Source organism: Tachysurus vachellii, chromosome 5, assembly GCF_030014155.1.
Source record: "Tachysurus vachellii isolate PV-2020 chromosome 5, HZAU_Pvac_v1, whole genome shotgun sequence".
NCBI classification, from domain to species: domain Eukaryota; kingdom Metazoa; phylum Chordata; class Actinopteri; order Siluriformes; family Bagridae; genus Tachysurus; species Tachysurus vachellii.
The window spans coordinates 19,843,112-20,120,787 of record NC_083464.1 but is presented as its reverse complement, the minus strand read 5'-3'; the positions used below and the strand labels follow the sequence as shown (position 1 = coordinate 20,120,787).

Sequence of the window (277,676 nt, the reverse complement as noted above, 5' to 3'; positions counted from 1 at the left end):
TCTGTATATTTAGGCTCCAGATGTTTAAAGTGACTGCACCATGGAGCATAAAACTCAACCAGTACGTCTTTCTCTGGATTGTGCCACCACCACCTGTGTTTAAGGAAATCCTAATCATATGACTATAAAGCAAATCCTATTTAAATAAAAATAGAACACTGTAATAGACGGGGAAAACATACTGCAATTCATTCATTCATCTTCTACCGCTTATCCGAACTTCTTCAGGTCACGGGGAGCCTGTGCTCCCAATCTCAGGCGTCATCGGGCATCAAGGCAGGATACACCCTGGACGGAGTGCCAACCCATCGCAGGGCACACACACACTCTCATTCACTCACGCAATCACACACTAGGGACAATTTTTCCAGAGATGCCAATCAACCTACCATGCATGTCTTTGGACCGGGGGAGGAAACCAGAGTACCCGGAGGAAACCCCCGAGGCACGGGGAGAACATGCAAACTCCACACACACACAAGGTGGAGGCGGGAATCGAACCCCGACCCTGGAGGTGTGAGGCGAACGTGCTAACCACTAAGCCACCGTGCCCCATACTGCAATTATTAAATTAAATTATTTTCTGAAGAAAAGGCAATATTTTAAAGTGAATCTTAAATTAGAACTCTTGAAACACAATGCAAAATGTATTAAACAGTAAACCTTGCACCCAAATGAACGACATGTTTAATGCGCTGAGGTAAATGGAAAGGGTGCCTGCTAAACGTGCCTGTCTGTCACAGGCGGTTGTGCAACATATTTCCTATAAAATGTATTATATTTATTTTCATTAATACAATTTAATATATAAGTGTATTTTTCTTATAAGTTCAAGCAATAGTCTATTATGTTTGCTGTTCATTAATCAACCACTGGCATTGGCGTCGGAAGCAAATAAAACGTGGGTATGACCACATATAATTGTTCCGACGCCCATGGATTTCAGGAAGCAGGAGCGTGGTCAATGTTGTAGGTAAAACACGAAATGGAGTTTAATTTATTAGGGCATTCCTCAAGCAGAATGGATTCGATTAGCAGCGCTCTGAAAAGTGTAAAAAAAAAAATACATATGCGCTGAATAGAGACGATAAAAGTGGGTGGGTCCTATATTATTGGTCTTAAAACGTGGGTGTGTCCTGTCCCACCCACATATAATGGTTCTGACACCTACGGATTTCAGAAAGCAGGAGCGAGGTCAATGTTGTAGGTAAAACGCGAAATGGAGTTTAATTTATTAGGGCATTCCTCCAGCAGAATGGATTCGACTGGCGGCGCTCTATAATGGTTCCGACGCCCATGACCAGGGGCGATTCTAGAATTTTCATTTTAGGGGGGCTCAGCCCCCAGGGTAGGGTTTTATACTACTAACCTTATTGCAATCCACTATTCCATTGTATTCCCTGTATTTCACTGTAAAAAAATGAAAAATTTAGATGTGACCAGTCACTAGAAAATTTTGAGTTGTGAATGTAGTTTTTTTTTACAATTAAGATTTTTTTGTGGGAAGAAAAAACAATTATCACACTGTGATAAGGGCTGAACGCAGGGCTGAAGTTGAACGCAGCGAAGACGCATTGGATGAGAAACCGAACTGTGTATTGGTCCAGTAAACTGCAATTACAAGAACTGCACCGATGCAGATGTCATATCATAGCAATCCATCAATAAAAGCACAAACACCTTGTACTCTCTGATGTTCGCTCTGCTCGGCGTCCCTGCGGATTGAAAAACGCGCTGAATCCACGCAGACTCAGTTCAGGGGAGGAGCCGAAACATGACGCAGCTTGTCGCCGCTTCAAATGCGTTTTTAAAGGGGACTGAAGCGATCAAAAAATAATTAATCAATAATTAATAAAAAAAAATAATTAATCAAAAAAGGGGGCTGGGCAGAAGTTTAAAAAGAGCCTAGTGGCGCCCCTGCCCATGACCACGGGTATCGGATTTGGATCGGTCACGCACCACCGATACCCGATCCACTCAAAATGCTTGGATCGGCGTTTTTTTAATATGCACATAAAACAAACAGGGAAAATAAGTTTAAGCTAGTTTACGTGTTTCAGAAAGATGAAGGTCTTCACCATTTGTTAGATAGCCAATGACTCTGCTGTTCATACCTGAAGGGTATGAAGGGAAGTTCATTCCACCACCTCAGTGCCAGAACAGAAAAGTCTTGTTGTAAACTTATCTATTACACTGAGAGATGGTGGGACCAGTCACACAGCGTTAGTAGATAAGAGAGAGTGAGGTGCAGTGCAAGCAGGGACCTTTTCCTTTGTGTTGACAGTGAAAGTGCTTTCCTTTTATAAAGTCTTTTATTAATAAGAAGTTCATTTATAGACAAAAGAATTTCCTACTTTCTTTTCATCAAAACCTCAAACATACAGGAAAAAATGTTTTACTTATGTAAAAAATACTGTACATATTTGGGACTTGCCCAACCTTATATTTACAATATACACAATATGTCTACTGTGTGTTCAGGGGAAAAAATCTTTCCACTGTTAATGGAACAAATAGCTGCCATTCTTAATTATTTAGCTGGTGATGAGTTGAATTGTTGAACCTCAGGATCATCATTTTCAGGACTGCCATAAAAAAATGTCCCTAATGTGTAATGTCTAATAAATAAATCTGCATAACTTTAATATGCAACACCCATAGCTCATTGAGTTCCAATGATTGTTGTAGTAAAGTTGTACAATTACAGCTGAAGTGTTTTTAGTTGGTCTGTTAGTTGTAGTCAGTCCTGCTCCTCATCAGTAGCTGACTGCTGTTCAGTAGCCTCCTCGTCTGAGCTGGCCTGGCGAGCTGAGGTATGAAACAGACGCATCAGGTCCCGAAACCTCTTGGAAACCTACAGAACGCAGAACATGGTACAAAAATAAGTATGCAGAAAGTGCAGGATTTAGGACGTTATTTTTTACATCTTTTTTGGCACATACTTTTCAGGTACTTATTCAATAATCTAATTAAAGAGATGGATTTGTGTTTAAAAAATAAAAAGTGAGGAAATACCTCATTAGCAGTTTTGTTTCCAAGCTGTGCTGACACACATTGAAATGTGCTCTGACTGGCCCCTTGCTGCTGACAGGCTGTTAAAATGACCCGATCTGCCTCTCTGGAAGCAGGGACCAAAAAACAAAAATTAGAGATTAAACTGTATACAGTAGAGTAATTTGGTGCTAGTGTACCTCATTATATTGTTTCAAACACAACGTTTGTGACCAATATGCAAACAACAAAAAAAAAAAAAAAAAAACACCACCCACGTAAATGTTCTAATGACCTAGCTAATATAGGTATAGAATTATTGAATGAGGCTGCAAAGCACTGTCTATATAGCTGCTGACCTGGTCCAGAGGACAACTTTCTCTCCACTTGGAGTAAGGGAGATGTTCTTGGCACAGACAGGTGTTTCAGATGAAGGACTCTGCCTGTTCTGCTGTGCCATCTCTCTCTCTTCTGACAGAACAAAAGTGTCTGAGTATTCAGTGGTTGGAACCTCTTCTTCCTTTGTAGATGTATGAGGAAAGGAACACTGTTCCCCCTCCTTCCACTCCTCTTCCTCCTCTTCATCAGCATCCCTTTCCTCAGGGTTGGCTAAAGGGTCTGCCTCAGTGCACTCCCATGCTTGGACTTCTGGCTCTGATAGAGAGATAGACTGTTCTAAATAACAGTTGATCATTACTTGAATGTAAAACAAACTGAATGGTAGCTGCACATACCATGATGTAGACTGTTTGCCCCACCACAAGACTCATCTTTACCATCAGTCTCTGTCTCTTTCTTTTCTTCTTCTCCTTTTTCAGATTCCTCCCTTTCATCCTGCTTCTCGGGTAGAGGTTCTGCTGTCGGGAATGAGTGATCACCAGTCTTCAGTGACTTGGAGTCAACCGTAGCCTAAAGAACAGAGACACACACAAACACACACTAAGCTAATGATCTGACTAGAAACCAATATCCTGACATCATGACAAATTACACATCAATACACAATCCCACTGACCGTCACAACTCACATATGATACACATCATAAAAATACCAAAAGAACAAACTATTCAGAGCACAGATTATTCACTACTAAATTAGTAAACAAACAACACTTAATGATAAAATAAGACTCACTTTGATGCCATGGCAGCGAGGGCAGCCTTTCCTCTTGTGTCTGCGATGCTTAGCATCATGACTAGAGAAATGACAGTGGCAGGGGCAGTGCTTCTCTGGCCAATTACAAGCCTGCTGATAACATCACATGAACAGTCTCTTATAAAGTAACAGCATGAATAAATGAAAGTAACTGACTGATTTTGGGACCACAAATATGAATGTGTGATCACCAGAATTCTCCACAAGCTTACTGACCTTGTAGTCCCTGTGTGTACCTAGCTCTTTTCTTTTCCTGCTCTTTCCTGTTATTTGAGGAATTTTGGGTGTTTCTTCTTCCTCCTCCAGATCAGGGAGTGTGACTTCCTCAAACCCACCACTACCCAGGCTCAATCCATCACCCCCTTCGGTCATGTTCCCTCCATCCTCAGGCCAGATTGCTTCCTCAAACTGTCCTGGACGTGCTTGTGGTGGGCGGAGCATATCAAAGAACGCAGAGAACTCTCCTTGCAGGTGTGTGTGACCTTTAAGGAGGGTGGCCATCTGTGTTTTGAGCTGAGACACCAAGGATGAACACACCATTATTCAGACTACATGTACAAAACTCAAATTAGTTAGTAGGCACAGAACAGCAAAATTTGTAACTTTCTGTGCTAAACATAGTTATGGACTAAATGGCCTTTATGAACAATTTAAGTTTAGACTTAGAATAAAATGGGTTAATTTGTATATGCCTCCCACTCTCATATTGTTGCTCACCTCTTCTACCCCTGCAGGGGTGGGGGCAGATGCAGCCTGAAGAGCTTTCACAATTTTCTGGTAGTGAGAAGGATTTTCCCCAAAACTGATCTCCAGCTGTCTTAGGAACCTCCTGCTACGCTCAAAGGCCTGCTGCTCCTCAAACTACATATTAAAAAACGTAATCATCTGATATTACGGACATTGGCTTTTAGTTCAACTGTACATTTGTTACTACAGTGAGATTCCTGATCACCAACAAGAATTCTGCAATGCTGTAATGTAATTCTGTAATGAATTCTGTAAAGGCTATGTGATTACAGATGCTTCAATAATCATCATTTTTGCTTCATTATTTTGGAATGGTATACAGAATAAATTCATTTGTGAATTACTGAGTGAATAATGGATGGCATACCAGGCCACACTCCAGAGCCTGCTCTGGAAGAAGAAAAGCAGCAAAGTCCCTCAGCAGCTCTGGCCAGTCTTTGAGCAGAGGTTTGAGCTGACGGAAGAGCTCAATAACATTACGGCTCTCGATTCCTTGCTCGAACTCATACAACAAACTCAAAAATTCCTCCACCTTGCCTGGAGTGTCCTGCAATGCCTCCCTTACCTGAGAAACAAACAGGTTGAGAAGAAATAGACTCTGTTCAGACTCTGAGATATTGTTGATTACAGATTTAGGATTTATCCTGCAGATGATTAAATGTTTGTGTTTAAAGGTTAAAAGTTGCCTGACCCTGCTGAGGTAGGCCTGGGCATAAGCAATGTCCTTGCTCTCCCTCATCGGATCACTATCCAGGATGTGATCATCACAGAGCAGGAGGAGTTTTGAAGTATCCTTGCTGCCCCGTTCCTGTCGCCTGCTTTTCCTAAGACTGCGAGGTGGGGGACGAGCACGACCTGCCAAAAGTAAAGAATCGTGATAAATCTGTGCCCTAATCTTTTCCATAGACACAGAAATGACTCGCATTAAAATGTATAATTCAAGCTTATCCACTGAACAGACCTCTACCACGTCCTGCTCCTTTCCCACTGATCTGTGGAGGGTCATCCTCCTGAGGTGCATCTCCTTCAGGTAGTTTTCCTCCATCTCCCTCTGTGGGCTCTAGGTCTTCACCTTTTATTGCTCCATCCTCCTCATCTTCTGAATTCTCTTCCTGTGAGTTTTGCGAGATTGGCGAAGTTGGGGAGGTGGGCGAGTTTGGAGAGTTGTCCTCCTCCGAATCCCCTTCCCCACATAACCTCCGCTCAGATGCCAGCCAAGTCAGTTTCTCCATTGTCTCCTGCAGAGGTAATTAAAATAAGACATTTGTTAAGTGCTTGGAGTTTCATCTAGCCATACATCGTTGTTCTGAATTCACTCCAAAGCCATTTTTGTTGATCATTTACCCACTATAAATTTTATGAAAATGTATGTTTTATTTCTTCTGTCAATTCAACTAAAAGAATTTAACGATGCAGATCAAACCTGCAATTCAGGCACTGAGAGAACAGATTCCTCAGATGCTGATGACATCACTTCCTCCTCATCCTCATCCTGTGTGAGCTCATCAAAGTCCTCCTCTTCCTCTTCACGCTCTCCATCCTTATCATCATCATGTCCATCCCGTCCTCCATTCCCCTGCCTCTCTCTTCCACCATCCCCATTTCCTCCCCTCTCTCCGTCATCATTTGCATCCCTCTCTTCACCTCCACTTTCTTCGTTCGGATGTCCTTCTCCCTCCCCTCCTCCGTATTTCTTGTTCAATCCCCCATCTCCCCCAGGAGTTTTCTGGTTTTCAGTGCCAGAGGTAAAAGTGAGGAGTCCTGGTACTTCACCTGTACTGCTCATTTGTCCTTTACTCCTGTTTGTGTCAGCAGGAGCCTTAGTTTTGAAATCACCTCTTTCTTGACTGAAGTGGCTGCTGTGCTGTTCTCCAATGATAGGGTTGCTCTCCATCACATTCTTTAAAGTCACTGTACTGCTGTCCATATGGCTGATATTTCTCAAACTGGAGTGTGATCTGCAGGAGGACTCAGACAGCTTAAGAAGTGGGCTTGCAAACAGAGCATTTGCCATATCTTCGCCACCTACCTCTGCTCCTGCCTCCATATCCTCTTTCCACAATTTCCCATCACCCATTTCTGTCCTTGGCAGATGTGGGGCTTGGCCTGTAGCACCTTCCAAAGGCATTCCAACAGTAAGGAGGGATAAATGATCTGGCATGCTTGATGTAGAAAAAGTCTTGTGTGCAATTTTTTGCTGAGGCACTTTGCTTTCAATCTTAGCCAAATGCAACTGAGGCTGATTTCGGATCAGACTGGTTATGGGCAGTAGAAAGGATTGTGGTGTGCCTGCCTGTGAAGCTGCTTGAAGTAGCATATAATGAGAATTAGATGCATCGTTGTGAGCAGAAAGTCCTTGAGGGCTGGTGGTGCGTGACTTATCTCTAATAGATCTACTACTGAGCAGTAATGAACTACAGTCGTGATTTGCAGTGATTGTGCTATTAACTATAGCATCTGGCAAAGGTTTGCTTTGATAATTTGACACTAGTGCATCACATGCAAATTTACCCTTCACTGTGGGCAAGGACTGTTCCTGATCACCCACACTTTGCACTCTAGGGCTTGATTTGGGGCTTTCAGTCATGTGAAGTGGAGGTGAAGGGGTGTGTGAGAAAAACACAGGACTAGACTTCAATTCAAACTCACTGTCTACTGGCTCCTTATTAGTGTCTGGGCTTGATATCTTGACAATGTGGCTATGCAGTGGCCTGGACAGTGTTCCTGATAAAGGGCGACCACTGACCTGTTGGGTAAATGAATCCTGAGGGGGTGGAGTGTTTGAGGACTTGACCAATCCTTGTGAGTCTGCTGGTGGATGAACATAAGGAGTATCCAATAAGGAGGAAGGCTGGATGATGACCATGGATGGAGCTGTATGTGAGCTGTAATCCATAAAGTTAGCAGATGGTGCTGTGCTGCTGGGAGTCACACTAACAGGGGTATGATGGTGCAGCTGATTTGGGCTAAAAGGGGAAGGCTGAATGGGAAGCAGTTGTCTAGGCATGATTTGTTTTCTAGGCACCTCTGCTTTTGTCTGCAAAATGTTTATGCTCTTACCTACCCCATTAGCAGGGATAGGCCTATTACAGGCTAGAGTTGGAGGTATGTGAACTGTAGCTGGGGGCAAACTAGCAGGAGGCTCTGTGGGGTTAACACAGCCCTGCTGTGGAACGATATACTGGACGTTAACAGCAGCAACAGAGTTTAATGGCACTGTTCCATGAGCAGGGGTTGTGGTTTCTTGGTTAACTGGAAGAGCCTCATTTACTGGAATTAAGGGGCTTTGAGTTAACAGGATTACACCTTGAGAGGGGAGGGGTGCTGGGACTCGGGACAATAAATTAACTGTACCAACAGGGCACAAAGGAGCCTTTGCTAATGGTGTGGAAGCAGGACGTGCAAAACCGTGCAGCGGACGGGGCTTGTGTGGTCGTACAGAAGTTTTACGTTTGGCTGAAGGATGCAGTTGCAGATTTAAACCTTTTGGGAGGGACCATGGGTACTGTGTTCCCTCAGGAAAGGTTGAAAGAGGAGGTGAATTTGTCCTTATATTAGATGATGTCCTCTCTTCTGATTGTCTCTGAAACACTGCTTTATGTATGCATGGCAAACTTTTCTGTTGGAAGAAAACAGAATATTTTGACAGTTCAGTTTATTCTGAGTAAATTTCAAATGATGGTCCATTATCACGTTTGCAGAGACAATTCTGTGTACAAAATTCACAAATTTCTGTTATGCAAAAAAACCAAACAACCCAAATAAACAGTTTTATAGAACACCACTGATCATCCTTATAACGTCTACCAATAGTATAGTGCAATTATTGTAAAGAGGCTTCATAGTTCAGTACCAAAAGCCAGTTTGGCATGATGATCTTGTCTCTCTCTACAGGTGGACGCTCACTGCCTGCAACAACTGGACAGCATGCAACAGGTAGTGGAGGAACTGTGTGGTGCTGACAGTAAAACTGAAGAAAAGAACAAGTCATGTTAACAACGGTAGCAGATCTTACGAAGAGATACAACAATCCATTACAAGTACAAAATGAATTCTATTTGAAATCTAAAAGATGTATCTCTAAATTATTCCTTGCACCTTGATGATGTTGTCTGTAGTCCGACTTGTGCACATGTCTTTCACACGGACACGTAGCTGCTCCACCCTTTTAGGCTGAAGAAGATACTGACTCATTAAATGGTAGGGGAATTCGGTCTCACTGAAGTGCTTCAGCCCCAGAACAATCAGACTAGAGACAGAAACAGACGAAACAAAAAATAAGGAGGGAGAAAGGAATTGGATAGGTTTGTGATAGTCTTTTTAGGCATTCATTAGTAAAATATACCCTTCAGAATTTCAGTAAATTTAATGTAAAGGGTACATTTTTAAGCATACCCATCCTCTCCTTTTGTATAAATAGTTTTGCTGCGTGGAGGTTGCAGGGCAGGGTCCAGGCTGCAATGGGGCAGTAACTCAGGGTACAAGAAAGCTGACCTAGTGGCAAACAGCCAGGCCAGGTGAGGTGGAAGAAATGGGTAGCGATGCACTGCAGAGAGACAGAGAAACACAGACAGAGTTTGTGACAAGTGATCTTTTGCTGATGTAATCTATCCTCAGCTACATGCATTATATTGCCATATTCTTTTCTGAAATATTGCTAATTTCCTCACTCAAAATTTGAAGTTATATTAGCTGTTTGTATACCACTGCTCTACTGGTTTGTTTTACAAAATAGCCAATAAAGATTACTAAAACTAAAAATTTTGAGAATTATAACTGTCAAAAATTAGTAGGAAGTGTAGAGTCCCTTGCTTTGAATGATGTCAGCACATTAGTTTCTCACACTGCTGTCAACGCACAAAAATTTTTGTTTTAATTTTTTGGTTAGCATTCTCAAATTTTGATCACTGTGTTTTTCACAAAATAAAGGTTTCTGTTTAAGTGCCTTTGTTATTCTGTAAAATATGCTAGTAGAACAATGGTATATCGACAGCTAAAATTCCATCAGCAATGAATATTAACAATATTTCAGTAAGTCAAGTGTTTCTAAATTATCTAATTTTGAGGTGTGTGTGCACGCTTGGTACGATTTAAATTTGGTAATAGGGCTGGGCGATATGGCCTAAAATAAAAATCCCCGATTTTTTCACAAAAGATCTGATTTACGATTTAAATCGATTTTCTCTCCCTCATAGATAGATCGATAGATCTATCTATCTATCTATATCCACACATATATATACACATATATAGCTATAGCAATGGCTACATTTATGTCCCAAACAACAAAGTACTGTCAGCTAAATTGGTCTACATGACAAACATGACGTGAGAAATAAAACATAACGCTCTTATAAGCATGTTCATTTCTAACGCTATACACAACATAGATTATAATGTTTGTTGATGCGTATAACAGGAATTCACTGTATCCGTGATCGCTTTCCAACGGGCCCCCTTCTTATCATACCATATCTTACCAGAGGTGGACGTCAATGGATGTTAAAGAGAAAACCGATTTTCATTCAAACAGGTCAACATAAACTACACATTTGAGTTAATCGATAAAATCGATTTATCGCCCAGACCTATTTGGTAAGTTCATGAAAAAAAAGAAAATGCATCTCACCAGCATGCGATTTTGTACTTCTGGGCTGAGGAGTGGTTTGGGAGGCTGTTTTTTCCAGCTCTTCCAGCAAGTCCATAGAGGGATGCAAGTTACACACCCGAAACGCACTTTTAAACCCAGGATCAACCACTGCCCTCATCTGCTCTGCCCGTTCTGCAAATGACTGCAACTCCATCTAAAACACAGAACAGAAAAATAGTACAGCATTATTACTGTTAAACACAGATGATGAATACTGTAAATACTGTTCCAGGACTTAATTTTATAGATTGTAATTCAACGTAGAGAGCAGAAATAATTTTGACAAGATTTACAAAGCTAACAAATAATTGGTTTGGAGTGATTTATATGGACCATTTAAAGGGAAATAATAAAAAAATAAACTATTTTGCACTGACACTGGTCTGGTTTGGAGTGCAAGTGTTGATTAAGGTCCAGTTCATTTGGAGTCTGATGCTTTTTTAAAAAAAATAAAAAAAAGACTTTAGTCGTTCTTAGGCTGCTTTGCTATGTGTTTTGACAGAAAATCTTGGCTATATTCCTCAAGTTATGAAATGACAGCTACTACAGAGCTATAACCTTTTTAGTGAAACACCCAGAGAGTAGTGAGCCTCTTCTCCAGAGAAATCCCCTCAACTCTTTTATATTTCTCTTACACAGGAGAGAAAAGAATCTTTGATATTTACCAAGAAGAGTTTGGTGGTAGTGGCCTGGCTCTGTAATGCCTCCACAGAGCTACACAGCATGTTCACCTGCGTCAACAACTGGACATGCTATAACACAAACACACAGTGAATCTCTATGTACTCAAAAGATTATAAAAAGGCATTATAATGTACGGTTATATCAATACAAAGCAGGATGAATCCTCTGAAAGAACCATTTGCAATGTGAAGTAATAATGGTGTAGATCTGTAGTTACCAAATAAGTCAGAAATCTGTGTGCTGTGATTCTGCATGTTCTCTCCTGTAAACCTAATACCAAGTTCCCTTTACTCACCTGCTGGACCTGCTGTTGTAGCTGCTGTTTCTGAGTAGGTGTCACCATCAAGGTACAGGGTGGAGAGAGGAGGATCATGGCAGTCCCTAGTGCATTGCACTGTGGATGGCTCTGTTGTTCTCGACGCAGCTGGAGAGCGTCCAGCTGCTCACGGACTGTACGCCTGCACTCGGTCAACATGTGGGCCAGAGGCTCCTCAAATCTGGGCACAGGAGAACAAACCGTTAACCCTTTTAGCCATATTTTGTAGATAACTTGTGAGCTCTGAAACATTGCAGTGGTTTTTCCTACATTTCCTTGTGCTTATGAGCATTTCTGCTATAAAACATACAGTGAATTCAGAATGTTTTAGATCTCATTCAGTTTTTGCACATTTGTCTTATAGATGAAAGCAACCACAAGTTTAAAAACAAAAATCTAGCAAATTTATTAAAGCTCCAAATTTTAATCTTTGCAGATGTTCTGTGGGGTTTCATTCGTATCACAGTGGTCTACAAAAATTTCCTTGGATTTCATGGCTAGCTTTGTGGTCTGACATGCACTTTGAATGGTGGCTGTGTGCCTTTTTAAATCATGTCCAATCAATTGCATTTGCCACAGATGGAACCACAGGAGACACCTTTGGGATAAACTGGGATATTATAACCTACCGCATTATAATTTGATATTACAACTAAATATATAACAAAACTCCTTTAATCCTTTTTTAAAAATTGTAAACAGTATTTGAGGATTAAGGGTAATTGTGATAAATCATGAGTTATGGAGCCCCGTATCACATTCTATGTTAAAGAGAATTATGGGAACAGTGGTAAGTGTGTGCATGTAATCTAAACCAGTAAATGGTTTAACTACCCCCATGTTCGCTTATTGGCAACATATTATACAGAAATGAATAATATTCCTTGTAAAAAGCAAATCATTAAAACGTTTCTCCAACAAAAGGCACCTAAGAGCTGAATGTAAACTAGGAGTTCCTTGTTCACTGAATGCTGTGTCATCCCTTACTCATTTGAACACTGCCTTTCAACAGGAGACATACTGCCACAAACACACTCACCAGAGGATAAACATCAGGGATAACTTAGAGCACATATGCACTGTAGCTCTGCAGTGTTGACACCTTGCTCTTGCTCTGCTACAAGGCAGGTGACACTTTGAGCACTTTTCTCTGCCTCCCTACCCAAACAGACCCAGCATGTCTCTGCTGCTCCGTCCCAAAGGGAGGACTGTGCGTGTGTATGTAGAAATGAGCACTGTTGCTGTATATGGAGATGTTCATTTGCATTACAAGATTAAATCAGTTGTGTACATAATTGTAAAAAAAAAAAAAAAAAAAAAGAATTCATGATGACCAGCTAGTGACAGATGAATATGCATTTCTCTGCATTTTTGTATTTTAAACTCCGTTATATTGAGTGAAAGTGAGTCATTGAAGGAGTCAGTTCACCTTTGATTGTCTATTTTGTATATTTCTGGCTTGTGTATAATGTATTTGATGGTCAGGAGAACATAATACACAGGTGAATTAAACCTGCAGGGATCACACGGTGGAAGCAGCCAAAACTTTAGCTAGCTAAAAAAAAAAGTGTACAAAATCCAGTAGAGTCTATTCAACATGCAGAGAGTCATAAACACTTAATCCTGGTCCCAGACTGCATACTACTGTACCACATTAAAATTATTTGACAGTGTCTCACTGGTGTTATTACCATTTTAAACATGCTACTTATTGCTAGGGAGTTTGTAAAGTAGCACTGAATTCTCTCTGAACTTACACTGACTTGGATGTCATGTCCTAAATTAATATGCAGAGCATGACACATCACCACTAATTATAAAATTATTTTATTACCAGTGTGAGAAAAATCTCACATTCAGCAACATTAAATGGTGATTTCAAATATAGAGTAAGAGTGGCAAGTTTATTCGGTTAAAGTGTGACATTTCTTAAGTGATCAACTTCTCTTCAAAATTCAAGATCGCATTTCAAATGCTGAAACAGACTGAAAACATATTGTGAGATGTTTCGGTGAGTAAACACTCAATACTGATCAGCATCGGGGATGCTGGATGGAACCTGCTATATTGTACAGTCCATCCTATGGACACAAGCTGCGTTTATGCTTTGATTATGTAGGGTTGACTGACAACAGGAGAAGCTTTAAGTTTTGCCTCCAAAAAAATTAAATATAGGGTAAAAAAATTGAATGACAGACATGTTCTGTAGTAGCACCATAGTACGCCCTACTGAATACATGCCTTGAGGCACCATCTATGAAATTTATAGAGATAGAGAGACAGATGACAGACAGCACGTGTGTGTGTGTGTGTGTGTGTGTGTGTATGTGTGTGTGTAAGAACAAAGAGTTCTGGCTTGGTAACAGATTGTACATGTGTGATGGACAGGAAAAATGAAGGTGTACCGAATTGCTTGAGGAACATTGAATTTGGCAGGGCTTTGTGAGGACACTTTTTCCAGCTCCCCATCTTCCTCATGGGCATCTTCATCCTCATTTACTCTCACCTCGTCCTGAAACTACGAGTGAGACAAAAGGCAGTTAGCACAAAGGGATGGAATATGAAAAGTATTATATGATCATAAGATCTGCAAACATGTGTATATTGTTAGCTGCTTATCGATCGTGTTACCGTCTCAAATAACTCCTCCATGAGCTCATTAACTTCCTTCTCTGCAGGAAAAGTGAGAAAAGAAATGATAATATGTTAAACCATGAAACTTGGCTGTCTTGTTCCATCTACATTACAGAAATGTGGCATCATAGTTACAAGTGCACAAAAAAAAAAAAGAGAATAAAGGCCTGACTGAACTCACTAGTAATGCGAACTGCACGGTCGTTGCGGTAGTCCTCTAAATCAGGCTCATCAAGATCTTCAAGAAAATTATATTCAGGATCATCATCATCATCATCATCATCACCATCTTCTGAAAAGAAACAATAACAGGTTAGAGGGCAGAAAGTATTTTTTAATGCAAGAATTATTCAACATTAGTTGTCAAATTCATTTGGGATTAAAGATCAACAACAATAATATGACAAAAATACATTTTTTCATCAAAATTTGAAAAGATCATTCAAAGAAAGGAAAATATGAAGTCATAAAATAACAAATGTGTGAAGGTGTCCATGCCAGATGCTTAGTTAAATACAGCTCTATCGTTTGTTGCAGATCTGACCTTCATTGTACAAGTGTGAGGTCATGAGTCCCTGAAGCCAATGGCTCCACTCTTTGTCCTCCAGTGCTGAGACGCAATCATACATGTCTGGTGTTATGTCAGGAGCCTTAAGCTCTGCTTCTAGCTGGTCCAATGGGACATCCTTCAAGGGACGCTTGGATCGTGTCCGGCCTGCCACCAGGCTTTCCTCAGCATTCTCACCACTACTCAGAGTCTGAGAAAGAGAGAGGTCTGATTGAGTTCTTTTAAATTGAAAAGCTCTCTCTGGGAGACAGTAGAGATACAAATAAACAAAGTTATTAGTAAAGAAAAATCATATCTTTGGCTGTCAAAAGATGTTCAGTGAGTATTATGCTACTTGTCTTGCTGAGTGCATGAAAATCTACAAGCGCATAACCCTAATCCTAACCCCAAGGTACAACTTTAGAGTCTAAGCTGAAGTGCTGATGTTCTAGGCTTAAAATTGAGCCATACTTTTAGCCATGCATACAATTTTTTTAATTCTTCATAAATAATCTAATAACTTATTCTCCAACAATCCTTATACCGGGTAAGGCTCAATGCTGAGGGGGTTAAAATCCAGCTCTTCATCGACAGCATGCAGTTTCTCCATAAATGAATCAAGAGCCTTTAATGGCCGAGAAGGGACACCAGACTGGGATGGCGGAGCAGGAGGGCCCATAGGCACTGCTTCTACTCTCAAGTGCCTCTGCTTCTTCAAAAGAAAGAGAAACAAAGAAAGGAATGAAAAAAAAAAATGAAGAATGCATTTGTGTGCTTGTTTAGACTGTGTAAATGTAAATAATTTTTGTTAAAGTTTTAGATACTTTTTTTGGTCCCATCAACAAATCGAATTCCAAGTTATGACTCAAAAATGGTTAATAACACACACACACACACACACACACACACACACACACACACAAACCCCACTGTCCCACTTTTTGTGGAGGCCAAAAATGTTCTAAAATCTTATTGCGAATTGCAACTGTCGTATGTACCATTTGTGGACTGTTGCTTCTTTCTTCATCGACCTCGGAGACCTCTAGGGGTGTACAAGAGCGAGCTCGTCTACTGATACGTGGTGATGATGCTATGCTATCCATGTCGCTCTCGAGGATAGTCTGTGTGTCACAAACAATTAATTGCATCAAAAGTGTTTTTTAAAAAAAAAAAATCACGTGTTTTTTTATATTATAAGTTTCCTCAGAAAAAGAAATCATAAATGAGTAAGATTTGCACACCTCTTCTGCAGTCTCGTCCTCTTCGTCCTCATCAGGATAATATTCTTCATCTGAAGAGTCCTCCTCATCCTCAAGAAGGATGTCCACAAACTGAGGAGGCTGAAAAGAAAATGCACAGCGCTTTAATTTTGAAAAAAAGATGCTGCAAAATAAGATGTTATGGAGGTTAAGGAGGTTATGATTCTATGCTGGAAATCAGAATGGCTGTGATTCAGTGTTGAGGGTCACCACAGTGAAAGAATCACACAAGGCACAGACACCGTGAAAGAATCACACAAGGGGAAAATGTGACAGGCAATAAAAAAAAAAAAGCACCACCACCACTGGGTATGATTTGTGACATTATGATTTCCAGGGATCACTTTTATCCTTATGAGGTAATAGGATTTAAATGCTTTTTGCTTCACTGAATCCTTAATTCTTGTTGTAGATGTTATAAAAACAACATAAAAGTGTTAACACAACTAAAAGAAAAAAAGATACCTTTAATTCTTTTGACTGCTTGATAGGTGAGATATTCCAATTTGGCATTCCCTGAAAGAAAGCCAAGCAGTTATATCAAATAATATCCACTGGTTCTACAACAAGCAATGCCAACTAATGAACAAAAATACAGAACAACCAACAGACCAAACTCACCACCCCTTTCTCAACAACTTCTTTGAGCTTTGAACGGGTCATTTTGGGCTCCTGTGTTGACAGAATAAAAGAACAAACTCTCTGAAGTCAAAAGATCATTACATTGCAATAATTATAAGGGAAATATCAAAGCTGAAAACACTGATGGATTTACATGGGCTTTAGTCATAAACAGTGAAATGACATACAAACATGGGCATGTCCTGGGTCTCTCTGATAGCAGCTTTCATCATGGCTACTACATGCTCATTGGTGATCACTTCCTATGGATAAACAAGCACAAAACACAGGAAATTACTCTTCATAAACATCTTCACTCTTCATGAACAGGCTTCTTTAAACAGATGATTCTCATTATAACAAAAGTGTTCAGCACAAGTCGACTCTGATGGACCTACATGAATGATGCTGCGCACGTGGACTGAAGTTAGGTTGTGCTGCTTAGACTTGACGGCTAAATCCCTGTCCAGTTTTCTGAACTCTTCCTCACTGTCCTCATCGAGATCGGATCCTTCAGCATCTCTCTCATTATCTGCCATTGCTCTGTAATCATTTGATGGCAATTCTTTTAGCGGGTTTCCTCCACTCTTTCTCAGCTGTTCTGGTTCACTGGTTTCCTCTTCATCTACACAGAATCGATAAATAAAGCTCATTATAGCTCATTATAGGTTAGTATTTTTGAATAAAGATAGTTCAAAATGTCTTAAAAATTAGAGGAATTTACTAACCCAGTCTGATGACCAGTCCCAGCTCTGCGTCCACCTCTGACTGAAGTGGGGATGACTCCAGACTGCTGGAAGTTTGTACCATTTCAAACCCACTCTCAGCTTTACCTAGAGAGGGAAGGCAGGAAGGAAAATAATTACTAAAATTATTCAGTATAATTTGATAACAGCAAAAGAATTTTAGATCGCACCAATAATTCAACTTTGTGTTGAATTCAAAAAATTGTGTTGAGATACACTAAAGAAATGCTAAGCATGAATCTCCACTTCTACACCACTCCAGGACAACTTGTTTTATTTCTAGAGAGTCACTACTGGCAAATATTTAATAATCTGTAATGCCATCCTTTTTTTTTTTTTTTTTTTTTTAAAAAAAACCATTAAATACATGACATTTACTGCTTCTGAACATTATTCAATATATAATCCAGAACATGCACTGGAATAGAAAAGCCTTTCAAATATTAAATTAATGATATTCATGCTCCAATTAACCAGATGAATGGAGTAAAATATACACCATGTGGGCTTTGGTATGTTCTCCAAATTCATAATCCAGTGATTACTGCATTTTAGTTTTCTATTTAACGTGCAACCAATTAACCTTATTACACGTTTTATGGCCTTTACCATGTGTGGACTAACTCATTTGCACTAGAAGTAGAAGTATAGGCCCAACTTCAAGCTGTAATCTTGTAAACTTAATCAAAACAAGTACAATCATGTCCTTCAAGTGCTCATACGGTACCTGTTTCTTGACCATGACACTTAAACCTAGATGAATTCCTTCTGGGAGAAGATGTATTTGGGACTTTTCTCTTGCTGGGAATGAAAATCCTCTTCTCTGGACTGAAGGTCAGTCTGCTTTCAGCATGAGCTCTTGGCTCCCTCCTGGCAACTTTTGCATGTGTAGGCTCTGGAGAGCTGGACTTCCATTTCCGGCCCGTTTTCATCTCGCTTCTAAAAGTAACGAAAAGAGACAGAACATGTGCTTGTTACATTTAATATACTAGATGTATTCTTGTGGTGAATTTACCCAGATTCTAAAGCAGTGACAAAAATAATAACATTGCAATGATAAACAACATGCTTTAAATACATTGTGGCTAGTTTAATGCACTCGGGAATGGTTGTGAATTAGCTGATTAGTTAAATCAGCTGTGTTAGATCAATGAAAATACAGGGAATACTTCAAAACAAGGGTTGGGAATGTGTTTTAATGAAAAATCTAATCTAAACCACTGTAAGTTCCATCCATTTCTGAACATCTTATTCTACCCAGGGTCACAAGGAGCCTCGGTCCTATCCCAGGGGACTCTGGGGCAAAAGGCGAGGGACTCCCTCTACAGAGTGCCAACTCATCACAGGGCACAATCGCGCACACACACTAGACAATTCAGACATGCCAATAAGCCTAAAACACATGTCTATATAAAAGGGAGTACCAGAGGTAACTCACAGAAAACAACTGATAAGGTATTTGGTAAGCAGAGCAAATTGGACCATTAATGACAGGGTCGTGTGTTTGGGCAAGTTAAAACAAAAACAAACAACATCAAAAACTCTGACAAGACCTAGTTTCATTACAATAATCCGAATTAAATGTAATATTTTACAACAGGAAAAAGGTAAATGCAGACAAGTCCACAAACGTTTCTATTGTTTAATAATTTGGAAAGACTTTAAGAGAGCAAGGTGATTGTGGAGTTGATGATCAATTATGCATCAGAAATGCATGAGAAATATAGTTTTCACACGCAAAGGCAGAGGAAAATTAAGACAATGTCTCTTTTCCATTTACCCACTTTTTGTGGTATGTAGTTTACCAAGGAGGTGTTTAGACCTGGCAACCCTGGTTAACGATAATACATTGAACACAGTTACATAAACTTTAATAAGAGTTGCCTGCACGTGTGATGGATCATATGATATGTATGACAGTTTCTAGACGTTTTGATGTTATATATTTATTAACGTCGTCTTTACACAACAAATCTATGGTCACATAGCTATGGATGTGGTGAAAGTTTAATAGTCCATGTAAAAGTCTGTGATTCGGTAGATAAAATAACTAAATTCTTGTGTTTTTGAATAAACGACAATTAAGTTAAATATCTAATTAGTCGGAAATGTTTTTAAGCATGTGGACTGGAGCACTTTAAAATAAAATAAAACGTTTTGTTGACAAACCCGTTCCTTGATATGCAGCCAGTTTTGACTGAAAGCTTAATTAGTAAACAACATAAACAAAGCTAGCTAGCTAAGCTAACAATACACAGCAAATTTCTACCTCAAAGTGTTTTTTTTTTTTTAAGAAATGTAATATGTAATATTAAATATGTAACAAATTTCCTTTTATTACTTTTATTATTGAAGTAATACACTACTTACCCGTATGCTGATATTAGTAGCCATCAGAAGCTAGCAAACCTAGCAACAATAAAATAATGTTTGGCGGGTGTTACAAAGATTTCCTTCCGCGAGGACTAGTGGCTGAAATAAATAGCACCGCCCCCTGCAGGATAACTTCTAACCATCGTGCTGGATCATGTGCTGGATCATGTGAGGTGGTGATGTGGTGATGTGGTGCAAAATCAGGGTTGGGAGATTTGAATTACATTTTTTTTACAAATGTATCTTGTAGTAATTAATTGTTAGAAATAATGTATTATTATTATTATTATTATTATTATTATTATTATTATTATTATTATTATTATAGTCATAACAATGTTCTTGTGTGTGTCCCAGTCCAAACATATGGACTGTTGACTGATTGTCATCACTAAATCATCAGTTGTGTGTGTGTGTGTGTGTGTTTGTGTGTTCTAGGCCTGTCTGTATGAAACATAGGAGGACAATAGGACAGCAGATCAAACACATGTAAAGTAGCTCATGGGTGAAAGGTTACACAGGTCACATTAGAGTACAAATTTACATGAATTACATTAGCGTGCACAGTGTTGGCATGGAGATCACCTACAATGTCTCTGAACTCTCAATTGCTTCTGAACTGAACTGTACCGAGCAAAATATACACACACACACACTCACGGACATGCACAATCAACTGTATGGCAGGGCTCTCAAGTTTTGAAGACAGGCAACTTGGCAATTTGTTCAATTTCCATTTGTTAACGTGTGTGTGTGTGTGTGTGTGTGTGTGTGTGTGTGTGTGTGTGAGAGAGAGAGAGAGAGAGAGAGAGAGAGAGATTATGACTGGTGTTGTTTATTGTAAGTTTTTTTTTTGCCTTTTTGGACTCCTTTATCATTTGTAATGTTGGCTCCCATTTAAAACAGGGTCATGATTGAGAACAATGTCCCGTCCAGAGACAAGCTGTTTCGTGTTGAGGTTTTGTTCAAACCAGCCATCGAAAATACCCTCGCTAATGATGTGTATGGACTGCTGTGACCCACACCAAATACACACTCTTCCAAGTTACATCCATGTCTACAGCACCATCATATCAAACTGTTTACATGCTGTTTTGCCCACTGTTTTGCACATGCTGTCTCACATTTCATTCGATTGCTGTTTTACACAAATACTTTACAATACCTCATTTAACTGCTGTTATAATACTAATGTGTCTATTCCAGTATTTCCTCACACGGAATATTGATTGAACATACAGTATTTACACTGGTCAGTATTTACGCTTTTTTGTATTTATAATACTTGTGTGTATTGTCTTTTGTGTATTGTCTTGTATTCTTTGTCCTGCACTGTCTTTTGTCCTGCACTGTCTTCTTGTCTTTTGTCTCACACTGTTTGCATCAGGTTGCACATATGCACTTTATGTGGCTAAGACTTACTTACTAAGTCCTTAGCTGTCTTTGTTTTATGTAGTACAATGGTCCTGGAGAAATGTTGTCTCATTTCACTGTTTACTGCAAGAGCTATATATGATTGAAATGACAATAAAAGATTCTTGACTTCTGCTAAAGCATTGAGAAAACTTTTTTATGAGAGAATTGATGTCCAATATAGACAAATAGTGAGCCACATAGTCCCAGTCAGGGCTTTATTTAGTTTACGGCCCACTTTAATTCACGACTGACTATATCAAATTAATTAAAACCTGAATATAAATGTCTGCAAACGTCTGCACTCTTATCTACAGCCTTGTAATTCATTGTATTCTTCAAAAATATCATCATTTTCAGTTAAGTGCTAATAAACACAAATAATAATTCTGTCCTGTAATAAACAAGACAGAAACAGACTGCAACGCACAGTAAAAACAGCAGAAAAAATAATTGCCGCCCCCCTGGCCACTCCATAGGACTTGTACGACACAAGAACCAGAAACCGGGCAGGAAAAATCACCACTGACCCTTCGCACCCTGGACACAACCTCTTTCAGCTCCTCCCTTCTGGCAGGTGCTACAGAACTTTGCTTACTAAAACTGCCAGACAGGAACAGTTTCTTTACCCAGGCAATCACCCTGATTAACAACTCACCATAATTATATTCACTGCTTCATATCTATAAGTACTGCATTATCAGGACTGTCAGTCACCAAATCATCTGTATATATTACACACACTACTGCTGCTGTATATTGTATAAAAAGCTTAATATTGCACAATATTGTTATTTGCACTCCCACACTTTATGTACATAACTGATCAGTCATATTCTATATTCATATTTAATGCTCATTCTGTCTATATTGTATCTCATCATCTGCATTGTCTTGTATAGTTTGTATAGTATAGCGTTATTTATATCTGTACTTTGGAGAGTCACAAACAGCTGGAACCAAATTCCTTGTGTGTGTCAACACACTTGGCCAATAAACCTGATTCTGATTCTGATTCTGATATAGAAGCCTAAGTGTTGCTTCACAGTGAAGATTTATTAGAACAGTTAATAACAGTATTCTTTATTCTTCTTCAATGTAATGTTTAACAGTATCCGAATCTATTTTCTGTAAGCTAAGTGTTCATAAATATCTAAACCTTGAAATATCAAATAAATACAAATATAAAAAATTAAAATGAAAAATAAAATTAAAATAAAATGTATTGAACTTTCTAATAACACTTTTGTTTTACCTTTTGCATAAGTCAAGAAACAGCTGCTTTAAAACTTCAAATATTTTCACAAATATGAAAACATGAATACTGAATATATATTCTGTGCAAAATTGTTTACAAATATCCAATCCTTAAACACGAAATAAAAAAAAAATTTCCACAGTATAACTTTCTAATGATGGCTAAAAATTTTTTCATCTAAAGTGTAGCTTCAAGGAAACATGGCCAACTCTAAAACATTAACAAACGCCTGAGCAGTTTTTATGAATTTCACTGTTGAGAAGCTTCCCTCACAGGCCACTTGTGTGATGGACAATGTTAATAGCAACTTGTAGGCAAGTCCAATCACATGGTAGTCTTCAGTTAGAAGATTGTACTGAGAGAGGATGAGATAAACACAAATGACATCCTTCTGTTGCATTGCAGGATCCTGCACTACAAGCTCACACTCTTGCTACTCTTGCAAGTTACCACTTTTCCCTAGCACACTTCCTGAGACCCTCCTCTGTCCCCACAACCAGACATTGAGCTGTGATGATATCCATTCCCTTTGAAAGGGGGATGTAAGCTCAAAAATGTGAAGGAAGAGTTGAGCAGGGAGCACTGTCTCATACTTCAAAAGGCCTTCTATGAATCCCTTTGCCTTGCCCATTACATTTGGTTTTTGTGTACTGTTATCTACAGTGGTGTCTAAAGTCTTAAGCACTTCAAAACACAATTCTCCTTGAGCATTCCCAGATTCCCACTGCTCCTGATTAGCCAATCCAGGCCCGGTGCCAGGGGTCAATGCAATCAGTTTTCGCAGTAACACTCTGCCAATCCATACACTTCATAATTATTATTAATTAGTTATATAATAATAATAATAATAATAATAATAATAATAATAATAATAACAACGATAATAATAATAATTATAATAATAATAATAATTATTATTATTATTATGATAATAATAATAATAATAATAATAATAATAATAATAATAATAATAAAAACTTGTCACATTAGTAAACCAAAATGTTTTTGCTTTATACATGATTAAAATCTTACAAAAATATCCACAAACTACTTTAAATTTCACTGAATTTCATTGAATTCTATTAAATCTTCAGTGTGAGAATTTTAGTTCTTGTTCTTGTTGAATTGACTAAAGTTCCTTGGGACTGCAGCAGCTGTTGGCCTTCAGCAGTTCAGCCATTATGAGTTTAAACAAAAACAAAAGGATGAAAGAACTCAGTGATGCTGTGAATCAGAACACAGATGATTCTATGTGACATCACCGAGAATTATTTATCTCCATAGCATCAGATACACAAATCATTTCATTTTCAGCTTTTATCGGTAAGATAAGAACAATTATTTACTGATATCTCATTTAAAGTACATCATTTTGAAACTGTTAGCCTGTTACACAAACTAATAAGATGACTACTAACACTATAGTGTTCTATTATAGACATTATAGAAGTTATATAATGTTATATTATATAAGACAAACTTATAAAATAAATATAACTTTATTATCGTACTGCTAGGATTAAGAGCTACAATGTTGTCATTTTTTATTCTCCAGATTAAAAAGTATTTTGTTAGTTGAAACTATACTTAAATTTGTCAGGAAAAAAAAATGATAAGCTTTTTAAAACATGATACCAGAAGTGTTATCTAAAGAAACCTTGAGGAGAAAGTAGACTAAAAACTAAAAGCTTTTTTTTTTTTTTTTTTTTAACTTTTTTAGATTCTCAACTAAAAGTGAACAGTGTTACTTCACAAATGTCGTCACTCAACGTCAGTGACCTTCATCCTAAAGTGACTGAGTCTCCATCTGCTGTTCCTGCTCCAGTCCTGAAGCCCCTGAACATCTACATGTTGGAGTCGGCTGATCTGGATGAACAGAGCAGGATGCTGTGTGAGTCTCACAGTCATATAGACACTTACACACAAATACAAGCTCAAATACACTTCTACACAACACATTCATCACAACATGAGAAGTGTTTCCTTAAATACAACAGTGTGTACAGTATACAGTCTACATTACACTAATATAGATATACTAATATATACAGTATAGTAAATATGAAGCCAAACAAAACAAAACCAAACAAAAGACAAAGCAGCATCTCACTCGTCTCACTCTGTCTCTCTCCCTCTCTTTCTCTCTCTCTCTCTCTCTCTCTCTAACTCTCTCTCTATCTATCTATTTGTCTCTCTGCAGATGAGTACATGCTACCCCTTGTGGAGGAAATCCATCCTTCTAGGGCCAAAGACATAACATGTTTACTTATACAAGGAGCGAACAACTATGACCTGCTTAATATGATTGCGGAGCCCAACTATCTGCGTGCCCAGGTTCACACACACACACACACACACACACACACACACACACACACACACACACACACACACACATAGAGGTGTTACTCTTTCTTTTATTTAGTAGTAAATTGTGTAGATGTTTATCGTTATATCAGTTTTGCCCTGTCTGATTCATGCAGTTGACATGAATTAGCTTTACTTGTGCGGAAAAAAGCCACACCCACTAATGTCTTATTTACAGATATTCACGTTCATGTGTATCACTTGCTTATTCAATCATATCTTGTGCTCTCACCTGCACAAGCCATGCCAGCCAATGAGCAGTTAGGTGCCAGTCCCAAGCACAGGTAAAAGTGGAGGGTTGAGTCAGGAAGGGCATCAGACATAAAACCTGTGCCATGGTGGATAGGAGGACTGGCTTATTCAATCATCATACACAAATCATATAGATGAAACACTGTAATGTTCTGTAATATTCATGTGTGTGTGCAGGTCGAGCAGATTGTTGCTGTGCTTCAGGCGAGGGAAGCTGGACAGGACGTGGTGTGTACTCTGATGTACACAATAATTCTTAGACAAATGCTACACAAATTTATTCTGCACTCATTACACATTACATGGCCAGAAATGAAACATGATTTGGTTTGATACACAGTATAAGACAAGCTCTCTTCTGCTTGATGAAGAGCTCTTAAGAAAACTTGCTTAAATGGACACCAGATATTTCTTCAATCTGCTCAATAGAAATCTGTTGAATAGAAAACATGCAGAATGACAATAATTTTGGAATTTCATAATAATTTTTATGACCAGAGAAATAATAATATAATATAGTAATGTAGTAATTATCATATAATATAATAATGTAGTAATTATCATTATATATAAAGAAAATATAACAATATAATAATCAGTGTATGTCTACTTTTCTTTTTTCAGCATTTTCCAGCACCCAAGAACAACAATATGAGGAGGCGAATGAAGAAGTACATCCAATAAATTCAGTAAACTGTATATTTTATAAATGTTATAACAATAAAACTTCTGTACAATAAAAAAGAATTATTGACTGTGTTTATTTAATAATAGTAATAATTATATAAGGAATAGCTTCAGACCATTTTTATGCTTTTTTACTGAATAATGTTAATCCCCAAGTAATATCCAAACTTATTTTTGTTATGAGAAAGTAAGATAGTAAGTGAAAGATGAAGATCAGTGGTCCTGCCATTACAGTTGTAATGTGTCTGCAGAAGCTCCTGAGCTTTTAGTGCACCAGCTGTTGTCATGTTTGCTATGGCTTTATCAGGAACATGCAGTGCATCAAACCACATGCAACCTGAGCAGGATATTGTTCAAGATCTCTCAGTCTACTGTGATTAATAAAAAGTCCATATGCAGAGAAATAATAAATAAAAATGTAAAACTTAAATGACTTTTTAACGTTATGATGCCGTATAAATACGCCACCAGTAGGCGCCCGATACACTCAAAATCAAACTATTGAAAAATTATAGGCTGTTTTACAGCACTGCAAAAATCTTAACAGATCACATCCTGTTCATTTAATCACCTACAGTATTTATGTATACATTCATTCATCCATACAGTCATTTTTATTTATGTATTTGTTTATTTGTTCAAATAGATATTAATATACTTTGTCTATGAAAACCCCATTGTTTCTGTAGTAAGTAATCATCTGTACTTCTGAACAACATCTGAACAACATCTGTACAACATCTGTACAGCCGAATTCATTGTAACCTGCTTCTAAATACTTCTGATTACTGATAACTATAACAGCTGAGCAAGGGAAAACGGGGAAAGCACAAATCTTGTGGTATTTGATATTATTAATAAATAATTTGAAGGTCATCAAGAAAATGTAAGGAGTAAAAAGTTTGTTTTTCTTTTTCTCATGTAAATGTACAGTAAGATTACATGTGCTACATTTCAGTACTTGAGTAAAGTATAAATAGAAGGATGCAGTTAATCCTATACATCATTTTTAACCCTGATAATAATGTCTATTGTATGTTATTAAAACCTTTAGTTATTGTACAAATATGTAATATGATGATTCAGTCAAACAAAATAAAGTATTAAATATTCTAACAATATATGAGGTTTTTTCAACTTAATCACAGCGGTGACAATGTTATTATTTATTATTTGGTTTGGTTTAGGTCTGTTTGACTGGACACTTGAATTAAAACATTTGACTGATAAACACAAAAGCTTTAATTGAAGTGTTTGCTGCTAAATGTTGTTCTACATGGTAGTGAATTATAGGGTGTATTTATTTTTCCCTACTATTTCCTTTCTGAAGTGGTTATATGTGATGCAGTGTGTGTCCTGTCACCTTTCTATAGCCAGCACATTATATAACAACATAGATGGATGTTCTGTAGCTCTCTTCATATACAGGGTTGCAGGGAGCCTGGAGTCTACATCAGGGGAGATGAGGCACAAGGTGGGGCACCTGGGCAGGGTGCCAACCAAACACACACACACACACACACACACACGCACTAACTAACAATTAGCATCAGTGTACAGCGCATATCTTTGGACTGGGGAAAAACACATGATGATGATGATGATGATGATGTATAAATTTGTCATTCATTCATTCATTCATCTTCTACCGCTTATCCGAACTACCTCGGGTCACGGGGAGCCTGTCAGGCGTCATCGGGCATCAAGGCAGGATACACCCTGGACGGAGTGCCAACCCATCGCAGGGCACACACACACACTCATTCACACACGCAATCACACACTAGGGACAATTTTTTCCAGAGATGCCAATCAACCTACCATGCATGTCTTTGGACCGGGGGAGGAAACCGGAGTACCCGGAGGAAACCCCCGAGGCACGGGGAGAACATGCAAACTCCACACACACAAGGTGGAGGCGGGAATCGAACCCCGACCCTGGAGGTGTGAGGCGAACGTGCTAACCACTAAGCCACCGTGCCCCCCTATAAATTTGTCAAATAAACAATATTGTTTGACACGGAAAAGAACATTTTTCTGCATTCAGTTAGTTTGAAATGATTAATAAAATATAAAGATGAGATATTATGATTGTAAGATGATTTTATCCAGCTCCGTATGTAATATTTCTTTCCTCTTTTTCTGTAGTGAAACGTGTCAATCCCCAGCGTGTAATGCTAACAGCAGTTACAGCATTTACTTGTGTATTCACTCACAGAAGCCCACGATTGACTAATGGCACTCTGATTGACAGGAAGAGTAACTCTATGCCAGGCTTCATTCAACCCAATGTAGGATAAGTGCTATCTTCAATAAAATATGCAGAAACAATCTTTTTTTAAAATATTTTTTTAAATAAGGCAGCAAAACTATTTTGCTGACTGTTAAATATAAGAATTAAAATGTTCTTAAAACAAAAAAATCTTTAAAAAACAATATGTTTGCAAAAAAACGTAAAACAAATAGAAATGAGTGGGAAAAAATATTATTTATTCGCAGATGACATCTCAGTCATTGGTCTCATTACAGGTGAGGATGACACTGCCTAATCAAGTGAGGTGTTAAAATTGTTTACATGGTGTGAGACTAAAAGTCTCCCACTGAACATCAGCAAGATGAAGGAGATGGTTGCAGATATGAGGAGGGGGGAGAGTTTTCATCATCCACTACTGATTAGAGACACTGAAGTAGAAAGAGTGAAAAGTTCCTTGGCATTCACATGTGTGAGGACTTAAAATGGACAAAGAACATGGTGTAGCTGGTAAAAAAAAAAAAAGGCCAAGCAGAGAATTTACTTCCTTAAGAGACTGAGGAAGTTTGGTATGTCACCATGGATATTCCACAACTTGTACAGCTGAACTGTAGATGAACTGTAAAGAGCATGTTAACCTGCTGTATAACTGTGTGGTTTGACAACAGCACTGACACCATGTGCTTTTCCATAGACTGGTATTTTAAAATGAAATGTCAAAGATGACAAAACGTAGACAGTGGACTTGAGATTTAAATGTTCACATGAATTAATGATGTAACTGAAGACAAGTGGCTTAAAGAACAGGTTCCCAAATCTGGTCAAAGATTATCCCCATGTAAGGGAATGAATGATGTGAAGAGCTGCATTTGGCTGAAATCATTGTTGGACATTAAGATATTGAGCTCCATTCTCTTTCTCTTTAGGTCTTCCAGAGCAGTACTACAGTCTGACATGGTTCCTCAGCCCCATCTTAGGCTTAATTTTTACTCCGATCGGCTCAGTGACCGCTGCACCCTCAGGTGGTGTCGAAGAAGGCCCTTCATTCTGGCTCTGTGTGTAGGACTGTTGCTCGGTTTAGTGCTTTTTCTCAATGGCTCTCTAATGGGTAACATTTCTCTTTGACTTTATGTTTAATGTGACTAAAGTTTAACTGCCAAGCTTTAAGTCATGATGAAAAGAACAAACGTGTAAGCTTTGTTCTCATCATCAAACCCTTTGTCCTGTGCAGTTTCACCGACATATGTGTGTGCTTCTGTGTGTGCATTTGTGTGTCTCAGGCCAGACTGCAGGGGATGTTCCTGGTAAACAGCCCATTGGGATCATTCTGACAGTGCTAGGTGTAGTGGTGCTGGACTTTTGTGCTGATGCTTTAGAAGGACCAATCAGAGCCTATCTGCTGGACGTCGCTGACCTTATTAAAGGTCCTTTTGAAGCTTTTGAAGACAATCAATCTGAGACAGAGGTCCAGAAGGACTTCGCGAATGTAACGAGATGTAAAAGTGACTCTGTTCTTGCTGTACCAGACACTACCATTGAGCTTGATCCAGATTTGGATCTTGATGATCACTTTCTCCAAATCATAGAGCCAGCTTTATTCCAGGACTTCAACACTGAAATGCCATTTGAATATTGCCAAAACAGCAGCTGTCAGACCAATCACTGCTCCAACCTCCTACACCACGCCGATACTACAGGGAGTAATGGGCACAGTAACGCTTCCAAAGGTATCAACGGTGACCTTGCCGGGGACGCCAAATCAAAATGTGATGTGAACCATCGAAATAAAGCTGGATAACAAGACTGCAGGAGCGTCGGAGGCTGCAGAAAACAGGGAGCATATCATCTGGAACGAACGAAGACGATGACAGCGAGAGTAAAGAAGGAGAAGGAAGTGTTACTATTGTGAAGCTGCTGTGGTTGTCTATGTTTAAAATGCCTCCACAGCTCTGGCGCTTGTGCATATGCCATCTTGTCACATGGTTCGCCATTATCTCCCAGGCCGTTTTCTATACTGACTTCATGGGACAGGTCATCTATGAAGGAGACCCAAAGGTAAGAGGAACTGCGGCTTCTCTCATGAGTATTTTGAATGTCTGGTTCTGAATTACAATCACTGTAGACACCAGACATGCCTTTTCTACATTTAGGCTGCTGCAAACTCGACTGAGCTTCAGAACTACCATAAGGGAGTACAGATGGGCTGTTGGGGGTTAGTTATCTATGCTGCTATTGCTGCCATCTGTTCAGGTATGTTTTACAACCACCAAAGTTTTTATTAAAGAACAACAAAGTGGTAAATCTAGTAGTGGATTTTTAAAAATTCATAAAGTACACACTTGTTCTGTAACCTTCAGCACTATTCTAATAGTCTACCGTAATTTGTATACAAAGTGGCATTTGAGAATATTGGTAGAAAAGGATTAAACGTTAAGCAAGGACAAAAGCAAAAAAAAGAATACACACACATTGATCATGCTAGAAGAGATTTAATCATGTGATAAGGGAGATTAAAACTCAGCGCTGTGTTACTGAGTCTTTATTTAATAATGTTTGTATAGATTAAAAACTTAATGCTGGACTGCAGTTAACCAAGTTCCTGTGGTACTAATACCAACTTTCTTGTAGCTAGACTGTGAAGTATAATTGTTAGAGATTTGAGCGGTGTTGGGCTTATCGCTTAATCTTCACACAGCTTGTGCCATCTGCCTCATAACCGAAGTGTCAGACATTTAAAAGAAGGATTGCTGAGGCAGTAAAGAGTTTACGCTACAGACACAGTGCACAGAGGCGAATATAATAACCAACTCAATAACACAGTAAATACAGCATGCTACCTTTCAGTATACTACATTTCTTCTGTACATAAATTCATAAATTCTATATAAAATGCCTGGAAAGTCTCATGTTAATGCTGATTCATAGCAAATGGAAGGTAATACAACACAGAAAATTAAAATACAATACCATCAGTCACAATGGGACTTTTGTTTTTATTCTTCACATTCACTCTCACAGTAGATAACACTAATGTTCTGTCTTTTTTAGCTGTGCTTCAGAAATACCTCAACAGCTATGACCTGAGCATTAAAATCATCTACATGGTGGGAACGCTAGGCTTTGCTGTTGGCACGGCTGTAATGTCCATCTTCCCCAATGTCTATGTAGCCATGATAATGATAAGCAGCATGGGATTCATTTCTATGAGTATATCCTACTGTCCTTATACTCTGCTTGGCCAATACCATGAGATCAAAGAGGTAAGATAACTGTATTTTATCTGCAAATCTCTTAGCATTACACTAGTAGATTTTGACGTATATTAATATTGTTCATTGTCACTTGATGATAATTAGAGACCCTTGGGTACTTCCTCTTGTTTTTTTTTTATAGTACATCCATCACAGTCCAGGTAACTCCCGCAGAGGTTTCGGTATCGATTGTGCCATCCTGACATGTCAGGTTAACTTAACTATACAGCCTTAACTATACAGCCTTAACTTTTTCTACTCAGTTTTAATACCATGGACTGAGATTCACATTGATATATTACATTTAGTCATATACCTTGTCTGAAAATGACTGCTGTTTCACTTCTGTCTGATTTGTTCATGATCATTTTATGCAATCCAGCTGTTTACCACAGCTGACCGAGAGAGATTTAAGATATTGAAAAGATCTTATTTTAGTTCTCTTAGTTAAAGATCTTTGGATAAGCGGTAGAAAATGAGTGAGAGTGAGAGAGAGAGTTAAAGATCTTTTTTTAGTACTCTTAGTACACATGAAACTTCTACTATGCTGCTATGAGACATTTTTCCTTGTCAGGTATTCAGTTCCACTAGCAGCAGTTGAATCATTTCAGTAGAATTGTTTCAAGACATTCATATGGTTTTAATTGTGTTTGACAAAGCAGATTTCAGCTGACCCTGAAATTGTATTATCCTGTTTTAGGTTACTGAGATTCAGCAACTATTATAATTATTATTAGTAGTAGTACATTGGAAAATCAATGTATTTTACTGCTCTGAAAGTGACTATTTTTGGTATTGTGTGGACCAAGTGACCTGTTTTACATTTTCTGGTGTTTAGAAAATTTGTTCAACAATTTGAATACAGAACAAAGTGTAAACAAACCTGAGGTGTGACAAGTTTATTTCTACACCATCACAAGCTCACCAATCACTGAGAAACCATTTCAATCCTAAAATCACTGCTGATGCAAATAACTCACTAGATGGCATCAAGCCATACATTAGGCTTCACTTTTACACTCAATTCATTATAACTATCAAATATACATCTGTCATTCAGACAACAGCACCCCCCCCACACACACTCTCTCTCTCTTTCTCTTTCATTGATATTTATTATGCAGACATACAGTCAGTTCTGCTTTATGATCATAGCCCCAGTTTCAGTGTTCTGCCGTATTATGCTATGTGAGTGTGTTTTGTGGGTTTAATAGTACATTGCATAATACATATATCATTGCAGTTACAGTATCTGCTATTTGGAACAGCAAATCACTGGAAAAAATTAAATAAACAATAAAAAAAAACAAATGATGATTTTTCTCACATGCAAATATCCAAGAAAAAAATCAGGACATGTACAACGTGTACAGGAAGGTGAAAGTTTATATAGTTTGTAATGTATTGTTTCTAATGTAGCAGCTCATTCACAGGGACAAACACATTCACAGTCTGGTAATAAATTGATTCATACTCCTATGTCAGGATCTAATTAGTCTTCTATAAAAAAAGCAATGTTTGCTTCTTTAGACTGTAAAATATGTAGCATTGTACTATAAATAGAAAAATCATCCTTAAATCCATGCTGCAAATTGACAAAAACTTTTAGAAACATGAGGAGATGAATGTGTCATTTCTCTGAGACTTCATGCAACCCATGTCTGCCTTCAACAGATGGCAGTATCACATCCTACATTTAGCTCACAAACCCCAGCTTCAGGAATGACACGATGTTAGACTGCAAAGGATCATTGTGTAAAAGTTACGTTGTTGTATGTCAAGTCAACAGATGCCATGTTTTAAATAGATGATCTAATAAATGCAACCAAGACATGAAACTAGATAGTTAAAATGTACATGGAATGTTAAGTGTATAATTGGAAGACACACTTATTATACTAATAAATTTAGGATTGTGTATATCGTAAAACAGCATTACATTCAAACTGAAATATAGGTTAGCTAAGTGTAATGAGTCTCATTAGGTACGAAATGAGTGTTTCATGGGATTGAGGAAGAACAGAATGACTGAGAATAAGATTTTTCTTCTTAATGCAGTGATGAGAACAGCCACTCCATTCAGGTAGTGGAGGTTAGTATTGTCTTTACAAAAACATGTTTATCTGCAACATTTGAACTTCTATCTTTAAATAAATCTAAAAATAAAATGGAATAGCACTTAATCACTTGGTAATAAAGGACATATTCCCTTCCATGATTGAAATTCATTGGTAAGAACACATGTTTTTTTCATGTAATACAGAGACATTGGTCTGGCTCAGTGTAAAGCAGTGTAGGACAGACCTGTTTATCCTTAGCATCAATGAGTTCATACAAACAAAACGAAGCAGAGCAATACGACTTTGAAAAGTAGAATCTAAAATGTTTTGATCAACTAGTCATCGAAATCCAGAAATAAATACGTGCTTAGCCTCACACATAATTACATCTGTGTTGACAATGAGTTGAATGTTGATATTTCCAAGAGTATTTAGTCAGAAAAATTTAAAATGATTTTATTATCACCCTATTTTTGTGTATATATGTCATATCTATAGACAGTATGTATTGCCCTGACAGTTTTTAAAAAACTTGACAACAATTGAATGATACAAATAATGCTATTATATCAGTGAGATATAATATATGGGATCTCTAAAGCTGCTCATGCATGAACACTCTTATTACAATGTGAAACATTCCCAGAAGAATATTCCATTCTGGCTTTGTAATTATAATTGGAAGCTTATGACTATAAGGTCAGTGTTTTCAGAGAGAATGTGATCCTTGGCTGACACTGGAGCTCATGAAGAATTCAGGCTGCATGTCTCTCGCCCATGCAGAGTGCTGTGATTGGCCTGCCTTAGCGATGCCCGTAGGAAGCTACACTACAACAATAAAGACCCCAGAGGAGTGCCGCAGTACTGACATGGAAAAGGAAGGAATTTTTTTGTGATGTGTCTATTTAGACAGACACAGAAAAGATACACATATCCATTTTTCACCAGTGCCTGTGGGTGTGCAGCTATTATCCATGATAACATACTGTAGCTTTCTTTCCTTTTTTTTTTTGGAAGTGGGGCTTGAGTTAGAAGGGTAGGGAGAAACAGTGGTTCACTGAGTTGTGTGTGTGTATGTGTGTGTATGTGTGTGTGCGTGTGCACATGTTTGCTTTTAATACGACACTCTATTGTACCATACTGTATCTGTACAACGATAAGAAATTCATGACACACAATGTTGGGAAGCATTTTCTTGTAAAATTTTAATAGGGTGTTAAAATAATAGATCACAGATAATTAACAGAAACCCAGCTTAGGCTGAACAGCCACCAAGAAACAGTGAATTACTGAAACAAATTGTTGTTCATTTATTTTAAAGAACATGCTGAAAGGCAATCAGAAAATCTCAACCAAACATTGAGAGCAAAACAGACAGAGAAATCCATTTATCAGCATGTTTTTGAATTGTGGGAGGAAACCAGACAACCCTGTAACCAGCATTCAGGATCGACTCAGGGGTCCTGGGGCTGTAGGCAGCAGAAGTACCAGTTGTACCACACCGTCGCCAATCTCAGACACATTCTGATCAATTTAGTCAAGTAATAAGGAAGCTGGAAAATAACCTACCAGCTTGGTTTATGTTTTGGTGTCTGCTGTTATGGACCAAGCTGAACCGTGTAGCAGCATTATTTGTTTTTCTTCATGTAGCTTCATTTGGCTCTACATCAGCGGTGTCCAGTCTTATCTGCAAAGGGCTGGTGTGGGTGCGGGTTTTCATTCCTACCAAGCAGAAGCCACACCTGATTCCACCTGTTTAATCAGTTGTTCTTGGCTTTTAGTAGAGACTGGAGTGGCTTCTGCTTGGTTGGAATGAAAACCTGGACACGGACACCGCTGCTCTACACTGTGTACAGTAGCCAGGGGTCTTCTGTAGCCCACGTGCGCTGTGTTAATAAAATAATCAAACTCTAGTCTACACTTCTTGGTATTTTTTTGCGCCATGATGAGATCCTCAATCTTTAATCTTACTATAATGTTTCTGGCTGTAAAACTGCTAGGTTTTCTGGTCAGGTTTAGTCTGTATTGTATATATTGTTGATTAGGATTTACTCTGGCTGTATTTTTGAGTAGTTGAGGATACAATAACGTCGGGAAACGCGGTGTTTTAGTTTTCACACTGTGCCATATCCCTCTAGCCGGCTGTGGGCTGTGAGGTCAGTCAGCCATATTGGCTCCATCACAGCCCAGGATGCAGTGGGACTGAGCTGCTGAACAGAAGAGGGAGTTTTCTGCTTGTGTGGAGCTGAAACACCCCCACGGACCCCACTGAGATTTTAAAGCAAAACACACCGAGAACTAAAGACGTCCCACTGTCCGAATAAGCTTCACAAATAACGGATGAAAAGGGGACGGTAAGACTGCAGCAGATCCTCTGGAATATCTGTTTTTCCTTTTGTTTTCTTTTTATACACACACACACAGACACACACATACACACACACACACACACACACATATATATATATATATATACACACACACACACACATATGTATAGCGGTAACTCACAGTGCTATTAGCCTGTTAGCATCGTGTGAACCAAACAAGTGAGCTAGCTCAGAAAGATCCTGTTTGTAATGTGGGTATAAGAGCTTAAAACAGACTCGTTTGTGTTTATATTAGTCAACAATTCGAATTCGGGTGGTTTTATTAAACCGGAATGGACATGGATGAGGATAGAGAAAGGAAACAATATCAGCCATTGATCATTTATTGATCTAATAAACATGCACAAACCCACTACTGAGTTCATTTGTGTTTGTAGGGACACAGAGAGAATCCTGTTTGTTTGTTTGTTTGTATGTTGCATTGTTTGTGCTCTGAGTAACATATTGTTGTCAGACTGAGGCAATATAGCTGTAGTTCAGAATGGAGGAAACACAACACTGCTACTAGACCCTTGAAAGTTGCTAGACTCTTGTACCTTATTACTTTATTTTTCATTCACTCATTCACTTACTTTTAATTAGGGTCTCGATGAATCCCGAGCTTATCCCAGGAACACTGGGAGCGAGGAGGGAATCTACACCCTGCCCTCGGCTCCGATCCGTCTCAGGGCACCTAACACACACACACAAACACACAATTACACATTAATTAACACCAAGGAGAACTTTAGCCAAGACAGGTCCATCTACAGGCTTGTTTTTCCAGAGTTGGGAATATATCAGGGAACTCAGCTAAAAAATAACAACAAGCAAAAGGAGGAGAACATGTGAAACTCCACACCCGAGCTCAGGTTAAATCCACGGCTTCTAGAGCTGTTTTAAAGAAGTCTACCGGCTCATGTTGACATCTTGACATATTTCAACGTTATGCCATTCTTACCTGCATTAAAGTGAACGATTTTATTTGCTTACATGCATTAAGGAATTTTTAGCTTTTGCCTCTGAGAATCTTAATGATTGTTGCCTCCAAATAAGAATAACGGTTTATTCCAAATGCTTTCAGTAGGCATTAGAGGGAACACAGTCAGTTAAGTAAGTAGATATGCAAGGTGCTGGTTGTGGCAAGTCATAGCTGGTGTGTGTGTGTGTGTGAGAAAGCAGGAGTGGGAGGTGTCAGTGCAAGGAGCTCCATAGGTGTGTGTGTGTGTAGCAGGAAGCCATAGGTATGCTGTAATGCCACGATCAGGCCACAGATAATGCAAACAACAAATCACGCTCTAGAGAGAGAGTCTTTCTTTCGGCTGGATACCTGGGAAAACATCATGCAGTTTTGGAGTTTACTCAGCTGTAGCACTGGAGGTATGTCATAGCTGGTTTTGTAAAACCAATAACTGGGACGCATTATGTGTTAGTTCAGATTTTGCTGAAAAAGCGTTAATGTAGCCGCAGGGGCAGGATTTGAAGTAAACAGGGTGGTAGTGACTTTATCTTTGAAGATAAAGGATGAGACAGAAGAGGCTTTTTGTCATGTATTGGCTAAGGAGGGTTTTAAAATCTATTTTACACCAAACAGGTCAGAGTTTTAAGGAATAGAAAGACAAGACCAGGCGCAGAATAGACGTGATGAATTCCAGGAGACGTACCTTAACACTCATCTGCTTCAGGCTATAGGACTGTGTAGTCAAAGTACAAATAAACATTCACCATACACCACTTCTATAGACAGAGTAGTTATACAACAAGTACAGACAGACAAATTTAATACAACCTACTAAATCTACCAAATATACTCATTCAATAAAATATGGAGGGAAGTCTTGGGATTTGATTTTAGATTTTGATTCAAGGTGCAAATATTTGACTTCATTTTTATCAGAAGTAAAGAAACTGAGATTCGGATGTTTAAGAACTCAGCTTCTATTAGGCTATGATATAATTTAAAAAATTCTGTTCAGTTCATTTTTATTCAAAAATGTTTGCCACTGTTCCTTTTTTAAATGTATTTATTTATATTAAAGCCTGATTATGTTGCGAACAATTCTGTACAATCACGTTGTACTCACTGTACCTGCCGACGACATTAAATATCAAACTATTCTCAAAGTGTTAATCCTAATCCCAATTCCCATTCCATCCAGCAAAGAAATCCAGACTGGCACTAAAAATGTATTTAATTGAATGTTTGTAAATTTAATTGAACTTGTTAGCAGCATACACATGTAAATAATCTAGCGGTGATTAAGCTTGCTAATCAGCTAGTAATTTGCAGCTCTTGTGCTAAAAGACTTTACTTATCCAGATGATTGTAAGATTCAGGGATTGCAGTGCACTAATGTTTTTTGGTGTGGGTATGATTTAATTCTTCATGTTCACTCTTTACTCTATAATGGAGCTCCACAATTGCCAATAAAACATTTTGGTGCTCACTTTCCATTGAGTCACTGGTCTATCAGACAGTGATGTCTAGAATTTGTCAAAATATTTCTGACCCTCTGCCTGATATTAGATGTGTGTCTTTCTCCCAGCATTTTGATTTATAACCTTTAACTTTCTCAGCATACCGGATCAGACTGGCACATGCTGACTGTATAATCATAATGGTATAAAGTAAAATATCTTGTAGTGGGATTGCAGCATTTGGAGACACCCAGATATAAGAAGGTAAAGACATACCAGTAACACTGCATGATTTTAGATAGTCATTATATTCGTTCTGTCTCTGTGCAGTAATAGTGCTAAAGCTATGAATCATTACATTTGCACAGATTAATATAAAGAAGTGTTTTCAGATGGGAACACTTGTTATGAATATTGTCAGAAAGGTAAAGATGTAGGAATCAACACCAGCAGACAATTTAACATTTATCATTAGTTGGCTATCATTGTATGGACTGTATGGCATATTTTCTTGGCATTTTAAAGATATTATTTCTTACCATTTACCCAAGTGAAAGCTTCCCAGTCCCGTGTTTTAGGTGACCAAACAATGTAAAAACATACGTCTTTTGATTACGATCCTTTCCAAAAGAAAGACATAGAGATATATAAATAAAATAAGTAAAAATAAAAAATAAAATCTCTTTGGTTTGGTAAATGCTTTGAGTATTTGTGTTCTGGCCATGAAAAGTACATTATTAATGTATCTTCATTTTCTGTCAGCAATCTAGCTGGGGACTGAAAAGCAGTTCATTGTGTTTTGAGATGCTTTTCTACTGAGTGTGGTTGTTAAGAGTGGTTATTAGAGTTACCGTAGCCCTCATGTGTAAACATTCTGTGTAAACTCTAGAAACTATGTTACATCAAAATCCCAATAGATTAGCAGTTTCTGAAATACTCTGCTTTCAAAGTCAGTGAGATTATTTTATTATTTCACATTTCCCCATTCTGTTTAATGTGAATATTAACTAAAGCTCTTGACATGTATCGTAAACATTATATACATTCTGGTTTCTGCTAAATAACAGACTTTTAACTGCATAAATGTGCAGGAATATGCTGTTTCTATTAAAGTGGTCAGAGAGTCCCATGATATATATTTGTTTATTGTCAAGTTATCAAAAAAATCTGGAAAAAAAAAAAAAAAAAAAAAAAAAAAAAAATATATATATATATATATATATATATATATATATATATATATATATATATATATATATATATATATATATATAAATATTAACTAAGCTTTTTTACCAGAGCCTTAAAATGGCTGACGTTGTTTTTTTCAGGGTAAAACAGTACAAGGTTCTAATCATGTACGTGAAGGAGGAATAGTATTTGATTTGTGTCTGTATTACACAGAGGTATAAGACCATGTGTTAGACCAAACAGTGTATAATATAACAGAGGGCTGCACACTGATATCTTGTGTATATTAGTGTCTTGTTTCAGTAGTTTTTACTCTCATCACTCTTTAAGAGAGCGATGCAGCGGCGCTTTAGTCCTTTACTGTGTCCCACACTCTCAGTGGTGGCTCAAGTCGTTAAGGCTCTGGATTGTTGATTAGAGGATCGGGGTTCAAGCCCGAGTACTGCCGAACTGCCACTGCTGGGCCCTTGAGCAAGGCCCCAGGGGCGCTGTATCATGGCTGTATGATGGTGCTGTATCATGACCCTGCTCTCTGAGCCCAACCTCCAAAGTTGGGATATGCGATAAAATTATTTCACTGTGCTGTAATGTTTATGTGACAGAATAAAGGCTTCATCTTTTCCATCTGTTTCCACTGATTCTACAATGGATTGCTAATAAATATGAGATTAAATATCAGTGGATAATAGTGGGGGAGAAAAGAACACTCCTTTGTTTTGAGGAGTTAATTGTAAAACTCTGATCATTTACATCAGAGATTTTTCATTTATTATTATTATTATTATTATTATTATTATTATTATTATTATTATTACTAAAAATTGTCATCCTGTGACATCAGCATGCTCCTAACTGCTAACATCTCAACCAACACCAAAGACACTACACACAGTATGTTTCTTAATAGGGTATTTATATTGTAGTATTGAATGTGTGTAATTTATATAGGTATTGTATACACTTTTTATTGTGATTAACACCCTGTGCTTTGTTCAGAGTAAAGCGTAAACCTTTAGGCAAACAATGAGGTGAAGTCAAGAATCTAAAGTCTGTGACTCCAGTCAGAAGTATTTTGGACTTAAAACCTGCACCTAGAATGTTATGGGCTCTTTGACACTTTACTTTGTTTATGATGAGTCTGTATTTTTTTCAGACATGTCTGTCTTGTCATATCACAACCCATGATAAAGTGTGATGTGGACGTTTCGTCTTAGTTCAGGTCCATTAGCAATAAATCTCCAGGAGCGCTGAGGCAGGACATCATCATATCAATGGTAAACATGTATCGCTCAGTTCCAATCCTGATCCCTGAGCTGATTAGCTCAGTCTCATATCTCCTTCTCATATCTCAGTCAAACAATAATACAATGAATATTTAACACAGCTTTAATCATTCTAAGATTGGCGAAGCATCGGATGATAAAATATGCAGGGGTTGATTAATGAGACACGTTCTCAGTGCACACGTTCCAGCTTTTGCGTTTTTCCTTTTTATCTCAAAAAAAAATCTGTGACTTGCCCAAACACAACCATGTTTAGCTGGATGTATTGCTGGAGTTTTACAGATTTGTCTTAATTTCAACATACAGGGAGTTTTGCGGATTAAACCAAATAAGAATCATCTTTAATGCTGTATATCCACCTTTTTACTCCTGTACAGCCCCTGAATTTAAGATTTGAGAATATTAATATAACGTTGTTATAAAGGAAAGTCTTTACATTCCATAGAGTTATATGTGACTGAGTCGGCTGCTGGCTATTGAGACATACGCTGACGTGCTTTCACTTGTTCCATTTACTTCCTGTTCCCTGTACTTCCTTTGGTGAGGTGATAGATGAACCTGAAAAAAATGTATTTAACAACATTTATTTAAAGTCCATACCTGACTATTCAGCCAGGGGAGATGTGTCAAAGATGTGTCATGCTGGCATTCCTGTATTAATAATTCACAGTTAGTCACTCCCAGAGCTGTCAGACTTGAATTGGAAGGAGTTTAAAAACACATCTGTCATCATGTTGGAAAATAGCTATGGCCAAAGACCTGCTCCCAGTTGCAGACAGTTTTGGTAGAGCTTCACATGGAGCAGCAAGATCTCATCACAACAGAGAAGCCATTCCCATTTGGTCTTGTCTGTGAACAAGCTTAATATCATTAGTCATATTTCAACCCAAACTATTACAAAAATGTGTTTATGCCTCCACCTGCGAAGCCTTCTTTTCTGTTGTGACCCAGTATGAGTTCACAACCGGGTAGTCGGTTATCTCTGGAATAACTGACTAATGACACGACATAAGATTATTTGATCATTGATGTGCACACTTCTACACAAACAACTCCTGAGAGTGGGGATGTAATAAGCTAGTGGTTAAGGTGTTGTACTACCAATGGGAAGGTTGTGAGTTCGAGTCACAGCACCAACAAACTGCAACATTTGGGCCCCTGAGCAAGGCCCTCACCCCATAGTTGCTCATTTGTATCAAAATGTAAGTGCGTCGGCCGTAAATGTAAATGTGAGAGGAATTTCAGTTGATGAACTGCTTGTGTATACAGCACATTTGATTAATGTACTTCTCCAGTCCTCTTTATCTTGGTCAGTTATACACACGAAAAGTAAATAAGTACCTAACCTTGTGTAGTGTGACAGACATCCTTTATCTCCAGTGAGAATATGAGTGTGACACTGAGCAAAATTTGGGTGTGACGGTCAGGTGTTTACATACAAGGTACAGTATACACATATATTTGGTCTGTCTATAGTCCTTTTAAGGGTTTATTAAATAATTATGGTGTTTAGTTTACAGTTGTACCCCTTTTTGATTGAGAACCACTCACAACAAAGAAGAGATTAGATCGAGTTGATCAGTTCTTAACTACCTCCTTTACTCTTTGCTGCTGTAGAGTACAGTCCAGTTAGTCATGGTCATGGTGTGGTATGAGACCCAGCCGTCTATTCCCTCTCCCTCTCAGTTCATGCTGACAGAACGATCTCTACAGATAATGATGCGTTTCCCCTCTGTAGACCTCAGTATGCTCAGTGTGTCTATGTGTAAAATTGTAGGATTTGTAGCATTAAGGTACAATTTGAGTGTTTCGAATACGCGTCTAAAGCACCTGGTGCTCAAAGTAAGAATATAAATCTGTCTTTCTCTCGGATATTTCCGACCTCAGCAAGACTTATAATAATGTATATGGAGAGCAGCAATAAACCCTGCAGTGTTGCTGTAAAAAACTCACACGCTCTAACAGACGACTAAGGTGTTGAATAATGACTAGTTCATAGATATTTCTACACGTAAGTCATATATATTGCACAATGTACACCTTTAAAGTAGTCCTCAAGTCTTCTTCAGGCATCAGGAAGCACTTCAAATATAAACAACAGAGGTGTCTCAATTAAATACGACACCTACCGACATTCCCCAAAAACAGTGTTGAATAAAGCTGGTAGAATGTCAGTACTCACAGTTCCTCAGTCTCGACCACTAATAAATGATCTCATGTTGGTTTTTATTTTCATTTCGCTGATGCAGTAATTATGTTTGTACCCACAGCAATATTACAACAAATGTAAGAAATTTAGTTGGAGATTTTTCCTAAAGTATAAACAATCTAGTAGCCTAATTTAAACCACCGCAGCTCAGATCAGGCCATTAGTTAGCGAGAACGAATGATGCTTATTTTTAGCTTTATATCTGACTTCTCTCCAATACAAACTGCTTTTTCTGTCATGGTTTAGCGAGATGACGCCTCTACTCTTCTAGTCCGATTCATTCCGTTTGTGCTTATCTTCTCATCGTGAATAATGTTAGGAATCATGTTTTTGTATGTAATTGCATCCCTAAAAAATACAAAACCCCAATTGAATTGTATTCACTTCCATCCCTAATAAACACAAAACATTCTGTAGGATAGAGTGTGTAGTAAAGTAAAGCAGTTACAGATGTAAACTGTCTATATTCCAGAGCTACCCAGCTGAATGTTCTTGATTGATTTGTTGTGTCTGTTTCTTTGTGTCACTTGGATTAGTCTTAGTTGGGATAGAACTAAATTAAAGCTACATTGCCTTGTGCTAATCTCACCATTATATCCGTGGATTGATTTGACTTGAACATTTAAACCACATTGGATGTCTATACTTGCTTATTACTCATTTACATTTACAGAATTTAGCAGACACCTTTATCCGGAGTTACTTACATTTTATTTCAATTTATACAACTGAGCATTTGAGGGTTAAGGGCCTTGCTCAGGAGCTGGGATTCGAACTCATGACCGATCGGTAATCCAAAGCCATAACCGTTGAGCTTCCACATCTCTATTACTCAGTCATAAAGAAAACCAAGCACAGGTCTGTGTGTGAGTTATTTTTTCATGCTGTAATCGAAAACAAGAGATGCACTTAATAATTCTTATTGTCTAACTATATAGGATGTGGGATCGATCTTTAATTTCTGAAGATATTTGATATATCGTCGCTGTCAGGCGGAATCCTCGTATCTCCAAAACCGTTATTTTTCAGGAAATGAAAAAAAACGCCGTACCTTATCTGCAGTGCACAGGGTTTAGTCCGCGTTGCAGTGGATTGTCTTCTGCTAAATTCCTGTCCTCAGACAAGCAACAGAACTAGCTGGGGTCAAGATTTTTTTTTTCTTTGAGCCCAGTGTTTTGAAGACATTTACCTCAGAAGATGTGTTGATTCGTTGCGACTCTTATTAAGGAGAAATATGCCACGAATCTCTCCCGCAGAGTGAGGAAGAGGTGGACAGTTGAAGTGTCCAATGGAGTTATGAGATTTGCGCTCAAGCTATTTTCAAGACTTTAGATTGGTTAATGACAGTAAAAATAACAGACCCACGTGGGGACTGACCAATAGCATCGATATGTGAAAAAAAAAAAGGTTTCGGCCCGACAGCGACGATATGAGATATATGCTCTCTCTCTCTCTCTCTCTCTCTCTCTCTCTCTCTCTCTCTCTCTCTTTCTCTCTCTTTCTCATAGGATCATAGATATTTAGCTTTGGAAATTGTTAGCCCTCGTCCTCGTGCCAATGAATTAACATACATGGGAAATTGTAGAGCAGTGTTTATGGTGTTGGTGTTTATTCAGCGTATATAGAGTGGTGTTACAGTAAGTGTTTCACAGGCTCATAACCCTTTCCAAGGTATTTTCTGCTACTGCCATTATTACAGGACGAGCGTTACCTGAAATCCACAGATGTCCGTCTCTTCTGCATGTGAATGAGGTGTAGGATCACCACTGGCTCAGAACTGAATGTGTGTCATTCATTATGACAGACCCACAGTATAAGGAATGAGACTGATCATGGAAAATTCTGATAGGATGCAGCTTACAGGACCCCAAAATGGACTTTGATTCGCAGTAGCACTGTGTCTCAGCCGCAGAGTAAATCCTGAAGTTTACATGTGTACATTTACAGCATTTATCAGACGCCGTTATCCAGAGCGACTTACATTTTTATCTGTTTTTTTATACAACTGAGCAATTGAGGGTTAAGAGCCTTGTTCAGGGGCCCAGCAGTGGACCCAGCTTGGTAGACGTAGGAATCAAACTCACAACCTTCCCATTGGTAGTCCAACACCTTAACCACTAGGCTACCACATCCCACAGCAAACTCTAAAACGCTAAAAAAAGTAAGTCTGAGTGAGGATGTGGCTTTCACTGAGAAATGTAGAAGTTCAGCAGTAAATACTGTCATGTTCTGCTGTGTTGTATTATTTAACAGAAAACGATCAGCCGTTCTGACCTCACTCATATATGTTCCTCTTTTATTCATAAACTTTGTGTGACACATATAAAAGAAGAAAATGATAGACTAATGCTTATACTACTGTATTAGTGTTTACTAAACAAGAATTTAGTAGTTAGTTGTAATGAAGTTCGTCTCCTGAAAGCACAACTTTCTTTGGGAGGAAAAACTAAACAAAGGCATTTGTTCTACATTAATCTGCCTCATTTAAGTGACAGATTGCGGCCTCTGCACTTGTGAACTGTTTTAATATTTCAGGTTTAGTGTCTATTTTGATGATTTAGTGTGCATTAGCTCTGCAGCTCTGACAGTCTGTGCAGCTAGAGGGCTCTCTCTTCTCAGACAATTCACCAGTCTGGTGAATGTCCGGTCTGTTACTGCTCTGCTCCCAGTACACACTCGGGTACACCACACTGCCTTAAATGGATGCTGTGTAGTCCTGGTGTTGTAAATACTGGTGTGTGACTGGTTTCTTTTTCTCTCTTTTTTCTTGCAGATATTGCCAGGATTTCGTACTACGGAGGTAAGCAAATATCTAAACTATCCCTACAGTGTTGGAAAGTGATCACTGCATCCATAGCTTGCACTCACTTTGATGCTTTGACTGAATGTGGACACAGATTTCAAATGTGGAAAGGGAGGAAGAACAAGAGGGACATTTCAGACATAGGGAGTTTTTTTTTTATGTGAGGCCGTACTTTGCCAATAAAGACCAGTATTGAGCACATAATGGCTTTTCCGAGCTGATATTTGAGCCGGTGCAGTTCTTGGGGGAGGGTTTGGGTAGCAGGAAAAGAAACTATCTGGTCTCTAATGTGGGGATCAAACCACTACTCTTGCAGGGACCAGGCTTTAAGACCAAGGTCACAAAAGAAAGAAACACAGACATGAATAGAGTGGGAGATATTCTGTTATGTAACAGGTTGGAATATTAGTTCAAACTCCAATGTGACTGAATTCTCGACTTTAAATATTACTGTAGAAATAACGCATTGGGCCACATCACACCACCCCAGCATGCATCATTTTCATATAGCAGCATGGTCTGTTATGTGCTATTTCTTTTGTGTGTCACATTAATCAGAAAGCAGTGAGGGGGCACATATCTCAAACTAATTCATTTAACCACTGCACAGGTTTTCAGACGTTTTGTAGCCAGGAAGTGCCTTAAGTGTAAATTCAAGTCCATGACCCTCTCAGTACAGATTTATTTAATGACGTTTATTAAATGCATGCAACATGTCTATTTTTCTGGAGCCATAAATCTTTCTAATCATGAACTCTCCACCAACAGAGTATATTAGTTTCATCTTGACCTTATTTATCTGTATACTCATTTTTCTCAGGTTTTTCAATTAATCCTGTTGCAATAACCAGGTAAAAGGAGTTATTAGTATAAGAACTCAATATAAAAACTTGTGAATGGTTGTTGCTGGTTGTGAAAAAGACCCCCTTGATGTACTTCAGTGACCACTGGAGGTCCCCGGACCAGACTTTAAGAACCACTGATATAATTAATTGATTAGTTCATCTGCCTTCATCACTTTTTCGCCTCTGCCAAGAGGTATTGAGTGTAAATAACAGCATGAGAATCCTCTCATTCCAGGTCTCATCGTAGACTGTTTGATTTATTTGATAGCTGCATGATAGGTCACTGTTCTGATTCATACTTCCCATGTAGATGTTTGAGAGTTCAGTACTTCAGAATAAAACTGTAAAAAAGTGTATGTCAACAATGAATGTCAGACACCAAACATGTCTTGGCTGATTGGACTTTGTGATTGTTCTGTAGTGACCAGAGAAATGTTGTTGTGTACTACCAGTTTTTTAAACTCTGCTCTGAAGGTATCATTTAGTGGAGAAACTTTATGATTTGCTTTGATTCCCACAAACTCTTCAGACAACTTTCTTCCTCTGTAATAAGGGGATTATTTATTCTGTACACAAAACGTTAAACAAACAGCAATTAGCAAGTGATCTGCATTTAATTGTCTTTAATGTTAGTCCACTGTCGTAGTAGATAGTACCTTTCAACACCAAGCCAGTAAAGTGTCTATTTTGATTTAAGCTCCTTCAGTGCAATCCTATTTTCTCTACTCACTAATGACTGTAGTCAGTATATTGCATATGATAATGGACCAGAACTGATTTCATTTGAACTTAAGCCACAGAAAAAGTACTTTAATTTTACTTAAGTAATGATAATATTACTTAGTATTACTTACTTTTTTCCTTACGGACACACGCTTTGTTTTTTTTTTTAAATATATTGTAGTTATTTGTTACAAAAGTTCTACGTCCGCCAACATAAATTCAATAAAGCACTAAATAAATCATGCAGTAAGTGACATGCATCATTTCAGGCTCCAACTGCTTCCTGTCACAATAAGTTGACCTATAACCTTTGGGGAAATGTGGAGCACTAAGTATTTGTTGTTGCATTAATATTAAAAGTTGAATAATATATTTCCGTATAGCTGAATATCTTATACTGTTCGTAAGATCTCTGTGCATTTGTTTGGCTGCCATTGTGCTGATGAGCGGTGAAGTGCACTCATCAAACCTGATCTGTAGCCTCTGGGCTTTATTTTGTGCTGTTTGAAAACATTCAAGCTGAGAGAATGTTAAAAGAGTTTGATGAAAAGAATTAGTATATTGGTTAGGAAGCTCCTCCCCCTTTTTCAGCTGCCCTGATTTGATTCACCCTGTCTTACGTTTCACACCCCTCCCTTTCTCACCGGCTCCATTCCTCTCTTTTTCTCTTTCCAAGTCGTGCTCAAATGCTCACACGGCACACACACACACACACACTGCAGCGTTGCTTTCCTTTTCATTCTGGATATCATCTCTGAAAGGACAGCTATACAAGGTGTCCTTCTGGAACCTGCATTTCATAGCTTGGGGATTTTTTTTCCTGTTTCTGTATTGGCTTTTTTTTTTAAAGTACCACTGGTTTAATTCTGTTGGATTTACTGGCTCACTATGCACATAGTGCTTCAGACGATTCAGTTTGTTCTCCTCTAGCAATATCGATTTCTCTATCGGCCTGTTCTCATCTCGTTACACCTGCCGGGATTATTCTGTGCCAGTGTCGATCAGGGTTACTTGGTTAACAGGCGGCCACACCTCCTCACTGTGCCGCTGGCAGTACAGAGGTCATAGAGGGCCAAGGTGGGCCCGGGCGGCCCCCTGCTCCCCATGTGTGTGAGGGGGAGCCGCAGAGCCGCTGGGCCTGGGAGAGAGAACCAGGAGGAGGAGCAGGAGGAAGAGGCGAGCGTATGGAGAACAGCGGATGTAGCCCCTTTCCGCTGTGCTGGGCTCGCAGAGCCTGCGTCTACTCTTACACGTCTCCTCTGCCAAGTACGTTACCTGTATATTGTAGCTCTCTAGGTGTATGTAGCTGTATGATGCTTGAAGCATACTTGCATCCACTGAGATGTACAGTGCTTTAGTGGCACAGATCCTGTTTAAGCATGTGTTCGTTTGACATGTTTTATAAGCATGTAAAATTATTTTATAGAAAGTGAACTTTTTGGGCTGAAGACAGTGCTCTGATTCTTAAGCATGAGTCTTTCTGAAAAATGGTTCACACTCATTTAGTGTTACCCCCCTACTAAAACTGCCCAATGTAGGTTGTTCCACTCCAGAGTAAGATGGTACATAGGACAAATAGAGAGTAGAAGACAACGTACTGTAGGTGTGCAGTATGTGGTGTCTTACATAGTGTTTGCTTGACCTCATTAAACTGTGTGTAATGATCAGAGAGAGTCTGAGATCATCTCTGAGATTTATCAGTAACCTTTCACAGAACTGCTTCATTACTTCGGTAGTGAAATGTGTGAGAGATAAATGTAGGTTATTAGCTCACCGATGAATATTTGATGGTTCGCAGATATGAAGGATGTCCCAGCAACAATCATCCACTCAGACTTTTTGTCCCATCAGTAAAGCTAAAGTCCGGCTGGAGGGAATTATTTATTCTCAGATTTAATGATTTATTCAGTTGCTTGTTTCGTATGAGTTTACCCCACAGATGTGTGACAGTTTGAGAAGGACTGCAGCCATGTCACATCCATTACTCTGCCAAGTCCTAATTAATACGTATGCCGAGACTCAGTATGCATATCAAGAAGGTCATAGCATATGTGACAAAGTGACTGATGTAGTGTTTTGTTTAACTGCTGTTGTCATAAATCCATCATTTCTCTTGTAGCATCTGAGCTAGTTCTACTTTAGGTCTAGTAGTTTTATTGGAGAACAAGTACAGAAGGTGCCCAGAGATGCTCATGGAGAAGCAGGCATACAGCGTTTAGAACACAGTAATACCCTCAAATTAATACCCATTCTAGGCTAAAATGTCAGGATAGGGGCAGGTTACTTGACCTGCCAGTAGGCCAATGTCCATCACTTAGTGGGCCAGTTTTTGTTTAGTCAGTGGACCTCCATGTGTCCTTTTTAATCTTGGCAGGAGAGTAATGTTCTCATGATAGAAATTCTGCCATCTGGTCCAGTGCTGTAGGGCATGTGGGACACAACAAGGAATGCTTAGGAGGTTCCCCCTCATGGAACATGGCAAGGTCAATCATTTGGTTAACCAAAGTAGGTGAAAGTCTGGATTGAGCCACAAGGCCACGTGCAAGTCACTTGATCACCATGCAAGCCAGGTTTAACACCAAGACATGAAGTTTTTTGTTAGCAAGCTAATCTTCATTTCAATTAGGTTGTTGGAGAGGCATGCACTGCAAAAACTGGTATCTTGCCAAGTGAAAAAAATCATGAATATAGTTAATTTATCGCGTATTTCCTATTCTGACTATAACAAAACAAATAAGACTATTAAAGGCATGTTGAGTGCTATTTTTACTGGCAAATGCTTCTTTCTTCTTTCTAGAAAAAAATGCTGACAGTCAGCAAAATGATCTGCCAGTAGAGCAAGAAATAGGTGTAATAATCTTATAGTGAATAGGGAATAATAATTCAGTTCTGGTGTATAGAAGCACTTACAGAAATGTAGTACTCTAGCTTGGTCTCTATGAACTGAACCATGCAGAACAGATTCCACAAGGTCTTTGTGTTTGGCTGCATTTCCTGGATTACTGAGCAGCAGTCCTCCATCTGCACGTCATTCGAGTGACCAAACCCACAGGAGCAGGTAACCTGGTCGAGAGCGCTGCTCTAAACACCACTAAAAACCTGAGGCTTAGCTACACAGGACGGCTCACAAGACTGGACCTAAAGTGGTTTTTACAAACAATTTTTATTAAATATTTTTCATTCTTGACCTCACAACTCCATAATACCTACATGTCCGAAGTATCTTATTTCCCGAATGTTTGTTTGTGTCTTTTATAAGCTCACGTGACCATATATGCAAACTGTCTCACTAAAGCTTGTGTCAACAATGCAGAAGTCACAGACATTTCAAAAGCCTTCTCTGTAGTGCTGGACCGGGCCATTCACAGCATTTCCAACCTTTTCAGTTACGTATTTAGATAATTTGTGTGCGTATAAACTGAACGCAATCACTCCTACAGTCTCGAACAGTGTTTTGAACACATACATAGGACTGGTAGAGACGTTGGGAGCGATTGGGTTTGTGTTGTTCTGTGAAGAGTGATCATTCGCTGTGTGAAGTTCCTGGAAGACCTTTATTTCAGAGAATACCCATGTACACACAGATGACTCCAGATCTGTCTGCTCGTATGCTGTTTGATAACACCTGGTTTTCTGTTGTTGTAACACAGTAATGAGTGAAAAAGTGGGGAAACAAAATGACAAAATTTAAAGCTCTGGTTGTTTGAATATAGGGGGAAAAGACACAGAGCTATAAAACGTTTGGGGCAGTGCTTAATGCGGAAACCTGAGATTATGCAAGTTTCTGTCGAGAGGGAGAGGGGGATGGATCCCTGGTCGATTCACACAGACAGACAGACAGATAGACAGACAGACAGATAGTCCCATATGTTGCTTAGTAGTGAAAAAAAGCTGGATCCCATCTCTCGTTCTGTCGTTACCTTGTGAAAGAAGCAGGTCTCTGAGTTAAGGTTGTTAATGCTGACTGGTAGCTTTTAGAAGTTGTTCAGCAGGAAATATGCGGTTCTTGGCATAAAAACAACCAAACAAACAAAACGGAATCTGTGTTGTCCAAATGTTTTAATATACAAGAACAGGAACATACATTTCTTTGTATGAATTCAGAGGCAAGTTTTTTTTTAGAGCATGCTTGTTCATTTGTCCACTAACTGTTGGGGGTTTGTTAGCCTGGAGCTAATCTTGGTTTCAAGTTACGTTCAATTTTCCCACAGGATGAGGGATCCTTCACTTACCAAATGAAATTGAAGTGGGTTTATAATGTCTGTCAGTCATTCTTTTTTAAGTCATAATGCTTCTGATGTAATAATAACATCAATAATAATAATTCTTTACATTCCAAGCGAATAGACATAAGGAAGAACATTAATAAACAACAATAAATGTGCCAAACAGAAACAAAACTCAACAGTTAGAAGCTTGTGTATGAAGAAGGAAACTGGAGGCAGGTAAACTGGAGCAACAAATACTGACTGTACATTTGGAAGAAGGACACCAGAGGTCAGAAATGAATCAGCTAATGAACCGTTCTCAGCATAGCATGGACACTGATGCGTGGAGAGACACCTACTAATATAGTTCAATAGATTTCAATGGATAATCAGAATTCTAATCAACAGTTTCTATGAGGAGCACAGAGGTCAACCTAAATTCAGCAGTGTGTGAAATCTCAGGATATGTGTGAAATCTCGGGTTATGAATATTAGCAAATTCTCTGTCTTGTCCCTTGGGTTACTCTCGTGAGGTTTTTCCACCTCAGCTAATTATAATTCTCAGTGCTAAGTGCTAACGTATGGGATTTAAAGCTTCTTTCATTAATTTGATATGGTGTTTAAATGTTGAGTCATGGCTAATCCTTGAAGCTGTTCCACACCTCAAAGAACAGGGGGTCTTTAGGAGAGCTTAAAGGGACTTAACGAACAGGAGTTTATTTCCACCGAGTATTTGAGAGAACTTTGAAGACAGGGAAGGCGAGAAAGGTCTACAGTACTTTGGCATCATGACTCAGGCATATTGACAGCGGCTGGTAGAGCACTGAGCAGAGAGCTGGGTTCTGTCAATAATCTCCAAAGCAGGGTCTGAAAGCCTAGAGACAGGGATAACATGAAGAGTAACACCATAATCACTGCATTGTTAGTATACTGCTTAAAGTGGGGGACAAGATCAGAGATTGATATTTGAGTTATTATATTTCTGCACCTTCTTCACTGTTCTTTGAGGAATTGTTGTCGTTTTGGAAATTCTTTGCTATTGCATGTTGGTTACTTTGATGTGTGTACTTTTTGGAAAGAACTTGCACTTGTGGAAATACAGACTCATCATGGTGCAAGCTGCTTCATCAAGCTCTTGTAGTAGTGAGTAATACGCGAGTCCAACAAATTATGGATTTAAAAGATTTGTGACAAAAATGTGGTTGTTGTTTGTATTCAGTGTGCCCTATGATGGGGTGGCACTCCGTCCAGGGTGTATCCTGCCTTGATACCCGATGACGCCTGAGATAGGCACAGGCTCCCCGTGACCCGAGGTAGTTCGGATAAGCGGTAGAAAATGACTGAGTGAGTGTTTGCATTCAAGCTGGAAGTTGTTGACTGAATAATCCTGGTGTGCTAGAATCTAAACATCTGTCCTAAGGTGCTCGTTGCTCAGGAAAGAATGCCGGTCAATGATGTTGAGCCCTAAGCAGGTATTGACGCAGAGAGCACTTTGCCGTATGTTCAGCCACTTCAGGCTCAGGAAGGGGAGTGTGTGCTCTCTGTGTCTGTGGGGATGTACAGACAGGAACTGGATATCCATAGTGACTCGCTGGAGCTTCACTCTGCCAAAGTGCATTGTGATAAGCAGGATGTGACGTCACGGTAAAGGAAATACGGAAATGTTTGCCTGTGTGTTTTTCAAAAAGCGTGGGACTATGTGTGTGCGTGTGTGTATGTGTTTCAGAGGCTAAGGAATAGTTTAGGAGAGACTAGTACAAAATTAACCCGTGCTCGTTGTGATTGTGTGCACAGTGAGGTAGATGTGTACTCTGAGATTTAGGAGTTTGCCTGAGTGTTCACGTGTTCATATTGCTGTTGTCCTGCACTGGTCAACGCAGCTCTGGCGTGTACGTGCTGGCCTTTCGGCAGAAAAGGTAAGCAAAGGACTGCAAGCTAAAAGACAGACATAATCTTCTTACATCTCTTGATTTTTCTGCTGGCTTTAATCTGTACTCATATTTCTCGACATATTTCACTTTCTGAGTTGTGAGGTAACTCGTAGGTTTGATATTCGTTCAGGGCGATTTTTTCATCTTTGTCGTAAGCAGTACGTTTTATGACAGTTTGTCATTTTATAAAAATTATTTAAAAAAATCTAGCATATTGTAGAAATGTATGACATTGTCAGATTCCACAGCAGCCTGATTTATATTCTTAGGTAATTACTAATCCAGCATTACTCCCCTCCTGTTTGTTTTTCTTTTTTAATTCCCAGTTTAATCACTTGCCAATTCCCACCCACCAGCCAGCTCTCTTCTATTGTATGACAGCTATAGACCAGGGAGGAAGGAAGGTGAAGGCTTCCTCTGAGACATCCAAACTCATTTTTTGAACTGCTGCTTATTCTGCATCACAGGGCAGCGTAACACTCGTAATTAGGTGCTTTCTGCTGTCGTCCACATACAAGAGCTCAATAGGTGCATGTAATTTGCAAATGTCGCCGTGATTACATTTACATTTTCTGCATTTGGCAGAATGTGAAAATGTCTATCAATGAATACATCAGTACTGGTTCAATAGGTCACACACAAAGGTCACACATGAGGCTAAAACCCTGGAAGGAAATAGAGCACAGAAACATTATCTTAAATAAACAAATAGAAAAGTGCTAGTTTAATTATTTCAGGAAAAGGCAGATCACCTATCGTTTGAAGCCAGCGAGTGACTCAGCTGTTGGGAAATCTAGAGGAAGTTCATTCCACCGTCTAGGTACCAGACTAGAGAAGACAGAGAAGAGAGTAATGACAGGGACTGACAGGGAATAAAGGAGTGCCTCCCTTCCACACAGAGACTGTCGCCAATTCTGCTGTGTCATCTGTCCATAGAGTTTCATGATGTCTGGACAATAAAGCGAACACTTTTCTGTTGTGACACTCGAGAGCTTTCAATTTGAATTAAAAATGAAAAAAAGAAGACTGAAATAAATAAACATCTAATTATTACAGTCTCCATATAAATATTGCTGTTCATCTGAGCAACTCTAAATGCAGCCCTGTAGCTTTAAATGTCAAGGCACATTTCAGGTCACTCGTAATTGTCATTGAAATAATAAAATAATTATAGCACACTGGCACAACAGGAAGCCGCACAGCTCCAGGGTACCTGGTTCGATCCTGCTCATTATTTAAATGTGCACTATAATATTTTGGCTATTTAATTGTCATAGAGCTCTTTATTCCACTGATATACCACATTAGGTCCAATTTGACATTATTTTAATGTTTAAAATTCATTTTTAATTCATTCATTTTGAGATTTGATAATGACGTTCTAACAGAAATCCTTCAAGCATTTTATACAGTGATCGTGGCTTGTGTTTTAATGGAGTCTAACAGCACTGGCACTACAGCCATGTCTCAAGGCCACACAGCTGTCCTGTCAGTGGAGGCTGGCGGTCTGATGGAGTGCTGCTGTCTTGGCATGTTTCCTCGCTTCCTCTCCGAACCTCTGAGCTCCATTCATCCAGCTCTGATTCGAACTCACTTGTGACTTTCCCTCTTCTAATTCAGTCCTGATTGCAATCTGTAAAGGGTATAAGGTCAGCCGTGTGTGGTATAGGATCAAATGTAGCTTCTACACAGCTCCAGATCACATACTTGTCTTCCACACTGCAGAAATATTGACAGCTTGTGGCTGTGTATCAGAGATGGGGGACTCGAGTCATATGACTTGACTCGAGTCAGACTTAAGTCGCAAATTTGAGACTTGAGACAAATATTTAAAAAAGACTCGACTTGACTTTGTCTTGACATTCATGACTTGAGACTTGACTCGGACTTGAGTTAAATGATTCAGAGATGGGGGACTCGACTTGACTCGGGTCAGACTTAAGTCGCAAATTTGAGACTTGAGACTTGCTTGACAAATATTAAAAAAGACTCGACTTGACTTGGCCTTGACATTCATGACTTGAGACTTACTTGTGACTTGTACATGTGTGACTTACTCCCACCTCTGCTGTGTATGATGTTGACCGACACTTTTGATTCTCGTCACTAGAGAAAAGTAATGAAAGGTAACGTGGGTGTTCTTATGGAAACTTGATTAGACTGCTTTTGAGAAAAAGTATGGCAGCATTGTTGTGGTATCCATCTTTAATCATCTCTACCTTACTGAAAGTGAAAATCGTTGCATAAAAATGATTGCATTCTCAGTCTGAATTTTAAGCTTGCTATTTCTATTTTCCCTGCAGAATATGACAGACACCTAGCATCTCCCAACGGCATGGCAACAGGATATCCGGACCCTAATATAAATAACCATGGCCTGAGTCAGGGGGTGAAACCACGCTTCAGTGGAGGGATGGAGCGGCCGCCCGGGACGCTGGAACGTGTGCTCAAAGTCTTCCACTATTTTGAAAACAGCAGCGAACCCTCCACATGGGCCAGCAACATCAGACACGGAGATTCCACTGATATCAAGGTGTGTGAATTAGCGGAACTGATGAAAAATATTTATCCTTAATAAATATGTAAAAACACTACAAGGGTTTTGGCAGAAAATTGTTCATTTTATATCTTAAGCGTTAACAGAAACTTCACTGACAAATCCATGATTTACCGTCCTGTTTGTGAGCACTTTATTAGGAACACTTGAACACCTACACATTCGCGTATCAGCAGTGAAGTGCATACAATCATGGAGATCCCAGAACCAGGGGAAAAATGTCATCTTGGTGATTTTGACCGTGTCATGATTGTTGGTGCTAGACAGACTGGTTTGAGTATTTGAGCTGGTATTTTTCACATGCAAAATCTCTAGAGTTTACTCAGAATGATGCAATAAAGAACCAAACATCCAGTAAACAACAGTCACCGCAAAAAAATGAAGCCCCTTGGACCTGAATTACTTCTCTTCTTATTTCTTGCTTGGAACCAACAACCACGTTCTGATTCTGATGGAAGGTGTCTGCTTCAGTAGTATACAGTATACAGTAAAAACAAATGTGTTTTATGAACAGTTTTCTGATTCAGAGAGAACAGCACAGCATGAGATTCTGGTGTCTGTTCTAATTATAAAGGCGTAATAATTGCTCTGAGCGAGTGTACTATCTTTTACATCGCATCAGAAGTTTCATCTGTGTGTCAAGATTTTTTACGCAGAAAATTCTCTTCCTCTCTGCCATGTAGTGCTGGTTCTTCTTTTCTTGAAGACGAAAGAAGCACATCTGTCCTGTAAAACTCTGCCTAAACAATGTGGCCAAAATCGGCAATGATGTTGCAGTAAATTATTAACCAAACATGTGTTGAGCTTGTAACTCGTCATCGCAGGAGTGCTTCTGAGGGTGACCTGCATGCCCACTGTATATCCTAATAAAGTACATTTAAATATAACTTAAATCTGTGTAGATTATATACTCCTGCTCAGAGTAGCAGAGGGAGAAGCAAACATCTATTTGAAACCCTGACAGTTGTTAACCTGCTGATTCTATAGATAACAAAACTGTAAAACCCTTTCACGCTTCTTAAACTTTTTTTTTATTTCTCAAAAGCAAGTGCATATTATTTTTAATGGGAAGCAGACGCAAGGTGACCACTGCTGTGTGACGACTCTTTCGTTCTCAATATTTTCTACATTGGTCCTACTGTAACTGCGGATGTACTGTCAGGCAGGAGCCTGTATAGAGTTTGAGTCATACTGGGGCACAGGAATGAATCATGTCCCTTTAATCTAAGTTCTGCACATTAAAGGTGGGGTGCACGATGTTTGAAAGCCAATGTTGACATTTGAAATCACCAAAACAAACACGCCCCTAACCCAAATGGGTGTCACCCCTGTTTTGATAGCTCCGCCCCACACATACATACGTAACCCAGGCAACTGTTATGACGGAACCTTTTAAGGCAGCTGGCCGACTGGATATTTATCTCAATAAATGAACTCAATGAGTAATACTATGGTAATACAGGTCAACTGTGTTTTTGTAGTACTGTGTGTTGTACCGTGAAAGGTTTAGCGTTTAGCGTTTTCACGTGGAAGACGTGAACCTGTGGCAGAGGGAACGGCAGGTATCCGCCATGTCAATGTTTCAGTCACTTTCGGCTAATGTCAGACATGCGCACTGAACATGCGCACTGAACACTCTCTCCGCCGCATATTGACAAGACACGCCCCTTTCGGCTCATTGGCTTCACGTTTGTTTTGTTTGTCGGCCCGACTGAAGCATTTTTCAAACATTGTGCACCCCACCTTTAATCTACGTTCTGCAGATCATTTTATTTGTTCAATTTTACATTTTTACAATTTACTGTAAATGGCTTTACTATAATTTCATACACAAACATGTTTTAGGTTTCAGAGCTGGTTACTGTTTGGTTCCTGACAATAACAAACTCCATAGTTTTATAACTTGGAACTCGATTAGTAACAACTTCATCAGTGCAGGTATACATTTTATTTGATATTCCTGAAATTAACATCACATAGGTATACGTCTGTCTCTAAAACTAGCCCCCAAAATGAGCAAATCACTTCAAAATGTTTTCACTAGTGTTGACTAGATCACATGATTTGCTCAGTGGTATAAAAAAAGAGATAAAAATGTAAGTTGCTGTGGATGAGGACGTCTGCCAAATGCTGTACATGTAACAAATTAGATCTGACAAGTGTTCCTTTAGTTAAAAATCACGTTATCGATCGAATCTGTACCATGTAAATTAGTTTTCTAGAACAGGTTCACATACTGCTCATTAACACAGTCATGAGTGTTAGCCTGGTTGTTCCCTCACTTCGGTCCTCAGCTACAACGCGGCATTATGAATTAACATGTGACTGAAAGTCGAGGTTTCCACAGGGAAGAGTGAAGGGAGGAGGAGCACAGCGAGGGATCGAGGCGTGTGATTGAGAAGGATGTGCAGGATATTTTCACTTCGGTTTCTGTTATAATCAGCCTTCATGTTTTAATTGATTCACATGATGTAAGTGATAGAGTTCAGCGAATGGGAAAACCCATTTTCCAAGATGTTTCTGCTGTAAATCTACCTCATGAGACAATTCTTTATCAGGAAAATGTTCTAAAAGGGCAGTTGTGGCTCGACTGGGGCAGTTGTGGCTCGACCGGGGCAGTTGTGGCTCGACTGGGGCAGTTGTGGCTCGACTGGTTAAGGCTCTGGGTTGTTGATCTGAGGATCAGGGTTCAAGGCCCAGCACAGCCAAGCTGCCATTGCTGGGCCCTTGAGCAAGGCCCTCAACCCTCCCTGCTCCAGGGGCGCTGTATCATAGCTGCCCCTGCACTCTGACCCCAACCTCCTTAGTTGGGGTATGTGAAGAAAAGAATTCCACTGTGCTGTAATGTATATGTGGCGATAATAAAGGCTTCTGTGCCCCCGTTCTGTTCTGTAAAAATGTCACCTCTGCACATCAGCAGCAACACTTCTCTCCCTTTTTCCATCTCCAAAGCTACAGTAAAGACAAACAATCTTCTCATTGTCATAATCAAATCAGTGTGTTTGGTCTTCATTACTGACCATAATCCATCTGGATAACTAGCTAAGCAGGTTAGTTGATACTTCACATTGCTTTCTTTTCCCCATCACAATAAAGGTACACAGGCAAGCACTGTATCTTAAAAAACCACACACACACATCATGCATCGTAAAGATGATTAGTCACCAGCTCACCTTCTTTTTCTCTCTCTCTCTCTCTCTCTCTCTGTCACACATCTCTCTCTCATACTCTGTGACACTTGTCTTGCTCACATGCTCTCAAATGTTAATCAGTATGATGCGGATTACTATTTTCTCCCGTCTCCGCTTTCACTGAATATATTAAAATACAGAACATTTGAATTCAGCTTGCCATATTTTAACCCTTTTATTTTTAGGGGATCATCCAAAAGATTGTGGACATCCACAAGGTGAGGTGTGTTGCATGTTTTGGCTTGCGGCTCAGCCATCTGAAAACAGGCGAGATTCACTGGCTCCACCCGGACATGGGCGTCTCGCACGTGAGGGAGCGATATGAGCGCCGCCACCCACAGGATGAGTGGAGGTGAGTCAGCACTTCACTGCTGCTGCCTCGATGCATTTTACATGCAGACGATTTGTGTGGTATGTGTGTGTGTGTGTGCTTCGCTTAAGCAAGTTTCATTAGTGTCATGATCAGTAATACCCAGTCTAAAATACCCTTGACTTTCAGCTGCTCTAATGCTATGTATGAATCGACGTCTATTGGAGATTTTCTCAGTGCCTGCTGAAAATTAACTAGCTTTTCACTGCAATTCAGATGATCTGTCTATCAAAACAAAGCCTCGCAGAGCTGAATACACTATAGAAACCTTGACAAAAAAAGCATGGAAACAAATTCTTATTCGAGTTCTTATTCAGCAGCCGAGGTTGCCCTTGTCTGTCTGTTAAAAGTATTAATCCCTTTCGGCTCTTAGGAGCGGCCATGTGTAATCTGTATGAAGTCCATTTCTGCATGAGGCTTTTTAAAACAGGGGATCAAAAGGTAACACATCCCTCCAAAAGTATTGGCACACCAAGGTCAGTTCATGGACTATGCCATGCCTGAACACCAGGGGGACTTTCTGGTAGGCTTTGTTTGTCTTGTGATATGTGTCTTTGTTTTTGTTTTGTTTTCAAAGTGTTTGCCCCATACTTTACCTGTTCCCACCTCTGCACACCTGTTCCTCATGTCTTCCCAATTAACCTCCCTATTTATTCCTGTGGTCCTGCATCTTTTTTATTTATTTATTTAATTTTATTTAATTTTATTTATTTTTTTTGCTTGCTGCTGTGTCCTTGTTGTTGCATGCCTCCTGTTTTTTGGATATGTTTCCCCGTTTTATGCAGTTATATTTGCTTTTGTAGTGTCTTGTTTTAGTAGTTTATTTTTCTTCTATTATATTTCCCTGTGTTTGGTCGGACTAGTTTCTTTTAATAAAACCCTTGTTACCTACCATCCCTGCATTTGGGTCTGATTTCCACTCAGTGAAGGCACCTGTTTTCTGACCGAGAACACAAGATGAGCATAAGAAGACGGATCAGAATTTAGGTTTTCATGTTCAGATATTTACATCTAGATTTGTTACATACTGTAGAACCCATCTTTGGTGGCAGATGACAGCTTTTAGGTGAGAAAAAAAAAAAAATCAATAAATAGCACAATATTTGGTTGCATATCCCTTGCTTGCAGTAACTGCATCAAACTGGTGACTCACTGACATCACCATACTGTTGCCTTCTTTTATCATGCTTCTCTTGGCTTTTACCACAGCTTGTTTCAGTTGTGCATTGCTCCCTTCCTCTTCAGGAGGTGAAATACAGCTCAGTGGCATGAAGGTCTGGTGATTGACATGGCCACTCTCAAACATTCAGCTTTTTGGCCAGGATGAAATCCTTTGTTGTGTTGGCATTGTGTTTTGTCTTATTCTCTTGCCATATGAACTTAGATTAGATGTATTAGATTGGATGTATTTGTCTGTAAATTGGCAGACAGAATGTAGTCTTCTGAATTTATTCTGCTGCTTCCATCATGAGTTACATCATCAATAAAGATTCAGACTGTTCCAGAAGCAGCCATGCAAGCCCAAGACATCACCTCCACTGTGCTTCAGAAGTGGGCTCTTGTTTCTGGTTTCTTGTTATTTAACACCTCTAGATGTAAATGAAAGCTGAAAATCCGATCTGTAGTCTCATTTTAATTAGTGTCAGAATTTCTATTCAAATACTTTAGTAAGGGACTGCACATCCCAAATGAAAACCTCTGCTTTGCAAATGTCTGCTTGTTAAAACTATTTGCATCTACGCACGAAAAAATGAAAATGAACTCCAACAAAAAAAATCAGCTCGTCCCAAACTCCCAGGCTAGAGACTTGTCCTCTTGTCTACCTAACGTGGCATCCTACTAGAGCTCAGTATCTTCTTTTTGGAAATCTTTCGCTGTTTTGATTGGACCTTTTCATATTAGGTCAAAACTTCTGCAAATACAATACAGAAGAGCACCGAGTCTATGTCACAACCTGGATGGAAGGAGACAGACCCGTACGCAGGATAGCTTCAGATGACGGGGGTTTAATAAATGAGGAAGACATAGACAGAAAGACGATAACTGAAACAATACTAATGACGACATTTAACAATGACTAAACATGACGAGGGGTACACGTAACTAATGATTGCGCGCTGCCATCGGCAACGTGGCTCACTTAAATATAAAAAAGACACTGATGACAATGAGGAGCAGGTATGGTGACAGGGAGGAGCAGACGAAGGCGGGGCAGACATGTGACGACAACAATAGCACATGGCCAAAAGTCCGGGCTGAATCATGACAGTCTAATCTTTAGTTGTACACCATGCATGATTACCTGTTGGTATAAAGAGACATTGTTCAACATTGTGTTCTGTGAAGGTTAAATGAAGATAAATGAAATGGTCCACGCCAATTGAAGTATTGTTTTTGCTCCATTTATGATGCTTAGAAAATCCTTCCTCGATGTGTAATTTGTTTAGCCGTTTTTACTGAATGGACAGTTTAGTCATTCATGCCAAAGATTTTAGTGTGAGCTAGCTTCTGATTTACTGCCAGCACTTTACAGCTTTCAGTCTGTCTTGCTCCAAATGCAGTCTCGGGCAGTGTTGTGACACAGCAGGTAGCATTGCTGCCTCACAGTTCCCCCAGTACTGTCCTTGGCTCAGATTAATCTATGTGTGTAGTAGGGCTGGGCGATATGGCTGAAAACTGTATCATGATATCAGTGTTTCATATCGGTGGATGTCGATAATTGTTGATATTTTTTATGACCCATTTAAAATAAGGACCAGGAGATAAATATATTACATTTAAACATTTTTATTTAAAAATATTTTTTCCCTTAAGTTATTAAGACAGAAATGTCAACAATCATGGCAAATAATTAAAATGTAAACATAGGTCTAAAGTCACAATGAAGACTTAACAATTATCTCTTAACATTTAAGGTGCAAAATGAAAGAAAATGCAAGAAATGCTTAATAAAGTGTAATAAAATAGTGCAAAGTGTTAAATATAAACATAGAGAAACCTGAGAATTTAGTGCAAGTTTAGTGCTAGGAAGTTCACTAGCTGTTCACCTTCTGGTGAATAAAGTGTTTTAAAATATGTGGACTGAGATACATCTGTAATATAAACAAACCTGATACAGTACAGTAACATTGTTTGAAATATAAAACCTGCAGAAATATGAAAAAGTAGCCGACTTTTCCTCTATTATTTACAATTTCCTCGCTTGCTGCGGCGCTCATTTTCTGCTCATCAGTTGCCAGTTACTGAAGAGGAATCCAGCAGACCAGCACGAGACAACGATATGGTGCAACCAAACATGATACTGTTACATGATTGGCTGTTAGTGTGTCACTCCCTACGTTGCTAGGTTACCAGAGAGTGAGTGCCTTTGTTAATGCAAACAAACTTGCTTCGCAACCTCTGTTTTCTTCCAACGAAGAATAAAAAATATTGAACGTTTTATCGAACACATTTTTTATTGATATCGATCACGTGTCTATCACGATACATATCGTTATCGTTTTAACGCCCAGCAATAGTGTGTAGTTTCACATGTTCTTTCCTCAAGGTTTTCCTGTTTCCTCCCACATACTGAAAACCTGACATCAACATGGTCAAAAGCTCATTACTTAATTTATTTTCAGTAGCTGCTTTAATTTTTCTGCACTTCAGCATGCTCTCAATACTATTGTTTGACTTGTTCGTTTGATTTTAGGGTCACATTATCTGGTGTCACCCACATGAGGATGGCTTCTCCTTTACTCTGTTCCTCTCAAAATTTTCTTCCAAATATCATCTCAGGGAGATTTTTCTTGTCACAGTCACCTCTGGCTTGCTAATAAGTCATGAATTTATTAGTTAATTTTTTTTTTATATATAATAGATTTATATAGTTTTATATTTAGATTAATTATACACAGTATTATTGTTTGTTGTCTTCTGCCTAAACACACACAAGTGTTTGATGAAATTGTGTGATAACTCAAACAGGCCTCACTTCATCGCTTCTGTCTGTCATTGCTTACCTCGCGTGTCAACGCTACTCAGGTGTTACTGCAGTCTGGCTCGGGATCAGATTGTCTGGATAATTGTTGGAAATGGAGAGCAAACAAAAAGGCAGCTGTGACAGAATGGAGAATAATTTTAGCTCGCAGGCAGAAGGCTGCTCGGTGCAGGCACTGATACAGCTGTAATCTGGCAGCTTGTAGTGGAACATGCCTCGCTAGAATCTCTAATCACTTCCATTTGACAGCGAATATTATCAGAACTTAGCTCTGAGCAGACTGCTACACATATTAAACACTCATTCACACATTCCTCTTCTGTTTTTTTTTTCAGCTCAGCTTGTGTTTTTCCCAGTGAGGTTGTGCATGTGTGTCTCATAATCTTCAGGGTTGACGTCACACATGTACAGCTGCTTGACTGAACAGTCAGGATAAAACGCTTAGTGAAAGTGGGTGAGGATGTGAATGATCTCTCTCTCTTTATATTTTAGAAATATAGACACTGAATGTAACTGCTTGAGAGAGAAGAAACATTTGGAACATCTTTTCCCACACAAGTTCCAATGTCCACCGAGTTTGTGAGTAGGGCTGTGATAACAAAATGGCTAAAAGTTGGAAATAATAGCAGCACTCATTCTATGTAACTCACAACTCACCCCAGAGCAAACTGTATCACAAAGTGGACTTGTTGGTGTGTGGGAGGTGTTAAGGAAAACTGTCTCTAAAAAGGCCCATCTGATTAGAAAGCATATTGTTCTGTGCTAACAGCTTGTGACTACAGACAACCAACGATAGCTGATTAAAGTTGACTAAAATCTTTGTGGGTGACTGTGACCCTCGTATAAAAGCCACCAACAGCAGGATGGCATAGGAATCTAGTGACAATGGCAGAATGTTAAAGAAAGCTACGCTTCATCACCAGTGCAGTTTTCTTATGTGTGGATAAGGAAGTCTCAGTTTGTGTCCTATAGTGCAGTACATCATTTATCACCTCTTACAATTTCATTGTAATGCTGCGTTCACACATACACTGACTCACAGCAACAGAGTGACTGGAGATCATTCATTCAACCAGAGCAGCGACTTGTGTTGAGATGAGCGACACCAACCCTTGGTGACTAGAAAAATGTTACTTTATTCAAACATAGAGTGAAGACATGGCAGAGAGAAAGCACACGGCTTCTCCTTCATCTCAAATGATGTCTGTACATGGCCGAAATTTATATACAAACGCCAAATCTCCCTCCAGAATCTTTCATTTTTAACAGCAAGAAAACCGATTTGGAAATCTTGTTGTGCCTCCCCATCGATAAATGTTATTACCATGGCAACCAGTAGTACGAACATCTACTGATGACTTCATAGTACAACGACTGGAGACTCGTGTGAAAGTCGATTAACGTACAGTGAGAACAAGCAGGATGGAAGTGTGTAAACTCAACATACATTTTATTAAGCGTAATCTAATAATTGTCACCACAGCACAGCTAGGTTCAGAGAGCATAAGCCGAGGATAAACCGCATTAAAACAGGAAACACAAGCGTGGAGCGATACCAGGAATCATGGAACATGAAAACTAGGAAAGAAAGGTTTGGACTTAATGTTTAAAATGCACGAGTATTCTTAGTGAAACACTGAGGCATCAGGGCTTAAATAAGAAAACAACGTACAGGTGAGAACACTCATGACACAATAGGAAGCAATGACCAGACAGACGGTGAGACAAGCTATGAAGCAAAACACATTGCTTTATAAACAAATCGTAAATTATGGAAGCAGACTTTGTTTGTGCTGGAAGCCACAACACCTGCTGAGAGGTGGAGTTCATGACCGTCACTGTAATATCCAACTGTATCATAGAGCTTACGTCACATGATGCTGCCTCAATTTAGATAATGATGTTTTTTCAATTTATGCCCATTTACTTACAGTAAAGTGTTACCCAAAATAGGAGTATGATCTCTTTTGCTCCTATCACTAACCCTAAACCTGAGTTACTGTTTTTCTCTAATTAATATAAATAAGATTGTCACCCTATGTTTGTAGACTACACCACATTTTTGAGATTCAGAAAATATGGTGTTTTTCTCTCAGGTACGAGTTGCGGATACGCTACCTGCCAAAATCCTTCCTAAAGCAGTTTACTGAAGACCCACCAGCACTAAACTACTTTTACCATCAGGTAAGCACATGTATGCTCCAGCACAGGACAGCACTTACAGCTCGATCTCTGTCTCACTGCCTACACAGTGTCAGTACGTGGGATACTATTAAAGCTCTGACTAGTTCGAACAGTACTTTCAATCATGGGACATTTTCAGTACATAATGTGTTTGTCTGCAGGATGTTTTGAAGTTGAATTGAATATGAAATCTAATGGCCATGAAAGAGCACAAACCAGACAGGTGCCTCTGTGCTTGCTCTCTCTCTCTCTCTCTCTCTCTCTCTCTCTCTCACACACACACTCTCTCTCTCTCGTTCTCTCTAATGTACAATCACAAGCCGCTCTCAAGAGGAAGTTTATTTTTTATTCCTGTGCCTTTTTGAAATGTAGTAGTAAAAACCTCCACATTGCAAATGAATGAATTGCGAGCAAATCAAACTGACTCATGTTTACTTTAATGGCTTCACATGTATATGTCCTATGTTTTCTGTTGATGCTGTTGCTAGGATTATTTGAATTGGCTTTTACATTTCTGCAGCAACAACAACAACAAAGATCCTGTGCTTATTTTGACCAAACCAGCCTTTAGAGCTCTTACAGCATCGTTGCTAGAAATTTGTAACTGGCAATGTAGCAAAATATTGTTTATAAGTTTTAGTCTAATCTTATTTAAGTTTGTATATTTGAAATTTATTTAACATGTTATGCTGTGGGGGGGCACGGTGGTTTAGTGGTTAGCACGTTCGCCTCACACCTCCAGGGTTGTGGGTTCGATTCCCGCCTCCGTCTTGTGTGTGTGGAGTTTGCATGTTCTCCCCGTGCCTTGGGGGTTTCCTCCGGGTACTCCGGTTTCCTCTCCCGGTCCAAAGACATGCATGGTAGGTTGATTTGCATCTCTGGAAAATTGTCCGTAGTGTGTGATTGCATGAGTGAATGAGTGTGTGTGTGTGCCCTGCGATGGGTTGGCACTCCGTCCAGGGTGTATCCTGCCTTGATGCCCGATGATGCCTGAGATAGGCACAGGCTCACCGTGACCCGAGGTATATAGTTCGGATAAGCGGTAGAAGATGAATGAATGAATGAATGAATGTTATGCTGCTGTGCTGTCAGAGTTCTCTTTCCAAACACTGCGATGTCTCTGTAATTACCAGGTGAGAAGAGATTATATGATGGAAGTAGCTGATCAAGTCGATCAGGACATTGCACTTAAACTGGGCTGCCTTGAAATCAGGTAAGCATCCTGAGTCGATTCCTACTAGAAGGGATTACACAACACACAGCATGACTTTGCGAATCCATCTACGAATATGTGTGTTGGAAAACTACATATATAAAAACTGTCCATCATTCTGCTCTTCTCCTTCATTTCATTAACAGGAGGTTTTTCAGAGAGATGCCAGGAAATGCCCTTGATAAAAAATCCAACTATGAATTACTAGAGTAAGTGAAGCTTGTGTCGATATCATTTAACAACTCGGTTGCTAGGCTTGCATCAAGAGTGGAATGTGAAAGATGAAAGATATTTTCTCTTTCCTCCATGCAGTATGTGGGTCAGGATAAAATGTGCTCTGGAAACCCTGTTTGCCCTATTTATAGTGGGGAATAATTGATCCCTACACATCTCCTGCCGTGACGTAAGGTGCACCCTAGAGCAGTGTTTCTGCTGCCTGAAAGCTCAGTCATAAATAACAGAGTTTACTAATCCAGCCAAGACTTTCCAACTGTAATGTAACTTCAACACCATACAATTTGTACCATTACAGAGCGTTCTGCTCTCAGTATACATTGTGCTCCTTTCATTCTAGAGTGATAAAGACTCAAGACTTTATGCTTATGGTCTTAACATCAGCAGAATTGTAGCTGAGGATCCTATTGTGAATTTTGGATGCTTATGTTTGCTAAAAAATAATGCATGGGGTAACATATGTAATTATTATGGCAGAGTGTTAGAGAAAAGATTGTTGTTCAGTGTGTAAAAGAGACAGGTATCAAAGCTGGACTGGTAATATATAGTTCAGTTTAAGGTCTCCTTGTAACCCAACAGTCCAGTTTTCTGATTCTTCTTGTTCCTCATATCTCTTATTCTTTGCAGAAAAGATGTTGGTCTAAGAAGATTTTTCCCCAAAAGCCTGTTGGACTCAGTCAAGGTGAGACGGACACTCTTGACGCCAATGTCAGGGTTAAGGTCAAGCTGCCGTTGTGCTTAATGTTTTGTACGTACACTCACCTACACTCACTGACCACTTTAGTCAAGTCAAGTCAAGACAAGAATCTTTTATTTTCATTTCAGTTCAAGAATATGGTGCTACACAGAATGACATAAAGCTACATAAAACCTCACACAGCTAAGGAGATTAACTTGTCCCAAGACACATAAAGTGCTTCTGTGCAAACAGTGTGAGACAAACAGACAATCCAAAACAATATTGAAGCGCTGAAATTTAAATTTTATTGGTGTCACACAAACATAGTACCACATGCAGTGAAATGCTTTTTAAAGCTGTCCAGTATAGAAAAGCCATAAAGCAGAATTTACTTGGATACAAATAGAAAAAGAAAACTCTAATACAAAAGGATATAAAGGGTTGATGGCAGAAAAATGATGGACTCTCTGAGGAATAAAGTGCAGCATTGTTTGTGCAATACAGTGCTGTGCAACATTGGCTGAGAAGTGAAGTAGCTTACGTATATAATACATATTTATAAATACTGTGCAAACAAACCTAGTTCTATGATTGCAGTCCGTAATGCACTTATCAGATCAGCCAAATGTTGCAGCAGTGCAGTGTATCAAATGTAGATACAGCTCAGAAATCATCAGTTAATATTCACATCAAATATCCACCTGGTTTTTGCAACACTAAGCTTCAGCCAGTCAGGTCGTTCTCCTCTCACCTCTCTCATTAAACAAGGCTAAGCCTCAGAACTGCTCCCTAAATCTGTTCTGCATGAAAATCCCCAAATATCACCATTTCCTACAGGTTCTTAACGAAGTGGTGTGTGAGTGTATAGTGACTTAAAGCAACCCCAGCATGTGACTCCCATCCTCAGCTACCTTTGTGGACTTATTTCAGATCAGGTTCCTGTCTGCTCTATAACTATTTACATAGAAATATTTGCTCTATAACTAGTGTTTCAGAAGCCCAAGGTAGTCGAGCGGAATATAAATCCGCCTGGAGTGAGGGCGAGGATTCTGTTGTCCTTCTCGAATCATTACCCGCTCAGCTGCCTCAGCGTTTGTATGCCCTAGAGAGCGAGTGGCCCAATTCTGCCTTTCCCCTTCTTGTGCTGCTCAGGATAAGTGTAGCAGAGAGAGCTCACTGCTGCTCTCACCATCTACACTGCAGCACAGTGCTGTGAAATGACTGCTGCCCTAATTCCCCAGTCAGTAGGTGGTTCATCTGTACATTATTAGCATGTATTTTTATTTTTTTTTTTTAGCATTTTAGCACTTTGCTAAAAAAAAAAAAAAAGCAGGCATAATCTCTCTCTTTCTCTCTCTCTCTCTCTCTCTCTCTCTCTCTCTCCCCCCCTCTCTCTCTCTCTCTGTCTCTCTCTCTCTGTCTCTCTCTCTTACACATTTTTTGATATCTATCATACTTTACTCTACCTTAGCGCTCAGCATCACTGTCCCTGGAGACGTCCCTTCCTAGTGAGGGTAACGGGTTATCTATGGCAGATGTGTTGGATTCAGATCAGAGCCAGGCATGAGACGATACACTGATAGCAGTGATAGCAGACATACAGGCTTCACGACACAAAAAAAAACCCTGAACAGATTTCTAGGTTGATGGTATCTTTAGTCTGTAACCTAGTGAGCCAGCGTTCATGTATTCATCGTTAGAGACTTGAAAGCACTTTTGTACGTCGCTCTGGATACTGACGTCTGCTAAACATCCTAAATGTAAATATTGACCTAAAATATTATATTTCGCATTTTAATGTTTATTTTTTTCTTGATGTGCGCTGTAGGATTTTTTTTTTTAGCGATTTAATCGAACGCAACCTATTGAAAATTTTCCAATTCTCTTTTGTCTTTGCAGCCGAAATCATTACGGAAGTCGATCCAGCAGACCTTTAAGTTGTTCGCCAATCTTAACGACGAGCAGAGCATTGTCAAGTTCTTTGAAATCCTGTCACCAATTTACAGATTTGACAAAGAATGCTTTAAGTGTGCTCTTGGGGTAAGTTCATGTAACATCACGCAAGAACTTGAGTTTATGCTTGAGTTAATGTCTTATAGTTTAAAGAGTTTGTACTATTTTCCTTCAAAAAAAAAAAAAAGAAAGGAAGGAAGAAAGATGAGTCGGAAAGATGAGACGGATCCTCCGGTGATTAACTGGAGGCTGGTGATGACCTCTGCTGGTTGACAAAAAGAACTTTTAAACTTACCTCCAGGTCTTTTTGAACGAATTGTATGTACACTGGTCTTCCTTCTGATCAAAGAAGGCAGTCACAGTACAGCACATACAGTAGAGAACATCATTCATGTCACTACTTCATGTGACAGACTACTTCTCACATTGGTCACTATTTATTACCCGATAATAAGCTAATTAAATTTTTAATGGGGAACAGTTTGTATATTTTGTATATCTTACATCACACAGACACTGTGAAATCAGTCTAATTTACAGATTTTGGAACGGTGCTGCAGTGCTGGTTGCTGTTTTATTTTTATTATTCATTTTCTGTAACTGCTTTAAAAACCATACACAAGTCAGAACAGCTTAAGTGGTGTTTATTTAAAAAAGAAGAGAATGAAGGTTAGGCACTGTGCCATCTCTGACCTGGTGATTGTGTGTGTTACAGTCCAGCTGGGTGATAGCAGTAGAGCTTGCCATTGGCCCTGAGGAAGGAATAAGCTACCTCACTGACAAAGGCTCAGCTGTGAGGATCACCGCGCACACACACACACACACACACACACACACACACACACACACACACACACACACACTGCTGAGAGAATGAACACAAAAACACCTGATCTCCTAAATCCTTCTGCTTGATCTTAAGTTAATGACAAACTGCTGGTTTTATTTTAGATACATTCACCATAGAATCCACCATGCTTAATTAATTAATTAATTATTTTATGTGTGTTGGTAGCCGACACATCTGGCCAACTTCACACAGGTGAAGAGTATTCAGTTTGAGGAACAGGAGAAGAAAGGCATCCTGCAGCTGGACGTAGCTGGTGCAGCAGAGGTACTGCTCTCTCTCTCATGCGCACACACACACACACACACACACATTGTTGGTACAATGTGGAAAGATGTATTGATGTTATAATATCACAATATTTAGTTTCAGTATTTAGTTACCATCCATATACAATTTGAAAAGCACATTTGATAAGAAAAAAAGAATAGATGTGAAATATATTCACTTAAATGTATGTATACTTGATTACCTGTGTGTGTGTGTCTGATGTACACCATGTGTGGATGCAGCCTCTAAAGGTGACGACCACGTGCGTGAGCACCGCAGAGAACATGGCCGACCTTATCGACGGTTATTGCCGTCTCGTCAACAAAACCTCTTTATCCTTCATCGTCCGTGTGCACAAAGGTACAAACATAATCATATGATATCATTTCTCAGTTAGCTGCCAAATTCTTACATATTGCAGTAAATATGCAAATAAATCAGGAGTATATCTCAAACCTATACATTTCTATTATATGCACAACTTGATCTTTCTGTATTGTGCTCAACAGAGGGAGAAAGAGCATTGCCTTCAATCCCAAAGGCTCCAAAGTAAGTACTTGTTTACGTGTGTAGACTGACTCAATTTCAGTGGGACCTTTGGTGTCTGTGAAAGTCACTCTGGCTTCTTATTTATTTATTTAAAAAAAAAAAAATTCCCTCCTTTTCTTACTGTTATGTGTTTTTTTGGTTGGAAAGCAACGTGGGGTGTAATAAAGGCACATGATAAATTAAACATCACGTTAAACATAAGGTGCCTCATTTAGTAAAGATTAGTCTCAGACTATCTAGGGAAAGCTACAGGTCTGACTCATGACACTACAAGCGACCAGACTTAATTGACTTAATTTAATTTTTTTATTTCTTTTTTTGACTGTAGTCTCATTCTCAGCATGTAAACTTGGCTAGTTAGCTAGCCAGCAATATAATGCATGGTGTAAATTAGTAGATTATGTTTTTACGTAAAGGCCACACTTTGGTTCTGTCTGAGTCAAACACATACAGAACCAAAGTGTGGCCTTTACGTCAACAGCCAACAAGCAACTATTTAAGAGTGTGATTTGAGTGTTCTGTATTTATTCCTAGTCTCCACACAGTTAAGCGAGGTCCTTCCCAGTGACTGTGTATCTCTTCTCTATAGTTTATGGTTCTTTCCTGAACTGCCTTGATGCTGGTTTCCCTTCATGCTTTTGCTGCTTCCTGACATCAAGAAGCATAAGATACTGAAAGCTGAAGAGCAACAAAACACATGAAACATAATTTGACTGCTTCTGATAGATTCAGTGTACATTTGGGTCTTGTGTCTGTTTGATAATGTTATACTTCATGTGTGTTTTCCCGTGAAGTCTACATCCTTAAATATAGATATGGCAGTAAATTGGATTTGAGTTGCCTGGATGAACATCAGCAGGTGGCTTTAGTAATGAACGTTTGTCAGTGAAGCTGTGTGACTGACTGCTTAAAAACTCTTTTGTTCTGCAGACCATGATATTTATGCTTTTTGTTTCGCCAGACAAATGACCCAAACAAACACATTCTAGGCTTTGCCTTGTCATCCTTGTCAAGTAATGTGGAATTTCTCAGTTTGTTTCAAAAGCCATTTCACACCTCCAGCTTGACCCCCTTTTACACCAGATTGTAATCTGCCCCAGTTCTGTTTTTTTCCCTTATTTGGTCAAATGGGTGGAACAGTGTGTCTCAGGGTTGGGGTTATGCTCAGGGTCACTCTGTGTACTGTGCAGTGCATTCTAGCTTTAAAAAAATCTAGCAATGATGTACAGTAGTCACCTGCTGCAACCTTTGGTCCACAGAGCCTCGAATCATGACAAACGACTACAGAGCGTCAGGGCCAAGGCCGTCTCTGTCTCAGGTAAGGGGCGTATGTTTACGTCTCTAAACTTCACATTGCTATGGCAGTATTTCGCAGGGTAGAAGACCTTTTGTGCTAGTATTGCTTTTGAATAATGTCAGCCTTGTATTTTGAATAAGATAAATTGAGGTTTGTCATTTTTCAACATGTTAACATATCCATGACATAAAGCTAGACTTTTTGTAACATTTGCGCACAAATATAAAGCATAGTCTTGCAGCTTTATGTGCAGTATGTACAGTAAGCCGATTCCAAACTAACACGTATATTTGAACAGATGTTGCTTTACATTTTGGCTGCACTGACGTTTTCAGGTCATGGACAGAAAGGCCTGGACAGATAATGAAGTAGCTCTACTTTATGTTACGTTATGGCTGAGAATTGCTTTGGTCATGTCAACATACTCAAAAGCAATTTTTTCCAATCCAACACCATAACACGGAAGTGACATTTTAAGATCCATAACCTCCTTAAAGAGTGGATTTGAAAAGATTTTACTGATTCAAAACGTTGCATAGAACGGCACTCCTGATAAGGAAAAAACAGTTTTCTTCTTCTTTTTCTTCTTCTTCTTCTTCTTCTTCTTCTTCTTCTTCTTCTTCTTCTTTGTCTTCTTCTGCATGCCAGATAACCTTTTTATTGCTTGTTGCTGAGCGTTGTACTAAGGTAATGAATTGTTGGTTGTGACAGTTATAGTCACAGACATTCATAGTCATAGATATTCATGGGTACTAAGATATTTTTAACCTTTTAGCTTTGAGAGATACATTGCTGTGTTTGCAGGCATTAAAGCAGAGATATAAGGATAATTAATCCTTTTCACCCACTGAAGACTCTTCAGTTATACTTTACACATAATACATTCATTCTAAGCTCACTACTCTAAATATGACTGCACTTGTTTCTTCTTTACATGGTTTTTAGGAAATGAGTATAATCTCTCTCTCTCTCTCTCTGTCTCTGTCTCTCTCTCTCTCTCTCTCTCTCTCTCTCTCTCTGTGTCTCTCTCTCTATCCCTCACTCTCTCTCTATCCCTTGCATGCTGCTATGCTTGGATCTGCAGATGAGATCAGTGGAGACGGTAATGTCATACTCCATCCATGTAGCTAAATTCAGACAAGCTTCTGGCATTTGATCCACTTTTTAAATTCGTGTAAGGAAATACACTGCAAGGCAAAGGTTTTTGAACACCCAATATTTTATTCGATTCGAGCATTTTTGTTCAAACAACTTGAAATATTTCATGAATTAAATCAATTAAAATGTGGCAAGCTGACCAAAGGTTAGTTATAAGTGACTAAATAAATGTTAATTAAAAGTCCCATCGGGATCTAAGAGCGATCACTTAAGTTTAAAAGAGATTTCGCATAATTTAACTGCTATTGTCTACTATTTTGCTCAGTCTGTGGCAATAAAGGTGATTAAACTGCAATGAAACTTCCAGGTGCTCAGAAACCTCTGCCTGGCAGCACACAGTAGCTGTGAAGATGTGGAAACACACTGCAGTGCTTTAAAGTGCTCGTGTCTGGTGAACGTGGTGGAGTGTGGAAGACACGGCTGCTCTCTTTCACCCGGAAAAGTTGAAGATATTTATGAACGCTAGATCCTAACATGAAAAGATATTCATGGATAAAGTCTAATCAACACCATATTTCAGAACGGAAAGGAAATTTCTCCCGAATGCTGCGTCGCTCTGCTTGCGAGATTCTTTTTTGCTCTCAGCAGAAAACAGACTGCAGTGAGACAATGCATGTGAAACTAACCAAGTAACCATGACTTCATCTGCTTTTCCCAAAGACACTAAAGCTGTCATCCATCCCTCACTCCACACACACACACACACACACACACACACTCCCTCTCTCGCTCTCTCTCTCATACCGAAACGGATCCTATTAAGCTGACAAGCCTTTTAAACATTCAGCTGTGCTGGAAGTGTGTAGATATGATGGCTCTCTTTCTCTCACTGAGGTGTTAGCAGAGAAGGGAATACTTCAGCGTGTACAGCTAGTTTGTTGAGCAACTTTTCACTGAGCTTTGCTAATCTGTTTTGCTCCTGCTTACACAGTGTGTTCATCCTGCTCTCTCACTCTTCTCCCGCAGAGACAGACGACTATGCAGAGATTATAGATGAAGAGGACACATACACCATGCCCTCCAGTGAGTACTCCGAGTTATTACACACCATCCACTGAGCACTGAAACAGGCAACCAATGAAACAATAGAATCCTTTGTAGCCACAGACATTAAAGCAGTCGTGTCCTTTTTTTTTTGGTTGTTTTAATAGAAAAAGTTTATCAGGGTGGTGGCAGCTGTGCTGTAGTTTCTATGTCGTCTACACTAACTTTCTCGCTGTACTGTTTCTTTCTTTCTTTTTTTTGCCAGACCAGATGTTCCTGGAACTGTGTTAACCTAGTTTCTAGCATGTGCTCCACTTCTTTTGTGTGCTGTTTATCTTTACAGGCTGTGCTGCTCTTGTTCAGTCAGTCACTGCTGCTTTATTTTTTCTCCTGAGCTGGTCACTTTAGTCCTAAACTGAACAGCTGATCATTGCATTGTTCAGCTTTAGGCTTTTTGTTTCATTATATCACTCTATTACAGACCGAAGATCTTCACTCAGGGTTCCAGTACAGATTTAGTTATCAGCTGAAACAGACATACGACTTACTTCCAATAGTAAATCAGCAGTAATGAGTTTAAAACCTAAATAGAAACCTGAGTTTTCTAAAATTCCAGATTTGGCATTGTAGTAAAAAAAAAAAAATCACAGATTTCTATAATAACAGATGAGAATCTGGAGCCATCTAGTGGTATTTGCACACATTTTTGTATTCTGAGTTTTTGAGACATTTAAGAAAATGTTCCTTCTTCTTCTTTACCCTAATAAATACCACATTTCTATTTTATTCTACATCTGAAATACAGTGAGTTGTAGTGACTTCACATCATACTGTATGTCTGTAGGGTTTGCCCATTAATACTGATCATGACATTGCGCACTGTTATATGTCAATTTTGTCTTCTTTCACATTAATTGCACTACAGAATACTATGGACTAGATGAAGGTAAAGGTTTTTCTCCTGCTTTTTCCATTCCCTTGCTTTGGCTTTTATAGTGCTGAATAACTATAACCTTGCTTGAGTGTGTGCAAGTGTGTGCCTTTTTTCCTTTGCCTTGCATTTGTGGTTTTGTATTTTCTTTGGTGCAGAGTTGCTAATTTCTCATTAATATATTAATATCCTACAATTATTGTCCAATCATTATGTAGACCTGCACAGTCATGCAGTTATCTGATCAGCCAATAATCTCGCAGCAGCACTGAGACCTGGAGATGCAGGTCAAGAGCTTCAGTTCACATCAAACATCAGAACGGGGAAAATGTTTGATCTCGGTGACTATGACACTGGCACCAGAAGGGCTGGTTTGAGTATTTCAGAAGCTGTTCGCTTAGGAATTACACACAACAGTCTGTAGAGTCTACAAGAAATCAAGAAACATCCTGTGAGTGAAGGGTCTGCAGGTTAAAACACCTTGAGAGGACAGAAGAGAATGAACTGACTGGACTGAGATAGAAGGAAAACTATGATAACTCAAATAAATAAGCTGTTGTAGCCTATCTGTAATATATATTGTATTGTACTATATTTTTCCTGACAGCTTGAATCTGGCCATTTTCCTCTGACTTCTCTTATAAACAAAGTGTTTTCACCCACAAAACTGTCTCTCACTCACTCAGTGTTTTTATTGCACCATTCTGTGTAAACTCTAGACTAAACCCTGTTGTGTGTGAAGGGAAAAAAGAATCAAACCAGCTCATCTGATGTGAAGAACCATGCTACAATGAAAATCACACATTTTCTCTATTCTGATGTTGGATATGAATTTTAACATAAGCTCTCGACCAGCATCTGCAACCTGTTCGGCTGATCAGAGGTCTTTACGAACATGCAGGTGTACGGTGTTCCCAATAAAGTGGGCAGCGAGTATATATTGTGCATTGAATATAATGAACGAACAAGTTCTGGGAAAAAATCCAACAGCAAAACGTTTAAAATTTTGTTTCGTAGATTGAATTATTATTCAGAATTTATTTTTCTTTTTTCTGTTGCATGTGTCTATTAGTGTTTCATTTATCTTCTGAAAATGCCAATTCTGGACTGATAAGTATGCAGTTATTTGTCCCCTCAGCCAGGGATTATGAGATCCAGAGAGAGAGAATCGAGTTGGGCCGCTGTATAGGAGAAGGCCAGTTTGGAGACGTCCACCAAGGAATATACGTTTGTCCGGTACTCCACGCACTTTTCACTGTTCATGATCATAATCACATCATAGCCAAATGTTAGAAAGAGTCCTGATCCTTTGTTTTTGGTCTTTGGTTTTGGTTTTAGGACAGTCCTGGCCTCTCAGTGGCCATAAAAACTTGTAAAAACAGTACGTCAGACAGCGTCCGAGAGAAATTTCTCCAGGAGGCCTGTGAGTACTGAATATGGCTCATATTAATAAACAGTCAGATATACATGCATCGGTTTCTGTACGAGCTGTATATAAACTGGTAAACACAAATGATTTTCTTCTCACTAAATGAGTGAATGATTCGTGATTATAAGTATAAACATTTAAAGCTGTGTTATTGAAACACATGCTGGTCGCCGTGTGTGTGTGTGTGAGAATGTACATTTAGTCATTTGGTCATATAATCTTTGAAAGGAGGCAGTTATTATGATAGAGATGAATTTACGATGAAATTGCTCTATATTTGTACATATCACAAGTGGCAAAGGTTGCTGAATTTTCAGTAGTTCTGTCTCTGTCATTCTGTCTCTGCAGTAACAATGCGCCAGTTTGACCATCCGCACATTGTGAAGTTGATCGGCGTCATCACAGATAATCCAGTGTGGATCATTATGGAGCTCTGCACGTTGGGAGAGGTAAAGCTTGTTTCTTTGGTGATCCTGTGGACCAGGAGTTAGAGCAGTGAGGCTTAATACAGACCAGCTCGCTTGAAACTAGGGATGCACCGATCCGATATTTTGGATCGGTATCGACGCCGATCCAAGCATTTTGAGTGGATCGGGTATCGGAGGTGCGTGACCGATCCAAATTCGATACCCGTGGTGGTTGATTAATGAACAGCAAACATCATAGACTATTGCTTGAACTTATAAGAAAAATACACTTATATATTAAATTGCATTAAAGAAAATAAATATAATACATTTTATAGGAAATATGTTGCACAACCGCCTGTGACAGACAGGCACGTTTAGCAGGCACCCTTTCCATTTACCTCAGCGCGTTAAACATGTCGCTCATTTGGAAGTATTTTACGTTTGATTCAGCAGAGTGTAGCACTGCAAATTGTAATGTCTGTGAAGCCAAAGTTTCAAGAGCTGGATGTAGTATTTCGAATTACATTACGACAAATTTAATCAAGCATCTTCAGAAGCATCATGCAAAAGAACACATAGAGTTCGCGCAAGTTAAGCGGAAAAAGGATGATCTGTCAAAGCAGATGACCCTGACGGATGCCCCGTCCCTGCCCGACCCCCGACCTGCCCCCAGAAAACCCCCATGAGAGGGGGAGAACCGGGTGCAGGACAGGGGGATGGGGGAGAGGGCGCGGAGGTGAGTGTCGCCCGCGGCCCCGGAAGGTAAGTCGGGGCGAATCTTGAAACAGGTTTATGTCATTGGTGACGTCTATATACTTAGACATGGTTGTTCCATTGGTTGTTGCAATGTTTTTTTTTGATGAGTGCAAGGTTTACTGTTTAATACATTTTGAATTGTGTTTCAATAGTTGTAATTTAAGATTCACTTTAAAATATTGCCTTTTCTTCATAATTTAATTTAATAATTGCCGTATATATGTTTTTGATTGTTATTCCACTGTTAAAAGTACTGTTTGCTACTGCATTAATACTTTTTTAAGGTTTCTTGTGTTTTCATTTTTCATCCAGTAATGGGCATTTTTGTATTTCTTTACCAGAAAATAAAAATAAATAAATCTTAATAACTAAACGAGTTGTATACATTCTTTAGTTTTAAAGGTAGAAAAGAACACAGATATCGGATCGGTATCGGCCGATACTGGCAAACTCTGGTATCGGAATCGGATCGGAAGACAAAAAGTGGTATCGGTGCGTCTCTAGTTGAAACCTGGAAAAATCTCAATTAGACACAGAACTAGTTTCCTTATAGTTTGTATTTTATAGCTCTTGGTTCATAAACGTTCTGTATTAGAACATTAAAATCTAGTAAGAGTTAATGATGACTTGATGACTTGATACCTGCCATACTGAACAGGTTGTGTCACTTGCTGACATATTTGAATGCGGTCATTGTTTTCTTGCAGTTGCGCTCATTCCTGCAAGTGCGGAAATACAGCTTGGACTTGGCATCACTGATCCTCTATTCCTACCAGCTCAGCACGGCACTCGCCTACTTGGAGAGCAAACGCTTTGTGCACAGGTTAGTGGCCCTCAGTAAAAAAAAGAATAAAACTTAATAAATGAATATACACAATTAAAGTTTAAAATGTATTAAAAAATATTCATTTAAAATACTATATATCTGTATATACAGAAGAAAACGTCAGAATCGGACTGTGTTAATTGTTTTCTCAGGCTGCGTACATATAATCGGCGTGCACTGTATTTTGTGTGAATCTGTTGATCAGTTTGTGTCTGTGGTTTTAAAGGGATATTTGCTCTTGTCCACAGAGACATAGCTGCTAGGAACGTGCTGGTGTCATCTGTAGACTGTGTGAAACTGGGTGACTTTGGTTTATCCAGATACATGGAGGACAGCTCTTATTATAAAGGTTTGTCCCAGTACTCCACTCACATCATGAGGATGAAGCCAAAACATTGTTCAACTGAGTTCTAAAATTTACTGTCATTTTACTAACATTATCTAGCATTTATTCTTTCTGGAACATCAGAGGAAATGTTGTATGTGTTTTACGGTTACATGCATGTTGTGTTATGTCTACTTTCCTTGTAGCCTCTAAAGGGAAGCTGCCTATTAAATGGATGGCACCAGAATCCATAAACTTCAGACGCTTTACATCATCCAGTGACGTGTGGATGTTTGGTAAGTGTGTAGTTTGGTTTGTGTGAATGAGGGTGATGTGAGCATTTATGGGGGACAAAAAAAGGTAAAAGTCAGAAAGGTATTTGTGTTAGGGATGCGTATGTTATATTGTTTTTCTGTTTTTTAAATATCACAATAAACAAAATTGTCTCCATTTCTGGTTTAAGGACAGTCAGAATGGGTGTTAAAATTGAATCCTCTCCCTGTGTGTGTGTGTGTGTGTGTGTGTGTGTGTGTGTGTGTGTGTGTGTGTGTGTGTGTGTGAGATTAGGCACCCCATCCAGGTTGTCCCCTGCGTTGTTCCCGAATCCCCTGGGATACACTCCTGTGTGTCAGAAAGCAAGGGTGACTGTGAGTTGAGAGCTTATAAAGTTGATTCATACAGTCACCCTCGCTTTCTAACACACACACACACACGCACGTCTATCCCAGGGGACTCGAGGAACAAGGCAGGCTGTTCAAAAGTGTTTAAAACACTTGCACAAGTCATTCCCGATTCAAATTTGATTAACTATTTCTGTCTCCAATTTTGTTAAGGAAGAAATGACAGCTCTTTTTACCTATTTTTAAAGGACAAATTGTACAAGTGTACTGTTTTTGTGAACAGTCAGCAGACATGATGTTGTAATCATGAATAAACGCCAGTGGAGTGATGCCAATAATATTATATCACACAGCCGTGAGTGTGTGTGTGTGTGTGTGTGTGTTAGTCAAAGTTCCAAAGATAAGTGCTGCTTATTTATCTCACATGACACTGAGAGATAAATGTTTGCAGGAGTGTGTATGTGGGAGATATTGATGTACGGAGTGAAGCCATTTCAAGGTGTGAAAAACAATGATGTGATTGGCCGGATTGAGAACGGTGAGCGACTGGCCATGCCACACAACTGCCCCCCAACCCTATACAGTCTGATGACCAAGTGCTGGGCTTACGACCCGAGCAAGCGGCCTCGCTTCAACGAGCTCAAAGCACAGCTAAGGTTAGTGTGTATACACACACACACACACACACACACACACACACACCATTCACCGTGCACTGAGTAACCTCCTGTGCAGAGAGCTTATCTAATGTGTTTTATCTAAGAAACTTTAACACTTTGTCATCACTTCAAACACAAATCTGAGATTTTCATGAGTGATCTTTCTGTTTCCTTCTTACACCAGTGGGCGCACAGGAGAAATTCCTAAAAACACAAATTTTTGTGTAGCATAAACTACCTTTGACAATTTACATCTTCTTATTTAATGTTTATTTCTAAGAAAAACCTAAATAAAAAACCATTTTAATCAAATTGTAGTAAATCTTAAATCTCAGTTCAGCTGCCTGCTGTGGACACACATGTATTCTCTTTTATCGTTTAATATTCTGAAAACTCTGAAACTGGTATGAAAATGTAAAGCCCACTGTTATTTGCTGAGAACATCTTTGCATGGTTTGGCTACAGTGGAAAATAAATATTGTCAGAATAAAAGTCCGCCTAGTCATGTTTTCAGACTCCCAACAAATAATCAGTTAAAATGAGTTGGAGGACTTTTATTTTGACAAACCTGAATGCTTACAGGAGCATCATTAAAAGTTCACTTATTCATGGCACAAATCTTGTTAATCTAGGATTATCTAGTCAAATTGATTAGAAATGTACATTTCTTTCGTAATCAGACACCAAACGACCACACTGTGTACTGCTTTGTGACAATAAGCAGACTGTGTCTAAGAAAGGACAAAATGGGGATTACATCTACAGGACAGACTAACGACCGTTTCTCTGTGTCCACCAGAGACATATGATACAGACGTACAGGGGTAGTTCCTTCTCATACTCTGAATCAGTCCATGTCTGTTTAACTTCCTGTTATCTTGTATTTGGCATTGCATTTACCATCATTGCCACTCCTTCTTACCTACTCACTTACTCCTTCCTTCCTTTCTTTTTTTCGTCTTATGCACGTTTACAATAACGCACACAAACACACCCATTTCTATTCACTAAAGACAAGCTTCCCCAGGCTATAAAGAATAACCTCACTACTGACGCAACATTAAAGTGAGCCCAGCATTCTCCTTCATGTACACACATGCTCTCAGTGGCAGAAACGGCAGCAAAACAAGCTTCCAAAGGCATGCTCATGTAATGATGAGACATAGCACATAGCATAATCATTCATGTGTATATATATATATATATACATATACATACATACATACATACATACATACACACACATATATATATATATATGTGTATGTATGTATGTATGTATATACATATACATACACACACACAGTATGTATGTATGTGTGTATATATATATATATATATATATATATATATATATATATATATATATAGACTGAGGACCAGACAGATGACTGTTGTAGCTCAGCAGCAGGAAGTATTACAGCCAGAAATCTCTCCTTTTATACAGTTATACATGCTGGTACAACACATATTCTTTCTCTCACATATTGTTCTCATCTTTCTCTATTCCACATCAGTAATTTTCCAGGTTTCCTAGAAACGATGTAAATATTTGCCCTGTTAACACTCTTTCTAGCAGAAGAATCATGTCCATAAAAGGCACTTGATGCAGCCTAATATCATAATCATCTGTTAGGAAGAACTCTCTTTTTATTCCTGTGTCATGCTTCTTTTTTATTCACTTCTTCTCTTTTAAACAAGTAAGTAAGTAAGTAATAAGTAAGTAAGTAGTTCCTTTGCTGCAAACTGTCAGATGCTGTAAGTCATATTTGAGGTTGAGTTTATTATTTTAACCATTATAGGTAATACAAATAGGCAATCACAAAAGAGGTCAGAACTAAAAGCCACTGCTTCACCTCCTGCAGGCTGTTCTGACGGTAATTAAAATTAGCTTTCAGCCGGCATTGTATGTAGAATCCATAATTTAATATGTGGTTTAATAGCGTCAAGACCATTAGAGGCATTTCCTGAAGGTTCCTTATGCAGCTTCTTGGCATGAACTGTAGGTCAGTATCCGGGCATGTAACCTGGTGAAAAGCCGAGGCGAATGGTTTAAAATAGGGAGAGGAAGCTAGAAGAGGACAAGACTAGGTTCAGGTGGATGTTTCCGAGTCTCATTAAACCAAAAAATTTGGACTGTGGATTTTTTTTCTTCAAATGGGAATTTTGTAACTCAGAAGGAACTATTTATTTTATCTGTCTGTCTATAATTAACTTATGTGTCTGAATCATTGCACTAAAGGCATGAATAATTAAGCCTTACTCAATGTAGGAAGCCTTATTCACTTAATTTATTCAGGTAATCAAAATGATCTGAAGTGATAATGAAATGACCTGGTGCTCACAGACACAACAAGCTTGTTCTACGTTTCTACTTAACAAACAAGTAAATGAAAAATGTTGTATCACCCTGAACTGTTAGAAACTCACTTTATCCCTAAATGAAGGAAGGCGGTAATGGGATGGAGTCAGCTAATGATGTGAAAATCTCCATCATTTCTTACTGAGAGACGATTTGAGAGTGATTAAAAAGTTTGCTTGTCTTGAACTGGTGTGTTTTCCATCTGTCGTGTCTTTTCTTCCATCTTTAAATAGAATACTTCAGCCAGTCTAATAGGCTTAATACAACTAGACAAAAATATTTCTTACTTCCAGACTAGACTCGTTACTCAGACCTCTTTCTTCGTCTCCTTATTTTTAGCTCACCATCCTGAAGTTTTGTCCTAATGTGCTTTAATGAGTTTATCAGTGTTTTTCCTCTAACACTCTGATGTATTTGCTCAAATTGTTATTTTTTTTTACTTTGTAAAGTCTAAAATGTCCTATTAGAGTGTTGAGTTCTGGATTCCAGTAATATTTAGTGTTTTGTAATATATCACCCCAAGGCCTTTTTCCCTCAGAAGACTTATTGTAGCTGCTGATATGTTTGTTTGCAGGATATTGCAAAGAGCTTCCATGTCCATCATGCCATCCAGTGAGTCATTTTTTAACAAATAGCCAACGTAGATTGATACAGCCTGTCTAAAGACAGCAGCCCGCTCTCAGACAACACTTAAACACTTAAAGACCTTTTACATTCCCATTTAAATTGGTTTTCTGAAGTTTCTCACATTATCAGCAATGCAGTGCATGTCATCAGCTCTCAGAAAGATCGAGAAGGAAAAAATGTGCCCACTATATAGGACAGCGTTGATTTATTTGCTGTAACAGCAGTACTTGTGGCTGCATGGTTAATATTAATGCAGTCATTTTAATACATTATCCTTTCTTATACATGGACTTGAATGGCTTGAATTTCTATGAGGATTATTAGTATATGACGATGAGCCATTTATTCAACATTTTTTTGGAAGGAGTCTCCAGTTTCAATTCACTCTCACTCTCACTCATTTTCTACCGCTTATCCGAACCATCTCGGGTCACGGGGAGCCTGTGTCTATCTCAGGCTTCATTGGGCATCAAGGCAGGATACACCCTGGATGGAGTGCCAAACCATCACAGGGCACACACACACACACACTCTCATTCACTCACGCAATCACACACTACGGACAATTTTCCAGAGATGCCAATCAACCTACCATACATGTCTTTGGACCTAGGCTGATGAGAAAACAACAAACTCATCATTCATCATGATATCGAACTCATTTGAAGATAAACACAGAATAAACGTAAATTCTTTAATAATAAATAGTACATGGTTCTTATTGGAAAATGATTAGCTACATGGTGGTGACAGCATTATATGACCTCATTGTGTGTTATTCTCCTAAACCAACACCTTCCTTATGTTTTATTCCTTACTTAAAAGACAAATCGTTGCTGTTACATTTCTGTACCACTCCACGCCTGACTATCAGAAACTAGGTAATGTGTGACAATACAGATTTTTAATGTGTAGGCTGCTTATTTCAGCTTAGGCGTAGAGGCAAGTACTTATCACAAATGTCATTCACACTGATTAATCAGCTCCAGAATTATTGGTACCTCTCATTAAAATGAGCAAAAAATGACCATATAATAAATGGTGCAATTATATCATCAGCCATCCATGTGCATAAATCATCCAGGTGAGAAAGTTCAGTTATACGTCATAGCAGAAAACCACATTGTGTTCCACTTCAGTCATCCAAGAACAGGAATCCGAGGCTACACTGGGCTCCAACAGAAGAACAGAAAATCAGCTATACATTTTTCCCCATGCTGATGCTCGATGTGAACATTAATGAAGATCTTGAATTGTAACATTATGCACCGATGCAACCTAATTGGCTTACTGGGCTTATCATTTAGTGGATACTGAGTGTATACAATTCTATATAAGTGAAGAAACATGTTTTGGGTTTTTAAGTTTTTTCTCTCTTTTTGTGAATTGGTTGGTTCTCACACATTATTTAACAGTTTTTCAAGCTGCATTTTTCACAGATTTCTTTCTTTCTTTCTTTCTTTCTTTCTTTCTTTCTTTCTTTTTTAAATAAAAAAATCTATTTTAAGATGATGATTATTATGATTTTATTATTATTATTATTTCCTCCCAAACATTTTAAGGATTGTGTGCACTGAAGTGCATTGACACCAGCTCAGTTCCTGTGTGTTGTTTCTCCTCTCCTCTATCGATCCAAGAAATAAAAGAAATTTGGGTGACACACGCGAACTGCATGCACTGTTAGCTGAAGCACTGCTGGAGGTTTCCAGGTAAAATTCTACTGGGGAGAGAAACTCTCTGGGCCACACTTTAAAGAATGATCTAAACAGGTGTATTTCAACTCTGTTGTGTCCTTCATTCATCTGTTGGCTGCACACATGCTGGGTTTGTCAGGGTTCATTGCATCTAAAAATAGTCCCGAGAGTCTGGGTATAGGACATGAAGTACATTCTCTTAGTACTGTCTCACACTTTCGTGCTGTTAACATCTCCTCCATCTTTTCACTAAAATCCAACTTCCATATACAGGTATGAGTCTTTTTCACCTTGTCTGTATACTTTAACTTAAGTCAGTATTCACTGTTAATTGTATGTACTTGGCTTTCTCTTGGTTAAGTATATGGTTATAGGTTGTAGAAACCTGGAGTGTAAACTGTTGTGAATTAGATCTTATTTCCTATAATGTTCACACCTATATTTTTAATCTAGCATGGCTGCAGATGGCGGATGGCTCAATGCACATTCCATTCAGTATTCCAATATACAGTACATAGCCATGGGCTTTATAATTTGTCAGTAACAATGTTGCATAATCAAGTTATCATTATTCACACTGCTGGTTAAGAACTGTGTCATACTTTCCCGGAATTTAGATTAGATCTATGTATGTAGGCAGGTTTGGACATAAAACACACATGAGCCCTAAGAAGACCGTCTAAGTGTCTCAGAAGAGCTCGGGTTGAAGCAGCACGTGTATCTGGATTGCTTCCAACTGTGTGTATTCAGACTTTAGCAGTGATGATGTTAGCTCACAGGGCTGTTTTCCCTCCTCCATGTTTCTGCAGCACCATCCTCGCGGAGGAGAAGGCGCAGCAGGAGGAACGCAGTCGGATGGAGATGAGGAGGCAGGTGAACGTGTCCTGGGATTCAGGGGGATCGGATGAGGCGCCCCCCAAAGTAAGTAGTACCATTGTTTAAGTCAGGATATGAGGTTACTTTTACTTCAGCTAGAGCGGCATCATTTAAACCCGACATCTATAATAATTATATATATATATATAATTAATATTAATATTACGGGTAATTCTGTGTATATCTCGTGTATGATGTCGGTTGGAACAGAATTCTCATTGGTTTGTTAACAACTTATTGTTTGTCACAACCACTGCAGTGTGATTGATACAATAGCCTTTGTGTGGAATGTAGTTGGATCATTCATTTAGTTTCAATAAGCGCTTTGTCCTGATCAGGGATCCGGTGCCTGTCCCTGGAACACTGGGTGTGAGGCAGGATCACACAGCATTCATTTACTGATCTTTAATTCCATTACACAATATTCAAACTATGACTGCATGTGTAAAAGCCAGTGCTTATTATTGAACAGTAATTATAGAAGATACTTACCTGTTGCTTTAAAAATGGCTAACATTGTTCTGGCATTTAGAATGAAAGTGGAAATTCTATAAAGATGTCATTTTATTTCTATAAGGCAACACTAAGATTTAACTTGCTCATGATTTTTTTTACCCATCATAGTTTCTCTGTCATGCATGAAACAAACATGACTGGGCTTGTTTCAGCACAGTATAGCATTTATTGTTTAAATGATTCACTCAGGGAATATCAAAACTATCCTTCAATCCTTATCTTTTCCCATAATACCTTATTGTGTCTGTGCTTAGTTCCTGTAAGGTATGATCTCATTCTAATGTTCTGACTAAATCCTTGGAATAGCCATCGAATTCTCACACGAGAATTCCTCTATGAACTAATTGTATATAATCATAAACGGTGTTTGGGAGAATATTTATTCTTACATTAATATTTCAGTAATTTTTTTTTTTTATCCAAAGTGAGATAGATTACAAGAATTCCATGTATATATTTTGCTTATGATATAGATAAAATACATAAATATATTCAGGTGAAGTATGTAAATTTAAAAATGAAGCCCAGTGTAAGACTTAAATCCAATATTTGATCATTCTTAATAGAATTCTCTTGAGCAGAATAGAATTGTTGGACAGCTGGTGATTGATATGACTACCTGGTCAGCTAGTGTGTGTGGTGTGTGTGTGTGTCTTTAAGTGCTTCTCTCATACTCAACCCTCCCTCCCCCACTGAGCTGATCTATGCCCATGCAGTCATTTTGTGAGCTCCCCTACAGGTGTCCCTGTCTGTCTGTCTGTCTGTCACCAGCACGACTGCTTTAGAACTGTGCACTTTGCCTCGCTGATGTGTGTATGTGCTGTGGCTCATCTGCATATGTCATGCTTCTCTAAATAGCATCTCTTGTCATCTGTGTTGTGTGTGTCTGCTGTTGTCTGGGCTGTTCTGTTCCTGTTGTGTGTGTGTGTGTGTAGCCTTTATGCAGACCCTCTTTGCAGCACAGTGTTAGCTTGGACTGTCTGTCTGCTGCTTCTGCATGTCAGCAGTCTTTGGGCTCCCAGCTCTCCCTCTGCTTCTTCCAGCCCCCTGCTGTTTCTCCACTGCTTCCACTCCCACTAGTGCTGAACTCCCAGAATCCCACACTGCCCCCACATGTGTCCAGGCTCAGCAGGAGGCCCTCCATACCACCCACAGTGGCCCTAACTGGGCAGACTGTGAACCAGCATGCTTACTATCCCTCTCTACAGGCAGGTGTTATTGAGAAAGCAGGGAAGCTTCATATTTCTTTGGAAACCATAAAACTAATCTATATATGGAAAATGTAGTGGATAAAGTCATCCCAAGAAGTGGATGTGGAGTCCTGCATGTTCAGTGCACTCAAACATACAATGACCTGCATGTGCATGAACTCAGTAAATGTAAATGACTGTAACTGTGTTAGTTTGCAGATCTGTCCTTTACACAAAAAGCATTTTTAAAAAGTCAGCATTTTAAAGCAGGGACCTGTTTTGTGATTTCTGAGAACTCTGTCCCATACTAAACTGACCGTTATATTTCACTCTTTGTTTTTGACTCTTTCTTTCCTCTGCTCCGGAGGGGTGGCTACGTGACTCTCTTTATGAGAGGCTGTACAAGGTAGATTTGCCTCTAAACAGCTCTCCATCCACAGCTGAATGTGGTGCAGCATCTCAACCAGTCAGAAGAGGACTTGCTGCCTTTGTCTAATCCTTTAATATCATCTAATATACATCGCACCCCTTCCCCAACTAAATAAAATTTCAAAGAAGAGCATTTTGGATGGTTGACTAACCGCTTGTGTTTTACGTGCTTGTTTTGTTTTATCCCCTTCAACAGACTGGACTTACATCCACACAAAATTATTGCAGTTTTGTGTGTGCCTGGTCCCCTAACTGCAGTATCTCATACAAATCAGTAGGGGTAAATGTGCTTAAAATAACTGACGTGTGTGTGTGTGTGTGTGTGTGCAGCCCAGCAGGCCTGGTTATCCAAGTCCACGCTCAAGTGAAGGCTTCTACCCCAGTCCTCAGCATATGGGCCAGCACAATCACTTTCAGGTACGCACTCCTTATGTACCAGACTCTACAACCAGCACACAGGCCTCTAGTGTACATGTCCGGTCTTTTTTTTTGTAATTGGTCAAATGTTTCACTGCTTTTTGTTTTTTTTAGATGGGAGGCTACCCTGGCCCTCACACCATGCCCTCCATGCCCAGTGGGTTGTATCCTCCACAGGCTTCAGGCATGGGGCTCGACCTCCACGACAGCTGGAATCATCACAGAGCTGCTCAGGACCATGCCATGTGGAACCCCAACATGGAGGTAACAGGAAAAATAAAAATGATTCAGCCACTAGCAGTCTTAAGCAATGAGGACAACAAAGCACTTTTATGAAGTAAAACAAAACGCCATTTTCCTCTCTGCAGCCCTATTCGATTCACACTAGCTAATGTTGACAACTTTATAAAGAATGAAACTAGTAGCCTAGGTGTCTGAACACAGTTGTGTTGTCTTCTCTAGGGCCCCATGTAAACCTAAGAAACATGAGCTACATAACATTTCTCTTGATGCACTTGACTTAATACTAAACAGGTTATTCGTTTTGCTATCAGTATTAATGAGTAACAAAAAAACATGTACTACTCATAGTGTTATTTAGAATGAATACATATACTTTGTGATTACATAACTATTGACACATTTGTTTTTAAATGCATATATTAGTAAATGGAAGCACACTGTGTGTGTGTGTGTGTGTGTGTTTGTGTGCGTGTGTGTCAGGACGGTGCTGTGCTGAGGCCTGGCATGGGCCAGTCTCTCCCTCCTCACCTGATGGAGGAGCAGCTGATGTTGCAGCAGCAGCAGATGGAGGAGGACCAGCGTTGGCTAGAGCAAGAGGAGCGTTTAATGGTATTCAGCTCAGCTCATCTCTTCTTGTCTCACTCCACATGTTTTCCAGCTGGATGTCATGACCTCTAGTTCTTGTCTACCTTTCTACTTTTTAATTTCCTTTTACCTGCTATTTGCATTCTGCCATTTCTTATATGTTGAGACCTGAGGACGGTTTGCTTTCCATCTCCTTGCACCTCTCACTTCTTTCTCTCATCCGATTTCTTGTCCTCCATCCCAGGCCTCAGTTGCATTCCTTAATATGTGCAAGAGCTCCCTCTGTCAGCTAAAATCTCACCGAATGTGTTTTTTCAGATGAATGAATTTAGGCTCGGAGTTATGTTTTTAAATGCAATACACACATGCTAGCCCAAATATCTGTGTGTTTCTGTGGGTACAGAATAGTGTTTATTCTTTTCCAGTTTGGTGAAGTCCAATTGGGAAATAAAATCAAATTTGCAAACTATTTCTTTTTTATTAATAGTGTACAACGAACTCTTTTTGATTAGTCTCAGAGCTTTTTTTTTTTTTTTTTTAGTCTCACAAGTTTTTACATGTGAATGTCCAGAGACTGACCGATGCAGAGAGTCACGATCCTCTCAGACCTTGAGAGAACACTGGCCAAGCATGTGTGTGAAAAAGAGAGTGAGCAGGACACAGGGGTCTGGTGTGGTGCCAGAGTTATTTTTATGCGACTGTCATTATCTTCAGCCAGTCTCACAGAATGCCTCACTCTGTTTCCTGTGGCAAGCTAAAAGCAGCTCACAGCACTGAAATATCCTGGCAAATATCTTCCACCAACACACTCTTCTTCAGAAACTCATTCATGTTGGTATGATCATTCAGAAATAGTTGGTTACAATTATATCTTCGTTATTCTGTAACGATAATGGTTCAGTTCGGATGATGTTTTATACAGAGACAGCGTGTATGGTACAGGTGCAGCGTTCGGGAATTCCTGAGTAATGAGGGGGTTGTGTTAGTATTGAGGCGTGAAGCAGCTAAACTCACCCTGACCCATCACTGATGAAAGTTTAATTGCTGAGGCTAGGAGGGAATTTTCCACAGTCCTTTTGGCTTTACCCTGCTACTCTGTGGTGCATGGAAAATGGCTGGCATGCGCAAGGGGCACTGAGGCTAGAAGAACCAAGAAGAGAGAAGCAAGGGTGAAGGGAGTGAGAGGGGAGGCAAAGAAAGCAGTGTAGAAAGAGGTGAAAGGAAAAGAAGTAACGAGGTTGAAGACGAGGAGGTTGTAGCGACGGAAAGGTGAGAGGAGGTGGAAGAGGGAGGAGAGAAAGGGAAGACTTGGCATAGTTAAGTTGAGGCTCGTTCAGTGGGAGTGACTCGATGTGGGTGCATGCATGCCTCACCACAGGAGCTTCCTCTTAGCACATGCTTTTTCTCCGTGAATGGAATCAAACGCTGCTCTGCTCTGCAGACTTGCCACACAGAAAGAAATACGAAAGAAGAGTCTATAGGATGCAGGTCTTCAAGTGCTGCTTTGGGAAACTGGTATGGTTCTGAGCAGATGATTTCTTACTTGCTTAAATAGGTTGCATGTCATTGTATGTGACTGTTAGCTTGTGTGGGGATTTAAACGTTTTGAAAATATGCTGAACATTTTCCCAAATTATTAAGAGTTTCCATGGATACATAATATGCATATAATGTGTGAGCGATGTTTTGGTTTGTTTCAGCCTTAAGAAGACCATGAAAATGCTAAAGATGAATCTCAAGCTGTGTATTGATATCTGTTGATATGCTGTTGTCCTGTGTTTCTGTTTTTCTTTCTCAGAAACCAGACTCCAGGAATTCCAGAGGCAGTATAGAACGAGAGGACTGCAGTCTCCAGGGACCAGTGAGTTGCTGTTTTTGTGTTTGTTTCCCAGGATGACTTGGTGCAGGCTATGGGGATTTCCTCTTTTTTAATAATAAACTATTTGCTGTTTAAATAGTCACGCGTATGTACACACATACTCAAGCTCAAGGTATCACAGTATCCACTTTAAGAGGTTTAATACTGGCGCCTTGAGAGAAGAGCTTACATTTTTGCCGTAATGCCTAATAAATCATCTGTTATATTTATTGCAACACCTCAGCTATCATTGTTATTGCTAACATCAGTACAGGAAGTGTTCAAACTAGTCAAGACCTTACTCATCGTATGTATGAGCAGCCGTGTGTGTGCTTGGACACGCTCCCTGTAGCATTGCCCTCGGCTTTATGACATACAAAGCTTTTTAGCATGCTTTTTTCTAGAAAAGAAAAGAAACTAAACTTTTAGGAAACCTTTAGTTCAGTTCATTTTATGCTCATGTTGATTTTAGAGACTGGTGTAACAGATCATTTGTCGATAAATGGGATGTTTTTTTAGATAAGTGTCTATCTTCTATAAGATCTTCATTGCAACATGTTCTTCACAAACATGGGTCATATGGGACATGTGGTAATTATGTGCTTAATAAAGTGAGGCTGTTTACAGTGACTCATTAGTCAGTAAGTGTGAAAGGAATGATGTGATAGGAATTAAGTTAAACAGCGAATAACAGCACAGGACAAGTGACTGAGCCATACTTTTTGGTCCAAGATGTCCATCACTTTATACTATTGTAAATAGTATGACTTTGATTTTAACATTTTGTTTTTTGTTCAGTGCAGTGTTTCAAATCAGTCCTCAGGACCCCCATATGATCAACATTTTGACACTATCCATGTTGTGTGAGCTTAAGTCAGGACTCTACATTGTTTACATGAAAGTTTATGGTTCCAAGTGCATGTACCTCCCTAGCTGATGCAATGTTTTAGGACATAATGTTTTTTGTAGGTTCTCGCCCGATTAGGGGAAAGATTGCCAGAAAAATTGGTTTTTTAAAATTTCCTAAACTGCTGATCTGCTGGGATTTTCACTAAATTGTGCCAACAGCTTGAAAACATCAAGTGACTGACATTTCTGCAGGTGGAAATGGCACATTGGGTACATGATTACTGAGACTATACAGCTGAACAATGAAAACAACCAGGCAATTTCTTTCCCTATTTTCAGCTGACCAGTTTTTCTGTAGCCTCAGATTGCTGTTCTTGAGAGAAGTGGCACACAGTGTGGTCTCCTGTTGTTGTAGTCCATTTGCATCATGTTTTAACATGTGTGTTCTGAGATGCCTTTCTGCTCGCCATGTTTGTAAACAGTAGTAGTAGTACATTATTAGTAATGTCAGTGGATGTAGTGTATTGTCAGTGGATGTAGTGTATTGTCAGTGGATGTAGGTGTCATGTCAGTGGATGTGGTGTAATTTCAGTGGTTGTAGTGTAATGCCAGTGGTTGTAGTGTAATGCCAGTGGTTGTAGTGTAATGCCAGTGGATGTAGTGTATTGTCAGTGGTTGTAGTGTAATGCCAGTGGATGTAGTGTATTGTCAGTGGATGTAGTGTATTGTCAGTGGATGTAGTGTATTGTCAGTGGTTGTAGTGTATTGTCAGTGGATGTAGTGTATTGTCAGTGGATGTAGTGTATTGTCAGTGGTTGTAGTGTAATGCCAGTGGATGTAGTGTATTGTCAGTGGTTGTAGTGTATTGTCAGTGGATGTAGTGTATTGTCAGTGGATGTAGTGTATTGTCAGTGGTTGTAGTGTATTGTCAGTGGATGTAGTGTATTGTCAGTGGATGTAGTGTATTGTCAGTGGTTGTAGTGTAATGCCAGTGGATGTAGTGTATTGTCAGTGGATGCTTAGTGGTTCAAAGGCTTTGGTTATTTATCAGAAGGTCAGTTGTTGAAGCCCCTGCACCACCAATCTGCTGCTGGTGGGTCCTAGACCAAGGTCTTTAACCCTCTCTGCACCAGAGGCGCTGTATCACTGCTGACCCTGCGCTCTGATCCTTGCCCAACTAACAAGCTGTCATATACAAAAAAAAAAATTTCACTGTTTTATAATGTATATGTGACCAGCAAAGGCTTCTTCCTGTTAGCTCGAACCACACTGGCTGTTCTCCTCTCAACAACAAGGCATCTCCACCTTCTACTCAATTAAAAAAACACCCAGCACTGCCCTCTTTTATATTCCTGCTTGTTTATAAAGGCCACAGGCTTGTTAGTGATAGTCCCAGTGAAAAAACCTAGAGCTGGGAGAAAGACATGCATGTAGAGGCTCCAGACTAATCACCTGTCTACCAGTTAAAGTTCACAGTGTGGGTATTGTTATGCTCTTCAAATCCAAGCTGAAAGATATTTAGTGTTTTATTATTTCTTAATTATTATTTATTGTGTCTTTATCAGCTCCTTTAACTATATTGACTTCCTCTTGTAGTACATGCTCTAGCACGAGAAGGTGTGTGTGTGTGTGTTGGCATGCCAGGCATCTTGGTAACTTCACACCCAAACCACAACACAGATGGCAGCAGAGGTGGTACACTTTATTTCTCAGACTGATGGTGTTGTTCTTTGTTTATTTGTGCAGACAGGAAACCAGCACATCTACCAGCCAGTGGGGAAAGCAGGTAAAGCACCAGCTACATATGCCTCACCCAACTACCCTCACACACACCACTGAAGCTCATTTCCACTGAGAGATTTTAGAGCAAACACTGTTTGTGGTATTATGTTTTTTTCTCAGAGTGTAATTGTTTCCACTTGCTAGAAGGCCTTCGGTTACTCAGTCCTAAAATGTTCATAAAGACACACTAGCATGTTCTTAAAGAAACATCCTACCAGGGCTATAAATATTGACAGTGGTTTTGGTGCTTTGCGCTTAGTCTCTCTCGTCGTTTGACTCCATTCCTTTCAGATCATGCTGTTCCTCCTAAGAAGCCTCCTCGTCCCGGAGCGGTGGGGCACACAGGCAGCGCAACCTGCCCTAACACTGCAGACAGCTACAATGACGGCGTCAAGGTGCAGACACACTCACACACACACAGTCCAGCTAAAGCAGTCTGTCCTTCAGTGTGATGCAGAACAGTGGTTTTTGCTCAGGGTGTGACTGCTGTGTCTAGGCTCTTATAAAAGCTTGTATGTTTGTTAGGCTTTGTTGCTGCTCACCACTGCAATTATGGCATGCACATAAAGTTATCCACTGCTTCTACTTTTAAAAACACTTTCATTTACATATACATTTAAAAATACTACTCGTTGAAATGTTCTTAGTTCTCTTAAAAATTCCCTCATAACACACACACACACACACACACACACACACACACACACACACACACACACACACACACACACACAGGTTCATTCACTGTCAGTAGCTGCTTTAATCTGCACAAGGTTACAGTGGGTCAGGAGGTAGGATTATGAAGTACAAGGGGAAGGTTCGTGTACTGTCATATTTTTGGGAACCCAAAGGTTTTCACTTTTCAATAAATTGTATTGTCTATTAGCCTTTTAAATATATTTCAATAGCTTTCATTAACTAAAGGGGGATTCTTTTAGTTTTCTTTAGGTAAATGGATTTATGGCAAATTATTATTATTGTTATTATTATTATTATTATTATTATTATTATTATTATTTATGGCAAAAGCATTTTTTCTTTACAAAAAGTGCATATTTGTCTGTGTGCGTGTGTGAGAGAGTGAGTGTGCGTGTGAGAGAATGCGTGTGTGTAAGTGTGTGTGTGTGTGTGAGAGTGCGTGCATGTGTATGTGTGCGTGTTTGTGAGAGTGCGTGTGTGAGAGAGAGTGTGTGTCCGTTACAGAGTGAATGTGTGTGCCTGTGTGTGCACCTAGAGAGAGAGAGATTTAGCAGTAACAGCATTATGGCCAATGTACAAAGAAAACTTTATTTTCCCAGAACTGAACTGGAGTCACTCATTTTTAAAGTATCTGAAATATTTAATGGCCCCTCTCTTTTCTTTTTCTCTTGCTATATCTGTCTCTCCCATCAGCGTATCAGGATGCATGTGTATGTATCACCTGTGCATTAATCCCTCTGTGTTTTTCTCTTTCCTTGTCTCTGTATCTCTCTCTCTCTGCCCCTGCACTCGTTCTGTGCCTCACTGTTTTGCACCTCTAGCCCTGGAGGGTAAGAGCATTGAGTGGAGTCTCTCTCTCTCTCTCTCTCTCTCTTTCGACATGTCTCTGTCAACTTTCAGGATATAAGTAAACAATTACGTGTGTTTTATATATAGCACACCCACACATATCTATATGAATCTATATTAAACCTAAATATCACAGAAACCAGAATTGATCATTAGTAAAGTTGACAGAGGGATCATGTTATTGTAGTCAGAGCATTTCTGGTGATATTGGGTTCATTTTTGGCTCTTCTGGGGTTTTAGTTGCTCCTTATAACTGATTAATAATCCTGGTGGACTTTTATAGGCATCGTATAATTAATCACACCGTTGTAATCCTTCATGAACATGTTTCAAACCTGCCTGCTGTGTGACTAGTGCAAAACTCGTTTAGGAACACGCCAGAGATTTACAAGCTTGTCTGAGCAGGAGACGAGATCTGGGCTGGTATTAATAAAACATCTCACACACACACGGTTTATGACACTTCACCAGGTGCTTGACAAGAAAGTGCTCTTTTGTGTTAATGGGGATTAAGAAAAACGTTCTTTCTTCTGTGTAAAAAGTCTAACTGATTTATCTCAGGGTAGCATGATAGGAAAAAGATTTTCTTGCTTTTGCAGTTCAGCCCAGATGTCATTTCCTGATGGGATTTTTAGCTCATTAAGCTGCAATTACACTGGATGAGTTCAAAAATGGCACATTGTAAAAGATTATCTGGTCCCAAATTGAGATCGCAGGTCTTAAAACACATATTGTGAGTGCTCACTAATGACTAATGACATGAGTTCCTGAAATTTGGATATTTTAATAGGAATATTAAAACTTTTTAATAAGAGGATGACATAGGATTACCTTAAAAGCATGTAACATCTGTAAATAAACCACTGGCAATGGCCTTATGTAAACTAAACATTGCTGGACTGAAAAATATCCGTATTTTGGAAAATATCTCTGGATCATCATCATTCAGACTGATGATGTAAGTAGAACACAGTCATTTTCTTAAAACAATTAGAAGATCTTCCTTTTACAATCAGACATATTTCACAATCAGAGAATATTTTATCGCACTGTCTGTTACAGACTTCAGCTAAAATTTTAGTGGGATAATAATCTCATACAGCGTGTCAAGTAATATTTGACAAGTCAGTTGCAATGACAGCGTAAAACTCACTATTTCACATGTAGTTCTCACACTAATCTTCGCATCAGTGGAATTTAAACATCTAACAGTACTAAAGAAGTGCTCTGCAGAATACTACCATCTGCTATTAAACGTCTGAAATGATGAGTTTTAGTTGTGTTCTCACTCTTTACAGCTAACAGTGAATCCGACGATTGCAATAACTAACAATATTGTTTTGGCTCTATTGATCTGTTGCCTCCTATAATGGAGATATTTTGTCTTTATTCAGATCCAGCCTCAAGAGATTAGCTCCCCCCCTACAGCTAATCTGGACCGGTCCAACGATAAAGTCTATGAGAATGTGACGGCACTGGTGAAGGCTGTGATCGAGATGTCGAGTAAAATTCAGCCTGCTCCTCCTGAGGAATATGTGCCAATGGTGAAGGTATGAATGTTAATGATGTGTGTGAAGTAACATGGCTTTCAAGAGGCTTCAAGTGTTATTGCAATTGTTAATTAGTACCGTTTTAAAACATCCTTTTAAACTGCGCTTTAATTGTTTTCGTTGCTGCAGGCATTTAGTATCTTAATGATTGACATGGCATTAGATGAATTAGTAGAATGAAAAAGTTAGGATGTGAATGTAGGCACTTCTGATGCATACTAATGCACTAGCGTAATAGTGTGAGTAGCGTGTGATACACTGCAGATTCAAACATGAAGGTGTGCACATCATGTAGCCAGATGATCAACTTATTCAACCAAAAATACAAACTGAATGTTGGACACATCCTGCACTCAACACTTGCAGATTTGCTGATGTAGAGGAAGAAAGGCATAAGATGGTATTGACTGGGAAACGGCTTATACTGTCAGTTAGTGTAAAAAAAAAAAGATAGTGTTACTGAGATGATATATGACCCTTATAAAAATTCATACACTAGAGAGAATTGTACATAGTGTGTAGTACGTGGTTTGGGACACAACTTCAGACTTTCACCGTTTTTTTGTTTCAGTGTTCTTTTTCTTTTGAAAGGGAATTTTGAAATGTCAGGGGAATTATGAAAAACAAGCAGGATACATTATTGTACATATCTGTTCATGCCAGTGATTTTGCGGAACTGTTTTTTCAGGATGTAGGTTTAGCACTGAGGAATCTACTGGCCACGGTGGATGAGACGATTCCCTTGCTGCCGGCCCACACACACCGAGAGGTACAACACGTCAGTTTTTTAGATTGTTTACGCAGACACAATATGGCTTGCATTCTGATTTCACCCTTAACCAATTTCTTAACCACCACACGTACTGCAGTTATCTCTCATTTATAACAGTATCTGAATAAATGCAGATTTTATGTCTTCAGGTGGAGATGGCTCAGAAGCTGCTGAACTCTGACCTGGCTGAGCTGATCAATAAGATGAAGCTAGCACAGCAGTATGTGATGACGAGCCTGCAGCAGGATTACAAGAAGCAGATGCTGACGGCTGCTCACGCGCTCGCCGTCGACGCCAAGAACCTGCTAGATGTGATCGACCAGGCCAGGCTGAAGATGTTGGGCCAGGCAAGGCCACACTAGAGACGTTTGAGCCTTACTACTCACCAGCACAGAACTACTAAACTAGCACACAGACATGATGCTCATAACACTCCATGTTCTTGCTCCAGCCTGCCTGCCGGGAGCACAGCAGGGTTTTTATAAAGGAGTGGCAGAATCAGGAGCTTTCTTAGCGGGATCTGCATTTGGACTCCTGTATTATAATAACAAACTAGGAAAAGATCTGGATTAACGATGGAACGTAATCGCCGCATCATTGTATAGGTCTGTGGATAACAGAAGACGTCCTCACACTGTATTTACCAGTCCTGTATCTCATTGGTGAGCCACTGCTCCACAACTACACTTAACAAAATGGAGAACCAGCTCGACAGGACCTTTATGAACATGCACCAGTGTTTCAGAAACTGTAAAGATCTAATCCAGTGTGTTTTGTCTGGATGTGGAGAAAAGGCCATATGTGCCTCTCCACCACTCTGAAGGAGGGAGTTGTATATTTTGGCCATGTGCCACCTAGGATGAAAATAAAGCTATGTCTGAAACAAAAGTAACAATAGAGTGTTTGCCTCTGCTTAATCTTACAGGTATAAAATGCTTTTGCTGAAACCTTTTTACTGAGAGTGACTCACAATTGAGCCTGTTCACTTATGGTAAAAAAAAACTGCAGTCATACCACAAAACACTTTTTCTAATTTGCTATATCATTCTCCCACAGTTGAGAAATGTTGAATTCATATGAACTGACGGCGTTCTCGATACTGACAGGCGTCTGGTGTTCAGCTATATGTATGAGTAGGTTACTACACAGTAACACTGCCTGTCTTTTTTTGTTCTCGTGGTTGCATCACTAATGTAGAGCGCGATCAAGGTTATAAAAAAAATGACAGGACTTCCAAGCATCTTTTGTAAAAGAAGAGAACAGTATCCTGAAAGATTAGGAAATGAAAGCTCACACTCTTTCAAAGAATACAAACACAAGGATGCTGCGTAATCAGTCCAACCTACTGACAGGTTTGGGGAAGAAGTCCAGAGGAAGAACATGAGGGACCCTGGAGCTGCACAACAAATGGCACTGAAACCAAACAAGCTTAATCCACACTGTATTAAGAGCACATGTGAAACCAAACATAATCTGTGGCAGTCAATTAAAAGTTTTTTTTCTTCATTTTATTATTTTTAAGCAATGCAAACTTTTGCTTTCCTGACAGCTGCTTGTGTTTCACTAGAGGGCGATATTTAACCTTTTCACATTTAAGCAATCGACAAAAATAAATAAATAAATAAATAAGTAAATAAAAAACAAAACATGCATAAAAATCTTTGCATATTTTATTAATTTTAGCTAAACAGAATAAAGCGGGCTGAACAAGGCGACTGAGTGAGTGTTGTGTGTGTGTGTGTGTGTGTGTGTGTGTGTGTGTGTGTGTGTGAAGGCGGGGGGACTTTTACTTTGAAACGCTGTGGGCAGTGCGCATGGCTGTGGCTCATGGCGCGGTGCCCGCTGTTTCTCTCCGGCGCTGTGCGGAGCGTCTGCACTCAAATCAGGTCATCAGCAGCGGATCAACACGAGCCACCGGCGCGTGCGCGCGCTCACTCACTCACTCGCACGCGCATCTCTTTCCGCACTCACCGACGCGACGTGTCTGGATAAAGAGGTAAGTGACCGTCGCTTTCTGCGTTATTTTAGACACTATCGCGTCTGCACTTCAGTGTCAGTTGTTCCGGAGGCGCCTCTAACGCTCAGACATGTGAATTACGACGCAGGAAAGTTGGACCGTCTGCGTCTCTAACCGTTAGACAGTCGGAATGCTAAACGCTATAGATTTGTCCTGCCTGGAGTCTAGACACCGTCTGTCTGTCTGTCTGTCTGTCTGTCTGAATGTCTGTCTGTTCGTCTGTCTGTCTGTCTGCTCGTCTGTCTGTCTGCCCGTCTCTCTGACTCTTGTCTGTCTGACTGTCTGTCTGACTGTCTGCCTGCTGGTCTGTCTGTCTGTCTGCCTGCTGGTCTGTCTGTCTGTCTGCCCGTCTGTCTGTCTGCCCGTCTGTCTGTCTGTCTCTCTGACTCTGTCTGTCTGTCTGTCTCTCTGACTCTGTCTGTCTGACTGTCTATCTCTGACTCTGTCTGTCTGACTGACTGTCTGTCTCTCTGACTCTGTCTCTCTGACTGACTGTCTGTCTCTCTGACTCTGTCTGTCTGACTGACTGTCTGTCTCTCTGACTCTGTCTGACTGTCTGTCTGTCCGTCTGTCTGTCTGTCTGAGCTAGCATTAGCATGCCGTGTTCAGATCTTAGTGAAGGCACTTTGTAAATGTTCCCTGTCTCTCTTACAGAAATCTCACTAATCAGCTCAATGTAAACCTTAAAGTGAACTGAATCCCTGATGTTTCTCACTGCTTCTGGTCAGCTGTCTTAGTTATAATCTAACAGTCACATGTGTATATGATGAGGAAGGTGCTAATGTGTTACAAAACCCAACATGTATTGAATAAGTTCCAGTGCTGGACTGTGCTGAAGCTAACTGGCTAACTGTTATTAGCCTGAGCCTTTTCTTATTGGCATGGCTACAAAATACAAAAGGGAATAGAGGGAATAGCCAAGGGAATAGAGCTCTGAGTGATGGGGACTAGTTTGGTGGGTTACTTGACAGTATTTGATGGTTGTTTGGACTTGGACTTGGACTTGGACTTGAACTTGAACTTTGACTTGAACCTGCAGAATGAATAAAAATGTCCTTTTTCTTTATAATAGTGCAGGTTTTGTTCCCGTTGTACTGCTTCCCGTTCCAGCCATGTCGCCTGAGGTGTGTGTGTGTGTGTGTGTGTGTGTTTCCCCATACTGTTTTGTGTTTTTACTGCTCCAACACACTTGAACAAACTCATCAGCTAATTCCTAAATCCCTCTGAGAGTTCAAACGGCGCTTAAACATGCATTACAGGGGCACCGGAGGAGCAGGAAACACTGCCCCAGGCTACAGCACTGAATCAGCAGCTCAATAAGGTGTGTTAATGCCATGAAAATGTGAAACTGCACTGCAGTGTTTTAACCAGACACACACACACAATGTAGACAAACGCACCTTTACTCACACAACACCCAAACCTAATAACTAATAAAGCACTAGGTTTATATTCTATTAAAACATCTACAACCTGGAGATCTTGGTCAAACTCTGAAAGGTATATAGATTGGGGCTGTTTATATATATATATATATATCTCCAGTCTCTTGGTTGTATGAAATGCTTTAGAGATTTTCGCAGGTTAACAGATTTCATTTTTGAATGTTTTATCATTACCAGCTGAAAGTGCTTTACAATTTTGAGCACACAGCCCTTCTGTCTGACTCTTGGCTCATGCAGCCACATAATGTCTGAAGCCTTCAACTGTCCTCTCATTACAGCATTTAGTCTCTCTCTCTGACTGCACTGCATATCTCTGTGTGTGTGTGTGTGTGTGTGTGGAGAGTGGTGTGGAAGTCTGCCAGCTCACTCTCTCCAAACTTGGACTGAGTGCATTGCCTGGGGCTGTCGTGACCAGAGTTCTCCATGGCTGCAGACACACTCGCTGTGCCCTTTCCTGTGCACTGCAGGCACTGGCCTACTTGTGCTGCACAGACATGGACATGTCGGCTACTGCCAGACAGAACGGAACAGTGCTCTCCTTTTACAAGCTGCCGCTTTGGCCTGAGGTGCATGTACTACACCACCTGCCGTCTGCTTATATCAGCTCTGAAGTTTACCTACAGTCTGAATAGTTTGAATGGTTCGGATGCTTTGTTTAATTTGCATGTCGAGACAGCTTGTTGGAGGAGTCGTTGCGAAATAACACCTAAGGGAAGCCTTCGGAGAGGATTTTGAGACACAGTTTATTCAGGCTGCGCATTTCCGAAGGGAAAGAGACGCTGTTAGTGCTGTATGTGTTCTTTTTTTTTTTTTTTTTTTTTTTTTTTTTTTTTTTTGCTTTACAGTAAATTGTGTTGATGGAAACGAGAGCTTAGTATCGCACTGTGCTCTACTCAGGGTAAGGAGTTGCTGCAGTTTCATAATTGGGCGTAATTGTTTGTTTGCCGATGGTTGTTTAGGTGTTTTGCTGCTCAGCATTTGGTTTCACCAGTAAATGTAATGTAATAATAGACACTAGGTTTGAGTTTTTCCACTCGCCAGATCTCGAAATCGAATAGGATTAGTGCTTCCATAACAAACTACACAAAATCAACCCTGTTCCAAACGAAAGACACTTCCTCCGTTTCCCCTTTGAATCCAGACACGATTAAAGCCTATTAGATGCTCAAAACGTGCACATGCTTTCATACTGAATGCTGAAGAACCTCCAACATGCGATTCCTGTAAAACAAGAATGACTAATATACCGTCCTCTACAATACTCAGCAACACTTTTACTCAGAAAATGTATTTAGAAATCTTTCAAAAACGTCTCCAAAGAAAAAAGGTATATTCTTGCTGAACGTTAAGCTGAAAGATGTTGTATATCTGCTGCTGTTGACACTGTTGAGAAGTTGTAAGATTTTGCTGTTGTAATACAGTAATGAATTTTTACCTACCTTGAGCTTGTCATGAAAATCATGACATGACGTGTCATTAAAAGAAAAAGAAAGACAGACTGACAAAAAAAAGAAACAAAGAGTTTATGTAGCACCAGAATGCACGGCATTAACTTAAAACTTACGGCCTCTAGCGTGTAGAGTTCTAGTTCTTTTCTATTTGTTACAGGATGAGCTTGATTTTTTTTTTTTTTCTCTTTCCCTGTCTCTCATATCAAATTTTTGCTGGTGTCAGCCCAGCACTGCTCCCGGGTATCGGATCACGTAACGTAAGCGATCAACTACAAGTCAGTTATATTTATATCAGTCTGTGGAACCAGTGCTTACGTAAGAGTGCAAAGTGGCTTAGGTCAAACTGATCTCATTTGGCAGGATGCGTCACAAAATATTTAAAACACTAACCCTGTAATGTTCCATTTTGTTCAGTGTATGGTGGATTGTTAAGTGCAGATTACGTGTACGGACACTTTATCTGTCATGCCAGGTCTAGCTGGCATTCGTCTGTATTGCTGGCATACATCATGGTGCAGCTCAGGACAGTATACAAGACTAGATAAAGTGCAAATACACAACAGTGCAAGACGAGAAGTACACAACAGTAAATACACTTTCGGTGCTATGATTCGAGTCACAGCTTCAAGGTAAAGCACATTCTACAGATTAACTTTAAATGACACAGACTTTACTCGAAGTGTACTAATGTGACACCGAACGCGGAAAACCGCATTAACCACTTCCCTGCATCTCGGTCGTGAATGTAATGTTTCCTGTGTGTGTTGGCTTGTGTTTCCTGCTGCTGATGGTGAAATATTCCACATTTTTCTACAGAGGTTCGAGTTGTGCGTTACACGTGATGTTGATTCGTTAAACTCGCTCAAATGTTCAGGATTAGTTTTAAATCTTGACTCGTATTGAACTGCACAGCTTACCTACAGAGCAACGGTAAAAAAAAACAAAACTACACATCAACATGATGTGTAATTATCAGTCGTAATACGTGTGAACATTAATGCTTGTCCTGCAGTATGTCGAGGGAATGCTTCTTACAGCCTCTTAAAACCTTGTGGGATTTCACGCACATTGTCTCCCGAGCTGCTCTGTGGGGTTAAAGGTCAAGAGCAGGCCACCAGATCTTGAATGCTCATCTGTCTGGCTGCATTTAGGACACAATGGTGTGAATGCTTAAGTAGTCCAGCGTGAGTAGCAGTGTCGCTGTGCGTCATTTCCATCTGCGGTGTTCCAGCGCTGCTGGGACTTGTCTCTCGTGATGTTCGAGGCGCTACGGAATGCACAGGAAGCTGGAGAAGTGCGGCGTTTTTTTTTTTGGTTTTTTTTTCCCAGGCAGTGACCTAAGCTTGGAAATCAGGGCTTTTTAAAGGTGACCTGATTAGGTCTTGTTCCACCTGGACTTCATTAGGTAAAAGTGCACGATGACAGAACAGACAAAACATACAACTGCCTACACTTTATGACACAAGATACTTTATTAAAGAAGATCATTTTTCATGATTGTGTGTTCGAGTGCATTGCATCTGCTTTTCTCTTTTGAGATGCTGCTTGTTGTAGTGTTGCCAGTTTCATTTTGTCTCTAGGTTAGGCAGCATTTTACACCAACTCCAGTGACTTTATAATGAACAGATGGTAGTGACTGTCCTATACCCAGTACAGCTCTCTAGCTCAAATCACTGCTGCTGCTTACAGGAGCTGAGGGAGAGCAGCTCTGTTGACTCGCCACCATTGTAAAAGTTAAAGGAAAGCTTGACTGACTTATGCTTACACAGGCTTGAGTTCCTACCAGTCCACTGGTCACCATTTCTCCCAACAACCAGTCCACTGGTCACCATTTCTCCCAACAACCAGTCCACTGGTCACCATTTCTCCCAACAACCAGTCACTGGTCACCAAAAACTGGTCTATCAAATATTTTGACAGTATTTTTGATAGAATTTATAGTGCTTTCTAAATACATAAATAGTTAGCTTGTAGTGACGTGTACAGAGACTACTTCTTTCTAATACTTTCCATTCCAATCTAAAACTGGTTTCTTCTTGTAACATTTCAGTGAAGACGTATAACATTTTTAATTGCAGGCATTAGCTTCTTCCCTCTGGCTTGTTGCTGTAAAGAAAGAGTGTGTGGTGAGCGCATAGCCGTGAGGAGACGATCATGTGCCGCCAGGTTAAGGCGCCTTTTTTTGTGGTGGCATCTGACTGATACGAGCGTGGCTTTGAGCCAAGTGTAACAGTGTACTGTGATGGCACGTGGAACACGGTGTCAGAAATATGATCGATCTGCTGTGGGGTGAACAGACTCGCAAAGGTTAGTTGCACATCACCGTCACTGTCTCCATAAAACGTGCCATAAAAGACTCTGCGGCTGAATGAGTCACTGTCGCGTGTTTGACTTCTGATTCATATTCTCTTTGCATGCTCACACACGCTACCTGTCTGTCCACAGCTGTTGGTTATTTAGTCTGCGGTGGCAGATGACTGAATAGATAAGCATGATGGGGTTTATGGCTCAGCTACCTTGTGGCGCTTTCTAGCAATTTTACAAGAGGAAAGCTTTTTTTTTTGTTTTTTGTTTTGGAGTGGATTGGGAGGTTGTGATTATATTGAGCCTTATGTTGACGGCTTGATATTTGAGACACAGCCCATAGTGCAGATTAGCTTCCCGTCTATACACTTGGCATGAGTGGGTGCTCTGCTGAGACGGCTGGCCACTCCCGACCGGAACACTCGCTGCTAATAGGGAGGAGCTTCCTGTCCCACAGAGATCCATCTGTCTGTCTGACATCGTATGCCAAGCCACCTGTCTTGTTGCCTGGAATGTCATCACACCATGGGTGCACAAAATGTCAGGGGGATTCTGCGAGAGGCCTCCCGGTACATCTCGCCTCTTTATTACCTGACTACTGAACCCACCCTCGGATACTGACGTTGCTGATTTTCTGAATTCGGTTGGAATCAAGGAAATGAAAGCGCGCACTCTTTCAAAGAATACAAACACAAGCTGAAGTGGAAAATATGCAAATTCACAATGTGGGTATGAAGCTGGTATCAGCACCTTTGGGAGTCTGGTGGCGAAATCCAGGGCGTGTGTGTTTTTGCCTTAACAGTTGCGTTGTAAGTTGATCATTTAATTTGAAGCTGGTTTACCAGTGTGAAACACAAGATCTTAATCTTCTAGGTCTTCTCTTATCTACCGATCGTCATGGCGACTGAGAGAGGCAGTCCATATGGCAGAGTAGGGATAAGGCCCCTATTCCTGCTCCTTCATACGCTGACAGATGGAGACTCACTGTGCCCTGAACAGGGTTCTAATCCTAATCCTGGCAGCGTTGGAGCCGAGGCACCCTTAGACCGTGCTCTTGCTCTGAACTGTACAGGATTACAGCATCGTATGTTTCAGTGTTAATGAACATCCTGTCCATCGTGTCATCGCCGTACGTACAGACAGGCCTGGGTCCACCCTGCAAATCTGCAGCTAGTCAGCACAACAACAGTTTGTACCATTTCCCAGTTACATCTAAGTAGTATTTTATTTCATAATTTATACCACAGCACTGTTGAAATTTCAAATCTGATTAGTCAGAAGGTTGATTAACACTTTTTACCAGTACACTGGCGTTCCCTTTCTGCCGGTGGAACGGACGACCTCTTTTGTAAGTCTGATGTAAAAATAGTCGCTGCATTGTTGGCTTTCAGTGTAAGGTTTCTACATCTGTTGTTATAACCTTACATTGAATTTTAGTGGTTAACTGAAACATTTTAGATGCTTATGAACAAGCACTTGGGGCAGCTCACAGAGCAGAAATAGGTTTGATATCAACATGTCCTTTGAAACATTTGTGTTGGAAAAGGAAACTGATCATTTTGGGGCTGTTTTTTTTAACTTGTTTGTGAAATGTTGCCCCTAGCCAGGTAGAAACAGAAATACCATAAAGTCTTCTGTGTTCAGTCATTAAACACCATTGTGGAGTTTGACATGATATGGAATTCAAACCTGAACAACACGCACACAACAAAACCAGGCAGAAATTCAGTTTCTCCTCTGGTTAGATTTTAACGTTCTACTGTATAACAGCATGACGTGGGACTGTAGCGGCATCTGTAATTCAAATGACAGTTTCTGCTCACGATCTTCATCTCATATGTTCTACTTTCTGCCTGAAAAGCGTGAGGAAATTCAGCTTGAGGATAAACTTTGTTTTAACTAGCAAGCAGTCAAGACAATAGCAGATATGCAGACGTTTTTTATGAGGATTTAGTGTCAGTGTTCAGTTTAAATTTTCTACCAGAGGTGAGACTTCAGGACAGAGAATGTTTCTGGTAACATGACAAGCTGAGTTCTTTTTTTTTTCCTCCATTAATTCGAGAAGAAAATGAGAAGTTGGTGAGAAGTGTATAGCTGCTATAGAATATAATAATAGTTGCTGTGGATTTAATAACTACACTCATCACATGCAGTTATAGGAAAGTAATCAACTTCTGACTGGTAGCTTTGTGTCAAGCGGAAAGGTTCCTGTAAACACTCTCGTTCCTGTAACGCTATGCTGCATTGTGGTTTATTCCTTATTCCTACTTACTAGCCTGGGGTTTCAATATAATCAGTCATCTTAATAATGGAAATGCTGAGCTGCACTACAGGCTTTCGTGATTAGTGGTAAGGATATGCGCTTAAAAACATTTCGTTTACTATTCTAATGATTTAAGACTTTCTGTAATATTCAAGTGTAATGAATATTCTGAATGGTTTAGACCGTCGCATATGAGACCGATTCGTTATGTACAACGCGTTTCACACCCGCTAAACAACACTGGCATCACTTCTCAGTGTTCCTTGTGTCAAATCCATTTTTGAAATGTTTGGACGAGTTTCCTCATAATAGTCATAAGACTTTTTATAAGACGTCATCAAATTTAGATGCCATTTGGGAAATCTATCTACTTTTCAGTAATCTGACTGTATTCTGTGTTTTTTTTACCAGAAGAGAAACAACAAAAGCAATTCATTTATCTGCACATAGATGGAAAAGAATAAAGGAACCCATTTTAGTTTCTTAAAACACAAAATGCTGGTTTAAAATATAAAAGTGGAGGCAGACATGTTCCCAATCACCGATACCCTTACAACGTTTACGACAAGATTCATGTCATGTAAAAATTCTTCCTCTCCTCTTCCTCTCATGATGTTAAATAACCTTTTCTCACCAGCAGAGGTTTTATCTGAACGCTCAGCAGACCTAGTAATAAGACCCAGTATCTTCAACCCACATCCCTGTTTCCGGGATGATCTGGTATTCTAATTTATTTATTTATTTATTTATTTATTTATTTTAAAAATATATATTTTAAACAAAACATCATTGATTATGCTGATCTTCATTTAAAGATGTTTCTAATGACTGAGATTGAATGATGTAGATAGAGTGTGATGAATATTCGTATAGTATTAACATAAACCAGTTACACTGAAATCTCATGATGTTGGCACTGATTGTGAAAACACCAGGGTCATGGGTTTGATTCTCAGCTCTGTGTTAGACTTTATTCAGGGTTTTGAATGTACACGCTCAGTTAATGCTAGAGGTACAAAAACTAATTTATGTTAATGTTACTAATTTTTTTCCCAGCATTGTCCAGTTTCTAGGTCATGACAGCAGCTCTCTTAAGTAGACTGTGTCTAGACTATCTCTAGTCTCATCACAAAATCACCTTCAGTCCACGTGGAGTCGTATTTATGACGTTATCGAAAGCTGGATAAACCAGTCGCGCTTTAAAGTTAGAGTTCACTTGGAAGCAGAAGGAGACGCTCGCAGACCGGTCGTTTTAGTCCACACCCGAGAACGCTCACTGCTTTCTCATGAACATAAACCAAGTGCAGCAGAGGGAAAACACTCCAGTGTTTCAGACAAACAGATTAAAAGCTCCCTTAGCTAAGTGAGTAGCTCTGTCTCTGCTGTTAGTCTACTATATGCTCTGCAGAGCTACCAAAAAAAAAGATATATTTTAGAATTTGATTACTTATGGGGGGCACGGTGGCTTAGTGGTTAGCACGTTCGCCTCACACCTCCAGGGTCGGGGTTCGATTCCCGCCTCCGCCTTGTGTGTGTGGAGTTTGCATGTTCTCCCTGTGCCTCGGGGGTTTCCTCCGGGGACTCCGGTTTCCTCCCCCGGTCCAAAGACATGCATGGTAGGTTGATTGACAACTCTGGAAAATTGTCCCTAGTGTGTGATTGCGTGAGTGAATGAGTGTGTGTGTGCCCGCCCTGCGATGGGTTGGCACTCTGTCCAGGGTGTATCCTGCCTTGATGCCCGATGACGCCTGAGATAGGCACAGGCTCCCCGTGACCCGAGGTAGTTCGGATAAGCGGTAGAAGATGAATGAATGAATGAATGAATGATTACTTATGTGAATTAATTGACATTGTCTGAAACGTACTTTGTACATGATGGAAAAACTTTGTCAAACTGTGAGGCACAACTTAACCACTTTTTAATTACAAGTAATGAACTGGATAAGGAATTGATTTGAAATAAAAGCACAAGCCCCTTGAAATTTGTGGGTTTCTTTACAGCTGTGTTAATTGTGTTGGGCATGAGGTTGTGTGTGCTTTACTGATGCTTCCCCTTGATGCTTCGTTCTGGTATTCAATCATCAAATAATCATTGATTATTCGGGCTAATTATTGCAGATTTATTATTTTGTGCTTCATTGTGAGGGTTTTAATAGTTGAGTCTGCGTGGAACATCTGTGCACACCTGGCTGAACCTTTCATTTACTAAATTGCATGAAACGTTACTCAGACTACGTTGGCACACCTCCTCTCGGGTTTCCTCCTCATGTTCGCAGACATGTGTTGTAGGGTGATTGGCATCTCTACGTTGTGTGTGTGTGTGTGTGTGGGCAAACCCATCCAGGGTGTCCACCACCTTGCGCCCCGAGTGAGTCCCCTGGAATAGAGTCCAGGCTCCCCACAACCCTGTGAAGATGGATGGATGACTAATGAAGCCGTCTCCTTCTGTTGTTTATAGCTTTTTAAGGCTTTACAACCCACATGCAAACCAGTTTAATTAACAAATACGTACTGATAAGATTAGACAGTGTTACTATCAGCGTGTACTGTGTAGTGCAACACAAGTCCACCAGCCACAACACAGCTTTCATGTCCAGTCCCTAATTTATTATTATTTCTCATTTGTTTAATTGGTATATCTGTTTAGGTGACATCAAAGAAAAATAATCACTTCACAGACAAAACAAGTTGCAGTGTTGTCTGGAGTGAAAACAACGTAACAACAGCACCAAGCTCTCTTCAGTCCGGCGCTTGTCGTTTAATATTCTCAGATTCTCAGTACGTCAGATCGACCTCTTATCTCGTCTCATCCAGTTTCCGGTTCAACACTTTGAGGTTCTAGGTTTAAAGGCTTTAAGTAAAAATATACACAGATCTTTTAAATGTTTAAATGTTAGAATTTTTCTGTTTAAATTCATTAAATGAGAGGAAGTTATCAGATTTTGGTTTTGAAAGGAACATGTAGAAGAAGGTTTTATTATTGTTACGTATACACCACGGCACAGCGACACTCTTTCTTCACGTATCCCAACTTTTTGTAATTGGGGTCGATCATTGTAATGTGAAGAATCTCCAAGAACTTGGTGCTGGTGGCCAAAAAAGTGCAAGCGATACACAGTGCATTGTAGCATTGACATCACATTATAAATCTGGGGCACAGAGACTTATCAAGTTTTCCTCATACCTCTGGAGGATGGGCAGAGTTTGCATGCTGTCCCTGTGCTTCAAGGAGTTTCCTCTTGGTCCAGTTTCCTCCACCATCCCTAAGACACGTCTTGTAGGCTGATTGGCATCTCTGATTGTGTGTGTGATTGTGTCCTGTGATGTTTGGCACCCCATCCAGAGGTGTCCAGAGTGTCCTCCGCCTTGTGCACCGAGTCCCCTGGGATAGACTTCAGGCTTCCTGTCACCTGTGTAATACAAGAGCTTCAGAAAATGGAAGAGCATCATTAATAACATGAGAGAAGTTTATTTCCAGTTCTTCTATCTTCAGCGTGCTATTGTTGTGCTTGCATTTTTTTTTTCCACAGAACCCAAATAAATCTGTTGTTTTTACCTCTGACTCAAATGGCTTTTAACTTGTTTGTTCTCAGCGATGACGTCAGCTGATTAATGCGTCCTCAGTCCTGGTCTCGGTCCGAAATGTGGCCACTGCAGCACTCCGCCTCCTCCTGTCTCTGTCTCTGTCGCAGTGTGCAGCGCAGACTGCTTTTGACAACATCTCGGTGCAAGGACACAGTAAACACCTCAACTTTGTGAGGCTTAGCACCATCCTGACTAGTTATCACTTCATGCGCAGTCGTGCCTATTGGCTAGTTGGGGCAGGCGACAGAAGGGAGAATTAAATCAGTAGCAAGTATTACCTTTCTACTCACTATAATAATTGCCATGTGGCATCAGGAGTGCTGCAATGCAGCAGCGTTCTCACCCTGTTGTGCGTGAGATCAGACAGGATTAAAATGGGTCTGGATGAATGAGAAATTGCCTGTAGTCTGTGCAGCATCTGCCGGGCCAGGCGTTTCTGGATGAATGTGAACAGAACTTTGCAATTGGCTGTAAAATCTGCAGCCGCGTTGTAACTTTCCAACTTTCTATTGGCTCAGTATACTTTCGCGACGGAAAATCCACCAGTAAGCTATGCGCATGTCTTGTACGCTTGTCTTCGGTGCTGCCTGTGACTTAAAATTGCGCTTCAGTTGTAAGGCCACTTTGCCTCGTGAGGTCATGTGTGCTAGGGCTCACCTCGGTGACCTCGTCTATTCTGACTGTCAAGCAGCAAAGGTCTGGCCGTCTAGACACTGTGGGGAAGCATCTTGATGAGCTTCTCATTGATTTGTCTGGAGCTTTAGCAGCTGGTTTGAGACGATAGTGGGGGAAAAAAAGCAACGTGTGAGACAGAGAGAGAGAGAGAGAAAGAGAATAGGCTGTGCTTAGGAGGACTGTGATCCTCCCTGATAACCACAAAGTGTTTTTCCTTTTTTTTGTAATGTAATGAATCTACCAGTAATTGATCCTGTGCCAAACAATTTAGCGTAATCTCTGAGCCTTTCATCACACCCTATTATTCAAATATGGAATATGTAAAATAAGAGGTTGGGTGTGGTGAGGGCTGACAACTGCGGTGTGTTGTGTGTATGAAATTGTAGCGTGAGCGTCAGTGGTCTAGTCTGAGAGAACTGACAGGAAGTGGACTGATATTGTACACATCCTTTTTTGCTGATAAACTCCAACCAGAGGTATCATTTGTAGAGAGTCTTCTGAATGGCAGTTTGAATGAGTGCTATATTTTCTTATAACGCCACTTTCAGAGCGCAGACTCACACATTATGCAGTTTGACTGAAGGATCAACAAGAGTGTGAGTAGCATGAACCTTGCGCGTTCGCCACACGACAAACATCTGACGACAGATCCGTTGGAAAACAGGCACTGAACTGACGGCAGAAAAGAGCAGAGTAATCAGGGTGCCGGCTGGAAGCAGCAGACTGGAACAGTGTTTCTGATGTCATCACGAGGCAGAAACAGGGCGCAGGCCATTTACTAAACATGTTCCACTCTGAGAGCGTCTGTGCTTCGGCCTCACCCACAAATGGATGCTGACTGTTAAAGGAATGCATCCAAACTCAGTTATACTCAAACACACTACTCCCCCACCCAAACTCATGATTTGTCTGTAATAATGAGCACTATTACATTAAGCTGGAGGTTGGAGGTTCATCATATCTGGCAGAAATCTTCGTAGCCTTCAGTTTTTTTTTTTTCCTGTTGTTTTTACTGTTTGGATTTGGGTTGGGTGAAAGTGCCTGTCGTTGGCACTGAACCCAAAGAAGCTCACTTGTGCATGTCTCCTAGCAAGTGAAGGATATGAAGGGAGTGTAAAAAAAAAAAAATTTTTTCTCTTTCTGCAAGTAGGGGATTGTGCTCGGCAGGGTGCCTTCTTCATATTCTCTCTCTCTTCTATTTTCCTGCTGGTGTTCTTTGTTCTCTCTCCAGTCTGACAGTCAGTCACGCCTCACCAAATCACCAGGACTCTCGGGCTTTCGCCGCTCTCTGCTGCTGACCCACCTGTTCCTCAGCACACAACCACAGTGGCCTCAAATACCACTTCGCATGACAGCCTAGCAATCTAACCACAACCTCCCAGTATGCTGCTGTAAAGCCTCTCGTGTGGCTTTTTCTATTTCTTGTGCAAATGACTTACCTACTTTTAACTAGTTTTTATATATTTTTGCCTTTAGTAACTGTCTGGCCCACATCTCCCATGCTGCCAGGTAAAACATCCAAACCTGCAGAGTTCTGTACTGGATAAAACAGCATTCAGTGTAGAAATTTAAGAAGGTGTAATCAGCTAACTTTATCAATACCTCATTGACTCGTCCTCATTACAGCCAGATTGCACTCCAATTAGTTCTCATGTAACTGAGGCATCTCTATCTGATGAAAGCTTGCTTTGTTTTTGCTCGCTGATTTTCATTGACGCTTTTTTCCTCCTGCTGAAAATGCCATTAACTTGCCTACAGTCTCACCAGCACAAACAAGTAAAAAAGCAAAAACAAGAAGCACTTTCTGAGAATTTCTCGCTGCTGCCAAGCAACTGGCTCGGAGCATTCGAACGCAGTCCCAAAAGAAATTCTACACATTCAAATAGTTTACCGGTGTGTTTTTTTTTTTTTTTTTTTTTTTTTTATTTTTTTATTTATTTATTTTTCTTTATAAACTAGGCAGGTTTGAGAGCCACAGCATATCTTTTTTTCTCCTTTGTTTTTTTTTTTTTTTAAATCTGGCTGAGCTGCACATTTACAACATTCCTGCTATAACACCTATATAGAATTTCATCTAAAGTGCTACTTTTGGTAGAAATCAAAACTAAAATCTGCTTCAAGCTTGAAAAGAAAGCAGAAGAGGAAAGCGATCAAACGCAAAAGCCGCTTTCACCTCAAATCACACGCTGGTTTTCATAAGCGAGACTGATAACATGATGCACGCCATCAAAGAACCAAAGAATGCAGGCAAACATCAACTACTGAGTGAATGAGTGAAGGTTATTCAGAAAGTGCAATAATAACTGCCACTGTTCACATTTGCCTGCATGTTAATAGGTCATTTGTGTCGATTTGAGGGAAATTATCTAAATGTTAGAAAGATTTTTTCCCCTTTGGGTGATTTTTATTTTCCCTTTTTGAGCGAAAGGATTACAAAGAAATAAACATGCCTCTGTCTTTTGGAGTATGTAGAGTGGTGCGTATGTTCAAGCTAATATTTATTAAATAGATAGATAGATAGATAGATAGATAGATAGATAGATAGATAGATAAATAAATAGCAATATTGGAACAAATTTTAATGAAAATTTGCAAAAATCTTAATTTAAGCGGAAACTACTGTGTGTGTGTGTGTGTGTGTGTGTGTGTGTGTGTGTATATATATATATATATAAAATTGAACGTATAGAATTATATAAATATAATTTGTATTTGTTTATTTAGTTTTCCTTCATTATTGTCCAGATTTTCTTCCAAATTCCCAGCTTTCCCTGTCTGCATCTTATCGAGCTGCTGCACACGCTCACTCTGCTACCTGCCCTCTTCCACATGCAGCAGCTCGCCGATGCTCGTGATTGGCTGGAGTCGCAGTGATTGACAGGAGAAAGAATGCCCTTCCTTTCCGAGAGCACGGCTGACTTTTGCTCACTCGAACTCACGGTCTCTGATAGCTGTGCTGTCGTCAGCATCCAAACTCACCGTCTGCAGACAACAGAGCGTAAGCTTTTCTAATGCAGCCGTCATTGTTGTTGATGGTCTTTTGGTGGAACATCAGTGAATTAAAACTTTTTACCAGCACGCTGGTTGAAACCTGAAATTTTCGCTCAGTATAAACAGATGGGTAATTGAATTAGGTCTGATATAAAGAGTCAGAACACTGTTGGTTTTCAGGGTGTTGGGATAACCTGAACTTTAGTGGACGAATGGAACACCTTCATATTTAGTGGCGTATAAACAAACACCTGGGGCGTCTCAGGGAGCAGAAACGGGACTGATAATACGTTTCACTTTACACAGACAATCATTTGTGAGGGGAAAAAACTTTTCAATGCATGTTTATTAGGCAAAGTGAAAACACTCACTCATTTTCTACCGCTTTATCCGAACTACCTCGGGTCACGGGGAGCCTGTGCCTATCTCAGGCGTCATCGGGCATCAAGGCAGGATACATCCTGGACGGAGTGCCAACCCATCACAGGGCACACACACACACCCTCATTCACTCACGCAATCACACACTATGGACAATTTTCCAGAGATGCCAATCAACCTACCATGCATGTCTTTGGACTGGGGGAAGAAACCGGAGTACCCGGAGGAAACCCCGAGGCACGGGGAGAACATGCAAACTCCACACACACAAGGCGGAGGCGGGAATCGAACCCAACCCTGGAGGTGTGAGGCGAATGTGCTAACCACTAAGCCACCGTGCCCCCAAAGTGAAAACAGACAAACTAAAATAAAAGTGTTAAATCTAAAAAAATGTGTTTATACTTTCATCTGAGCTTCATATTAATCACCACTGTGGAGAGTGACATGAACCTAGACACAACAAAACAGGAAAAAAAACAGAGGTCCATTTTTTTGACCTCTAATAAAGAGTTAAAAAAAACCCACGAGTCTAATAAATAGGAAACGTTACTGTACACTTTTAACTTATGTTCCTGGATCATGTTTGTACTGATCCAGTCTGTGGAGATTATTTACAGTTAGAGACTCCCTGATTACATAACCCTCGTCACTGCTCCAGCGGCTGTTTGCGCCTACAGGAGTTGATCTCTGATGGCATTGGGTGGAGAATGTAGACGTACTGATGAGTTTTATGGTGTAGCAAGTAGAGGGATTTCTTTTCAACTGTAGTGAAAGAAAAACTCAAGTACAAGCAGAGATCTCTTTCTCTGACGTTCTTGAATAGTAAAAGTACGCCGTTCTTTTCCAACTCTGCCTTTAAATAACGATGAGCAGGTTCATTTAATTCAATTCACTTCAGTTTTGTTTGATTTTTTTTCTATTGCACTCTTACAGATGGCCATTGTCACAAAGCAGGAATCTGTAAACTATAGATTATTTATTGTAACTTATCTATAACGAACAAGCCAGAGGTGACAGTGTTGAGGAAAAAACTCTGAGAAGAGACACAGACTGAAAAGGGAAGCCATGCTCATCTGGGTGACACTAGAGAGTGTAGTTATAAACCATTTCCCTTCTATAACTGGGTACTATATGGTCAGGAAGTGACATTTTGTGACAACGATTTGTTCTAGTTAGAACACTGTCAGCTGTTCACTGATTTTCCTGCAAAGAATACTCCTGACTGTGACATTATTATTATTATTATTATTATTATTATTCTGAGGATTAGAGTCAGATACAGTTAGAAACCTGTAGCTGTAGTCGAGCGGCAGCTTGGAGGCTGCTCTGCTCTGACATTGATTAATGAGCGACCCGCGTCTGCTTTCAGTGCAAAACAAAGATTACCCTTTCTCCTGCCATCTCAGACATCCCTCACTCCCATCCCACCCCCTCCACTCTTCTCCTCCTGCCTCTGTCTCGCTCTTTTTTCTTTTTTTCTTCTTCTTCTTTCTTTTTTTTTCTCCCTCCTCCCCCTGCTCTATCTCTCACCACCCTTCTGTCTTTCTCCCCTGACGGGCGAGCCGTCGTCTCACCTTGGCTGGCAGGCTGGCTGGTGCGATTGATTTGGAGTGCGTCTCGGTAAGGCAGCTCGGTGCAGCAGCGGCCGCATTAGCTTTAGCACGAGGAGACAGACAGACCCCCTGCTGAGATCACATTTCACATCCAGCATGACAGCGTGCCTACACACACACACACACACACACACACTCAGAGAGAATAGTGTAATCATCTTACTCAGTACACTTGCTAAGGCACAGGGCCGATAATGTGCTTTCTCTGTTCTTAGCATTTCTAAAAAAGCAGAAAGAGAATTAAGGTGTGGAGAGAGAGAGAGAGTCTGTCTGCTTCCCTAAAGGATCGTGTGGACCGATTTGCTCTTTTATTAATAACTGCAGTCTGTCTATTAACAGTATTTCAACGTATATAGTCATATAACGTTACTTTTATTTCTAAGCCCAGAAGGCAGGCGGTGCCTGTTGAGAACAGTCTGAATGTTTGATGCATGCCATCATGAAGTGGTACTACAATACTGTAATGACCGTTCAGCTCATCAAGGCCTGCAGAATATGAAGGAAAAATGCACATCTGGCAGTATTTTGATGCACGGAGCATCACGGTTTTATTTATATACATTTCTTTTTCTTTCACTTTCTCTAGTGCATCTTTTGCCATGTTATCACACACAGTGATTTTTGTTTTTAATCTCTGCAAGTCTCCAGTCGTTGTACTATGAAGTCATCAGTAGACGGTCCTACTACTGGTTGCCATGGTAATAACATTTAGCAGTGGGAGGTGCAACAAGAATTCCAAATCAGTTTTCTTGCTGCTAAAACGAAACGTTCCGGAGGGAGATTCAGAATTTGTATATAAAATTCAGCCGTGTACAGACGCATCATTTATGTCTTCACTTTCATCGGAAGTTGATGTACCAAGTCGCTGTGGAAGTTACATTCTTCTGAACTTTGTCTGGACACACCTCAGCAGATCTCAGCTCTCGTCGATGATGAATGATTTACATGCACTTTGTCACTCATGTCACATGATGTCACTGCTACATGGTGGCAGCCATGATTTATAAAAATGTCCTGATTTATTCACTTTGGTTCGTTTCAGTTCCCTGCAATCTCCACAAAGCCGTACTGATAGAAGTGCTGGTGTGATTTTAGACCTTGCTTCATATCTACCTGAGAGAGATGGAGCGACACTTTTAGGCCTTTAGTCTTTCCAGCTCTTTCACCTCGTCATCTGTTCAAACAGATCGGATTCTAACGCGTCAACATTCATGCTGTAAAGACGTCAACGGCGTCACGGTTTCGTGTCTCACACCACTAACTATAGGAGCCGAGTCTCCGTGCGGTTGTCGTATGCTCAAACCCCAGTGTCGTATGCTTGTACATGGCTCTGACCCGTTCTGATTGTTGTTAAAGAGCTGGCAGAGTGTGAGCCTGTTCTTGTCCATGCGTGCGTGGGAACATGCGCGTGTTTGACTTGGCCGTTGTGGCGCTGTTCTTTACGGCGAGGCGAGGCCAGGTCAGGTCATCTGAGGTTGCTCCTGCACGCAGCCAGAGTGTTTTCACTACGGCGCTACTTACTGAGGTTCATGTGAGGTGAGGGAACAGCAGGTCTGGACTTTTAGAGCCTTGTCGCTTGTTCAGAGCGTAAAGCTCGACACATACACACACACACACCTCATGATCAGTGTTTGGCTTGTATAAAGCCAGGTTGCGTGTTCACCTAACCTTCAGTAACAGCTTGTTGCAGCTCTTTTGTAAGTGACAGCAGTAGTTTTTTTGAATACAGTTTCGCAGCACTACTTTTAAAGGACAGCTTAGTAGTATTGCTCAAAAGCAGCAATGTCTGCTGCAACGAGGTGGATACTGCAGTGTGCGCCGCACAGTCTCATAAAAATAACTCTGTTTTTACAAACAGACTTACACAAGCTCCTCAGTTTCAGAATCAAGGTCTCACATCTTATTATCTCCTCTTCTGTTCTCTCGTATAATTTGTAGGGAGGCATCGAGATACTTACTTCTAAAAACGCTCCATCAACATCCAGCCGCATGCGTCACTGGCTGCGTCTCAATCAGCTCTTTAATTCAGTAGTCAGGGCACAGAGTAGGGAGTCGCCATCGTAAGAGCTTTTTCTCTCTCAGTCGCAAAATCCTTCCAATGCACTCAATAAAATATCCCACAATAAACCGCACAAACCAAGACGCATCGATGCTCACTATGTTTACTTACTGGAAATGATGTCATATTTTCTGAAGCAAAAAAAAACTCAGCCAAGTTTGTCTACAATGTAGATTGCTGTGGTTGTTCTAGCTCTCAAATGATCACTTACTTTGGAGATTTTTAACTTTGACATTCTTTTATGCGTACAAAAAATCTCTATTTTTATTATAAATACTTGAATATTTTATGTTTGGCTAAATTGAGATCTCAGCTGATCGAGACACACCCTATGTGACGTAGGACCAGTGGATATTGTTGCATTACTAAACAGTGACCACTAAAGCTGCATCCCAAACGATATACTACACATGTCTCAAATGGTAAACTAACTTCCTTGTAGCAAAACCCTCTTCTGCTACGTAACCAAAGCTGCGAGTTTTGAGGGCATGAAGTGTCCAACATTTCTTCAACATTGTCCTTCGTCATTTTTAGAACCCACTACTCACATTATCGATACACAACTCACAACGGTGTAGATTAGTGCATAAGTACGTGTAATGACAGTGACACATTCTGGACATATTCCACTGGAAAATATGGAAGCAAATTGTTCTCTGAGGAAAGATCCAGAGATGGAACTACAGCATCTGTTACAGTACGAGTAACCTGATGAAACATCTTAAACACAAAATATCAGCGCACAACGCTGCCTAAGGTTGCGCTAGCCAAGTGGAAAACAAGAGAATCTCTTTCTCGGATTATTGGTTTTGACAATCAGCCACTCCTGGGTCATTCGACAATGAGGGATTTGAAAAAGTTCATTCAGCTACTTCTCTTTTTTCGAAGAGAAACTAAATGTATTATGACGTATTCATGCTCACTGTAGCACTACTCAAGCTGAAGTAGCTAATATAGCTAGCCAATGTTCTTCATTCAAAATCAGCTAGCATGTGAGTGAGTGCATTTCAGGGCCAATTTTATAAACATACAGTGAAATAAAAAACTATTAATTAGGTTAGTCATGTCTATGTACTTGTTATTGACACACCCCAACAAAAAAATGGAAATTTGTCATTTTTGTAGCTGCTGAATGAACATTTTCTCTCTCTCTCTCTCTCTCTCTCTCTCTCTCTCCTCTCTCTCTCTCTCCTCTCTCTCTCTGCAGTGATGCCGTAGTGGAGCTTCCCTAGTGGGTGTATAAACGCTGTACTCTTACTGATGAGCTGGTATGCTGATTAGAGCGTTGCTCAGCCGAGCACATCCTTCTGGGAACAGCAACAACTATACACCTGACTCAAGTACCTGAATAAACTCCACCTGGATCTCTCTCTCGCTCTCAGCGTTTCTTGTACCTCTCTCTGTCTCCGGCAGCCATGATCGCCTCGCTCTGGCTGGGGGGGTAACGGTGAGTTAATTGGCGAATTGGCGTGTTGGTTGCCGTGGTGAAGTGGCGCCGTGTTCACAGCAGCAGTGTCAGCAGTGTGATGGCCTCGTGAGGTGAAGATGGCAGCGTTGTGGCTGTGTCGTCCCCAGCAGCCCCATCAGAGCGGTTAAGGAGGAAGACAACGCTCTGGGCACAGGAGCAGCATGCAGGAGGCTGACCTACCGGCCACTAATGCTTTCACAGGTGAGCTTTCACGGCCTATAGTATTTCAATCCAGACTCAAAACTGAGTTGTTCTAAATCTAGCAGTTACAACAGAAAAAGGGCCAAGTTTGTAGGCTACAGTGCAAAGTGTATCCTTAGCAGTTATATCCACAGTGCATTTGGACTATGTGTATTTGTCACAGTGTAAAAAAAAATCTTTAGAAAACCTTCTCTCAGTCTGAAATATTATTTATACCCAGTCCTATAACTATTGCATGAATCTTCCTCACAGGGGATTTAACAGCAGCGTGTCAGTTGAATCATATGCTAGATTGTATTAGATGTGTGAGCGGAACATTATCCTGTTATTCTCTGTTGATCATATTGACATTAGTTGGTTTGATTTATGCAGCAGGTTGGAAGAGGGACAAAATTCTGAAGTAATTCTGGCTACACGGCTGCATTCTTGACTATATAGTAGACAGTTATAGAAAGGAAATGATTTATTTTTGCACTCTCCGGTGTCACCCAGATGAGGATGGCGATGAGTTTTTCTTCACCACCATCACCATCACCTGGTGCTCGTTAGGAAGGAATATAAATTAAAATTTCAAACTTTTATCATTTTTATTTAGAATTTTAATATTTCACTAAAGCTGTTTTGTACAGAAAAAAAAATGAAAAAAATAGGAGAAACATCTGGAAATGCAAACTGCTGCAAAATTACCACAAAACTCACAAACCACAACATAAAACCACATCTGTTCACAGCGCAGCATCACAACACAACTCAAAACCAACAACAAAAGGTAAAGAACCACAATGTAAACACAACAGAAAGGTTACCTCACGGCACACGGAGGAGGTCTCTTCTGCTTCAGTTTCTTCTGCTCAAGAGAAAAGCTACCAAATGACGTTTTATTGTAAAAGTTGTTGTTAGACTGCTTCACATCTGGATGGGGTTTAGAAGGTTTTTTGTTGTTGTAATTTTCAGTATTGCACGTGCTTGATGTCAGAAGCACAGATATTATTAGTGGGGTTTTACTGAATAAAGAGCAAATGATGGTATTTGAGCAGCAGAAGATTAACGTGTGTCTCGTGCAAGAGATCAAGCACAACTTCATTTAATCTTGTACTGAGATAATGTGAAACATTCTGTAGTGTTGCACAGCATTAAGCTATTGAGCACCGTTACGATACCGCACAAGTACCCGGGGCTCTTTCACACTTGTTCACACCTGTTAGCAAGCAAAGCAAGCAAAATTGCTTTTTAAAATTAAATTACTAATTAAACCGTCAGAAATGCAGCGATGCAGAAAGGTAAACGAGTCTTTGCCATGTGTTCACATACATGAAACATGCTGCATGGAATTTCATTCAGTTCAGTGTCTAATCTGCTCTTCACTTGATATTGGATTGAGACCACATGGCTCAGATGCACTGGGAGTGTTCATTACAGCTGAGTGCGGTGGTTGTGTTCTCATCTTCCAAAGCGAACCACGCCAACACAAAGGGAAAACACAGCAGGGTTTCATTCAAACAGACTGGACGCTACATGTGTGAAAGGAGTATGGAGTGGACTTCATGTACTCTGAGGGTACTTATACCACTTGCTGCACTGAAGCTGTTTCTTCCATATTTGGAGCCATTTAACCAAAGCAGAAACACAAATACACCACAGACTAACATTTTAATGAATATTCGTATTATGTTGTTTATCTAACATCTGCTAGAGCTGTTTTACTGAAAACCCAATCTGACTTATCTCTAATCTAAAAGTACCAGTTTTGTGAATAGTAACCGGGTTATTTTGATATTCCAGTTTACCAAACTGTGGACTGTGGATTTACCAGTATAATGACAGACCAGTTAGTGTCCCATTCAGTGAAATCTGTTACTGCACGCTTGTCCACATCTTTCTGTAAGTGTCCTAAATTCCTACCATGATCCTGCCTAAATACCTGCTCTCTTCCTGCACACTTTGTTTACATATATTTACATATATATGACGTGAGCAGTGTATATTTAACAGCTGCTATTTAAACTCAAGGCCTTTGGAAAAGCACTAACGATAGTTAAAGTTGAACCAAAGGCCCTGGCGCTCTGTTTGATGTTGCTGTAAAGGGAGTGTGCTGTAGCTGACACGCTGTGTGGGACACTACATCAGCAATGTGAGTTCAGGCCCTGAGGGAACTGTGTGAAAGTTACTCCAGACAGAGAGAGAGGCTGATCGATACTGCAAGGTTAAAGTGTGTGTGTGTCTTTGTGTGTGTCTCTGTGTGTGTGTGTGTGTGTCTCTGTGTGTGTGTGTGTGTCTCTGTGTGTGTGTGTGTGTCTCTGTGTGTGTGTGTGTGTCTCTGTGTGTGTGTGTGTGTCTCTGTGTGTGTGTGTGTGTGTGTGTGTGTGTGTGTGTCTCTGTGTGTGTCTGTGTGTGTGTGTGTCTCTGTGTGTGTGTCTGTGTGTGTCTGTGTGTCTCTGTGTGTGTGTGTCTCTGTGTGTGTGTGTGTCTCTGTGTGTGTGTGTGTGTCTCTGTGTGTGTCTGTCTCTGTGTGTCTGTGTGTTTACTAGACATGGTGAGTTCATGCAAGTTTGCTGTCACTGAACTCTGTTTGCTTTAGGTATATTTAGATGTTGAATGTTGTTTGTGCAGGACAGTTCATATGCCGTGGTGTGAAGAGTGTGTGTGTGGATGGATGGATAGATTTTATTAAAAGTCAAATCAACAATATATGTAATTTTGAGATATTAGTGTGTTTTTTTTTCTGTAATTGCACTGAGTAATCATATAAAACGTTTATTGAAACACCTTCTTATTATCCGATCATTCAATCATATGGCAGCAGCTGCATAAAATCATAGAGAGATACAGGTCAAGAGCTTCAGCTACTCAGATGTCTGTGAGACATCAGACTGGGGAAAGTGTGAGCTCTGTGACTTTAACCATGGTGTGGTATGTTTGTGCCAAAAAGGCTGGCCTGAGGTTTTCAGAAACGGTTGATCTCCTGGGATTTTCACACATAACACCCTCTAGAGTTTACAACAATGGTGTGAAAAGTGAAAAACATCCAGTAAGCTTTGGTTGTGTAGGCAGAAACTCCTTGTCCATGAGAAAGGTCAGAGAAGAAGGGCTGGTTCAAGCTGACAGCTCTGCGGTAACTCATAACTACTCTTTACAACCAGGTTGAGCAGAAAAGCATCTCAAAACCCAACATGCTTAACACTGAGGAGGATGAGCTACAACAGTAGAAGTAGAAGACACCACCACATCAGATGTAATGTCTAGTAAAAGTATATGAGGCTGCAGTGAGCACAGAATAATTAAAATTGATAGTTTATCTGTTTCCTGGTCTGATGAGTCTGGATTTCGGCTGCATGCAGGTTTTAGGGTCAGAAGTGGCTGCATGAGTGCATGGCTTGTGTCAGCAGTTCAGGCTGGTGGTTGTAGTGTGATGGTGTGGGAAACGTTCTCATGACAGAGGCCCTTAATACCATACAAGCATTATTTGAATGGCGCAACGATGTCTGATTATTGTTGCTGAGCTCACAAACTGATTCCATGAACTTGACGGCGAGTCGCGCGAGCTTTCAAAAGCCTCCCCAGTGACTAGATCTGAATCTGTAGATCTTTGGAATGTGGTAGAACAAGAGATTAACAGCATGAATGTATTGTAGATTGAAGCTATTATACGATGCAGACAAGTCAACAATACATGTGTGTCAGCGAGACTCATTTTTGTACTAAAGCACAAACATGCTTTATTGAGCTAAATGTGAGCGGCCATGTTGAACATGTGTCTCGCTGACTTTGTTATCCAAAGCGAACCATTTCAGATTTACTGCCGCTCTACTTTTTCATATGTACATCATGGCTTTATATATGTGCTCTCACAACATGTAAAGAGCAGAGGACATGCATGAGGCTAGAGATATCGACAGCAATCAAACCCAGGAGCCAAGAACAGATTTTCATTCATCCATTAATCAGCCTATGTTTAATTATCTTCTCAATATAATGGCTTTTAGGGCTTTAAACATTTAGCGCAACCATATCCCAAAAGTGTGATTTTTGGCCTAGCACTTGAAGAGAACTAGTTTTACTGTTGCATGTTAGCAAGCACATAATGGATTATGTTTGTGTGTGTGTTTGTGTGTGTGTGTGTTTGTGTGTGTGTGTGTGTGTGTGTGTGTGTGTGTGTGTGTGTGTGTGTGTGTGTGTGTGTGTGTGTGTGGAGAGACTTAAGTAAGACCCCCTGCTATAATTAACAGAAACTCCTGAGGAGATCCAAACCACATTAGTGGGGTTTCCATCCACCTGTTTTTATGTGAACTTTCTTATTAGCACAGGCAGAAAACCTTTTTGAAGAGCAATTGTCGACTCTGCAGATTTTGACAGAGAGCATGCGGTAAGAGCCGAGGAAAGCTGTATCATTTAAACTATTTAGAAAGTGAACGTGTGTCTTTCCGAATTGTTTCTTGATCCTTATTCAGGACTGAGGGACCGACCTGTAGAATAACATGTTCAGAACAGAAGGAGTTCTGTAAGATAATGGATTAGATCATGATGAATTAAATTATTCTTTTTTTTTTATTACACAATTGCAATTTTTTGCTTTTCTATGTCATACAGATAACTGAGGTGCACGACCAAGTGCCCAATCGGTAAACAACATGTAACAGGGCACCTGGTTTAGAGCTGCAGTCGCCTAGTGACACACACACACACATACCGTTGTTTGCATGCTAAACTTAAAAAAGCCAGGCAAACCGATCACATGAGAGATAAACACACACTTTATCACCCTAGAGATCAAAGCCACTTTAGTCTCAAGGTTACGCTGCCACTGTCGCCTGAGTATAGACACATTCATGTGCCAGAAGCTGAGGCGTTTAAATTGAGAATACATGGTCCTCTGATGAGTTCAGTAGCTCAAACAGATTCAGTAGGAGCCAAATCACACTCAAAACGTAGTCAAGCACTTCACGATTGTAGATGTCTGGTGTAGAAGTTCAAAAAGTTGCATCTAGCACACATTGTTTTTATATGGAAATGTAGGGCACTATTAAATAAAATGAACACTATTTATTCATTTATTAGTGTATTTGTTTATTAGTTTGGTTTTATCTTTAAATATATTTATTTATTATTAATATTATTATTTTATACAAATATTTATTCGTTTATTTTTAGATTATATATTTTATTTATTTATTATAAAAAATGTTTATTTTATTTATTATATTTGTGAATAGTAAAAATGACAGTCTGGGCAAGTCGAGATTGAATCTCTCCCAAAACAAGTGAGTGTTTTGTGGCTCTATACTGTATACTAGCAAACGTCTCACTGACAAGATCTCTGCATTTCTGTCTTAGTCACAGAAAAGTGTAGAAAAATAATCAGAAGGAGAAGAACAATAAGAAGTACAAAGAATAATGATCGTGCACCATTTTTGAGCCCCGTTATAATTGTCTCATGACGGATCCATTGAACACGCCTGACTTTCCAAACGTGGATGACAAGCTTGCGCTCTTTAAGAGGAGCTGTACGGACTGTACAAAGTACTGTTTGTGATTGATTCTTGAGTCAAACGAAAATGTTGACATGCTGTGGGTGAAGGCTAGAGGTTTTTAATGTGTCCTGTACAAGCATGAGTGAGAATGAAAAGAGGAAAAAATGAGGCCCAAATTGTTTTTTTTTTTTGGGACTTTGATGACAATTCGAAAATGATTTCATCTCTTAAAATAGCCATGACGGAAAACGTCTAAGAAGCGCTTGCGTGAGCGTAAAATTGAAAAGAAATTGCTGAAAATATTCCTTCCAGCAGACTGTCACTGTGCATGAGTATGGGTAGCATTTCCACTGTGCAGCAAGTAAAGACAGCCCATATTTAGACCAAATTTGGCAACCCGTTAAGGAACCAGGATGTCCGGTGCCAAGCCGTGAAGCCGCGATGGCACAGCAACCTCCACATTTGCCACAAAGGGCTGCAGGGAAATGAAATTGTGTGAGTAATAGGCAGAGTTTAAAAAAAATAAAAAATAAATAAATAAATAAAGGCAGCTGCAGTCGCTGCACCTTCTCCAGAAGAGAAGAGGAAAAGGCACATAGATACAACGAGGAGGAGTTGATCCGAGCCATGACGGGAAGCTAGCAGATGGGGAGTGTTCTCACAGGAAGCAACCAGATACACGCCAAGGAATTGGGTGTGCTGATGCAAGATTTCTCCCAATTCACCTTGAAGCCTAATCACATTATGTGTTCTATCAGCACACTGGAGTGAAGCTTGGCTGGCAATTAGCCAGTCTCTGATGAAATGATACACTTCAGTGTCCTGATGCGGACAAGATGCTAACAGGACTGCACGTGCAATCGTAGCGGATCGAGAACAAGTTTCCAAAATGGCCCAGAAACGCCAAAGCCCAGAAATCAGCTGCTGCCGCTTTGATTGCCAGCCTGGTTAAAGACGTGTTTTGGAGTAGTCTGCAGAAGCGCCGCAGACAGAATTACGGCTCTTCTCTTACAGCTCGGGAGTCGTTCCTGAGCAATGGGAAGTAGGAGGAAGAAAAGTCTTTCTCTTTTCTTCGTGGTGACTCTGTGCAAAATGCTCCCGTTTCCTGTAATTAATTTTCTGCCTTCAAAGTTAGAGCTGCTTTGGCAGACACAACAGGTTTTCCGCACTCCCTGAAACGCCGACGAGGAGGGGGGAGGAGGGGGGGGGAGCAAACTGGAGAGAACAGCCTGTACAAATAGCAGACACTGGCTGATGGGAGGAAGTTCTGTGCATCAATATGCTGTGCTACTTGAGAATGAGAATTGAAACGGCAAAGCTGTGTAGAGAAGCACAAGAACACAGACGAAAACTCAGTATCTATCAGTACGTTAACCCCTTCATACATAAATCATCCTAAACGCTAAAATGACACGCAAATTCAAATTCACTTCAATCACTTTAAATATCTGGTGTCCAAAAATAAAAAGTTTCTTGCAGTTTTTAGCCAAACTGATTTAGAAGACGTAGTTAATAACGTTTGTTCCTGTCTGATTTTAAATGGGTTTTTTCTTCCAATATATTTCTAAAAGCAATCTTCATTTCTGGTTACAGAGTGTAGATTCTGTACATAAAGGGGTTCAGCATTTTCTCTCAGTCTCTTTGACCATGTTGTTATTAGTTTCTTGTACAGATTAGGTTGAATTTTTTTTCCCCGAGATCTTGCTTTGTCAAACCTGTTCACAAGTTCTACAGACATCATTACTGATGAACTGATGAACATTACTGATGATTGATTCTCTCACATAGCCATGTTCAGTGGCAGCGTCTTAACCTGCTGGAAGAAGCCAGAGATTCTTGGTAGATAAATCTGCACAACATTTTTCAGGTAATTAAAGTAGACTGATGCTGAGTTATCTAAGGTACATACCTAACTGTGACAGGAAGTGCTTTCACAGAGCTACATTAAATCAAGGCTAGACACAAATTATTTGCCTCTCAAATCTGAAGTTCCCAAACTATTTGTTGACTACTCCCTCTCTCCTTCTGTCCCTCCCACCCTCCCTCTTTCCCTCTCTGCTCTTTATTTTTGTTCTCTTCCTCTGGTTCTATGTGATTCTTACATTTTCCCTTATTTTGTCTATTTATAAACCCCCCCCCCCCTCCATCCTGTTTTATTGACTTGAAAGTCTCTCGTGATTCTGTGCTCTCGCTCTTTCCGTTTCTCTTCAGTTTTACAGGGTCTGTGCCTCCCCTTGCTTTTCGTTCCCGCTTCCTCTCTGCAGCAGGCCCTGTGTCTCCCCTGCGTGGAATGGAATGCAGAGGGAAAGAGAAGCAAATCCAGAGCAGCATACTAAACTGTTACTCTCTCTCTGTCTCTCAGTCTATCTCTCTCTCTTTGTGTCTCTCTCTCTGTCTCTCTCTCTCTCTTTCTGTCTTCTCTTTTTTTGTCTCTGTGTGTGTCTCTCTCTCTATGCTCTATGTCTCTGTCTCTCTCTCTCTCTCTCTCTCTGTGTCTTTCTCTCTCTGCCTCTCTCTCACTTTCTCTCTCTCTCATTCTGTCTCTCTCTCACTGTGTGTGTGTCTCTCTCTCTCTCTCTCTCTCTCCCTTTGTGTATGTGTGTGTGTCTCTCTCTCTCTCTCTCTCTCTCTCTCTCTCTCTCTCACTTTGTGTGTGTCTCTCTCCCTCCCTCTCTCTCTCTTGTGTGTCTCTCTTTCTCTCTCTCTCTCTCTCTCATACTCTCCTCTGCCCTTCTCCTGCCCTCATCCCTCCACTCCTCAGCAGGCGGCCTTCATCTTCACTTCTCAGCGCTTATTATTGTTAATGTATAGCGAGTATGGTGTAGAGTTGTAAGTGGCAGGATACTTGCAGCAGTAGTGACGAGGCTGTGCTGCAGACAGAAAGTGGAAAGCCTGCTGTGTAGCAGGAAAAGCTGTACAGATATAATGAACGTGATATCATTTGGGAGACTGGAGACTGACATCCACAAATGGCTGCATGTATTAGATAAGTACTTTAAAATAGGAAATCTCTCTTAATTTGTTTTTCAGTTTATTTTCTACAGTGCTCTTCACAGTGGAACATATCAGAAGAGAGATTTAGATCCCTAACGAGCAAATCACAGGCGAAAGTAGCAAAAAATCAACCCGAAGGAAGAAACTCTAGGTCTTTGCACACATGAACTACTTCCCCTGGTGATTATAAACCCCAGGTAAACAGAATTCTGGGCCGTCTTGTATCCATGTCATACTCCACCCCAGGGTTAACAATTGTTCCTGGTTTATTCATAATCTGCAGGTTTCACACTGTACATTTCTAAACCCTGGGTTTCTAAATTCTAATAGATCATTTACAATAAATGTCACAGTAGTTACTAAATACACACACTTCTTATATGCTTAAAAGTTGTGTGGTATTTTATCACATTTATCTCATTCATACACTGAGCTACCGCTTCCCATAGGAGAAAAAAGGCAACGGGTAATCACTTTATTTACATCATCGTCATTATCAATAACAATCATTATCATCACCATCATCTTCATCATCATACTGTTTTAAAGCAATGCTCTGACAGGATGCATGTTCATAGAGCCGAGCCTTGGGATAGCGCAATCTCAATATTGTAAATGATTGACTTCATGACTTTTTCTAAGTATCATGGGTAGGCTCAGGTGTCAGTATTGCACAGAACAACGTCTCTGGAACGTTAGGATATTATGCTCCAAGTTCTGTTGGATTACATCAGATCTGTTTGTACAGGTACTTGTAGGTGCTAGAAACGTGAACCGGTTTAATTATGCTAGATTTTGAGTACCAGTGTAAACCTTCTGCCTGCTCAGTAGCAGTAATCCATTTTCTTAACTAGATCTGTAAAGGTTCTGTCAGGGCCAGCATTGGATCTGAATCCCAACGGATGAACTCTAATAAAGCCTGAGGAGAATTTCTATCTCATCCATTCCAATAGAACCTTGGGATGTGTTGTGAAGTTCTGTTCATCAGGGCTAGTTGTGTATCTTTTTTTTTTTTTTTTGAGAATTGCTTTAAAATATTAAGAAGTCTGCTTTATAAGAAAGCTCTGTTAAACACTGGGATTAAAACGTGTTATTTAAGTGCTCAGAGCAACACTCTAGCAAGGAGCTGAAGTTTATCCTAGGAGTAAATTGTAAGCAACAACTGTGCACATTTTCATAATACACAGTAAGACAAGATGTAAGCAGTGGTACCAGAATTATGTTCCAACACCACAACATTTTTAAGATGAATGTTGGATTAATAGTGTGAAATAAAAAAAAAACAATATTATTAGTAGTTGTGGTTCGTATTTATTTATATAATCATTGAAGAAATGTAGTCTTGGTAAAATACAGTACCACTTCCACCAAAGACATCCAGTTACAGCTCCATATTTATTAAGGCATGCGATCAAGAGATTGAAACCAAACGCAAGCTAAAGGTTGGGCGATAAATATATTGTGTGTGTGTATGTGTGTGTGTGTATGTGCGTGTGTGTATGTATATATATAATCAAATTCTCAGACAATTGTATGGTACACAGTATATAAACACAAAATATACTCCAGGTTTGCTGTGAAGCTTCCAGAAAAACTCTAGTCTTGCATTTTAAGAAACCGTGTGATAAACATTGAACACTGAAAAAGACGACGTGTGTGTTCTGTAAAAATGTTTTGCATTTCACAGTTAGAAGGATTCGGTTCAGAACTTCCCCATCAACTCAGCTTTTTTTTATCAGTAAATCTTTTTAAATAAGGGCCATATTTCGATGACTAGACGAAAATAGTGTGAACTATTTGGGACTAGAGCTGATAGGGGAGTCTAGGCATGATGAAAGTACTGTATAAGGACTAGCAGAAGTTGGTGTAATATACTATAATATTCAGTTCAGTTTTATTTGTATAAAGCATTTAACAGTGGATATTTTCACAAGGCAGCTGTACAGAAATTCCATTTATAAATATATCCCTAAGGAGCAAGCAAGGAGGCGACCGACGACAAGGAAAACCTCTCAAAGGCGACACGAGGCAACATAACCTAGCACTGTATCATTCCTTTCTATTTATTCTAATTGATTTGCTGGTTAAATCGGAGTCAGTATAGCCTCGTGATCAATGTCTTTAGGAACTCTTCATCATTTCTCATTTCCGAGCCAGGAAGAACGAGGGTGCACTTGTTTTTTGTCTCAATGATGCCAGCTTTGGTGACTCCCAACACTTGTGAAGCCCTCCTTAATACCCACCTTTTTAGGAGCACTCAAAGCTAAAGATTTTATACATTACTTTTCCTTACTCCTAAGTGTAGGAGTAAATTTCCTGATTTCTAATGGTGTTTTTTTTATTTTTTTTTTGCACTTGCCTTAGAGCTTGCTTTCAGAGCTTCAGCTTTTTTTTTCTTTTCCCTTTTCCTCTGCAGAGAGGCTTTATACATCCCAGTCCTGAGCCGCCTGCTTTTCTCTGCTTTATGATTGTTAACTTTCACTTGCAAGGTTAATGGGTACAAGCAATGGAGACTGCATGTGTGTGCTGTTAAGATTCTGACAGAAGGAGACACTAATGAAGGACTGGTCTGCAGAATATGTGACTAAATGCTAAAGATGACATCTGCTGTCTTATTACACCTCAAGCCTGTGTTCCACAGCCAGACTCAACAGATTTAGAGTCAGATGATATTCTCAGTCTGTCTGAACCAGATCTGGCCAGAAAATATCTGAATCCAGAAAATCGTAGGTATCGCTTCATTTAGATCAGTCTGTTGATTACAGAGGGATGAATGCGCTGGTGGGAAAGCTCTGGTCAGTAATTAAACATCAGTATCTCTGAGTCTTACATTTGTATTGGTGTACATAATAAACCAGTGAACATGATTAGGGTTGAAAACTATAAATTTATCAGGAAAAAAGGCTGCTTTTATGGCACTGCCTTAAAACACATGTGGCTTGTTATACACAAGTGATCAGTGGCCATAAAACTGGTTGAGGTTTGAATCGAAAAAAAAAAAAAAACATACTCAGTATGGCTGTGATAGTGTTTGGATAAAAAAGTAAGCTGGAGATGGCAGGAATTTTCATAAACATACATTTGACAGGTACAGTCAAACATCAGATACTGTACGTCAAACATCAGATACTGTACGTCAAACATCACACTCCAGCTTTAGGCACAAAAGAAGTCTGACTACGTGGTGACATGTAAATAGGAGGGAGGGGGAGAGAGAGAGAGAGAGAGAGAGAGAGCTGCATGATTCTTTGTGAAACAGGAATTAAACATTCTTTAACTTAGAATTGAAATCATCTAATTATGTTTTCTGTGCTTTCACTTTCTAATTATTTTATTTTTCATTAACAAATTACACTGCTCAGCTTTTTTTTTCTCTCTCTCTCTCTCTCTCTCTCTCTCTCTCTCTCTCTCTCTCTCTCTCTCTCTCTCTCTCTCTCTCTCTCTCTCTCTCTCTCTCTCTCTCTCTCTCAAGGCTTTGGTTTACCTTTGTGCGGATTTGTGTTTTTTTATGTTCTATGCTTTGTTATAGCTTGCATGCTGTACGTAATGACGTGTGTTTGGAATCACACCATATTTTATCCATCACAAATTCAGCTCTGTTGATGAGTTAGTCCATCAGTGGTGTCAGTAATTGGGATGAGAAAACAGCAGCTAATTATATTTGCAAACTCACAGGCTTGGTCGTAAGCCTCAGTCCATCTTACTAAAAAGATACACAGTACATTAGCGGTGTCTGACCTCTGTAGGTCTATTATTTATTGTGCACTTCGTGTTCTTGAACGTATTTTGACTTGCGTTGCCGCTGTATGATTAACTTGCAAGGTGGAGAAGCAACTTTTTTAAACAGCAGCTCTAAAAGCACAATTTTATAAAAACAAATTTTGCACACATTCCATATTGGACCATGTGTCACAACATTTGCGTAAGTGCAGTTTGTAGATCATTAATACATATTGATCATAAAAAAGGTGATCAAGCCTCAATCTCAGGGTGTTTACGTTTCTCTCTTCAGCATCTCCTAAGCATTCCCGAACGATTCCGTTCCCGCAGACGGTGAAACCAAGAACCGATCCCTCCGGATTAGCTGTACTGTAACAGCAGTGTAGTGAGCTGACGACTGACGCTGACAGCTTTGTCACTTTGTCATCCTGACACTGAGCCGCCTTTTGATCCACCGACACTGAAACCCCACATTGAAGATCTTCAGCAAAACAAATCATAGTTGCAGTGTTAATATGTGCCTTGCATTTTTTTTTTAATCTTTGCTTTTACTTAAGGTGTGTATCGTAAGTGGTTTATTGTTGTTCCAAAGACATCAAGCTCATTAATTGACACGCATTTGTAGGCAAAGCGATTTAAGAAGAATACACTGATTCTTAAATGGCGCTGAAAACAACTTTTCTGAATGTTCTTTTGAGCCACTGAGTCCTGATAGTTTTCAGACTGGATTATTCAGCCTGGGAGGGCAAAGAAGGTGGATTAAATAAGAAACTGATGGAAGGAGATGGAGGAGAAAAAGGAAATTCAGAGCCTGGTGAAGCATGCGAGCAAGCCGGAGTGCAAGCAGCTGGAGAAGAGCGCTGGTGTATCAGCAGCGGTGGCTTCAAACACACACACACAGACTGAAAGACAAACAGGCAAGAAGACAAACATTGCCGTAGGGTACGGTCATGCTGCTTTTGCTCTGTAAATAGCACCTCTGTCTCTTTCCTCCCTCTGTCTAGACGAGGAAAGCGTAAGCTGTTATGTTGCGAGGTGAGAGAAAAGGGCCATTAGGAGCACAAGCACGAAGGCTGAAGTTACTCAGATTAGCAACGATTTTCTGGTGAACAGTTTGAAACAGGACGGATGTAATTTGTATTTTCAGGGAGGTTTAGATGAGCTGGACATGTGCGTGTATATAAAAGGAGCCACAATATCGACAAAAGTGTTTAACTAGACTACTTTTTCGTTAATGTGCTTTGAGTTTTGATCACACTTCCTGCGCAATCGAGTATATCATCTTAAAAGCATACATGTTGATGATTAATAATGCATCGTAAACAAAAACTGCTACGAGACAGTTCATTTGAACGCTCTACAAGTCATCGTGTACTATAGATGTTGGTGTTAAACATGTTTGAACGAGGAATAACTCAGCTGTGTGTCAGCTGTCGTGAGTTTGTACACAGAGGTGCCACCATCTGCTCTTTAGCAGTCGTATTTATTATGTTTGACCTGTCGCTATGGCGATACAGAATGACACCTGAAAACTACACCGTTCTGCTTTTACAGATAAATCAGCAGTTAGAGCAAACACAGACTATTTAACCAGCAGAACAGACCCGTTCCCTAGAAGAGGAAAGGACGTGGACATTAAAAGAGGCTCTTGCTTCTGGTAGCACTTTCTTTTGCTTGCTGGATTTTGCAGTGTGTCTGTTCGTAGGCTGCACTTCGTCATTGTTGTTTATTATTCTTTTATTAGTCACAGGCATTCCTGTCATGTCAGTAATAAACATGTAACGCCTGCTTTTTTTGTCCAGAGATATTTGACAGTAACGACTTTCACGATCGTCGACTGCTTTCAGTGACGGACGGTTTTTCTGAGCATTTTGACATGGACCACACTACAGACAGGACACACACTTGTGCTCATTTTTTAACATTTGTATGAAGTAAGCTTTTACACCACACATATAAGTACAAACATTTCTACTGTAGCAGTAATACGTGATCAGGAAATTTAATCCGATAGAGCAGGTGAACTAAACAGGTTGACGTCTGATATTCCTTAGGGCCTGTGCGCTATCATTCTAATCGTTATATCATCAGAATCACAATCGGGTTTATTGCCAGGCACTGTAGCGTGAGCGTCATGTCATGGTGAACAGTGTGCTTACTGTGGAAACGACAGTTACAGTATATACTATTAGACTCAGTATGTAAATGTGTAAGCATTGCAAAATCTGAGATCTGCATGAGAGAATTTTTGGGCTTTATGTTTCCAGCAACTCAATCTTAGGAAGCAAATTATTTAGATATTAATTCATTGCATGCATCCGGTGTATGATGCATGCAATATTCTTTTTGGTAATAAAAAGAAAGGTAGACTAAGTTAATATTGTTCTATATTTTAATCCTAAACAACTAATATGGTTTATAATTCACGTTGGCATGGAGCCAGCATGTCCAACCTGTAATATTCTCTCTTTTTTTTTTTTTCCCCCTTTCTCTATGCCTGCAGATTTTCTTTGTTAGCCGCAATAGCCCTTCTCTCTACAGCTTAGAGTCAAGGTTTCAGCCCGTGGTCGACTTTTAGTTATTTATTTTCATTATTTATGCATTTATTTATTTACTTACTTTTTTTTTTTATCTGCTGGCTGAACGTCTTGAGACAACCTTCAACGTGTTCTGTACATCAGCTAGGATCCTCTCAGCAGCCTCCTTACATGAAACTTCCCTGTCTCTCTTACATTCATCAAAATAAGATTTTTCAATCCCCTAGTCCAACTTAATCTGATTATAGACTAGATTATAATGAGTCTTGTTCTCATTTTTAATGAGACTTGTTCACGTTTGCTTGTCTGAGCTGTGGAATGTTACTTAAGGCTTGTGTTCTCAGGAAAAGTTCAAGTTATTCAAGGATGAATGGACTATTGCCATTACATTGTGCAGGCACATAGCAACAATTCTGATAATGCTGATTATGTGATAACGATAAGTATTTCACAACAAAACATGTGTAATAAGTTTGACACCTACCTAACTGTTTACTGCTTTGGTTTATTTTAGAGGATTGGCTACTGTTAAATAAACCACTGGATCCGACAAAGCAAATAAAGTGACATCACACTCCTCGTGACTACATGCTATGTTTAAGTAGCTGCTTAACTGTGTGCTAATGTTAGAGATCTAGAGTATATACAGTAGCAGCAAAAGAGTAAACACAAGCCCAGACCTGGACTAATCGTTCTTATCTGTCAGGAACTCTTATCTCAAGTGACTCACAAAAGTGCTTTGTTGTCTACTTGGGTGTAAGGGGGTGGGGGGGTGGGGGTTTCACTACGCTCATGATGGGGAAGACTGACCGAGGTCTGGAGAATCTAACAAGTTAAAGCACTCAGCTGTTTAAGGCAACAGAGGGGGATTTATGTCCACACCAGTACAGAATACTGACCTTTCTTGTGGTTTGAAGGTGGCTGCTCCAGCTGAGCTGTAGTTGTGGCTCAAAGACCTTAAGGTACTGTGTGAAATGTGACTAGTGGGGCAGACCTGAGAGCTGGTGAAGGTTTTAAATCTAATGCCGACAGCAACAGAAAGCCAGGAGGGAATGGTGCAATGTAGTGGCATGTGTAATCGAAGACAAGTCTGACCACAGATACATGAACCTAAGGGCACACTGAGAGACAGGGTGCAATAGTCAAGCGTCAAGGTGACATGGGACTGTATACAGGCTTTTTTTTTTTTTTTTTGGGAAGAAATGCTCAACTTACATATGACTTCAGATGTCTCTGAGCAGTTTGGACATACAGGCTGGGATTGGATTGCCCTAACGTAACCTCTTGCCTTTTTTAGAATAAATCTCTAGCTGTTTTCCTGCATTAACACACCCATGTTGACTCAGAAAGGCCTGGTCTTTAGCTGATTAGTTGGATCCACTGTGTTTGAGCCGAAGAACAAGCACTATTCCCAGACCAGGGCTACGAGCTGGTGACATACAGCATAACCAAGGGTATGGTAAAGTATAGGGGTAAAGACTCAAGACACAAAATCATAGGAGCGTTTTGAATTAATAGAATTATTTATACATCCTTCCATTTCAAATGAGGCTGTGTTTTTTAAAATGTGTTTTCATTTCTTTAACCTGACCGACGGTGCTGAACCTGTCAAATGATAAACGTATCGAAGTTATCTTGAGAATTTCCTGAGATCGTCTTTAGTTTTAAAAGAAACCATACAAGAAACTTAAACAAAGGCAAGTATGTCTAAGGTTCTGTGGAGTCTGTCAAAAGTCATTAATGATACTGCAAAACATTTTAAAAATAGCTTAGATTCCATGCAGTAAGGCAGATAAGTTCTTCAGAAGCACAGGTGCTAATTACTGCCACATTTTAAAGAATACTGAATCATTTTTAAAGGCTCTGAAACCTATTTATAAGAAATATCAGTGCTTATGATGGACATTTGTATTAATAGAAGATTTCTTTTTCTAATTGTTGGATTTTAGTTGTGTGGGAAAAGCATATAAACCCTGGTGGCAGGGCTTTATCGCTCGGCTAATACTGTAATCATCTTAGATTTGTAACTATGTTCTTTTTTTTTTTTACTCCCGTAGAGTGCAAGTTCCTGTGCACCAATGGCCGCTGCCTGGATCTCAGCTCCCTGGTGTGTGATCAACTCAACCACTGCGGAGACAACAGTGATGAGGAGAACTGCCCCGTTTCCACCCAGCACCCTTCTCCTGCTCTGTTCTACTGTGAGTGTCTACTGGCTGTTTTTTTTACTCCGGTGGAATCCACGACTATGCCATGCCTCTTCTAGTTATAAGCCTTCAGGATGTTATTAGTAGGCTGTAGATTAAGTTCTCTAGCCAACTGCTGTGGATGACTGGACATTCCAGGGGTCAGGGGTTGGGGTAATAACACGTGTAGGGTGGTTATGGCACTATAAATAAATTAAAGGGGGTTGTGGTGAATACTTATGCAAGGCGATGTACTGTACATCCAACAAAATGGTATATTCACTTGCATTAATATAATATATTATATAATTCAGATCTATTCATTTAAAATTTTTCTCTCTATCATTTATTCCTGAAGTCATAATATTTGTTTATTTCTTCATTCCTTTCATACTCATTGTCTGTGTTCGTTTCCTGCTATTTTTGTTATTCATAAAATGAACTTTAAGAAAATGAATAGGAAAATGTTCATATTGTTAAAGGCAGAATTTCAGCTGAATGTCCAGGCTCTCAGCATTTTTACACGAGGAGAGGTTTGTGTAAGCTATGTACGATCTTTGTGAAGCCGTGTTACAGGTTGCGTGTTACAACTGTAACTTCACGTTGGGTGACGACAGTTTGATGTCTTCATACATTGTGCAATGGCAACCATAAATTTATCACAGTGTGACGGTCAAGAAATGATATAAATTAACCTCACTATTCTATTTTGTCCTGGAGGCTAGACTGCTTTTATTCAGTTACTTGTTTCATTTCACTTGATCAGAGTTGATCCTGTATACACTGACGTGGCTGAATCTCAGTGTTCAGTGGAGACTCTACCCTCTTCTTAAATGCAGAGATGAAAAAGACAGGGTGCATTTTGAAGCTCAGCTACATGAGTATAGCACCTGAAGGACAGCAGGCAGAAGCAGTAGCAGACAGCAAGTTCACTTTGATGTGCACTAGCCCTTTGTTACCTCCCGTGTAAGGACACCAAGAGAATAGGAAGGAGAGTGGAGAAGGGAAAAAAAAAAAACCTGTTCAAAACAGCACACCTATTTAGCCACTAGAGGGATGTGGCCTACAGAAAGCGCGGACATGTTCAAAGATTCTCAAAGAGAGCTGGTTTCACAACGCATTTGTCGTTATGAAGACAGGTACTAATTAACTAAGTCAGAGGCTGTGCTTTCATTTTTTTTGTGTGCCAGAGAATGTTCTCCTGCTGCAAAATTGAGCTGAAACCCGGTTAGAAAAATGAATGCAAATGTCAGGTGGAAAAAAAAAAAAAGCTAAACGTTGAGAAAATGGGCTAATTGTCTGACATACCTTTTTTTTTTTACAGGGAAAATTGCAGAGATTACAGTCTACACAAATGAAAGTGTATATTAGCCTGCATCTACTAGAAGAGTTAATGTCATACATAATTGCTGTGATTTGAAATGGAATGTAACTAAAGATACATGGACAAATTTATTATGCCTATAGCTTCAGGTAAATATTTAACACAGAGGGAAACAGAACCACATCACAGAACAAGTGCACTGCTGTCTAGCTACAACAGGTCTGGGTAGATAGAATAGATAAAACATACATACAGCAAGTGTCATCTTAAAACATCGCTTAATTACTTGCATGAGAATTTCTCTTAACTCCTAAACGGTGGAGATTTTTCAGTTCTCAGTTCAGATTTGTTTTAGCTGACTATTATAGAAACACTATTTTAATCGATCTCCTTTAAAAAAAAAAAAAACAATCTGTCTTGCACGTTAGGATTTACTAAGAGATTCATGCTGTGCACAAAATGTGACACAAAAAAAAATAATAAAAAATGCATTATGCACTATTTGACATTCTTTTAGTTTTAGTGTTCACGCTCATTTTGACTCTCTTTAATCTTGATGTTGATCCAGACTTGACCATTTGATGAAAGCCTGATGAATCAGGTGCGTTCTATGTCCAGTGACCTAGGCATAAAACATGTCTCATCATTGATTCATCCCTTGTGTTCCCAAAAGAAGGTTGTTATTTCTTCACGATCACGTACAAAGCTCTGAAGTTGTAAAAGGTGCACTTTTACTATGTAGCCTGCTGATTTTAATTAGTGGACATGTGGCCAAACCCCCTGCTGTGATTCCCATTCCTTCTGTCTGGGCTCAACTCGAATCTACATATCTACTGTAAGTGTGGATGAAGTGTGCTGCACTGCATCATGACTGGATGTATGGCCACTAAAAGGTTAATGAGCCTGAACGCTCTCTTCAGATCAAACGGTGGGGCTGTCTACAGCTGCGTCGCGTATTATCTGGTGTGACTCTCCAGTCAATGAAGCGTAAAGCGAGTGTGTTCAAGTGTCTGAGTTGAAAGGAGTGCAAGGAGATGGCCATGAGCCTCCCCTGGGCTACAGTCAGCCATGGCTTTAAACACAGTGGACCCCAGCTCTAGAGGGCCACCATGGGTAAAGGGACCTTTTTCACCTCTGCATGTCCAGACAGGGTTGTTTCTGTGTAGGGCTTCTCTTTAGGGGACTTTGGAGGACCTTAGGGGCTTTAGAGGGGGAACTGATGGAGGACTCAATGATTGTGCCCCCTCCATGCTCCATGCTGAGCTACAGGCTAGTGGGCATTCATATGCAGATACAGGCTTCTGTTGTTCTATCTTGCACTGCTTTCACATCACTCCCTTTGTCCATGTGATTTAAGGGATTATTTTAAGTAGACTGTCCAAGTGGCATTGAATAAACATGACAGCATTTTTTTTCTTGCAAGCAGGAGCCGAGTAGCTGATCCCAGGTCAGTGTTAAAAAGCCACGTCATTCTTTCCTGGAGAAATCTTTAGAACCTCGTTCCTCAGAAGGGGCCTGAGAGTGGCACACTTTGAAGCATGTTTTAATGGCTCTCCAGGGTGGTGCTGAATAAAAGCAAAGGACCTTGTTCCTCTAGAGCCGGCCAGCTAGTTAAAACCAAAGGCAGCTGGACACGCTTAGAGCTCAGTGCTGGCGGCATTGCACCAGTGTCTTCCCTAATGTCTTTTGACAAGACTGAGTAGACCACCTTCCTACTACTCCTTGGTTTATCTCAGACACTGTGGCAGTTTTCTACAAACTACTCTCAACCCATGTACTTTCAAATCTCTTGTGAAATTTGTGTCCACTTCATGCAAAAGCTGTCCACAGCAGGCTAAACAAAGTGTGAGAAATAAAAGAACTTTATGCGGATGCCTGCAAAGCTGCTGTGCTGGACTATTCTTTCTGAACCTGAGTATGGCAGCTGTTTTCCAACATTTCCAACTGCTCACTAACTCCATTCATTGTCCCATTGTGTTTGAAAAGCACCACCACTGTGCCGCTGCCAAAGAAAACTTAAGATGACGACCAACCGCTGGCACTCACTTTTGTGATGATGCAGTATTTGAATGGCACACATCAATGGAACCTTGGCTGATTTTTTCGACCTCTTGCCCAAGAGGATCTGTGTGCAGTGGAGACACTCTCATGCTCTTCACACTGCTCTTCTTCCATGGAAGAAATTGCATTAATTATTCCCAGTAAGCTGGTCAATAAATCCAGAGAACTGGGCATATGCAGTTTCATCTTTAAGTTGATTCTGTGTTTCCACAAGTGACAAGAAATAAAACCTCATTTCTGATCCTGACACTTGCAACGCCATACGTTCCTGCCTTGACCCATGACCGTACACTGCCACACACTGTTCTCTTCCAAATTTACTGCGAAGGTAATACAAACTGAAAATTATTTCAGTAGGAGTTACAGCATTTATTGCAGAAATAAGGCATCATAACCACAACCTAGCCATGAATGGTTGACTGTAAAAAGCACAGCTCTAGTATTGCCAAAGCTATATCTCATTCTTCCTGAAACATGTTGTTGTTGTTTCCCAAACTCGGAAGGGACTTTCCACAGCACTGTGAACGTGGGGGGGAGAACCGTACACCTGCTCTTTATAATTCTGCAACAGGATGCTTTTTTGCTTAAGTTTGCAGCTACAGTTTTGTTCACGGTCAACAGTTTATAGCAGTGTTGCTCATTTCGCGGCTCGCGAGCCTCCTGCGGCTCGGCAAGCTTTAATATGCGGCTCGCATGGCAGTAAATAATACGATGATATGATCATATGGTTAAAATTTATTTTTCATTTAAATAACATTAAAAACAATCAGGGAAACATAGAAAAGTGAATGTGCTCTATTACAAATAATAATATATATTTATATATATTATTTGACTCGTCACTGACTCACTGCGTTCTGCGCAATAGCCAGTTTTTGGCGGCCTGCCAGAAGCTAGTTTGTGTTTCATGCTAGTTAACAACTTGTGTTTACTGTACACACGGACTAAAAAATGGATCGATTTCTTATCAAACAATCCCGCACACAAAATGAACAGCAACAAAGCAATTTGACAGTGACAAAAGAGGTAACTGATGGGGAGCATGCATCATCCGCAACTCGAGTAATTATTGTATTGCAATATTGTACATTGTATTTAAGCAGATAAGCTATTTAAACTGAATAACTTGGCATACTTTGCGGTGAAAGTGGCTCTCCTATTGACTTTGTCCTATCAGTGTGGCTCACATGAAAAAAATAGTGAAGACCACTGGTTTATAGTGTACATGGGGGATAGTAGATGTGTTCAGAGCGAGAACTCCAGTCATGACTGAGGCATCTTTATTCATCATACTGAGTATACTCATTACATGAATAAAGATTACATTCGTAGTCAACTACGAATGACTAGACCCACAGAACTTATTAGATCAGGAGTAAGTAAAGTCATGTCCTAATCTGGTTTGCTTATGCATATATTTTTGTCTTCTCTGCCCTGATTCTGTTCTTGAGTTTGAAGATTCATTAATTTCTGGAATTAAATAAACAAATAAAATAAAAAATACAAGGTCTAGGCTTTTCAGTGCAAGTTTGAGAACAACACCATTATGCATCTGCACCCACTGATTTGCCTTGTTATTTTATCCATAAAAATCCACCTCATGCACACAACACACAGTTTGTTTCCTAATATTTCATTATAAGTGCACCTAGGTGGTCCCTAGAAGTAAGAATCTCATTTGCAATTTCTGCTCATTTTTTTTTTTTTTTTTTTTTGCGATCTCTATTTCCTCGGTTCTCTCTTCCGTCTCAATCGCTCGATTCTTCCATTTTAATGCAGGTTGATTGGAGGTCAGAGGTCACACAGGTCATGTCCAATGTCTTTGATTGAGTCTCGTTTTGAGTGAAGAGCACCGCCTTCAGTTTGTTTGAGTTTGGGATTTCCATGCATAATCCTCATCATCTTGCACTAATCTGAGGCCACTGCATTCTCATGCTAACGTTCTCATTGCCAAACCGACGTCACCTCCTCTCTATGCAGTAGCATTACACTACGAGAGGCAAAGTCAGGCACGGAGGCATTGAAGCTGCTCAAGAGAGAGAGTAGAAGAGGTGGCTGATGGAGTTGTTTTGCTCCCTGAAATACCGGACTGGAAAGACAAGCAGCTGAATGCAAGTGAAAATGTCTTTAAGAGCCTTTTTATGTGACTTGTGAAAAATGAGGCTTGAATGAGTCACTTGCTTTGTCACTTTTCATGTACTTTATGTGTTTTAGGGACATTTTGAAGCACATTCTTGTGATCTCCTTGATTCTTTTTATTGACCATGGTCCCTTTGATGTTCAGGAGAGAAGAAAGTAAAAGTAATTCAGCCTTTCGAAGATGGCGGATGAAGATGACTTGGAAGTTGTGATGACCTATTGAAGGCTTTTCACTTGAACATTACTCATTTCCATATCAACTAACCAACTGAAAATTAAGTAGTCTAATAGATTTGTCTGTTCTGGTGACCTCGAGTAGACACTTCTCTGTTGATTTGGTTTAATTTGCCGTGATTCTGCTAGAACCTTGCTCGCTGTGGTCTGAAATGTAGTGAAGTTTTTTCCATTTTTGCCATTTCTGCCACAACAGCAAAATGTGTGTGTGTGTGTGTGTGTGTGTGTGTGTGTGTGTATATATGTGTATATATATAAATATATATATATATATATATATATATATATATATATATATATATATATATATACACACACACACACGTGTATATAAATGTCATCACACATATATATATATATGTATGTATGTGTGTGTATATTTATGTATACGTGTGTGTGTGTGTGTGTGTGTGTGTATAATATATATATATATATATATTAAATATATATATATATATATATATATATATATATATATATATATATATATATATATATAATATTTTATTATTATTATTTTTAGTAAAAGCTTAATATTCGAGTGCTACTGATGCATCCTGAAAACATTGAAATGAAATGAAACTCTTTCTTATTCTCTAAGTAATAGTTTAACTGTTAGATTAACTCTTTCCATATTATGTTTCATCAGGCTGGAAGAGTTACCATGTTTGAGAATTCAGCTGAACCTTAAATCTCTTTAGCTGTTAATGTCTGCGTTCTCACTGTATTACTTCTCACAAGGAGCCAATCTTAGATAATGCATTAAAACGACAAGCATTTTGTGGTTACTGTATTTGTTTGGCTTTATTTCTAGATGAAATAAAAAAACAGAATATATTTTTCCTTCCAGGCAATAAACCAAATGCTGCCATGTACATTTCAACATTTCCACATCAATGCTTCAAATAGCAATGAAGATGAACAAACTTGAAAAACGGAATATGTTTTTATGTAAGGTGGGAAGATCCTAGTATTTCTACACCTCCTGGTTGACTTTTGTTTTACTTCCAAAGTGTTAAACATCCCCAGCCTTACCAATAAATGGCTAAAAAAAACATGCTGTCTGAGTGAACAGAGTCTCGCTTCCCTGTATCTACTTGTGTATGTTTCTTTGATTGCATTACCCCACACGTCGTTGCATTAGTCATGCCTGTTCGAGACGTTGCTGCTGGCGGCATCATTACAGATGGATATCGGACAGTGTCACCTGACAAGGGAAGTGGGGGAGATCTGGGATTGTTTATCTCGGAGGTCTACTGGACTCTTTTCTTCAGCATTCTCTTTGTCATATTGTCCTGTGTGCCACCCAGAACGAGAGACTAAGAGAGAGAGACTGCTTCCTCTCCCTCCCTTCGTCCCTCCCTCACCGTCATCACCCCTACCTTCTTGTTTCTTTCCACAGTAAAGTGGGTACTGGGGCTAATGATGCAACTGGGACCATTAAAGGTGGGAAACTGACAGCTCTCCTCTCTCCTCTCAAAGAGTAGGAGAGTGACGGTGGAGACAAAAAGAAGAAAGCGCAGCAATAAATGGACTAGTCTTTAAGCATTGCTTTTTTTTTTTCCCCCAAGTAGAATCAGGTTTGGCTCAAAGGCCAGAATGAAATCCAGTGGAAAAAAAAAAGAAAAGACTAAAAGGAGAGAGGAGGCCACACAGAGAGGAAAAGGAACATGAAGGCAGTCTATTTGAAGTCCAGCCGTTTGTCTGCATATTGTGTGTGTGTGTGTGTGTGTGTGTGTGTGGGGTGGGGTGGGGGGTGGGGTGGGGGGGCTGATAGAAGAGATACAGTAGTGAATAGACCTGCCTGTGGTAAGCAGTAGAGAAAAGACCCAGCTTTCCTATCACACTGGCCAATTAGGTGCTGAGATGCAGAAGATGTGACCAGGCTAAAAGGACCCAGCTGTTGGTATTAGTATGCTGGCAGAGACCCATTCTGTGCTCCAGGCTATAGGCATCTCCTGCAACTCAACGCCAAGACTCCTCTGGTTCACATTAGTCATTTTTCAGTGTTGATGCAGCTGAACAATTTAGCCATGAATCTTTCATTTTGAACATTATGGGAACGTTGTCGTATAATAGCTTATAGCATATCATATACATATGGCTTAATTCTTTAATTAAGTTATATGTAATTCTCTCTCTCACTCTGTCTCGCTCTCTCTCAAAAACATTTATAGAGCTGCTTGTGTTACCATGGTTAACAGTTTCATATGCTCACTGAGCAAACCCTCCCACCATGACACACACACACACACATACAATCTTTTCATGTGTCTTTTGTCAGATAAATGTTTGACAAAAACGATAGGTCTCGATAGCAGAGGTTGTAGAGGAAGTACAGTTTCTGCAGTCTGAGCTCACTGTCCAGTGACCAAGTTAAGCCTGACCTCAGTGCAACTGACCAGTCAGACTAGCTGGCTACTTCTGCTTACTTTTCCTCACTGAATGTTTTTTTTTTTTTCTTTTATCAAAATGACTAACATTTTAATGAAGGAAGATAGATGTCTAGATGCAGCGAAGGATTCTAGCCTTTTTTTTTGTTATGTTTATGGTGTTAGACAGACTGAGTGTGTCAGCATATTTTCTAAAATGGTGTTCTCTCTCTCTCTACTTGCTGTTGGTTGTGTTTTTGTGTTTTGAGTACGGAAAAGTAGGTCATGGAGACACAGAGAAACACAGACCGAGACGGAACAAGTTTTCCTGCTCTGCTGGGAAAAGCTAGTTAGGATCCTAGTGTAAGAAACGTCTGAGTCTGATTCAAGCCTCATTATGTATCTTAGATTGAACTGCCGCCATGGGCAATGTTTTTAGTACACTGAATTTTTGTTCACTCTAGTACTCTTATGGGTTCTTTCAGTTTGTTTCTGTCTGAAGTCTGAAAAGTTTTATGTAGACACTACAAGAGGTCTTTCCTGTTACAAAAGGCTGCAGGCTGAACCCTTTTAAAAAAAAGCTAGGACTATTAACTGTCCAAGGAACCAGGAAAACAAGGTGATTATGTTAAACACACCAATAAGTAAAGTTTCTAAATGTACAATAAATAGAATTCACTAAAATAAACGACTTAAATAGTACTTTGTGTCTGGAGGGTTTTCTGCTACAACATGAATGATGCTAAATGTATCGTGATAACAGTAAAAGCCATTGATCTACTTTGAGATCTACACTGATGACAAAGGGAAAAATGTCAGTGTCTATGTAGGAAAGTGTTGAAACCTTCCTAATGAATCATGAGTCACTGTGTAGATCCAACAAGACTGTGAGGCTGGACGGATGATCACCGTAATACAAACCATAATTCTTGATGTTGAGATCTGGTCACAGTGAAAGACATAGTGTGAAATTTACACACCTCAGATCGTTCAGTAATCGTTCATGCCGTGTTGATGAGGACCGTGACGTCCTGGAAGAGGCCACTCCTGTTGGCATGGAAGTGTATAACATTATAGGAAGGTGATCAGTCAGAATAACTTGATAACATCTAAGGGAGCCAACAGATGATTGACCCATATGGGCATTATATGTGTATGGGTCAGTGTTTGCTCATGTGGTTAAGGCCCCAGCATCACTAAGCTGCCACCAATGGGACCCTGTGCAAATCCTTCACCAATCCATGACCGCTGCATCATAGTTCCCTCTGTGCTCTAACCCTTAACACCAAATCTAGGATATGTGCAAAAAAGAATTCCACTGTGCTGTAATGTATGTTTGGCAATAATAAAGACGACTTCCTCTTCTTCTTCTTCTTCTTCTTCTTCTAATAATAATAATGATATACTGTATCTATATCTAAAAACAACACTGTAATATCTCAAAAATTTAAATCACCACCAGCGATTGTTTTTCATTTTTCTGAAAGTTGTTAAACTCCACCTTCGCACCTTCTGTCTATCATAGCTAGCCTGATTCACCCTGCTTCCTGAACACGTTTGAAGATGACCAGTGGAATTACAGTTGCATTCCTGCCTCTACAGCACTGCGCTGTGTTCCACCCATGTAATGTCCCTGGTGTAGACATCATTTGTGATATGTTCATTTCGGTGCCCCTTGGGTCGCTGCGGTCTGTGTGTGTCCAATGCTGTCGGCATGTAGCTGCTGACAGGTTTATTAAAAAAAGAGTGTGGCAGACAGCAGGCGAGTTGGCCACAGGCCACTGAGATCTGACTACTGTTGCTCCGAGAGCTGCATCACGGCTGCGCTCACTCGCTCCCTCTGTCGGGTCACACCTGTACACTTTTATCAAATGAGACTCGTTTTTCGAGCATCTTCTCACGTTTTTTTCCCCATGGCATTGGGTGAAGCCTGTGCAACTAATAAACTAAACTAATCTCTACTTGTGTATTTGGGTTTTTGTGTACTTGTGTATTCTGGTCATCAGCAGTTAACTTGATTGTACTTTGAAGATTCAGGTGTGTTGTTTATAGCATTTTAATATTATTTAAAAGTGGGAAGACAGGTGGTGGAGGTTCTGTCATGTAGCTCGTTAGCAGAAGGCTAATAATGTTATCGTAATCATTAGGAGCCACAACAGTGGCCATTTTGGGAGTTGCTGTGCCTGCTGTTCTTCCTGTTGAGCCTGTGTGTGTGTGTGTGTGTGTGTGTGTGTGTGTGTGTGTGCACCGGTGTGGGAGGCTGGCATTAAACCTAGACATTACCTCACCCTACTGGGCAGACGGCCCATGACAGTGCTCAGCAGGCTGCGGGAGAGTGCAAGGGGGGAGAAAAACTCAATACCTGGTGATTATCTACACACATACACTCACCCTCTCCCTATCTCTCTCTCTCTCTCTCTCTCTCTCTCTTTCTCTCACACACACACACACACACGCGCGCACACACAAACTGCAGCACACATCCGCAGACGTCACATTCCTTCCTTACAGATGGCAATTTTCAGAACACGCGCACACCCGGTCTCCTGGGATGAGTGTGAAGATAATTTGCCACAGCGTGCAGGCTTGGGTGGGAGATGAGTCAGGTAATGGAGTGTGCTTGAAGTCGGCCCTCTCCCACGTTAAACCTACAGATTATTAGTGTGATGGCCCTGTTCCTGTGTCACTAAGCCTGTTCCCTCAGGCCATCTTGCACTAACATCTACAAAAGGTCATTATTCATTATTTCTACATAGTTTTGCATGTGTACATTTCATTACTTTAGTGTTGAATATTCCTGACACTGTGCTCTAGAAAACTGCTCCGATCACTGAATGTCCCCAGATTCTGAGTTTGCTTTAGGCCACAGGAGCTGTATTTCACACAGGATACTCTCGGTTACAACGGGCTTCTCTGTTGACCAACATGAGCTTTGTTTCCATGTATTAGGTCTGCTGTTGCATCAGCAGTGGGCTGTGATTACTGGAAGGCCCACGTGAACTCCAGAAGACATTTCAGTTGGATGATGCACCATGTAGACCTAGACACCTAAGATTAAGCTTTAGTAACATTAAACTTCCTGTTTTCAAAGATACAGATATGCAATCATCATAACACTTCTTGTTAAATGTTTTTAGTGATTAATTCCCAGATAAAAACAACTCAAAGCGGTTGTGGTGTGTTACAAGCTACTTCGTTATGTTACTAACTTGACAAGCCCTATAGACTCTTACCATATGTTTTAAATTATTGGGAGAATAAGCTCATAATTCTCTGTTCATTTGTTTTTAATTATTCTGTTTTGGAATAAAAAAAAATCCATCTCATCAGTTTGCCAATCCCAACAGAGAGGGTCAGTATTAGCAGTCTATGAACATCTCCCTTGTCTGATCTAATGTTTTTAGGCTTGTAGCTGGTCTTTGCTTTGATGAACTGCCTTCAGCTAAAGCATTTACTTAAATACACATGATTTTAAAAACCACAACAGAGCACGTACTACAAAAGCAAAGCTTGTTCATGAAGAGAAAACGGCATTCGATGAACTAAATGTGTTATCCGTCTCTGCTGTGGTAGTGCATTGTGCTTGGTTCAATGCTCTTAAGGTTACTATATGTTTAAGGTTACTATAAATTCATTATTGGTGGAGACATGAGACCCACTGAGTATTTGTCATTGAAGGACCAGATTACCAGTTACTTAAAAGCAGGGTCAGAACACTGTCAGCCTCAAAGTTTATCTGAAACGAGAAGTCATCAGTTTAATTTGACCTGGACAAAACATTACATTTCATCTCGGGATTCATGCCATCATCTGAAGCAGGGAAATGACGCATGCACAATGTTCAGAACTGAGAAACCTTGACTTTATCAGCAAGACAACATGGCAACATTTATTGTCCCAAACTCAGTGACTCCCCCTATTGGGCACCAGGTGGCGCTCTGCCTCAAACAACAGAAACTGAACAGAAGGACCGTTTAGAGGTTACATAATAGAATAAGAAATCATTGAGGTGCTAAAAATGAACCCTGATGCAAAGTGTGTGGATAGTTTACAATCTGCAAATGGTATCTGGTGTAAATGGAGTGAGGATAAAATCTACAAATAAGGTGATAATGTTGTTAGTAAGTGTTTTGTTTTGAGTGTTTTAGATTTTCATTTAATCAATACAGAAGACAGCATGCTATCTAGAGGTTTTGCCTATTTGAATATATTAAAATGCATTCTGGTGGGATTGTGAAAACCAGCCACAACAACATTAACATGCACAGTTAGTCCAGCTCTAACTTCCCTTGGGATGTTGCTTCAGACACCCATTCAAACCCTGAGTCATGACCCCTACCTCTCCACCTCCCCCACGTCTAGGGTGTGTGTGTGTGTGTGTGTGTGTGTGTGTGTGTGTGTGTGTGTGTGTGTGTGTGTGTGTGTGTGTGTGTGTGTGTGTGTGTGTGTGTGTGTGTGTTGGCAGGGGACATGACTTCCAGACAAGACGTCAGACAGATAAATGTCAGCTTGTCTCCCTGTGGGATGAGTAAGGGGGGGTGAGGAGAAGGATCTAATCGTTTAAATTTCATCTTGACATCTGGGATCGGACTTTGTAGACAGCTGAAGGGTTACTAACAAGCATGTATATGAATTGACTGCACGCCATTCCTAAACTAGTGTACTAGTGCTAATGTTACTCGAAAATAATACATTAACGAGGAAGGAATTCTGTTAAACAGGCATTTATCTCATTCCTTTCTTTGTTGCTGTAATCGCTTCGAGTGAAGGAGTGATCAAGGGACAAAGATTTTAGGGGGAATTATTATTTCTATTAATCCGATGTCTTCAGTTTTCTCAAACGGAACGATCCTACTCTGAATATATATCGTTGCAATTATGGGAATTAAAAAAGACAACAACAACCACCCAGTGGTGTGAGGTTTCTCGGTGACAGTATCTTGTTTTTCACAGATGGTTATTTAATGTTTTAAACTGAAGTTACTTTAACTGACAGAACAAACTTTTTTTGTCTGTATTTTAATTCATTACACTGATAAGTGAAATCTGCATATGCTGGATAATGGTTTTAAAGGGTGTAAGTGTGACCAGTGCTGTGAACCGCTGCAATTAAAGATGAACTGCAGTTAAAGGGCTCAGACAGAGAGCATGTGCGCTTCACCCTCACTCAGACGTCGGGGTCACGCCAAGGTCACGCCCCATGTCTCTCTCACTCACACACACACACACACACACACAGCCTTGTTTGGTTGTGTCTGGTGCGAGACGTGGAGTTGGAGCACAATGGCTACGTCCTAAACCTCTGCTTAGGAGGACGGTTTTATTTACCCGGACCTTTAAAAACCCGAGGGTTTGGGTTTAAAAAGGAAGTATTAAAGAGTCTCCTAGGCGTTCTTTGTAAACAAATCATACTAGTTTCACATAGTCACTAGAGTGCGGTTTGAGACGCAGCCCAGACATCCACCCCTCTTAACACCCCCTCTGCACCCCACCCCACCCGACAACCACCCCCTCCAGGGCGCTTGCTTGCTTGGCGGAGTCACCAGGAAGCGTGTGGGGTTTTTTTTTCTCAGGACGCGGCCGCCCACCCCTCGGGATTGTAGTGTTAGAGAAGGTGCTGTGATATGAGTAAGGGCAGGATAGGGGTTACACAGTCTGTCTGCCTCATTCAACACCAGCACGCCGGCTACAAAACGGAGGTAACAAAAGCTACAGACTTGTTCGCCGTTTAAAGAGGACGGGGATATTTTTTTTTACCCCCCTCCTCTCCAGTGAGTATGTGGTGAAGACGATGCGAGTGGCGCGGAGAGCCGGTGGAAGTTGTCTCTGTGCCGAGCTCCATGCAGAACCAGAGCGCAGCGGCTAGCGGAAGCGGCTACGGCACCAATGGCGCCTGCGTGTGTAACTGCACCGGAGCCCAAGTTCAGGGAATGGACATATGTGAGTGTAAAACTGCTTCACTTCTTCTACAACCGCTCTGAACTTCTGCGTCGAGTATTTACTATTTTATGTCGTTCAAACCGAGACAAGTTTGTCGTTTAAAGGGAATTTGGATGTTAAATTACAAAAATAGCGCCACGGTGAAGTTGTAGAGCGGTAGATAGAGCGCATAGTCCAGGGTTTTTTATTTATTTATCCTGTGTAGTGAAGTCGTATAGGGAGAAGGCAGTCATAAGGGATCGAGTCTGGTCTGGTGTTTGGACAGTGATGAACGTTTTCAGTGTCTGTCTTCAACACTAAGCTTCAACACTCCTGAGCACCAATAAATTCGTGCGTAAAACATTAGTGCGTCTTACTGTAATGTTCACAATCTGGGGCTCAAACATGGAGCAAGGGGAAATAAAGCACTTAGGTTTTCTAAAATCGTGATTACTATTTTTTTTCCTTCCATTGACTAGTAGACTGTTTGCTTTTGGTGTTCACAATCGCTTTCCTCTATTCCACCTTATTTTCTCTGTTTTTCTTTCTCTCCTTTTTTTTCCAAAACCCTTAATATTTATTTCCATCGTCTGGGTTTCAGCAAACTGCAGCTGTGACAGTAAAGTCAGCTGTAAATCACAGTTCATATTAACACTACTAATGAGTGTCATTTCTGTACTACCGTCTCACACTCCATCTAATCCAAGTCTGATTATCAGTCTGTGTGTATATATAATGTAACAAAGAAATTAATGTATACAGATTGTTATATGGAAGGTTTTTTTTATTTATTTATTTTATTTTTTTTGAGGATGACATTTTAACTTATGGAGTGAATCTCTGCTGTCAGGGCTTCGTAATGATGAGTATGTTTTACACCGTAGGAAAGTCTTCAGAAGCTGTATTATTATTATTATTATTATTATTATTATTATTATTATTATTATTATTATTTTTTATTTTTTTTTAATGATATATTTTCTTGTTTGGTTTAACTTTGAGTGAGGGAGGAATATGAAATGCCATTGAGAGATTGTTTACAGCTAGTTTTGCAGATGTTTCATAACATTAATGTAACTATAAATGGTTAAAAAGCATCATTAAAAAATGTTCATTGGCAAATCCCCAGGTAATAGGTACAAAACACCACAGGACATGCTGTTCGAGGACAATAAGCCACAATGGGGTGGTATGATGCAACCTAACATGGATATAATGTTTAATAACATCATGTCCTGAAGTGTTTTCTTTCTTACTTATTCAGTAATTACTTTTATACATTGACCTGAGGTTGCAGGATGATGTATTGAAATGTGATGCATGGATCAGTTTAAGTGTTCTAACCATGGGCCAATTTATCAATAGCGAATAGAGACATTACTTCTTGTTACACATTTGTGCTAATCTCCGAAGGATTTCTGAGTCACACTTCAGTGAATCAATACTTGACAAGATGTTTCCACAGTTTGGCACAATTGTGTAATAATAGACAACTGAATAGTGAAGAAAAGAGATACATTATTTTATTCTAGCGTATTTGAATACAGTACTTAATTATCAAGTAAGTCATGCAGCTACATTAAAAAAAAAAAAAACAACTGGTAATGAGTAGGTATGTTAACTTCCACACTGATGGCTCGGTTTATTGCTGCCCTGCGATCTGCGACTGATGTGTTTGGTGATAACAGCCTTAGGATCCAGTGACTATTATTGATGAGTCGGGGGGCCAGCCAATGTGCTCCATCACTAATCTAGCCATTGTAGCTCTGCCAGAGGTCTAGAAGCAGAGTACGGTTCCCTGTACATCGTTTTAAGTGCTCTTTATGATAAATGAAGCACAGGTTGTTAACGATTAGTCCAGGTATAAGGTACAGGAGATACAGAGAGCCAGACAGTAGGGTTTTTTTTTCCCCTTTTCTTTTTCAGATCACATTTTGTCCAGCTCTTCTGTTTCCTCTATCTGTACTTGCTCTTTGAAAATGTAACTGGTGATCTCTCTTCCAACCCTGTTCCAGCATTCTCAAATGGAGGAGTGTGGTTTCCACCCACTGAGGTCATGCATGCAAGTTCAGCTAGCGGTCATGGGCAAATGTTTTAGTGAAGTGCCGAGTTTTTTTTCCTTCTCCTTCCCTTCCTTTCCCTTCCCTCTCTTCTCTTGTTCACTCTGTTAATACACCATTTTTTGAGGCTTGCCTCAATACTGAGCCTGCCCTCGGGAGAATGTTCATGCATTTTGCATTTCGTAACTAAATAGATGTTGATAAACAAACAAAAAAAAAACTTCAGTGCTTATTGTTTAACTCTGTGGACCTGGCAAGCTGATGCAGCAACCTGCAAGTTTGCACAAGTAAAGCTGGCTGCCATGAAAGCATCTTTCAGTTCTGGTCAAACACAACATGCCAGGGTATGTTACCAAGAATGAAGGCCTTCCCAAAATAGTAGTCAATATACATGGATGAGGAGATGCCAAGGACGATTGTCTCAAAAAGGGTTCTGCATCACTTTCTCCTTCAGGTATACATTGAATGCTGTCGCAGAGAGCTGAAAGTGTCTCTCTGTGCTGAGCAGTCCCTGGCTCTCTTCTTCTCTCAGACCTGTACTGAGTGCAGAGGTGTGAGATCTTTTCTGGCATGAACGATTAGCAGAATGTACTGTACACAAAGTCCCTAACCTGGAAACCTGGAGGTAGCTTAACTGATTAGTGGATTTTTATGGTTATTCATGCAACAGGCAAAAACCATAATAGTTTAAAAAGCTGCGTGATCACCCACATGAAGCAGAAGAGCGATGGGTGGCATTGTTGGCACTGAAGCTCAGTGGCAGAATGCTCATTTGAGCCAGCCATCTGATTTGTGTCATCCACGTGACTAATATGAACAAGAAGGACTATGACCTCTCTTACCATCATATGGAAATCGCTAGACTAAACAAATGCTCATTTGTGTTTCTGTCAGCACCGGGGAGAAAAAAAAAAACGATTTGCTTGGACAAAAGGACAGTGAGATGGGGAAAAAAGGGTAGGAGTTAAACATAAGCAAATGGGAAGGGCATAACTTTTGGTTTTTTAGGGATTTAGAGTTTTGTTGTGTTATTTGATGATTGTGACTCATTGTGACTCTGATTCATGGAGTCAAATCCAAAGGTTTTTTGGAAGCACCTATGAGAAGTTGTTAGCTGACTAAATGTTCGATAGGTAAAGAATATTTCTTTTCAAAAAGAAAATGTTACGGGCTGTAGCACTCTTCCGGAGTTGTCGTTTCATTCCAAACAAAAAAAAATCTTTTCAAATTTCAGGTTGGTCTGTGGCTCAGAGGATAAAAATGGTTTCCTTAGAAATGTCTTAGATGGCACTGTTCATATCTAATGATTGTGCGAGTCCAAATAATTTAAACCATAGCAGCTCTGACTTTTTTTTTTTTTTAACTCCCCTTGCCTCACCAGATGACTCATAGCAGTGCAAGGACAACATGTTTTATGATTTTTCTCTACTGACTTAATGCTTTTTATTTACCATGTTACAGACAGACAGATCTTATTTAGTGATGCTACTCGTCTTGTATCAAACCAATATAAGCAAAAATGCTGTTTTAGATACCAGACTGAAAAGAAAAACCACTAAAACTCATCAGACTCTGTAGCAAACCTAAGTCTGAGATATCAGTGAAGTGCAAAATAACAAGGTAAAGCTGTTTAACAGCATTGTACCGGAACTTCTGTCCTTTTATTTTAATGTCTAATTTATAATCTGGTATTTTTCTAGTAAACCTGCAGTTTTGTGTACATCATGAGTATTTATTTGTGTTAATTTTGTATTTTTGACAGTCTACTTTTCTACCCATGTCTTGCTAGGCAGCTCTTTGTGTTTGTTACTCCTTTAATATAACTGGCTCGCCTCGTGAAGTACTTGTTAATTATCTAATGAGTTGGGAGCGGCAAAAAATGTGAAGACAGTCAGTCAATAGATATTGAATTGGAGAAGCAGCGGGACCGAGGTTGAGAAGTCGTCAAGCATCTGATGAGATTTGAAATTCGCGGTTGAGAATTATACGGGTGCGTTTCTGTGAAAGATCTTTTGTGCTGCTGTTTAATGCGGGTGTACAGCAGCGTCTCGGTGAAGAATTTGAACGTACCGTTACTGACATTTCACACGTAAGCACACTGGAGCCGTAAGAAGCCCTTTATTATAGCTCGGTAGTGCCTTTTTTCTCTTGATGGACAGAAACTCAGTTGGGCATCTTTAAGATGATGTCTCTGTTCCTTTCTCAGTGTAATTGATGGCAAGAGCTCCTGTGTGGAATGGCTGCTGCTGCTTGGCGTGCTGGGTGGCATGGCCTCTTCCCACTGGCAGTGTTTGTGGCATGGCCGTACTGCGGGGCTGGAATCGGCTGCCCGCCCCTCTGATGCCCAGCGGGATGCCAGTCTGTTAGCGTGTTTTTCTCCATCCCACTATGCCACAGGGCTTTGATTTGTAGCACAAAGACCACCTGTGTGATCCAGCCTTCTAAAACAGTAGACGAGGAGCCTACCTCCCCCAGCCTGCAAACACAAAAATGCACGTTTATCACCAGATGACAGAATGCCTGTCTCCAATCCGCTCGTATCCACATTCAGAGCCTGTCAAAACACTCTTCTTGTCTTGTCAGAGTGATGTGGCGTCCATAGACGTCCTGACAAACAGAATAAGCATTTGCGTGGTGTGACCTAGCGTCTGCTCGCCGAGTATCATGTATTTCTAAAATGAAATTAAACCAGTTGAAACCAAGTAAACAGAAGGATTTAGGCTATGATGAAAGAGGTGCATTCATTTATTATATACAACATGTATAGCTGTGTTTGTGTGTTACTGATGATAATGGGTGGTTTATGTGAAGTGCTTTTTTTTGTCATTTAATTAATTAATTTATTTTTTTTACTAGAATGTGGAATATTAAGGCAATGGCTGTGGAAACTGTGTGCACCAGAAACTAATTCTCTCTCTCTCTCTCTCTCTCTCTCACTCTTGCTCTTTCTCTTTCTCTCTCTTGCTTCTTCTCTCGCTCTTTCTCTTCTTCTCTCGCTCTTTCTCTCTTGCTTCTTCTCTCACGCTCTTTCTCACTCTTGCCTCTTCTCTCACGCTCTTTCTCACTCTTGCCTCTTCTCTCACGTTCTTTCTCACTCTTGCCTCTTCTCTCACGTTCTTTCTCACTCTTGCCTCTTCTCTCACGTTCTTTCTCACTCTTGCCTCTTCTCTCACGTTCTTTCTCACTCTTGCCTCTTCTCTCACGTTCTTTCTCACTCTTGCCTCTTCTCTCTCTCTTTCTCTCTCTTGCCTCTTTTCTCACTCTCTGGCAGCATTTTAGTGGCTTCAAACCCAAAGTGACAGTGAGGTTTTTTTTTTTTTTTTTTTTTTTTTTTTAATTTTTTGAACAGCATTATTGTGTTTTTTATAGAATTGGCTTTCTTGAAAATGCAAGCCTTCTAGCTGATTCTATTATTGCTGAGTAGTTATAATCAATAAAAACGTTTGCTTGACATGATGGCCGGGCATATGGTACAACATTCTCAAGTTATTCTGCACATATAATACAAGTCTCATTCTATCACACACGCACACACACACACACACACGGCTCATGTCTGGCACTCTCTCGCTGTGAGTGGCCCACTGTCTGGCAGCTCTCAGTCAGCTGCGTCCTGCCTGCTGACAGTAAAAGGGCTGATTGATTTGTTGCACTGAACACTGGCTGCTGCTGGCATCACAGGCTAATGCTTCTCCCAGAACCCACTCTGTCTGACTCTTTAGCTCTCCCTGCATTTTGTAGTCTGCACATAGTTTTTTAGTCTGCTCTTGTTTCTTTGCTTTGTTCTCGCTCCCTGGTTTTTTTCCTCTCCGTGTCTGCATCTGCATGAATGTGTGTGTCTGTGTGCCATGTCAGTGTTCAGTGTCTCTGTGGGTACTGATGCTGAGGGCTGTGTCTCCATGGCAATGAAGGCAGCTGGATGTGTGTGTGTGTGTGAGAGAGAGAGAGATGGAGAGAGAGAGGGAGGGGGGGATGGCATTGCCAGTGGTATCTAGGGCAGGACAGGAGATCCAGTATCCAGCAGTGCCACTTCACTGAAGATCTTGTTCCTTATTCACTCTGTCTATCTCTAATTGAAAGGCAAGGCTGAAGTGCCAAACCCCATCTTCCAGCTCTCTCTGTCTCTTTCCCACTCAATCTCTTGCTCTCTCGTTCTCTCGGGGTTGCTCCAGAGCAGCCAGGCTTTGTTCGTTTAACCAGACCGTTCCAAGCCATTTTGTAAACCGCTTGCATGTACAGTTCACTGTGTGACCAAAAGAAAATACACTAATGAACTTCAACAGAAAGTAATGAATCATATTCACTTAAAGACTGATTACAAGTTCACTTTTGACTGTAGTGGACAATTGAGCTGAGAGCAGCAGGTCCACTGTAAATGGACAGGGCAGGAATAAGAGGATTTCAGCATCTAAGCTGGGAATATATACAGCCTGCTTAGTCTGATCGCTGGTGCTCCTTCTAACCCAAACTTCCCAGTTAGAACCGGCGCATGATCAATAAATCTAATACGGCTCATGAGCTAGCGGCACTTCTTAATGCTATTGGAAACGGTGGTCTCTTGTGCTTTGATGTATCAGGAGCATTCTGTAATGACTAATATGTAAAATGAGTAATATGTATCATCTTTATAGATATATAATGTCAAAGCCTTCTAAAGCATGCACGTGTACTGCGCTTGACCTCAGACTCTGAGTCATAGCTTAGAACCCACTGGGATCTGCTAGTTGTTTACTACGGAGGGGTGTTTATATTTTAATGCACATGAGTCATTTTATGTGCATGATGATTAGATCATTAGGAGACTTCTTATTTACTGCTGACCGTAAAGCTTTCATTACAGCGTTTACGTTATGTTGGAGTACCTGTAACACATGGCTTTGGAGGGAAATTCATTAACATGTAATGGATGATTTTTGAGAAGGACACGTTATGGTGCATTGATATATTACCTCGAAAAAATACATTAAAGTGTAATTCACACGTATAACCTTGGTAGTTATGTGTATTAAAGGTTTTATTAGTCACATTCAGATTGTTGGACAATTCTTGAATTCTTATTTGAAGAAGTAAAAGCTGATGAACTGTTGTCTTTCTCTTTCCCTGTTTTTCACTGTGTAATCCATCTTTTTGCATTTTCCCCTCTGTGGCCTAGCACAGGCACCACTCCTTTAGTATCTTTAAATTCATTTATGTATTTTGTTTATGTCTGTCTTGCACACTAGAATAAGCAGTATTCTGTCGAGTAAAAGTTGAAATAGGTAATATAAAAATTGTTTACAGGCTGTAAAACGGCTCCAACAACTTTGTCATACTCTCTCTGCCCTGTTTCTTTCTTGTTTTTTTTTTAATCATGTCCTTTCTCTCTAATTTCTGCTCTCTCTTTCCTCGCATCCACTCTCATGGCTTATATTTGGAGAAAAGTGGCATTTGTCTGCTCAGATGCTATATTGCAGGCAATTTTGTGGCGTGTGTTCCAGTCATGCTGTTCAGTCCGTGCACTCAGTCTGCTCTAGAAGATAATGCTTCTCTGTTTAACACTTTAAAACATGCCCTCTGCAGACCCAACAGTTCCAAAATGCTTCATGTCTCGCCGTGCCGGAGGCCGGCATCAGCCACAGCGTCTAGCCTAATCAGATTGGGCTTACATTCGGAGGCATGCTGGGATATCTCAGCGCCCTCTCTAATGCCATGAGCTGTCTGGCTGCAACAGATAGGCCGCCATTGTCTTGCTTTACCAGACGCTCTGCCTGTCTGTCTGGGTATTGCCAGGGTGTATAGAAGAGGTCTTTTTGCATGTTGCAGATCTGTTGTCCACATGGGTGTGTGTGTGAAAGGAATAGCTGAACAGTGTTGCCTGTTCACTTCCTGTCCATTTTGAACCTCTTGAACCTTCTTCAGCAGCTGAATATAATGCAGTTCTCTGACTGTCTGTGTTGTACTCACTGTCGTGTGTCGGTCTTGCAGGCTCCTGCAGTTCTGTGCTTCCATCCTGTGGTCCAAACAAGAACTGCATTTTTCCACAGCTTTTTTTTTTTTAACAGAAAGATGATTGAACTTTATTGTTGCTGTGTGCGCATCCATAACCTCATAATAAAACTCTTCCCCTTTCTTTTGTTTCTCTCTGTTCCCTGCAGCTGAATTGGAGTTTGTGCAGATAATAATCATAATTGTGGTGATGATGGTAATGGTGGTGGTGATTATCTGTCTTCTGAACCACTATAAACTCTCAACCTGGTCCTTGATGAGCAGACTGGGCCAGGCCAGGAGGCAGGAGCAGTCTCTGCAGCCGGTAAGACATTGCTCTGCTCTATCCCTCACTTCCAGTTGAAGTATGTGTATTAGTGGATTACTGCCAGCCATAAAAAAAGACTCGGCCTCATTTAATCAATATAGTGCGCATATAGATCTGGACAGTGTCTGGAACATTTAGCTTTGCCTTCTAAAACATTGCAGTAGACTATCATTAAACAAAAGACATGCACAAGAATTAGCCTACTTATTACAAGCTAAAGGCAGCATAGGTTAGAAGTATTGGCAAAGTGAACTCAAAACCTGACAACCTAGCCTGACAAATATATCGCCTCTGGCTGTGAGATTTGATTAAGGCATACTGTTCTGCTTCTACAGAGCCCGAATGTGGCTTTAAGCACTGTATGTTAGCCAAAGATCCCATTTGCTGTGTTTCTGATAAATATCCGCACTACTCTCGCTCCCAGACGTTCCCATAATGATTAAATTTGGCCCAGCTCTGTCTAGACGCTAGCGAAGAGCCAGACATGCACGCTGGCTGCTGCAGCGTGCGGGAGAGGCAGATAAACGTCTGAGTCGCTTTCATTTTTATTCATGAGAGGAGGGGGTGGACAGAGGGGGAGAGAGTGAGTGCAGAAACACTGTCTGGAGGGAGAACACAGTCTGGTGCACTCTGCTGCTTTGATTTACCACACACATGTTAATGCTGAGCATTAGCAGTTTGGGCTTTTATTTTAATTAGTATTTGGAGCGTTGTCTGGATTCAGAAGAGATTGTTCTTTGTTTTCTACCACATGCCATACCCTAACTGTGATGATGCAATAAATTTGACTATAAGACTTTTGAGGAGTCGTGTCCTTATAATCTGACGCTTGTCCTTGCTTTAAATATTTGATAACATACATATTTTGTGTTTAAATGGCATTTAAAGTATTCATTCTGTAATATCTTGTATATTGTGTAATATTTAAAACGGCATTGTCCTCTCTTAACCTTCTGTCTCTGCTGATAGGAGGGATGTTTCTGGCCATCAGAAAGTGGATCCAGACAAGGAGCTTCAGAGGTGAGTCCATTAACACGTTATACTTATATATACTATAACTCTAATGTGCGCTCTCTCGCTCTCTCTCTCTCTGTCTGTTTGTGTGTGGGGGTGGAATGGGGTTTGGTGGTAGGTGGTGCAGCTTCTTATTTGGTGAGGTCAGGGGGAGGAAAGGGTCAGTGTCTGAAGCAGGGCCTCTCTGTTAATCATTGCACATGTGTTGTGTCCCTCTGGGGGTTGTGCTGCAAATTTCCCCAAGTGTACGTGGCTTTGAGAGTCCCTGTCTGGATGCCTGCGTCTCTCACTGCGTCATTAATCACTGGCTTTCTCCTCTGGCAGCGTCTAGACAGCTGTCTGAGAGAAGAGACACTTTGCCTCTCGCTCCAAATTGCCCCTCATTAGCCACCCTGGCTCGAACTGAAACGCAGCCCCATAAAACAAAGCTGTCAGTCTTATTGGCTGGCCAACATGGAGATTTCCCACAAATGAAATAATTTGATTGGGCATAAATGCAGGTTCTCTTTCTCCACATAAAGCCTTGTTATTTACTAGCATTAGAAATGTCTTATGTTGTACGGTTGTGCTCAGTTTCTCAAATTAGATATGTAGCCCTTCAGATGACGGCACTCCCATCAACGAATGAATCCGTCACAGCCCTGTGCATAGATGGTGTAAATCAGATGGAAAACGTCTTCACACTTCAAGAGTCCCGCTTATAGATTTTATTCAATTTTGTGTTTTAGTGTGTTTTTCTTTTTGCTTAAGACACTTAATAACTAATGCAAACAAGAATACTGTGTCTTTGGATCTTTAAAGGACTTAATTGTTCTGAAATTAAATTCTACACAGTTAAAGGCCTTGGGTATTACACTGCCTTCAAATTAAGAGATTGGCCTATTAAGATTTCCCAGGTTACAGTGTAGACTTAAGCACTGTTTATTCAATTAGTAAATTTTTTTTTTTTTTGAGGAATGCAAAAAGTATTGTTCATTAAAAAGAAATCATATGACCCTTTATTTATTTATTTATTTATTTTATTATCCTTTACTCTTTGGTTATTTGTAACAATTATTTGTTATTCCTTTAGCCTTTATTCGTTTATTTATTTCTTCTGTCTGTATGGTATTGAGTGGACATGCTTTTCACACAGAGCCCAGAAGGGGGAGTTAGTGGGGGTCTTAGGAGAGGAGACGATCAGTAGTAGGGAGAGCAGTCCATCCCAGAGTGAAAAATCACAATGTGAAAAATGCCATACGCAGAAATAGTTTATAAGAAAATGGAAGATGAAAAGTGTGATTTTCTTCTTGATTTAGCTTACATGCACTCTTTGTGGCAGAGGATGTAGTAGGCTATATGGTTGTCTTAAGATGGTATTAACGGCATGAATGTAGTCTAGGAATACATTTGGGCTTTAATGAATTTCTTGTTTTTATTAGCATGCTTGTTTTTAATTTAATATTCTGTGCTGTCACATTGTTGTTTTTTCTCTGTGAACCCCTACGTTAATATTTCTGCTAGCATTATAGTTGCATACTCTGAACCTTTATTTGTTTCATTCTCTTGCTTGCAGGTGGTCTACGCTCCTCATCCTCGTGAGCGCTTCAGCACTCCCTCATTCCTGCAGCGAGATCGCTTTAGCCGTTTCCAACCTACCTACCCTCTCCTGCAGCAGCACATCGACCTGCCACCCACCATCGCACTTTCGGATGGAGAGGAGCCGCCGCCGTACCAGGGCCCATGCCCGCTGCAGCTGCGAAACCCTGAGCAACAGCTCGAGCTGAACCGCGAGTCAGTGCGAGCGCCACCCAACCGCACAGTCTTCGACAGTGACCTGATGGACAGCCATGGCCCGTGCCCACCTAGCACCAACACAGGCATCAGTGCCGCCAACTGGAGTGCCCACGGACGCACGGAGGGTCCTCCACCCGCCTACAGTGAGGTCATGGGCCACTTCCCAGGCACGGCGTTTTACCTTCACCAGCACAGCAATAACCAGTCCTCCTCCGTGCCAACTGTGCCTGGTGCCAGGACGCGCCAGGGCAGCACGGAAAGCACAATAGTTCTGAGCAAAGCCAAGGACATGCAGAGAGGGGAGCTGGTGTAAGGTCAGCTCTACCTGCCCTCTCCTTTTACAGGCTACAAAGGGGTGTGGTCACTCTCTGGACACTCCCATGCACAACATAAAATGCGTCTGTCTTCACTACAAAAGCAAAGCCACATTATAAGAAGGAATCAAGCGGAGCAAAGCTTACAAAATAACATTTTATTGACTGTCTCTCTCATAAAAAGACACAGCAAAGCTTTGTAGCGCTATTTTGTACTTGTGTATTACATTCAAATGGGAGACGATATTAGCACATTTCTTTTTCCTTCTTGGTCACGTGTTCTTCTAAACACCAACACATCTACAAGTTTAGGGACTTGGAGTTGAGGATAGGTTTTCCATGACCATGATCTGTGCACAGATAAGAATTTAAAAAGTTATTGGAACAAAAATCCAAATCCTAGTGCCAAGGTTTTTGTGTGGGGGCTGGCGTGAGGGTCAACACTCACAATCATACATCAACATCAAAACCCACAAAAGTTGCACTATCTTTATTGTGGAAAAGAGGTGCAGGAAATGCAGTGCATGGCCTTTGTTGTTAAGGAAACTCCAAAGTTGGCGATCTGTAAAAGCAGTAGGGTTTTCACCTTACTTCTGCACAAGAGTTACTTATATCCAGCCTAAAATCCTCCTTCCCAGCTCTTAGACCCCTCATAGTCTTTCTTTGACACCTCTTGAGGTTAGATGGATGCTAGCAGAATTTTACTTTCACTCAATAGTGTCACTTTACAAGCAGAAATGTTATACAGTTATAAAGTAATTACTTTTTTATGAGTGTACTTTTTTTTTTAAGCATCTAACAGTCTTTTCTCCTGGAGCAGTGTTGACATCATTTATTTTCTCTCTTGATAGGCTTAAACCTCTACAGTAGATGATGATGGAAAGGTGTCATGTGAGCAGGGTGTTATCCGTGCTCTTAAAGCTATTGGTTTATGAACTGCAATCAAGGCTGTTGTTGTAATCCATTATATGTATTGCACTTGGCCCGTGACAAAAACCAAAACGACATTTATTTCTCATCAGAATGGTTTATAAACAATGAGGTGTTCAGCATGAATGGAAGCTTCTCTTAGCTTTTCCTTACTTGAAACGGCTAATGCTTCCCATTCGTGCACTCTGTCACTTTCGGTCCCTTTCACGCCACAGAACCCCATCTGTACAATATTGTGATGGATGGTGCCATAGTAACCAGAGTGAGCAAAAACAAACAAGGATTCAAGCATAGCCTGTATTGCTGTGCTGTCTCAGTGTCCTAGGTTTGGTAGGATAATCACATTTAGGAACACGGTAAAGCTAAGGGCTAAAGTAAGGGTTGGTCGCTGTAATATCTCATTAACCCAGCCTTCCTCTGATTAGATTGCCTTTTCTGCTTGTCCCTTCTCGCTCATTTCTGAGATGGGCTGCTATTTATGCCACTGGTTTGTCCTGTGTTTCAGGTGAAAACGTGGTGAGTTGAGATGAATTCCTGCTTAGGTCTGTGTTGGGGCAGGTCTTCATGTGTAAGATTTCAGCCACATGGCATGAAAAGACTCGAACCCAAGCAGTTTACGATGCCTAAGAATACAAGCCCTCAGTTCCATCGCAAAACGCTGCACTCTTCTATTTAATATACAATCATGTTCTTATTTTCAATCCATAGCATTGTGGGTATTTGGCAAACAGATCCAAACCATGGTGCTACATTTAACTTAGAAGTTTACAATCTGAGCAACCTTTGCTGTTCTCTATTACACTTACACAGAATGGAGTAGTGGTCAGCACTGTTGTGGTGTAAGAGACTGGATGCATGCAGGCCGTTAGCTAGCCATTGACTTTGACTAAATGGAGGTTAGCTAACCAGTCAAACTCTCTGAGCTCTTAGATGTTGAATTTTGACAAGTACCCAAAGGAACTTTTGCCTTGTAGTGCGGAACACATCCCTTTAATGTAAGACTGAGTCACCTTTTTAGCTCTATTATTTTTTTGTTCATCCAGGGCACTGAACATGGATAAACATTCATTTAAAACTTCAATTATGTTTCACTGATACATGCTTATCAACTGCCCTTTTGTTCTACATTATCAGTAGAGTTTGAGTATCACTGCCCCAGAAATCGGTGTTTGGCTGTCCTGTACTATGTGTGTGTGTGTGTGTGTCTGAGAGAGAACGTTTATTCATGAAGACGATGTGACCTGTAGGCTAGTTTGTCCAGCCAGATTACGAAGCCTGGTTTCTCAATCTGGCTCTTGACCTCAAGCCTTAACTGCCTAGAAGTACACTTGAAAGACAACGAGACATTAAAGTGGACATTGACTTGACCCAGACTAAACAGTGTCCTCAAGCATGGGTGTGTGTGTTTTGTTTAGAAAGCCAGCTCATTCTGCATGCATGTTCAGGGCTGGTTCCCTGATCAGATATTGAGGATGTAAGTACCCTAGTTTTCTCTGAATGTGTGTGTTTTTAGTCCAGGACTAGGTCTGATCAGTGTCTGTCAGTGTTGGGAAGGACGTGAAGGATTTTTGTTATTGAGCATTTATATAATGAACAGAGCCACTGTCTGCCCACTTCATTGTCCAGGAGGTGTTTTGGGCACAAATTGAAACTAGCCAAGGATCAAATGAGTAAACGTGGTTCGGTCTATTTTACTTCCAGTCTAGGTTTTAATCTGTACCTGGAGACCTGAACCTCCACAAAAGACCACAAAACTTAACCTTTTGTACTGCAATGCCAGCATTTAGTAAGGGCTTCTGCCAGCTTCCCCCCTGCACCATGGTCTTATTTTTTATCTCCAGTAGGTTGAGATGGACTCAGCCAGTAGCACCACTTTTGCAGAAAGACTCACCGACGTTTCTTTTTGTTTGGTGCCGACTGAGATGCTTTAAAGTGTTCTGGTCAGTTTTCTCCCTTCATTTACTCTTCCAAAGAGCTCTCGGAGCTTATCCTTCATCTGTGCTGTTTATTGCTGCTGCTATCGCTGCTGCTGCTGCCGCTGCTGCTTTCGCCAAACGATTGCAGGTCTGGCCCACGCTTGTTGGCTCAACCCTTGCCCCATCTAACGACCATCATTTCACCATCTCCACCCGGCTTTTCCTGCCTTGCTTTCTTCGATCGTGGTCCTCGCTATAAAAAAGCACTCGTTTTTGTTGTCCGTGGAATGAGGCGTTTTTGCATGTACGTATGATGTGAGCTAACTCGGTGCCTAATGTTCACGTTTTGAGCAGACGTAGGAACCCACTTGCACTCTTTAAGCTCCCACCTTTGGTGTGCCTCACTTCCAGCGGTGCTTTTTATTTCTCTGGTCTGTCTGTTTCCTTTTCTGTTTAATTGTTTCTCTTTCCCTTTCTTTTTTTTTTTTTTTTCTTTTGTAAGGTGCTGTAAATAACTTGAATATGTTATGCACACATATCCTACCCAATGGGTAGAAACCACAAAAGATATTGTTAATAGTGTAATATAATGTATAGATGGTATAAAAAATTTAACACATTGGTATCAGGTTTGTAAATGCCTACAGTCAAAATGTGCTTTTGTCTTTTTTTGTAAACAAAGGAGGTTTGCAAACAATACTTACGAATTACAGAATGATTACAAAGTACTACTTATTTTTCTTATGGATAATAACAATATTAACAGTATGAATGGCAGTTGTTCTAGGACAAGAGAGTTGCTTTAAATAGAATATAATTTTTTTTTAATCCTACCCCAAATAACATAACTTGTATAACTTGCAGTTTAATGGTAGAATTGGAATACCAGTGCACATCTAACACTTTCACATTTACCACAATCCTTTTCACTCACACCCTGATGGAGGCATTGAACTAGCTAGCAAGCTGTAACACAAACATTGTATTAAAATCATGTTTACAAAATGGATTTGGTTCCATCTAATCATTTGGCAGTCAGAGAAAGCTCTTCATTAGATCGTGTTTGGAAAGTAACAGCAGTGACGACACTGATGTTTATACGTCTGCAGTTTCTTTCCAATTCACCAACACGACAGAACTAGAATTTAATATAATATAATCAAAATCAAATGACTCTCTACATTCCCAAGGTTGAACTGGTGGTTTAGGACAAGGACATGTTTTACCTTGCACACAGCCTAGAAAAGGAGCAGCTTACCAAACGTACAGAAATCTTCAAAGCAGGACGTCTGTATGTCCGTGTTGAATAAAAACCATCAATCACTGTCCAGCATTTATGTAGAAATTGCATAAATTCTATATTATTTGAGGTACTTTGTAACCACGTAATAGCCAGTCTTAAATTCCCACGCAACTCTATGCTTCCAGTCTTTTAATAATCTAGCCACAGACAGCGACTACACTGACACTTCTACCATTCTTATTTCTTACTTATTTATTTCACACATTCTGTGTACGTGGTATGTACGTGGTATGTCGGAACAAAATGGGGATTTTTTTTTTTTTTAATCACGATTACTGCTGGGTGTCCACTGTAACTGTTGAGCATGTCCAAGTCAACTGAACTGAAGATGATGTACATAGCGACGGCATTTCATTTCTCCAGTGCTCCTTGCTAGGTAGCCTTGAGAGGTTTGTGGTGTGAAGGATGTAACCCTTAACGTGCGCCGACTGAAACTGATTGCGCCTCAGTTTGTTTTCCTCAAAGCATCAGATGCTTGTACACACCACCGCTAACCGTAGCTTTTCAGCATTATTGGTCAATACTGGACTGCTTCCGTCATGGACTTTGTATCATTTTAGTTTTTATTTACAAAACTTGTACCCCAGCGTTTCGTGTGTGTACGCATAAGTGTGTACTTGTATTTCTGCATACACGTACATACGTATGTTTATATACACGTTAAATATGTGTATTTTGCCTCTTTTTATTTAAGCAATTGTGATGTACTAGGTTCTAGGCCTAAGGTCTGTTATTGCAATACTTTTTCAGAAAAAAAAAGTTCAAAATAGTCAAAAAACGTTGCTCTAAATGCTGTTGTAGTCAAAGATTTTATGCTTGTACTGCTGTGGTCAAACTACAGCTAAACCATTAAAATGTAAAAAAATAAATAAAATACAGCTGTGTCCTTCCTTTCATTGCCTTTTAACAATGAAGAAACAGTCTGTACATACTCACAACCACCGAATTCAACTCTGACACGGATGAACAAAAGGTGTTTATTACAAGACTGGTTAGTCATTCTTCCCAATCATAAAATAGTGAAAATCTTGATTCATTATACAGATAAAATCAAACACACACTTATGGCTTTAGATGATTCCCTTGTACTTGCTTCACCTGCATTAATACACACATAACTTCTAATACAAACATTACAGCTTTTTACTAATCATTAAATATCTTGATTTGCTCTTTGAGCAGAAATAAATTCTCACACAATTTCTAAATTCAACAACTTTTGCAGAATGATTATTGCTATTTCAAGCTTGAATTGTGCCATCATAATATATTTGATAAAGTGAGACCCTTTTCATGTAAAGAGCACCTGTCCAGCTTGTTTTATTTATTTTTTGAGCCGCCGTGTAGACGCACCGTGTTGCGTTCTACATGTACGTTCTATAAAATACGGCGTAAACAAAATACGGTCTGCACACCAGCTGAGGTGTTTCCTACTATATGGAGAAGTTGACAGGTGCCATGCAGCATGTACAGAGGAAGAAAAGTGCTGGATGAAATGAAGGGTTTGTTTGCGTTCACTGAACTTGATCATTTGTAGGAATATTACACTGAAATCTGTCAAACATGGTGGCACCATTTCCCAATTATTCTTGTCATTTTGCTGTTTTTATGTTTTGGCACTGGGCTAAACAAGTGCTTTAAACCTCACTCCACCATTGTACTTTACTGTAGTCCTAGTCTAGTTCATTTTCATTCCAAACCAAGTGCACTCCTCATACAGTCCCCTGCTCAGTCAGAGTCTGCCTGACCTCGGAGTTATAAGTCTACATACGTGTCAGTGTCTACTTGGTGCTTCTAGTAGTGATTACAACTCCGTTTGTGTCAAATATCTACACACACAAAAATAAAAGCAGCATCGTACTTTATATCTCCTTTAATACCCTTAGGACACATCATGGGAAAAGGTACTTGTGTGGTTTACTTTCAATCTGCCTATAAGTATAAAATTATGTTGTCTCAAAAGGTCCAATTTTGTACCTGAACATTTTTGAATATTATAGTTATGTGAAAAATCCATCCATTTATTCATTACACTGCTTACCTACCCCTGGAGACTTGGGGCATAAGGCAGGGTGAGTATAATACCCTGGACAGGATGGCTGCCTATCACAGGACACAACTGCACACATACATTTTAGATACCAATCAGCCTACACTGTATGTCTTTGGACTGTTAAAGGAAACTGGAGTACACAGAGGAAACCCCTCTGGCACAGGGAGAGCATGCAAACTTCACACACAGAAGAGGCAGGAATCAAACCCCCAAACTGCGAATGAGTGAATGTTGTCTCTTTGGTTGGTTAAAAAATGGAGATGCTGGTTAATAAATGCGCAGACCTTTCCCTCACTGTTTTTGTGGCAATATTTCATTTTTCTGTCTGCTTGCTAGGATTTTCTTGTAGGTGTGCTGTTTTCTGACTAACCTCTTTTCTCTGTTCAGCTATGAACATAAACACAGTGGCAGAAATCACCATTATTTAGGTACATGTTCAAGTTTCTAAGTTTCATTAATTAATGATAAAAATAAATGAGGATTCAGGTCCTTTAGATCAAATCAATTTGTGCTAGGGCAGGAAGTTTGAGATACACATAACACATTTATACAGTTTAGAAATTACTGTAGAATTTTACAACCCTGCGAGATTCAGCATTTTTCTGTTAATCCGTTTTCTTCCGTAAAGAAACTGTGTCTTTGGTCTCCTGCAGTTTCTCAGCCAGCTTGTCTTTTGTCTCCTCCATTTTTTCAGCGAGCCGCTCTTTAGTCTCTTCCATGCGTTCTGACAGGAGCTCTTTAGTTTCCTCCATTTTCTCTGAAAATCGTTCTTTTGTCTCCTCCATCTTCTCAGAGAGTTTCTCTCTGGTCTCTTCCATTTTGTCTTGTAGATACTCTGTGACCGGAGGAGGTGTGGAGAAATAACCGTGTTTGCGGAGATACTGCACCGTGAGAGACGTGCCACCCATCGTCACCGTGTACCTGGCTGGCGTAGCAAGCTGTTCAGGACATTAAACAATTAGTAAAATTTTGACAGTTGCCCTGCTGCATATTTTGTGTGTTACTCACTCATTTTCTACCGCTTATCTGAACTACCTTGGGTCACGGGGAGCTTGTGCCTCCGGAGTCATCGGGCATCAAGGCAGGATACACCCTGGACGGAGTGCCAACCCATCGCAGGGCACACAAACACACACTCATTCACTCACACAATCACACACTACGGACAATTTTCCAGAGATGCCAATCAACCTACCATGCATGTCTTTGGACCGGGGGGGGAAACCAGAGTACCCGGAGGAAACCCCCGAGGCACGGGGAGAACATGCAAACTCCACACACACAAGGTGGAGGCAGGAATTTTGTGTGTTAAATTAGTGCAATTGATACCTTATACATTGCATAGGCTGTTAGGGCATATCCACCCTGAGAGTCTCGCAGAATTCCCACCAGCCTGTCCGGTAAGCCAATGTACTCCAGAAACGGCACCAAGTTCACGCCTCTGGCAACAAAAAAAAAAAAAGAAAAACAGCAATGTAGAAAGGTTTTAATAAAGATAACTTTTTGATGAGGATTGTTATGGATGGCCATTTAAAGTGGGATTGTAATTATAGTGGAGTTTATAATGACATGCTGATAACAGTATGTCCTGAATTTTCACTCCAGATGAGAGGGAAATGTCTGAATGAGAAATGCTGAAACACTTTTATCCAGGGAAAGAGCTTTACAACTGGCCTGTAACCCAGCACATAATTACCACTGAATATTTTCCTTAATAAAAACTTTTTGGTTCAGAAAAAAAAAAAAAAAAAGTTGCATTCAAAAGTTTTAAGATGTTTCATCACATTTTTTAAATAGAAAACAATTAAAATCGCAAAAGTAGCATTGCCAGTGCTAATATCTTATTATCTGATATACGAATATCTGAATGTGGAGGAAAAAACTTTGAGTTACTATAATATCACTCACTGAATCTGTTCATACACTTCTGATTAAATGAGATAAAACAAGTCAGGGTGAGCTGCAATAGTTCCACTTAGAGCTGGTCTCTAAGTTGATAGCTTTGGACTATAAAACAGCCAGAAATCGATACTTCTCTGATAAACAGCATGGCCCAAAGTGCTTTATTCCTCTTATACCACAGAACTAACTATTTAAAAAACCTGCTTTTTATCTCATTTATAATTCACAGCTACATTCAATGTGGTGAAGCTTCCACAAAACAAATTCATTCCTGTTTTCACTTGTGTAATGCATTATGTGTATGTATGTATATATATATATATATATTATATATATATATATATATATATATATATATATATATATATATACATACACACACACACACACACACATACACACACACACACACACACACAGCTCAAAAAAATAAAGGGAACACTTAAACAACACAATGTAACTCCAGGTCAAACACACTTCTGTGAAATCAAACTGCCCACTTAGGAAGCAACACTGATTGAAAATCAATGTCACATGCTGTTGTGCAAATGGAATAGACAACAGGTGGAAATTATAGGTAATTAGCAAGACACCCTTAATAAAGGAGTGGTTCTGCAGGTGGTGACCACAGACCACTTTTCAGTGCCTATGCTTTCTGGCTGAAGTTTTGGTCACTTTTGAATGCTGGCGGTGCTTTCACGCTATTGGTAGCATGAGACGGAGTCTACAACCTACACAAGTGGCTCAGGTAGTGCAGCTCATCCAGGATGGCACATCAATGTGAGCTGTGGCAAGAAGGTTTGCTGTGTCTGTCAGCATAGTGTCCAGAGCATGGAGGCACTATCAGGAGACGTGGAGGAGACCGTAGGAGGGCAACAACCCAGCAGCAGGACCGCTACCTCCGCCTTTGTGCAAGGAGGAACAGAAGGCGCACTGCCAGAGCCCTGCAAAATTACCTCCAGCAGGCCACAATTGTGCATGTGTCTGCTCAAATGGTCAGAAACAGACTCCATGAGGGTGGTATGAGGGCCCAACGTCCACAGGTGGGGGTTGTGCTTACAGCCCAACACTGGGCAGGACGTTTGGCATTTGCCAGAGAACACCAAGATTGGCAAATTCGCCACTGGCGCCCTGTGCTCTTCACAGACGAAAGCAGGTTCACACTGAGCACATGTGACAGATGTGACAGAGTCTGGAGACGCTGTGGAGAACGTTCTGCTGCCTGCAACATCCTCCAGCATGACCGGTTTGGGAGTGGCTCGGTAATGGTGTGGGGTGGCATTTCTCCATGTGCTCGCCCGAGGTAGCCTGACTGCCATTAGGTATCAAGATGAGATCATCAGACCCCTTGTGAGACCATATGCTGGTGCTGTTGGCCCTAGGTTCCTCCTGCAAGTTCCAGTTCCTGCAAGATGAAGGCATTCATGCTGTGGACTGGCCCGCCCGTTCCCCAGACCTTAATCCAATTGAGCACATCTGGGACATCATGTCTCGCTCCATCCACCAATGCCACATTGCACCACAGACTGTCCAGGAGTTGGCAGATGCTTTAGTCCAGGTCTGGGAGGAGATCCCTCAGGAGACAATCCACCACCTCATCAGGAGCATGCCCAGGTGTTGTAGGGAGGTCATACAGGCACGTGGATTACATCAAAGTTGGATCAGCCTGTAGTGTGTTTTTCCACTTCAATTTTGAGTGTGACTCCAAATTCAGACCTCCATGGGTTAATAAATTTGATTTTCATTGATAATTTTTGTGTGATTTTGTTGTCAGCACATTCAACTATGTAAAGAATAAAGTATTTAATAAGACTATTTCATTCATTCAGATCTAGGATGTGTTGCTTAAGTGTTCCCTTTATTTTTTTTTTTTGAGCTGTGTGTGTATGTATGTGTATATACATATGTGTGTGTGTATATATCTCCTTCAACAACCTTTTTTTCTCTCTCATTTGGAAGTAGCAAGACAGAATTATACCTCTGGATCTTGCTGCTTAAACATGAGTAAAGATCCCCTCACACAAAATCTTTAAATGTTGTTTGTGTAATGAGTCACCAATACAAGTCCCTATGTTAGCTGTCACTATAGAAACAAGTGTAATGTATTAAAATGAGTGTAGAAAATAAAGCTTTAGCCTAAAGCTGTGATATGACCAATCATATTTGAGAAATTCATCAATAATTCCTGCAGAAATTAACCAGAATTCTTGGTTGGTTTCTTTTGGAAGTTGACGTATTAGCTAGAGAGCAAGAATAGCAATATAGAATAGCAAGTGTAAACTTTAAACCCCAAAAAAACCTGACTAAACATTTTAGAGAATTGACATGCACTTACTTCATGGCTGCATAATAAAAGGTCCCAAGCCACACAGTGGAAGTGACAAGATGCACTGGCACCATCACTTTGCCATACTGTTTAAAAGTCTTCTTAAACCTCTGATAGAGGCCAATGGACTTGTCCTGCAGTGGATCAAGGTCTCCGGTGCTCTGTGGTGGGGCTACTGTCTCTCCCTGGCTTCTCTCCTGTCTCTGTGCAGCTGTTTGAACCTCAGGACGTGTCCTGTGGGACTCTGAGTTTCTGGTGATGCAGGAGGAGCTGAAGTAGCGTACAGTAATGCGATGTATATGAAGGATCTGTGTGCCAACACTCAGGTCCCTCATATTAAGGTTCTGGCACACAGAGTGCAGCGAGACAGCTGCAGGACACAGCACACGCTGCATCATCTCTTCCTCAATGTCCTAACCACTTACAGCCTAGAGTGAAGACAACAAAGCTTCAGTACAACATTTCTACTCCGTCACCTAATGTGTGCTTCATGTATAATAATAATAACCTGAGATAGGCACAGGCTCCCCGTGACCCGAGGTAGTTCGAATAAACGGTAGAAAATGAGTGAGAGTGAGTGTATTATAATAAATAAACAGTATGAACGAGGTCAAGGTGTGTCAATGTATGCGTGTTTGCATTGCTACTAAAATGACTTTAATATGCTTCCACATCAGTGTGGTTGACATGACGTAAGCATCACAAGAGCACTAGTTATATTTGGTAGGTTAACAAAACTGATCTGCATTTTTGAAAATCCATATAAGATTACAAAGTGACAAGAAAATATAATATATAAATACATATTTATATAAAAAAACATATCACAAAAGGTAAAAGTAAAAATTCTATATAAACTTTAAGGCAGTTTTGTCCCTCATTTTCTGTTCTCATATCCTCTACACTTCTAGGAGGGATTTTCACTCTGGGGATTTTCTACTTATTTAGCCACTTATTAGTCAGATCAGGCACTGATGTTGGGCAGAAGTGCAAGTTTGATTTTTTTAGTCCAAAGACATTCTATACAGTTGTGTGCTTCCAAAATTTAAGGCAACTGTTTTGGGGAAAGAAGCACATATGAGTGTGATGATCAGGTGTACACATACATTTGGCTATACAGTAACGTGTATCTATATTCAGGATTTGTATTAAATCTTGATTACACCCTTGATCACACAGAATGATGTCTGGGGCTTGGGGGACAGCTAATATCTGAATTAAGCAGGCTGAAGGAAAACACCGTACATAACAGACACAAGGTCACTGAGAGGGTTTCAGTGTGTGTTGATAAGCAGATGATGAGCAGAAATGTACATGATCACTGGGTATTGTTGTCTCCTGGCCTTCTCAGTACCTCAGGTCATACAGTCTTTTTTCACCTTTGCTGCAGATTCCTAACACTTCTGTTACATCATAAAGTCATTATCTGTTGTCCAAACAGGTTAATAGGAAGTTTCTGATGAATGCCATCACATCATTGACACTGGTACTGCATTCGTCTGGGTTATGTGCCATTTTACTTCTAAAGACTCAGCTATCTAGGTTATTCTGTTGTATTGAAGATATCTTAACTTCACTGCACACATGAATGAGAGGTAGATCATCTACATACTTCCTGCAAATTTCAAAATACGTAGCAGCACCAATGATGAGTGCAAAGTAGATGAGAAGCAACGTAAAGTAACTTATTGCCACAACCCTGTGAGCTATTTCAGAAATTTTCCTTGTGGCACCATTTTACCTCTGCATTTTTTTTTAAAGTTTCCTTTCCTACATGTAGACAGGGTTGCCATGGGCACAGTTTTATGCTAAATCTAGATAGTTTTGGATCAAGGTTGCAATAGGAAAAAGCAAGTCATTGGGTTGTGGTTTTTTGGACTACTTTGAAAACAGTCTACAGCCACCAATATCTTGTTTTAAACAGCAAATAATTAGAATTAAATATAATAAATCTCTACAAGCATACCAAATGACAAAAAAAGGGAAACTGTATGTGCAGAAAGTGTATTTCTGGTGTACAGAACCAGCCCAACCCAAACGTATATGCAGGTAAAACGTATAGCAATGTTTAGGAGAGGGAAAAGGGGATTATGGACAGGCTATGCTTAAAAAAGGTGTATATATCCAAGTAAATGTGTGCATGCTACAGTGACCTTGTTCCCCACAAAAAAGCTAAGAAAAAGAGGACAATGTGCAGGTCTTTGTGTGTTGAGTTGGAAACGCATGTTCATGACCAGCAAACAACAGTTCAGAAAGAGCAAATAGGTGTTACAGCAAAAATGGATGTATCAGTTTAGTTAGCTGCTGGTGACAGTGATGAGAGCAGAGCAATATCATTTATTTGGAACTGGTGTTGTGCAATTACTATATTGCACAACGCCAATAGTTATACTACACTTGTATCATGTCATTGCAGACAGTGTACACACTCTGGTGAGTGCTTCTGCTCCAAGCTTTCTGGAGTGGAAGCTGTCAAACAAGTCACATTATTTATTTTAAATAAATAAACGTTTAGCATATTGTTTGTTTAATTGCAGGTGAAAGCAGGTGACAAAACAGGACAATCAAGTGTTGAAAAGAAACATGCTAGCTGATCCACTTTCACTTGTACTTTGGACAAATGCTTAACACTTAAATGCTAGTACCTGAATGCTTATGTTTTTAGGTGTTTTAGAGGAAAAAACAAAATAACATTTTAAAAGTCCTTTCAGTCTGTAGCCTTCACCTTCAGACAGGGGGCGTGGCTTCACAGATAGTAAACAGCATGGCCCAAATAAACAAGCTCGAGAGTCGCGAGCTAGAGACACAGCTCTGTTCTCATCTGACATGGATTATTATTATATTCCTGTGTAACTACGTACATTTGAGGCCTAACATACATCCATAACAATTCAATGTGTCGTGTGATTTATTACTTCACAGTTTGATCTCAACAAGTCAACAGACTAAAATTAGAGTTTAGCTCAGAATAATACATTTGGCTGAGCACACACACGATGTAGAGTACAGACAGGACAGAGGACAGGACAGAGGACAGGCCCCGCCCCACACACACACACACACACACACACACACACACACACACACACACACACACACACACACACACACGGAGCTCTACATTACTGTGCAGTTAAATATAGCTTAGCTAACTGGCTAACAAGCTAACAAAAGCAAGCTGAGGTTGGAATTTCGTAAAAAGGACAATCATGTAGAAATGTGAGGCGAAGCTTACATTGAGCTCGTGTTGACTCGGAATTAATAACGTGTCTTCAAGAGGACGAGCCCCGCCATGCTTCTATCTCTGCCATGCATGCGCACACTGTCCACACTGCTGCACATGGACTGCTTCACCCGCGCAAAGCATCATGGGAAATGAAGTCTCTCGCTGTTAGCACGTGTTGTTTACATATTTTAACTTGGACGTTTAACGTACGTCTTAGTGTGATAGAACAGGTATGAGTTTTCTACATAGAAGCCCTGAAATGTGTGTGTCGTTATTTTAGCTTAATATCTCTATTTCAATTTCAGTTGAACTCGTAAGATATTTTGTCATTTCGTCTTAACTCGAGTTCTATCCTTATTTTTTAACATGTAGTTACTATCAACAGGACTCTTGTTTATCGAATATTAGTTTAGCATATCCCTTATACTGGTTTACAAACAGCCAATAAGCAACATGTTGCTTTAGTAGATACAAAAATAAAGCATACACTCACCTGTCACTTTATCAGTATCAGAATCAGATTCAGGTTTATTAGCCAAGTGTGTTGATGTTGACACAAACAAGGAATTTGGTTCCAGCTGTTGGTGACTAAAGTACAGATATAAATAACACTATACATTTAGCTTGGACTATACAAGACAAAAACAGCAAAAGACAAGACAAAACAGACTACTACACAAGACAATACAGACAAGACAAAACAGACTACTACACAAGACAATACAGACAAGACAAAACAGACTATACAAGACAAAAACAGACAAGAAAAGACAGACAAGACAAAACAGACTATACAAAACAAAACAGACTATAACAATCAAAACAGACTATATGACACTAAACTGACTATATGAGACAATACAGACAGTATGAGTATTAAATAGGAATACAGAGTATATGACAGATCAGTAATGTACATAAAGTGTTAGAGTGCATGGTAGTGCAAATAACAGTATTGTGCGTCAGGTCCGACAAAGAGTTTACTTTAGAACTTTTGTACAATATACAGCAGCAATAGTGTATGTAACACATTTTACTAAAGGCTTTACACCTGCTGGTTTATTCAGTTCTAATCATCTAATCATTCGGGTCAAGGTGTGTCAATGTATGTGTGTTTGCATTGCTACTAAAATGACTTTAATATGCTTCCACATCAGTGTGGTTGACATGACGTCAGCATCACAAGAGCACTAGTTATATTTGGTAGGTTAACAAAACTGATCTGCATTTTTGAAAATCCATATAAGATTACAAAGTGACAAGAAAATATAATATATAAATACATATTTATATAAAAAAACATATCACAAAAGGTAAAAGTAAAAATTCTATATAAACTTTAAGGCAGTTTTGTCCCTCATTTTCTGTCCTCATATCCTCTACACTTCTAGGAGGGATTTTCACTCTGGGGACACTGATGTTGGGCAGAAGTGCAAGTTTGATTTTTTTAGTCCAAAGACATTCTATACAGTTGTGTGCTTCCAAAATTTAAGGCAACTGTTTTGGGGAAAGAAGCACATATGAGTGTGATGATCAGGTGTACACATACATTTGGCTATACAGTAACGTGTATCTATATTCAGGATTTGTATTAAATCTTGATTACACCCTTGATCACACAGAATGATGTCTGGGGCTTGGGGGACAGCTAATATCTGAATTAAGCAGGCTGAAGGAAAACACCCTACATAACAGACACAAGGTCACTGAGAGGGTTTCAGTGTGTGTTGATAAGCAGATGATGAGCAGAAATGTACATGATCACTGGGTATTGTTGTCTCCTGGCCTTCTCAGTACCTCAGGTCATACAGTCTTTTTTCACCTTTGCTGCAGATTCCTAACACTTCTGTTACATCATAAAGTCATTATCTGTTGTCCAAACAGGTTAATAGGAAGTTTCTGATGAATGCCATATACTGGTTTACAAACAGCCAATAAGCAACATGTTGCTTTAGTAGATACAAAAATAAAGCATACACTCACCTGTCACTTTATCAGTATCAGAATCAGATTCAGGTTTATTAGCCAAGTGTGTTGATGTTGACACAAACAAGGAATTTGGTTCCAGCTGTTGGTGACTAAAGTACAGATATAAATAACACTATACATTTAGCTTGGACTATACAAGACAAAAACAGCAAAAGACAAGACAAAACAGACTACTACACAAGACAATACAGACAAGACAAAACAGACTATACAAGACAAAAACAGACAAGAAAAGACAGACAAGACAAAACAGACTATACAAAACAAAACAGACTATAACAATCAAAACAGACTATATGAGACTAAACTGACTATATGAGACAATACAGACAGTATGAGTATTAAATAGGAATACAGAGTATATGACAGTTCAGTAATGTACATAAAGTGTTAGAGTGCATGGTAGTGCAAATAACAGTATTGTGCGTCAGGTCCGACAAAGAGTTTACTTTAGAACTTTTGTACAATATACAGCAGCAATAGTGTATGTAACACATTTTACTAAAGGCTTTACACCTGCTAGTTTATTCAGTTCTAATCATCTAATCATTCGGATGCAGTGCAATAAAGTCATGCAGCTACGGTCAAAAGTTTCAATTAATGTTTACATCAGGCATAAGAAGGAAGAATGTTTACTCTCTGTGACTTTAACACTGGGGCCTGATTTGAGTATTTCAGAAACTGCTGATCTGGTATTTTCACACACAACATTTCAATGTTTTGTACATGCTGAGTTGCTTTTCTGCTAACCATGGCTGTAATGAATTAATATTTGAGTTAATTAATCCTACCTGGAAGCTCAAACCAGTATGGCCATTTTTCTCTGACTTCATTTCAACAAGGTGTGTCCACCCACAGAACTTTCTCTCACTCAGTGCTTTTCAAAAGTGAGTGAAAATCCCAGATCTTTAGTTTCTGAAATTCTTAAACCAGCTCATCTGGTACCAATAACAATACCATGGTTAAAGATAAAGATTTTTACAGACTTTTATGGACAAATCTGAGTATAATATAGTGATGGAGACATGTCTTTGGTGACAGTCGCATATGTAAATTAATATGATTCAATGGCAAGTATTACATTTAACTGCCTGTTTGTGAAAGACAAAATAAAACCATTCTTTTAATCATTATGTTTTCAAAATTATTTATTAGTATCTCAAACTAATGAGGATTTTCCCTGATCTAACAAACCTACTTCATCACAGAAAGGGCTGTTAGTTAGCTGAGTAGTTAAATCAGGTGTGTTAGGAGCAGGAGAAACACTAAAATTTGCAGGATAGGAGTACTTCAAGCCTAGGCTTGGGAACCTATCAAGCTCTATTGTTATCTCCCATTACCTTGCATGTGACATTATTCTGGCCTGTTCAGTTATTCTCTTTAAAACCCCTGCAGGATGGCCACTCCCTGTACACACAATTCATTGCACAGCTAAATTAGCTAAATCTTATTTGAAATTTCCAAAACGGTCCCTCTGTCTTGCATTGCATCCTTTAAGGCTCTAGGTGTGATATACAGCTGTGCTCTAAAGTTTGCATTCGTTGGGAGAATTTGAAAGATATGTACCATTTTTTAAAGAAAACATGAGTGGGAAGGCAAAACAAATTTATTTTATTTCTTATAGGACTCAAGTTAATATGAATGGCATAACAGAATGTCACAATCATCAAACAAAACATAACAAAAAATAAGGAAATAATACTTATTGCATACATACACCTCATACTTATAGCTGACCATTCTTCTTGGCAAAATGCCCCAGTTCGTGTACATTTTTTGATTGTCTTGCAAAAACTGAACGTTTGAGATTTCCTCAAAGTGTATCAGTGATATTGAGGTCAGGAGACTGTGATGGCATACAGAACCTTCACCTTTTTTGGCTGTAGCCATTGCAGGGTCAACCTTGCCTTGTGTTTTAGATCATTGTCATGCTGGAACATCCAAGAGTGTCCCATGCACAGCTTTCCTGCTGTAGAATGCAAATTCAAAGTCTTTGTAAAAAGTATTTGATAATATACTGCATTCATCTTGCTGTCAATTCCTTGCTGTCAACTTCCCTGTGTCACTGGAGCTCATACAGCCGCAAAACATAAGGGAACAATCACCATGCTTTACAGTGGGGATGGTCTACTTTTCACTGTAGGCCTTGTTGATTCCTTTCCAAACATTTGAAAAGGAGTCAAACAACTATGTGATAATTAATGACTTCATGTGACCACTATCCTTAAATAAAAAAAATATTTTGCATTATCAGTCACATTTTCAAAATAAATGGCAATGTCTTTTAGGGTATGCAAACTTTTGAGAATAACTGCATTTAGTGGCAACATCACTGCATAAAGCTGAATTCATGTCCTGTTTTGTAATCTTTTAGCATCTTTTAGCTTTTAGCCTCTTGCATTTGATGTCAGTTTATAGTATTATTCTTGTAAATAGTACAGCTATACTTGACTTACACCTGTGATTTAGATACGCTGTGCATGTCTATAATATGTGTAAATGGGAGGAAGAGGCATTCAGACTAGCAATATATTTAAAAAAGATGTGTCAGTGTTTAACATATTACTAGACAAAGTGTATTTTTGTATGCTATTTTGTAGTTACTGTACTGTAGTTACAATGCTATGTAATGACATATTTGATTCAGCAACAAATCCTGGGATTTTAAAAGTATAAATGTATTCTTGTTGCTTTTCATGTAAATTCTGTAATACTTGTATCTTATTAAAAATACTAATAAATGAGAAATTTTTAGGAATGCAAGAACAAAGCTAGTGTGGTATGTGAGGAGGAGGAGCAGAGTCATGTAGGAGAGAGAGAGAGAGAGAGAGAGAGAGAGAGAGTAGTACATGATGGACTCAAGACTACTTCATTCTTCGCCTGATGCATAGACTGCTGAAGATGCAATGTGTGCAAGTTGTGGGGATCCTATAGCTAATGACTGCAAGGTGAGACTTCAGGTTCTTTGTCTGTTTTATCTTGTGTAAAATGAAAGCTACAAGGTTTTAATAGCTTTCTTTTCTTTTTGTAAAAATGGAGCTTCCAGATTTTCATTAGCGTACACTGGTGTAACATGTGCATTTACAGCATGAGGTCGGAGATACACTGTGCAACGATCAATGAAGCCCAGTCTATAACCCAGCAATTGTCACATTATTTCGTGGAGCAGAAAGGCAGAAAAATATTTGTGTTTAATTCAAAAGGAAACAGGCATTGAGTTGGAATCAGGCTCCCAGCAGGCAGGGAATTAGTATGGCTTGATATTGGGATTCTGGATGAGTCACAGGTGGTAGAGCTGAAACATAATGGAAGAACTTAGGATGGCTTTTTTCATCACAGTGACCTAAGCAAATTGCTTAACTTGGACTTCATTATATAAAGGTGATCTTTTGTTTGATTGACAGGTTGGACTGCCTCACTGCACCGAGGTTAAAATGACAAATGATAACATTGCACAACCTTAGGATTTAATGATTCATCTTTTCACGCTATTATAATTAATGACTATGTTCTCAATCACATTGAAAATTATAAGGAACCAGAAGACAGTTAGCTTTCACACATTACTATGACACACTGTGTAGCCCCATGTATCCCAACCTTTGTGATTTCTGTGATAGTGATTGTGGGTTTTTGATGATTCATGATAACAAATGCTGACATATATTTAGAAACCACTTTGTCTGTCACAATGTGCAAGAAGTATCCTGCTATTTCTTGATGCCTTTTTTTGATTTTATGCTTTATTATAATACACAAAACCCTCTGAATAACAACAAACACACCAATCGTGTTTCAAGAACAGTAAAATAAATTTTTATGTCAATAACTATGTATGAAACAATGCCTGTCTTTGTGGAATTTCATTACAACGTTTTCCTCTTTACATTTGTGTGTCAACTTCAAAATAATCTAGTCTGTTTAAAATGGTGACTATTTCTAGGGGATTAAACATGAAAACAGACACATATGTCCACATTATTAGGTACATGTGTAGACCTGCACAATCATACAGTTAACTTCTCAGCTAATAAGCCTTGGCAAAGACCAGGTGATTTTTATTCTAATCATCAGCTGTGTTTTGGTGAGTCTGTGCTCATGAAAGTCTTAGATACTGCTTACAGGTGTTTTTCACACCATTCTGTGTAAACTTTAGATACTGATTTGCATGAAAATCTCAAGAGATCAACAGTTTCTCAAACCATTCCATGTGGTACCAACATCCATGCCACAATCATACCTTTTTTCATTCTGATCTTTGACTGAAACATTGACTGAAACTCTTTGACTTTTGTATCTGTGGCACATGGTTGGCTGGAGCTGTGAGGCAGCAATGCTACCAGCTGTGCCAAGTAAAAAAAAGAAAAAGACGTGCACTGGAGCTAGTGCAATTTTTTTAAACCATTGATATTGCAGATAATAGCAACAATTCTTATCTCTTTTTTGATAATGTCTTTTTCTTCTTTTTCTTTCTTCCTACAGATGAACAAGAATCTGGCATGATGAGTTTATTCACTGACAGACACTCACTTTAAAGTTCTCCTTTTCGGCAGTGAAAGAACCTCAGCCAAAAAATGAATACATTACCGTGGTCTTCAGTAATACCAAACAACTCTTTCACACCCATCAACCACAGTAAGGAGTCCAATAAATCACCAGGAGTGTCAGGAAACTGTGAGCAGGTCCACATTGCCCCTGAGTTTTTCCTCACTTTGGGTTTGCTAAGTCTGTTGGAGAACATCCTTGTTATTGTTGCCGTAGCCAAGAACAAAAACCTTCACTCTCCTATGTATTTTTTCATCTGTAGTCTGGCTTTGGCAGATATGTTAGTAAGCGTTTCCAATGCATGGGAGACTATAGTGATCCATCTCCTGGCTAACAGGAGGTTAGTTGTAGAAGATCACTTTATTCGTCAGATTGATAACATGTTCGATTCTCTCATTTGCATTTCTGTGGTGGCTTCCATGTGCAGTCTGTTAGCTATTGCTGTGGACCGCTACATCTCTATATTTTATGCGCTCCGTTATCACAGCATCATGACTGTGAAGCGAGCACGTATGATCATTAGTGGCATCTGGAGCTTCTGCACTGGCTGTGGGATTGTCTTCATTGTTTACTCTGACACAACACCAGTGGTGGTTTGTCTGGTTGCTATGTTCTTGGCCATGCTGCTCTTAATGGCATCTCTCTACAGCCACATGTTCATGCTGGCTCGATCCCACGTAAGACGCATGGCATCTCTGGCCGGTTCCAATGCCTCCATCCAGCAACGGGCCAGCTTGAAAGGAGCCCTCACTCTTACCATCCTTCTGGGTATCTTCATCGTGTGTTGGGTGCCGTTCTTTCTCCACCTCATCCTTATGATCTCCTGCCCAAAGAACCTGTACTGCATTTGCTTCATGTCCCACTTCAACATGTACCTGATTCTTATCATGTGCAACTCTGTGATCGATCCTCTGATCTATGCGTTAAGGAGCCAGGAGATGAGGCAGACATTCAAGGAGATCATCTGCTGCTACAACCTGCGCAGCATCTGTAGCTTGTCCAGTAAATACTGAATAGAACCTTCAACTTTGCATCCATCATCATGCAGCACAGAAACAAGTACAGACATAAAAGAAAACAGGACTGCACAACATTTATCACATAATTGTTAATCGTACAGAATCTTAAGAACTGGAACGGTTTTTGAAAGTCTTTAGAAAAATGCCTTAGAACTCGGAGGCCTACCACTGATTTTCTTTTTTATTCAAGACTAGAATACCAATAGTTAGATATTTCTTGTGTATTTTAAAATGGCGGTATAGACTTTTCTCTCTCTCTCTCTCTCTCTCTCTCTCTCTCTCTCTCTCTCTCTCTCTCTCTCACACACACACACACACACACACACACACACACACACACACACACACACACACAAAGATTTTGTTACTTTTCCCCCATTGGAGTGAACTACATTTTCCCCCAAAGTCACTTTATTTTGTTTTCCTTGTGTTTCCCCCTCCAGTGGTATCTGTAAAACACACAGCAAAATAAATGTATAAATACACCTTATCATGTGCCTGAGCCATTTTTTTTTACCCGCATTGTTGTGTAACCCCAGTTCTGTGGTACAGTAACTGCTGCAATAGTTGTGTGATGTATGTAGTGATATATGTATGTTTGTGAGTGTTTCTGCATAGTGTTGTGTATGGTGAATGTACAGTACATGGTACTGATGTCTAATTGTGTACAAAAGTGTTACATTTGTGATTTTACTGTCACTCAGACAGAGCCTTCAAGAATTGAATGTAATTCATGAAACATGCATAAAAGTTTCTTTTGTATACCATTTCTTTATTATGATAATATTATAATTGTTCAATAATGTAGAATATCTGTTAGACGTTGTACTGTAATTTGTGGCCATATTACATTAATGAGAAATGCAATATTAATTCATAAAGAATTGCAATATAATATATGAACATTCTTTAAAATGACCCACAGTCATTATCTAAGTATACAGATCAGGAAGACATTTCATGTGTGTTAATCATATATACATAAGGAAAGGTTGATCAGTAACAAAGAGTTTACAAAGATTTACGACTTGCATTTATTTGATAAAAGAGGAATATAATAAGGTGAAAATGTGAATAGGTGACCATGAGAATTTAAATAAATGTTGTAACCGGAGTTTTGACTGCCTCATTTATTTTTGATTCTTAAGGAACACTTATGGTTTAGTCATGCAAATGATATTACAAATTCACATGTGCCATGGACATAATTCTGAGCTTCCGTTAAGCAGAAGAACATTTTCCGGAAGGTGTTTCGTAGCTCAGCGCTCCTGAAGGCATAAATAGCTGGATCAATAACTGCATGACTTATCAACAGCACCACATGCAGCTGGAAGAGAGACCGATAACACTCACAGTATGGGTTTTTGGGGCATACCATAATAATCAGGAGGTGGAGGAAGAAAGGAGCACAGCAGACCACAAACACACCAAAAAGAATGGTAAGTGTGAGTGCCCCTCTCAGGCCACGCTTCCTGCGGTGCCCAGTGGCTCCTGGCATAGATGCGATCCTGCCTGCATGATACTGTGCCAGCAAAAACATATGCACATAGAGTAGGAGGGTAAGGAACAGGGCAGCTAAGAAGAGCACAATGAAGAAGATCATCACCACTGTAGTTTCAAAGAACGTGATCATGAGAGCACCACTGAAACCACACAGGGCCCAGATTGTGATCAGGATGGTTACTGTGCGCTGCATAGTCATGAGTGTGTGGTACTGTAACGTGTGGAATATAGTAATATAGCGATCCACAGCGATTGCAAGGAAACTAAAGATGGAGCCTTGAAATGACATGCAGAGCAGAGTGTCCATCACATTATCTATCTTGAGCTCAGATGGTCCCTGAGAGTTCAGATGGCCAGCGTCTCTAAAAACCAGCATGATGTTCTCCCAGGTTTTGGAGAGGCTGGAGATGGTGTTAAAAGCCGCCAGGCTGCAGATGAAGCAGTACATGGGAGAGTGCAGGTTTTTATTACGAATCACTGCCACCACAACCAGAAGGTTTTCACTCAGGCTTACAACACCAATGATGAGAAAGATCTCGATGGGAACCTGAACTTCATGGCAGTCTGTGTGCTCTCTGACCAGAGTAGTATTGTTAATCATGATGACTGGGTTAAAAGGCAAGGGGTTGGTTTGTGATGATTCTCCTTCCTCTGATTAGTATCCTCAACACCCTGAAAGAAATAATAACTTCAACATATTTTTGCACTATATTACACTTATTTCTTATACTGTTCATTGTACTGTATAGAGTTGTATAATGTACAAGATAACACTTCTTGAGAGAACCACTCTAGTTTTTACATTGAACTTTTTTCTACATTACTCAAAGATTAATCGTGTAAGAGAAGAATAACAGAGCAACATGAACATCAGACTAACATCAAGTGCACTAGATACACCACTTGATTATAATCAATTACACTCCTCCATTTAAAACACAGTCCTATTTACAATTGTGTTAAATTATTACAATTACAATAACTATCAAGCATAACATTGAATAGCACTGATGGCATGAGCTTTGCTTTAACTTCCAAGTACAGTTAAAACCCAGGCAGGTGGAATGATTAAAGAATACAGGAAAACAAGTCTGCAGTAATTTGTACCTTCTCTGAGTGTTTGCTTTTTTTTTTGTTTGTTTTAAGTTATGTATGTTTTTTTGTAGTTTGCAGCCAATAATCACACTACAAAATGGTAAAATCAATATAATTGTTCAGTCAATAATCTGTTTATAGCTATATTATAATGGTTCTGAGATTGCTGCAGGAGGAACGGGCATTTTTATTACTTAGAATCCTTCAAGTGCTCCAGAATTCTGCCTCTTCTTCTTCTTCTTCTTCTTCTTCTTCTTCTTCTTATTATTATTATTATTATTATTATTATTATTATTATTATTATTATCATTATTTATATAATATTAAAAACAAAAACTGGTATCTGATCCAGGGCATATTTCTGCTTCATGCCCAGTGTCAATGAGAGAGTCTCCAGACTAGCTACAACACTGACCAGGATCACTGATGTATGTATGACTTAATGAATGAATTAATGTTTGAAGGAGTCATCAGTCTTCCAAGGTAAGAGCGAGTTGATGTGAAAACCATTTTCAGATAAAAAACAATGATTTCTAGAAAGAATTCAAGGACGTTAACTACAGTAAAATGTTGTGATGCTGCACTACGTATGAAGGAAACAGTGTAAGTATCTAATGAACCTTGCTGAGAATGTGTATCATTTGTATAACTTTACAAAATATTTTAGCAATCTGACATGCCATTGAGTTGCATTTACTGAACTATTCCTTTCAGAAAGAAATAAAATTGATCAAATCAGTTATACACTGAAAAATCCTGAAAAAATAACGCACTAGAATAAAGAACTACACACTGTGAGTCCTGACAATCAAAACAGGCACAGCATTAATTTTCTACTGTTAATGTAACAGTAACAATAATAATTAAGAACAGCATTTTCTTAAAAAAGTAATTATTAGTTTATGTATAAAAACTGATACGGAGTTAAAAAATGCCACGTTTTACTACATCGGTTTAGACAAAGACAGAAGAATTAAAGATTTTTATGCTGTGAGAGAACATTTTACTGACATTTAAGCTTCCCTATTGATCTAGTGCTCTAATCTATATGAGAATCTATTTGTCAGTTGTTGTTAGCTCTCTCAATAAACCCTGATTAGTACAACCTACTCAGTCATTATGGCAAAATGTACTCCAAATTATTAAAAAACATTACAGCATTGCATCATCTCTCACAGAAAGGGCCATGTCTATTTAAGTATCTGAATGATATTTTGTAATAAAAACATTAATGCCATCAGCTGAACAATAAACAGTGAAAATGTTTGAAAAGCTACGATGAACTCTATGAAATATGAAATAAAAATCATATAAAAGTATTACGACTTACCCTTTTTTGTCTTTTTCTGCAGACACAGTATGATTACTACTAAAGAATTGTAGTTCTCCTAGTGTATGTGATCTATTGCAAGCAATATCACAGTATTAGTCTACACAACTGCATGAGAGTGCTGCGTATTTTCTTTGTGGGAACGACTGGAAGGACACTTTCTGTGTTTTTTTGCCCTTGAGTTAAAGCTCTGTACATTCTTTATGTCTGTTTCTTTAACCTCAAATAACAGGCACCACAAGGCAATTTATTTTGTAGACAATATAATAATAATAATGTACAATTCTCATTTTTTTTGTTAATGTGTAAATTCTGGCTCAGCCTGCTTCTATACACTGACCCTCCTCACTCATTTTCATAATTTACTATTATCCGGGGAATCTTTTAGTACATTTTAAACATTTTATATTCAAAATGTCAAGGTTAAAAATTCACTAAAAAGGTTCTCTTTCTTTTTTTCTTTTTTATTGTGGAATTATCTGGTTGACTCATTCTAATGAGGTAAACATTGAATACTTTATATGAAATTTAATAACTTTATTAGGCAGATATTACATTCAAATATTCAGGGATATAGGATAGTAAAACTTAAACCCTGCTCTGGTTCTTTAACAGAGTATTTGGAGTGTAACTCAATACCACTAACAGAAGGTAAACAAAACCTGGAACAGTTGCTCCAGTTATGTTCATAACATGTCTGAGGTTTATCTACTTTCAATTGTACTACCCCTGGCATTTATAATTTGTGTTATTAGACTGTGTATTGTTTTCTAGACTGTGTAAATTTATCTATTAATTGTTTTCCTCTATATTTGCTTCCTGTTTGTTTATCATCCTCAATGCTTGTGTCATCTTGTATGGCAATTACAAATAGAATATTTGAAAGTTGTTATAATAATAATAACAATAATAACAATAATAACAATTATTATTATTATTATTATTATTATTATTATTATTATTATTATTATTATTATTATTGCTCGTTCACACCGGTATACTGCAATACATCTTCTGTCCACTAGAGGTCAGCATTAGCACCAATTGTATTGCTGTTGTGATCATGGATCAGTAGCAGCTGTTATTCATTCCCTAGACCTATAAATACACCACATAGACATCTTGTTGTGGCTCCATGTGTCCACAAGCGGGCACTAGAGATTAAGTATACACAGTGTAATTGCTTTTATATGGCTTTTATATGTTGTATGCTTTTAAACCTTAGTCTGGATGTGAGCTTTAATTAAGTGAGAAATTTATTGATTTATATATTGCATAACATCAGTGATTTGTTTTAGAGGATATCCTTGTCTAGGGCCATGGTGGCTTAGTGGTTAACATGTATTTTTCACCCCTTTGTGGTTGTGGTTGATTCCTGTCTCTGATCTGTGTGAATGCACTTTACATGCTCTTTTTAATTGTGCACAGAAAAACATATGGCTAACCTGCTCCCAGACCTGAGCACCACTGTTGGTACCATGCTTGTGACATGGACATGCGATGCAGTTAGCTGTTCATTGAAGATCATAGATAATAAACTGGAAGTGAGATTTAGACTGATTTCCTAGAAGTTTGTGCTTGTGGTTACATTAAATTATTTGCAGGGGCATTGCACAAAATATGTCAATGACCAAACAAAGACCAGCTCACACCCAGACACCCTGAACCCAAATATACCCAAATATCAATGCACAGGATCATAGGCTTTCACCAAAAAGCTGGATGAGCATACTCCCATGACCCCTCATGTAAACTGTTTTATAAAATGTAAATACATGGAATTATATAAATTCCAGACAATTATTGTGTCTTCTGAGATTTGTCAGAAGTACAGCGTGCCATGCATCCATTTGTTTATCTAACCATCCATCCCATCTGCATAAAAAGAGCAATAAATGAACAAATTACAACTAAAATAAACAATTCAAAGATGTGAAATTTAATTTACATTACTACAGCATGAGAGGTCCTTAGTTTGCCCTCATCACAACATTGAATCTTAGTCAGAACTAATTATATGCTTATGTCTTTACCATTTTGTTTGTTCAGTTACTTTTGTGTCTATAAGTGAACTGAGCAGACCTTCTTTATGGGGGCTAGTTAGGAAGCAGCTCTAACGCCTGTATATAAAACATTGTGTATCCATCTGTATTTTGCGTGTACAGACCGTAATTAATATAAGCTTTATTTACCAGTGGAACAGCTTGGATATTTAAACATGCCTGTGCTATTGTTTCCAGGTGTTCAGCACTGAATGAATAGAAGTGTTTGACAAAGTGGCTTTAGATTTCAGGAAAGAATAACCACAGCTGCTGGCACTGTTTACATTATGCTGATATAAATTCAACCGAACAGGACAGTAGTGACACATTGTGTGCTCGTTTAATTTCCATTTGTTTAGCAATTATTCATTTGTAGCTTAATCACATTGTTATCCAGTGGCAAATCTGTCTGTAATGCACAAATTCTTCACTCTAGCAAAAGTTTTATAAAAAAAATATATTTTGTTGTATTAACTCTAACAATGTAGTTTATGTCTAATGTTAACATTTATAAAAGAGAGAAAAAAAGAGAAGGTACTGGAGTTAAAAAAAAAACAAAAACAAAAAACAACCAAACAAAAAAACGCAGGCCTATAAATGATCAAAAAGAGCCAGCACTATGTTGTTGAATTCAAATGAGTAAAATGATTAATCTCTTAAGCAAAAATTGATGGTTTACTAAATGGACTATTATTGGTCTTACTGTAACGCTTCTGGTGAATATTGGCCCTTTCCATATAAAGTATTGTGCTGCACAGTACACAGTATGGTGTAGTGATGGGCTTGCTTTTAGACTACTCAACTGTTGTCTATAATATATTTCAGTTGTTTCAGTGTATGACTCACGTGGCCTCAAATTCTGTTTCCTTATGAGAGACCATCCTTTAGAACTCAACAAGCATACGTTCAACAAATATGGGCCTTGGAAATGCTGACTGGCTGGAAATCAATGACTACACGTAATGCTTTGAGAATTTTAGGAAATAAATGAAATCTATAACAGGGGATGGGGCACGGTGGCTTAGTGGTTAGCACGACACCTCCAGGGTCGGGGTTCGATTCCCGCCTCCGCCTTGTGTGTGTGGAGGTTGCATGTTCTCCCCGTGCCTCGGGGGTTTCCTCCGAGTACTCCGGTTTCCTCCCCCGGTCCAAAGACATGCATGGTAGGTTGATTGGCATCTCTGGAAAATTGTCCCTAGTGTGTGATTGCATGAGTGAAAGAGAGTGTGTGTGTGTGTCCTGCGATGGGTTGGCACTCCATCCAGGGTGTATCCTGCCTTGATGCCCGATGACGCCTGAGATAGGCACAGGCTCCCTGTGACCCGAGGTAGTTCGGATAAGCGGTAGAAGATGAATGAATGAATAACAGGGGATAACAGAATAAACCTTCTCTAATTTAATCTTTGTCTGATCTTTTTCCTTTCCCCCCACCCGATGTACTGTTCTTAATGTCCACTAGAGGGAGTAGGAGAGTCTTTGTGACGCTCAGTGAGGCGAACGAGAAGGAATGCTGCAGCTTACACACTCCCAAACTTTACCACATTTAGGGACGATATTCCCGTGAGTTAATCCATTTTCTCTTGACAAACTTTACTGTGTAATTTATGTCCTAATTTGGGTGCGTAAAATTGACCCTGATCCGTGGAAAGCCTTGAGCAACCTTTCATTCCTGCTCCATGACTCAGCTGTTTGTCAGTATAATGCAAACTGGCGCAATCTGTAGTGCTCCAGAGAAGCCAGTCGACGTTATTAGACGCCTACAGAAAAAACATGCATGACTCAACTGGCCTATGAAAGACTCCTTTAAACGTTACCTGTTTCTTTTAATTACATTGGAGAGGTCTGTGGTCACGTGCGCACTTATGTATCTTCAGTTATGGTCAACTCTTTAGTCCCAGACTGTGATTTATTTGAGCACGTGAACTGATGTGTTTATATAAAATATGTAATATATAATGTGTAGGATTCTTGCCGTGTGAAATCAGTGACCTGTATCTATATATTATACTGCTGCATCTTTGCATTGTTAATGTTGACAAACAACACTTTATTTAGAAATCATTTAGTTTCAATTTGTTGTATCAACATTTTTATTAAAAGAAAACACACATTACAAAGACACATTACATTTGTTAATTTAGAAATAATCATCGAGGGCTTATTGATGGTGGTATGGATGATTGGCTGCTATGTTGACATTGTTAGCATGGATACAGCTGTGTTTTAACAGAAGAAACATTTCACCAATCTCAAACACAAGGGATTATATTATTATTATTATTATTTCTCTTGCAATTTTCTAGTGATGTTCACGGTCGCACTACTGACAATCCAGAAAGTAGCAGAGACCTCAAACGTCGTACCAGAATGCAGTGCAGCTATAATAAATAAGTTACAAGAAAGATTTGGCTCAGCAGTCAACAAGATGACATGCTGGATGGTGCTGAAGCTGGAATTATCATGAAAGCTGATGGTTTTGAAACTATGTTTGTGCAGAGTCTACAAATGTAGAGTTGAGATAAACAAAAAAAAAAGGATTAAAGCGATGCTGCATCACGCTTTATAAATAGGTATGGAAGACGGCACCTTCATCACAGAGTAGTCAAACAGCATTATGGAAACTTAGGAAGATGTTGACGTAAGAAGTTTAAATGAGAAAACGTAAACTCAGAAAAAGAATTTCATTGCAAAATACATTTTGGACATTTCTGACATGTCTCCTGAAGTCTGCATAACTGGTGTTGTACTGTTGATTGTGATTTGATCATCTCAGTATGGAGTTCAGTTTGCTGTAGGTCAGACAAGGATTCATCTGGAAAGAGCCCACAGCTCTGTGTAATGAAGAATGCAGTAGGCGCTGGCATGGCTGGAGGAACAGCAGCCCTGCTGTAGGACAGAAATGTGTGTGTGCTGCTGGTAGACATGACATGAGAATCATAGGGGATTCTGTATCATCGCTCCTACTTACCATAATGGCCTCACCTTAAAGTCATCTTCCCACTTCCCTTTAACTGCGGTGAGAATACCTCAGAATGCACAAAATGTTAAACATGTTGAAGTGAATGGGCAACAACTGAAGAAGACTTCATCAGGGTCCACTGCTATCAACAGTAACAGTGCTATCAACTGTAGCTTGTGGCAATTTAGCGTAACCAGTCCAGCTAATGTAGAGGTCAGAGGAAACCCACATGTACACAGGGACAACACACAGAGCCTCACACAGTAATCCAAGCTCAGGGTTGAACCAGGTTCCCTCTGCATTGCCATGGAACCATTCCCTCTGCTTTTTTATATGTTCCGTTTTTGTTACACTTAATAATTCTACCATAAATTTTCTACAGAATCAAAGAAAAAAGTATGGTGATTTCCCTGCTATATTATATTAATTGAAGCACCCTTTGGGCTTTTAATGCAGGGGAATCACCAAGCTGTGCCATGACCAAAAATGCAAACAGAAAGTGTTTCTTCTGCAGCTGAGTTTATTGGCTCATTTCTCCTCAATTCTCATTACTGTACAGGAATTTCCAGCTCTGACCTCAGATCAAGACTTCAGCATTGACACTGTGCTATAAATGAGTGTCTGTTACATGAGCACTGACTTTTCTGTCTAATTGAGGAGTAACAGTGCTAAGGCTGATTCACTGTTGCTGTCAGTATAAAGTCAAGTGTATGAAGGGGAGTGAAGAGGTCTAGAAGTCTTAGTTAGGAGCAAGAGTTAAAATAATTGGTACACAATCCAAGTGCCCTCCCAGACTTGTGTCAGTTTTTTTTGTGTTTACACACCTGATTGGACAGTTCATTTTTAGGAAGCCACCCCTCTGCAATAAATATTGTGTTCGCAAATGTTCTGCCTGGGAATTTCTTTATATATGGTTTGTGAATTGTGTCTAAATCGTTATGATGTAGCTGTGTATATACAGTAACGTGGGGTTTTTAGTATGTACTTGGATTTTTTAGGAAAATGAAGAAGCTTTATTTGTGCCTGTATATTCGGATGACCAGAGATTAAAATACTATAAGTATGGGCTTATCTGAGGTCGACTGAGGGGGAATTGCCTGTGTTGGACTGAAAGGGATTTTTTCAATTTATAGAACTTTCACTTTTGTTCATGCACAGAGTTTTCCACTAGGATTAAAGTCTATGCTAGAAAATAATCAAAAGAACCAAATGAGACATGGAGAGATGGGTCGAGGAAGAAATAATGAGGAGAAGAAGGAAAGAGAAAAGAATAGAGAGAGAGAGAGAGAGAGAGAGAGAGAGAAAACAGCTTTCCTCTGTGGCTCTGCTCTCCTCTGTGGCACCACCCTTTCCTTCTCAGTCCCACCCATGTTTCCCTCTCTCACTCTTTTCTGCAAGGGAAGGGTTGAAAGGCAGTGAGCCAAGGCCAGAGACAGAGTGAACAATTCAGACCAGACGCTTCGAAACTCCTCCACTACAAAGAGAAGTAGCAGCTACAGCAAGCTTCCACAAACTGTCTCACCTCCACAACAGCTTTGATCTGCAGGACTTCCCTCAATCAGGTAAAAATGCATAAGTACACTGTCTGTTTTCTTGTAGAAAAGGGATTGCTTTTGAGCTAAACTGAAGTAGTGTGTAAGATTGACTTATTTTGCACTTTACCCTATCAATGGCACTTTCCTGTTATGCATGAAAGTTTTTTGGGACGGTGGGTGTGGTGGGGGAGTGTCTAATTTCTTTAATGACATGCGCCAAGATGAAGTAAAGTGAAAAAGACAAAATGAAACTATTCTTCATTGATTTTTCTTCCAGTTGACTTTGCTTTATAATAAACAACATGCCATAGTTCCATCTTAATACACTGTTAAATGCTATGTTATTAAAATAAGTAGAACATGCAAAGTTTTTTGCTCAAGTATTTGGTTAAACTTGCTCGTGAAGTTTATTAATGTTATTGCTTTATGTAGAAGTTTAGCAGTCAGTTTTTGGTGTGCCACACCTTTTTTTCATAAAGGGGTGTGGCCCTCTGGGGAAGGGATGGGCATAGAACAGAGGTGGTGGAGAATATGGACTGTTTCATGCATTCAAATCTTAGTCCAGTTTAAATGCAACGGTGATTCACAGCTGAAAGTTTTTAAACTGTAATCGTAATTAATCCTGTCTGGAAAACCTGTTTTTTTTTTTTTTTTTATTCAGCTTTTACAGAGCTTTATTGAATAGGGACAAAATGGTGTTGCACAAATCCTCTCCATCACGGCTTAAGCACAATATTACTACACTTCACTCTTCTCTTCCCTCATTCCATGTCCTCTCTTCTGCACACAGTTTTACTCCACTAGACTTCAGAATCCCCTTCAAGGCCAGTGATGGAGAGTCCGGCTCAGAAACGAACCAGCCGCGGTGGTGCCGCCAACACGCTCTCTCCCACGCGTATTACTCGGCTGCAGGAGAAAGAGGACCTGTGCAACCTGAACGACCGTCTAGCTGTGTACATCGATAAGGTGCGCTCTCTGGAGATTGAGAATGCCGGCCTGCGAATGCGTATCACAGAGTCGGAGACGGAGGTCAGCCGGGAGGTGGGCGGCATGAAGTCAGCGTACGAGAATGAGCTGGCTGATGCTCGCAAAACTCTAGACTCGGTGGCCAAGGAGAGAGCCAGGTTGCAGCTAGAGCTCAGCAAGATCCGTGAGGACTACAAGGAGCTCAAAGCCAGGTATGAATCCAGATAACTGCTACTGTACATCTGTAAAGTCTGCAAATACTTGGTTTTAATCTAAATCTAAACCAGCAAGATTACAATACTGTAATCAGATTATCATTTATCTTCCTATAATCTCAAAACATCTCTATTGTGGCCTTTTTATTAGCTGTCTCCCAACTTTGATTCTCATTTCTATCAAAAGTTTGTTTAGCATTGATTCAGTGATTTGCATCTCTGCTTGGTTTAATAGTCCCCTGAATTTTTAAGCCTTTGTGCTCTTTGCATCCATTATCCCTTCCTTGGTCATTATGAGCTAACTAAAATAATCAGCAAATAAACTAGTTCACAAAGTAAACCACATTCACCATGTCTTCCGCTCTGTAGTCTTTCAAACACAGACATATAAATAGGAATTCTGTTCACAGACCCATTGCCTCTAGCACCTAATACACATCAGTGTCATTCATGGATTTTCTACCACTCATGTTTTACTCCCACATGATTGCTAGATTTCATCATGAAAACTGTTACAGAAGTGTTGCTGAGGTTAAGTTAATCCCCAAGGGGAGATGTGCATATTGCTGACTTACCTACTAACACCGGAGCTGCATGCCCTGCAGAACTCCGAGCTGTTTCCTAACACACTTTCCGGCACATACCAGCAGCAGGCTTGTAATCTCAGGTGGAAAGGTATGTCGTCTAGCTACATGTGGGGGTGTGAGAATAATGAATGTGAACTTTACCACACCCTGTTAAGAATACCTGAGTTTATTAATTCATTGTGACTTAAGTATTTAACAGAGCAAGTGGCTGTTAACCCTATTAATCTTTAATTGCTGTTCTATTTGCATTAAATTTTGTTCATCAGGAAGGAATCCATCACATCCGCTGAACAATACAGAAAACACGCATTACAACTGTATTACATATTACAATTGAAATGTTTTTTTTCTTTGTATTTGGACTTTTACTATAATAATATCTTTAGATTAGTTTAGTTTCTTTTTTTCTGACACCGAGCCTGGTGTAGTTAGTGCTGGCTTTGCTGATCACAGTACGTGACTGGTTTATCAGGATCAAGAAGAGGAACTGGAATATTTCCAGTCTTATTTGCATACTCTTTCATCTGTTCTGCCTTAGGATTATCTAAGCTGTGATGTATTTATTTGCTGTATAAATATGAAAATGCTGATTGCTTCAAAAACAAAAATTGGGAAAACCACCTTGGTTCATTTACTACCATAGCAAGCAGATTAGATCAGGACAACACGAGTAGCTGCATAACGGCTCTTTCGTTGACTGCCAGCGTTATTTATGATATCGTTGTCTTGCTGTGTTTGAAGTCAGATTTTTCTGTGTAGATTAGGTTTATATGTAAACAGGGTGTAGCTCAGAAATGTAAGTGCAGTGTATATAGATACATAAACACAAAATGTATACAGACTAAGATACATGCAAGGAAAATTGTTTCACTGAAGGTTTTTTTTACATGGCCTGGTCTCTGGGTTTAGCAGCTCTTGGTTATACAGCAGTGCTATTTTCCTCAGATAAGATTAGTCTCTCTGTTCAGATACGGACACAAGGATACACAGTCCATTTGTTGCCCTGAGCAACTGTGACGCATGTTCCGGTAAGCATTTCTCACTCAGTTTTCTAGTGATGCTGATTTACGCTCGGCTCCTTCACGTTCTCTCACATTGCTGCGGTAGCTGCTGCTGTTTGGGAGTGTTTGGTTGCCATGGCAATGGGGCAGCCATACCACGGGTGTGTGAGTCGCCGATGACTGGAATGAGCTGTGACTCATCAGCCTTTTTGTGGTTCTAAGGGAAGCAGACAGTCTCAGAAAGAGCTCTCGGTACCCTAAACCTCAGACTGAATTGAGAAAAGGGACTGTTTTGTGGAATTGTCAGAAATCTATGTCAGTTATAATCAATTATACCATACAGCACATAATTTATTATACATTGTTCTAAGTCTGTACATCTCATATAATTGTATTTTTGTCTAGGATTTTGCAAAAAGCTATAAAATAAAATGTATATGGTTTGTAGCGTCCACAAATGTTCTGTGCAAGGCTTTACAGTTTAATTCCGTATGTTAACATCAAGAGAGAGGAAAAAATGTTTTTAAGCTGATATAACATGATGAGAAGAACAGCAATAATAATGAACAGAATAATGTATCTATAAACACAAAAGAATTTTTAATTAGAAATTAGAAATTTAATTAGAAATTAAAAAGTTGGAAATTGCTGTGGCACAAGACAAATAAAACATTTGGATTTGCTGTTGTAGGAACATAATCTTTCCTATAACAAAAACTTGCCTGCCTTATTTTTTCTATTTCTGAATTAAAATCTATTCACACATTATATTCTTTGTAGACTGAACAGTTTAAAGCTGTTGTGGTGTGAACATTTAGAGTTTACTCATATTATAATGATTCATCGTGCTTGGTATACCAGTGAGGGACCCCCCCTTTAACACGCTGTCTTTTTTAGCCCTCAGAGATCAGTTTACACTAACTGTGTCTGTTGCCGTTGCCTCGTGAAGTGGTACGACATGAACACATGGCCTGAAATAGATGACTGACACGCCTCTGTGTGGCCACTGTTACTCCATCCACCCCACCCCGGACATGAGCATTTGCTTTCCCTGGATATTAGCAAACAATAAGCCTTATGTTATGGTTGAGTGTGTGTGCAAATGTTTGGAGAGAGAGAGAGAGAGACAGGTGCTAATGAGCATGTCATCAGTTTTAACCTGTGCTGATCAGAATAAGATCTTTTGTTCCTTGACGTGTCCTAACCACTGCTAACCACGTGGTAGAAAAGTGAAAGGGTGGTAGATGTTAGCATATGATTTGCTGTCGCCGGGTTACTATATTACCCAGCTTCAAGTAAACTAATAGCAGGTTTGCTGAATTATCTAGCAGAAACACTTCTGCTGATGTTCAGTGGCTGATGAATGTGATATTTGCTTTAAAATAACAATAACTTAATTTTCTCCTACTTGGTTATGGTGGATAATTTTAGACACCTTTGCATAGCTGTGCAGTGATTATACTGTACTCTAAAATACTGATTTAAAAACATAAAAAAAAGACATCTAAGTTACAGATGAACAGGCAGACCAAACTGTAAGTGATACTGACATGAAACTGGGTCAATAGGCAGCACTCCCTCCTCATAGTCAGCAAATAGAGACAAGCCAGATGGTGGCGCTAAAGAACGCTGTTCTATATTTTGCTACAAATGTCAGGAACCATAAGACCACCCTCTTAAATATTGAGATATTTTGCATTATATGTGAAACCTGTTGATGTCAAACTAATCAACAAAGACTGAAGAATATTTATTAAAAATATTGTTTAACAGACATGGCAAGCACATGCCAAGTAGTTCTAGTTTTTCTTTTCTTTGTTTAGACAAAAGGTAAAACCTCCACGATGTGTTTCAGAGACAATTTATTGTTCAGCAAAAAACAAACGCTGACTTGGGCAGATATCAGACTTCATATTCTCATCATCATCTAAGAGGTGTGTTTGTGGCTTTGGGTGGGGAACTTCATGTGGGCTCGCACACCTATTGGCAAAAGAGGATGGTGGCACAGTGTATGGTAGCTCACAGTTAAACTGGATCCATCCAGCTACATGAACAGACAGGAATTTCAGTTCCTGGCAGTCTGTGGTCTTCTATACGCAAATGTCTGATTCCTCAGGCCACTGATTCTTGTTCCCTTTTTTTTGGAGGAAACATTAAATGATATTGAAGTGTATATATGCATAATGTTTAGAGTTTTTTTCCATCTGTGTATATTCATGTGTATATAGTTTTTTCTTTTTCATGAGCCTGAAAGTGCCTGTAATGCTTATTCTAAATTTAAGATGCATTTATAAATGTGGACTTAAAATAGACACACTCCCAGTTTCCAGCAGTATATCAGTGGGAACTGGATAGCCAGATATTTGCTAAATAATGCTGTCATTGTTTCTCCTACTGTAAATATACTGTGTAAAGCAGCGAATTTTACATTAAATTGTGTAAAATATATCTGTAATCAAATAAGGATATCATTTATATTGTTAATGTTTATATGTACTTGGACACATTCATTTATTGTCTTTATAATGATGCATTCCTGTGAGTGCAGCTTTTAGTGGTGCTCAGAATCCTGTGGCCTAAAAAGGACAGAATGATGACTAGCTCACTCCTCATACACTTCACATGCTTTCCAAACTCCTACAACTCTAAAGCAGCTTGATCACATGAAGCTTGTGATGAGAACAGGCCGGAGGCTTGGACAAACTGATTTCTATAGTAATGGGTTTGAATGAAGGTTGTTTCGATTTCAGTTCTTTTGTTACACCTGGCTTTTTTATTCTGGGTATGTGGTTGCACCCTTGAGCCAGTTGCCGATCCAGCAACATCATCTTATTCTCACCTGTAATAACCTTCTCAGATTATGTAAGGTGAGACAGGGTGTCTCATAGTCAGACTGGTTGTGTAGTTATGCTTCTTAACAAGACCTTTCTGTTGTACAATTCAAGTTATAAGATTCATTGCTTTTTGCCGGTCTTTGGTTCTTTAGGCTCCACTGAGGTCCACACGGTGCTCAGACTAGTAAAGCTAAAGTCAGGCTTGTTTATGAAACACAAATGGAAACCAGATGGGGAAAGCTTGTACTGCATGATTTTAGCAGCATACAAAGGCATTTTGTGTGGTAGGACATATAAGTGATTCTAGCTGTCCGTAGTGCTGGTCGAGCTTCCCACTCTGCACTGGAAACTTTGTGCAGGCTTTAAGCCTGGGCTTGTGTGTAGTAGAGTGGATCAGAGTTTCCATGGCTTTTGGGCTTTTTTAAACTATTGCTTGCCAAGCAGCTATGAGTCACTCGCTCAGTATAAATCAGAAAAAAGTTTTTGGGCAAGCATATATAGACACACACCATACATACACACACACTTATAAAGAATGGTTCCCATTTAATTGTGGTTGAAATTAGGGGAAATCTTGGATGACTCATTCAGTCAGTTATATAACTTCCATTCTTCAAAAAAAATAAATGTCCAATCTGATTCCACTTTTCCAGCAGTTTCTTAGACAAAACTGCATTTTGAGAGTTGCCTTGAAAATGTATGTTTAAATAAAGTACGTTGTTGTGCCATCTTATGTTTTACTGCTTTTATCGTAATTCAAATGGTCACTGGGGCAAACATTTGAATTGAGGGGTATTGAGTTGCACTTTGTACTCAGGTGAGCCGCAGTGGCTGTTGGAAAGATGTCAGAAGGACAAAAGTTGGTGTGTGACCATGGTTTGTGTGTGAATGGATTCTCACGTGGCCATGCCACGAGGACTGTAGTGTGAGACGAGGTTCGTTCTTTTCCAGTTATAAACAAACGCACACACACCCACACACACACAAACAGCCTCAATCCCACTCTAAACTAGAGGCAGCTGTATGGAGACAAGCTTTTTGTTAAGAGGAACTGAGCTGATACAGAATCTGCTTGTATTTATTCTTTTCAAATGCTATTCATCAAATATTCTGACTTTGTATAGAATCCAGTGATTCATATGAAATGGTCCTGCTATAGTTGGTGAAGTGAAGGAGAGAGTGAGTCATCCTTTTCTATTGCAGTTTGCCAGTACTAATGTGCCACGCTGGCTAATTCTGCTGTTAGGATTTACTGTGAGCATCTACACATTAGCACTGGAGCACATTGTAACAGTTTGTGCATTCATATTTTTGAACTTTAATGATAATATGCTTATTTTATAGCTTGTGTGAACCTGCAGACAGACTGTTTGGCCAAGAGATAAAGGCAAATGCCAGTGCAGGAGGGAAGAATTTGTGTAATGAGATTTAGTTCTGTATACAGTCCACACCCTTATATATACAGCTACACCAATATACTGTACACACGTCATGTGGTAACCACTCTCAATGAATGAATGTATTCTGGTATAATGCCATGATAACTGTTTTATCTTCAGTGCTTTTATATTTAAGGGGCAAAAATCTTCATTACAGAAAAGTCTATGTGCTTCAGATCTAACTCTACTCTCTAAAGTGCAGAGTGTCTGTAATCAAACCTCTCAAGCTTTTGACTATTTTTCATATGATCAATGAAGTGATCTAAAAGCATATTAAGACTGCACATTCCTCACTCTTCACATTATCAAGTCCCTATCTGGTATAGTGCTAAACTGTAAGTGACGCCAAATATTCAGTTTCACCCCTCGTTCAAGAGTAAAGTTTATCTCTGCATCTCCACATTCTTCAGCCTTGTTTCATGCAGTTTCCTCTAAAGTAATTGCACAGTATACTGGAAGAACACAATATCTATGTCTCCAATATCTTATTACAAAGCCTTGCTCAACGTCACAAATATTTTAACCAATACCTTTTGAGTAGATCCATTTATTTATTCATTTTATTTATTTTTATTTTATTTTTATAAAACCTTCCGTCATTGCTTAGCACAGTCTGAGAGTTTGGGTGTTATATATGTTCCAGGTTTACTCAAAATTTGGAAACTTCTCTTAATTCCTGCTTCATGGTGTAAATGGTCATGCTTTTGGCTTGGCAAGCTGCTTTCCAGACTGTTTATATGAAGACCTTTTACTTTTTCAACAATTTTCCAAAGACCATATTTCTCTCTCAGTTCAAAGAGCTGATGGTAATTATGACTCAGAGATGTCCTTTAGATTGAAGGGAAGTGTTTAGATCCGCTGGGAACAAACGGGCCACATGAATGAGACTTGGCTGGAGTGATTCATACATGGCACCACCCAACACTGAAGTGGCCTGAACGCAAAAAAGAATACTTATACTACATTAGTTATCTTTGGTTGAACTATAGTGTTAATAGAAGAATAGAAGCCTTTATTTTGTCACATATTTTACAGCACAGTGAAATTCTTTCGTTGCATACTTCAATTTTGGAGGTTGTGGGTCAGCCATTATACAATGCCAATGGAGCAGTGAGGGTTAAGGGTCTTGCCTTGACGTTTGGCTGTATCAAACATCAGACCTGCTCTCCAATGCCGTTTGTGCTACCTACATGTCCTGAAGGAACGCTCCATGTGCATGTGACGTGTGTGTTACTTGAATGTGAACATTGACAGGAGCAGAAGTGCAGTTAAATGCGTGACAAGAATGCAGAGTATGTAAATAAAAACAGGATGTTGCATGCATTTACAGATGTCAAACTGCTATGTTTGTGTACCTGCATGTATGGTGGCGTTGTTTTATGGGTATTGAGTGTATCTGTGTGTGTAGTGTGTCTGTGCCGTGTGTGTGGGAGAGAGGGCCTGTAACTGTGAATTCCGTTGTTTATAAAGGTTTAGTTTTTTGTCATGACATGACATGTCTAGTCTGCTGCCTGGCTGGAATTATTCTAATTCGTAGATCATCTTCAGGTATTTACAAATCTGTAATATTACCATGTGTAATCAGTGCTATTTTAGTTCTTAAGGCTGTAATAGAGTTTTACTTGGAACCCTTTCTGATGAGGGAACCTCCAGTGGAACAAAACGGTTATATCTAAAAGTGAAATGAACAGCTAGCGATTTAAGATGTTGTGGGAAGAGTGGATGTGCTCGCTGTGCTTTAGCAGTAGTTGATTAAAGACTGTTTTAGTCCATTGCAGCAGGAGTGGCTGGGGAAATCCCATTCTCAGTGTCCTTAAAGACACCACTGTCAGGATTTTCACCTTCAGTGGTCAGCCGAGTCCATGCTGGCATGATCACTCAACAGGAAATCGGCAGGAATGCTTTCATTGTGAGTGCTGTTTAAACATAGGAGAGAGTAAATATAGTAATGCCACTGGGACTCATTCCTTTTTCTGCCATGATCCACCACCCTTTCCCCGAGATGTTCTCTTTTTGCTTTCATTATACCTTTTGATTTTTCCTTTGGGATAATAAATGCACACATTCTTCCCTCAATACATTCTCTTACATACAAGCTATTAAATACTTTACTCTACATATTGGTTTGGTAATATTTGAGACCATAGACGACCAAGTTTTTTTTTTTTTTTTTAATGATTTCCTTCTGCTTTTTGGCTTCTGCTTTTCACCCAACCCAACCTTTTTTCCATATGGCTTCTGTTTAGACTTTCGTTTACACATTTTAGGAAGGAATGATTCTGAGGTGGCGATAAAGTGCAAAATAATCTACATGTACAAGCAAAATCTCTGGGACCTAGTTTGTCTTGCTGGGGTCCTCATTAAATCAGTAACAAAAACACAGAGAAAAGAAAGTATTTACACCGCAGCAAGGCGTTTAGGTTCTTTGGGATATTCTGCCCTCAAATTAGGAAATGACTTATTTACTAATTCCAGGGCATACAATAGGTGGACATGTTCCTGTTAATGCCTAGAACTAAACAGACCAAAGCAAGGATTATATATTTTCCTTGTATGAAAGCTACATATTTAATAATACTAACTACATTTGTACAAAAGAATCATAAATAATTATTGATGATCAGATCACATCGTCGCTGTCGGGCGGAATCCTCGTATCTCCAAAACCGTTATTTTTCAGGAAATTAAAAAAACGCCGTACCTTATCTGCAATGCACAGGGTTTAGTCCGCGTTGCAGTGGATTGTCTTGCGCTAAATTCCTGTCCTCAGACAAGCACCAGAACTAGCGGGGGTCAAGAGTTTTTTTCTTTGAGCCCAGTGTTTTGAAGACATTTACCTCAGAAGACGTGTTGATTCGTTGCGACTCTTATTAAGGAGAAATATGCCGCGAAGCTCTCCCGCGGAGTGAGGAAGAGGTGGACAGTTGAAGTGTCCAATGGAGTTATGAGATTTGCGCTCAAGCTATTTTCAAGACTTTAGATTGGTTAATGACAGTAAAAATAACAGACCCACGTGGGGACTGACCAATAGCATCGATATGTGAAAAAATATGAAATTGACAAAATTTGGACATACGAGGTTTCCGCCCAACAGCGACGACATGCTGAATTCATGGTATAACTCCTATTCACGTTCTTTCGCTTTCACACAGAAAAAACTTTGCTAGAAGACACTAAGTAACATTATCAAACATAAAAAGTGCTGGTATCCTCCCTTAATGTCATTAAAGCTTAGCAAAAGCTGCAGTTCCTTAGCTTCACTAAGCTGCTCTTTATCATCACATAGGTTGCCACTGGAGAAATCTTTCATTATAGAAAAACACACAGCCTGGTTATAATGAGAACAAAATTTAAGTTCTGTCAGCAGGGAAACAAAACTTTGTGGTCTGGTGACTCAATCCTACTCTTTTTACTGCACTTGGATGCAAATTTTTTTAGACAACCAAAAGAATGTTTCAGGCCGAATAGCGTGCTTCCAAACACGGTCCAGTTCCTTAACAACAATTTTTTCAGATATTTGCCACAATATGCACAATACACTGTAGGATCAAAAATACTCATAGCCATAAATCCTTTTTTTTTTTGTTTTGTTATTTCATTTTTAAGCCGAAATTGCAAGAGAAAAAAAAAATCTACCTGCACTCATGGAGCAGGCAGCAACACTGGGCAATGCCTCTGTACAGTATGAGTGGAATGGCTGTCCTAATGAGAATGTAGCATAGCTGTGACTCAGTGGTAGTGGGGAAGGTGTTGGGTGATTTCCCCATGACAAATACAAGACCTCTGAGGTTTTCGGGTAATCACCCAACACCTCTCTACCTTGCCATGTAGAAATCAAAGATATTTAAAGGGAATGATAGATTTTGAGATGATTGAGCATAAAGACGCTAAGTAACATTATCAAACGTAAAAAATGCTGGTATCCTCCCTTAATGTCCAAGATTAGCAAAAGCTGCAGTTTCTTAGCTTCTCTAAGCTGCTCTTTATCATCACATAGGTTGCCACTGGAGAAATCTTTCATTATAGTCACTGTTTGAAAAACAAACAGACTTGTTATAATGAGAAGAAAATTTAAATCTGTCAACAGGGAAACAAAACTTTATGGTCTGGTGACTCAATCCTACTCTTTTTACTGCAAATGGATGCAAATTTTTTTAGACAACTAAAAGAATCTTTCAGGCCGAATAGCGTGCTTCCAAACACGGTCCAATTCCTTAACAACAATTTTTTAAAGTCTTTGCCACAATATGCACAATACACTGTAGGATCAAAATACTCATAGCCCTAAAATCCTGTTTGTTTGTTTTTTTTTTTTTTTTTATCTATTTTTGAGCTTAAATTGCAAGAGAAAAAAAAAGCTATCCGCACTCATGGAGCAGCCAACAACACTGGGCAATGCCTCTGTATGAGTGGAATGGCTGTCCTAATGAGAATGTAGCATAGCTGTGACTCAGTGGTAGTGGGGAAGGTGTTGGGTGATTTCTGTTGTGAAAAATCCTTGAACCCAGGAATGCCTTAAAAGTAGAAGTGATATGCCTTAAGAGAATTATGATTGGAGTCATAAGACACATGGGAATACACCCCAGATGTTGTAATACTTTTAAGGTAATATATAACTAGAAAATATATTAACCACACCTGAGAAATGTTTATTATAGTAACTTATTAAACAGGAGAAGAAGGAATGTAAACAGGGGATCCAGGGCCAGAATCAGAGGAAGAAGATGCCAAGGCGGGAGAGAGAGGACGAATATAGGCATAAGGAAGCAATGAGGGAGGAGGAGGAGGAGATACAGGAGTAGAAAACTCAGGGCAGCAAGGCTCAGCATGGGGACAGCCATCAGCAGGGGACTTTTCGGGAGAACGGAGCTGTTCCAGGAACATAGTGGTTGCACATGGGTGATAAGATGAGCTCATGGTTGATATGAGCAGCTGGAAGCGGCGATAGCCTGCCATGACATCAGCAGGCACTGGCCTTGGGTAGCTTGAGATATGCGTAAGCAAGCCCAGCCTGGTAAAAGACAGGCTGAGATCATAACAAATTCAGAAGTTTAGCAGGCTTAAGGAGTCATCAAAGAACTCCATTTGTACACAAGCAACATTATAGCAGCAACAGCTTAGCAATAGTAACAATATAAGATAACGAATAAGTAAGAGCTTTTAACATGATAACTTTTGACATAAACTAGACTCATAGAGTGACTTATAATCAGTAAAAATCATATACAGAAGAAGATAGCAAAAGAGAAGCTTACTCATTGTAGTTGAATGAAGGATTAATCCACAAGATGTTTATCATGAAAGACTGAGCGGTCAATGTGATATTGACTATTAAGTAAAGCTCTCATCACATTTCGGAATAACAATAACATGGTTCCCAGACCATGGCTCATAAATTGTTATGTAGAATGAAGAAGACCCGGGTTCCCAGACCTGGGTTCCCAGACCTAGGCCCTGTTAACTAAGGGGAGGAAAATCCGTAAATGGGCATATGGGTAAAAGGTGCTGGGAAATAAGGGGAATGTAGTGAACAGGATGTTAGGTTATTTAGAAAACATAGGAGGTAATTCCGGTAAATAAGGTGATATGAGGAAGAACACCAGGTGGAACTCCACCATGGGACTGGGAACTTGCCTGAGAGGATGGGAACCAAAGAGGAGGCGCCTAGAAGCGCCAGGGTATATATTGAGGAGATTTTCTGGGGGTCAAAAAAGTGTGTGTAAAAAAAAAAAACGTTACTTTGCAAGAACGTCTTGAGAGTTTTCTTTTTGATTGCATGCAGATGCTCTTCATGAAGATGCTCTTTTTGGGTTTTTCATTTGTTACTTTCAACTTAGAGAATTGTTGGCTGATTGACCACTATAAAGAAGTTTGCTCATTCTCATCCAGGTCTGAGGAGTTTTCTCATTGTTTTAATTGTATTAATGTTAGTGCTATCAGTAAAGTAAGTTTAATTAAAAATTAAAATAGTTGATATTTGGCTGAAAGTATACAAGTACAAATCACCCTGCGATATGTCGACTTGGAGACGGGCTCTAAGTTCCGACACTAAGCTGCTCTTTATCATCACATAGGTTGCCACTGGAGAAATCTTTCATTATAGTCACTGTTTGAAAAACAAACAGACTTGTTATAATGAGAACAAAATTTAAATCTGTCAACAGAGAAACAAAACTTTATGGTCTGGTGACTCAATCCTACTCTTTTTACTGCAAATGGATGCAAATATTTTTAGACAACTTAAAGAATCTTTCAGGCCGAAGAGCGTGCTTCCAAACACGGTCCAATTCCTTAACAACAATTTTTTAAAGTATTTGCCACAATATGCACAATACACTGTAGGATCAAAATACTCATAGCCATAAAATCCTGTTTGTTTGTTTGTTTGTTTGGTTTTTTTTTATCTATGGCTGTCCTAATGAGAATGTAGCATAGCTGTGACTCAGTGGTAGTGGGGAAGGTGTTGGGTGATTTCCCCATGACAAATACAAGACCTCTGAGGTTTTCGGGTAATCACCCAACACCTCTCTACCTTGCCATGTAGTAATCAAAAATATTTAAATGGAATGATAGATTTTGAGATGATTGAGCATAAAGGCTTCTATAGTGTAACCCTGCTGGTTGGAATGTTGTCTTAGAGAATTGTACCTACAGAGTCAGGTGATGTGAGGTGAAGGAAGGGAGGTGTGACTGAACATGGTTATAAGTAATCATTTACTTGTGTGACTACTTAACTGCTTTTTTGGAATGCAGGATTGATTAGGATGGATGAACCATAGTCACAATAAAATAAAGCACTATAAAGGCTCGACTAGAGCATGTTGGCATATAGTTTGTGTCCTTTATTTACATTTACATTTAGGGCATTTGATGACAACTTTATCCAAAGCAACATTAAAATATCTGTGCATTTGTTTGTGTATCTTAGTTACTGGGCAGAGTGGATAAAGAGGTAGAGAGATGAAGATTAGTGTTCTGGTTATTATTTCCGTTCAGCTGGTTATCATTAGTGACACTGGGGGCTGATCTTTTGGGGTCTGTAACATTTCATCCCAGCATCACACTGGCTCTGTTTTCTTCCTAATTCAATCTCATGCTGGCATTAAACTGCCCTCCTCCAGTCAGCCAATTCTTTTACTGATCTGTTTACTAGGCCGGGTTGCCTTTGTTATGGGTTGCATTTATATTGTGTGGGGGTTTATCCAATGTTAAATGAATACCCTTGCAATAAAACCCATATGGTGTAGATTTTCATTTGGCTGTTGAATAAACATTCTGGCAAGGGCATTCAAGATCAGCTTTTATAGGTTTTAAAGGATTCTGGCTCAATAGCCAAGTTAACCACCAAAAATCGCATCCAAAACTGGGAGGTTTGCAGATCCTTTAAGGAAAATACTCCTGTTAACAGTTACATATACTTTACTGCACTTGAGATATGATAATCAGCTCATTTATTACAAAGACAAATTGCAATGCTTGTATACTTTGAGTCAGCTAAAATGGCATGTTTTTGGAGCAGTTGCCAGCAGTTTTTAATAAGCAGAGTATGTACTTTTAAGCATGTACAAACAACAAAACAATATACATGTGTAATGTAATATATACAGCTGAAAAATCTAAGCACTACTGCAATAAAGTTTCATCTTTAAGCTATTGTGTTGATTTTATGTTTGTATCATGCTTATGCATGTCTGTAGGAACGGTAAGAAAGAGGCTGATCTGGAGTCAGCTCTTGCCAGGCTAAAGGATCTGGAAGCTCTTCTCAACTCTAAGGATGCCTCTCTCACTACAGCCCTGGGAGAGAAGAGGTCTCTGGAGAGTGAAGTCAGGGATCTGAAGGCTCAGTTGGTTAAGGTAGAAATACATCGTGATTTTTTTTTTTTTTACTAATGTACATGATGTTGCTACTAATGTTCTTATTCATTCTTCTCAAAACTCTCAAAATTTTTTTTTTGTGTGTTTTTGTAGTTGGAAAGCAGTCTGAATGATGCTAAGAAGCAGCTGCAGGATGAGATGCTGAGAAGAGTGGATGCAGAGAACCGCATCCAGACTCTGAAGGAGGAGCTGGAGTTCCAGAAGAATATCTATGCTGAGGTCAGTACTGTATAATCATAAAGAACTGCTCTGCCGGCCTTCAAGTGTATCAATACATTTTTTACATGGTTTATAAGCAGAGAACAGGCAATGCAAGGCAATAGAAGAGAGTTAATTGAATCACAAAATCAATAAGAATATATATTAGTAAGTTGTACCCTGTTATAATTCCTAATATGTAGTCTTTGGTGTTGCAGGAACTGCGCGAGTCGAAGCGCAGACATGAGTTGCGTATGGTGGAGATTGACAGTGGTAGACAGCAGGAGTTCGAGAGCAAGCTGGCTGAGGCTCTGGTTGAACTCCGCAGCCAGCATGAGGAGCAAGTCCGCATCTACAAGGAGGATATTGAGAAGACCTTCAATTCCAAGGTAGAAAAGCTAACTATGGTTATTCACTCTATTCAACTTCAGTTGTGTTAAATGCAGACACAGGCCATGGACTTGATAAATTGGTTTCTCCCTCTAGCTGGAGAATGCTCGTCATTCTGCAGATAGAAATAGCCATTTGGTCGGAGCAGCTCATGAGGAACTGCAGCAGACACGTGTGAGGATGGAGAGCATGTCTGCTCAACTGTCCCAGCTCCAGAAACAGGTGAGCAATAACTACAGATCACTAATAAATATATATTTAACTGACAATATATTTGCAAAATAAAATACAAAACCATATTTATACAAAATACAATGCTACATACAAAAGTATTTCTGGCTTAACAGAGCTTCAGTGTACAGGTGTATGGGGAAGTATAAAGTCATTACCTGACTTATAAGATCAATTAATGATTAACACGCCATAATTGTTCAACAGGTCAAATTAGCAAATAACATGATACTGCAATGATTATCATAATCAATGAAATAAGGTTATAGAGCAAGTATAGTGCAATCAAAATAAATCCATAGGAATATTTTGATACATTAATCAGAAACAGGCCAAATCAACCATTCAATCCACAAAGACTGAATTCTTTTTTGTATTTAATTTTAGTGCTATTGTTTGTTTTGCTGAAAACCTTTACATTATTTTAACTGTCAATAAGTTTAATAAATGATCTTCAGGAGAAATTAAAATACAATTTGTACCTTTGCCATAGCATATAAACTCTTTATTACTGCTTTCACATTCTTGATTAGATCACCGTTCTTATCTGTTTGTTCTCTGAAATTGTCTGATAGTATAATCATAAGCTTTTTGTGCCCAGTGCAGTTTGCCCAGGATTTCTAAAAAAGGTTTAGAGGGAGTAGTATAGAATAGAGGGAAATGTGGGTGTGTATGTTTGACTCACAGTTCCCTTTATTGCCAGTGTTTTTCCATGTGGTCTTAATGCTTGGAGCATTATTTCTCTCTCTCTCTCTCTCGCTCTCGCTCTCTCTCGCTCTCTCTCGCTCTCTCTCGCTCTCTCTCGCTCTCTCTCTCTCTCTCTCTCTCTCTCTCTCTCTATTCCCTTCAAAGTATAGTTGTTTTTTTTCCCCAAATACAAGTAAGCCGTTTTGTTTTTTCAGATTTCCTCTGATTACTAGGTCAGTAGCTCAGTGGCACCACCAGCTGGAGGGGAAAAGCTCACACATGACTCTGTCTTTGCAGGTCAACTAAATAATCCTAATAGGTCATTCAGCATTTTTTACCCAACAAGTTTAGGAGAAGAACAGAAACAATAATGTGATGCAGTTGTAAAATTCAAACGTCATAGCTTATGTTGAATTCCTCCAACACGTCTGGTAGTTTAAATGTATTTATCATACAACGTGTGTGTATATATGTATATATGAGTTCATTACAAGGTGGTGGAATGAACTTCCCCTAGAGGTCCGGACAGCTGAGTCACTGGCTATTTTCAAACGGCGGTTGAAGACCTACTTATTCAGGAAACACTTCAACTAGCACTTCTTTCCCTCTTTTGCATTTATTTAAAAAAAAAAAAAAAAACTTTTTCATTGTAACTTTGAACAATGTTTTAATGGTATCTTAAGTATGTAACCTAGTGAACCAGCATTAATGTATATCCAATGATGGAGATTTAAGCATTAAGTACGTCGCTCTGGATAAGGGCATCTGCCAAATGCTGTAAATATAAATGTAAATGTATATATTACATTTATATTTATTATTATTGTATACTATTGTATACATATTTCTGTATGCAATTTTACATACAAATATTCATGTGTGTTAGCTGGCTGCACGGGAGGCTAAGGTGCGTGAGCTGGAGGAGGCTATGTCTCGCGAGAGGGATCTCATGCGCCGGCGGTTGGAGGAGAAGGAGAAGGAAATGACAGATATTCGCCAACGCATGCAGCAGCAGCTGGATGAATACCAGGGACTGCTGGACATCAAGTTGGCCCTGGACATGGAGATAAGTGCTTACCGGAAACTGCTGGAAGGAGAAGAGGAAAGGTAGGAAACATATAATGATGATGATGATATAAATATGATGGACATGCTCACATTGAGCCCATGTATCGCAGCTCAGCTTAGTTTTTACAAAGTGTAAGTGATCGATCAAGTGACCTTTTACTAATCACTCTGTCCCTCTAGGTTGCGTCTCTCTCCCAGTCCTCCTCCTGGTCGTGTGATATCAGTGACTCGTACCTCAGGCTCTGGCACACACACTCAGACGCGCTTGGCTCAGAGCAGCAGCACTCGCACTTCATCTGGCAGCACTAAAAAACGACGTCTCAATGACACTGACAGCGAGGCTTCCAGCGTGACGGGTGGGACAGTGACTCGCACTCGCATTTCCCAGCAGGCCTCAGCCAGTGGCCGGGTCACTGTGGATGAGGTGGACCTGGAGGGCAAATATGTTCGTCTCAGCAACAAATCTGACCAGGTAAGAGGACAATGACGGTATTAGGAATGGGATTTGATGGTTAGAATGAACTCACACTTCTTTTTCTACGAATACATACGTAATGAATAAGACTGTAGCCTGCAATTAGAGTCCTGTTAAGAATTCAAAGTGTAATAATCATACACAAATTTAAACATTTTCTCATTTTATAAGCCTGTAAGATTTCCAAGGTTTTTCAGTGGGTTATTTTAGAAGCCTTTAATTATTATCAAATAAATTCAGCCATATTTAAAATGTACTGTAAAATGATCCTAATGTAGAAATGGCACTCTTAGTTTGATATAAATGTGATGAAGCACTTATAAGAGATCTGTCATACATGGAACTAGCTTATTAATCTTTTCATTGTTATAGTATACTTTCATACTATCCTCACTCAGAAAGTACACTTGCTATAATCAGTTGTGCTGATGGTTTTTTGTCTCTTCTCAGGACCAGTCTCTGGGCCACTGGCAGGTGAAGAGGCAGGTGGGCTCTGCAACTCCCATCATCTACAAGTTTCCACCTAAATTCACCCTCAAGGCTGGACAGACAGTTACAGTAAGTTAACCCTATACTAACTGATGTCATGAAGTGTAAATCAAGTCTTAAGTACTACATGCCAGGTCAAATTTTTGAACAGGTCAAAAATGTACAAATTTTTCTTTCTAATTTGACATTTTTACATAATATTGGCATAAGCATAGCAATATAAAAAGAGAACTTTATAGTTATTAATTTGCGAGTTTCTCTGGAGATTTCCAGATTAATGTTTAACTCTTTCACCCTCTACAAAGACGGTTAATAATTGAGTGCATGTGTAATTGTAATAACTCAGGGTTAACATGGTTGTTCTTCTGATTCCATGAAGATAGAATATTGAGCCCAAACAGATTGGAGTAAAGAGCATGAAACTCTGGTTCTCATTTCACAGAGTGGTTCATTGTAAATGTGACAGAACTTGTCACTTTACTATTACATTTTCATTACATTCAACTACATTTTACAAACAGTACTACTACAGCAGCAGTTCAGCAGTGGGGGCCGGGGGTTCGCGAGATGATTTCCAGAAACTTATTTTTATATATTTTATATACAGTATATGCTAAAAAAGGTTGTAATGATGCAAGTATAAATTTAGGATAATTAAAATAAACTGGAAGTAAAACTTTGTTTGCTCCGATTAATTACGACAGTTAAAGTCACCATTCAATGTAACCATGGCAAATCATCTGGCGTCAGATATGGAAGATGCGCTGATAGAACTTTCAACCGATCGAACCCTGAGGACAGCATTTGACGGCAAGATGCTGGATGAGTTCTGGGTTTCTGTCGCGCTGGAATATCCACAGTTGTCGAAAGCCGCGTTGGATGTACTCATGCAAATTGGCTCAACGTATTTATGCGAAAAGACATTCTCCGCGCTGACTTACATTAAGAATAAACACAGGTCACGGCTTAACGTGGAAGATGATCTGCAGGTGGCGATCTCCAAAAATGAACCTATAGTGGCCCTGCTTTGCTCCATGCGCAGCACCCATCCATCACATTAGGCGTTTTTTCTGAATACTTTTACATTTACAACACAATTATACATGAAGTTATAATTGTTCCAAGGCGCCAGTAAACGCTGTACGAGTGTTACAGGCAGCTTGTTCGTATTCTGTCTGTAAACATTTCACAGTTATGGGATGTATTTGTTTTTGTCCATAATATGTTAATAAAATAGCCTGGCTTAGAGATTGTGTTCCTTTTTGTTTTAGCTCTATCAGTCTGTAACCAAATCGCAAATCCTCACAAGCTTTTGGAGGAAAACACAGAGAGGAGAAAGGACGGGTGGGGTGGGGTAGGAAGGGTGGGGTGGGGTGGGGTGGGATGGGTGGGTGGGGGCTCGTCAGCAGTCTAATATTGGGGGTCGCGGTCTCAAAAGTTTGGGAACCCCTGTACTATACAGTATATTCTCACTGTTTCTCTGCATAGTTGCTCCTATGTGCGTGTGTATTTCATGTGAATATGTGGTGCTTATTTTAAGCCTCATATAGACTGACCACATGTTGCTCAAGTGAATTGAACTCACACTTTGTCTCTGGGATGACAGATCTGGGCTTCAGGAGCAGGAGGAACCCACAATCCTCCCTCTGACCTGGTGTGGAAGAGTCAGAACTCCTGGGGAAGTGGAGATCTCTTCCAGACTTCTCTGATTAGCTCCAACGGAGAGGTGAGGCATGAACTAATTCCCTCTGACACTGTAGAGGCAAATTACCGGTTACTTAAGTGTGACAATTTCCAAAATGACTTTCGCTCATTTAATACTCTGTCTAGGAGATGGCAATGCGGAAAGTGACACGTTCCCTGTTCCAGGATGATGATGATGAGGAAATGGTTTGTAAAGCATATATCAGCATATTTCTCTCCTCTGGTGCACTCATGGTGTATATGAAATTAGCATTTATTTAAAACAAGTATTCTTATACCTTAATTATCGTAATTATCACGAACAACTTTAAAATATCTTTCTTTTTTTCTTGTTTGTATGTCTTGTGTAGGCTGCTCACAGTACATGTGGAGATGGAGAGTATAACCTGCGCAGCCGCACAGTGATCTGTGGCTCGTGCGGTCAGCCTTCAGACAGGAATGCTGGCAGCTGTGTGTCAGCGAGCTCTGGGGTCTCCAGCGCCTCTCGCTCTTTCACCAGTGGAGGAGGAGGAGGACTTCCTGAGGGCCTGGTCTCCCACTCCCACTCCCACTTTATTATGGGCAACGACCAACCTCGACAGGTACAGTATGAATAGTACACTCACACAGCACAATGTAACACATCACAATTGATGTGCTTAAAACAGCACTTTTAATAAATTATTCACAATTAAATATTGCACAATTCATAAACAATGAAATCATAAAAAATAAATACAAATATATTTATTTATTTACAAAATTGTTTTGAGTTTTAGACAATTTTTTTAAGATCCTGGAAAAAAGAGCAAAGCTTAGAAAAGTTAATAAATAAAATTGTTTGTACATTTGTATATTAGCAAATGTGCATATTTTCTACTACTAAATAATTTAAAATCTTTTCTTTTAAAACAAGTCTAAAACTTAAAGGATTATGTGATAAATATTGGTTGAAAAATTCTCATAGCAAATAAAGAATGTGAATATTATCACACATTATAAATATTTTGCACACAGATATTTTATATTGTTATTTTGTTTAAATTGTGAAAAGGTTTGTTCATATGTCATGTTTATTATCATCTTTAAGGATTAACTGAATATATAGTTTCAGTCCTTTTTGTTTACCATTACTACTGTAAATCTGTTATAGTATCTTTTTAACATTTTTATTGTTGCTATTTTATCTTTTTATTATAGAATATTTAGAATATTATTTTTGATTATTATTACTATGGTAGTTTTTACTATGTTGTTAAACTTCTCTTTCCACTCTCTTTCCACCCTCCCCTCTCTTTCCCCTATCTCTCCTCTCTCCCCTATCTCTGCCCTATCTCTCCTCTCTCCTCACTACTCTCTCCCCCCTCTCGCTACTCTCTCCCTTCTCTCCCCTCTCTCACCTCTCGCGACTCTCTCTCCCCTCTTGCTACTCTCCTCTTTCCCCTCTTTCCCCTCCACAGGGAGGTCCTAAACCGGAAAAGTGCTCCATCATGTAGATCCAGGAACAACCATGATGATTACCCAGTTCACCAAGATCAATTATTTGTGCAAACTGGGAGACTTAATTTCTTTTTCTTACTTGGCCATCTATATTTTTTTATTTTTCATACTTTAAATACTTAATTCTTGTTATGTATGTAATAATCTGCAGGGTAGATGGAATGCTTTTGTCTGGCTGACTGCTTGCATGCAGCTTGGGTGCTATTTAGGGTTTGTATATAAAGTTCTGTATACTAGTCTTTGCATGTGGACTAGGCAGCTGCTTTCCCATAGAGATATTCAGGAAGAGAGGGATGCACATCATTTCACACTTATCCAAAGAACAGGGTCCATTTTCAGCTGTCTTATAAAATGCTGTCACAACACAACACGCACATCTTGGAACTCCTATCTGCAAGTTTACTTCCATAGGTTCAGGAGTGTCTTTGAATGCACTGTAATGTAAACTTATTTGCTCTTTTTTTAATGATTAGCAAATGGTTTCATAATTCAGCTATCCTAAGACAAGTATTAAACACTAACTCATGCTAGAAAAAAAAGTGTGCGATGCAGCAAACACAATCTTAATGGAAGATTAATAGGACCATGTCACTTTATTTAAAAAGCTTTTTTTGTGCCTTTATATGAATGTAGTGTTGTAGATTTGTGTCTCTGTAGCACTATGTACCAGTGTTTGTATTCTTTGCCTTCTATGAAAAGGCAGTGAACAATGTTGGAATCAGAGGCAATTATATGAAACATGTTAGTTCCTTTTGTAATTTGTCATACTAAATATGCGACATACTTTATATGAGCTTTTGACTATTGAACGTCTATGCAATTGGTTGATAGCAATTGTAGATAATACATTTAAGTACAAGGTTGTGAAGAATATACTAGAATTTGAAATTATTTTCTAAGTCGTAACAGTCACTGTTTGTAACCTAAGAAGACATGGAACACAAGAATGTATGTAAATTATATTTACAATTGACTTTGTGTACATTAGAGAGCTGAATTTTGCATTGAAAACCAAAGGATGGGCAATTAAAAAATGACAAGTGCTGTCTTATTTCATATCTTCATTAAGACAGTTGAATTGAAATGTATAAAAGGTGTTTATGGATGTAGATTTTGTATCCTCAGGCTGGACAGCTGGAAGTGCTGACTATGTTGTTGTTGTCACTCCTCTCTCGAAGCAGCTGTTACTTACATGATAGGTGTCCACTCTTCTGACTCTTTACTCACTTACCAGATTTGGTCTTTGGTCATGGAAAACATTCAAAATGTGCATGTTATCATGATGCAAATGGAGCGTGTGATCATTTGGAGAGCTAGATGAGACGTGAACCTATCATAAGATACCCCAATTATAGTTTTCTGTATCTCAGAAGCTGGTAGACTGGACACCACTAGCTTGCATTAAATATCATACACTTTTCCCTGCTTATGTTATTGTGCTCATGTGCTAGTGCTAGAATGCTGTGGATTTTGGTCAGGCAGTGGAGCAATGTCACTTTTTTCTTTTTTCTTTTCACAATTAAAGTTCCCACTGTTGAAATGAAACAAAATATATATTGTTTAATTAATGCCTGAGCAATTATTTGTTTAAATATGGGGTAAGGTGTAGCAATGAGGAGATCTTAACGGTAAGAAAAATCTCCCCCTTTTCCTGATTCAATGATCTTGAACATATAGTATTCTGTAATTGGCAGCAACAGACAACCCCCCCCCCCCCTTTTTTTTTTTGCTCTGCATTTAAAAATGATTACTGATATAGAATGTGTACGCATAAACAGTGCCTTGAATTCTTTCATTAAAAAAAATACAATTTTGGACTCCTTGGATTTTTATTTTAGCTATCCTGGGTGTAAATATTCAGACTGTGTGGAAATGTACACATGGTATATGCATACACACAATAGCTGCCCTGATGTTACTTCCATTAATGGTGTATGCAATGGTGTTAGACTGAATTGCACTGAAGAAACATCACACTGACAATGACATGGATGACAGGATTTTGCTGTAAATATTTCAGTAGACAGACATTTACACACACAAAACCTGACTGTTGAATCTCAAATCACATTTTTAAATCATTTATATGATTGTTCAGGACGTAGAATGCCATTGTGTTCTACTTTATATAGTCAGCTATATTTTGTTTAAAAAAAAAAAAAAAAAAGCAAACTATCTAGGAATTGATCCAAATATGAAGATGAATAGATAAAAGCACATCTGTAACATTTAAAGATAAAACCAGAATTTAGATTTATCTCGGGTTTCTTATGCCACCAGGTTGCAGTGTTGTGCTTCTGCAAGAGGTTATTGAAACCAGATCACTTTACACATACAGTACTATACACTTAGTAAAATCAGAGTGTTCTCTGTATCTGTATGTTCATTTGTGGCAATGCTCAATGGTTATTTATCTCTGATCACATATAGTTCTGATTCTGTGCATGCACAGGCTGAAAGAATATAAAAACAACAAATGTAAATCCCACTTACTTAACTGTTAAAGCTTACTGACTGAAGAATGTATATATGAGCAGACAACATGACAATTTACTCCCATTGTGACAAATCTTTCAGTTAGTAAAGTTTTTGTTATTGTTAAAATTGAGTGTAAATGTTACATTTGGGAACGGGACATCAATGCGTAAAACATCTCATTACAGTAAGAATGTTTGGCCATATTGTAAGCATTTTGTTGCAGGACAGAAAATGTTTTTTGCCTTCTTTTCATATAAACCTTGAGCTGCTTAAAAAAAAGAAAAGAAACAACTCCGTGAAAGCAATGAACAAGGAAGGTGAGGAACTTGAATATTTGAGACAGATGTTTTCCAAAATAACTGATCCAAGACAAAGGAAGGAATTTTTTGGTTTTACCATAACTCAAATGGCTTATCAATGACAGGAACTGCATGGATGTTATTCAATTTTCTTGGGTACCACAAAAGGTATGTGGACACCTGATCAGCTTATATTGTGAGGGGAAGGGGTGTCTAACAGTATATCTAAATTTATGCTTTGAAAGTTCCTCTCAGTGGACAGCAGTAGAATCTGGAGCCAGTATGACAAATTGAAGGGTTTACATTGGTCCTGTTTACAATGCAGTCACTGTAAGTTTATTTTCCCTTTAGCTCCTTTTTCAGTTAGTAATATCTTTCACACTGTTCACTGTGCTGTTACCATGTTCTGTGACAGGAATTAGGTATTTTAGGAGGCAAATGAAATAAATATGCATTAAATAGCCATAACACTAAGCATGAAATGCACCAAACTATGAAATATGTGAAAAGTTTTTCACATTTTTGATTTTTCCATCTGAACTTCGGATGATTTTCTGGGGTTAAAATGGCATTTCAAGAAATAAATAAATAAAACACAGCTCCAACTCAAAAACTTGGATCTCAAAGGAAATCCTGACTTTCCCACTTGTAATTACATATTGTGGTAATTAGTTGATAATTACATGATTGAAGTCCTATTGTATTGCTATTATAATGTTACTCACTGATACTCTGAGCAGTGTCTACTCCCTCCACAAATTAGTAAAAAATGATCTAGCTTGTCGGAAACTTGCAAACGGACAAGCAAATTACCCACAGAGAAAAATGCATAAAAATCTCCTCCGGTTTATTTACAGTATTTACAATTCTTGAAGGATTTACATTCAACTGACATTGAAAGTTGAGATTCTACCAATGTAAAAGTGGTGCATAATGTACAGCCATTTAAAGACACATTTTATGTAACTGTGACGAAATTGTAATATTTACCTCACAATAAGTCAAATTTATTTGAGAATTCCCAGTTCCCAAATAACGTGAAACCATGATATTAAAATGAAAACCATTTACAATTTCATGCGTTAAAAACAAATTTAATGTCCATTAGATGGCAATGTTGAGCAGCTGCAGGAAGTTATTGAAACCAGTTCACTTTTCCCAAATGCTGATCTTTGTATAAAGTGTGCTAAAGATAGATGTGCAACTTAATCTAACATCTCGTCATTTTGCAGATGCAACACAGTTGGGTAAGTGAATTCCTTTATTAATCCCCCTGTCCATGCATGGGAAGTTTTTTCCTCTATGGAAAATGCAGAGGTGAAACTGGAGGTGGTTGTGCTTTAAGAACACTAAGTTTTATCCCATGCGTGTGTGTTGAGGCTGTGATTAGTTGGCCTGTCTGCGTGGCGATGGTGATGGAGGCCTGCGGACTGGTGGCAGGTCATAATGTCCTGGGATGTGACTGTTGACTGGCAAGTCGTAATGATTCTGAAGATCCTGTTCCTGAACATTTCCAAGAGGACATTGTTCTGGAAAAAATGGGACATGGATCATTTCAGAGTCCAAACCAAATAAGAACATTTCTTGCTTTTGCCTCATAAAGCATTCTAGCTTACTGAAAAGCCAAAAATATCTCTGACTGCACAAATAACTACTGGAAAAAAGTATACCCTTTTTGGTACACCAACATAATGAGCAAGATTATTTTAAACATGTGCTAGGAAACATGACAGTAGAAAGTGTTTGCACAGAGTTGTTCACCCAGGTTTTTGCAACAGAATGCTTTAGCTAAAGAAAGCTCTAGTCAGCTAACTCAGCAAAAATGAAAGTAGTTATTCAGACAGATTTTGTCGCACCCTTTTAAGCACACTATTTTTGCCTTTTACCCCATCGTGTACATTTTCAGCTTTTTTAAATCAAATTTCTTCTGAGAGAGACGACTCACTCAGTGGTAAAACACGCTCCCATGGATACAAAGCAATAGGCAGAATTATTGCTCACTTATTGGCCTAAGTGATTTCTGATAAATGCTCTGTTGAAGTGAAAGATAGTTTCCTCTTAAATCCAGTGCTAGTGAACTTTCCAGATTAAATACCGCTTCCAAGTCCAGTGTTACTGATAAGAGGCTGTAATTCATATCTTTGGATGATAGCATAGGAGGATTTTTGGTTCACACACAATCAGGTGCTCTGACATGAACTCCTCTTGGCTTGCTTCCTTCAGGGTGAAATGTGCTAAGATAAATAAGGTTCAGTGAGAGTTACCTCTACAGGAGAAACTGGTGGAAGGAAGGACTGGATGCCGGAGCTCTGTGTAGGACCTCTCAGGAGGCACAGCAGGTTTCATTTCCATGTAGCTGCACTCAGCAGGGCATGGAGGAAGGCCCGGCAGGTCTTTAATGGTGGCGTATGGATTTTCACTGTTTAGAGAACTGCTGCTCACAGCAATGCAGGAGTCCTTCAATTCTGAGAGCAGGTTAGGGAAGCATTAAAGACAAAAATGAAATATACTGGAACTTGTGTATTCACAGGACAGATACTGTAAACAGCACTTACGTTTGTTGTAGTATTTCCCAAGACTGGCACTGTAGCTATAACTACGATCAATTCCAAATGCTCCTGCAAAGCATACATTAGGAAGTCAAATACATACAGAACTCAAAAATAATACAATAGGAGGAGACTAGTGAGCTTTTAGTGATTGAGGATTGTGTATTAACAGCCAACCCCCACTTAAAAATAAATAAATAAATAAAAATTGTTGGTTGGTCAAAATAAAGTTTTTCTTTTATTACATACTTTGACACAGCCCAGCTTTAAAAAGGAATAAATATATTTCACTAAAACAAAATGGAAATACTTTTAAAATGTTATCTTCCTGTTTAATTGTGATTTCCACACAATTTGTTCAAGTTGGACATACAGTCATGTGAAAAAAATTAGGACACCGCATGAAAGCCTGTGTTTATTTTAAATAGTTAATGGCCATTTTATCTTTATTTTAACAATACTGGACGGTTTAAATAATATAACATAATTCAAAAGTAAGGACACCCCACATTTATTTGTAATTAAATTTAACTTAAAATTACCTACAGGTGTAATCACATCAGGTGCAAATTAGACCACTGTTACAGAGCATTTACAAGGAGGCTTGCCTTATTTAAACCTCAGATATTTAGTTTAATTTGCTCTTAATCATTGAAGGGAGAGCTACAGTATCACCATGGTGAGATTTAAAGAGCTCTTCAGGAAGAAGATTGTTGAGGCTTATGAGCCTGGTAAGGGATATAAAAGAAATTGTAATTGAATTTGTAATCAGACATTTAACTGTCAAAATCATCTAAAAGTGGAGAACATTTAAAACAACTGCCAACATGTCCAGGTCAGGCCATCCAAGCAAATTCACCCCAAGAGCAGACCACAAGATGCTTAAAGAAGTCTCCAAAAGCCCTAAATATCATCACGTGCCCTACAGCAAGCTCTTGCTACAGTTGATCTCAAAGTCTGAATCTACAATCAGAAAGAAACTGCACAACTTTAATTATTATGGGAGGTGTGCAAGAAGGAAAACATGAGGGCAAGACTGAAGTTTGTGAAAGACCACAGAGACAAATGCCAAGACTTCTGGAATAATGTGGTTTGTACAGATGAGTCTAAAATTAAATTATTTGGAGAGCATAACAGAGTAAACAAAATACAGCAATTCAGCAAAAGAACCTCATACCAACTGTGAAATATAGAGTTGGAAGTGTTATGGTTGGAGCTTTGCTGCAGCAGAACCTGGCCGGCTCATCATCATAGAATCCACTATGAATTCTACATTGTATCAGAAGGTTCTTTAGGAACATGAAACAAGAAACCCCTCAAATATCACACAGCTGAAAGAATTCTGCATTGAGGAATAGGGGAAACTTCTTCCAGTCCATGTCAGAAACTGGTAGATGGCTACAAGAAACGTCTTATTGAAGTTATTTCAGCGAAAGGGAGAAACACTAGCTATTAGGGCACAAACTTTATAAACAGTTTATATACTCATTTTGTTGATTTCTTTTTTAATAAGTGAAAAGTGATTTTTTTGTTGTTGTTTAAAAGCATTGACATGTTGAATAACTAAATAAATAACTTATTATTTAATAGGGTGTCCTAAGTTTTTCGCATCACTGTTTTTCGCATCACAAATCAGCTGTTAAAATGTCTCTGATGCTCCTGTGCCACAGTCAGAACTTGAATATTTAAAGGCAGACTATATTTATCTGCTATAACTTTACATCTGATTGAGATTTGAACAAAATATTCAGTTGAGGAAGGTTTTCAGAAGATGTCATAATTTCACCACGTGCAGGATTTGCCCGGGCCTCCACGCATATTCTGAAGTTAAAATGAACTGTACAGTTAATTATATAGTAAGCAGGCATGCCTTGGTCTTTAGGGGGTTCCTGGTGTTTCCAGTCAGCTGGTAAAGTAGCGTTAGTTTCCATTCCAAATAAGCCTCTTCTCTCCCGCTCCATATTCTTCAGACTATAGAACAACTGTTTATTGGTGTTCTGAATAAATAAAAAAACAATAGCAGAGTAATGGAGGACTCTTTAAGTAAATGAAATAAATATTATGCTAAAATTGTCTGTATTCAAATTGAATATTTGTACTTGTTTTTTTCATTAATTTAATAGCAAAAAATGGCCTACATTATTATTATTATAATTATTAATATTACCTTTATAAGTCTGTCCTGATTATTAGGGATTTGGGGTAAAGGAAATCTGTTCTGGGAGAGGGTGTGGTAGCTGGGGTTTGAATAGTAGTGATGGTAGCTGTGTGGAAGATCTAATGCAAAAATAATGGAATACAAAGGTTCTTTGTTACCGAAAGTCTTTTAAGTGAATTACGCTGAAGATGTTTCTAATGAAAATTGATTCGTTCCTACCTGGCACAGCATACTCAGACGTAACGTTGCGGGTGGAGGAAAAAGACACAGTGGGTGTGTTGCTCTGTTTGTCCTTCTGTCTGCGTCGGTAGTAGAGCAGCAGTAGTGCCAGCAGCAGCACCACCAGGATGAGCAGGACCACAATGCCCACAATCGCCCCCCAAGAGTCTTTCTCCACCGGGGAGACAGGCACCATCATGCTAAACACTCGCTCTGTAGGAAACCAGAAACACAACCATAACTAACAATACACCATGACAGCAGTACAATATACTTATTATTATGTTGTGATGATTATTTATTAGATCCTGGGTTACTGCTAAATTTCTGTAAATACCATACAACAGATTCATGTATTTCATGTACATGTATGTATTAATACATCTCCAAAAAGGTTATTTGCTACAGGTTTATGGCTTCAAAACATAAAATGAATGAATACCTTGTGCACAGTCCACTCCGGGTCCGGGTTCACACACACACGAACCAGTGTGAGGGTCACATGAATGATTAGGAGAACAGGAACACATCTGATTACAGTTAGTTCCAAATGTTCCTGCTTTACACACTGCAACAGAGGTATTGCACCTTATACACCGCAACAGTAGCTAATGATGATAATAAATAATAATGTATATCACAAATAATGGACTTCTAAGACCAACAGCCTATTAACATAAACACTGCAACCAATGGAAAATGTACTGGCTTACAAATGTACTGTCACTAATCTTACAACCTGTCACACCGAGGACAAGTGAAATTGCTTAATTATAAATGCTTATTCTTATTGTTATTTAGTATGGTACTCCAATCAAGAGCATGTTTTTCTGTCTATTATGTTTTTTGATAATTAAATACATACAGTACACACATACACTCAGAATTTTGTAACAATTAACTGTCCAAGCTAGAAGTTATTTTATGTTAGGTAAAACATATACATATTTAATGTATTACATGAATTTGATAAACATTTCTGAAAATATGTGCATTTGCTGGTGTATTTCTTTAATTAAATATAAAAAATCTTATCATATTCTTCTTCTTTTTCTTCTTCTTCTTATTATTATTATTATTATTAAGTAAAGTTTGTCAAAAGTTTAAAGTACATATTGTTACATGGCTTTAAAATGAATCCTAGCAAATGCAAATCACAATTATCACAATTTAAGGACAGGGTTTTTTAATAATTATTATCATAATTACAAATATTTGTTTTTTAAAGTCCATTGTCATACAGCTGCACTGACTTACACACAGAGCAGTCTGATCCAGTCCAGCCTGGGAGACAGTGGCATGATCCATCCTGATGATGGCATGTGGCATTATTGGCACACCTACACACACCACTGCACTGCTTACCAAAGTGACCAACCGGACACACTAGAAATCACATATAACTTTCATCAGTTAATACAGCAACATACTTTTGAGTATTGTTTGTCCTAACTAAGTTTCTATAAACAGAATGTAATCTTCTAAATAAATAAACAGCTAATAAAGTGATAATAACAAATGACCCTAACAGCATGTTACTCTTTACTGCTTACTGAAAATCTTATATCAGAATAATTTGTGTGTGTGTGTGTGTGTGTATTATTCCTACCTTGCTCACACAGAGGTCCTGTGTATCCCTGCAGACACAAACACTGGCCTGTGATGTGATGGCACGAGGTGGAGTGGACACAGGTAGGACAGGTTTGACTGCACTTTTCTCCATAGACACCCTGACTACACACTAAGGAAGAACAAGAGGATCTGTACACAACGAACCTATGAGCAGCTGCTATATGTTTAGAAGAAGTTTCATACTTATTGTCACATTTATTGAATTACAATCCCCTGCATTACTGTGTCCTTTCGCAAATCTGTCACTTTAATAAATCACTTTATGTGTGAGGAAACACAGTGGCTGAGAGGATCTGCACTCACCATGCTGACACTGAGATCCCCAGTAGCCAGGCTTACACATGCAGACACCATTGTGTGGCAGGCAGGAGGCGCTGTTAAGGCACGAGCAGCTCTGATTACACTGATGTCCCCATTGTCCTTCTGGACATTGCTCTGTGCATCGCGGACCTAAACACGTGTAATTAAATGAAATAAGTGAACTAAATAAGCATCTACAGTGAAGCTCGACCAACAAGAAAAGATGTTAATTAAGTTTTACCTGTCCAGCCTGGCAGACAGTGGCACTGTCCTGTAACACTGTGGCAGCCTTCATCATGGAGGCAGTCACATTTATGCTGGCAGCCTGGGCCAAAGGTTCCAACCTGTTTAAAAAGAACAAGCAGAAATAGAAAATATTAATCTTGATCAGATACAATGATCCAATGCAGTCAGAAAGCTGTGAGAAGAAAGAATACACAGCTTTAATCTAATCATTAGCTTGATTTATTGTTTGTTGACTGTTTTCATTTTGTACCCCAATTGTTGAACACTAAAATGCCTCCTCTGAGACACGCGAAACCAGCTACCACATCTATTTTTTTTCTATTTGCAGGACAGCTGAACAGACTCAAAGGAACACACACACACACACACACACACACACACACACACGAGCTCACAGATGCAAAATAGATACTATAAATCTGATTGACAGCTGTGAGAATTATGCCATTCATTCGACCCTGGGAGCAAATACTCTTACACTCTCAGCCATGTACGAATGAACCTGTTTAAAATGCAGTGATTGCCAGGCATGTGGTAAGACTACAATTCAAATTAATGACAGCTGTCAAAGGCTCTGTTGTGGTTTTCCCTACCAGCACATCCTGACTCTGTATCTCTGATGCAAACTGATTTCTGATTATTGTTAGTGTATGGACTTGGAAGCAGACTCACGGGGCAGGGTAGGTCACACAAATCGCCTCTCCATCCAGCTGTGCATTTGCAAGAGCCATCGGCTGGGTGGCACTGAGCTTTGTTTGCACACTGGCATGTGGCATTACAGCCTTTACCCCATGTCCCCTCTGAACATGTAATAGAACAGTCTGGACCTCTCCATCCTGTAAATAAACATATATCCACATTCCCATGTTAACAGTGGATGCCCAAATGTCTGTCAAGATCTACAAATAAAAAGAAGGCAGTGTTAAATAAATTCACTGGACAGATAAATGTGTGATGGGATTATAAGAGGAGAGAGAAACATTTTCTTGGGCACACACACACACACACACACACACACACACACACGCACACACAATAGGTGACTTTGTGAGCTAAGTGTGACTTTAGAAGCAGTAGATTAAGAGCTTACCCTCTTTGCAGAAGCACAATCCATCTACAGGAGAGCAGGAAATCGCATTTTTGCAAGAACATTCTAAGGAGCAATCTTTTCCATAGAAGCCACTCTCACACTGTTTGTCACAGTGACGTCCCTACACACATTTTAAGGATCACAGAACAGTAAATATATCATGACATTGTCTATAAAGCAATATGTAACCCACAACAAAGCTGATGGTTTCAATTTCAGTTGGTAATTTTTTCTAGCATAATTGCCTTTGTGCCAGTTTTAAAATGATCTATCACTGACTGATAATAAATCCACTCACTGTGTATCCTGGAGCACACTGACACACACCGCTGACAGTATCACACACCCCACCATTCACACACAGGCAGGGCTCCAGGCAACCATTCCCATAGTAACCATGAGCACACGTCTCGTTACAGAATAGCCCAGCCCACCCAGGCTGGCATGTGCACTCTCCCTTCAATGGGTGACAGCTGCAATATAGTGTGCACATGTTATCACACACAAGTATTAACATTTCAATGGATGTAACAATAATAAATACACATTTGTTAAACAATTCCAACATTTTTGGTATTCCTAGCAGGGAGGCATTAGGTTTCAGGACCACAGACCTTCTTGGATAAAGTTTAGAAAATCTTGAACCACAGAAATTAGATTTACAATCTTCTTGTAATAACACTAAACCAGAGTAATAAATTTTACATATGAATTCAGTGCTCATGTTTAAAAATATCACAAAGATTACATTAAACGTAATAAATTAATATTTCTTCTAATATTAATATCTCTGGGCAGTAAGGTATTGCATAAAAAGGAGTATAATAATTTTATAGAACATCATAATTTTATAATATTAATGTTATAATATTCTTATTTTATTATAATAATAAAAACAAAAAGATATGATATTTTAAAGAGATACATAATTATTATGAAACTAATTTGGCAGTGGGACTGTTGCCATCCAGAGCTAAAACAAGATCATTCCACAATTGTATGCATTACAGTTATGTTTGTTTGCTTGAATGATTAAATATTTTAAATAAACAATACATATAGAGCAAATAAACTACACTAATTATCACCTGAGAGTGTGTTGGGGGTCACAGAGGCAGCTCTGTTCACAGTGCATGCCGAAGGCTCCATCTGTGCACATCCTATGTGAACACTGGGGTCCACTGAAGCCCGGCTCACACAAACAGCCACCGTGTATGTGATAGCATCGTGCACCATTAGTGCAGTCACACACACCCTTACAGTTGTCCCCATAGCTCCCCACTGCACACTCTTCATTACACCTGTGGAGTGACAACATGTGAGCATGGACAGATGATTACAAACATATTTGGATCTCCCATACACATAATCTCAGAAACAATAAGTGTTAGTGTAACCTATGATTGGGACATGCAGCACTACTGAAGCACTGCTTCAAGCGCCATGGAGTTTCAAAGACTTTTTACCCACCTCTCACCAGTGAAGCCAGGAGCACACTGACAGTGACCCTTCTCTGCATCACAGTGACCACCATTATGGCACAAACACTCCCTAGAACAATTTCTACCAAATCTTCCCTTAGGACATCGCTCTGTGCACACTGGACCCTGCAAGTGAGGAGAGAGAGCGAGAGAGAGAGAGAGAGAGAGAGAGATTAAATTGATAAAGCACATTTATTTCATAAACTGTATTATTATTTTCTCTTTAATGTTTGTTTTATTACTGCTTTATTATTTTTTTTAAAGAGTCTATCCAATTTTCTCAGAGAGAACAGAAATTTCTAACCATCCATCCAGGTGGGCACAGACACACTCCTTTCCCCTGGCAGATGCCTCCGTTCTGGCATGAGCAACGAGCTGCACACCGGCCTGTTCTCACACAGGGAGTATCACATCTGTGGAGTACAGAGATTTCACCCACACCGTACAGAAGATAAACACTTGAAAGACTACACAAACATAAAGTACAGATGATTTTTTTCAGATAAAATGAATGATAAATATGGTGAAATAATGACATACAGTGTCCCAGTAAATCCTTCTCTACACACACACTCTCCTGTTTCTTTATTACATGAGCCTCCTGTTCCACACTGGCACTGCTGCACACAGCCTGGCCCAAAGAACTCCTTAGGACAGGGGTCCTGTCAGCAGACATTCACAATATAGAAACTATTACAATAACAAGCCATTACACTGATATTAAATGCATGCTTCCTTTTAAATAACATTTACTACTACTACTAAAAAAAAATTCCATCTAAAATAATTGAATGTTTCTATACACCCTACCTGACAGAGCGAGCCGGTGTAACCTGGAGGGCAGAGACAGGATCCATTCAGGACATCACACTGGCCTTTATTCTGACACTGGCACTGTTTGCTGCATCTTTGGCCCCAGTGCAGAGCATCACATGCTAAAAAACATAAAATAGTATGTTATTTTAGCACAACACCCCAAATTCCCAGCATGACTTATTAGTTTCTGTTTATACATGTTTTCAGTTATCTATACTTAGGGATCCAGAGTGGGCATGATATACCACTTTCAGACAGTAGAACAAAGCTCATTATAGAGTAAGCACGGGTTCCCTGTCCCAATCAAGACTGTTGGCAGAGTTCACACCTGCAGGAATTACCTCTGCACTAAACATTGCCCCTTGACTAGCTCTGTGCTACATTTTAAATCTATCGTGTTTCGTTTTTGAGTCATTAACTAATTAATTAATTAATTAATTACTATTTTCAGGTCACGGGGGAGCCTGTGCCTATCTCAGGCGTCATTGGGCATCAAGGCAGGATACACCCTGGACGGAGTGCCAACCCATCGCAGGGCAGTCTTTTAGTCAAGACTGTCAAAATGATTTAAATAGAAATAATAAGATGAATGAGCTTTAGATTACAAATTTTACAGTGGAACACGGATGATGCTTAGACTGAAGATAAAGTGGAGTTCACACAGAGCTTAGATTTCCATCAGGTAGACTTTAGACATGGAAGGTCATGAGAGGATAATCCATCAAACACACACACACACACACACATACACACACACGCACACATTTTTAATGCTCTTTAGGTGCAAGTTAACAAAATGGTGGGAGGTTAGGAACCTTTAATAAACTTGAGCAATGATGTTTATCTTTTATTTTCCACATTTTATGGCACATGGCATGCCACATTTACATTTATTTCAAGCAGCACACCTCCTAAAATTCACAAAAAAGTGAATTTTTAAAAAGACAAAAAAGACTCACAAACAGCTTCTAATGACAAGCTATTAGACTCCTGAACAACACTTAACACCACTACCTCACACTCCATAACCCCCAGTGACTGTGGCCACACAGCTCACTGAGCACCATGCTTAAATCTTAATCTGTATATACTGTATTTTTTCTTTCACACATTAAATTCTATTATTCATTTTTATTCTTTTTGTAAGGGAAACATGCAAAGTAAGAATTTCATTGTATGGTCTAAACCATTGTGTTTTCACTGTGCACATGACAATAAACCTCTTCAATCTTGAATCTTGCAGCAAACAATTTTTTCATAGCCTTCTTTGCCTTGTAGACATCAGTCAGTTAAATTCTGAGACTTGGAAGGAACAGAGGTTGAACGTTATAAGAATAAGTAAAAGACAACTAGCTGGCTACAAAAACGCATTTGCAAGCTGTGATATCTGCCAAAGGGAGATACTATTAAGTTCATGCACATTAATATTTGCAGAAAAAAGTCGTTTAGAAAAGTCTGCTGCAGATTTGTACTTCTTTTGACATAACAAATTTAACAAAATATGTCTTTTTGCCAGGGGCATGGTGGCTTAGTGGTTAGCACGTTCGCCTCACACCTCCAGGGTTGGGGGTTCGATTCCCGCCTCCGCCTTGTGTGTGTGGAGTTTGCATGTTCTCGCCGTGCCTCGGAGGTTTCCTCTGGGTACTCCAGTTTCCTCCCCGGTCCAAAGACATGCATGGTAGGTTGATTGGCGTCTCTAGAAAATTGTCCGCAGTGTGTGAATGAGAGTGTGTGTGTGTGCCCTGCGATGGGTTGGCACTCCGTCCAGGGTGTATCCTGCCTTGATGCCCAATGATGCTTGAGATGCCCGATGACGCCGGAGCTACTGAGGTAGTTCGGATAAGCGGTAGAATATGAATGAATATCTTTTTGCCAAGGGTGCCTAATATTTTGTATTCAACTCTGTACAGAGATCATCCAGCATGTATGAAACAAAATGCATGTGTATCTATACAACCATACAAGTATAAATATGCCATACTGCTTGGCATCTACTTGCATCTACTTTATCCAGAGAGAAGAACTGGACCATCTCTTAACTTTGACAGTGAACAGCTATGACACAACTGCTCCATATCTAGATGTCAAACTTGCTTGAGCTCAGCAGCTTGGCTCTCTGCATGAAAGTCTGAATGACCCTATGTGAGTTTGATTGGAAAAGTAAGACACTCTCACTCACTCACTCATTTTCTACCGCTTATTCAAACTATTCTCAGGTCACGGGGAGCCTGTGCCTATCTCAGGTGTCATCGGGCATCAAGGCAGGATACACCCTGGACGGAGTGCCAACCCATCGCAGGGCACACACACTCTAATTCACTCACGCAATCACACACACTACGGACAATTTTCCAGAGATGCCAATCAACCTTCCATGAATGTCTTTGGACCGGGGGAGGAAACCGGAGTACCCGGAGGAAACCCCCGAGGCACGGGGAGAACATGCAAACTCCACACACACAAGGCAGAGGCGGGAATCGAACCCCCAACCCTGGAGGTGTGAGGTGAACGTGCTAACCACTAAACCACCGTGCCCCCAAGTAAGACACTGATGAGCAAAAAAAAAAAAAAATGCAACAACATAAATTTTATCAGGTCAAATCCTTCACAGGATGTGGACTGTCCAATGACGACTTGTTTTGTTTGTGAACTGCTCCTGCTAACTATAGCTGAGTTTTTTGATTATTTTCCAGGGTAAAATGTCCTTTAAAATATACACTACTTACTAATATATACACAAGGCCATGTGGCAAGAAACTGTTTCTTAAACATCTTTATCCTCTAGTCCTCAGTTTCACTATGTCAGTGATGTTTATACACTGATAACTGTGCTTGAGCAGGATAATCGAATCTGACCCTTGGATATCCACAGAAACGTAGTTCCAAATAAATTGGCAGAATTCCATCATATGTGGAATAGTGGAAAGTGCTTTCTGTTGTGGGAAAATTCCTCACATCTCCCAAGGGAAGAAGGTCATGGTGAAGTTTTGATCTATAAACTACATCCCCATTACAAACCCACTATGTACAGTTAAAGAGGATTATTTAGTTAAGTTGTTATGAACACTTTAAAACAATAAACAGAAATGATTGTTTCCTTTCATATTCTTTGTCTTTGTACAATATCTTATTTTAGTTATAAACCAATTTGATTGAATGCAGGACTGCTTTGTGTTTCTTGTTGAGATTGTTGCTATGTGGCATTATAAATTCTGCTTTCTTTGCATTATCATTATCACGTTTTTGGACTTTGGTTTTGTTTAAATAAGAACTGCCAAGGCACTAGGTATTAGCTTGAATCTGCAACTTTGGAACTGTGTTCCATTAGTTGCCATTGGAAAAAAAGCTGTGTTTAAAATTATAACTTCTCCTCTTTCCCACCACTCTCTCAGCACTCAAGCATTCAGGAAGTGCCATATCCTATGCACTAATCAGTGGGCTCTGCAAAGCAGCCAATTGGAGAATGGGACCTCGCTGTACAGCCAATCATATTCTAAGGTATATACCCAGTACAAGAGGCCAGAGTTTCCATTTCGGCTGTGTGTATTCCCTTCACAAAGCATTGCACAGTACTATTAAGGCTCTAGTCCCTTGGAAGAGAGATGACTGCATGCTAGATCCATGCAACTGATCCAAAAAAAAGTTGGAGAATGTGTTGTGTAAGATCTGCATGACCTAAAAAGTATAACCAACAATTCCAGCTGGCTTTTAACTCCTAAAACCTGTTCAGAAATAGGGATTTGGTCAGATTAATCATTAGATTAGAGGAAAGCAATTCCACCAAGAAACAGGATCAGTGTACTCTCTGGTGAAAAACAAATTGTGTGTGTGTGTGTGTGTGTGTGTAAAACTCACCACTGGAGCAGTCGTCTCCTCTCCAGCCACCTTCACACTGACAGCGGTCTGGGGCAACACACCGTCCATGAACACATTCCTTGGTGCAGCGTGCTGGCACGTGTCCACAACAGTTTAGAAAAAACATACAAAAAAGAATGATACATTAAGGTTACAGCTAAACATTAGACTTGCTAGACAACTAGACAATGCTGCAACAAATAGGACCAAAGTCTGATTTATTACTTACGAACACATTTGTTACTGCTTTCATAGAATCCGGGGCAACAATGATATCTCCTACGATAGTCCATTTTTACTGACTGGCGATAAGCTGTTTTATATGTTATCCTAGAGAAAAGGAGAGAGAGAGAGAGAGAGAGAGAGAGAGAGAGAGAGAGAGAGAGAGAGAGAGAAGGAGAGAGAGATTGAATGAAAGCAAGAAAAAAGGGTAAAGGGACTGAGGAAAAGGTTTCAATTACACATTCTCCATCTACCCAAGGACACGTATGTGCTGTAAGCTTTATACCACATGTCATGTAGAAAAAAATGATCAAAACTCATAACAAAATGTTGACTAATGTCTACCATGTTCCTCCATCATGACAGAGCAGTTACAAAAACATAAATCAAATCTAATCCAATGAAAAGGTTGTTTACTTTTGACAGTTTAGCCATTATACAAAAAAGACTGTACTTTAGACGATTCTGATGAAGTTACAAAATTACATAAGAGCATCATTTTGTAATACAGACTAAAAACCTGCTTTTACTGTAATATTGCACAATGAATCAGTATTGTAAGTGTTGTCAGTAATCTAGTCACTCAAGTGTGTTGTCTGTATTTTGGACTGTGATATGTGTACATGTCATATATTTTATTAGTGTGTTATTTAAGTACCGGCCACTGAGTGTGTGTTTCTCTCACCGGTGTCGAACACATTTGTTTGAGCTCCAGGGTTCAGAGCAGGGCTCCTCATAAACCTGATCAAATGGCTGAGCATATGACTCTTTCACAGAGGTGGTAAAACTAAGGAACACAGAAAACAGAAAGCCACTCAATACACTGACTACAAATACTGACTACATTCTACTACGAACTGATACAGAACTGCTGTGTTAAACAAAACACAATGAATCATTTTGCTGAATGTTTCCATCAAAAGCTGTGTTGTGCTTAAGATGTATACAATGAAGAGTTTTGGTTCATTTTAGCCTTGTGTTTGAGACTTACCTTTCCCATAGACTGCACACATTGGGATCTCTGGGGTCCAAGCACTCTGTCAGATTACATACAAAGCCCAAAAGAAACAGGACCACACAGATCCACAGTGACTTCATACTGCTGCAGGGAGAACAGGACAGTGTTACAGGAGAGACAGAACCATCACGCAATACATAAACAGCATACTGAACCTGAGAGGGAACAGAAACATAACTGCCTTATAAGATACTAAGGACAATGTGCACTGATGGCAAAACCCTACCTCACTTATACAGTTGAGGCCAAAATTATTAGCCCCCCAGGAATTTTGGAACATTTTCCTAAAGATCTTTCCAATGTTTGCAGCATTGATAAAACTTGATATAATCAAACATTCGCCAGTGCTATTTAGTAGCTTTTGGTACATTTTGGAATATAAAATACATTTTTAGGCTTGCTTTATAATCAAATATAGTGAAAATGGGGTGGTCAAAAATATTAGCCCCTTGTGAATATTTGCTTTCAAAACACACCCAATTAATCAATCAGCTTTCAAAACACACCTAATTAATCAATCAGCTTTCAAACCACACCTGTGCAGTCAATTGGCTTCCTAACAACACCTGGGCATTCAATCAGCATTAAAGGACTCCAAGGAACAGGGCACTTGAACACATTATTGGGAGAAACTACTTTTACTCACCATGCCAAAGACAAAGGAAATCAGTCTTGAGCTCAGAAAGAAGATAGTGGAGGCTCATGATAAGGGGGAAGGCTATACTGCCATTTCCAAGCTTTTCACAGTGTCTAGAACCGCCGTACGTTGCATCATTGCCAAGTACAAGGAGACAAATTCTGTAAGAAACAAACCTGGGCGTGGTCGTAAGCGCAAGATTTCAAGAACCCTGGAGAGGAAAATAGTCAGAGATATCAGCAAGATGCCCCAGACATCTGCCAAGATGATTGTTGCTGACCTGGCCTCTTCTGGAGTTGATGTTTCAAGGAACACAGTTGTGAGGGCTCTTCATCGTGGTGGGCTTCAGGGCCATCGTCCCAGAAGAACCCCTTTACTCAAACAGCGGCACATCACAGCTAGACTGAGGTTTGCCCGTGAACATTTGAAAGGTAAAGATGAGTTTTGGGAGTCTGTGCTTTGGTCTGATGAGACTAAACTGGAACTGTTTGGGCACATGGATGTTGCTTATGTTTGGCGAAGAAAGGGTGAGGCCTTCAACCCTAAGAACACAGTTCCCACAGTTAAACATGGTGGTGGGAGCATCATGCTGTGGGGCTGTTTTGCAGCTTCAGGCACAGGGAGCCTTGTTCGGGTGCATGGCATCATGAAAAAAGAAAATTATGTTGACATTTTGAGGGATAATATGCAGAAATCTGCTCGTAGTCTAGCCTTAGGTCGTCGCTGGGTCTTCCAACAAGACAATGACCCAAAGCATACATCGAAATTGGTCCAACAGTTCCTGAAGGATACCAAAACAAAGGTCCTGGAGTGGCCCGCACAGAGCCCAGACCTCAATCCTATTGAGAATCTGTGGCGAGTGCTCAAAGTGAATGTCCATGCTCGGAAACCACGTAATTTGGACCAGCTGGAGCAATTTGCAATGGAAGAATGGGCTAAAATCCCTCAGGAAACCTGTGCCAACCTAGTAAAGAACTACTCTAAGAGGTTGTTGTCAGTTGTGGCTCAGAAAGGGTTCACTATTGACTATTAATGACCGGGGGCTAATAATTTTGGACGTTTCATTTTTGCCCTTTCTTGTTTCAACTCACTATTTCAATTAAATATCCTAATCAAACTTAGTGGAGATTTTGTCTTTGTTATTTTGGAAACAAACACACTATAAAACACTTGTTGTTAATGGTCATTTCCATGGAGAAATCAAGAGTTTTGTCTAATTTCATAAGGGGGCTAATAATTTTGGCCTCAACTGTATATTTGGTTCAGAATTCATTTCTACAGCATTTTCCTTTATTTTTTCACGTCTTTCTGTTCATTAGCAGCATTTGGTAGGAGCTCTTCTCTAAGGAACCAGATTAAGTGTAATGAGCCATCTGTTTCAGAGCAGTTCTGTGTGCTTTGTTATGAGACTTCGAATATATTAGCTTTTGATAGATAATTACTGAAATCAATATTATAAAATCATAGGCATAGAAAACATAGGCAGTTAATTCCACACCGTCTACTTTTTAAACACTTTAAACTTATTTTTTATTTAACTTGTGTAAATGTTTATAGGTATTGCTATACTAATATTAAGGCTTTCAAATTCACATTCCACAAAGCAGATTTATAACCAGCATCATCCGAATAATTTTTGTTCAGTTTCGGCTGTATTATTAAATCTGATACTAAAACATGGTAGTAAAAAGTGGATGGAAACCATGCTAATTTCAGAATAATTATTATGTTTATCTACTATTAACAATTGAGACACAGAGCAAGAGCGAGAGAAAGGGAGAGAGATAGAGAGGGAGAGAAAGAGAGAGTTAGTCTCACCATCTGGATTTAATCTAAGTGGTGTTGACCCTGGGGACTGAATGAAGAAGGGGACAGAAAAGTCTTTCTGAGAATCTTTTGCTCTTTAAAAGACTCACAGGACTGTCAGACAGACAGACACACACACACGTGCACACACACACACTCACACACACAAAAATAGAAAACAGATCTGTTGTTTTCAATATATTAATGGATAAATATTAAGTATGAAAAATCCCAATGAAATAGTGTCTCATAGTTTGAAAAATCTCATGAAATATACTTATCCATAAAAATAGCTATTTCAATATTTCAGTTAAATATTTTCGGTTGTCCAAAGTAAAAGCACTTTTGTTAACTAAACTCTTCTAATAACAGAAGCATTCCTGTAAGCAACCCCATACTCCTTTATCTAAATTTCTGAACCTAAAATACAGAGTATATGTATAATGTTGTACTGCTGTGATGAGAATACTGTTAATGATGGTTAGACGTTTATAACCAGAGAAACCACTTCAGAAGTAAGCAGACAAACGTTGAAAGTTTTGAGGTTTAAAAAGAAAGAAAACGTCCTCCTTCGCTATTTATCATTTCTATCTCAGTCCCCAAGTTAAACTAAATCTGGAACCAAATTTAAATAAAGAAGAAAAGTCACAAACACAGATGTTTATAAGAAAAATCACAAGGTTTTCATTAAGGAGAACTGCAGGGTTTACTAGTCATTGCACTGGTGTGTAGTAAATACTCTGGGTTTTTTTCTTCATTTTGCTTCATTAAAAAAGTGTTTCTGACCACAAATAGTGGAAAACAGAGCGCACTTAATGATTATAAGTCCATGTAACATGACAACATGCCAGTCATACTGCATTACATAAATCTGCTCAAAGCATGTGCCTGGTTATACAGTATGTATTTAGCTCTACAATAACAGTTTTTATATTTTAGAGAGAGAATAGAAGTAAGGATCTCAAGCCTGAAAACCTTCATACAGATATATACTCCTAGATAGTGTACTAACTATTAGAATGATTCATTTTAGATCTTCTTTTAAAACCAAGGAAAAGCAAAGAGTTCATGATGTCGCTACTCTACTACACAACACCAACAACATCGTGGTGAGAACTTAGTGACGTGGCTTGCTGAAAATGTGAAGCGAGTGAAGAACAATGAGACCTTAAGGTGCCTGGGATGTTTCAGCACTAACACACTAATCAGCTATGAGTTGGTTCTAATGGATAAAGCAGACCATTTCTCCCTGCCCTCTACTGCTTTTATGTGGTCTGGTAAAATGGAAAAGAGACATTGAGCTATACACAACAACAAGAACAGAAAGAAAGAAAGAAAGAAAGAAAGAAAGAAAGAAAGAAAGAAAGAAAGAAAGAAAGAAAGAAAGACAAAAGTAGAGAAAGGGGAGGGAGAGAGTGATAGAGAAAAAGAGTAAAAGAGAAAGGACTAGCTTCAGGTTTTCCCAGTCCTTTCATCAATGCTTTGTTTGATTTTCAGATGGTAAAACGTGTCCCACATGCAAAATGAGTCCCATACGGTGGGTTATATTTAGGCGCATGCATTCAGTAATTGAGCAGAGCTTAGAGACATTGACATTTCTCAAGTTGAGTGAGGGGTCCACACGCATGAGCTCTGTCCATCCAAGCCAAAGATGTTTAATCATTTAGAGGGCTTCACAGTGCTACTTTCAGAGCCACATGAGGACCTCACAAAAACAAGGGACAAATGAAACCAGATGTAGTGCACACGCTTGCTTCTTTATTATTCACTTACCTCATGTTTGGGATAAAGTCTCAGTGGTATGGAGTTAAATCAGATTCAGAACATAAACCTACATTCATTCATTTGCAAAAAAAAACAAACAAATCAAGACCCTGCACTTTGGATCATCGGTACTTATACTTATAAGTTAAAGTACTATACACTTATAGTTATAAGTTAAAGTTGCAAATTCAGCTTAAACAAACAAAAAAAAAACGTCAGCCTAAAAACGTCAGCCAATGGAAATTCAGTGGAAAAATAACAGCCCAAAAGCAAGCAAACTCCAACAAACAAGAATCTAATCAAGCTCAATCTGGGCCAATGACACAAACATGTGTTTGGGTTAAAGCTTTACCAGGCATGTACCCTTATTTTTTATTTTATTAACACCATATGAAAATGTCAGCTGCTCTTTTTAAAAGTTTCAAGGAGAAGAGATCAATTGAAATCATGCAAAATTACTTGTAAAATATCCTTTGGCTCAGATACATCGAAAAAATGCTTTCAAATGCTTTCAAACTTTGATATTACACAGCTGACAATATCTGAGTAAAAAATAAAAGGGAAATATTTAGTTCCTTGACACCTGAGAGTCTGAAATCTTGATGTATTAATTAAATTATATCTTGCTAAATAACTATACAAATATGTTTAAAGCCTTTTGAAGAGCAGGCTTTATAGTTGTCTTAACAGATGTTTAGTACATTACCATTTTCAGAGATACAATATCTTGCAGCAGTGACACATAAATCTTTACCTTTGACCTCAGAGATTTGTTGTCATTGGTTTGGCTTGAGTTTCATCTTCCTGATAATCCAGATGTTTACCCTGAATTTCTACAGTCTGAAGATTTGTAAAGAACAGATTTCAGAAATGAATTAATTCTATAGCAAAGTTCCAATATACATAAATCACATCCATGTATTTTCTAAACTATTTTGTCTGTACTTTGTATTCAATTTCTAAAAAGTGAGTTTCACTTAAAATAATACAAAATGGAGAAAGCAAAAGAAGTACTCAGTTAGCCTGTTAAACCAGTTTGGAGTTAATCTTAATCTACAATGTCCAGTCACACCTCCTATGGTGGTTCTGGAAACTAACCTGTCGCACATCTCACAAATGGGAAAAAATGTTCCTTTTGGATGTCCCATGATTCCCATTCCCATAATGCAGAATTATGTTTGCATAACAAACGCGGCTACTTATATACTATGAGTATATGATAAAATTCTACACACAGAGCACATGGCACTTATCATTTCCTTTCCCCTTCTCCCTCCTGTTTGAGGCTCAGTGTTAATTAAGGGAGAAAATATTAGTCACTTTTTTGGAACGAAGGGATGTGGAAAAAAGGAAAATAACAGAGGGAGAAAAATGACTGTGCCAGCGACCAGTGATGTGGGGTGCAATGATGCAGGCAAAGTTTTAAATAACACCATACTAATCAAGTAACCGATTAGACTCCAGCTACAAATGACAAATGTTTCCAAAAGGAGATTTCTTCTCAAGTTTAAACAAAACAACACTCCGTTTACTCCAGTAACACACCAAAACACCAATCCTACTATGACTGATGAACTGAAACCTAAGATCTCTTTTATTTTCATAATCACTTCTGTTTAAAATTGATGTATAAATAGCTACATTTAAACTGTTAAAAAAAAACAATAGATAAATCTTATGGTAAAACCCCACGAGTTTGTTTCTCTATCAGAAAAGATAAAGAACAGAAGCATTTTCGGTTGAAACAAGACATACACCATTAAAAGAAACCTGCCAGCTTTTTTTCTATATTTCCGACTCTAACCTCCAATATCTTGTTAGCCATGGATCATTGTATGCCATGCCTTGTAATCATTTGCCCAAGAAACTCTCACACCGTATAATTTTATGCTTTAGTGTACAATTCAAGAAAACTAAGCATTTATTTATTGTGGAATTAATCAATGATTTTCTGACCTGCATGTCTAGTCTTTACTTACTTAATATGCATTCATTCATTCATTCATTTAACATCACGAAGTACTTTATCCTTGTCAGGGTCATGGTGGATCAAAAAAAATCACAGACAGTAACTCATGACAGTGGAGATTTGAGGTAGCAAAACAACCCACTGCACTGTCACAGTGAACTGTATCTACAGATATCACCCTGATGCCTAAAAACAGCTTAATGATTTCAATAAGCTCGTGTTAATAGCTTTCATCCTATTGAACCTCACAAAAACAACACAGTAAAAAGAAAACTTGTCTCAGACTGAAACACACAGACAGAGACACTGAGTGACTGAGGGAGAGATGGTTAATGATAGTAACCACAATGCTGGCTCAGTGACTCAGTAAACCAGTGGCACCAGTAAAACCCTGTTACAGTAAACTGGAGTAAAATTCCATAATCCAACACATCTGTGCCTCTGTGCCAGTATAGAACACGCACTAACATCGAAGACCACTGCTGTCTGTGGCTACAGTTTAGGGTAGTGCCAAATGATTTGGGTTGAGGGGTGTATGCTTTGTTTGAGGTTGTGTAGGGGTAGTGTAGGCGTGCATGGCCCCCTTCCATACACTCATCACATGTAGAGTCACTGACTCAGTGGAACATATAGTAGAGTACCACACCCTGCTTTTCCCTGTTGCATGTTCTAGTGACTCTGAAGGCTGTGGTATGGCAAAATCCTTCTGTTTTGATTGGCCAAAACCTTTCATATCATATTTAAATGTGCGTAGTAAGATCATTTATTAGTTCTTTAGAAAGATGCCAGTTCTCAAGACCAGCTTGGTCCTATTACATTTATTTACATAAACTATTCCAATTAAAATGTTATGACTGCAATTGGCATTTAGAGGTGTTTGTGGCACAGCATTTGTTATAAAGAGAAGCTCTAAGCCACAAAATAATCCCCTAAACAGCCACAATAAGTGTGGAAAACACTGAGCTTGTGCTGATGACACCTCTGTGAGCAGTGTAAGAAAAAATTTGACAGAGACAGAGTGAGAAAGAGAGAAAGAAAAAAAAACAGGAACATAAGACACCACACAAATGTATACACACACACACACACACACACACACACACACACACACACACACACACAGGTAAATATGATAAATGAGTCTATCATGAGTGTTTTTCAAATGGAAAAATATAAAATATAAAAAGTGTTTGTGTGTCTGTGAAAGATGTTTTATGGCAGGTTTATGGAGTAAGTGATGAAACAGCAGAAGCATCTCAGTCTCAGGATTTATGGAAATACCTGTGATTTTACTCTCTGACCTCTGAGGCTCCATTAGACACATTCATCAGGGTGATTTACGGCTGACAAAAAATTGACACCTCAAATATACCATCTATGTTTTGCTGTCAGCTAAAACAATAAAAAATGTATTCAGTTCATAAAAAGCTCAGGCTTTTTCTGCTGATACTTGATATCTGATATCTGTTGTCATTTCTGTCATGTCATTGCTGTCATTACACTTTGTTACTAGAAGGAATACAGAATTTACCAGCAGCAAATCAGCAACAACACAACAGTCTTATACAACACTGAGTGTCTGTGATCCTGTTGAAACTGACAGGATTGCTGCTTACTGTCAAAGTGAAGTGTTAAAACTCTGTGCACAGATCTCACTCATCATTACAAACACCAACTGCAATGGAAAATCACACAGCCTCAGTTCAGCCTCAGACAAATGAGTCCGCGGAGCTCGTACCCTTTCCAGGTAACAGCTCAACTTTGGAATCTCTTTGTAGTCTCATATTTGTCACATGCTGTGGATTGTTTGATTCCAAAAATCTTGAAATGTAAGATCTACTGCCTGATTTTCCCAGAAATGGAGTGTTAAGCTTGTGGAGTTTGGCTCTGTGGAACAGTCTTGAGTTATCCAATGCAATGCTAAGGTCTGTCCTCTGCAAACAGAATAACAGGATATTGTGGCCCCTTTCCTTTGCATATCTCCCTCGACAGCTCTTTCTCATGCTTCTCTCTCTATGAGAGTCGACACCGCCTGTCACACATGCCATCGTCAGTAACTGTACAAAACACCACATGGCTGGTGTGAAAATTAAAAGAGAATGAAAAAGAAAATGTATATGGAAATCTAACAAAGAACTGTCCAGTCTTTCAATTTATTTCAAATTCATAAATATATCTGTATGTAAATTATAATATTACAATATAAGTGGATTCTTTGTCTTGAAGGAGTGTCAGTGTTCCTCTCCAGTGGAATGGAAAAAGTACAAAGAAACTGTTACTTGAGTAAAAGCAAGGACACAATGCCAAAATCCTATTCAGCTAAAAGCAGAAGACTTTTAGAGTATTTTGAAGCTAGAAATAACAATGTAAAGTATGTTTTCAGTGCTGAAGTGTTTAACTATTGTTCAAGTATAAAATAAAAGTAAAACTATTATCTTCCATAATAGTACTTAAGTACTGTAATAAAATACAATGGAAAATATTTTCCATCCCTGTTCTTGATGCACTGAGTTACATCACACTGTCTGAGTCCCTGCTGCTGAGAGTAAAACCTGGTTTATGAGTGCAGCAAGATAACAGCAAATGACTTACTATGGTATATTTATTAAAGCAGGTTTCTCCCATTTAAAGTCATTAGAGCTTGCTGCATCTGGAGACTCCAGGGGTAGTGAAACTGTCCTTGTGCTTTGATGGCTTGTTTTGCTTCTACACTGGAGCCCATATAACCACAGACTGCATGACTGTGGCTTTACTGGGCCTGGGACATGTGCTGGCCACACAATCACAACACACTTCTGTACAAATGTATGGTTTACACACACTCACACGTTCCCTACCACATACATACACCCAAAACCCTGCTCACGCAGCGACAGTTCAATCTTGCACCTAGAAGGAGTATGTGTTGCTCAAGAGAAGGGTGATGCTGAGGTTTGAGCCCTAAGCGAGAACATGACCATACACAACCATAATTATATATGGAGTATATTTTTGTGGGCAAAAGCAAGCAAAGAAATGTAGAAATCTATATTAGAATGGTAAACGGTGTAAATGTACAGGTTACTCCACATTAATTATTATAAACATGTTTTGAAGTCTTATTTTTCTCATTTCTTTAAGACTGAGCTTTTTAGTTGACAGACAGAAAAAGTCAAAACTGTTTCAATACTAGAACATCTGTGCATTCATTCAAGACATACAGATAAATCATGGCTTAGTGGTTTCTGGGTAAGTATGCATAATAATAAATGAAATTTAAACACAGGGTTTCTGCAGATTTTCTACATTCAAGTACTTTCAGGCAATTCAGGTCTGATCATTAGACATTTTATTGACTCCAGTATAATGAAAAATAAAATTTACGGTCAACATATGTAACAGGAAGGAAAGGGAGACATTTCTACTTGGAAGAATATTAATGTTATACTGTTTGTTCCTACATAGTTTGTTTAGAGTTGTAACAGTTTGTAGTCGTCTTGTTTTAAACCTTTGTGAGTGAACTACAAGCATCAATCTTGTGAGATCTTGTTTAAAAGAAACATTGTGTTTAATTTCCTATATAACTTATAACTTGCATTAGGAAGTTTAATACTTTAAGCCACATATAAGCTTGAGAGTATGTAATGAAATCCTAACTGTAGCTGAGAGTTTATTTGCCTAAGTGAGAACAGAGCACACACGAGGAAGAAATTATTTCAAAAATTGCAACGTGCTTTTGTTTTCCATCGAATGCAATCTAGGCAATTTATGCTGAAAAATCTGCCATTTTGTATTTGTTTAATTAAGCAAATATCAAAAGGAAATCAAGATTTACATTCATGTATAAGAATACGGCTCCTTTCATTTATTAACACTGAGTGAAAACTGGATGAATCAGGAGATGAGTACAATGTAATACCACAGTGTAATCAAGAAACTATCCAAATAATTTGCTTTGAGAATTTGTGGTTAGGCTGTCATCGTGGCTATTTCCTCAAACAAGACTGCTGAGTAACTTCTGCTGGAATGTCCGTTGGAATGTTGACAAGATAACTGGCACGAAAAAAAAAAACTATGCTAATCTAAATGGAAGTGTTCATACATCAACTCTTCCTCTTCCGGTTGTGAACACATCCACCCAAAACAGCAGTGGTCAAGTGGAAAGAACAATACATGAAGCCATTCATATAAATAACAAGACTGATGAGTCATCCAGACTATGACCTTGTGAACACGAAGCTATTGTATCTATCGCTCTGAGTCACTCTACAGTGACATACCACTTTCAAAGTGACCCTCAAAGACTATATTCTCATAACTTTGCTATGAATCAGAGACGGATATGATGGATAACAAATCTGCATTATCACCATGATTTGACTCTTGACTGTTAATGAAACATTATTAAGTGAGTTTTGCTAAACAAAGTAAACATATGTGGTGAAACCCCTTTGCTTTTTAAAGTAAGTCACTTAAAGCAAATGTTGTTTTATATATATATATATATATATATATATATATATATATATATATATATATATATATATAGCGGTGTGTATTATCAATAACATATGCAAAACCATACAATGTAGAAGTTGAAAACAGAGCTCTAAGCCCTCTGATTTTATATACGGGATTAGCCAAATATGTGACACACTGTATTTGCCTACACTGTATGTTCATTTGCAGCCATGTTCCAATCACAGTGAGCTATCCTAATGAATAATTCATTCATTCATCTTCTACCGCTTATCCGAACTACCTCGGGTCACGGGGAGCCTGTGCCTATCTCAGGCGTCATCGGGCATCAAGGCAGGATACACCCTAGACGGAGTGCCAACCCATCACAGGGCACACACACACTCATTCACTCACACAATCACACACTAGGGACAATTTTCCAGAGATGCCAATCAACCTACCATGCATGTCTTTGGACTGGGGGAGGAAACCGGAGTACCCGGAGGAGAACATGCAAACTCCACACACACAAGGTGGAGGCGGGAATCGAACCCCGACCCTGGAGGTGTGAGGCGAACGTGCTAACCACTAAGCCACCGTGCCCCCCTAATGAATAATGAACTTCAATAATATAGAAAATAAGTCCTAAAAATAAGCGTGAGCAGACCTCAAGTTAGATAAACACAGCCCTGGATGCAGAATTCACATTTGGTGCAAACGAACAAAAAACTTTCACAGCAAAAAAGTTGATTTTCACAATATAGACACTTTAAGGTTTGATTTGTTAGCAGGAGAATAGCAACTATGTTCGAAAGTGAGTAACAACTACTCCAAATATTCTCTAATAAATACTTTTCTTGGTTTTGCTCCAGAGGAAATCTCAGACAGATCCATTTATCCTTCACTATAAGGAGGACAGGTGAAGTCATCTCCATTATGCTTTCCAATCATATGGCCAGCTATGACATCATTTTTATCATGCTTCTTATATTGGTCCAACATACATACAGTAACAGAGATACGGAAGCCTTCAATCTTATGGCTAATGAGCAAAACATCTTTAAATGATGTTACTTATTAATAAGCAGAAATTAAAACAAACAAATATGTTCCACTTCTCTTTTCTCCCAAACAGTTGTAACTGTTTTGCTTGCAATCTATTGTGCATCTGTGCGCTTTATGCAATATAATATGCACATTAGATTTCATGCACACACACACACACACACACACACACACACAATGATGAATGGTGGTCTCTAGTGTGTTTTCTCATCTCACAAATGTTAAATTTGTTTCAGATTTCTGTGAGTGCAGAGCTGGCTCCAGTGTGTGTGTGTGTGTGTGTGTGTGTGTGTGTGTGTGTGTGTGTGTGTGTGTGTGTGTGTGTGTGCACGTGTGTGTATTCTGGACTGTTGGCCTGCAATAAGAAAAAGAGGAGGTCCCAACAGGACCCAAAGGATCACAGCTCCAGGCATGAGACCCACCAGCTGTTCAGCTCCTCTGCAAAGTAAAGCCTAATATCCTGTCACTGAGAGAGTTGAACTCCAGCCCTTTGCACAAGATGCTGTCCAATGATGTTCATAATCATTATTAATAAAAAACTCTTTGATAATGTTACCAACAGCAAGGGTGGCACATACGCATTACGTTACATGTTAAGAAAGAGAGGAATCACTCCTGTATGTGCATCTGTGCTCTTTTATACACTTCTGAAAATGAACTTAATTTAAGATAACAGGCAACAAGCTCACTACATCTGGAGCAAATTACCATTCTGTTGGCTGGCAAGTTTATTTGCAGACACTAATATGGACATCGATTCGCTCTGACTTATTAGGAGGCTTCTCTTTAAGTGTGCCATTCTCGCTTTTTGCTTTATTGGACAGTTCTGGGCAAAGTCACAGGCACAGTAAAGAAATCCCATGCAGAAGTTTATCTTATGCTGTAAACCCTTATTAACTCACAACAATAGGTCTTTGAATCCTGACTTGTGCAGAAACAGAAAGGTGAGCTCAGTGCAGTGTACATCAGTGATCACAGTGCTGCTATTTAACATCTGGGAAGGTTTGTCTAGAGATATGGCTGACACATGGTCTGAAAGAGTATCCATGTGTTAGGGACAGAGCATTTTAAACCCTGGCTCCTGCTCCTTCTCTGGGCCTCAGATCAAACTTTTAGCCAGCGCTGGAGTTTTTGGTGAGCCAGGAAAGACATGACGAAACCACATTATTGAGCCAAAAATAATATGAATTCTTTTCTATATATATTTTTAAATCATATGAAATCATTTCGTTATTAAGGTGTTTAATAAAGCACACACTATTTTAAATCCAAATGAACAAACTGGGAACAACGTTAAAATTTCCTTTGATTCGACTTTGGGTTAGCGTTCAACTTAGGCCTGTTTCTCACTTATCTTCCAGAGGAAGTCTAGTATCTGCCAGGGCATTTCTCTCCTACTCACTGATTTGCCCATTCACTGATGTAAAGCTCATCTAGAGAAATCTGGTTCTTGTTATAGAACATTTTATCGCATTTATTTAAAAAAACAAAAAACAAAAAAAAACCTTACCAGATGTGCTATGACCAGAGCATCTGGAAGTTTGTGATTTCCACCAGAAAAACACACAGCACATTCAGTGTCTACCCTGAAGGTGACTCCTGGCAAACATTCCTGCTTTTCCCTCTCCGTCTCTCTGCACTGAGCGGATAATAAAAAAACTTAACCCTTACTACCTTTCCCACAATCTAGAGCTAGACAGACTAAAGAAAATTCAAAGTAAAAGAAAAAGTAATGAACCAACTTAAACTTAAACAGAGAGAACTTGAGGTTTTGTACATCTACAGTATCATCATTCTATAACCAGTACATTAAATCACATAACATTTATAAAAGGCACCTAAAGTAAAGCACAACAACTGAACAACAAGAATGAAATATTTCTTCATCTTTATATTAAAGGCAAATCAATAATAATAATAATAATAATAATAATAATAATAATAATAATAATAATAATAACACCTTACTTTTCAAAGGACTTAAATTACCCATAGATTATTTTAGCTATGTTGCAAATGTTTATATTATTCAGTAGAAGAGAGATTTTTTTCGATCAAAAATGAAAAGAAATAAATCATAGGCCCTTTTAGTTATTTGGTTAATAGGTTGATTCATAATGTAAGGACTTGTTTAGGTTCAGTAAGCGGGGTGGTGCCTGCTGTATCACTCATTTATACCCACAGCAGTGCAGAAAAAACAACAGGAAAGCAGCCAGGGGTGTCACGACTGACACTTCCAAATGCTGAGAAGAAAGGATGTCCTGGGCAAACACAAGAGGTGACAAACCTAAAAAGGAAAGCGCATCCAGGAACTTAGCTGCTTTGGAATATTCCTACAAAGAAAGTTAAAAAACATCCTTTCACTATTCCTGTAATCAATTTATGTTAACTTGCAAGGAGTAAGACATTTCTAAGGTTTTCTGGTTTGAGAATCCACTTTTATATAATAATTGCTTATTTTTGCTTACTACCTCAAAATGAAACAAAATCTCAGTCTTCTTGCCCCCAATTTGCTTTCTTTGCCCTGCAATGTGGTGAAACCACAGAGATGTTAGTATAACAAACAGAAGAGAGAATAAACCAAGGTCACTATCCCAGTGTTCTATTCCTAATAAACACACACACACACACACACACACACACACACACACATATACACAACCACACATCCTTGCCTCAACTTTTCCATCTCAATTCTATGTGTATCACACTTCCCTAACAGTTATGCATCTTCCATTATTTAACAGCAGAAGTGAAATATTATTTTGGAAAAACAGAGAGATATTTTCCCCAATTCAATAAATATTCTGTTCTATGCTGTTATAGGAAAATAAACACTGACAGTGTTCTGTGAAACTGCCTGGCATAAAGTGCAGCGTTACTTAATGGAAGATTATTTCCCTATAAATAGAATTAATGTCCCAAATGGTTTTATTCCTCTCATACCATGAAAATATTAACATTTATTATTGAACACAATGCCATACGTTTCATTGCTATATACTTACATTTGATGTCATGGAACATCCATGAAATAAGTTCCTGTTATTATTGTTCCCGGTATAGCAGCTATGAAAATTTATAAATTAGGAATTATTTTATTATAAAAAAAAATGATAAATTATAACATTTTATTAAAAAGAATATACCATTTTTTTTTGAAAAAGTAGGAAAAAATTCAGTTTGCGATGTTACTATAGAACAGCAAAGTTCAAAGTCCATCCTGAAGATTCTCCCACAGCAGAAAACAATATCACAATATCATCAATTACAATGGATATAAAACAAGCTTTTACAAGAAAGAGCGGAAAGTATTGCAATGTCAAGATGCGCCATGGTGATGCACTCTTAATCTAAAAGAATGAGTGGTGAAATAAAATCAAAAAGGTGCTTCAACTTTATTGCTGTTTGGTTTATAAATTAAATTAATATATATCATGTACTGTAGAGTGCCTTTGGTGAGAACTGAACTTGAGTCTCTCTGGTTGTTTGTGATTGCTTTTTTATTTTATTTTTATACTTGTTATTTCCATAAAGAGTGTAGAAAAAGTTCTTACATGATTTTACTTCATTTACTTTTTTACATCACAAAAAAAAAATCTTTTTTACAGGGGCATGTTGACTTTTTTATATATATTATATATGAATATATTTGTTAAAGAATATTGTTCACAAATTTGCAGCAGTTTCCTGCTATAACAAACTATAGAAACAATAATATTATCACTTTAATATAAACCTGTGAGTAAAATTACAGCAAACACAGTCACAAAACTGTGCAAACTGCTTTACACACACACACACACACACAGATAATACTCAAGTCAAAAGCACTGTGGTATCAATATCAATGTGTTTAACAGAATATTTCCTAAATGTTACAGTTCCAAGAAACTTCAGGTGTTCTGACTTTTTTTTTAACCTAACAGATATAATGGTAATGTTCCAAGCTAACCACAGAAAATAACATTATGGAAATCTCACAACCACAATGAAAATATTATGGCAATGTTGAGGAACATTAACACAAATGTATCTTTGATGTGTTTTTTTTTTGACTAACAGAGAACAATGCGTGACCAATAAGATTGTGAAGTAAATCATTATTTCAGAAGGTATTTTTCAGAATTCTGCAGAACCTATTGAAGTGTTTACTGAAAATCCTAATAACTCTTTCAAACAGCTGAGAACAGATTGAAGCATTGAGAGTACAAAGCTGAGGGGACAGAGGTAGTGGATAAAATGTTGTATAAAACAATTAAGTAATCCATAACTCATAAAATAACTAAACTTTCTCTCTGTCATCATAAAAGTTTCATTAAGGTCTCTCTGCAATCATTTTCCTGGAACGAAGAAGAATCTTTTTTTTTTTTACTCTCTTTACGTGAACCATTAAGTTTAGCTCTAGTTCTACAGTTCACCCTCAAAGTGTCAGATTTCATTCTGTTCCCCTCCGCAGGCAGACGTGAGGCTCCCTCGCCCCTCTCCTTTAATTGGCCCTGGCTCCTAGGCTGTGCTACTCTCCAGAGCTGAACCACCAGCAGGAAGGTCCCTCACCACAGCACACACACTGTGGCCAAAGCAGCCCAGCACAGGCAAGTCCAGTGCCAACTCAATGCATTTGAACTCAACTAACTCTCATTTCAGAGGCAGCATGAAGGGTCTGAGGTACATATAACATGAGTAGAGAATGTTATTATACAGACCGGCACAAACACACACAGCGAGTACATGACAAATACAGTTAGACTGCATAAAGACTGTTAAGACAACCAGGTGTTGCTTAATGGAACAGAAGGATGAGGTGAGAAATGTATAGTTATAGGAGAGGGTGGAGAGAGAAACGAGAGGAAAAACAGACTCTATATTAAAAAAAAGCAGCATGCAGCTCTGCTCTGAATTTTCTGCGTGGCTACAGAGCACATGTGTGACAGAGGCATATAAGTGCAAGGTAAGAATATTAATCATCGGACCCATCATTTAAACACAGAACCACTCAGTTTGTTATCCCTGACCTGTCCTCAAATAATAGAGAAATAAGATTCATCATGTTTTAGTAATAATTTGGCATACGTGGCAATAAAACTATAAGAGAGCAGATGTTTTGGGCTGAACTATGTACTGTAAAAAAAAAAAAGGAAGAGATTGCAGGTTCAAATCCAGTCATTGCCACAGCCATCACAGTGTGAGAGGTAGAGAGTGCACTCTAGGTGTGGCACAAGTGCTCTTCTGTCATCTTGGAGGAGCACACGGCATCAGTGACCAGCTACATTGGCAAGTGCATTGATGACGTGACTGTCTCCAAGACCATCACCACTACCTCCAACCAGAAGCTGTGGATTACAGTACTGCTAAAGTGTGTGCGCTGCTGAAGACTAGAGACCTAGCCTTCAGAGCTGGGGACAGGGCGGCCCTAACAACATTTCCCTGAGCAGCGCTGTTGTTCCTACGTGCCTCAAGACAATCACCATTGTCACCGTGCTAAAAAAGTCTACAGTGTCCTGCCTCAGTGACTTTCACCCTGTCGCACTCACACTCATTGTAACAAAGTGCTTCGAGAAGCTTGTCATGAGGCACATCAAAACCCAGTTACCACCCTCGCTGGACCCACTGCAGTTTTGGCATCGTCCAAACCGCTCCACGGATTATACCATTGCAACGGCCCTTCATTTATCTCTCACCCACCTGGATAATAAAGACACTTATGTTCGAATGCTGTTCATAGACTTTAGTTCAGCATTCAACACAATCATCCCTCAGCACCTGATTGAGAAGCTGAACCTGCTGGGACTGAACACCTTGCTCTGCAACTGGATCCTCGACTTCCTGACTGGAAGACCTCAGTCAGTCCGGATTGGGAACAGCATCTCTAGCACCACAACAATGAGTACTGGAGCCCCTCAGGGTTGCGTGCTTAGCACGCTGCTGGTCACCTTGCTGACTCACGGCTGTGCATTAATGCACAGATCGAACCATATCATCAGGTTTGCTGATTACATGACCGTGGTGGGTCTCATCAGCAAGAACAATGAGTCAGCATACGGCGAGGAGGTGCAATAGCCTACTGCCTGGTGTAGAGCCAACAACCTGTCTCTGAATGTTGATAAAACTAAAGAGATGGTTGTTGACATCAAGAGAGCACAGAGCGACCACTCTCCACTAAACAGTGACGGATCCTCTGTAGAGATCGTCAAGAGCACCAAATTTCTTGGTGTTCATCTAGCGGAGAACCTCACCTGGTCACTCAACACCAGCTCCATCACCAAGAAAGCCCAGCAGCATCTCTACTTCTTAAAAAGCACATCTCCCTTCTCCCATCCTGACCATGTTCTACAGAGGGACCATTGACAGCATCCTAAGCAGCTGCATTACTGTCTGTTTTGGGAATTGCACCATCTCAGATCGCACAACCCTGCAGCGGATAGTGAGGACAGCTGAGAAGATCATTGGAGTCTTACTTCCCTCTATCACGGACATTTACACCACACGCTGCATCCACAAAGCCAACAGCATTGTGGATGACCCCACACACCCCTCACACATACTCTTCTCCCTCCTGCCTTCTGGAAAAAGGTACAAAAGCATTCAGGCCTCACGACCAGACTGGTGACAGTTTCTTTACACGAGCCATCAGACTCTGCACTGATTTGCACCATATACACACCGGTCCAATATACATCCATGTGCACAGCACCACCCATATCAAACTGTTTACATGCCATATTTGTACACTGTTTTGTCTTGCACATTTCAGCCAAACGCTGTCTGCACAATACATTACAATACCTCATAACTGCTGCTACTATATTAAGTGTTCATTCCAGCATTTTTGCACATGTACTATAGAACACACAATATGTACATTGGTCGGCGCTGCTTTTGTTTAATGACTTGTATTGTTTGTTTTGTCCTGCACTGTCTTCTTGTCTTTTGTCTTGCACTGTTTTAACCAGGTTGCACAAATCCACTTTATGTGGCTAGAACTAACTTATTTAAGTCCTTAGCTCTGTCTTTTCTGTCTGTTCTATGTAGTATCATGGACCTGGAGAAATGTCTCATTTCACTGTGTACTGCATCAGCTATATATGGTTGAAATGACAATAAAAGCTTCTTGACTTATTCTTCTCCCTGACCTCAACAGTTTATTTAAAAATAAATGTTTACATTTCCCCCTGTCAAATATGGCTGCTAGTGTCTTACATGCCATTTAATATCAACTACAATTAACGTGCAGTTACAATCCAATGATAATACAGCACAACATTCAGTATGTATCCATTCGATCTCTTTGCATGGTCATTAAAGATGTGAATTGTTCATCTTTTGGGTCCCTGTTTCACTCACAGTTACTATTTAACAACTTTATTATGCATGAATTATGTTCATAAAATTAAGCCAAATACAGTGCAAATACTTCAAATCTTTAAAACTGATTACAAATCATAGAAGTGAAGTACTTAACCTGGAGAGAAATCAGTCAGCTATCATAGCTTTGGAAATCCCAAGAGCTGTTTCTGGTGTCTGTTTCTGATGAGAGACTCAGCTGGGTGCTGACCAGGTGAAAATTGTCTGCTGTGCAAATCGGTTATGCTACCTCTGCTTCCCAGATGCTGTTTTATTTGCTACTCTTGCCAGGTACCTAGAGCTCACCAAAAGCTCCTGTTCCAAGTCTGCACAGCTCCAGATATCAGAATAATATGGTGGGTGAAAAACATGTGAAAAAAGGAAAAGCCTTATATGCAGGGCAGGTGGGTCATGCAACCATCTTTCATCTGTGTAGTCCACAACAGCTGTCGCTGTGATCATTAATATGTTTTATGTTTTAATAATTGATGCTGCTCTTGTGTAAAACAACAGAAATTTTCAAAACAACAGAAAAAAAGGCAAGACTTTTTGCTTTCCTTGACAACCCTGATGGACTGATGGGCCTTTCTGATGGGACTTTATATGCATTTTAAGATGGAAATTCTGTAGATGCTGCAACACTGACAGGACAGAAAAGCTAATGATTATACATAATGAATAGGAGATATACCCAAATATGTATACTTGTCAAAATACCAGCATTTGTCTCTGGTTTTGTCCTAAAGAATATTTTTGAATTGTATTTTGTGCCTAAATTAATATGGCTAAGAAACCAATCCTACATTGAGAGCTATTACTCTTAAGAGGTTTGTTCAGCCCACATATAGAATTAACTGTTGTTTGGACCCACCACAGAGTCTTCCACAATAACAAAGTCTTTGAAGAGACACAGACATTTGAGATGAAACTGAATGAACTTTATAATGGCTTAGAGTCTAATCCTCCAGTTACTTATATATTACACATTATTTTGTTGTGACTCAGACATTTAATTAACCCTAGTTAAAAAAAATTAGATAGCCCCCCCGCCCAACCACACACACACACACACACACACACACACACACACACACACACACACACATACACGTCACAGTATACACTATATATGCAATCAGTACCAAAAGCAACTCCCAGAAACAAAGCAACTTCCTCAGTACTTTCTAAAGGGAGTTCAGCAAACTAGATCCAGAACCTGAGCCACCTTTGCCTTCTTATCATAGTATAAAAATGACCATAATCACCTTTCAGATCATAAAAAGGTTTGAGGTTTTTCCATTTAAAAAGCTTTTGAAATCATACAAAATGTAATGCCTTAAATAAATACATGTTTTTAAAGGTTAATAGGATTTTTTCTACATCGTGGTTTTATTTTCAAAGATTGAAATATCAGTAAGTATATACATCACAGTATCAATCATATTAAACAGATGTATTAGAGATTAAACTATTTATATTTTATATAAGTTTAGTTTATATACAGAATCAATCATATTAAACAGATGTATTAGAGATTAAACTATTTATATTTTTATATAAGTTTAGATTACATACAGTATTATCATCTAGAAACCTATCCAATACTAGCCGTACAACTTATATCTCAAATATCTCACAGTACTAAGAAATAAGTTTAACACCATTTTTAATCACAGCAGCCTGATGTGTTCATATTAAATCCAGCTGTTTGAGATATATCCAGATGTGATATGACTTTAATTACTAAGGTTATTTGTGACTGAAGGTGACAGTAAGTATGTTAAACTCTTACCTCAGCTGCTGAGCCGCATTAGTGTTTCTGTAGGCTGGGGGAAGGTGTGCAGGAGCCCAGGATCACAGGAGACCACGTTTTCAAAAAAATAAAAAATAAAAAATTGAATACAAATAATGCACAAAAAAGCGCTCCAAACTCCACTAATGTCGCAAAAAGTTTTAATCCGAAAGTCCCCCGTTCGTTGTCGTTGTGGTGTGTGTGTGTGTGTGTGTGTGTGTGTGTCTTCAGTTTGTGAAGCAGAAAGTTAGAGCGTAAATACAGCTGTGGTAATGAACCACAGGGAGGAGGAGTGGGCAAGAACTTATACTAACCTCCCTCTTCCTCCTCTTCTCTCTTCTCTTCCTCCCCTCTTCTCTTCTCTTCTGTTCTCTCTTCTCTTCTCTTCTCTTATTTTCTCTCTTCTATTCTTTTTTCTCTTCTCTTCTCCTCTTCTCTTTGTTTTCTCTTCTCTTCTCTTCTTCTCCTCGCTTCTCTTCTCAACCTCTTCCTCCTCTCCTCTCTCTTCTCTTCTCTCTACCTCTTCTCTCTTCTTTTCTCTCCTCTCTACCTCTTTTCTTATCTACTCTACTCTACTCTTCTCTTCACCTATCCTCTCTTCTTTTCTTTTCTCTACTCTACTAACTGTAGTTAACCCAAATCCATAACAACAGCTATAACAACAAACGAGTTGAGCTAGCATAGAGGTCTATATTAACTTTTTAAAATTTAAGGGTTGTAAACTAACTACATAACAACGTAATGGAAATAAAGTGACATCAATGAGATGATGAGCTAAAAGTGGCCATTGAGAGAATGATTTCCGTACAAACAGCAGCTCCAGCACTGATAACTGATTCTCTTCCTATTAATCCTTCACTGCAGATAAGCAGGTCAAACACTAGACACAATGTACTGTACACTGAGACAGATAAAAATAAAAAAGGAAAAGAAACAAAAAAGAAAGTAAATACACTCCAACAATACTGCATTTATTTGTATTTAGAGAATAATAGAAATGAACATTTAAAGTATTTGGCAAATCTTTTATTCAAGGAGCTTACTAAAAAATATGTTTATGATTGTACAAATAGGTCAGGGTCAGATATGATCAAGTTGAATCCCTGTTAGTGTGCAGTAATTACAGATAGACCCCAGGTACAGCAACAAACAGCAGAACATCCACAACCAATGTGCCAGTACAGAGTCTTAATGAGTGATAAATATGTTTGTAAATATGTTTGTGACACAAACAAAATAAAACAAAATAAATAAAACACACACATATATATATAAATAAAACACACACACACACACACACACACACACACACACACACACACACACACACACACACAAAAATAACATCAAAATATATGTCTAGGTGCTTTGGTTAGTTTTTGCAGTAATAAGGGTGCATATTAAATAATAATTATTTCAGGGCTTTTGAATTGAATGTGAAATCTTTTCATCCAATCTTCCTTATATACAACAACATACACTGATAAACAACAGTACAATAGCTTGAATAAAGTTTGTAGCAGGCTTTTTAAAAAAAAAAAAAACTTTCTGTAATCTTGGAAGTTCATCACATTTGATACTGGGTACATGCAGTTTTATAAGATGACCAGCAGATGTCAGAAGTAATTTACTATTTTCTAAACATGATTGGTTGTTGCGAGAGTGATGACGTCAGCTGCCACGCCGATTCTACACTTCCGGTGTCATGTCTGCCTACACGTGGGGCTCATGTTAAATTAGATTACAGAAGTGTATGTTATTATTTGTGCGTAAAAACTATCGCTATGATGGTTGGCTTGTTCAGTCTTTCTAATCACAGTCTGTGTTGATTTATAGTGTTAACTACCGGTATAGAGTAGTAAACAAGACAGAAGTAAATAGTTTGGTCTTTTGGCTTTTTTTTCCTGATAACTAGTACAATGACAGAAACAGCAAAGAAGAAGAGCTTTGCTGAGCAACAGCTTCTCCGTCACGGCTGGGAGCAAGGTAAGGTGAAAAAGCTTAAAGTATTTACCTCTACTCGTGTATGTGATGTATGTTCTAACAGGTCATGTCTTACTTTAATAGGTAAAGGTCTTGGAAGGGCTGAGAATGGCATCTCTGAAGCAATCAAAGTTAAAGTGAAATGTGACAAAGGAGGGGTGAGAAGAAATGCTGCCTGTCTCCTGTTTATGTAGCATGTGTAATGTCTATCCAGCCAGTTAAAGATGATACAGCAGCTTTTGTATCTCATGTGTAAAAACTTTCATAAACCATGTATATATCACATCACTGGCAGCTGATGCTCTCAGATCTTTTAGTGCGTGTGTTTGCTTCTCACTCAGGTTGGCCATAAAGAAAGTGAGCAATTCACATTTCACTGGTGGGATCATGTGTTTAACAAGGCATCTACCAATTTATCTGTGGAGTCAGACCAGGTACGTGTCCTAGAGCAGAAGGAACGCAGTGCTCACACTTACAGCACTTTTATACTTATTATTCTATTTGAATCACAGTGAAAATTGCAATATTTAGGTTGTTTGCTGTTTAGTTTGGGTAAGTTTACATTGCATGTAATTAAAAAACTATAAAGCTGGAAAAGTAGTTTGTTGCAGGGCATGTACATCTAAAACATTACATGAAACGTTCATTCGTTGGTTAAAAATACTGAAATGGAAAAATAAGTCTTTGCAGAATATGTATGGAAAGCACAAAAATATTACCTGAGCATATTTAACACACACTGACTAATAAACTGTTATATAGTTATATAAATAAATAATTGAAAACATTTTGTTCCTACACCTCATTGTGTTCTCATTTTGTTCATTTGTCAAAATTTACAGAACACGTATCTTTTCTGCAGCACTACGGTTCTGTCCTTTGGATCAGCTTGTGATTTGTGGCCAACTTTAACAGCTCACACATAGAAAAAAGACAACAAAAATAGACAGCCACATCTGAATTTTAGCTCGATATGGCGTGATTCAAAGAGACTAAATGCTGTAGCTGTGGAAGTAACAAAATAGTTTAGTACAGAAATTCTAAAACCCATGTTCAGCTCCACATTCTGTAAAGGCTCAATGACTGTAAAACATTATTTAAAAAAAAACTACATCAGTGAATAGCACATTATTAAACAATTGCTTTATGATCTAGAATGGAGTGGTGTTGAAGAAAACGGAGGAAGAAGACGATGGAATGGTTTCTAACAAGAAGCCTCGTAAGGCCCTAATGAACAAGTCAATGCTCTATGGATGCTTTGTCAAGGTACAAGCTTTGTCAGCTTTACACACACACACACACACACACACGCACACACACACGCACACACACACGCACACACACACGCACACACACACGCACACACACACGCACACACACACGCACACGCACACGCACACGCACACACACACACACACACACACACACACACACACACACACACAAACACAGACAGACAGAGAGAGAGAGAGGGAAAAAAAGAAATGTTGAATGCACCCCCAAAATGTAGTATTTCTAAAGATAAAATCTTCTACCACAGGAGAGATGTTATCACTGGTATTTTTCTTTTGCTGTGCTCTTAAACTCAAACCTTTCTCACTCCTGTCTTGTGTGTTCCAGTCTGCTACGCTCCTCTCAGGGCAGGAACAGCCTGAAGTAAAATCATCTGGCTCTGAGGACAGTAGCTCTGAGGACGAAGAGAAGCTAGACCTTTCCAGCACCAAGAAGTAAAGCGCCTACATATAACTCTATAATAATAGTTATATATAACTCTATAATAATGTTGACACACTTTCTTTTAAACATTTTATTAACATATTCTGTCAGAAGCTGAATTACTACTATGTAAAGCGTTAAGAACACTTTTTAATGGTTGATTTTATCTTTGTCAAAATAATCCAGTGTCATTGTACTGTGATCAATGTGTAATCAGGTGCTTTTTGTTGTATGAAGTGTGCATGTAAACCATCATCTTTTCATCTGTATTTTTCACACCCAGTTTATCTGATGCACAGCTGATGAAAGCATGCGGAGGACGAACTGCACATAAGTAAGGACTACACATCACACTTTCCTCAGATGTACAGTCATACAATAACACTTTGTGATGGGTTAATCTTTGTGCTTAAGTTCATTTTTACTTTTTAGTTTTTGGTTGTGTTTTCTGTAGCTCTGTGTCTTTATGTAGCACCAGGGAAACATTTTTCTAGGAACTGCATCAGCTATATATGGTGGAAATGACAATCGTAGCTTCTTGACTGTTTAATGTGACTTTATGCCAGATATACAGTTTAACACACAGGGAATGCAGCTAACTAAAAACCTACGATTCTACAAATAGGAGTGAACATTCGTGGCTAAATGATTATAATGGTTGTTCAATCAGCTATTGTCATGTATACAATTATGAGTTAGTTTAAATAAAGAAAATATAATATCATTTTATGTGTACTATATCATAAAAGCCTGTATAAATTATGGCCAAAAGTATGTGGACACCTGACCATCACAGTTCTAACCAAATATTTGAAGCACATGATTGTTCACATTAATTGTGTATCTTTTAAACACTACATTAGGTTCCAGACTAATTAATAATTATTTCTATCCCAGGTACAGTTTAAACATATGAAAGGAAGCACCAGATTAAATGAAAAGCTCACAAGCAGTTTTGTTAGTATATTTTTATGTGAGGAAGCCAACAACATGGAACAGTTAATTGTGCACTTCTGATTTACATTGTGTCTTAGTCTGTGTTGCATCATCATAACAAATTCTATAATAATTTGTGGCATAATATATTGAACGTATTTGTTTATTTATTTATTTGTAATCTTTAGAGGTGCCAGACATGGTCTTATGATGAGTGCCAAGCTAGCCAGACTGGAGCAACAAGAGCAAGAGTTCATAGCAAAATATGGCAAGAAAAAGCAGATGGACAAAACCACACCTCTGAGTGATGCAGCACTCACTGAGCTTAGTTCTTCATTAGACCAGGAGAGGGCAGAGAAAACCAAACAGAAGAAAGCCAAGAAAAAAAAGCAGTGCTGAGATGAGCCCAAAGAGAATGGGGCCCAAGACAACAGTGAATCTTCACAGGAACACAAGGAGATGTCGAAAAAGCGAAAGAAACGGTCAAAAGACAAAGTTGATTTAGAATCTGAAGATGCAGCAGATTCTTTTGTGGACCCAAAGAGAAAGACAAAAAAGACCCAACTTGTGCAGGAAGAGGAAAGTACAGAGATGCAGGAAGAGATAACTGAACATCAACCAACAGAGGAAAGTGTCTTTAAGAAGAAGAAGAAGAAGAAACACACAGAAAAAAGTACTGCGCCGGTCAGTGAAGAGTCTGCGGAAAAACCAGAGAGTCGTGAGCTTCAGCCAGAACCTGATGCCTGCAAGAAGAGGAAAAAGAAATCCTCCAAGGCAAATAAAGACAAGCCGCCAGCTACAGAAATAGACAGCTGCTGTAGTTTAGACATCAGCACAGCAGAGATTGTTCTTTCTCTACAATCACAACCAAAAAAAAGGAAACGCAGAGAAGAGGAACTAGAGACAGTGACTGAGAATAGAGCCATTAAAAAAACATCTGAAAAGAAGAAAAAGAAGCATACAGATTGATGGTTTCTGGTGAATTATGTAAATGCAATGTCATATGTTGAACTTGTCCACTTTATTAGGAACACCTGTTCCTTCATGTACTCATGTACTTCATGTAGTTCTCAAATCAGCCATGCACATGCAGGTCACAAGCTTCAGTTAATGTTCACGTCAATGAAATGAACAGGAAAAGTGTGACTTATGCACAAAGTGAGTAATGAATGATTTTATGATCTGAAAAGTGATCCTTTTTTAGGGGATCTAAATGTACTGTTTGTACTGCACTGCATCATGACTTTTTAAATTCTTTTTCAGTTTTTCTATCCTGTTCTAAATTAGTGAATTTCAGGTCTGGTTCATTCTCATCATATCCTCTCCATGAACTTGCTCAGTGTTTTATGAAGTCACCTATTTGAATTATTTGTGATTTTATATTTTTTAATTTACTAAATTATCTTTAGATTTAAAGGCCATTTTGATTAAATATACCTAATAGCTTGTTATTGTTGCTTACAGTCAAAATATAAACAAAGCAAACATAACCATGAAGCTGATTACTGGCTGAGCCGGAGTCTGGTTGTAGAATGAGATGGACGCTATGAATCGCTTATTAATGCTGTTTTGTTTTGTTTGTGTCCACGTTCAGGGTTGAATTTCTTTACATGTTACACTCCACAGTGGTGCTTAATGGCTCATATGAAAATAGACACTCAGGATTTTTGTAGTTATTAATTAGTATTTATGGTTTTGCCTAGTCTAGTTTTTAAAAAAAAAGTTTACAAATGTTTTATGTTCAAAGTATTTATTTTCTCTGAGACGCCCAAGTGTCTGTTCATAAGTATCTAAAATTTAAAGGTGTTCTCTTTCTTTTATTAGATTGAAGATTTATTAGAATTCAGTCTCCTGATGTAGGGTCACCACTTTCCTGCTTCACCATTCACAAGCCATAGTCAACGTTTATTAGCCGATTTTAACAGCAGCTCCTACAGTTCTAATGATAACTGGACATTTTCAGAACACATTTTAAATTCCCTTCTTGTATTCTACAGATCAACAAAATAGTCCAGAGGTTTTTTTGCTGTCTACATTTGACTCGGCCATACCATCACTTTCATCTCACAGATAAATCTGTTATACATGCCACAAGATGCCACATCCCAGTTGTATATCTCAGCACTGTCAGGTTTTGACAACACACAGTTGTCTTGAGTTTGATTAGGTGGAGTCCAGAACCTGTGAAGAAGAGTAGGATTCATCACCTTGACAAGAACTAATGAAAATTTAGTTGATTAGCCTGGACATTATCTGTGGTTGCAGCAGAATATGAGCTTCAAACCTCATTCATAAAATCTTACCCATTGTTCTGAAGCTCAGCGCCGGTGGTCCAAATCCACAAGTTGTTCCGTTTAGAAAGTCCAATCCAGTACCCATGATATGTGTCATAGTAAAAGGGTGTGTTCTGTTTGATAAATGCCTTTGAATGTACAGAGGAAGTAAATGAATCAAAGTGGAAGGATCACTAATCATGTTCAGTAAAGTGTAAAGCAGAATTGTAGGACAAATTCCGAAATTGTAATTTAATTATAAAGAACAGTTGTGTGCCTCTGTAAACATCCTAGAGTTAAAATCAATCACTTTTCATGTGCTTACAGGAGCTGGAAGCAGACCTTTACAACCTGTAGTAAGAAGTTAAAACATTATGATTACAGTTCCTTGTTCACCTGTATAACTTTAATCCTCATGTTCTGTTGACATTTGTTTTACTTCCTTATTGTTTGGGTTTACTATGACCCCAATGACTAAACTGTAAAAAAAAAATGATTATAATTTTGAAATTAACAAAATGAATCTTGCAATTATTGAACTGATAAAAGCATAGAAATACGGTGTATCATTAACTCTTACAATTACTGAAGTAGGAATGTTTGTTTCAGAAAAGCAACTAAATACAGAAATGACCATATAATTTAACTTAATTGAAACAAAATAATAAAAAGAAAATCTGTATATATTGTATATATGCTCTTGAGCAAATATAAGAGAGGGTGAAATTGCACCTTGGGTACAGAACAGATGCAAAAAATGTAAAAATCATTTGTTATATTCAATAGCATTTATCACTGTGGTCAGGAGTGAATATCACCCCAAACATTTCATGTGTGTAGTCGTGTGTGTGTCATAGCAGACATTAGAAACCTAATCATTAAGAAAAAACGCATTTCTGGAAAGGACCTTTGTAAATGGAAAGTCAGGATAAAAAAACAAAAACAGTGGATATATTATTCACAGCTTACAGAGGCTCTCGGTCATATAGACCCCAAACAGAACACAAAACAGCTTGAATCTGTTGGCTTGTTAACTTCCAAGTTGAATATTTTACTAATCCAACAACCTTTAATCCTCCACAGAGTGCATGAGGAACCTTTTTGTTTAGGAGTACACCAAAAATATGACTGACAGTCAGTTCTTAACAGGTAAATTATTGGGTTTTTTTTTAAAACTCACCTGTTCCTTTGGAGTGTCAATGACCACCAGGTGTCCTCCGTTGTCAGCGCAATAACTTTGACTATTTTTCCAGGTCAGCCATCCCGAGTACGAAATGAAAAATAAGTAACAGCTAGAACCATTCTGAATCCAGTTCTTCATACAGGGCTCACAGTGAACATCTGCAGGAGATGTTCCATAGTTTGTCTTTATTCGGAGTCAAAATGACTCTACTGTGTACACATATAAATATGAGTAACTGAATGAATGAATGAACTGTTAGTTATAGGTTTCAATTAGCTTGTACTTACTGTTCATTGTTAATGTACAATATGTGCTAACTGGAAAATTTTTAAATTGTTGGATAAGCTGCAGGGAGTTTTCGAACTGATCTCTCTCTGCAGTTAATTCTTCTTTCTCTTTCTCCAGTGCTGCCTTATCAGCTTGCAACATCCTGTGTGCCATGCTCTCGTTGGTGTACAGAGCCTGAAGAAGGTGTGGATACTGGTTAAGTTTAACTTTAGTTTACTGGATTGATTGTGTTGTGCATTGGGTTGACAGTGTTGTGCATGAGGTTTAGCTGCTCAGTTTTCTTACCAAAATTGAGGTGTATTTTGAAAGATACTTGGCGTCTGTGTCGGAAAACAACAGTCTGTCAGTCATTTTTTTCAACACGCTTATCTCACACAAATACAGATTACTGCTTGTCACTGAAAGACAATTTTCACTTAACATATTTTCAACAGACATCTATTAAGACTAGGCTTTATAGGTGATTGAGAGAATTAGCAAGAATGTAGCACACTAGTGCAAAGCTGTTGGGTCCAAATGTGGGGAAACATTTCTTACTCATACTTACTTAAGACACACATAGTGGTTAAACCTGCCAATAAGAGAATACACAATAGCCCCAGAGCAACTGTAGCCTGTCTGTATGATGTATATCTGGGGAAAGCCACATCCTCTTTAAGAGAACAAAATCAAATGGATTGCGTTATTCTGGGCAATTCACAAGACACACACTGAAACAATGTTAAGTATGAATACATTTGGTATTATGGTATCATTTGTCATTGTAAATAACATTGTAAGCATTTTTACATAATATGGTTAAAAGTATAAACCAAGCACAGATGAACCCACTGCAGGAGAACCCGTGATATTCAGGAGTAAAATTTCAGCACCTCCAATGTAAAACGTGTTTCCTGGAATAAACAAATGTCCAAGCATGTAATTCTAATTCATAATTAAGTACCGCAAACAGGAGAGATTTTCCCAGTTGTCACAGGAGTGGTTTGTGGTATTTCCTTTTTTGTCTTCTTGATTTCTGAGTACACAACATTATCAGTCTCTGCATCTGTTAACAAACAGGAAGCAAAAGGTTCAGTGGGAATAATATGTCATTTTAGGGCATATTATAATCGTTTTTAAATAGGTTTGAAAACAAATAGAGAAAAAAAAAGCAAAGAAAATAATATACAGTTGTACTCTATCTCAGTATTTCTGGTACAAACAAACAGCTATTTGCTAAATACTAGGTGAAATGACAGTAAATGACAGAAAAATCTGAGTAAACCTACAATATCTTTAGGTTATCTCTGTGGATCAGACAAGTACATACAAGTTTTTTTTTACAAAACTAATATTATGTATTTACATTATTTCAGTAGCACATCAACCCTGTTACTCCTAAAAATGTAATGGCCAACAGTAACAGAGTTAAAGACTAATCAGTTCTTTGCTATTTATTTAATGACTAAGATCCGTCTTATGAATCTGGTTACCTGAGGAAATGTTTCAATACGTTTTCAGATATATTGTTTTTATTTCTGCTGTATCAAAGAGGACAGACACAATAAAACCTATATAAAACGTAAACAATTGTTGATTGTTTTTATTTTCTTTCACTAGTCATTGGTTTCCAGGTTGAAATAATAAACTGTAAGAAAAACAATTTTAAAGGTCAAACTCACCTTTAGCCACAACAGGGGTAGCTGTACCGAAAACAATTGTGGAGTAGTTCAAATCATCTGCCATTGTGACCGCAGGCTCTGGAGGAACAGTTGAACGTTACTCACACCTGAATGCTTCTCCTTTTGAAATTCAACTGTGAATTGTGACGTTTAACCCTTGGAAAGTACTGCTTTTAGAAACATTGTACAGTCCCCTTTTACACTCCTTTTACACCCTTTTTAAACTCAACTTTGCTGTGTATCAGCCATCAGACCAAGTTCATTATTATAATTCATTAATGTGTCATTTTTCAATGTGTTCTCTTTATTATCAGTTGGTTTATATATGATTAAGTATATATCCTGTATATATATCTAATCAAAACAGAACAAATCTAATTATGTTTTGTTCACCAAAAATACAGTATCTTAGTATAACCACAAAAGCATGAATCTACACTGGGTATTCAATATATTGTTAAAAAAATCCACAGCTAGAATACTGCATTTCCGCTTCAGCTAATTCATCATCCAGTGACGGACCAAGGTATACAGTTATGGGTGAATTGTTGTCAGTTTTGCCATGATAGTCTCTGGATCCTCAGCAACTCTGTCTGGCATAAAGCACCTAATGAAGATGATTGAATGAATATGTGCTTCAAGCTATCTTTACCCCACAAGGTGGCGCTGTGAAGAATGCAGTAGTTTAGTAATGTGACTGAAAGAATGATCAGATAATAAATAAAGAATAATGTCAGCATGTAGGGTATAAATGTATTTTTTACTGACTAATACATTTTATATTTGTTTTATATTTGTATATGTTATATATATATATATGTAAGGTAGTATAACTGATTTTTAAGTAAAATTCATCATTGAAAACTAAAACATAAAACTTTCAGTCAGATATAAATATGTATATTCGTATTCTTCAGATTCTAAAATATCTAGGAAATTACTGCTTCTCAGATATGCAGCAGTGCTAGAGTTAATTCCACAAATGACATCACTGCTTTCCCCCACTGCAGCCCACCACCCTTTGTCCCCCTGCCCTCCCCCTTTCCTCACACACTATGAAAGGAGTGCTCTTCTGTGCTGGCCATTCTGCAGGTCCAGACCCCTGAGCCACACATACAGACAGACCGGCTGTAGTTCTTGTAGACCTAAAACAAGCTGCGTCCCACTGAAATGGAGATCTTCAGTTCCCGGCATCCACTCTCCTCCACTGGAGCAGAAAAGTATGAGATGCTGGAGTTGAACAGAAGGCTGGAGTCATACCTGAACCATGTGAAGTTACTGGAAGAGGAGAATCAGCTTCTTTGGGGAGAAATCCAAGCCATGCGAAGAAACCAAGACACTGGAGGGCAAAGGAAAGCTCAGGAGGAGGCACTCAGTCTGGCCAGAAACGAGCTGCAGAACACTTGGAGAGAGAAGGATTGTGTGGAACTAGAAGTCAGCAACATGCTGCAGGAGATTGAGGAGCTGAACATACTGAGACAAAAAGAGAGGTCTGCACAGACTGAGGCTAAGAGAAAACTTGAAGAAAGCAGGAAGACACTGGAGGATGAGAGGAGGATGCAGATCTGGCTGAGAGAACAAGCTGCTCATCTTGAGAAAGAGATCTCTCTACAGGTGCAGCTCCATCAGGAAGACCTGGCAGCCCTGAAGTCCTCATGTGCCTTCTCAAAACCTGTGCTAATGGCTCCTCAACACAGCCAGACTCTCAATCTCCATGGCCTGGGGGAAGAGTATTCACAGAGAGCTGCCCAAGCCTGGCATGAAGCAGCAAGTGTGTACAAGACACAGATGAAGAAACTAGAAGAAAGACTGACTCAGACCATGTCTGATATGACACTAATCAAACAAGAGAAGAAGGAGAGTCAGCTACAAGTACAAGATTTAGCCAAAGAACTGGAAAGTGCAAAGGCCAAGAGAGAATTGATAGAGAAGAACATGGTACAACAGAAGCAGAGGCAGAATCAAGACATTCAACATCTTCAGGTAAAATAAAGTTGTTGTTTATTTTCATTTAAGAGAATAAATCAGTGTTAAATTAACTTATTTCCAAATATCTGTGTAGCAACCAAGTCTATATGAATTAGAAACAGCAACATATTTTTACATTATTATTAGATGCAAAAACAATAACTTGACTTCCTGTCATTGTTTTTCTCATCTGAAAATATATTTTTTTAAATTCTTCAGCTGTTCTCATTGAGTTCTTGGTATAGTTATATGCTTCCTAAAATTGTAGTGCAAATGTACCTTTAATTGTTTTATAAATTGTGAATGTACAGATGAGCTTCATTTTTCATTTTTCTTATCACAGGCTGATAGTACACATGAAGATATGCTAAAAAGAGTAAAATGTTAGGAATCACTGATAATGATATTCCGGGCCATAAAGTTTTTGATCACTGAGCTGATTACTTGGCACAGACATATTTATTTGAAAGTTTTCAAAGTAACTTTTTTTGAAGCAAAAAGAAAGAATTTGAATCATGACAAAATCTAAAATGAAGTTTATTGAAAGAAGATGAGCTTTATGCTGTATTTTTTCATTATCCTTTTTTCTTTAAAGGCTCATGTAGAGGCCCTGGAGGCAGAAAAGCTGGATCTCGGAGAGCAGATTGGGGATCTGTTGGTAGAGAGTCGCAATCTGCTGAAGACTAAGATGTCTTTGAACCTCGAGGTGGCTACTTACAGGTATTCTTTTGCATCTTGGGCCGTATCATGGAAATCCTCTTCCTATTACTCTTTAGATTCACTATATTCTTTAACACATAATGTGGACATGACAGCACTGCTATACTCTATACAATGTAACTGATATTAATGAGTTAGAAAGAGCTTTGAATAGTCTTTTCCTCATCGGTCATCCAAAACAGCCCCTCACCCATCTAAGGAAATTGTCTGAAGAGAAAGGGAGCTCAAAGAGGACTTAGTGATAATGCTGGAAAGACAGAAGTCTAAAGTCTCCATGCAGTCAGACCCCTAAAATGAGGGGAAAAAAAATTAGGGGAAAAAACATCTTCTTGAACCTTCATCAAAGTTAGGTATTAAATAGGTTATTACAAACCGTCACTAAAAGTATGACTGCAACAAAACTTGAATAAAGAATGTAGTATAATTTACATTTTCCATCAGTGTATTACATCCAATTTACGACTAATTTTATTGTCCTGTTGCACTCACACTTGTGTATCTGATGGTGCATGAGCTCCATTACTACTTGCTACTGTGTGATAAATAAAGTCAGTGACGTTGGCATGTGCACTGCAGATGGCCTAACAAAGACAAATCTGACACTTCATTTCCATAACAACAACCCTGGGCTCAAGCTTGCTTCTTGAGAGCAATACAAACCTCTATAGCTCTTCTTTACTTTTTAGAGATATATACACATTCATTTCTTCCTACTTTACTACTGAAATCTATGTTCAGTTAACATTTGATCTGTAGTCACAGTAAGTATGCACACAAATAATACCAAAATTTAAACAAAGGACTATGAAGATGAAACAGAAAGTGAGGTCTCTTTTATTACTGGTCTGAATGTATGGTGCAGTTCAATTCACTATAGATATCCTGAGCTATCCTTTCTCTTTGGAGCAATGTCAGATGACCAATAAGTAAAGCACTTATGGTGTTTCATTAACACCTCTATGAAATTTTCCATTACAGTACTCTAATCATCATGTTTACTGAAAACAACAGACTTATACCCTCTAGTTTTTTTAAACTTGGTTGTGAACCATATAACTGGCAGAAAGTATTTTAGTTAAAAGTGTCAAGTTTTATTTTCAGAAATGTTGTTGGTGTTGGTTGTATCTTCATGTGCTTTTACAGTATATAGGTGGGTTTGGAAAGTAATGAAAAATGTGTTAATGCATGTTTATAACAGAATTTTTTTATGTGTTTTTAGAGCTTTGTTGGACAGTGAAAGCCTGAGAGTTAACAACCAAGCTGCAAGTAAGAGGAACAGGAGAGTCTCACATTTAGGTATTTCTTTTATATAAGAGATTTTAATATAACACAACACATCAGGATATAATGTTGCACTTGTGTGTAGATGACCTGCCATTTTACTAAATGGAGCCTGTCCTGATAATAGCAGTCTGAGTCCCTATAGGTCACCAGACCAGATGGCTGTTTCCAGTAATGTAGGCTAGGGGATCAATATATCCACATTACACCATTACTTCATTACTACTATGTATCCTGATAATACCTCTGGGAGAATGATTAGAGCTCTATGATCACGATTGAGCATTCAAAGATTATTAAGAAGAAACTATGCAGTAGAATTTTAATATTACAATGTATGAGAACTTAAATACTGTACTGTTATATGACTAGGTTTTCATTTTATATGAAATATTAGACCTATCATTGAGGAGAACCCATTCTTCCTGTTCTCCAATTTCATTCACAGAAGGAATCACTAAGTCTCCCGAGATTCCTCCAGGCACTCAAGCCATCTCTTCCAGTCTGTTCAGCAGTCCACTAAATACAACCTCCAGATCAATCACCCATAAAGCTAACCTCGTGACTCCAACTCCTACAAGGAGCCTGGCACTAAGAACTCCACAAGAGACACTCAAGAGATCTCAGACAACCAAGGAAGAGGATGTCATTGTAAGGGAACAGAAGCAAAAACTAGAAACATCTGCAATTATATCAAAAAAACATCTTAATGGAGCAGACTCCAGTGATCATTATGGAGCTGAGGAGGAAGCAAGCTCTGCTGCTTCTGTCTCTGACTCTGTAGTCCCTAATGCTGTAGATGAGCCTGAGTCCATACTCAGTATTAATGGTAAAGAAGATTTGCACAAAGTTCTTAAGGCAGAAGTTGAACGGGTTTTGTTTAGTGCCAATGAAACCGCAACAATTGCCTCGCTAGCTGGACATCCCGAAACTCCAGAGAGTTTGACCTCTAGTCAGCATATTGAGGAAGCAAAGAGTTCAGAGGATGGAGATGAAGAGGAGACTGAGGTGTCTACTGAAATGGCTCAAATATCACATGCGCCTGTGTCTGCCTGGGAGGAAAATGAGACAGTGATACAAGAAGTCAGAAACCTAGTCTGTGAGAAAGAGTTGGAGTCAGAGGACATCGATGAAAACTGCACACAAGACTTTAAAATGGATTCTGATCCTGCAGAAGTACAACTACTTGCTGAAAACACTAACACACCTGCTTCAATGTTACTCCAGGAAATACCACAATTGTCTGCAGATACATTCAGCCCGTTTGAGGATGACAGTGAAATTCTAACATGGGCAGATGTAAAAGAAGATGTTTTACATTTTGTAGAAGAAGAGTCACTGAAGAGTGTACCAGAAGTCAAGAGAGAGTCAGAGGAAGGGACAGAAGAAGTGCAAGAAAAAATGGAAGTAGAAACTGAATGGCCTGGTATTGAAGTCCTGGAAGGTCATGAGTTTGATATTACAGTGCATGAAGAGGAAAATGAAACTGAGCAAGCGAAAACAGTGGAGCAAGAGGAACTGATTTATGTTCAAGAGGAAAGGATGATAGTGGAAGAAATTGAAGAAAGCTTTGGTAAACAAAAAGCAGAGTTAATGATGAGTACATGTGAAAAAGTTGACTTAATTGGTGAAAATGCTGAGTTAGTGATGGATACGTATGAAAAAGATAATCTTGTAGGTCAAAAAGCTACAACAGTGATAGATGCATTCAACAAAGATCAGTTAGTTGAATATAATGCAGAAGAGGAGCAGAGACAAAGTGATGAAGACGAGTCATTAAACATCTCTGCATCATGGAAAACTGACCCTGGTGAAGCAGACAGCTATGCTCAGGAGAACACACTAGCAGATACTCGTCCCCTCATACATTACAAGAGTGACGAAGAGACAGATGCCAACATCCCAATCTCTCATCTGGGTGTGAGTGAACATATTGACAGTGAGGAAGAAAGGGAGAAACATGAGGGGGGCAGCAACAGGAGCCAGATAATCGCCAAACGCTTTGACACCATGGAGGATCTATCTGAGGAGCCAGAGCTAGGCAGCATAGATGACATAATCACAGATGAATCAGCACAAAATGAGTTAAGAGAGAGCATGAGTGAGGAGACTGATATTCACAATGAAAGTGGTGAGATAGACAGCCATGTCAAAATGGATGATGGTTTATTTGATAAATCTGAAAGCGACCTTAGATACAATAGTAATGAGAACAGTCTGGGTGAGGATGAGACAAAAATTGAGAACTACCATCTGTCAACAGTTCTGGTTGAGAAACAGGAAGAAGGTTCACAGTTACCTGATGGGAGTGCAAGTTTCTACAGTGAAACCAGTAAGCAGCAAACACTTCTGACTACAAAGTCCAATATCAGTGAAGTTGCCTTAACAGAAAATAGAGACAATGCAGACAACATGAATGTAGAATCTATAGAAATCAATCTAGCAGATGAAAGTGAAGACAAGAAGTATTTTGACACTCCATTACCTGAACCATCCCAAGAACAATCCCTTGCAGAAGAACCTTTTGAAGAAATTTCCACAGACATCACACCATCTGATGATCCACTATATGAAACTGATATTACTGAAGAACATGTCTGTCCAAAAGAGGAGGATGTGCAGTCGAACCTGTCAATGCTCACTCATGCAGATTTCACAGATGAATTTTCTCCACATAATCATCCAGACAGTCAGACAATTAAAGACTCAGATCTGGAAGAGCCAAATAGTTCTGAGGACGAATCCTCAAATGAGAGCCAGTGTTCTCAGCTGCTTTCCCAGAGTGAGATGCATGCCCATCAGCTAGAAAAGGACAGTGCAAGTACTATGGACGTAGTCTCAAATACCGATCCTTTCTTCACAGGCCTTGTCTCAGGTGTAATGAAAAAGGAGAGCTCTGAATCCTGTAATGATCTTCAAGCAGAAGATTTGGAGAATAATGAGGAACAGCAACATGCAGTAGACAGTAGCGGTGGTGTATTGGGTGAAAATGCTGAGAGCCTTTCACAAGAGTGGGAAAATTTGGGCCATGAAATTACCAGTGCATCCCACAGTATACATAGCACTGCAGAAGAATTTGGTGATTTGGAAATGGAGAACAAAAAAGAAAACATGAATATTTTCCAAGGAGGTGCCATGAAAGAAGAATGTCAGGCTAATGAAAAAGATAATGACCATAACAGCTTCTTTAGTTCAAGCATTAAGGAGGGCATTTGGAGTGCAACAAACACTGAGATTGCTGCTACATATGATCCAAATAACCAAACAGAGACTGAGAGATACTCAGACAAAAGCATTAATCCAAACCAAACCATGGCCTTTGGGGAGGACTGGGGAAATCTTGAAGTACCAACAACCAACAGCAAACCTGAGAAAGATATGGACACCTCTATGATTCAAACAACGGAGAAGGGAGGGGAAGAGCAGAAGATGCCACACACCAAACATGTACAGAGTAGAGATGGAGATAAGGAGACTGTCAACGCAGAGGATTCCACTGATGAAGGTGACTCCTGGTCTTCTGGTGAAGAGTAACTGCATTCTATAAGCATTACTCATCTCACACATCTGCAATATTATATTCATTGCGGAACTGCAGTGGCACAGAATGGAAAGGGAAAGTAAGGTAAAACAGTGAGAAGTATAACATAAATATATATCAATTAATTAATATTAGTGCATTTCCTAATTGATATTCCTAATTGATCTGTGTCAGGATGCTGTTCTTACTGATTTTGACATTGATTTGTCTACATTTTTAGGTGAAACAAATAAGGTTGGGATTTTTGAACAATATACTATAATAAACAAGATTTGAATTGCATTGTGTTTCTGTGTTAATTTCTTTGAGAGAATACGTATGTATGATATACAGACATACAATGGAAACATCAAGGAAAAAACACAACCCTAATATAAACATCACTGATTTATGTAATAATGATATAACTGGTACACTGTAGTACCAATAAAATCTTTTTTCAGTGGCACTAAGTAGATTCAATAAATGAAACCATTCATTAAAATTATGTTAAATGAATCATAAAATGTTGTGGGATAGAGGCACTGTTCAAAGGCAAAGAGTTTTAGATGTATCACCATTGATCTCATCATTGCCAGCATAACACAGTTCTATCTCCAAAACCAGCCTGCAAAAGGACAGAAAGAACTGGGTACTTTTTTCCTTCTGTCATTAATCACGACAGTGGCAGGCCTTTAGCTTTGTATCTCAGACCTGTGCTCAGTATGAGGCTCATTGAAGGCCAGAGGAAAAGAGAGAGAGTGAGTGAGGGAGACAGAGCAGGAGATAGTAATTGCATTACCTCAGCAGTCTGTCATGCTCTTTTTTTCATCTCTAAATAGATTTCCAGCCTGCTGCTGTGAGCCTTTATTATTTGGGCAACCAGAAATGGACAGTTGTTGCGCACACACAGATCAGGATTTAGAGAGTCCTCTGGGAGATAAAACAAAAGCGAGCAAGGGGAAGAATCTTGCCTCTGGTCCAGTCTGCCCCCTCAGCACCTGCTCCCTGTGATGACATTAGTCATTTCCACAAGCTTCCTGTAGCACATGACACAGCACAACACACTTGATGCAAGAGATTGCAACTGGATTCTAAAAGCAACTGCAGGGGTGTAGTTTGGACTATAGTGAGACATAAGGATAAGCAAGTTCTAAAATAAAACAAAGCCACATGATCACTAAACGCCTAACTGAGATTAAAAAAGATATACTACATTGACACTTCATTGACATTATTGACAGTGAAACACAGAAAACATGAATTGAAACATTGCCCTTTCATTCATATTAAAAGCCACAACCCAGAGAAAGATAAGGGTTGAATTGAGATGCGTGTCCTCAGTACCACGTGCCATCTGTCTCCATTAATGAGCGTCCATTGATTTCCTGGAAGCTGCTGGGTAATTAAGTATCTGTAAAATTAAATCAAGAAAGACTGGACACTACATTCAGATACAAATTGCATTTGTCTGAGTAATGGCATGCCTTTTATTTTATATACTATTTAAAAAAAAAAGAGTACTATCCTTCTCATTAACCCCACCCACTTTACAGACATGCAGCAGCTGAGAGAAGAACTGCACTAGATCATGGAGATCCAATTGCAAATCTGGATCTCTGACAGAGGAATGCAATTCTATATCAGCTGATAAGGCAAATGGAAAATGTCAGCAATGTTACTACATAAACAGTGTTTATAGCAACCATCATATGCAATCAATTAGCATTCAATTTTCCTTAAATATATTAGAATAGATTTGATAGCATTTGACCCAAAATGAATAATTGTCTAAATATAAATTTCACAGAATAAAGGCATTTGTGTTTGTTTAAAGAACAGTATAACTGCATTAGATAACATCAAGAAACTGCTTGTGTGCACCATCATTAAACCAGCAGTAGTGTTTACAAAGTAACAGCAAGTTAACAGATGAATCACAGCATGGGACTAAATAACAATAGTGAATAAAAAAAAATTTAAAAAATTCTGACAATGAACTATTATCTAACATCTTATGGTTTGTCTTGTATTTATTTTTTATTATGATGAAAATAAATAACCGTTACTGCAGGTATTATACTTTTATACTTTATTATACTTTATACTTTGTGTCATTGTAAAATACTACTACTACTACTACTACTACTAATAATAATAATAATGTGAATGATAACAACAACAACAACAACAACAAAATAATAATAATAATAATAATAAACACTTTAAATAATATGTTACTGTTATACGTACTTATGGTGTGTAAATGGTTTGTTAAACATGTCTTGATTTAATGGTTAGCACCTGCATTTATTTGGCAGATATTTTAGTAATAAACCCTTCAGTCCTAAACAGACTCCGATCCATACAAACAGCCGGCGGTGGTGTAAGATTAAAATTAAACTAAACAGGAGTAGCTAGTGAAACTGAAGCTGAATGATCCATCAGGGTAGAGTGTTGGAGAGGTGTTATTATTGGGACATCAGATGAGGGGTCACTGGTCATCTGTAAGCGACAAGTTAACAGTTGCCTTTGACATCGCTGCTGACCAGTTCAGCTGACACTGTGGTCATCAGGTCTGCTGAGAACAGTGCTGAATTCCCACTAACACTTACACCTGCCTGGAATAACCACCACAAATCCTTTCAGCTATGCAAAGTTAAAAAAAATATATAAATCAAGCCAACAGTCATTTATCTGTTCAGAGAGATGAATCACCAGCACAAGACTTGGTCAGGAGAATGATGAAAACTGCACTGATTTCTGGGTCTGATCAAATATGATAAAATGGCTTCTATTTCCATCTAGTGGACAATCTGGGAAGCACATTTAATATTAAAGCTAAAAAGGATGGAGCAGGAATTTTGTATTAGATTACACACATTTGTTAGTCTTAGATGGTGTCACTGAAAGCAACAGAACTTTGCTTCTAAATGTATCTATTTATTTTTTATCTAAATTCTAGATTTATATTAAGTGTACACAATATAAGCAGGTATTCACCTACAATTGTACACCTACTGCTTCATGCAAACATCTAATCATAAAATTATGATTAACTCAGATAAACACTGTACAATTGTGGTGAGCAGAAAAATATCTCTGAATGAATATGTCAAATTATTAGGCACATGGGCTACAACAGCAGAAGACCATGTGATGATCTACATCTGTCAGCCAAGTGCAGAAAGCTGAGGCTGCAGTGGGCAAAAACTTAAAATATGGACAGCTGAAGGCTGAAAGAAAAAAAAATAGCCTGGTCTGATGAATCTCAATTTCTGCCGAGTCATATTGATGGTACGGTTGATGGTACAGACTTTGGAGCAAACAGCATGATTCCATGGACTCATTCTGGCTTGAGGCTGAAACTGAAGCTGTTTTAAGAGCAAAATGAGACCCTAAATGGTATTAGTACAATGTTCCTTATAAAGTGCTCTTTAAATGTATTTACTATTATTGAAAAATTTTAAAATGTGCCTTTTTATTTTGAGAAAAACAACTGGCTTTTTCCAGGTGTGAGAAGAATGAGGGAACTGGGTACATTTGTTCACACAGCCTGGATGGGAAGGCAGGCCATAGTCCATCACAAAGCAGCACTCATTCAAACCTAGAAGCAATTTAAAGTAACAGTGTGTTTGGGAGGTGGGAGGACACTGGAGAACTCATAGGAAACCAAAGTGGACACAGGAAGAACTTACAAAACTCCAGACAGACAGTAAACTGAGCTCAGGATTAAACCAGGTGCAAAACTCAACAAGACACACTGACAATGAAAGAACTGAAAATCAGACCCGGACTTCTTTGTAGGTCAACTTGTCTATTTAATATATAAAATACAGTAAAACATACGCAAAAGGGGGAAGGGAAGGTCATAAAGGACAAATGGATACTTTGGTACAATAACAAACACTTTTTTGTAAAAGCAGTATATAATTTGTAATAACATATCAGTGCATACTTTGTTTATGAAAATATACACAAATTGTATATCATTCTCCGAAAACAACAGAAAATATCTTTTGTTTACAACAAAACTCAAAGCATACTAGCAGAACACAATATATTAGCTATTTTTCTTTAAACTTTTTTCTTCAATTTCTATTCTAGTTGTGTGTGGTGTATATTCTTAATGAAATTACATTTGTTATTATTATATGACTCATTCTTTGTTTGTTTTTACGCCCATGCATTGACATCTGTGTCTGATCTGAATAAATTAAACGCGTGACTATCCCTACTCTTCTATGTGTAGAGATAGTTTTGTACAATTGACTAAAAATTGCAGCATTTGACTGGTCACTCTATCAGCTTGTTTATCACTTCCCTCAGTTACCAATAAGTACTAATATCACTACTGACGTTTTTGTCTTAATAAATTCGTGCAATATTAGTAACACCCCTTTGAAGAAAACAATAAAAACAAAACAAAACAAAAAACCCTGAATACAAAGATATTTATATAGTATTTCATATATAATAAAATAAAGTCAAATTCAAATAAAATAAGATGCCTACCCTACACAAAAAAAATGCAGAAAATAAAAATCTTTAAATTATCATTATTATTATCATCATCAAAGATGATAACAATAATGGTAATGATAACCATTATAACAATTATAATAAAAACAGACAATAGAACTGTCACCAGCACAAATTAACACTAGAAAAATTGAGCTTCTCTAAACATCATACATAGGGGATATGGGGGCGAAAGTTAACTATTCACGTGACGATTGTCTTTCCTTTTGAATACAATGACTCTTAACATTACCAAAACGATCCTTTTCAGAGCTTGCAAACTTTTCACACCTCAAGAAAACGTTCAGA

The 277,676-nt window shown here is 39.2% G+C and overlaps 13 protein-coding genes across 36 annotated transcripts in view; 7 read left to right on the top strand and 6 right to left on the bottom strand.

Moving 5' to 3' along the window:
* Positions 1 to 2,344: 2,344 nt before the first annotated feature.
* On the bottom strand, positions 2,345 to 19,820 carry gon4lb (gon-4 like b). 4 transcript variants are annotated; one of them, XM_060870294.1, is made up of 31 exons: positions 19,722 to 19,820; positions 18,079 to 18,290; positions 17,334 to 17,438; positions 17,004 to 17,230; positions 16,794 to 16,868; positions 16,606 to 16,656; positions 16,450 to 16,500; positions 15,967 to 16,065; positions 15,724 to 15,846; positions 15,270 to 15,437; positions 14,723 to 14,936; positions 14,360 to 14,470; positions 14,176 to 14,216; positions 13,950 to 14,062; positions 11,524 to 11,725; positions 11,210 to 11,296; positions 10,524 to 10,698; positions 9,290 to 9,440; positions 8,993 to 9,143; positions 8,748 to 8,864; positions 6,318 to 8,513; positions 5,856 to 6,132; positions 5,586 to 5,749; positions 5,262 to 5,459; positions 4,865 to 5,008; positions 4,364 to 4,660; positions 4,127 to 4,240; positions 3,726 to 3,900; positions 3,351 to 3,645; positions 3,016 to 3,118; positions 2,345 to 2,854 (listed from the first exon to the last, which is right to left on the bottom strand). In XM_060870294.1, the coding sequence occupies exons 2-31, from the start codon at positions 18,281 to 18,283 to the stop codon at positions 2,741 to 2,743; spliced, it is 6,543 nt and encodes a 2,180-aa protein (XP_060726277.1). In that variant the 5' UTR covers positions 18,284 to 18,290; positions 19,722 to 19,820; the 3' UTR covers positions 2,345 to 2,740. The 4 variants fall into 4 exon arrangements, with proteins under 4 accessions (XP_060726277.1, XP_060726278.1, XP_060726279.1 ...); XM_060870295.1 differs by having other exon boundaries at positions 4,127 to 4,237; XM_060870296.1 differs by having other exon boundaries at positions 14,360 to 14,467.
* Positions 19,821 to 24,150: 4,330 nt separating this feature from the next.
* Positions 24,151 to 25,709, top strand: LOC132845317 (polyadenylate-binding protein 1-like). Its single transcript, XM_060869265.1, has 4 exons — positions 24,151 to 24,286; positions 24,596 to 24,729; positions 25,192 to 25,242; positions 25,639 to 25,709. Exons 1-4 carry the CDS (start codon positions 24,151 to 24,153, stop codon positions 25,696 to 25,698), a joined length of 381 nt encoding a protein of 126 aa, XP_060725248.1. The 3' UTR covers positions 25,699 to 25,709.
* A 9,726-nt stretch (positions 25,710 to 35,435) lies between these two features.
* On the top strand, positions 35,436 to 98,861 carry ptk2ab (protein tyrosine kinase 2ab). Of its 5 annotated transcripts, none has more exons than XM_060870290.1 (33): positions 35,436 to 35,617; positions 45,507 to 45,533; positions 55,547 to 55,776; positions 59,178 to 59,344; positions 65,441 to 65,528; positions 66,662 to 66,741; positions 66,888 to 66,950; positions 67,603 to 67,657; positions 69,554 to 69,694; positions 70,323 to 70,400; positions 70,623 to 70,721; positions 70,967 to 71,084; positions 71,234 to 71,273; positions 72,533 to 72,591; positions 73,655 to 73,672; positions 74,695 to 74,751; positions 76,782 to 76,879; positions 76,982 to 77,066; positions 77,421 to 77,521; positions 78,946 to 79,061; positions 79,313 to 79,413; positions 79,596 to 79,685; positions 80,461 to 80,665; positions 86,161 to 86,272; positions 88,693 to 88,779; positions 88,894 to 89,043; positions 89,503 to 89,631; positions 91,406 to 91,468; positions 94,061 to 94,100; positions 94,388 to 94,491; positions 97,039 to 97,194; positions 97,883 to 97,963; positions 98,116 to 98,861. In XM_060870290.1, exons 3-33 carry the CDS (start codon positions 55,579 to 55,581, stop codon positions 98,326 to 98,328), a joined length of 3,192 nt encoding a protein of 1,063 aa, XP_060726273.1. In that variant the 5' UTR covers positions 35,436 to 35,617; positions 45,507 to 45,533; positions 55,547 to 55,578; the 3' UTR covers positions 98,329 to 98,861. The 5 variants fall into 5 exon arrangements, with proteins under 5 accessions (XP_060726273.1, XP_060726271.1, XP_060726272.1 ...); XM_060870288.1 differs by lacking the exon at positions 35,436 to 35,617 and adding an exon at positions 36,874 to 37,012; XM_060870289.1 differs by lacking the exons at positions 35,436 to 35,617; positions 73,655 to 73,672 and adding an exon at positions 36,876 to 37,012.
* Positions 98,862 to 99,796: 935 nt separating this feature from the next.
* Positions 99,797 to 167,853, top strand: ldlrad4b (low density lipoprotein receptor class A domain containing 4b). Of its 5 annotated transcripts, XM_060870282.1 has the most exons (7): positions 99,797 to 99,962; positions 101,243 to 101,304; positions 119,958 to 120,419; positions 137,196 to 137,336; positions 159,565 to 159,719; positions 160,692 to 160,742; positions 162,292 to 167,853. In XM_060870282.1, the coding sequence occupies exons 3-7, from the start codon at positions 120,380 to 120,382 to the stop codon at positions 162,823 to 162,825; spliced, it is 921 nt and encodes a 306-aa protein (XP_060726265.1). In that variant the 5' UTR covers positions 99,797 to 99,962; positions 101,243 to 101,304; positions 119,958 to 120,379; the 3' UTR covers positions 162,826 to 167,853. The 5 variants fall into 5 exon arrangements, with proteins under 5 accessions (XP_060726265.1, XP_060726263.1, XP_060726266.1 ...); XM_060870280.1 differs by lacking the exon at positions 101,243 to 101,304; XM_060870283.1 differs by lacking the exons at positions 99,797 to 99,962; positions 101,243 to 101,304 and adding an exon at positions 114,589 to 114,704.
* An 85-nt stretch (positions 167,854 to 167,938) lies between these two features.
* fam210ab (family with sequence similarity 210 member Ab) lies at positions 167,939 to 177,049 on the bottom strand. 2 transcript variants are annotated; one of them, XM_060870287.1, is made up of 4 exons: positions 176,976 to 177,049; positions 173,266 to 173,684; positions 170,358 to 170,469; positions 167,939 to 169,966 (listed from the first exon to the last, which is right to left on the bottom strand). In XM_060870287.1, the coding sequence occupies exons 2-4, from the start codon at positions 173,652 to 173,654 to the stop codon at positions 169,634 to 169,636; spliced, it is 834 nt and encodes a 277-aa protein (XP_060726270.1). In that variant the 5' UTR covers positions 173,655 to 173,684; positions 176,976 to 177,049; the 3' UTR covers positions 167,939 to 169,633. The 2 variants fall into 2 exon arrangements, with proteins under 2 accessions (XP_060726270.1, XP_060726269.1); XM_060870286.1 differs by lacking the exon at positions 176,976 to 177,049 and adding an exon at positions 176,492 to 176,635.
* A 5,865-nt stretch (positions 177,050 to 182,914) lies between these two features.
* On the top strand, positions 182,915 to 184,104 carry mc5rb (melanocortin 5b receptor). The gene has a single exon (XM_060869264.1). It carries the CDS (start codon positions 183,046 to 183,048, stop codon positions 184,027 to 184,029), a length of 984 nt encoding a protein of 327 aa, XP_060725247.1. The 5' UTR covers positions 182,915 to 183,045; the 3' UTR covers positions 184,030 to 184,104.
* A 1,096-nt stretch (positions 184,105 to 185,200) lies between these two features.
* mc2r (melanocortin 2 receptor) lies at positions 185,201 to 186,139 on the bottom strand. Its single transcript, XM_060870279.1, has one exon. It carries the CDS (start codon positions 186,137 to 186,139, stop codon positions 185,201 to 185,203), a length of 939 nt encoding a protein of 312 aa, XP_060726262.1.
* A 5,307-nt stretch (positions 186,140 to 191,446) lies between these two features.
* lmna (lamin A) lies at positions 191,447 to 217,954 on the top strand. 2 transcript variants are annotated; one of them, XM_060870277.1, is made up of 14 exons: positions 191,447 to 191,565; positions 194,363 to 194,526; positions 195,290 to 195,677; positions 209,239 to 209,395; positions 209,510 to 209,635; positions 209,833 to 210,003; positions 210,101 to 210,226; positions 211,809 to 212,029; positions 212,171 to 212,462; positions 212,916 to 213,023; positions 214,561 to 214,680; positions 214,785 to 214,844; positions 215,009 to 215,239; positions 216,098 to 217,954. In XM_060870277.1, exons 3-14 carry the CDS (start codon positions 195,331 to 195,333, stop codon positions 216,131 to 216,133), a joined length of 1,995 nt encoding a protein of 664 aa, XP_060726260.1. In that variant the 5' UTR covers positions 191,447 to 191,565; positions 194,363 to 194,526; positions 195,290 to 195,330; the 3' UTR covers positions 216,134 to 217,954. The 2 variants fall into 2 exon arrangements, with proteins under 2 accessions (XP_060726260.1, XP_060726261.1); XM_060870278.1 differs by having other exon boundaries at positions 191,478 to 191,565; positions 194,368 to 194,526.
* Positions 217,955 to 219,744: 1,790 nt separating this feature from the next.
* On the bottom strand, positions 219,745 to 255,548 carry pear1 (platelet endothelial aggregation receptor 1). Of its 2 annotated transcripts, XM_060870275.1 has the most exons (25): positions 255,318 to 255,548; positions 239,462 to 239,547; positions 234,474 to 234,584; positions 234,168 to 234,269; positions 233,490 to 233,590; positions 233,261 to 233,353; positions 229,400 to 229,524; positions 229,130 to 229,251; positions 228,894 to 229,002; positions 228,579 to 228,715; positions 228,197 to 228,409; positions 227,407 to 227,581; positions 227,109 to 227,229; positions 226,691 to 226,854; positions 226,014 to 226,116; positions 225,776 to 225,922; positions 225,450 to 225,581; positions 225,098 to 225,226; positions 224,283 to 224,408; positions 223,841 to 224,053; positions 223,631 to 223,740; positions 223,334 to 223,460; positions 221,470 to 221,532; positions 221,179 to 221,379; positions 219,745 to 220,443 (listed from the first exon to the last, which is right to left on the bottom strand). In XM_060870275.1, exons 3-25 carry the CDS (start codon positions 234,578 to 234,580, stop codon positions 220,301 to 220,303), a joined length of 3,063 nt encoding a protein of 1,020 aa, XP_060726258.1. In that variant the 5' UTR covers positions 234,581 to 234,584; positions 239,462 to 239,547; positions 255,318 to 255,548; the 3' UTR covers positions 219,745 to 220,300. The 2 variants fall into 2 exon arrangements, with proteins under 2 accessions (XP_060726258.1, XP_060726259.1); XM_060870276.1 differs by lacking the exon at positions 239,462 to 239,547.
* A 1,444-nt stretch (positions 255,549 to 256,992) lies between these two features.
* On the top strand, positions 256,993 to 261,388 carry gpatch4 (G patch domain containing 4). The gene is given in 7 exon segments (XM_060870273.1): positions 256,993 to 257,303; positions 257,385 to 257,458; positions 257,642 to 257,734; positions 258,456 to 258,566; positions 258,921 to 259,027; positions 259,300 to 259,350; positions 260,141 to 261,388. Coding segments are annotated over 7 exon segments (1,284 nt in total). The 5' UTR covers positions 256,993 to 257,236; the 3' UTR covers positions 260,922 to 261,388.
* Positions 259,954 to 265,492, bottom strand: LOC132845901 (C-type lectin domain family 7 member A). The gene is made up of 8 exons (XM_060870274.1): positions 265,358 to 265,492; positions 264,640 to 264,741; positions 264,244 to 264,348; positions 263,982 to 264,016; positions 263,696 to 263,870; positions 263,406 to 263,566; positions 262,256 to 262,374; positions 259,954 to 262,133 (listed from the first exon to the last, which is right to left on the bottom strand). Exons 1-8 carry the CDS (start codon positions 265,419 to 265,421, stop codon positions 261,983 to 261,985), a joined length of 912 nt encoding a protein of 303 aa, XP_060726257.1. The 5' UTR covers positions 265,422 to 265,492; the 3' UTR covers positions 259,954 to 261,982.
* Positions 265,493 to 266,464: 972 nt separating this feature from the next.
* nes (nestin) lies at positions 266,465 to 273,131 on the top strand. The gene is made up of 4 exons (XM_060870272.1): positions 266,465 to 267,340; positions 267,921 to 268,045; positions 269,265 to 269,341; positions 269,775 to 273,131. Exons 1-4 carry the CDS (start codon positions 266,528 to 266,530, stop codon positions 272,858 to 272,860), a joined length of 4,101 nt encoding a protein of 1,366 aa, XP_060726255.1. The 5' UTR covers positions 266,465 to 266,527; the 3' UTR covers positions 272,861 to 273,131.
* Positions 273,132 to 276,643: 3,512 nt separating this feature from the next.
* The window catches only part of mef2d (myocyte enhancer factor 2d), a 57,825-nt gene continuing 56,792 nt past the window's right edge, over positions 276,644 to 277,676 (bottom strand). For all 10 annotated transcript variants that reach the window (XM_060870263.1, XM_060870270.1, XM_060870271.1 and 7 more), the window contains one exon: positions 276,644 to 277,676. This exon is cut by the window's right edge and continues 3,443 nt beyond it. The gene's annotated coding sequence lies outside the window, so the exon portion shown is untranslated.

Coding starts and splice junctions, on each gene's coding strand:
- gon4lb (XM_060870294.1), bottom strand. CDS start 18,283: ATGAAAACGGGCCGGAAATGGAAGTCCAGCTCTCCAGAGCCTACACAT. Junction 17,439..18,078: donor GTGTCATGGTCAAGAAACAG/GTACCGTATGAG, acceptor TTCCCTCTCTAG/GTAAAGCTGAGAGTGGGTTT. Junction 17,231..17,333: donor GGGACTGGTCATCAGACTGG/GTTAGTAAATTC, acceptor GATTCTGTGTAG/ATGAAGAGGAAACCAGTGAA.
- LOC132845317 (XM_060869265.1), top strand. CDS start 24,151: ATGTCGTCACTCAACGTCAGTGACCTTCATCCTAAAGTGACTGAGTCT. Junction 24,287..24,595: donor TGAACAGAGCAGGATGCTGT/GTGAGTCTCACA, acceptor GTCTCTCTGCAG/ATGAGTACATGCTACCCCTT. Junction 24,730..25,191: donor CCAACTATCTGCGTGCCCAG/GTTCACACACAC, acceptor GTGTGTGTGCAG/GTCGAGCAGATTGTTGCTGT.
- ptk2ab (XM_060870288.1), top strand. CDS start 36,910: ATGCAAACAACAAATCACGCTCTAGAGAGAGAGTCTTTCTTTCGGCTG. Junction 37,013..45,506: donor ACTCAGCTGTAGCACTGGAG/GTATGTCATAGC, acceptor TTTTTCTTGCAG/ATATTGCCAGGATTTCGTAC. Junction 79,414..79,595: donor GGACAGCTCTTATTATAAAG/GTTTGTCCCAGT, acceptor CTTTCCTTGTAG/CCTCTAAAGGGAAGCTGCCT.
- ldlrad4b (XM_060870280.1), top strand. CDS start 120,380: ATGCAGGAGGCTGACCTACCGGCCACTAATGCTTTCACAG. Junction 120,420..137,195: donor GGCCACTAATGCTTTCACAG/GTGAGCTTTCAC, acceptor TTACTCCCGTAG/AGTGCAAGTTCCTGTGCACC. Junction 137,337..159,564: donor TTCTCCTGCTCTGTTCTACT/GTGAGTGTCTAC, acceptor TGTTCCCTGCAG/CTGAATTGGAGTTTGTGCAG.
- fam210ab (XM_060870287.1), bottom strand. CDS start 173,654: ATGATGCAGCGTGTGCTGTGTCCTGCAGCTGTCTCGCTGCACTCTGTG. Junction 170,470..173,265: donor TTTTATTATGCAGCCATGAA/GTAAGTGCATGT, acceptor TTTTGTTGCCAG/AGGCGTGAACTTGGTGCCGT. Junction 169,967..170,357: donor CAGCCTATGCAATGTATAAG/GTATCAATTGCA, acceptor TGTCCTGAACAG/CTTGCTACGCCAGCCAGGTA.
- mc5rb (XM_060869264.1), top strand. CDS start 183,046: ATGAATACATTACCGTGGTCTTCAGTAATACCAAACAACTCTTTCACA.
- mc2r (XM_060870279.1), bottom strand. CDS start 186,139: ATGATTAACAATACTACTCTGGTCAGAGAGCACACAGACTGCCATGAA.
- lmna (XM_060870277.1), top strand. CDS start 195,331: ATGGAGAGTCCGGCTCAGAAACGAACCAGCCGCGGTGGTGCCGCCAAC. Junction 210,227..211,808: donor TGTCCCAGCTCCAGAAACAG/GTGAGCAATAAC, acceptor CATGTGTGTTAG/CTGGCTGCACGGGAGGCTAA. Junction 214,845..215,008: donor ATGATGATGATGAGGAAATG/GTTTGTAAAGCA, acceptor TGTCTTGTGTAG/GCTGCTCACAGTACATGTGG.
- pear1 (XM_060870275.1), bottom strand. CDS start 234,580: ATGAAGTCACTGTGGATCTGTGTGGTCCTGTTTCTTTTGGGCTTTGTA. Junction 229,252..229,399: donor ACACCGGCTCGCTCTGTCAG/GTAGGGTGTATA, acceptor GTCTGCTGACAG/GACCCCTGTCCTAAGGAGTT. Junction 228,410..228,578: donor CCTGGCTTCACTGGTGAGAG/GTGGGTAAAAAG, acceptor GTCACTCCACAG/GTGTAATGAAGAGTGTGCAG.
- LOC132845901 (XM_060870274.1), bottom strand. CDS start 265,421: ATGGCAGATGATTTGAACTACTCCACAATTGTTTTCGGTACAGCTACC. Junction 264,349..264,639: donor GAAAATCTCTCCTGTTTGCG/GTACTTAATTAT, acceptor GTTCTCTTAAAG/AGGATGTGGCTTTCCCCAGA. Junction 262,375..263,405: donor TTGACACTCCAAAGGAACAG/GTGAGTTTTAAA, acceptor GTACATTCAAAG/GCATTTATCAAACAGAACAC.
- nes (XM_060870272.1), top strand. CDS start 266,528: ATGGAGATCTTCAGTTCCCGGCATCCACTCTCCTCCACTGGAGCAGAA. Junction 268,046..269,264: donor CTCGAGGTGGCTACTTACAG/GTATTCTTTTGC, acceptor ATGTGTTTTTAG/AGCTTTGTTGGACAGTGAAA. Junction 269,342..269,774: donor CAGGAGAGTCTCACATTTAG/GTATTTCTTTTA, acceptor TTTCATTCACAG/AAGGAATCACTAAGTCTCCC.